The sequence below is a fragment of the Sciurus vulgaris genome (genome assembly GCF_902686455.1).
Source record: "Sciurus vulgaris genome assembly, chromosome: 2".
Lineage (NCBI taxonomy): Eukaryota > Metazoa > Chordata > Mammalia > Rodentia > Sciuridae > Sciurus > Sciurus vulgaris.
The window spans coordinates 32640428-32878401 of NC_136462.1; the positions used below are offsets into that span (position 1 = coordinate 32640428).

At 37.3% G+C, this 237974-nt stretch overlaps 1 protein-coding gene, 2 long non-coding RNA genes and 1 pseudogene across 13 annotated transcripts; 1 reads left to right on the forward strand and 3 right to left on the reverse strand.

Moving 5' to 3' along the window:
• Nucleotides 1–25799: 25799 nt before the first annotated feature.
• Nucleotides 25800–189856, reverse strand: PCNX1 (pecanex 1). Of its 10 annotated transcripts, none has more exons than XM_079127061.1 (36): nt 189266–189854; nt 154484–154692; nt 142844–142949; nt 137101–137146; nt 135940–136029; nt 128553–130256; nt 118975–119104; nt 112869–113053; nt 99749–99839; nt 98004–98061; nt 96174–96391; nt 90592–90745; nt 88052–88084; nt 86253–86424; nt 85369–85479; nt 84479–84570; nt 79499–79608; nt 78986–79091; nt 76445–76537; nt 73098–73248; nt 70715–70856; nt 69794–69971; nt 67091–67199; nt 66175–66304; nt 63169–63227; nt 61128–61343; nt 47289–47542; nt 44877–45107; nt 42458–42558; nt 41547–41697; nt 38690–38920; nt 37870–38144; nt 36031–36236; nt 31911–32353; nt 31370–31510; nt 25800–31176 (listed from the first exon to the last, which is right to left on the reverse strand). In XM_079127061.1, the coding sequence occupies exons 1-36, from the start codon at nt 189416–189418 to the stop codon at nt 31036–31038; spliced, it is 7020 nt and encodes a 2339-aa protein (XP_078983187.1). In that variant the 5' UTR covers nt 189419–189854; the 3' UTR covers nt 25800–31035. The 10 variants fall into 10 exon arrangements, with proteins under 10 accessions (XP_078983187.1, XP_078983188.1, XP_078983185.1 ...); XM_079127062.1 differs by having other exon boundaries at nt 96174–96376; nt 118975–119107; XM_079127059.1 differs by having other exon boundaries at nt 118975–119107; nt 189266–189853.
• Nucleotides 51618–52183, reverse strand: LOC306654008. The gene is made up of 2 exons (XR_013761862.1): nt 51784–52183; nt 51618–51715 (listed from the first exon to the last, which is right to left on the reverse strand). It is a non-coding gene; the product is annotated as an uncharacterized lncRNA (long non-coding RNA).
• Nucleotides 109138–112858, reverse strand: LOC306654003. The gene is made up of 2 exons (XR_013761857.1): nt 109565–112858; nt 109138–109481 (listed from the first exon to the last, which is right to left on the reverse strand). It is a non-coding gene; the product is annotated as an uncharacterized lncRNA (long non-coding RNA).
• Nucleotides 189857–222855: 32999 nt separating the features above from the next.
• On the forward strand, nt 222856–224398 carry LOC306653950 (elongation factor 1-alpha 1-like; annotated as a pseudogene). The gene has a single exon. The product of its transcript is annotated as an elongation factor 1-alpha 1-like (transcript).
• The last annotated feature ends 13576 nt before the right edge of the window (nt 224399–237974 follow it).

Below are 237974 nucleotides of genomic sequence, written 5' to 3' on the forward strand. Positions count from 1 at the left end.
ACTGCTTCCCACTGGCCTCTAGGTCCCTCTCTTCTCACCAAGACTTCACTTGCAAATTCATTCGCCTCCCCATGCACAGAAAATCCACAGCATTTGTGTTGGGGTTTCTCCAGGGAACGAGGATAAAGATAGCAGTGCACACTGCAGGAAGCTTGAGAACCAGAGAAAGGACAACCTGATATATGGTGCCACCCGCCTAAGACCCCCTGCTCCTTGGCAAGCTTGGCCTCACTATTGTTAGTTACCTACCTCCAGAGCCTACCAGGGCTCTGAGCTCCAAATTCTACGTGCCCAGGAGGCATCACTGCCTCCCAAGGCCCTCTACTGTCACACCAGAAAACAGGATTGGCCATGGGTTGAGGGCAGGGCCTGGCCTGGGTAGATGGAGAAAGTCACCCATGTTTGAGGGTGTCTGAGAAGGTGACAAGGCCTGTCCATCACTTCTTTCATTGGCAACATGAGAAGCAAAGGAAAGTACCAGATGGAAGGGCAATTCTTCCTGGGGGAGGACCCTGCCTGGACCCAGGGAGGAGGGGCCAAGGACCAAAGATGAAGATAGTGTTGTTCCAGGACTCCAAAACTTCACTCTGGTGTGTCTAACCGTCTCTACCCTGCAGTCCATCTTGGACAGTCGTAAGAATCTGGGCAAGGAACTCAAGGAACCTGCAGGTCTGTAATGTTCCCACTTCCTCTGGCTGGCTCTGCCTCTTATTTCTCAGATCTCCCTTCTCCCATCATTATGGGTTGAGTTCTGCCAATTTCCAGAACTTAGTCTCTCCTCCTAACCTCTATCCCTTCAGTGGCTGCCGATAGCATGCCAAGATGGAAGAAGTGTTTCAGCTGGCAGGTGCTGGTGCTGTGGGCAGTGCTGAGCTGCTCTCTGGCTCCAGGGCTGCCGGGGGCCTGGCAGAGACTCTCGAAGAATGCGTCTACCTCAGCTCTTGTGTCCTATTTGGGGATGAGCGCAATGGAGGCCGGGCCAAATCCTGTTTGATCTAGTTGCTCATTGCACACAGCACGTGCCTGGAAGCGGCTGCACCCACACAGACTTTCTTTTGTAAGAGGAGAATATGGAGCAATAATAAAAGTAACCACAACTCGTGTGGAGCTGGCATTGTGTAGGCACAAAGCCTCTCTTCCTGAACCTGGACACAATGTGCTTAGTGTGGGGTTGATAATTAGGAGGAAGGAGACAGTCAGATGATGCTGTCTACTGAATTGAGCAGAGGCGGGGGTAACATAGCCCGTGACTCTGGGCAAATTACTTAACCTCTCCATACTTCAGCTTCTGTCTCTGTAAGATCAGAATAAAGTATTATCTACCTGAGCACAGCTAGTGCCAGGTCTTTTTTCTAGTTCCCCAGTGAAAAGAACTAGGGATCCTGGGAGGAATGCGAGTCTAGGGCTAAGGCAGGCAATATACAAGATAAGCCTGGACCATCTCCGAATACCAGAAAATAAGAGTTAGGGCTGGGGTTGTGGCTCAGTGGTAGAGCGCTTGCCTCACCCGTATGAGGCTCTGGGGTCGATACTCAGCAGCACATATAAATAAATAATTAAAATAAAGGTCCATCAACAACTAAAAAAAAATTTTTTTTTTAAAAAGCAAAAATACCCAACCCACAGTAACAGTGGTATTGGTGGAGAGAACCGAATGGACTGCCCAAAGCCAAAGTGGGAAGAATCTGAGTAACAAAGTTGCATCAGATTATAACCCAAAGTACAAAATAAATATCCACGAGACCATGTTGGTAAACTTGTTACTTCAATAAGTAAATGGGTGGAAAGAGCAAATCTTCCCTGCATAACAATTTCAAATTATTTATCTAGACACTCTGCTTTCGAGAAGGTGGGGCATAACTCCCCACCCTTTAAATGTGGCTGCACATAGTGAATTCTTTCCAAAAAAACACAGTACCAAAAGAGGGGTAGGGGTCTTTACAATGGAGTCAGATTGATAGAATGTGCTATCAATGCTGTGACCGGGTGCACTGACCCTTTAACTCTCTAATCTTCCTCTCCAAAGCACATCAACCCAGTCAAATCACAAGAACATCAACCAAATTCCAATTAAGGAATATTTCACAAAATATCCTGATCAGTATTCCTTGTAACTGTCAAAGTCATCAAAGACAAGGAAAGTCTAAGACGCCATCACAGCCAAGGGGAGCCTAAATGTAAAGTGGGGATCCTGGAACAGAAAAAGAATGTTACATTCAAACGGAGGAAATCTGAATAAAGTATGGACTTCATGAAGAACCAAAATTAAGTATCAGTATCAAAGCATCATGTACCAGGCTAGTCTGAGATGTCAACCCTAGGGAAACTGGGTGTGACGTGTACAGGAACTCTGCACTATCTTTGTAGTTTTTTCTGTAACTGTGAAACTGTTTTTAAATGTAAAAGTTGGTTTTAAAAAGGTTATCTACCCCACAGTGTTGTGAAGATTAAAATGCATGGGAAAGACTTAGCATGGAGCCTGACAGGTGGTGAGCTTCAGTAAGTGGCAACTTGGTTGTTATTCGGTGGCAGAAAGAAGAGAAACTAGAGTGAGCAGTGCAGCGAGAGCGTACGAATACGTGAATTATGATGCTGATTTCCAGTTCTGGAGACGGCACCTTATCAACCATGCACAAGAACTGCTCACCTCCTGGAAAGGGCCACATGTTAGTTAGAGTTGCCTAACTTGTATTTCTGCGAAAACCTGCAGGTCAATGACCAGGTGGAGGTGGCAGCGCCCACTGATGCACTAATCATAGGCAAGATCAACACAGAGCCAATCAGAGCAAAGGGGTGAAGAGCCACGCCCCCAGGGAAAGCGGCTCCCTACAGAGCTGCGTAGGTAGAGGGCGCTGGCTCCCCCTGCAGGGCGGCCGGCTGCAGCCAGAAGGAGAGACCATCTGTACCAAACAGGTAATATGCTTCCCGCCCCACCCCAGGCTGACACCCTGCAGCTCTGACTCCATTTTGCCCCCAGGGGGCTCTATCATCAAGGCCCCAGAAAGATCAGCGAAGACGCCAGTGAGCAGTTGGTGGGCACTAGAGAAATCCACAGCCAGGTGCAACAAATCTAGAGGCAAGAAATCCAATTCTCAGTACGTTATTGTGCATTCTTGGGGGTGCAAGTGATAGAAATCCAACTCCACTACATTGCGGGTGGCTGGAAGGCGGTGAGATTTATTAGAAAGGCAGAGAGATTCGCTCACACAATTAGGCTTCGTGAAGGCAGATAAGGGCTGCTGCAGGAATCCCCTCTAGAACCCGGACTCCAGGGCTGTGAAGAAGTCATCTGTGGGTTTCTTGTATCTGCCCTCCCTTGCTTTCTGGCCATGTCCCTGAGGGGCTGCTTTTCCAGGCAGCTGAACCAAACCACAGACAGCTCCCAGGCCACCATCACCCCAACTTCACCAACAGAGAAGAAGGCACTACTCATCTCCCTCCTCCAGCCAAACGTCCATTTAAATACTACAAGGAACGAATCTAATTAGTCCACCATAACTGTGTGCTCACCTCTAGGCCACTCAGGTACTGAGAAGGCTGTGTCATAAAAGCTGGTTGACATTAAAATCAGAACAGTCAAGAGACATAAACCACAACAGTTATTTGAACAGAGAGAATTTAGCGTAAAGAAATTCTGTTTCTATACAGAATTGTGAGTTTGGTAACAGAAAAGGTAAAGTGAACTCTCATGCATCACAGAGTCAGCGCCTGCCTGAAACAGCTATAACCTGGAGCTGTGGGAACAAAGGGAAGAGGTGGGAGCAGTTAACATTTACAAGTTGGAAGGATGGGGCTGGGGATATGGTTTAAGGGTAGAGTGCCTGCCTAGCGTGCATAAGGCCCTGGGTTCCATCTCCTGGGTTACCGGGTAGGGGATTGAAAGGAGGGACCCAGAATTTTAAGGAGGAGGTACAAGCTGGTGGTTGTCTCTGAGGGGGAGACAATGAAGCTGATTCAACAAGAGTTGGAACAAGTGAAAACTGGATTTAGCTGCTGCCATAGAAATGTACCGCCGGATAAACAAAATGTGGCATATCCACACAGTGGGATGCTGTGAGCCAATTAAAAGGAAGACAATTATGATACATGCTAATACATGGATAGACCTCAAAATATTATGCTAAATGAAAGGAGCCAGACACAAGAGGGCACAGATTGTAGGCTTCCGTTTAAATGCAATGTCCTGAGAAGGCAAAATTTTAGAGAAAGTAGTTTGGTGGGGGTGGGGGCATGGGGGGGATTGTGAGATGGTTGCTGATGGACATGAGGTTCCTGTAAAGGGTGAGGAAAATGTATGATTGTGGTCATGGTTGCACAACCCTGACAACATATTAATAATTATTGAATGGTACACTTAAAATAGGTGAATTTTATGGGATATAAATTGAACCTCAGTAAAGCCTTAAAAAACCCCAAACACAAGTAGATAGAAAAACCACAGGAAGAAGCAAGTTTCTTCACCATGGTATGCCCTGCCACCAAAAAATGAAAATAAATAAATAAATAAACAAAAGAAGAAGAAACAACAAAAAAACTGTTCCCTCTGCCCTCACACCACAGTCAGCCTGGAAGACTTCTTGTGACCTTAAGAACATGGGGATTTTTCCATCGACCAGCCAGAAAGCAATTCTGTAAGAGCAGATACCAGCTGGGTGCCTTCTAACCCAACTCTGATGCTGTCTACCTGGAGATACACAGGCACTTGGTCACCAGAAGGCTTCCTCCCCAACGACTTTCCATGCAGGTCCCAAGCCCCAGGTTGCTACACCTTGCTTCAGCCAACAGGCTCTGTATCAGGGTTCCCATGAGCCCTCCTTGGGCTCAGTTGATTTGCTAAGCTGGCTCATAGAACTCAGGGAGACACTTAGGGTTACTGGTTATTTTAAAGGGAATTACAAAGAACACAGATGATGAAGTACATAGAAGGACCACGGGGTGGGGGGGCCAGCTTCCATTCCTTTGCCAGGTGTGCCCCGCTCCAGGAACCCCCAGGTAGAAACTTCCAACCCTCTCCTCTTGGGGCGTTTATCAGGACTCCATTGCATTGGCCTGATTGCTAACAGACTGGGTGGGGAAACCTGGCAAGGACTGTTTGTCCCTTCAAATTCTTCTTGGCCTCTCTGGGCAGCTTTCCTCCCTCCAGGGCATGGAGCATGGCATCCCTCTGGAATGAGGAAGGTCTTATGACCTACTATCAGACAAGGAGAGGTCAGAGAAGTTCTTTATGGCAGCCCCAAAGAAAAAAGCAGGGGAAGTGTTTCTATGACCCCCCTTGGGGAAGAGACACTCTAGTTTCTATGGCCTTAGGGAGGAAGCCAGGAGCAGGCACTGTGGATAAAAAGCCAAAAATGTCTCTCAGACTCTCCTCCTGCCTTCCCTTCTCTCCTGCGGTTTGTGGGAGCTGCAGGGTCTGAAACACCTGCCGTAAAAGGGCTCATTCCCCTTACAAAATGCAAACATTCTTAAAATGGCAGCACAGGGGTTTATTCCAATGCTAAAATATTGATCAAGTGACTCCTAGGAGCCAAGCAATGTGGTACCTCTAGGCATTTCTAAATCGCCCCCTCCCCCGAGGGCAGAAAACGTCTGCGCTCCAGGGAGCAAGGAGGTAGTCTAGATAAGGAAAATTCCTGAATGTAGGGAGAGGAACCTAGTGAGACCGAAGTTGATTCCTAGTTGTCAGGGCCGGGTTGGGACTGGGACATCGGTGTGTAGGTTTGTAGTATGTCAATTTTAACTCAATAAAGACATTTTTTAAAAAAGAAAGTATCTCGAAAGAAGTTTTTATGGTCAGGAGTTGATGAGGGCAGGCCCTCCCCTGAAGACCACCGGAGTCTGCAGCTCTTAAAGGTCTGTGCAGCTGGCTGGTCACACCCCCACAGCCGATGCCAGCACTGCCTCTGCCCTCGAGGAGGCTCATGGTCCATGGGGTGGGCCAGCGCACCCAGACTTTCATCTTGCTTGCCTTGCTGGTTGGCAAGGCCATCCTGTATGTGATGTCCCGCTGCCCTGCCCGTCCGTCTCCCCTCCACTCCTCCGTGTGACTGGGAGGGCATGGGGACTTCGGAGTACCCTGGAGCAGCCTGCGTGGAGCCAGCTCCTCGGCTTCATTTCTCTGTGCAGCCTGAGACTGAGATTGAGAAGTGGGATAAGGGACGGGCTGTGCACTCCTCCTCGTCTTTGGCTTTACCCCAGTTCTGCAAAGAGACTACTGGGTTACAGTTCAGCTATTAATAAAGTGGTGTATTGATTCCTATTCTGCACTTGTTAATTCTGTGTAAAAATTAGGACAGTTTTCGAGCATTTCTGGTCTCTTGCCAAGTCAAGATACCATCCAAGCCCAGCTGCACTTCCTTGGAGTTCTGGCCTGGCTTCCTGGCATGCTTAATTGCAGGTGTTCAAGTTCAGACCGTGGGCTACAGTGGGGCTGAAGACTCTGGGATTGGGTGTTAACTAGACAGTGCTTTTCACACCTTCATGTGCTCTTGCATAACTTGGAGCACTCTAATGCAGGGTAAGGGTTAGGATGTTAGGAGGTACGCTTGATCTTGCATGCTTACTAAGCTCCATGTAGAGGTGTTCTTGCGTCTGGTCCCTGGACCACAGGCTTGAATTGCTTGCCTCTAGAATTCCTCTGTCCTAGAGAGGAAGCCTCTGCGGCTGCTTCTGGAGCATGCAACTGCAGGGGAGAGGACGGGCCTTTTCCTAACAGGAGATCATGGGACCTACTGGGCTCACTGGTCCACACTGAGCAACTCTTGACCTCTCCATCCAGTTCCGGCTCCATGTCCTGCAAAGGCAGCAGCTGCCACCCTTCCCTGATCAGAGAAAATGATGAGTTGCTGATTAAGCAGGAAGGGACGTGCTCCAGCTGAGATCAACCCTGCGGGCTCCCTTAGCTGGGAGAGGACAGGCACCATATGTTCTCTGCTCAGAACCGTTGAGGCCCAATGCCTGCAGGTGGTGGCCGGGCCCTGGAGTGCTGCCAATAACAGACAAGACGAAATTTGCTGCCAAACGCAGAAAGAGTCAGCCCTGGACTCAAGTGGCTATTCTTTGAGTCAGAGAACATGTGCTGAGCATCACTAGGTGGCGTGAACACAAAGACGGTGGGGATCTGGTCCCATCTTTGGAAGGCCACTTCCCTAGAGCAGCATGGGAAGAGGGAATGACCTATGGTCCACAGCAGGGTGGAAAGCAGGCCCAAATAGAGAGGAACTGCTCCGAGAAGGGAGATCACATGAAATAAGGTGAGCAGGGAGAACAGCTCCCTTGGAGGATGCAGCAGGGCTGTCTCGAAGGCTGGGCGGGGCTGTGGAGGGTAGAGGGAAGCACAGAGAGAATCAAGTCTGTGTGGGGGGGGGGGTGGTGCAGAAAGGGAAAGTTAAGAACCTGTCAGCTGAATGGATAGTCTGTATGTCTGTACCGGAGTCCCCCTCATCCAGGAGGGACACATTTCAGGACTCAGTGGATGCCTAAAAACACACATAGTATCAAGCTCTACATACTGTTTTTTTTTTTTTTTTTTCCTGTACCTATATACCTATGACAAATTAGGCACAATAAGAGAGAAGAAAACTAATGATTGATAGTAAAATAGGACAATTAAAATAATAGACTGTTATAAAATTGCCAGTGTTAACTGCTCTTGCACTTTGGGACCATTAGTAAGTAAAATAAGGTTTACTTGAACACAAGCACTGTGATACTGTAACAGCTGATCTGGTAACGGAGCCAGTTACTAAGTGGCTAAGGAGCAGGTAGTGGTTACAGGGTGCACACACTGGATGGAGGCCTGAAGCACACCCGTGATGGGACAGTGTGAAGATCCATCATGCCGTGCAGAATGGCTCACAGTGTAAGACTTATGCATGGCTTATTTCTCAAATATTCCACTTAGTATTTTCAGTTCACAGTTGACAGCAGGTAACTGAAATCACAAAAAGCAACACTGAATGGGGGTGGGGCAACCATATAAGCGTCCGATGAGCCATAGAAGTGTAGAACAGTGTCCGGCAAGCATTGTTATATGCTGGACACTTGGTAGACACCGAAGGGCTATAGGAAGTGACAAAAAAACAGATATTCTTGAAATGATAACACATTTGCACATAAAATATCCAGAATCACCAGAAGAAAGGGCTACAAGGAGCATGCAGAGAAGTCCATGTGTCCAGAGGAGAGACATGCTCCTTTGCATCCTCTTTGGACAATGTGCGCACCTAGAGAGCAGGAGGCAGAGTCTGTTAGCCAGGAACTGGCCTTCTGGGAAGGACAGGAGGGCTTGTTAACAGAACTAGGATGTCTGGCCCCTTTTCGCTGGCTTTCTGCCTCTCTTTAGCAACTTCTCCTCTCCCTGCCTGACAATGAGTGTCCCAGGGCTCTGAGGCTGTGCCCCCGACCAGCTGCTATGGCTGTGTTATCTGACAAGCATTAAGAAAAAACTACCCCAAACCTGGAAAGAAGGCCAAGAGGATATCCACATGTCCTGTCAGTGCTGTGCTGAAAATACTGTTTACCAGCCTTGCCCAAAGATAATTAATCTCTAGGAGAAGGCACCTTTGTTTGACTATGCTATTTATTATTAATTAAGGGCCCAGACTCTGTGAAATTATGTTAGCTTGTAAAGTTGTACAGAAGCAAATAATGCCTGTCCAGTAAAAAAACTAACCTCAAACATTACGTTTAATTGCTGTGTAGGACATTAACCCATTTGTATCTAGTCTATGTATATAATATTTTTTCTGTAAAAGGGCTATATAAGCCCCAATGCCTCAAATGATTTTTTTTTTTTTTTTTTTTTTTTTTTTGGTATCAGAGATTAAACCCAGGGGAACTTAACCCTTGAGCCACATCCCCAGCCTTTTTATTTTTTATTTTGAGACAGGGTCTCACTGAGTTGCTTTGAGCCTCTCTAAATCACTGAGGCTGGCTTTGAACGTGAGATCCTCCTTCCTCAGCCTCCCTAGCTGCTGGGATTACAAGCATGTGCCACTGTACCCGGCCCAAATGATTTTTGAACCAGCCTATTTTATTGTTTTCCCTGTTAATGAATGAGTTAAATAAAGTTTTCAACATAGGAGCATTCTATGTTTGAAAGAAAAATCATGCTTTTGACTTTTGAACATTATACTTCCCCAGTTAAAAAAATTGGGGGGAGAGTCTATGTGTGATGAGACACAAAAATGTGAATTGCTATTGCTCAATAGCATTAGAACTTTCTGGTAATTAGACAGTCATTATCAAATTCTTCTGTCCACAAAAAGAACCAGAGGTCCTGTGGGAAAAATTCAACAGAAGGAAGAGCTCATGTGGCTCAATTCAGCATGTTCCTGCATGTGGCTGCAGCTAGGAGGCCCCACAAACTGGGGAACCCCAGCATGGCAATCAAGCTCGGGAAACAACGATAAACCATGGGGGCGTCACATTAAAAAGGCAGCAACCTTGGCACCCCCACATGCGGACGTTGGGACCAGGTGGAGCACCAAGCTGACGGGGCAGGGATAGAGCCCCTCAGGCCGCGTGGAATCAGCTTTCATGGAGGTGGCGGGCGGCAGCAAGGACAACTGAAACCGAGGTCCTGTTAGAGTCCTGATTGGATCTTCCCACCGCGGTCTCTCTTCCTGACTTCCAGAGGCCCAACATTTGCACCCCAAACTGGTCATCCAGGTCACACCAACTAGGTATACAGGAAAGCATGATTTCCTTTCCAATGAGAAGCCCTCAGCCTAAAAGCAGAAACTTGGGAGAGTCTGTTCCAGAGCTGCAGGGAAGCACGGAATGAGCCACCTTCCAACCCACCAGCCAGGAAAGGAAAGCCTCAGAGCACAGAGAGCCGCTGGGTCACCCTGTGTCATGCTGTGTCACGCAGACCGTGGAGGCCAGGGCAGGTATGCGAGGGCACCCCACAAAACGTGCCAACCCACGCTCGGAGGTATAGCGTAATGATCATTGTCTGTGGGTCGCTGGGTGCCTCTGCCCATCTAGACTGGGCTCTGCCTCACGCTGTGGCCTTAGATGTGACCGCTCCCTGCTGCAGACCTGTGGTCAGCTGGGCTCTCTGCTTCACCCTGTGCTGAGTCAGGGAACCGGCTGGAGGAAGCTACCTATGCAAAGGGAAAGTGGAAGCAGCCACTTAACGCACCACCAAAGTAAGTCGGGTAGGCAAGGTCAAGGTCACAGGGGATGCAACTTGCCAGTAATAAGGCCACAGCGGGGGTGTGGGTTGAGGCCAGTCATTCACAAGAGAAGAGAAAGAGGCCATGTAGCCATTGTGCTTATGGCCTCTGGGAGCCCCACTTTCAGGGTGCCTGCCCCTCTCTAGCTTCAAGGGCACACCTCCACATCCTCGGTCTCCAGGGGATCTGCGCTCAGTTACCCGACTGAAGGGCAGGACGGGCTGCCTCCTCTCCTGTTTCCTTGCCCGCCCTTCCCTGGCGAGCATCGCGACCCTCCTGCGTTGTCACAGCCGGGAGCAGGGCCCTGGTTCCACCCACGCCCAGTGAGCTTTCGGGTCGGTTTGATTACCGCGCTGGCATGCTGGGGACCCCGCCACGCGTCAGTGGCTCTTGGTAGTGGGTCCGTCCTTAAGGGGAGGATGTCGACAGTCACCAATATCACCTCGTGACGCATGAAGGACGGAGAAGAAATCTAATGGTCAAACTCCGGACCATGATTTGGAGGCCTCAGGACACAGACAGATCATTGATCACTATTTATTGTACGAGAACCCCAATTGTGTGTCAGGCACATGCTAGGTGTTTACACACACAGGGTGGGGGTGGTGCCATCCCCCAAACAGGAATGGGTTGCTCTAGGGAAGCCCAGGGGGCCTTGGGGACAAGATGGCATCCTCCAGAGGTGGGGGTATGGGAGTGGTCCTTGGCCAGAATTCAGGAAGCTGGAAAGGGTAGGGAATTTCTGGATGTGGCCCAGGTTAGAAACTCTCAGACCTCCTGAAATTTACTGTGGTGTGTATGTGTGTGTATGCATGCGTGCGTGTGTGTGTGTGTGTGTGTGAGAGTGTGTGTGTGTGTGTGTGTGTGTGTGAGTATGTGTGTGTGTGTGTGTGTGTGTGTGTGAGAGAGAGAGAGAGAGAGAGAGAGAGAGAGAGAGAGAGAGAGAGAGAGAGAGAGAGAAATTAAATTAAGAGGTCAAAAAGCTGAGTAGAGGACACTCCTCAGCCTTGGCACCTATGACCAGAGGCCCCAGCCGAGGCCATGCTGGTGGAGGTCAGTGGAATGTGGTGTGGGCACTCTCTGCGGTCAGTCACACCTCTTCATCCTCATCCCCACGGGGAATGAGGCCAGGGTGGACATGGCGTGCAAAGCCAGCAGAAAGCCCCACTTCAGTGAGGTGGGTGCCTGGCTCTCCACAAGTCCACAGCAGGAGAAGAGGACAGTGCGGGAGCACCTTGAGTTCCAGTTGTGACCCTGCAGAGCAGCAGCGGCCCAGATTCCCGCCCCACAGCAGACTGGTGGGACTGGCCAAGTTCCCTTCCACAAGGAAGTTGTGAGCAGGACCTGATGTTTTAGGCTGGTTTTGCTTTAGGATTCTGCTTGCGTGGGCTGGGTGCTGTGGCACACGCCTGCCATCCCAGCGACTTGGAAGGCTGAGGCAGGGCAATCGCCAGTTGGAGGCCAGCCTGGGCAACTTGGCAAGACCCTGTCCAAAAATAAAGAAGGCTGAGGAGGTAGCTGGGTGGTAGAGTGCTCTGGGGTTCAGTCCCCAGTAACCCCCTCCCCACGTAAAGATTCTGCTTAGGTGGCTTTCTCAGGGAGGGACACCCAGGAGAGGAGATCTGACGTCATAAAAGTGTCGTGGGTGCTCAAGTCATTTTTTTTTAATGCTAGATGAGCCACGTCCCTATGACCATTTCCCCCTGGAGACAGAGCACACAGTGGAGCCTCTGCCTCTTCTGCCTCGCCCCTCACAGCCTTGGGGAACATGCATCATGCCCCCACCCTACAGCTAGGAAACCGAGGGCTTCAAGGGGCAAAGGAAATCACCCAGGCCACATCCCTGTGATTCTGTGAGGCGTTTTCAACCTTTCTCCCGCTTGTTCTAATTCTCCCAAGTTATTCTCAATCTTCTTTCAGCAAGAGCAAGAGCCCACAGCTGGTCAGTGCTGTGCTCCGAGGGGGCAGAGGAGCCCGGAAGGCCAAGCCCTGCCCTGCAGCAGCCCCAGGCTTCCACTGTGGTTCTGCAGAGTTCTAGGGAATGGAGGACTCCAAAGGGCTGGGGAGGAGGGGAACAGGACATCGGGCTGTGTGCACACAGGTGTGAGGCACTGTGAGCTCCACATACACGACCAGGTTTCTCATTAAAATTCAAAACAAACAAGAATATACACTCGTAAAAATCCAAACACAGCAAAGGTTTTCAGAACAGGGTGAACTGCCTTCAACACAATCCCCCCTCTTACTCCCAAGGAACCCCGTCCTCCTCAGAGGCACCCCTCCCCCCAGGATGTTTGGCATGTGTGCTTCCAGACCCTTGCCCACAGTTGCAGTTATAAGATCGTAACAGATTATTTTAGTAATCTGTGCCCACCAGGTGCCAGATGATATTCTGACTTTGCTCACAAGCACAGAGACACACATCTTTTTCTTTCATTTTTTTTTTTTTTGAAGGGTGAGTACTGGGGATTGAACTCAGGGGCACTCGACCACTGAGCCGCATCCCCAGCCCTATTTTGCATTTTGCTTAGATACAGGGTCTCACTGAGTTGCTTAGCACCTCACTTTTGCTGAGGCAGCATTTGAATTAGTGATCTTCCTGTCTTGGCCTCCCAAGTCGCTGGGACTATAGGCACACACATCTTTTTCTTTAACACAGACTCGAGAATACAATCTATCTTTTTAAAAACTAGCTTTTCGCTTAATATGTTTTTGAAACTTTCCACATCATACTTGTGAATTTGCCTCCTATTCTAGAAATTCATTTTCTTTTAAAAAGTAGTGCATAGGGCTGGGGTTATGGTTCAGTGGTAGAGCGCTTGCCTAGCCTGTGTGAGGCACTGGGTTCCATCCTCAGCACCACATACAAGTAAATGAATAAAATAAAGGTCCATCAACAACTAAAAACAGAAAAAAAAAAAGTAGTGCACACATCTGGTAAGAACTTCAGTGAGAAGAATGTGAAATGGAAAGTGAAGTTTCTTGCTTTTTCATTTCATTTTGCTCTGAAGCGTAAGCTTCCATGCATCGCCTAGGTACCTCGTTTATATACACGTATACATATATTTTTGATTGGCTTATTTAATAGATTTGCAACCCCACTTTCTTACATGATATATCTTGGGCATCTTACTTTGTTACAAATAAATATTCACATGTTCATTTTAGTTGCTGCATACTATTCCACCAAGCAAATGTATCATGCTTTAGTTAATCAGTCCCCTGCTGATCATTCAGACTATTGTTAGGGTTTTTCAGTTACAATAAAGGGTGCAGTGAACGCCCTTACACCTATCTCTATGCCTACCTTTATGAATTTTGTACCAGAGACTGTTCTGTTGATTCACCTCTTCTGCTTTTTTGTCATCCTAGATTTAATATGTACCTGCTCTCAAGAATAAAGACTATGTCAAGGTGTTCCACGTAACTAAGTTCTAGTCAATGGGATTCAGCAACTCTAGGATTTGGGCCTTAAAGGGAAGGAGTGTGTTCCCAGTTGGCCCTGGCTGGAATTGGATGTAGTGGGGCCCTCTCTAGCAGTCTACAGATGAGGGTACCAGTGTATGGGAGCAGCATCAAAATCTAGACTCTGGGTCCCCGGCACCCACCATGGAGTAACAATCCCCCTGCATCAGCCCTAGACTGATTAAGCCAGGTGTAATCAAGCAAAAAATTCCAGAAAGAAATATACCCTATTGTGTTTAAGCCATTGTTATTTTGGGACTCAATTATAGCAATCAATCCAGTCGCCCAATTAAAATTAATATTTTCCATTTTAAGGGCAACCCCACCTTCTGCATCACTCCTCAACCCCGAACAGGAGCCGCTTCCCCCATCCTCATCCCTGTTAGCCACCTCACAGTCACCTCAGGGACCCCTTTCCACTCCCTCAGCTTTAACCAGCGCCTCACGTTGACGTCACCAGTGAAATCTCTCAGGCGGTTTCTGTTGAGCTGAGACCGTGCTGACGGCGGGGGTCTCTGTGAACGGGTCCCCAACTGAGGCTCCTCCCTTGACAGCCTGCAGCACTACCATAACACTGCCTGGGACCACAGGTCATCCTGAGGTATGAGAGAGCACCACGGAAGGCCACCTTCACCACAGCACAGTCAGTCTGCCCCTTCATGTTGTTGTCAAGGAAAAAGCAGGTCAGTTTGACTGGCAGGGACCTGAGTCCCTGAGAGGAACAGACTGGTCAGACTGGTAGGCCTCAGACACACCCAGAGCCTCCCTGGGCTCCTCCTGGCTCTCGGGAGAAGCACCAGCTTTACAGGCCCTTGTGCAGCTTCTGGTGGGATTCAGGGAACTAGCGGAAAGACAGGCACTTGGTGTCCTCGGGCTCCATCTCCACTGTGGCTGGAGAACATCTGGGGTGGGGAAACCGCATCTGTACTGAACATGCACAGACTTCAGTCCCTAAACAGAACAGTGTAACACCCATTGAAATAGTGTTTCCATTGTCTTAGGTGTTTTAGGTAATCTAGAGGTACTTTAAAGTATGTGCGAATCTGGGTAGGTTTAATGCAAATACTACTCCATTTTATACAAGCATCCAAGGATGTGGGTATCCTGGAGGGTCCCGGAACCAGTCCTCACAGGGACAACTGTACAGCACTTTGTGTAACAATGATTCTTCAGGACTCGAGATATTTTAATGGACAATCTAATTGAGTTAAGTTTTATGATCGCAGGACCCACGTTTACATTTGCCAGGGGAAAGAACTTAAATGGGGCAAAAGTAATTAGGTACAGGAGTCAAGCCACAAATGGCGAGTGGCCAGGCGACCCACCAGTGGGTAGACTCTTGATGGAAACAGAGTTCATGGGCCTTGGATTCATTTTTTTCCTCACTCATTTCTAGAGTGACAGTCCCCACTTCCCCAGCTCCCCCTTGGAAACACGCGCCCAAGCTCCGCCTCTCCCCGCGTGGGCTGAGCCACTGCTGCCATCTGGTGGCAGGATCTAGATCGTCAGGGACACTGCCTTTAGCATTTTATTTACAGAGATTTGGGAGTTTGCTGATTCTGGGGCTGTCATCGTCTTCTTTGGGAACAGAAGGAAAGGCCACTGCTGAGCACACTATTGTCAGAGGTGAGGTTGGAAGCACGTCCCTGCCGTGGCTTCTCTCCAGAGTCCACCCTGGGTCAGGTCTCTAGTCCTCCTGTGCAGCCCAATTCAGCGATGGGGGGCTGTGTGTGGAGGATTGTGTGTGTGTGTGTGTGTGTCCTCGGTGATAAGGGCAGGAACAGCAGACGTCATGAAAACCAGTACTGTCCTTCAAAGTCCTCCAGGCCCTCCAGTCCTTCCTTTTGATCCTAGGATTTGGGTGTCTCTTGAGAAAGGAAAACTGAGCTTCAAAGTCAATAGAAAGCCCGGAATCAAAGGCTGGCCTCGTCAGTCTGGCCACATCCCCGCTTCACGCTGCAGCATCTTGAGGTCTGTCCTGACTCTTCCTTTGGCCTAAAGAGGAGTGGTGGGCCCAGTAGTCCCAACCAATTTCTTAGGCCCCTACGAAAAACAGAAGTGGTATCTTTGCTAGAGCAGATGAACACGGCTTGAAGTACATGGTCTACAGTTGCTCTGCAAGTGTGTTCTGACATGCCGCTATGGAAAACAGGGACTGGAAGTAGGCTGTTTCCGTGAAGTGGAAAAGCCTGAAGGACGTTGGGCCTCCTGGAAGGCTGCAGACCATTGCAATGGTCCTCTATACTGATGGCATCCTGTCAATGAGTCCGAATGAGCAATAATAAGTGGGACATCCAGTGGGAAGTAAATCCTAAAAAGATTCAGAAGTCTGCTGCGACGTCCTTTTTGGAAAAAAAAAAAAAAAAAAAAAAGGACTCCTTTTTTCCAGTTGCTAAAGAGGAATTTTTCCTGTTGCTAAAAAGGAATAACCCCAGACCCCTCAGGGTATTCATGGGACTACTGCTCTGAGCCATTAGACAAGGCACACAGAAAAGCTGCCAGCCCTGAGCAGTGCCCAGAGTGGACAGTGGTCCAGAGGGCAGTCCACGATGTGGTGTGAGTGGACTTCCTACTTGGCCCCAACAACCTGGTGGATCTTATGGTGTTAAAATTACCTATGACTGGCGAGTTTTTGGAGTAATTGGAGAATCACAGTGTAAAGCCCATAGGCTTCTGGAGCAAGGCTACGGCGTTTGCACAGGGAAAAGCAAGCCAGCCTAAAAGGCAGGTGTTTGTTGGGGGCCTGAGTAGGGGTGAGCACACACCTCATCAGGCGCCAAGCTGCAAGTCTGAGCGGGCCTAGCAGCAATCTGTCCTAAGAAGGAAGTGGCGGGCGGGGTACTGGGCATGAGCAGGGACGCAGGTATCAGCGGACTGTATGAGCAGTCCAGGCTGTGTCATGCCTATTGCGACTGTCCCCAAAGTGCCTTCCCTCAGGTCACCCCTAAGCCAAGCGGGCAAGGAGAGACCACCTGAATCACAGCTGACAGGGAAGGAAAAAAGTCAAGTTTGGTTCACAGATGGATTGGTCCCACACACGCATGCAAAGCTAGAAATGAGCTACTGCTGCAGACAGCCCCACCGGTCTGGCCTTTCTGACAGGAGAGAGGGGAAACCACTGCTAGACAGAAAGCAGGCTGTTCTGTCATCCCCGTTGCATGGGAAGAGAACAGGCCCAAGGCCAGACCAAACAGACTCCATGGAGTAGCAAAAGGTTGCTGGGTCAGGGGCAGGAGAAGGGCAAGACTGGGGACAAGGTGGAAGGACATGGACCTGTGGGAGTGACCACGGAGGGTGAAGACCTTCGAGTGCATGGAAAGCCCACCAGGAGGCATGCACCCCACCTTTGGCCAGCTGACGTCTTCTGCACTGGCCACTCCTGTGGAACAGAGGACCAGGTGAAGTGATGTCCACTGGACTGCGAGATAAAGGGACTTTCCAAAGTTTGCAGCTAGTAAAATCCACACCCGTGGCCGAGACCTGCTCTCCCAGTCACCAGGGCGGATGAGGGTGGGCTTCCCTGGTTTCATAGTTGTCATTGCTTCCTTCTCCTCCTTCATGGCCCAACTCACCTGTGCATTTCCTTTCTAGCCTGAATTTCAAGAGAATGACCTAATTAATACAGGTTGAGAAAGAGTTGCTCTGAGGGCCATGTTGGAACTTGAAGTGGATGTTTTTCTGGTTTCCAGGAAGGAAGATGGGCTCCAAGGGAAGCTGTTTTTTTGGTTTTTGTCTCCTCTGCTCTGGCCCCCTTTTCAAAGGGGAAGATCTGGGGTCACACAAAATGAATCGTAAACCTGCGGAGTGAGTGTTCTTTCAAAAGTTAAACCATTTCACTTCTCCAAACAGGCATCTCATCCAGCTCAGAGTAAAGATAAAACTTCTCTTAGGGTTCACAGAAGCACATTTTAGTCTTTAGGTTAGCATCAGGAATTTTATTTCCTTTAGAATAAATTAAAAGGTTAAGTTCGGGGCTGGAAAAATGCATGAATTGGCTACTACCTCTTGTCTTGCTATTGCTGCGTTACATCTCCACAGTGTGCATGTCTGATATAGAGGGGAGTTAAAAAGGAACTCAGGTCGGCAAAATCACTGCTTAGGAAAGAAAACTTGGAAAAAGCCATTGTGTGGAAAACACTGATTTCTGAATCACAAGCCATCTATTCAAAGCCTGTGGGACTGCAAAATGTTAATGAGGTCCCATGCACCTTCCACTGGGAAGTGCAGACTTTCTTTTTGTACCAGACACGGTCTTGCTAAGTTGTTGAGGCTGGCTTTGAACTTGGGAGTCTCCTACCTCAGCCTCCTGAGCCGCTGGGATTGAGGCATGCCTCCTGCCCACCTGCATTAGACATGATACTTGTTTTATCTGAGGTATCTGGTCTACCACGATAATAGCTTCTGGACTAGATGGGACAGAAACTTCAGCATAGCTGGCACACCTACACCCACTTCTAAGGCTATTGATCCTGTTTCCCCTGAGTTCCTGACATCTAAGTGGAAGGGGTCTGTACCATGAAATCCTCTGCACTCCACTCACCACCCCGACCCTCTCTTCATGGCTGGGTACAATCTGTAAGCTAGTGAGCAACAAAGATATGGCTGAACCAGAAATGAATGCATACAAGAATATAAAGAATCTGAAAACCTCCAGGTACCTTGCAGCTTTGAGGCTGAGACAGGAGGACTGAGAGTTCAAAGCCAGCCTCAGCGACAACCAGGTGCTAAGCAACTCAATGAGACCCTGTCTCTAAATAAAGTACAAAATAGGGCTGGGGATGTGGCTCAATGGCCAAGTGCCCCTGGGATCAATCCCTGGTACATCCCCCACACCCCAAAAAAAGAATCTGAAAACCGCAACAAAATTGAATTAACTGATATGTATACAAGTTTTCAATAATTGCAGAATGCACATTTTCCCCCACATGCCCATTGCAATGTTAACTAAAATTGACAGTGTACTGAGCCACAAAGCAAGGGTGAAAAAAATTTAAAGCATTAATGTAAACTTTCTCTAACTACAGTTAAGCAATAACTTGAAAATCACCAAATACTTGGAAATTAACCATTAGACAATGTGTCAAAGAAGAAATCACACACACAAAAATAATACAACTTAACCAAAACCTGTCAGACTCAGCTAACACCCATCCTTATAATTTATAACTTTCAAATACATTCAAAAACAAAGAGACCAAAAACGAAAGAACTAAATATCCATCTCCACACATTAGAAAAACAGCAAACAAGAACATAAATATAGCATTGAATAAAGTAAAACAAAAGTTAAAAAATCCAAAGCCTGAATGTTTTCTCTGATATGCAGATGCAAATTCACAATAGGGGTGGGGGGGCGCTAGGGAAGAATAGAGTTACTTTAAATTAGGTAGAGGAGAGTGAAGGGAGGGAAAGAGGTAAGGGGGTAGGAAGGACAGAGTGAAACAGCATTATTACCTCCTGTACATATGATTGCATGATGGGTGTGATTCTACAACATGTACAATGAGAAAAATGAGAAATTATACTGTATTTATGTATGATTTATCAAAATGCATAAAAGCATTGTCATGTATAATTAGAAAAATAAAAATTTTAAAAAATAGAAATGATAAATAACCAAAGTTCTTTGAAAAGACAATTTTATGCTGAGCCTAGTCACGAAGGAGAAGGCAAAAATCATCAGTATCAAGAATGAAAAAGGAGATATCCCTATAGGTATTGTGGACAATGCAAAGGTGAAAGGATATTATGAGTTACTTTATTCCAATAATTTTCAAAATGAAATGAGAGATATATCGCTATAACACTGACTCACAGTAAAGTCTGTAGATGCCTAGGGGTGCCTAAGACCCTCTTAGGTAATGCATGAGGTAAAGTTCACTTTCATAATACTACGAACACATCATCTGCCTTTTTATTAACACATTAGCATTTGTAATGATTGTGCAAAAACGGTGGTAAATGGCTTGTGCTTTAGCAGGAATCAGGGCAATTATATCAAACTGTACTACAGATAGAGCGTCACTCAGCCAAAATACTCAAGATGAGTGAGATCAGGGTATTTTCTTTTTCTAATCTTGGAATATCTACATAGAATTTCCAGATTGAGCATCCCTAGTTCCAAAACTGTAATGTTGAACAACCATGGGGCTTGCAGATTTTCAGACTAGAGAGTCCAACCTGTGGAAGTCATGATATTCTTTATCACCATGTACTCGCAGGGGTAGAATCAGTTTCACTTAAGAATGTGCTTGATGAGGCCTGGTGTAGTGACATACCTAGCATGCCAGGCAGGATTGCAAATTTGAGGCTGGTCTCAGCAATTCAGCAAGATTGTGCCTCAAAATAAAAAATAAAAAGGAGGGTTGGAGATGTAGCTCACTGGTAGAGTGTTGCCTGGATTCAATCCTCAGTCCAAAAAAAAAAAAAAAAAGTCCTTGATGAAGTAGTAAAATGGTTAATTTTGTTAAATGTATTTCATTTAGAATGCCTATTTTTAATATTTGGTGTGATAAAGGGGGAAGTAAGCATAAAGCAGTTCCTCAGTATAACCAACTACATAGTTATAAGCTGAGCTAGTCATTTTGATTTTTCATAGAATACATGATTATTTTATTTGCAGCAATCTGAACTTACAAATTACTAGTCTAGAAATACTGAAACACTTAAAAATGTATATCATGAATGCATAAAATAGAGATAATAGCCTATTTTGTCACTTAGTGCCATAAAATGCAGAAATTTGTCATAAAAAGTAAAACTTTATCAAAATTTATGTACACGAACACAGATGGTATACAGCATCATTTGTGGTCAAGAGAGATGTAAACAAACGAAGATGCAGTATTAATTTGTAACTGTAACAATTAACTGAAGTACAATCTAGGCTTTAGTATTTGACAGCGTCTCCAAAATGAAGTTAGCCTACTGCTTCAAAAAAAAACTATTTTTTTAAAAAAATTTGTTTATTGTAAACAAATGGGATACATGTTGTTTCTGTTTTGTACATGGAGTAACAGCATACCATTTGCATAATCATACATTTACATAGAGTAATGATGTTTGAATCATTGGTATTCCCCCCCACCCCTCCCACCCCTCTTTTCCCACTATACAGTCCCTCCTTCTTCCATTCTTGCACCCCTCCCATCCCCCATTATGTGTCATCATCTGCTTATCAGTGAGATCATTCGTCCTTTGGATTTTTGAGATTGGCTTATCTCACTTAGCATGATGTTCTCCAATTTCATCCATTTACCTGCAAATGCCATAATTTTATTATTCTTTATAGCCAAGTAATATTCCATTGTATATATATATCACAGTTTCTTTATCCATTCATCAATTGAAGGACATCTCTGTAGTATGCTGATTTTAAGTCCTTTGGGTATAGGCCCAGGAGTGGGATATCTGGGTCAAATGGTGGGTCCATTCCAAGTTTTCTAAGGAATCTCCACACTGCTTTCCAGAGTGGCTGCACTAATTTGCAACTAATTTGCAACCAGCAATGTATGAGTGTACCTTTTCCCCCACATCCTCTCCAACACCTATTGTTGCTTGCATTCTTGATAATCGCCATTCTAATTGGGGTGAGATGGAATCTTAGTGTAGTTTTGATTTGCATTTCTCTTATTACTAAAGATGGTGAACAAAAGCTGTTTTTCAATGAAAGATGAACTTTCAAGCAAAATGAGAAGTTCAGAAAACATATCTGCCACTAGTTGCTTTTATAGCTTCCTAATAAAGATGTGCCTGATTAAAACATCGCTGATATCTAGAAATGTGATTTTTAAATACTGTATAATGAAATGTCACTATTTAGAAGATCTATAGAAATTCAAGAAACCAATATTTTCCAAATGACCAATAAATCACATGCTGGTCAAAGACTCTGAGTTAGATCAATCAGATTATTAAAGTAACAGGATAAATGGGATTCCATACTGCAACTAACCTTTCATAGAATATCACCTGTCAAATTTAGTGTAGTACCAAGATGAGAGTACACTCACTAATCTGAAAGGTCATTAAAATAGTCCTCTCTTCCAACTCCACCCTTCCAGGGACTGTTCGAGAAAACTCACAAACACGATCTCCTTCAACCACTTCAACCAAGACAATACTATGCAACAGACTATATGTAGAGCATATGGGTCAAAATACCTTACACAATTTTTTTAAACTTGGAAGCATTATTATTATTTAGTTTTTTAATAAATTTATTTGCAAATATGTAGCCTTATGGAATGTTTTCTTCTGGGCCCTTCTAATGCCATGGTGTATCCTGGGAGCCATGATATGGCTGTGGCTTGGCTAAATGGATCACCAGTTTCCTAAGATTTATCAGCAAGTTTTAGATAAACACATCAGAGGTATGTTCACAATTGTTGGAGGGGTTTCAAAGAGACATTGAAGACTTGCATTAAGTCAGAGGTAAGTATGTCCACTTTTCTGCGTTCCATTTCTTCTAATCTGATTTGGCAGTGTCTGACTATATTCTTGCTTTGTTGCCACTTCTAAAAATCCACTTGTGTATTAAAAAAGAGAGGGGAGCTGGGCATGCCCATACCTGTAGTCCCAGTCACTTGGGAGTCTGAAGCAGGAGGATCATTTGAGACTGAAGAGTTCCAGGTTTGTCTGTCTTTTTCTTCTTTGAGGTGCTAGGGAATATGTGCTAGGCAAGTGTTCTACCACTGAGGACACTGATATAAAGCCCCAGTAGAGTACTGGGTGTGGTGGTGCACTCCTATAATCCCAGAGACTTGGGAGATGAGGCAGGAGGATCACAAGTTCAAGGTCAGTTACTTAGATACAAAAGTTGAAGGTAAACACAGACCCTAGCGATGTGCCTTGACTCCGTGTGTTTATACTTAAGCTAGGAATTGTGCATCACTTTGGTGTTCTTTTCTTCTGTATCAGGTTTCAGAGGTTCAGTGCATGGTCTGTTGACTCCATAGCTCTGGGTCAGAAGTGAGAACATCATGGTGGAAAGGTATGGCGGAGGAAAGCAGCTTAAGACTCAGCAACCAGTAAGCAGAGGGCACAAGAATTATTTTTGAACTAAAAATGTTAACACATAATGAGTTGATTATGAATTAATTTAAAAATTATAGTATCTTTAAATTTCATTTTAATTTCTAATATAATAAACATCAGTAAGTATAAAATAAATGCTCTTTGAGGGTCCTCAGTAACTTTTTTTAAAGCGTAAAGGAATTCTGACACCAAAAATCTGGAGAACTGCAGTCCTAGAAAAACACAGCTCAGCAAAACTAAAAAAAAGAAAAAGAAAATGCAAATAGTTCTTGAAGAAACTCAAACTATAATCAAAAGTCTTCTCCTAAAGGTAATTGCAGGCAGTTTCACTGGTAAATTTCCCCAATTATCCAAGGAAGTAAATGATTTACAAGGAAAAACAAATTAAGTATCCTGAAGCAAAAGGCAGCCCCCAAGGAAAAGGCAGCAAACACTGGAACTTATGTCCACCTTTGTTTTTGTTGACTTTCTGTTCTAGGTCTGCCTCTAATGCATTTTAAAAGAAACCTCGTTTCTTAAGTGGTTTGTTTCTTGAAAACAATACTGGAGTCGTATGCAGAGCTATATTTTGGACACTGTGGACAACTCCTGTGTGTGCACTGTGTAGCAACCATACAAAAAGCAACGGGGAATGAACTCTATTCAGGGATGGGTTCTAATCCACCAGAATCAATCATGGTAACTATTTCTCTTGCCAGTGATTAACTTCAGAAAATCAGGACAAGGTCAAATTTAAGGATCTTGCATATGTTAAATCTTGTATTAATGAGATGCAAAGAGAAATGTGCTGAGGCTTCCAGGAAATGATCCCTCTCGAGGCAGGTAACAGGAAGTGGCCTTTCCCTTTCTGGATGATGGTATGTATAGAATGAAGTCCAGAACCACAGACAGCTGGCTCTTGCCTGAGAGGTGGCCAGCACACAAGAGGATGGAATTGAGAGAAGCAGATATACAGAGTTGGAGAACACCAAAGCTGAAAGTCTCTTTTACCTTTCATTTTGTAGTGAGTTCACATCCTGTTTCAGTAGCTTTGAATTGGGTTTTCACTTTCTTGCAAATGTAAACATCCCAAATAAATGAATCATAGAATTCATTAAAGAAATAGTTTCATATTGCAAATGTATAACAGTCATTCCCAAGTTTATAGGCTAGACCAATCTGAATTGTTTAAAGAAAGGTGCACCTTAGACATTTGTACTACATGTAGAGTTACCACATGACATTTGTGGCATATTGTATTATTTTGTATGTAAGGGAGAAGCAATTAACACCCAGGAATTCATCCTCATCATATGTCAGGTGACCTTTATTCCTTCTAGCTTGGCTTCACTGATTCAATCATCAGGTATACACAGCTGAGGTAGAGCCTTATATAATAGGTATACGTTTTACAATGAAGTTATCATATAACCTCAGTGACATTCAGCTCTAGTTCTCTGCAAGAATGTTGTGATGATTCCACAAGATGGGTGACATGTGAGGACACTCATTAAGAAGTATAAGAACATTATACTATGCTTAGTATAGTTAAGACATAACCTGATAAAAGCAGCTTGGGTATCTGCTTCAAGGCAAGATATGACATCAGAAGTAAGGTGGATGCGATTCCCGTAATAAGGGACAATGTCAGAGTGGCAGCCAGGGGAGCCGGACCCAGAGAGAAGGTGGAAATGGTCAACAGGAAATGGCAGTCTGAAGGGCAACACCCAAGCTGGACAACCAAGGAACCTGTGGGATGCAGTTTAACCTAGTTAGACAGTTTGGTTAGATCTGGAGATGTGCACAGCATGGTGACTATAGTTAGTAATAATGTGCTGTATGCTTGAAAACTGCTAAGTGAAGTAATTACCACAAAAAATGATTGAATCAAGCTAGTTAACATATCCATCACTTCATACTTATCATACAATGTTCTAGGAATCCTGGAAAGTTTACTGGGCACTGAAACCGAGTAGTCTCTTAGGTCTTCGAGACAAGAGAGATTCATCTCTAGCCACTCAATGCTTTTATCTATCTTGAGAAATTACAAAGAAATCTAGGTATCCTCTTGCATCATATATGTACATTTTTCTGAAGTATGCAGCTTGATTATATTTTGTTACCTTTTTAAGTTGGTTCTTCTTACTTACATGTGACATAATTAATTTTGAAAAAATTATACAAGCATGAAATTTTCTTATTCTAATTAGGACCCCATTCTTGTGGGTGGGCCCAAAGGAGGGATTCACTTAAGATATTTTCACTTATACATGGAATTTATGCTAGATTTATTCTACTGTATTTAGTTGCCTTTTTGATAAGCACACATGAAGGGGAAATAAACATTTTATGTACATGCTACACCAGGAAGCTACACTCAGTTGTGTCCTCATGTTACAAGGAGCTGCTTTCCCTCACCCAGGGGAAAATGCACTTACATGGTGAGATTCCCTGGATCCTTTCTTTGAAGACGTGTTTCACTTAACCAGCATGTTTCCTGTCACTATAGAGAAACACTGTCCTTTAGACTAAATAATGCAATGTTTCCAGTTATGACACTGTGATCCAGAAGGGAGATAACAAATGGGTTGGAACTGTAATAAGTAAAATAATTTGTATTCTGCTGGTTCTATTACTAGGTAATATGAAGCATTAAAGGCTTAATAAATGAATTAATCAAGAAAGTATGTCTATTCTCACTGTAAATTAGTATGTATCTTCTTTAAGTATTACATGCAAAGTCACTGGGTGAGCACACACTTGTACACTGAACAAGCTGGCCCCTGCCTGACTTTGATGACCATAATCCAGAGTTTCCTTCCTTTCTCCATAATATAATTTAGTGAGTAACTAAACATGCTTTTACCATCCTACATAATAGTGTATCATTAACATGTAACACTCAGATCAATTCAGAAGATGTAAAGTATAAAGTACCATCTTTCTAATGAAAGGAGTGAAGGAGATCCTCTTTTAACATGGAGTATGTATTCTGATCTACTGAGCTGAACTATATGTAAGGTTAGGCCAAAGCTTGTTTAAAATGATTACTTCAGAACCAAATATATGTTTTAAGAATACACCATATAGAATACAACAACATTCTAATTTCTTCTAATTTGACAAAAAAATGGACAGAAGGCAAAATGAAAAAAAAATTTATTTCCTGTATTTTATCCACTGTCAATACTGTATTTTGATGTAACATATTTGCCAAAAAATCCCCTCAGCTTTGATTTTCCATTTTAAACAACTACAATATTTACAAGCTGTTTAGAGTAACACTCAGACACACACACACTCACAGACACACGCAAGTACATATATCCTTACCTCTGGTTTATACTGAATGCTGGTAAAGGCAATGAATACTTTCCAGAGCCCATGATCAGAAAAAGGAAACCCATTTTTCTTTCTCATACCTATTCTCCTGGATGGTTTTTAGTATTTCTCCTTTCATTTCCTCATGCAGAGCTCATTGCCAGACTTGTACAGGGTTAACATAACTGATTTTTACAATTTAATTTTACTTAAACTATAAGCTTTTAAAAAGCATAAGCAGATATGACCCCCACCCATTTTCATTATTTTGGTTGTATAATCAAGCTTCATATATAAAAAAATCTTGTTCAACTACAAGTACACTAAACCCGAGAGTCATCTGGAGCAGCCATCTCATTCTGTCAGGTCTATGTTCTAACTTCCTGGGTATCACCTCAGCTCTGCAGGCAACACCCAGGAATTCATCCTCATCACATCTCAGACGACCTCTGCTTCTTTTAGCTTGGCTCCACTGAATCATAAAAGGTCAGGTACAGAGCTGAGGCATAAGAAAAGGTAAGACCCTATATAATAGGTATAAGTCTTAGAACAAGTTGTCATTTGACCTTGCAGTGACAATCAGCTCTAGTTTCCCCAAAGTGTTGATTCCGCAAAATGGCAGATAATGAAGTTCAGCTCACAATGAGTTATTTACCCTAATTCAGAAATAATATATGGCATACAGGCAATAAAGGGAAATTCTTATCACACATAATTCTTGATAGGTGACTCTGGTGAGGTGATTCATAGCAGAAAATATACCTCTGTTTCAAGCAAAATTAATACTCTATTCATATTTTAACAGATCTATTTTATAATAATTAATTCCTTTCCAATTACAGCTCTTACCTAAACATTTAATAAGTTTAAAACAAAGTCTGGGTGTTTATCAACTAGATTATTCTTAAAGAGAAATGAAGAAAAGAGAGGCTGATTTTTAAATACTAAAAAAACCCTATGTATATTCAATGTAATATTAAAATTTATGCTGCCTAAATACATTGTAGTATCTAGTTTGCCTTTTTTTCCTGATCAATAAAAATCAGTATCCATATAAGATTGAAAAAGAAAATTCAAAGTCCACTAACAGGTTTCAGCTACCATTTTAGCCTTGATTGACAATATTCTTTCCACTCATCCTGGAGTTAAAGGAAACTCCTTTAGAATAAAAAGGGACATTTTATGCCTTATTTGAACAATGTAGCATATCAAAAGGAAAAAAAAAAATTAACAGGGTCTGGGTCCAAAGTGATTTTATATGATTATTTTACACTATAATGTAAAAGAGAATGAGAATGAATACAGAGGACTTTAAAAAAACTAAGAAACTCCAGAAAGGGATTAATCTATATTCATGAAAAAACAATTAAATATAAAGGTAATAAACAACCTGGGAAGCAGTTTAAAGTTTTATAGCTACTAAACATAAATTCAAAGAATTCTCACATAAAACTACAATTTTTTTTTTCTCAAGTCACATACTTGTTTAGGGCAAAGAATGCTTTAAAATTAGCTTAAATTAAAAGACAATTTTAGATATTGGACAAACCCTAAGTTTGAAAGACCCAGTTCTAGATGAACAGCTCAATACTTCAGATGAGCTTCTAAGCAGAGGCAGAGGATACTGTTTAAAGCAAAGAAGAATTTATTAAGGCTAAGTTACCCTTGCTTAGATGTGCAGCTGCATTTCATATTTTGATAGGAGATGAAAAAATATACTAATCCAGAAGATATAACACATCTTCTTGATGAGCCACAGTTTCCTATAAGAAAATTTATTATTTTCCTTGGCTGACATTTGGTGCCCCAAGAATTTTCCATATATCCTTCATGATAGAAATATTCTTCAAAATACTTCAAATCTAGTGGAATGTAATCCTCCAGTAATAGAGACCCAATGAAGGCAAAACACTAAATTAAGTCTGTTCGCTAATTTCCTAAAAGATAATCTCATCTTTAAAAATGTACATATAGCCTCATGAGGACTCTCCCAAATTCCATAAATATTAACATCTTATGTTAATTTTATTTTTGGAAAAATTAAAGCTTTTTAGCAAAAAGTCAACATTTAAAGTTTTATCGAATATTGACAGTGGTGTAAAGAATTTGCACCAAGGTATAATATAGAATATAAACTAAAAGTCTAATTTGTAGAAATAAAACGTCTTCTGTCACTAAATAAGAGGAAAAAAACTTAAAGACAACAACTTACAACTCATTCCAGGATTATACTCTCAAAAGAGAGATAAAAATCAAACAAGAATAAACAAAGATTTCAATCAAGCAATTTTACTTAAATAAAAAATTAGAGTTTTAATCATATCTCTGCTTTCAAATTATGAAACTCTGAAAGTTTTGGCAATAGTGAACTAAAAACACTAGTGTATGCTTAATTCTTATACATTAATGAAAATGATTAAACAGAGAATTTAAACAAATAGCTCACTATTCTCTGGAAGAAGAGGGGAAAGGAACAAGATATTTATAGTCAATTTATTATATAGAAATAAACACTTTCATTAATTTAGATCAAATTATTAAGACATAAGTCATTCTTTAATTTTCAATATTTCCCCTGATGTAATTAGAAAAGTGTTATGATTTTTAAAAGACTATCAATTTCAGATTTAAAATATAAGAACAGGGCTTCTCTTAGGGCTCCTTATTTATAAATTCAGTAGAGTTATAACAAAAAGTCAACTTGTTTCAAGAAAAATGTCCACCAACTGCTATCCTAAATTAAGACTCAGTATATATGTTCCATACAAAATCCAGTTTTGCATTTGAAATCTAAATTTTCAGAGTACCTAATGTATCAATGGGGGGACAGTGATGGCTAAGAATAAAAAGAATTCTAGTCCTTCTGATGGAATCATCTGAAGTTCAGATTATTTAGTTCTTTTGTGTGGAAAATGGATTATCTTCCAAGACTGAGAAGTCTCTACTTGTCTATTGTCAAGGACCATGAAAAAATCATATTAATTTCAGAGAGTGAGCAAGCAGCAGGGAGCATAATCTCTTTGAGAAGTTTTAAAAATTAGATAGATCATATATTCAGTTTCAGAAAAAAACAACACTGAACTTATGTTATACCACAGATTTGCCAAAATGAGGCAAATATACAACATAATGACAGTATCAGGAAAATATACATTTTCAATGGTCGATTTAGAAGGGTTCCTTTGTGTAAAAGTTCAGTAAAACATTTGACAAATATTTTTAAACAGTAACATTTGCAAAGTGTGAAGTCTATGGAAATGTTAACACAAGGCACATTGGGTTCTAAATGACCAAAGAATTTAAAATTAGAAAAAAGGAAAATAAAAAGGTTCTGAGTGGAAATGTCAAAAGATTCTTTATATCAGTTTTTGCTTTCTCAGTCTTCATTTCCTGTGCTGCAATGTTATGTTATCCTGTGGTATCCACAAAAGAACTAGTAGGGAAAACAGTTCTTTTCTGTCATCTTATCAAAAGATATTATAAACCTGTATGGTCCAACACAGCAGCCACCAGGCACAAAACTACTGAGTATGTGAATTATGGCCAGTGCATGCCACGTGTTGAAATGCTAATATCTTGGGCATACTGGATTGAATAAAATGTACCAGAGTAAATTTAACCTTTTTTTAACTCTCTATTCACAGTGGGTAGAAAGATGGCTGCTCCTAAATGCTCAGAGATGTACAATTTTCTTTGGAGTTTCAAACCAAAGGGAAATTTTTCTTAATTTAAAAAACACTGAAAGTTGCAAATTAAAACTAAATTGCAGTCCCATATAGCCCAATTGTAAATCTGAGTTATATATTTCCCTGAATACACACTTTAAAAAAAGATACAATTTATGAGACAACATGAATTAAGTCAATTTCACAGTTATAAATATTTCAAATTACAAGCATACAATATAAATTACAGGAAATAAAATTCAAGTAATAGAAAAAGAAGAGGTGGGGGAAAGCAAAGTTATTAAAGAGGGATACAACAATAAGAACTGCACCATTTGGGTAATTTTGTTTAAAAAAAAATTTACTTGAGAAACTGAACTTCGTGTGAATAACTTCAAGAGCCAGGGACTCTTAAAAGAAAAGGCAATCAGTTCTTTCTTTAAATTCCTGGACATTCATCTTCTTTGAAAAGCAAAAGCATTTTCTTCCAAGAACTGACCCAGGCAGAGCATGCCCTGGGGCAGGAGAGGCCTCATCCAAGATGTGGACACAGCAGCTGGCAGTAGTGTTCACATGACCGATCCACTGACCACTAGCTCCAGGAAGCATCAAGATGAAGCTATGTGTATCTTGAGATTTTGTATTCATCTTAGAGAACACATCCAACACACTGGCATGAAGTATACAGACTACCAACAGAAAAATGAGCAGCACAGTTCTTGCCAACTATGTTTATCAGGAAAGGAAGGGTTAATCCAAAGGCAATTTAAATAATGGTATTTTATTTTTATATATAAATAAATGTTCTGAGAAATCTCAGAATTTAGTGCATTGTTGTAAAAAATTAGTGCAGTTTTCTTTCATTAAAGTTTTTAGCGCTCGAGGAATAAGATAGATCTCTGTCTGTTCATCGTCTCTCTCACTGTACATTTAACTTTTATAATGCTAAGTGTCAAACTGAACACTTCCAAAGGGGTCTTTTGTAAAAATCAAGGTCAATGGATTTCGTGTTTCATGACAACACATGGCAATTATTTTTGGCAAAGAAATTAGAAAAATATGAGATCATAGTTTAAGAAATTAAGAGTTTGTTGATTTAAAGCATAGGCAATGCATAGGAAAAACTTTTTAAAGATGTATTTTAACAGAACTTTATCTTCCATGCAAAGTGTTTCTTGGTGGTTAACTTAAAAAAATATTTCAGCTTTATTTGGGAATGGAGACAGTGACAAGAGTCAGGGTGAAAGGCAGGGGTGCTGAACCAAGCCACTATTTGCCAGTCTCTTCCACATAGGATCAAAGTGATCCCGTGGGTATCTTCTGGGAGCTCCTCTCTTTTTCCAAGGTTTCAGAAATGAGAGGGAAAAGAAATGTGGCTATGACACACCAGCTCACACTTCAGCCCCAAGTTCTAGTACCCCAGTTTCAATCACAGTCACGTATTTATCATCAATCTGGACCAGAAGCACTGCCTTGTCGATGTGGGATCTCGTACCTGGGTCTCTGCTGCAAGGTGCCCATCGGTGAATCACCTAAAGACTCAGAACAAAAGAAGCAGTCAGTGGTGGAGACGCTGAATGCACTCACCTACTCTCGTCCCTTGGGAGCAGAGGGAGCAATTCTGTTGAGAATCAAGCTCCAGGACATAAGCCAGCCAAAACCAAGTACACGAGTCACACTATGAAAAAATGCTGGAGAAGCAAGCATCTTCAAAAGAGAACTTACATGGCCTTCCATGCCCTCCTGAGGACTCCAGTCTTTCCAGCTGTTTCTCCCAGCTTTTAACCGAATTCCCTCATCAGGCCACTGTAGCTCTTTCCTTTTTGACAGGTTGATCCCTTCTAGGATTTGGCTGGGATCCACAATCTACATTGTAAATAAACAAAGATCATTTACAATTCATTTTTTTCTTGATGAAAATAATACAATCCCAAAGAAAAATTTCTTTCAGGGGACTCTTTATATTTCAAGATCTCTGCTGACTCAGTGGAAAAAAAATTCTAAAGAGCCGCATCCTCAATTCTTTACAGCCTAGTGGTAAAGGTGACTGTGGTGGTTGGGTCAATGCTGAACAGGGAACAAGTACTGCCACTGCAGACATTGTTTGCTATCCATTTTCAGATTGGCAGAAACTTTTTTTCCAGCATTCATTCAAAAGTGCTTTAATCTTCTGAATAAATAATATAGAAGGCTGAGAGTTCTGCCTCAACTGTAAGACATAAAAACAAAAAGAGCAACAGAAATGCAAGACTCTGGGCCTACTCACTTGGACTCTGTAAATCACTTCCCCCTTCTTGGCGTGTGAATTATTTGTAGGACTTAAGGTGTTGCCTGGCTGGGCATCTGTGGCACTGCTCTGACTCCCCTCTGTCCCAAGAAAGCCCACAAGAGTGTGATGTTTGCAGGCGGGGATGCTTTGGCTGGAGCTGCTGGAAGAAGGAAGGCCATGCTGCACGCAGGCCATCCCGCTCTGACTGGAGGGCTCCATCTGGTTCACCATAGAGAGGCGGGACTGGATGGATGATGGCAAGTTTCGAAGTGATATCTGGCTGGTGGAAGAGCGCCGACAAGGCACAAATCCTGTGGTGGACATCCGGAGAGAGGAATGCCGGCTGCTGTAGCAGTAGGAAGACTGGCTGGCCACAGAGGCCCGAGCAGGGGACTGTCTGACCAGACTCGACTGCACAGAGTGAGCGCTGTGGCTGGTGCCTGCGGGAACAAGGACAGCCTCACTGGAAGTGCAAGAAGTCACATGAGGTGTTTCTATGCTGCAATTTCCAGACTTTCACCCTCATTACTCAGTAAGTTTACTTGGTAAAAACTTAAAGTTACCAGAAAGAAAGACATAAAAAACTTAGAGCAAATGTCAGGATTGGGATAAATTCTAAACTATCTTTCATAGAAATACTTCTTCAGGACAAGAATATTTCCTTAATACATCAGAAATGAAATATTTCACAGAAATGAGTCAAATATTAAGAAAAAATACATGTAAGTGAGATTATGCAGAAGTGGAATCTAAAAAAGTCAGACTCAAAAATAGTGTAGAATAGTGGTTGCCAGGGGAAGGGAGAAGAGAAATGGGGTGATGCTGGTCAAAGGGTACAATGTTTCAATCAGACAGTTCTGGTAGCTCTGCAGATGAGCACAGCATGGTGACTACAGTTAGTAATAATGTGCTGTATGCCTGAAAACTGCTAAGTGAGCACATCTAAAATGTTCTCACCACACATTAAAAAAATGGTAAGAATGAGGTGATGGATATGTTAACTAGCTCGATTCAATCACTTCACACTGCCTTATGTACCAAAGGTATATATGATCTTTTTGGAGATTAGAAAAAGACAGATGCTTATGAAAGACCGGTCACGTGGCAAGCTTTCCAGATGCTATTTCTCCAAATATACTACTGCCCTTTTTCATTTATTCCAACAACAAGCAACTGCCTCTCGAAAGAAGCGAACGCTACCCTGACCTCTCCATGAAGATTAAGGGATCACTACTGAATACAAATTATCAGTGACAATGAATAGTAGGCTCCTCTATGTCCTTTCTCAAGTGGCTTGATATGGTTCTTCAGACTTGTCTTTTTCCTAACTCATAAAAGTAAAGTGAAGATTATTAGGAAATAATCATTAGTTACACTGAAAACTTAGCTATGGGTATTTTATACCTGAACATAAAAAAGAGCTAATCAATGTTAAAAGTAAAAGGTACATTTAAAGAAGCACATCACTTTGAGGGAAAAAAGAACAGTGTAAATGTTGATCATATATCTTCTGAAGAGTCTTAATTCTAATTCAATTAGATTTTTTTAAAAAAATATAAGTAAAAGTTTTGAAACTTTATCTATGCAAAGCAACAGGAGGAGAGGGCAGTGCTGACCCAACGACCAGATGCAGGGGAACAGATGAGGCCTGACTCCTGCTGCATGCCAGGGCTCTGGTCAAAGGTGAATTAGTAAAAGTACACATTCATAACCTTGTGCCAGGGAAATTTTTCTTAAACAGGATAAGGAAAACACTAATCATAAGGAAAAAGATCAGTGGATCACTCTACACTGAATTTAAATTAAAAATTTCTTGTGTTAACTGAAATAAATCAAACTCAGAAGTTAAACATTACATGTTTTCCCTCGTATGTGGAAGTTAGAGAGAAAAAAGGGGAAAAAAGGTAGCAGGTCTTATGAAAATAGAAGGGAGACGATGGGGAAGGTAGAGGAGGAGAGAAAAGGGAGGTATTGGGGAACTTAACTGACCCAATTATACTGTTCATAAATGTGCATAAGCAAATTGGTAAAAATGAATCCCACTATTATGTGTAATTATAATGCACCAATAAAACAAGAAAAAATAAAATAAATAAAATTAAAAAATTCTCATTGACAGAAAGCAATCCATTCTTCTTCTTTTTTTTTTTTTGGTACCAGGGATTGATCCCAAGGGTACTTAACCACTGAGCCACATCCTCAGCCTCTTTTAATTCTGAGAGACAGGGTCTTGCTAAATTGCTGATGCTGGCATGATCCTCCTGCCTCAGACTCCTGAGCTGCTGGGATTACAGGCATGTGCCACTGCACCAGGCACAAGTCACTCTTCAAAAGAAGAAAATGAAAAGCCAGGGGAAAGAATGGGAAAAGATATTTCTGCAGTATGGAAAATTAACAAAGAATTCGAATACAGAATACACAAATATAGAATAACAAAAAAAGATAACTGTAAGGAATCCCATGAAAACCACGTTAGACACGGGAAATCACATAAGGGAGTTTATTAAGCAAACAGAACAGAGTGTCTCCCTGCAGGGTAAGAGAGAAAAGGAGAGGAAAAGAGAAAGGGCGCGCACAAGAAAGAGTGTGGAAAGGGAGGAGGAGAAAGTGAGTCAGGGGGAGAGAAAGCATGGGAAAAGATGTTGGCGAAGTTGTAATTCCGCTGGGCTAACAGGGGACCAATAACGGAGAAGGATACTTGTAAGCCGACCCATGAACCAATAGCTAGCTAGGATGTTCACAGACTGACAGCAGTTGGGAGGCGGGGAAATGGCTACAAAGAGGAAGGGCAGGGAGAGCAGCTTTCAGACTGACAAGCTAGGTTGTGATGCAGCGGAAAGGGCCAGGGAGTAGCTTTGTGTTACAATAACCAGGTAGAAAAATAGGGAAGAAAGAACAGGCAAAAGTCATTTAAACATTTCTAATCTTGGGTATTAGAGCAAAGCAAATTAAAACAATAAAATCAAAGACTACCCCACCCCTATGCCTGCAAGCAGGAGCAGAGAGGAAAACTGATGATACTCCAGGTGGGGAGATCTGTTGGTGACTTAAACTCCTTCACAACTGCTAAGTACACCAACCAGTGAGAAAACTTTCTGGGAAGATTTTTGGCATTAGAGTCTTTCTCAAAAGTTCTGTCCTGGTGAGTTCATTTAAAAAATATCCAGCCTAAGAAAACAGTGATTACAAAGCTTTATTATACAAAGACTATTACAATATTATACTGAAAAAACCCAGTCACTGTTCAATAGATGATAAATAAAACATAATTATATATTATTAGTATTTAAAATGGCATTTTAAATACTGAAGAAAGAATTAAAGACAGGCAGTTAGTGTAGATAGGTAATCTTGTTGGATAATGAAGATGGACGCCAGTTTGGGTCTGGGAAGTTGAAGGCAGCCTTTGGGGGATTGACATGTTAATGCCTCCAGAGCCCTTTCTCCTCCCTTACCTAGATAACCTACTCCAACTCCAATATGTTGCTAAGGTAACCAGTCCCAGGAATTGCCCCTCCCTGCAGGGAATTGTGAAAGTTGTTAATTAATGCCTCCTGGGCTGGTGCCTGCTGGATTACTCCATTTGGCCCTTCCCCCTGCCCATCTGCTTTCTTACCTTTTGGCCATCCCACCAGCATCTCCTGGGCCTAGTCACATACAGGAAGGAGAGAGACAAGGGGGAAGAGGGCAGGAAAACAAAGAGTCTAAAATGTATAAGAGGGGCAGAACGCTTTCACTTCTTGGGAAACCAGGACACTAGTTATGGCCCCCTTCTCCCTCCCGGGAGGAGTCTGTATTACTATTTTTTAAATAAACCCTGCTTTCTATGCTTGCCTGGGTGCACTTCTCTAATGTTCAAACTTCAACATTGGAGGAAGCAGAACTCATCACTGATAACTGGCAGTATCACTACCAAGTAAATATATACCTATATATCTCAAGATTTTACATACATCAATTATTAATAAAAACTTGGGTTAATGTACAACTGAGTGTCAAGCAATAGATCAAATGATCTATTTCCAAGTAGATAAGAAGCATTCCCCTCTTTCTACACTCGTAACTGGCCCCCATGCCTAAAAGGTTCATATTAAACAAAAATCTTCCCTTGTGTTACCTAGAGTTGGAGGGTACGATGTGGCAGGCGGATGGAGTCCAGTTCCTGATCCCTGCCCAGGATTTCCAGAGCTTCCCTGGGACATGTTGCTGTGGGGATCATTGGCAGTTGTTGCATTATTACCCACACAGGAAGTTCCACCTCCAGTATCAGAATCTTCAATATTGCCACCACTGTTACATCCGGCTCCACAACCTTTCCTTAGTCTAGGATCAAATACCAAAGTAGAAAGTATTATCCCAAGATCACTACAAAATTGGTAATTCATTTCTTTTTCCAGCTATTCTGAGCCATTAACACTACCAATATTTACCTTTCAAAGTCTTCTTTTTTTTTTTTTTACATTACTGGGTACTGAAACCAGCGTCTTGTGCATGCTACAAAAGTTCTGTACTACCGAGATATACCCCCAACTCTGTTTATTTTGTTTTCAGATAGGGTTCTACTAAGGCGACCAGCCGGCCTTGAATTTGCATTGCTTCTACCTCAGCCTCCAGGGTAACTGGATTCACCGTGTGTACCATCTTGTCTGACCCATTTAAAAAAGTCTATGACATAGGTAATAATAGAAATAAAATCTGTTTCAAAAGAATGGCTTCTTATACTCAATGCCTCAAATCTTTCCAGTCTTCTTCACTTTTATATCCTCTGTCATCTTTCCTAACCATAAGGAAGAACTGTATAAAACACAACTGCTCCATTAAGATCTTAGATGGAAACAGAATTCTTGGCAGTGTCTGTTTACTGATCCCTGAAGTGTGCAATCCCTGAAAATCCAGTGAATTCATACTGCTACTGGAGCATCCTTCAAGAGAGGTGCTGTATTCATTTTTCCTTTTGTTTTGTTTTAATGTAGGGTGACTAAATGTCCTGGTTGGCAATGACTCTCTCAGACTGGCAGTGAAAGTCCTGCATCCCAAGAAAGCTCTCAGTCCTGGGCAGATCAGAACAGCAGGTGACCTTATCTCTATGGCATTTCTCTTAGGGGGAAAGAGCTTAACTTCTTCAAGGCAATTCCAGCACAACAGGCAATTTTTAGAAAGAAAAATTTTTTTAACACTACCCTGGGTTTCTACATTCCTTCTTCTATTTGGACAGGGACCAATGTTAAAATGGCAGGACTTGACTCTTTGAACATCGGGCACTTGCTGGAAAATTTTTTAACAACTCTTTTAAGAGTTTCCTGATCTAATCACCAGAATGTTTTCCTTAAACTCTGATATTTAAGACTGAACAACTCTTGAGAAACTGAAAACAACATTCTGCAATATATTTTTACCATTCACCAAACTGCGATGCTCCTACATCATATACTATAACTTACTACTCAAATGGTACAGAGAAAATTCACATGCACCCTAGAGCACACTAGAAAATTGAGATTTTGGAGATGACTGGATTGTTAAAAAGGCAGAATTTCTGCATCTCACAACTATGAATTTCAACATGTAAAAAGTATTCCCCCTACTGCTGGAATAAAATGATAAAACAAAACAGAGCAATGAGCTTGAAAGTTTCTTCAGTGTTTTCTCTTAATCTGCTCTGTTTGCTGTCTACTAGTGGCAACATATGGCAACAGGATAAAAAAAATTAAAGGATTATTCAAGGTTCAGACACTAGAGCAGTGATTCTTAACCAGAGTTATATATTAGATTTATCTAAAAAGATTTTGAAGATAAAAGTGCTCAGATATACTTCCTAAAGTTCAGATATAATAGATTTATATTGTGCAGGGCATGTATATTTTTTTCTGTAAACTTCCCAGTGAGCAAATGCACACTGTCTAAATAAGGAGGGCCACAATATACTACCACAGAAAAATACAACCCCATGGCTTACCTGTGCCAGGTTGACACTATGAAGTTTCTGATATTTCCCAAGCTGATAGGTCCCCCAAGAATTTCTTTAAGCTGTTCGTGGCTATCAGAGTAAGAAGTTGTCAGGGGCGAGACAAAGATTGGGTAGCCAATAGGTTGGTCACAAGATGAGTTTATCATGTTTCGAAGAGCTTGCTTTGCATTCTGAATGCTACCTCTCTCTGGATTACGATTACGAAGAAAAACAAGCTCCTGCTGTTGCCCAGCCCAAAGACCTCGGACACATTCCTTATTCACCTGGAAACCAGAACATGAGGAACAAGTTAAGGGGCTAAGGGGCCAAGAATACAATTCAGACAAACAGCAGAAATGGGAGGGATACTAAAGAGAGAATGCCAACCCACTATGAAAAGTGATAAACAAACATGAATAGATGGCATTTGAATAGACACACACACACAGAAAAAGAGTGAACCATCTACAGTTCGCTTCTAATCACTATTTAGCTATGCTATTATTTTGTAATCTAGGAATTGAAACTAACAATATGGTGCGGACTTGTTAAGAAGAGATGCTTCCCAGATTGCATATATAAAAAATAAAAAGACCTACCATGTAATGAATTTAAGATTATCAACACTGAAATGAAAAATTTTGAGGTTTTATATAGAACAAAAGAAAATTTCAGGACAGAGTAAATGACTGATACATTAAGTGCTCGTAAATAATAAGTGCTGACACAGTATGGGAAATGTATTCACATCTTAAAAATTGTGTTCAAGGTATCTATTTGTGGATTTTTTTTTTTTTTAAAGACTCAAATCAATGTCTCAAAAACTTACTTTAATGACCCTAAAGCTCAGGTAACGCCTATTGAGCATGATGATTTTATATTCATTGGTGCCATCATCCATGACATGCCGCAGAGCAAGCAAGGAGGGAGAGTTGGCAAGGACTGCACTCCGCCACGCGGGGTCCCCTTCATGGGCTATCACGAGGTTCTTTTCATGAGATACAATGGCCTCATAGAGCACAGTAGGGTCGTCATATTCATCTGGAGAAGTGAAATGATCCTAAACACACAGAAATACAAAACGAGTTTTTTAGGAAAAGAAGAAAATGACTTCCAAGATAAGAATGAATTATATAGTTACTAAGTGAAAATTCTTATAAACGGGTTTAATACAAATATTTTCTATCCAATAGTATTAGGGATAAATTATAGATTCTTAATTATAACCAGGTTAGGAATTAGTTAACTACTGCTATACTGCTTTATTGTCAATTCTTCAATCCAACCCTCTCTTCTACATTTAGATAAATATCATTTCCAATCTTTATATATTGTCTTTTTCTCTTTCAAGTTGGTTTTTTATACCTTTAGTCATATGTGCTTTTCCTGACAAGACTGTTTACTGTTACTAGTTAAAGGGAGATCTAAAAGAGGTCTCTATCATCATGTTCTTTTTAAAACTAGGTATTTTTCACATAAAGCAATATCCCTGGGGAATTCTAATATCCCATTTTATCTTGCCTCTCTCTAAGATACAGTTCAAAGATCTGAATTTTTTGCACAGATTTATTATCCTGATCCTAGAGGAACTAGTAAAGTTTTCCCTAAGGAGCCACTTGGTCTTAATAACTACACATTCACTTGATAAGTATTCATTATCTACCCTGTACAAGATTCTGTGGCAGGCAGCATAAATGAAACACAGGAGTATATGAAATGTATCACCTTTTACAAACCTACAAATTAATAGGGGATACAGGACATATATAGAAATAATCATAACACAAACCTGAATTTCTGAAATGACATGTCATTAAGGAAATGCTAATATTATACTGGCTGCCTTCATATTTACAGTTAGGAGGCTAATAAATGTCTACATTCAGGTAAGTAACTCATTGGTACCCAAACCCAGTGACTGAAGAATGTGTTCCCTGAAGAAGAGTGAGAGTATGAAGGCAATTGTCCAAAGGATGCAGCCCCTAAATCTGGGCTAACCAAGACTATGAAAATAATACTATACGTGTGAATGACACTTCATAATGTAAAAATCATATTTCATTTGACTCATACAACAACTCTGTCAAGAAGGTTGAGATAATACCTGAATTTTACATGTCTCAAAACTGAAGCTCAAAGGAACTGAGCTGTTTGCTAGGTTTCAAAAGATCACAAATTGCAGTGTCAGAACTTCAATAGTACTACTAAAACTTCCTTACAAAATTCTCTTGAATGCATGCTCTCAATCTCTTGCATAAGAGTCCTGGACCCTGGTTCTGTTTCTAAAGTACCCGGTCTAAGACAACCTTTATCACCTAACAAACGAATCAGCAGTCTTGGACTTTTGAACATCAAAAAACTCTCCTTTCTGTTAACACTGAGTTTGCATTTCCCATGCCACCAGATATGTCACATTCTGTACTCTCTTGTAGCAGTCACATTAGGGAAGGAACACTATCTTTGTATAGTAGCGTTTATACAATTATTTGAATGAAAAATGAAAGTCCAGACTTAGGAAACAGTCACATTCCAAATAAAATGGACACAAAATTACAAATCATCAGGCATGCCAAAAATGGAGAATGTTTAATCTTGTTCAAATATTTCTTTTCATTGGGCTTAAAATGTGACAAATTCTGAAGTTTAAAAAACATTTTAACATGTGAAGTCATTATCTTTTCCTTTCAAATGCACTGAATTTTGTCTTAAAATTCTAAATCTAATCTAAATAAGGACTACAGATCCCAAATGAAGATTTTCTCCATTCCATTTTTCAGAGGTTTTCAAAGAGTCTATCCTAAACTAGTAATGCTCCTAAAGAATATAGGATAATAGCTTAAATCCAGTATTTTTGATAGCAGTAAAATCATTTGAAGTGTAATTCACTTTATATGGCGGGGGGGAGGTGGTGGTGGGATTCAACCAGATTTGGGCACAGCAGATGAATTTACCACCTGGTCCTCACCATCAGATCTGATTAACTATAGGCAAGTGAAATGAGGAAGAACAACTACCAGTACATAATTTCACCATATTTTTTTTGAGGGACTAGGGATATAACTCAGTTGGTAAAGTGCTTGCCTTGTGTATACAAGTCGCTGGGTTCAATCCCCAGCACCACAAAAAACAAACCAAAACAAAAATAAAAACAGTATTTTTTTGAATAATCTAGGCTTGGAAATTCATTGTGGGACCTCAATTTAATTTTAATACTCTAGTTGGATTAATTAATTAAGGCTAGATTTGTTCTAACCGCTTATTATTCTATGTAATACTATAAGTGAAACCCACCTCAGTAACAACAGCACTTACATCACTGAAGTGTTACTATACCACATTTGGAGCTGGTGGATGTTCACTCAGAAGGAGGCCTAAATGATAAATCATTTGAAGGCTAAACACGTATTGTAGGAATCAAAAGCCTATATTTTCAGCTTGTCATGGCTTTAATTTTTCTTCGTGTCCAAATTGGTCACTCTCTAATATTAATATTCACTTTTATTGTATACATTTAGAAACACAGGTTCAGGACGCTAAGATTAAATGTCTTGCCCGAAACCAAGTTTTTCTTTGGTCTAGAAGAGAACGTTTCTCAAAATGTTCCTAAACACATAATGTGGAAGTCAAATGAAGAAGTTCCAGTAAACCCCAGTGATGAATTAAAAAAAAAAGTTCATTTTTTTTACCTGATGAAGTTTAATGGACATACGGATTCCAGGGACTACAACTTTTCTTAGCAATTCCATGTCAGCAAAGATCCATTCATCTCGAATTGAAGAAATACGGAAATCTCCTTTAAATAGGGCATGCAATCCATAGAGGAATGACTCTAAATTACTGTTAAGATTGGAAATAAAAGTTCATGTATTTTGGCAAAGGTCTCCAAGACACTGATGCTTACATCTGGTTGTGTATCAGAATCATTTGAGAGTGTTTTGAAAATACAGATTCCAAGAACTAAAGTCAGAACTCTTAAATCACAATCACAAAAGACTGGGCCTTGTTTGATCTGGGACCCTTGTGCATGAAGCACTTTAACAGTGAGTTCATGAAAATAAACTCTTATAGGCAAAGAGAGCCTATAAGTTAAAATAAATTAGTAAGTGTCTAATGTAAAACATGTAATCACCAAAAACTTAAAATATGCATATTTCTTAATTCTAATTTGTTTGGATATATGTTAATAAATCTAGTTTATATTGGAGTCCCCAAATCTAACATATAACTATGTTAGAAATATAAATGTTCTTGACAAAGAATACAAGGAAAATGGAGAAAATTAAAGTAGGTATATTTATTAGAAAAATAAATGTAAATGGGACTCCTCCCAATTCAACTTTATAGGGTGATTTTATTTTAAAATGTCTTAAATCCATTAAATCATCATTATCAATAGTTGTTCACATGTGAATTTTAAAAGTTCTATTAACCAGTTAACAATACTCAACTATATGTTTACAAAAAGATCTATAAAAATATAAAATCAAAGGAGACTTGGAATAAAGTAACATAAAATGACTGCTTCCATAAAAATGATTTCAGATTTAGGTTACACAGCTTCTCATACTCTCCTTGAAAACAGAAATGGCTGCTTTACCTGGACATATGGTGGGACGCAGTTCCCAAAGCTCTCCGTCCTAGAACACAGAGTCCATAACAAAGAGTCACCAGTGATGAATCTTTGTCCACATCCAGAGGCTTTAAAAACCAAATAACATTAGTTATCAGAAAGGTAATAAAGTATTTAACAAATCAGAAGATATGTAATCAATAAACTGCAGAAAGGAGAAAGAACTAGTATACAATTAGAGAAGAAAGAATGATTTTTAAAATTTCTGTATAATATGCAAGTTAGAACACTGCCTTGGAAGGAAACTGGAAGAAGAGTATGAGGTAGTTTCTTACTATTCCAGTGTGGGCCTGAGAGCTTGAAGTCAGTAAATCTTTATGGCTGAGTTTTACCATAAGAGGTTATTGGGAATGGTGACTCAGAGAACAGAATGCATGGTCTTAAGGAGGTGGGGGATAATCTTGCTTAAAGAAAATCTAGAAAACTTAAAAAGAAAAACTCAAGTAGAAAAGGGAGACTATATACCTAGAAAAACACTACTAATAATTTTCCTAAAGGGATTAATATGAGTAGAATATAAGTTAGGCTAATCGGATAATAAGCTCTTTGAAGAGACTGGAGACATCCACATTATCAGATGACCTTAGTAATTATCTTTAAGAGAAGGATCCAGGCTGGGGATATAGCTCAGTTGGTAGAGTGCTTGCCTTGCAAGCACAAGGCCCTGGGTTCGATCCCCAGCACTGCAAAAAAAAAAAAAAAAAGAGAAGGATCCTTAAGTAGGTAGAATGCAGCCTGTTTTGAAGTAGACAGTGAACTCCAATACCACCTAATTCAGAGAAAGTATATTAAAATATGACTACTCTCTAGAATCCCCCCACGAAATAAGTCCAGAGACTCAAGAACAGTATGCAAAACATTTAAGATGTATTTCATACACAAAAAATAAAAATTGTTTGTTAAGACATGTGGAAGAGGTTAAACTTTGAGATCTTCCATTTCCAGATGTTGTCCGCTAATGTTTTTTGAGCCTCTCATGAGGTTATTTTATCCCAGTTATTATTCCTTCTTTAAAAACACGTCATTCTGATAAGTTTATGTTGCACACCTAGCATAAAAGCTCAAAGACCACTGCTCAGAGAAGAAGTACAAGGATGCTCCCATTCTTACTGATAATAAAAAAGATGCTTCTGGACATATTGGCACACAACTGTAATCCCAGTGGCTGGGGAGGCTGAGGAAGGAGGATTGTAAATTCAAAGATAGACTCAATGACTTATTGAGATCCTGTCTTAAGATATATTTTTTTAAAAGTTTAGAGATGTGGCTTAATGGTTAAGTGCCCTTGGGTTCAATCCCCAGTATAAAAAAAAGAAAGAAAAAGAAAAAAAAGAAGATGGTGATTGATAGGGTATCTGAAAGAAACTAGAAAGTAAGGACTAAAGATGCTAAATCTTAAAATAGCCAGTGTACACATCCAAGGCCACAATAAAAGAACTGGTTGTCACGGTGCCTTACTATGCTCCATGATATCAAATAAAAAGGTTCCTGGTGGTTCAACTACACAAGGCTTTTGCTTCAAAAGCAATACAGTGGTGGCAGAAATTAGCTTTGGAATCACAGGGCTTGGTACTGCAGTTCTGTTACATGCAGTGTGACCAGCGATGTGAAGCCACTGTCACTGTCCTAAGACCTAGAAGAAAGAGGTAGCTGCTAAACTCTGTAAAGTATCTTATCTTTAGGATAAAAGGAGCCGTCCAAATCTGAATTAAAATCACACAGGTGACTCAAGATTTTATAACCCTGGTCTAGACTTAACAAATCAGAATTTCTCAAGTGAGGCCTGGTCATTTCTACATTTATATGTACATCACTGATCTAGATGTACACTATCCAAAATAGTAGCCACTAGCCACATGCACTTTTTGGATCAATTAAAATCAAGTAAATGTAAAGTTTAGTTCTTTAGTTGTATTTCATCACATTTAGAGTATTTAAAGCCACATGTAATCCTGGACAGCAAAGAATACTTCCATCATTGCTAAAAGATCTACAAGCAATGTAGATTTAGACTTTGTATTTAGGGTAAAGATATTAAATTGAACATTTAATTATTCTAAGTTTGGTGGGCAGCCTTTAAGAAGGAATAGATTTTGAAGAATAATTAATGCATGAAATTCGAATTCGTATATATGCATGTGCATATACATGGTGAAGGGATGCTACCTGGACAGTGAGGTTAGGACACTGCAAAAGAAATGAGAGGGGCCACTGTCTTAATCTGTTTGGCAGAGTCGGATTGACCCTATTGTAAAGATCTGATAGGTTCTCTAACTTAGAATAGAGAAAGAAGCAGCTCAGGAAAAACTGACCTCATAATAACTAATAGGGATATTCTTTCCATCTCTGGATTCAAAGAGTTGCAAATGAAATAAATCAACCTTACCTTTGCTCTCCGAGAAGAACAGTACTCTATCCAGTTAAGGTAAATCACACAGAAACTCTCCCTGGATATGCCTGCCAATCGATGATCATAGTCTTCATCAATGTTTGGATTAAAGGTGGGGTCCACATCAACATAATTTCGATCTGCACACAGACGGAGTCCTTCCTGCATTGTCTCATTAGCTAGCCATTCCTCTAACTTAGAGGATGTTGTAACATAATAAATTATACCCTAACATGTAAAAGACAGGAAAAATTTTAATTAAAATGCACTTTGAAGACATTTTTTAAATTCCCTGTATTATATTAGTAATTAATATGGCTAATAAATACAGATACTGCCATTAAAACGTGATCTGAACAAACTGATTTTTCAGTGTAATAAAATCCAAATGTTTCTTCAGATTTTATAATCAGAAGTATTTTATTTATAGCTCAATACTCCATGTACACATTTTAAGAATGCCATAAAATACCTCAGGCCTTTCTGGATGAAAAAAACATTTGATACTTTAAAATCACAACTATAAATTCAGCAAGGCCACTTGTAGCTTATTGATTTTAGTGCTTTTGATTCAGGATATTTAAGACAGGTGAAAAAAATTCTGTCTGCCCTTACTTTGAAAATTTTCTCATAAAGTTATTAAAACCATCTGGTGTTCTTAGGGTAAAGTTATATAGTTAATCACAAACAATGGAAATACATATGCATATATAAATACATACAAAGAAAAAATGCCACATACACACAATATTGTAAACTCAATCTCTCTAGCCTCCAGAGGCTAAGTTGAACCAGAAATGGAAAGCCCAAAGTTCACCTCAATCAATATAAGTAAGGTACAACTTAGAGGCAAGAGCATAAAATTCAGAAAAATCAGATGTGGATCATTAAAGCTTAGCACACAATTCCCTCTTTAAAAATATTGGCTTTACTTAGAGGTCCCCAAACCTCTACCATGCTGTTTTTCTATAAGACGTTTAACAAAAAAATAGAATATTTTGTTCAGTAAAAGATTAGTTCTGGGATTAGGGATTTAGCTCTCAGTGGCAGAGCACTTGCCTAGTATGTGCAAGGCCCTGAGTTTGGCCCTCAGTTCTGAAAAAATAAAAAAAAGATTAGCTTTGCCCAATGAGAGAGGTCTAGCCTTTGCTTTCAGGTCTCAGGAGGGAAACCTCTAAGCCCTTAGAATGTCTTGGCTGGTAAGAGTTTATTTGGCTGGAGGCCTAGAACCACACAGTATGAACCTGACCTCCGGAAGTCCTGGAAACTTGGTCAGTCATGTGGTGATCCATCAGTTCTATATGACTGCACCCTGATGAAGGCTCAGGGCACCAAACTCAGAAGAGCTTCCATGGTGTGGCAGCACTCTCATACTATCGCTACACCTTGGTGCTGGGAGAAATAGGCATCTGCACAACTCCACTGGGAAAGGACAATTGAAAGCGCCTCACCATGGTATCTCTGGACACTGGCTGATTTTAATCTGTATCCTTTCCACTGTAATAACATGAATACGGTATGAGTTAAACAGCTTTGCTGAGTTCTACGAATCCTTCTAGCAGATGCCTGAACCTAAGGGTGGTCTGGGGGACTTTGAAATTGAAGTTGTTTTTAGAAGTGAGGGTGGCCGTTGGGCCTCCTGAATTTTGTAATAAATTTTTAATTCAGTTTGTTGAATGCAGTGCAAAGCAGTGATTAACAGCAAAGGCACAAGAGTCAGATATGCCTGAGTTTTAAATCCCAAACTCCACTTGCTAGTTAGAGGATCAAGTTAACTTTTGCTCCTTAAGTTGTTCATCAGTAAAATAAGAAAGCAACACTTCTTTAAAGAATTAGGTAAGAACTGAACATGGCGGTACATGCTTATAATCCCTGCAGTTTGGGATGCCGTAGCAGGAGGATCCCAAGTTCAAGGCCAGCCTCAGGAACTTAGAGATCCTGTCTAATAAAAAAAGTGGGGGACGGGGACTTGGGGTCTAGCTCAGTGGCGGAAAGTCACTGGAGAGAAAAATAACAAAAAAAGTAAGACACACGTGTGTATGCATGCATGTGGAATATTCCTTAGCATAGAGCCAAAAACACAAGCTACAGATGCTAGCTAAGTTTATTAATGAACAAATAGAGTAAGTTCCACAAAAGAAAAGAATAGCAAGATTTTTTTTTTTTTTTTTTTTTGTGGTGCTGGGGATTAAACCCAGGTCCTTGTACATGCAAGGCAGGCACTCTACCAACTGAGCTATATCCCCAGCCCAGCAAGACCTTTGTAGGAATATTTTTATTGACTTTTCTGGATACCAGAGAATTTAAACCACTACTTAGAAACAAAGCAGGAATTTAAAATATGTATTTGTGTGTGTGCTTCCCAAATGCCTCCCTTATCCAAAGATCTAACTAAGCATCGACCCTTACCTTGACGTAGTAAGTAGTGAGTACTTTCCGAAGATCAAAGACTTGAAGCATAGAAGCAGCACTATTATCAGTGATGCTATACCCCTCCAGAATATACTTAGTGACTATCACTTCCCAAGCTAGCCAGCGTTGGCTAAAAGCGGCGTTAAATGAAAGCACATGAGGAATATGGCCAGGTTCACAACAGCAAAATCCTTCATCTTCTTCTACACCTTCAGTAATGGCCTCTACTTCCCGTTGTTGACAGTAGGTACCTTTAAAAAAATGAGAGAGAGAGAGACACACACCATTATGAACAAAGGCTGGGAAAAATTAATGGCTCAAGAACACAAGAGATTAGAAAAGGAGTCTCATTTTATAGCAACTAGAAGTATGTAACTGATTTACCTTAGAACATTCAATAACAAATTGTAGCAAACTCCAGAAACCAGGTATACTATAAAATTCCTATAGAATTCTATAGTAATTCCTATAGAATTAGCACACTAAAGGTGCCGAGAATTTGTGCAGTAAAGAAAGATCTTTAGTTAAGACTCATGGATTTCCAACCTTTTCAAATGTGTTTACAACTGCATTCAAATCAAATGAAAGCCAAATGAGTAAAAGTACATCTCCTTAAGAGCAGTAAAATTGGGTGTGGTGACACATGCCTATAATCCCTGTGGCTTGAGAGGCTGAGGCAGGAGGATCAAAAGTTTGGGGGCCAGTCTTGCCAGCTTAGAAAGACCCGGTATCACCAAAAGAGTGTGAAGTGGGGTGCGGTGGGGAGGTGGGGGAGTTAAGGTGTAGCTCAGTGGTAGAGCACTTACCTAGCACATACCTACCCCTAGTTTCAACTCCAAGTACTGCAAAAATAAAAATATAAAACAAAAACCCAATGGAATGATAACTGAATCATCCGAGGCATAGGGGTACAGCTAGCTAGACATGCAGAACACAGAAGAATCTGAAATCCATTTAGAATCATTCATACTTCAAACAGAAGTACTATAGGTATCCAGGTTATTTGGTTCTATAACTTCTACTAGTGTATTACAATTTAATGTTAAGTAAAAATTAAAATTTTTTCTGTTCCCAATTACAATAATTGATAAGATTACATTGTTGGCACTTGAGACTTACCTGATGATATAAATTGTATTAGGTATGAGATCTGATTATTTTGCACTAGCAAATAAATCTTTGAAGTTACATTTTTTAATACAAGATACTTACTGAATAATCATTCTTTGCATTAGCAGTACTAATACAAAAACAGACTAAATGTAGAATTAGACACAGAAACCTAACATCAGAAAGATATCACCATTTCACTAGTGTTAATTTTATTTTGTTCTGCAGTCTTGCTTCCATTTAATTTGTATGTTTCTTATGCTATGTGAAGACTCAAACTGATTACACTTAATTGCCTATAGCACGTATTTAGGTTATACTGTATTTAAAATAAATCATACAGAATAACAAATTTTTGCTTTAAAGGGAACATATACACCAAGCAGGTTTTAAAACCACAGCTCTAAGAGAAATAGATGTGAGGTGTGATGAATTAAAAAAAAAAAAAAAAGAAAGGCTAAAAAAAGTTATTGGGGAGATCCAAGATGGTGGACTAGAGGGAGGCTGCATTCCTTGTTGCTCAGTAACTTGGGTTTCAAGCAGAGGATATCTGTTTCTTGGTGAGGCAGTCTTTACTGCTTATCGATCCCCTGCTGTTTACCCCATTTGTCCGCTATGATCACCTGCAATCTGCCAGCATATTGACTACTTTCTGAGTGCAGATTGCGCACTGACTGGCGCCTATCATCCTCACTTGCCTGCCTCTTGCCTGCCTTTCACCTACCCATCACCCACTGCCCGACGTTCACCTGCTGATCATCCGACAGCAGCCAGCAGACCAACCGCAGACTGCCAGTGGATAGCCAGCTGCCTGCTATTGCCTGGAAGTCCATTGTCACAGAACCTGCAGGTTTGGTTACACGTGGCTGTCACCCTTTTGAGACAACACCCAGGATATGTAGGATCCCTGGCTGGACAGACCGAGCCCCGTCTCCAGGACCCCCAGAATGACTGATTGCACCCTGCCTCCAGGATCCCTCAACCAGACTGAGTGCACTCTGCCTCCAGAACCTCCAGCCGATAATGTCCACACCCTGAGCTGCAGTTCCACATTTGCCAACACATTTGGAAGCCAGAGCAGCCATCTGGGATTATCCTGGAGGCAGCAGCTCCCATCTTTAGGTGGGGCAAATGCCATCCTGAGACGCCTGCTGGAGACTGGAAGTTCATTGTCAGGTACCTCTCATACATCAGCCTACAGAAGACTGGGATATCTGAATACTATATGACTGTTATAGTGTAGATTTTTTCTTTTCTTTTCTTTTTTCTCCTTTTTGAAAAATTTTAAGTTTTTATTTCTTTACTTTTCTTGCTCTATTTTCCTTTTGTTTACCTGTTTCCTCAGACTCTCTTCCTCACTTTTCTCATGCTAACAACCAACTTCTTTTGATTACTTTCACTCTCTCTTTGATCTAAAACTTCTATATACGCTTTTCTTATCCCATTAACAGTTACATCCTACACCTCTCCCTATCCTTTGGTCCTCCATTAGAAACTGCAGACCTTATTGCAAATCTATTTGTTATACTATAGATAATAATTGAACTCATTCTGTTTATTATGACAATATTGTTAATGTCTTCATAGGGGCTATTTGGTTTAGGGTTGCACATCGTCTGTACTAGGCACTGCTAATATTGATCTCCCCCTTAAAGAAAAGATTTTGGAAACCTATAGGGTCACTATAAGCCTATGGGGGGAAACTGCAATTCCCCGGTCTGCACTATTAGAGGGTAAGACACATGAACAATATGAAAAAACAAGGGAAGAAAATGATCCAAACAAATCTAGATTCTATATTAATAAAATCCAGTGATGGTATGGTAGAAGAAATGTCAGAAAAGGGGTTCAGAATATACACAATTAAAATGATTTGTGAAGCAAAGGATGAGATAAGAGAGCAAACACAGGCAATGAATGATCACTCCAATAAGCAGTTGAAAGAGCAACTGCAGGAAGCAAAGATCATTTCAACCAAGAGATAAGAGATTCTCAAAAGCAAATGGAAATCCTTGAAATGAAGGAAACAATAAACCATATTAAAAAACTCAATGGAAAGCATCACCAACAGACTAGACTACTTGGAAGAAAGAACCTCAGTCAATGAAGACAAAATATTTAATCTTGAAAATAAAGTTGCCCAAACAGAGAAGATGGTAAGAAATCATGAACAGAACCTCCAAGAACTATGGGACATCATGAAAAGACCAAATTTAAGAATTATCGGGAAAACTCAAATTACTAAAATTCGTGATGAAAAAGGAAATATCACGACAGACACCACTGAGATACAGAACATAATGAGAAGCTACTTTGAAAATCTGTATTCCAACAAAATAGAAACAACCAAAGACAATGACAATTTCTAGAGACATATGCTCCTCCCAAACTGAACCAGGAGGACATACACAATTTAAACAGATCAATATCAAGCAATGAAATAGAAGAAGTCATCAAAAGACTACCATCCAAGAAAAGCCCAGGACCAGACAGATTCTCAGCCAAGTTCTATAAGACCTTCAAAGAAGAACTCATTCCAATACTTCTCAAAGTATTCCAGGAAATAGAAAAGGAGGGTACCCTACCAAACTCATTCCATGAAGCTAATATCACCCTCATACCCAAACCAAGAAAACACACATCAAGGAAAGAAAATTTTAGACCAATATCCTTGATGAATATAGATGCAAAGATCCTTAACAAAATATTGGCAAACTGTATCCAAAAATATATTAAGAAAATTGTGCACCACGATCAAGTGGGGTTCATCCCTGGAATGCAAGAACGGTTTAACATCCGTAAATCAATAAACGTAATCCATCCTGTCAATAGACTTAAGGATAAGAATCATATGGTTATATCAATTGACGCAGAAAAAGCGTACGACAAAATACAACACCCCCTCATGCTAAAAACACTAGAAAAAATAGGGACAGTAGGAACATACCTCAACATTGTAAAGGGTATTTATGCTAAGCCCATAGCCAACATCATTCTTAATGGAGAAAAACTGAAACCATTCCCTTTAAAAATGGGAACAAGACAGGGGTGTCCGCTTTCTCCACTTCTATTCAACACTGTCCTGGAAACTCTAGCCAGAGCAATTAGGCAGACTAAAGAAATTAAAGGGATACGAATAGGAAAAGAGGAACTTAAGCTGTCACTATTTGCTGATGACATGATTCTGTATTTAGAGGATCCAAAAACCTCCTCCAGAAAACTTCTAGACTTCATAAATGAATTCAGCAAAATAGCAGGATATAAAATCAACACGCATAAATCTAAAGCATTTTTATATGCAAGCGATGAAACAGCTGAAAGGGATATGAGGAAAACAACTGTTTGCAATAACCTCAAAAAAAAAAAAAAAAAAAAACAAAACTTGGGAATCAATCTAACCAAAGAGGCAAAAGATCTCAACAATGAAAACTTCAAAACATTGAAGAAAGAAATTGAGGAAGACCTTAGAAGATGGAAAGATCTCCCAAGTTCTTGGATAGGCAGAATTAATATTGTCAAAATGGCCATACTACCAAAAGTGCTATACAGATTCAATGCAATTCCAATTAAAATCCCAATGATGTACCTTACAGAAATAGAGCAAGCAATCATGAAATTCATCTGGAAGAATAAGAAACCCAGAATAGCTAAAGCAATCCTTAGCAGGAAGAATGAAACGGGGGGTATCACAATACCAGAACTTCAACTATACTACAAAGCAATAGTAACAAAAACAGCATGGTATTGGCACCAAAATAGACAGGTAGATCAATGGTACAGAACAGAGGACACGTACACAAACCCAAATAAATACAATTTTCTAATACTAGACAAAGAGGCCAAAAATATGCAATGGAGAAAAGATAGCCTCTTCAACAAATGGTGCTGGGAGAATTGGAAATCCTTATGTAGCAAAATGAAACTAAACCCTTATCTCTCACCCTGCACAAAACTCAACTCAAAATGGATCAAGGACCTCAGAATCAGACCAGAGACCCTGCATCTTAGAGAAGAAAAAGTAGGTCCAAATCTTCAACATGTCAGCGTAGGATAAGACTTCCTTAACAGGACTCCCATAGCACAAGAAATAAAAGCAAGAATCAATACCTGGATAGATTCAAACTGGAAAGCTTTCTCTCAGCAAAGGAAACTATCAGCAATGTGAAGAGAGAGCCTACAGAATGGAAGAATAACTTTGCCACTCATACTTCAGATAGAGCGCTAATTTCCAGAATCTATAAAGAACTCAAAAAACTCTACACCAAGAATACAAATAATCCAATCAACAAATGGGCTAAGGAAATGAAGACTCTTCACAGAAGAAGATCTACAAGCAATCAACAGATATATGAAAAAATGTTAAACATCTCTAGTAATAAGAGAAATGCAAATCAAAACTACACTAAGATTTCATCTCACCCCAATTAGAATGGCGATTATCAAGAACACAAGCAACAATAGGTGTTGGAGAGGATGTGGGGGAAAAGGTACACTCATACATTGCTGGTGGGGTTGCAAATTAGTGCAGCCACTCTGGAAAGCAGTATGAAGATTCCTCAGAAAGCTTGGAATGGAACCACCATTTGACCCAGCTATCCCACTCCTTGGCCTATACCCAAAGGACTTAAAATCAGCATACTACAGAGATACAGCCACATCAATGTTCATAGCTGCTCAATTCACTATAGCCAGATTGTGGAACCAACCTAGATGCCCTTCAGTTGATGAATGGATAAAGAAACTGTGGCATATATATATACAATAGAATATTACTCCGCCATGAAGAATGATAAAATTATGGCATTTGCAGGCAAATGGATGAAATTGGAGAATATCATGCTAAGTGAGATAAGCCAATCTCAAAAAACTAAAGGACGAATGATCTCGCTGATAAGCAGATGATGACACATAATGGGAGATGGGAGGGGGGCAAGAATGGAGGACAGAGGGACTGTATAGAGGGAAAAGAGGGGTGGGAGGGGTGGGGCAGAAGGAAAAAATAACAGAATGAATCAAACACCATTACCCTATGTAAATGTATGCTTACACAAATGGTATGCCTTCACTTCACGTACAACCGGAGAAACAAGATGCATCCCATTTGTTTACAATAAAAATAAATTAAAAATAAATAAAATAATAAAAAATAAAAAGGAAATATCATGACAGACACCATTGAAATACATAATGAGAAGCTACTTTGAAAACCTATACTCCAATAAAATAGAAAATACGGAAGACATCAACAAATTTCTAGAGACATATCATCCTCCTGAACTGAACCAGGAGGACATACACAATTTAAACAGATCAATATCAAGCAATGAAATAGAAGAAGTCATCAAAAGACTACCATCCAAGAAAAGCCCAGGACCAGACAGATTCTCAGCCAAGTTCTGTAAGACTTTCAAAGAAGAACTCGTTCCAATACTTCTCAAAGTATTTCAGGAAACAGAAAAGGAGGGTACCCTACCAAACTCATTCCATGAAGCTAATATCACCCTCATACCCAAACCAGACAAAGACACAACAAGGAAATAAAATTTTAGACCAATATCTCTGATGAATATAGATGCAAAAATTCTTAACAAAATTCTGGTAAACCACATCCAAAAACATATTAAGAAGATAGTGCACCACGATCAAGTGGGGTTCATCCCAGGAATGCAAGGTTGGTTCAACATCCGTAAATCAATAAATGTAATCATAACATCAATAGACTTAAGGTTAAGAATCATATGATTATTTCAATTGATGCAGAGAAAGTGTTCAACAAAATACAACACCCCTTTCATGCTCAAAACACTAGAAAAAATAGGGACAGTAGGAACATACCTCAACATTGTAAAGGCATTTATGGTAAGCCCATGGCCAACATCATTCTTAATGGAGAAAAACTGAAACCATTCCCTTTAAAAACTGGAACAAGAGAGGAATGCCCTCTTTCACCACTTCTATGCAACATCATCCTTGAAATACTAGCCAGAGCAATTAGACGGACTAAAGAAATTAAAGGAATACAAATAGGAAAAGAGGAACTCAAGCTGTCATTATTTGCTGATGATATAATTCTCTATTTAGAGGATCCAAAAAACTGTTATCATAGAAAACTTCTAGACTTCATAAATGAATTCAGCAAAATAGCAGGATATAAAATCAACACGCATAAATCTAAAGCATTTTTATACATAAGCAATGAAACATCTGAAAGGGAAATGAGGAAAACAACTCCATTTGCAACAGCCTCAAAGAAAAAAAAAAAACTTGAGAATCAATCTAACCAAAGAGGTAAAAGATCTCTATAATGAAAACTACAGAACATTAAAGAAATTGAGGAATACCTTAGAAGATGGAAAGATCTACCATATTCTTGGATAGGCAGAATTAATATTATCAAAATGGCCATACTTCCAAAGGTGCTATACAGATTTAATGCAATTCCAATTAAAATCCCTATGACATGTCTCACCAAAACAGAAAAAGCAATCATGAAATTCATCTGGAAGAATGAAAGACCCAGAACAGCCAAAGCAATCCTGGGCAGGAAGAATGATGCAGGAGGTATCACAATATCAGATCTTAAACTCTACTACAGAGTAACAGTAACAAAAACGGCATTGTACTGGCACCAAAATAGACAGGTAGACCAATGGTACAGGACAGAAGACCTGGAGACATACCCGCATAAGTACAGTTATTTCATACTAGACAAAGGTGTCAAAAACTTACAATGGAGAAAAGACAGCCTCTTCAACAAATGGTGCTGGCAAAATTGGAAATCCATATGCAGTAAAATGAAATTAAACCCCTATTTCTCACCTTGTACAAAATTCTACTCAAAATGGATCAAGGATCTAGGAATTAGGCCCAAGGGGAAGAGAAGAATGAAGGAACTTTGGATGGTGTAGAGGAAAATGGGGTGGGAGGGGGTGGGGGACAGAAAGATAGTAGAATGAAACAGACAGTATTAACCTATGTATATGTATGATTACATGAATGGTGTGAATCTACATTGTGTACAACCTTAGAAATGAAAAGTTGTACCCCATTTGTGTACAATGAATCAAAATGCAGTCTGTAAAAATAAAGATTTTAATAAAAAAAAAGTTATTTAGGCAAAGCTAAGGAACAATATTGTTTAGTACTGTATAATCCTCAGCAATTTTATTATTTCATTTTCTTGCTTAATTACATATGCCAACATTCAAAATTATTCTACACAATGATGATAAGAAAAACCCTTGTCTTGAACCTAACATTCACAGGAATATATGCTGTGACTGACTATCAATATATATACACAAACATGCTTTTCTACATATAAAAATGTGTTCAATTTTATAAAGTATCTTTTAAAAAATAAGGAAAATGAAATGTAATCAAATGTTTTCTGGCATTTTTAAGATAATCATGTTTTATCCTGTAACCTACTAAAACAGAACAAATTCTACTAATTTGCTTTCTAATATTCAATTTCAAAAATGAAAACTGGCTGAATTTGCATGGGGTACCTAAAAAGAAAAAAAAAAAAAAAAAGCACTGCTGAATCCTGCTTATTCTAGAATTGGAGAATTTTTGTATCTACAGACAAAAGTGAAATTAAACTGTACTTTTTTTGTACACCAGCTTTAGACTTACTTTGAGATCGATATTATACTAGTTTTGTAAAAAGCCCTGAGATGTTTTCTGTCTTTATCCACATGCTAGCACAGGTCAGAAGACAGAATTACCCATTTCCTGAGCCACTTTTTAAAAATATCATAGTATCTTTTGATTTTATGTGTTATTCCTTCATTTTATTCATCTTGCTATCTCTTTTGGGAAGTTGATAAGAATTTTATTTAAAAAAATTTTTTAAATTTCTTTTATGGGGCTGGGAATATAGCTCAGTTGGTAAAGTGCTTACCTTGTAAGCACAAGGCCCTGGGTTCGATCCCCAGCACCGTAAAAAACAAAACAAAACAAAAATTTCTTTTGCAACAGGGTCTCACTAAGTTGCTTAGGGTCTAAGTTGCTTGGGGTCTCACTAAATTGCTGAGGCTGGCTTTGAACTTGTGATTCTCCTGCCTCAGCCTCCTGAGTCCTAGGATTATAGGTGTGCACCACTGCACCCAGCTGATAAAAGGATTTTATTATTTATTTATTTCTGTACCAGGGATTGAATCCAGGGATGCTCAATCACTGAGTCACAACCCTAACCCTGTTTATTTTGAGACAAGGTCTCACTAAGTTGCTAAGACTGCTTTAAACTTGTGATCCTCTTGCCTTAGTATCCCGAATTGTTGGGCACATGCCTGGCTGATGAACAGTTTTTAAATGAGGAAATAACATAATGAGAGTTATATAGGTTACTTGGTTAGTGGTCTATAGAGAACAGATGTGGCAAGGAGAATTTGGCAATTCTGAAAGTTCATTAAGCTCCTTATTCAGAGTAGTAGAATAAGTGAATGGGATAATTAAATTAAAGGATGTTTTTGCTCTAACATATCAACCTCTTCCCCATAAGACTATCTACAGTTCCAACATACCCCAGTAAGGTATTTTCCTCAGAAAATGAAGTCATAATAAGTATAGGAATATTTATAATTGAAATAAGTTTTGAGACTTGTAAAGTGATTTTTAGCATACCTATGAGGAACTTTCCTAACTGTTCCCTGGATTAGCTGTGTCTGTCAGCCACTCTGAGTATTACAGGTAACAATGAAAAGAACTAAAAATCATGAGAAGTGGACATATTCAAATCGATCAACATAACAAACTCCTGATATGTTAATTTAGACTTGGAAAATTGTTCTTTTTTTTTTTTTTTTTTTTTTTTTCAGATTGAACCCAGGGGGGCTCTCCCACTGAGTTACATCCTAGTCCTCTTTATTTATTTTTAAATTTTGAGAGAGGGCCTTTTGTTTTTTTTTCTTTTTTGGTGATACTGGGAATCGAACCCAGGGCCTTATGCTTGCAAGGCAAGCACTTTACCAACTGAGCTATCTCCCCAGCCCGGAAAATTGTTCTTGATAGAAGTAACAAAAAGTGAACATGATAGAAGCTATAATCGGAAATTTTTAATATGACAAATAAACTGGTGAGTCTAATTTTTCACATAAGACTTACATGGCAAAGAATTTTGAAATTATTGGTAAAATAAAAATGGAAATGAAAATAATATATGAATGGGTTTAACCAAGACCTACAGGAAACTGATCAAGAAATCTGTTTAGTTAAATACTGCTTAAAATTAACCATCAAAACAGACAAATAAAATATAAGAAATTTAACTGGTTTAATTGAGCATAACTCAGAAAATACACCAAAAACACTCAACAGATCCAAACACTTGCTTGGCAAGAGGACATGCTTGGTTAGTAACTGGGGTAGAGGGAAGTAGGGGGGATAAGGGATGACACTAATAATCAAGGATCACATCAGTATCTAGGAGCAAGAATATAATCAACACCCCATGAGAGTTCTGGAATGAACAGGAGAAAATAGCATTTTTTTAGTCAATCTGAAAAGTTAGCAATATATATACTAATGGCTGTGTGTGACAGGTGCTCAAACAAAATCACTGAGGCAGATGTGATTTCTGCCCCTGAAGTTTGACCAACTTCAGCCCTGACCAAATCCAAGCTAAAGATGGTTTTTATATTTTTAAAGGATTATTTAAAAACAACAATAAAGAATATTCAACAGAGAATGTGTAGAAAGTCTAAAATATTTACTATGTGACTTTCAACAGAGAAAGTTTACCAACCCTCAGGGCTGGAGAAAAAATAAACTTTAAACAAATGAACACAAATAAATAAAAAATTATTATTGTGATAAGTACTAAGAAAATAAGAACACGGTAAGATTAAATATAAGCATGTGTGACAGGTGGTTAGAGAAGGCTCTTTGCAAAGTGACATTTAGGGTAATCCCCTAAATATACTTAAGGAGCTAAGCCAGATGGGAGATTGGTGGGAGGAGTGAGATGACTGGTACTTTCTGGGGGAAAAGTGTGGGGTGACAAGGAGCTCTTAGTTAAGAACTGAGCACATCTAAGAAATTGAAAGAAGTCTAGAGTGGGCGAGGAGATTGGTATAGAGTGAGAATGTAGAAAATGGCAGAACCAGATCATAGCATTGTAGGATGTGTTAGGGTTTTTGAATTTTAATTTAATAGGAGTCACTGAAAACTTTCAAGCACAGGAATGACATGATCAAATCTGCTTAAAAAAACAAAAAAACAAAAACCAACACAATGCCTGAATGAATTACAGCTATCTTTGCTATCCAGATCTAGCCATGTGTTCAGATAGTAAGGGATAGTGTTTCCAAATTTGACTAGAATTTTGATTGGTAAACAACTAGAGCTTGAACAGCTAAGATTTATCAAAAAATTTATTTGAATCTATTTATTACCAGAGAGGGAAAGTTGGGAGAAGGAGAATTTAGATCAGCTATTTGATTTGATGAATTTATCATCAATATGACAGTAGATGATATGAGCAAGTGATAAGAAAGGCATTTTTCCATTTCACAAAAGTATAAAGGCTAGAAAAAAGCTTCCCCAGGCATTTTTTTTTTTTTTTTTAAATTAAGTTAAAAAACCAGGTGAGATCCTCAGGTCCCAAAAGTTAAAAAGGAAGTTAGTTCTAGCAGTGGTAAGTCTGAGGGTATGATGTGGACTTTTGGATGAGTTCACTTGGATTACATTTGAACAGGATAGGAGTATATGGAATTAAGGACCAGAGTAGATGAAATAAAGGTGGAAAGACAGAATGAAACATCCACAGGACAGGAAGAGGAGAGTAAGAACAGAATTGGGGAGGCAAAGCATTACAAATTTAGAACATCAATATATGTAACAATTTGAGTACTATGTAAGTACTAGTTAACAGAGTCGTTTCTAGGGCTGGGGCTGTAGCTCAGTGGCAGAGCACTTGCCTAGCATGTGTGAGGCACCGTGTTCAATCCTTAGCACCACATAAAAATAAACAAATAAAATAAAGGCATCTGTCAATTTGCAACTACCAAAAACTCGCAAAAAAAAAAAAAAAAAAAAAAAAAAACCCTCAAAACAAAACAAAAACAAAACAAAAAAACCCCAGTAGTTTCTAGAGAAGCACTTACTCCATCCACAAAATTTTCTTAACAAGCTTTCTGATTCAATATCAAAATGGAAATTAATCCTGAGGGTACGGATCTGGATTGATTCTCTTTCTAGTCAAATATTTTCTGATTTCCTATTCCAGACTAAAGACACTACAAAGACTTCTTAGGATAGATCAAAAACTCTCTAAACTCTTTAGTCCAAATGTTCCCATAGACCAGAAAGATATTCAAATACAGGATTTGAAATTCCTATAAAACTAGTTTATTCTTTGTGCTTAGAAGCTATTCAACCTAAGATGTGAAGAAAAAGGAACACTTTTACAGTGTTGGTGGGATTGTAATTTAGTATAACCACTATGGAAATCAGTACAGAGGTTCCTCAAAAGACTAGGCACCACTCCTCCTCGGTATTTATCCTGAAGAATTAAAGTCATCAAACCACAGTGACACATGTATAACCATGTTTTGGGCTGCACAATTCACAATAGCCAAACTGTGGAACCAGCCTAGGTGTCCATCAATGGATGAATGGATAAAGAGTATGTGGTAATATATACACAATGAAGTTTCATTCATCCATAAAGAAAAATGAAATCATGTCATTCAAACTCATAAGGCCAAGGGTATTATGTTTTCTCTCATATGTGGAAGTTAGAGAGGAAAAAGGAAAAGGAAGGTGGGAGCAGATCTCATGGAAATCAAAGGGAGATCAGGAGAGGAAAGGGACCAAGGGGTGGGGGATGGGGAAGGAGGGGGGAAGTGTTAGGGAGTGATACTAGCCAAATTATGTTGTTATTTTTTGTGCATGTATGAATATATAAAAATAAATCCTATCATTATGTACAACTATAAAAAATTGTGGGAAAAATGAGTTAACATAGGTAAAGTGCACAGAACAGTATCTGGCACGCAGTGTGTGCAATAAATATTAGCTGTGTTAATAAAAAAAAAAGAAGTTACTTAACGTGTAGGAGTTGACAACATCAAGTTGATATGTTTCTGAATGTACCAGTTTCTGTGAAGAAAGAGTTTCATTTGTCAGTAAATAAAACTACAGAGTGCAGGTGGGAGGGGCACCAGGATTAACTACCTCATACATGCGGGGTTTTATTTGTAACTAGACAGAGGTGATGGTTGCACAACACTGCAAATTTATGTACCAAATACCACTGATTTCTTCATTTTAAATAGTTAATTTTAGGTGAATTTCACTTTAATTAAAAAAAATTGTTGAGGACAATAGCATGATGTCTTTTGGAATATAACTCAGTCAACTACTCTGTCTCACACAAAAACAACATTCTATGCCACTAGCCATTGAGCAAACATATAATTTGTCACAAAAGCGTCTGGCAAGAAACAAAGCACAGACAACAGAAGTTCAGTATCTCCAGGTAAACAAGTCAATTATATTCTAATGCTACTACCTTTCCATATAATGCAACGCCAAAAAAAATGACTCTTCATGTGACTATGAAATGGGGGGGGTCCCTAATAAATACTCTTCAACAACTTTTCTCACTCTATAATCCCAAATATCTAATTTTATGAACACTTTTGATTTGAGATATAAACATTCAAAACTTAGATGCTGTAGAAGTACACTATAAAAATAAAAGATGAATGAATGTCCTACCTCTAAATTCTAGTCCCCGCAGCTGGAAAGTGACGAGACCATTGCCTATCTCTATAAGGTGTACTAATGCATTGAGATAGTCAGAGGCAAGGATGAAACAATCCCCGGTACTGTAGTTTCCCCACCGTCCCAGCAGCAAATCACCACAGAGGCTGTGCTGCAGGGATCTCGTTAAATGTTCATAGAAGATGGAATTCAGATTGTTGTCATCTGATCCTATAAGAAGGGATTAAACAAAAAACCAAAATGTCAGATTTCACCTTAATTCTCTTTCATATTGACAAATGAGATTGTTAAAAATAACAAAATTAACTTCCAGCTCAGGTTGTATTTATATTTACTTGACAAGAAAAATAATACTCATACCCTTACAATTTCTACATAAAAATGAAACAATAATGAGAGGTTTCAGAATTGAGAGAAGTTACATAACTTCTCTGAGGATTCCTATCCATGTAATGTGGGAATTTGATTAGATACAATCTAAAAACTTTTCCACCTTTTTAACAGTCCACAACTTATAATTCATGGACAGTTATTGCTATTCAATGAAATGCCTTATAATTGAAACTATACAGAAAAATGAAAAGGAGAAACTAATATTCAGAAGGAGAACAAAAAGCCTATTTGGTAAAGAAGTGGGTAAAATAATATATAAGACTTGAACAAGACAGTCCAAAACAAAGAGAAATTAGTTAAAAAGAACCGAATAACAAGATGGTTGATATTTAGCAAAAATAAACTATATATACAGATGTAGAAAAAAAGAACCTACAAATGGTATGTTAGGGTTATCATGTAAGAAAAACATTAGTATAAAACATCACTGAATGAGTATGACCTCCTCTAGAAGTAACCCATCCAAAGTGGGTACCCAAAGCACAGTACTAGAGAACAGCAAAATGGTCAAAACTTAGTAATTATTTTAAACTTAAACTAAACATTAAAATAATAAAAGGGGAACCCTAGGTTCTAATGGCAATAAAATGATTGTATTTAACTTTATGCATATCCAATACAAAAGTGATTTTGTCCTGTGGAAAGGTGGTGGCAGCATCAGGAGAATTTCAGTCCCTTATAGCATATACTAGAATTGAGATGGTTCTTTTCTCTAACAGAATGTGACGATTAACAGTCATTAATATCAAATAGCTAGTACTCCTTAATTCAATATTAAAATTAAGAACCAATTAGATCTATAGTTCGGTTTTTCAGATGTGTATAGTATTTTAAGGGAACTTATAAGTCAAATAGATATAAATATTTCAGTCTATTTGAGAGTAAATGTTTTTTTAATACACTTAAGTTCTGGTTGTTCGTTAGTCCTTCACAACTGCGGCAGTGAAATTCATTTCTTACTGCTGGATAGGCCAATAAAATGATGCTTCCCAAATATAAAAACTAAGAATCAGATTTTAGATAATGGTAATGCCACCAAAGTGCTACCCACTCAAGTCATATCTTGAGTGGTTATATGGTCCCTTGTAGATGACAACTCGATACATACTAAAATTATATTAACATTTACTTAAGAATTCAGGAAAGGATAGAAGCCAATATATTAATGAAATGTTCTAAATACCCTTCAACACAGTTGACTAGTTTTAGTTTAATTGCTTTCTACTTTTTAATCTATGTAAGAATAATCTTTCAGTGACATTTTAAGATTTCCCATCAGCATCATTTAAATGCATTTTATTAAGGATGGGTATAAGTCAGGTACAATGGTATATGCCTGTAATTCTAGCTACTCTGGTGGCAGGAGGATCACAAGTTTGAGACAATCTGAATAACAGATCAAGGACCTATCTCATTAAAAAAAAAAAAAAAAAAAAAAAAAGATGGGCATATAAATTGGAGATATCTAATTCACATGCATTGTACTTTGTTAAAAATAAAACAAAATAAAGGATATCAGTTGTTTAAAAATGACTACTTGGAACTCATAAAGGATTTCAACAAAGATAAATATATATTTACATATTACATACACATGACAAAATCTTTAACTTAATGCCTTACTCACAAGTAGCATTATTACCTGGATTTCTATCAAGCTGGGAAGCCAATCTGGTATTTGAATGGTCCACTCGTTTTGTGCTAAAGAAGACAAAATAAAACATGTTTCATTTCTTTACTTAAAAAAATTTAGTAAGAGTAAGGGAGCTGAGCATAGTAGCATGGCTGTAATCCCAGCGACTTGGGAGGCTAAGGCAAGAGGATTACCAAGTTCTAAGACAGCCTGGGCAACTGAGATCCTGTCTCAAAATACAAAATATAAAGAGCATTCCTAAATTTAATCCCCAGTACTGCAAAACCCAAGACCAAAACCAAAACCAGACAAAACACAAGGAGGGAACTCTTAAGATACAGATCAAATAATAGTGCTTTAGGAAAATCTCTGGGGAATCTCTGTTACTAATATATTGATAAACTCCTTGGCAGCACACTGCTTGCTAGTACTAGGGCTTGATCCTGTCTCACGTGTGCTAGGTAAGTGCTTCGCCATTGAGCTACATCCGGAGCTGGTAGCACAATTTTACAGATAGTTTTTTTAACAGTCCCCCCACCCCCACATTTACCACATATAAACATAGCAGTTTTTCCCCCCTAGTAGGTATCGTTGTAGAGTTTGTAAAAAGACATCCAGGGGTGGTAGTTGGGGGTGGAGATCAGAATGAGAAAATGCAGACTGCACATGGTTCTCAGAAACTCACAGAACATGAAACATTCTTTGCAAGGGGAAGGAACACCTATTAAAGCTCAGTGGTACTGTGTCTAGTCTTTAGAACAGTAGTTCCCAAAGTGCAGACTGTGAAACCAGGACTTTTTCAAGGAGTTTTCCAAAACAAAAGTATTCTTTTAATAATGCTTAGTTGTTACTTGCCCCTTTTTCCTCGTTTGACAACTGCACTGAAGGTATAGAAGCAACAGTGGGTAAAACTGCTGATGTCTGAGCACGAATCAAAGCAGCAACACTAAACAGTATTGTCCCTGCCACACATGCACAATAAAACAAATGAGCAGTTCCACTTAACATATCCCTTATAAGGCAGTAAAAATGTGAATTTTATTAAATCTAGATTCCTTAGTATAGGCCTCTTTAATGTTCTGCATGGGAAAAATGAGAAAATACAGAGAAAGCACTTTTGCTGCATTCTGACGGATGTCCCAAGGGAAAGCATGTGTGTAATCATTAGAATTATGAGCTGAACTAGCGGCTTTTTTTTCTTGAAACACTATTTTTACTTGAACAGCTGATTGAGGAAATTTAGACTTATTCATATGGGTTATTTAACAGACATTTCTCAAAAATAAAATGAATCTGTCATTTCAAAGAAAACAACTGGTAATATCTGTTGACATTGACAAAATTCAAGCTTTAAGCAAAAAATTAGAATATGGGAAAGCTTGTATCCACCACCATAAGCTTGATAGCTTCCCAATGCTTCATGTTATTTTTTTTTTTGTTTGAGATTGGTAATAATATTAATGAATACATTTTTTAAAACACTGCATAACAAATTGTATCCACATTTGGAAGACCTCTTTTACTCAGTAAATCAGTATTTTTCTAAGTGAATAATAAAGTTATAAAATAATGCATAAATAAAAAGATCCATTCAAAATACAAGACAGATAGGTAAATATTGATGTAACATAGTTCCAGAAATACAGATACAGTTAAAAATTTCACACTGTACTAACTTTTAAGAGTCTATGATTTGTTGAGTTTTAGTGAAGGATCAAGGAAGAATATCCACAATTGTCTTAAATGTTTATGAAAATATTCCTTTTTCAACTACATATCTATGTGAGGCCAAATTTTCTTATGTATTTCAAGTAAAACAGCATACCACAATAGAATGACTAAAGAGGCAGATAAAAGAAGTCATCTGTTAACAAGTCAGACTTGTAAAAATTTGCAGAACTGTAAAACAGTAACATTCTAATTTTTTTTTGAGTAGGTGGGAAAATATAGTTATTCTTAAAGCTATGGAATTTGTAAGATTATTAAGGGATTCTGGGACCAAAATACTTAAATAACTACTATCACAGAACATGACTCTGTGTTAGAAGTTGGCCCAGAATAGGATACAAATAACAGTGAAATTTGCCAAAATGGAAAATACCATGTGTGGTTTTAGTAATGGACTATAATCAAAATTTCAAACCCACAAGTCAATTCACTGTTTCCAAGGTGAGACCACAACTTCCCCCAGCAAACATGCCAATGTGTGAAAGTGCAGAGGAAAAAGCATTCATGGAGATGGCCAATGGAACCATAAATTAGGATAAGCTCTTTCTAAGGAACTGAATCTAGACAGAGAAAATACTTTATGTACAAAGACACTCATTAAAAACTTTTCTTCATTGAAAAAGCAGAGGTAACTTATAAATATTTGGATCTCACTGGCTATGGTGGCATACACTTATAATCCTGGTGACTTGGAAAGCTGAGGCAGGAGGATCACAAGTTCCAAGCCAGCCTCAGAAACATAGAGAGGCTCTAAAGCAACTTAATGAGACTGTTTCAAAATAAAAAAAAGCTGGGGATGTAACTCAGTGGTAAAGTGTTTCTGGGTTCAATCACCACCCCCAACCCCAATTAGATTTCAAAATAGCTATTTCTAAGAAAACTATGAGGTGATTCATTATAATACTGGATAGCACAAAGATTTAGAGTATTATTAATGAGGAATAAGTTTAAGAAATACCAATGAAAGAAAAATAGATGCAAAATGAGTACATTTAAATTAGAATTGTTTTTAAAAATCTCATGAGTAGAAAAAAGAGAAACAGTGATTTCCCCCCAATTCTATCACTTACATAATTTTCACATTTTAAAAATATTTATAAATTTTTAGCAAGACTATTTCAACATGTAGCTCAGTGGTAGAGTGCTCCTGGTTCAATCCTCAGTACCCTCCCCATCAAAAAATTCACCATAACAAATTATGAACCACAAATAACTTCTAATAATAATGCTGTCAATAGTTTTTCCTTATAAAAAAGAAACTGTCTTTCAAGCATTTACTTTACTCACTTATAATCTCTCTCCCAGAATTTTACAGGTCGAACATAAGAAGTGATAAATATTGCACTTCCTAAAAAAGGGTTTAGTGGAGTAGAGAAGAAAGCTGACACAGCAGCCTGAATAAACAGCATAGCTGAATCTATGGGAAAAGTTGTTAAGGAACTTAAGATTCATCTGACATGCACACACACAGACATGAAGAAGACAGAAAAAAAAATTGTACAAACACATTTAGATCACAGCAATTAGAGAAATGAAATTCACCAGATAAATACAAAAGAGGATGTCAATGGACACCACAAGGGCATACCAACAGAAAACAAAAAAGGGAAAATATGAATTGATCCAATACTTTGAAGGGGGCCAAATATGCTAGTACATATTTGGTAAAACTCCATATGTCAATTTGGAAAGAAATGCTTGGTTTCAATTTTCCATTAGGTTAAAACCAAAACTTGCAGATATCAAAAGTCTGCCTTTCAACATCACTAGTGTCATTAACCTTTGTTATTATTTAGAAAATATTTTTAAGAAAGGAAGAGAATAGAAAATTTCAGACTGTTCAATCTATCATGAAGTGTTTTGCTCAATTATTTAAAATATTTCTAAACATTCTATGCACATAAAAAATACTTTTATTTCTAGACTTTAATAACATAATAATTTATATTTATAATACGGAATTTTAAGTTAGTATTACTTAATTACAAAACTTTGTTTTTTCACGTTTAGGTAATCTGTGGGCCACAGATGTTAATACAAGTTAAACAATCTAAATCAGGATAAGTGAGAACTAAAAAGAATGAGAGTTTGATTATTTACGTATAGTAACCTATATTCTATGCCTATGAAAGGTTTTGCTTGTAAATCAATATTCTTATCAACGATATGACTATCCATTCTCATAATTTAATATGAAGGATACGAGGCACTGCAAAGGGCTGAGCAAATGCATGGAAAGCAGAACCCCATGTAATCTGCCATGGGGCGATGTAGGTATACACGAACTGCAACTTGTAAAGGAGTTCCCAAAGCTGTGGGAGGAAGAGGAAAAGGAAAACCATCAGCAAAAAACTTAAATCAGATATTTGAATTAGAAAATAAAAGACCTACAAAATGTATTTTCTTCTTCCTAGGGAAACTGCATTGAAATTATCTGCCATTTGTATAATAAGATTTATTACTGCAAAATGCTGAACTTATTTTTAAATAAAAAATGCCATTTGTTAAGTAAAGATGCCTACCTGATTTGTGAATTTGTTTCATAAATGTAGAAAGTTCTATGCCCTCTACTGGCCAGTCATATTACTACTACTACTACAAGTAAAATGAAGAAAGGTAGGAAGCAGCAAAGTAACAATCCTTGGAGGAAAAAATATATCCAGGTATCTGTAAAGCTTAAGTACAACATTTTATTCCAAAACACACTTTCCTCAAATTTTAGTGCTCTGGAAACTGAGTATGTTTAAAAAACAATGTCAAAAGGAATTGTATACAGTTTTCACTACCTATTTTGCACAGAAATTTTGTTGTATATACTAGACTTCTGTTGATAATAGAAATTATCAATGGAAACAAAATATACATTTTAGTCTTATTTAACTTTGAATCTGTTATTGTGGTTGAACAATCTTCAGCTCTGAAACAGGGACGCTGTTTGTCCAAGACGAGGTCTGCTTGTCAGGCAATACAAAACCCAACTCTTGAAATAAATCACAGAATCTTAAAAAGCAAAAGTTTTAACTAATTTGGTGACAAGATTAGACACAAACATCCCATCTCTTAAAATACTTAAGCTGATTTACAAATGAACTTGTTTGACTTTCAATTTAAAAGAGAAATAAGGATTGGGTATATACCACAGTGGTAGAGGGCTTGCCTGGCGTGTGTGAGGACCTGGGTTCAATCCCCAACACTGCAACCAACCAATCAACTGAAGAAATCACAATTTCAATGAATTGGGACTGCAGATGAATCCCAGTATTTTTAGCCATGAGTCAAAATCATGCTAACAATCCTCAGAACTAATGTTAATAGGATCACGTAAAGCAAAAGAAACACATATATTATCATGTAATTAGAACTACTTAAAAGCAGTAACTTGGAAAAACTTCAGATTCTAAATGTGAAACAGACTGTACTCAAATTTTGACTGTAATAATTGAAGAAAAAATGATATGTAACTACATAGGTGTGTTGGGTAATAAAATTTTTGTATACATTTAATTAAAAGGTTTATTATTAAATTGATGATAGAATGAAATATATCTAAAGTGATCTATTGAATATTACTTATTATCACTGTTCTTTCTAGTGACATATGAAAGACAAATTCCTTAAAGACAGAGCTTCCTCTCCCTGCCCCCCCACTAATTAATAGCCTATGCATCTAGAATAGTTCTGAGAAAATGTATGCTTTCCCCCAGAATATTTGACAAATGAAGGATTAAGAAAATCCAAACTAATGTAAAGTGTACCAACTATAGTTCATATATTAGTTTGCAGCTTTCACTTATTTCCAATCAGTATAAGAAGACAACACAATTTTCAATCTAAGTATCTCAGTTTGTGAGAGACCACATGCTTCTTTATATAAACAATTCTCTAACTTTCTGGATTTATCTTTTGGTTAATAATCATGCTGACAAGAAAAAATAGATGATGAAAATGCATATTAATCAGTGATTGAACAAATGTAATACTGAAATAGTTTAAAAGGTATTTATTACAATATCGAAAATGACTACCACTAAAACCTCGTTCGGATTAATCACTTTCCATTTTCACTGTTTCATCCTAGGTCAGACCTCCACCACATCTGAATCACTGTCACGATCTCTTAAGCTGTTCTCCATACCTTCAAGGTTCTCTCTTCCCCATTTCATCCCAAATGTGGCTGACCAGGCTAACTTGCCTAAAATTGGACTTTCACTTTGTTTTGTAGCTGTTCATTTGCTTCAGCTCTCAGTTACCTATCAAATGGGATAATATATGTCAAAGTCCTTTGTATGTGGTCAGTGTTACCATGAAATCTAATTACTATTTAATTCACAAACAATCTGACTGTATAACCTATTTGATTGAGAAAGGTAGTATGGTTCAATAAAAAAATCCTTGCATGAAGAGGGAGAAGATCTGGATTTTGCCATCTCATTTACAAAGGTCATAAGGACACTTGTCTGAAGGCAAATAATGAATTTTAGAAGCATTTTGTAAACTTCAGAATATTCTGTTGAGTTCATTTCTGGTTGTTCCCACATGGTCTCACTGTCTTCATTCAGCTAGCAAGTTATTCTTCACTAGAATTTGTTCCCTTCACCTATCCAACAACCCAAATTCAACTATAACCACTTATATTTCTAAAATTATTCAAAAGCACACTCCACTTACTAATAATGTTTCTTTATATGACAATTTTATCTTCCTAACTATAGCAAAAAATACAATTTATATGGATCACTGTGACTGGCATTGCTTAGGGATTCTAATATACTCGAAGTTAAATGATGAGAGACATTAATTAAAAGACAACAAATAAATAAAATACATGCATAATCTTCACAAAGTAGTGTATTACTTAGAGTGATAGTTTTTGCAGGCAGAGATGTTCCTTTCAGTGATAAATTACCTTGCTGAACAGTATGGACATGAAGAAGAGATCCAATAGCATGGTCTCTGAAAAAGCTTCATAGTCAAATTTGAAAAAGAGCACTGTAAAGATGACTGTGACATACTGATATGTAGGGCTGCTAAAAGAGGATCGCAGTAACTTTAAGCCAGCTATGGTGATCATTAAAGCACCTAATCTGTAATAGAAAGATACAACTCATTAACTCATGGTTGACCACACTGGAACATTTTTCTAACTTTAGAAAAATGACCAATTTACTAAGCTTATAATATAGAGATCAAATTTAAACTTCTAAAAATGATTTATACACTAAGCAAATCACATCTTGAAAGGATATTGAAAGAATATTAGTATAATATTCTCTTTCAATAGTTTGTATTGTAATTCTAATCCTCTATGAGTGTAAGCACGTTTTAAAAATAGGCAGGTATTATAATTCTGTCACCTGGTTCTTTAGTTTCTCAATATTTTTATCACTGTAATGTTAATTGCACTTAACACATGAAAAACACATAATAATTACTCCAAAACATTTACCTATTCTAGAAGATAGGACCATGGGTAACCATGAAGGAAACTGACCATCTATATGGTATGACTTACACAATACACAAAACCAGCCATCCCCCAGATCTGTCATCTAATATTAAAAATTGATCTGAATAAATGCCCTCTTCACAAAGTATCAGTTGACAATGAGATGTTCGTAGTAGTGAATTTGCCAAGAATAAAAACAGATGTTCTAAAAAGGGAAGTGAAAGATAAAATTTCACCCGAATTTTTCAGCTTACAATGCCATGTACCACAGAGACACTTGATGGATATTTGGACACTGATCAATACCCTGAGACACTCTATTGTAATACTGTTGTAACAGTCCCCAGTATTCAGACTTAGATAGAGGATGATTGTACTTACTCTGTATCCAGTTTCTTTGGACTGGCAATTGTCTCTGCACTGCTACTTAGTTCATTGAGAACAATCAGTGGATAGATGATATTCTTCTCCACAAAAAGAAGCCACACATGAAGTTTTTCAAACCACATCATAGTAGCTGCATCTAACAAGGCAATATAAGTCAATAATATCACATGTCATCCAACAGATAAGTGTCTGCTAATGTGACAAAAAAGGAAACTCTCACAAATCAAATTAGCACTACACTATAAATAAAAATATAAAAATCCAGTACCTTAACTAATTACCAACTCTGATGAATTCTGAAATATGTACAAATTTGCTATTTGGATATGACGTATCTTTAGATGAATTTCATTTTAAACTTTAATTCTTTGAGGGGCGGGTACCAGGGATTGAACTCAGGGGCACTCAAACATTCAGCCACATCCCCAGCCCTTTTTTGTATTTTATTTAGAGACAGGGTCTCACTGAGGTGCTTAGCGCCTTGCTGTTGCTGAAACTGGCTTTTGAATTCTCTATCCTCCTGCCTCAGTCACTCGTAGTGCACCACTGTGCATGTGCCACTGCACATGTGCCACTGAGCCCAGCTTAAACTTTAATTTTTGAAACCTGTTTTTAACTAACTTTTTTTTCACTTCTGGGTACATCTTATGGAGAAAAGGTTACTAAACGTTAGGCTGCCCCATGTCACAAAATAAATAAATGATCTATTAAGTTATTTATTTCTAAAATGTTAAGATATACATAGACATACACACATACATATAGTAGACTATCAGAACCCATATGAGAATTTATGATTTAAATTCATATGCTTCATAATAGTCACTTTCATTGCCAATAGTGTCTCAATAACCTAAATGATTTAACACATGGTTCTTCAGCTACCTGAAAGCAATATTTCCAAGTTTTTACCAAGTTCTCTAATGAATTATAATTTTTCTTACAATTGCTAAAATCAGTGGGAGAAAAAAAATAATTTTACTAATACTTGGTACTTTCTCAAAAACTCAAAAATGTCAGGTTGATTCAAATTTATAAAAATTTAGACTGGTTTAGGATAAAAAATAAACAATATGGTATATTATGCATTTAATTAAAACTGCTGACTTTTAAAATAAATTAGATATATTTGCTGTCATTTATATATAAAAGCAATGCTAATAAAATGTGTCATTCTGAGTTATTTCCATGATGCAGGGAATGGGTCAGTACTGATTCTCACGATTTCGTGTTGTTTTCCCTTTTTTAAAGAGCGCATATTTTTAAAAGGTCCTCACAGTGCAGCTGATACAACCTATATATTAGTGCTGTATTATCTCCCTCAGATTCGACCACTATGAAGATTAAAGTGGCATGCTGCTTCAATCAATTTCACTAAAAGACCCAGGAAATTTGCTTTGAGAATGTATGTAAAGTCAAGTTTTTTTTTTTCTTTTAGTTGTAGATGGACACAATACTTTTATTTATTTTTATGTGGTGCTGAGGATCAAACCCAGTGCCTCATAAGCACTAAGCAAGTGCTCTACCTCTGAGCTACAACTCCAGCCCTACAGTCAAGTATTTTACAGAAAGTTTTCAAAGGCTTCAGCATTCTCTAAAAATGTTAATGCATCTTCAAACAATTGAGAGGTTTATTTTTCCTTTTGTAGCAATTTCATAATTGAAAGAAAAGTCTGTGAAGAAAAATTTGGTTCATTTCATCATTGGTACAATAATAAATAGCATAGACATGAACTTCTATTTCTCTAAAATGAGGAAGTACAGCATATCACTCGTCATGGGGCCAGTGAACAAGAAGTGAACATTTACAAAGGAAAGAAAAAGAAGCAGCAACTTGCCAAGTGGACAGGCCTCATATCTCTTTTTGAGTCATTTTATAGTGTATTCCAAATCTGAACTAAAACAGCAATTTAAAAAGTCTTTTTTTTTTTTTTTTTTTTTAAACTCTGGTAGGACCTAGTGTCTCTGGAAGAAATAACAACAAAGACCTTTTCAATTCTCCACTACTAAAACTAAAAACAAACACTCCAACGGGAAAGAAAAAAAAACAAAAAACAAACAAACAAAAAAAACCACCATCCTGCAAGAGATTCGATTCATTAACAGGCTCAAACCTAAGGACGAGAAACACAACCAAGATATTATCCAATGATACATACTTAAGTCATCTATCAGCCTAGTAAATAGAACCCAATCTTATTTTTTTTAAGTTTTTTTTTTGTTATAGATAGACAAAATACCTTTATTTATTCATATTTATGTAGTGCTGAGGATTGAACCCAGTGCCTCATACATGCCAGGCAAGCACCCTACCACTGAGCCACAACCCCAGCCCCAATCTTAGTATTAAGAAGAAAAGTGTTAATGAAATACTTACTTCGAACTTCATACTGATTGTACTCTGCAGTCTTCAGCAGAGGATGAGAGAAAAAGTGCCATGGTAGCTGTTTCCTAACTTGAGGCAGCACATAGTGGGTTATAAAACCCACAAAACCAACCAATGCATACAACACAAACTTGAGAGCAGGCTTTAAAAGAAAAAGAGAGTTGAGAAAATTAGGAGTGACTTTAAGACTCTGGAAACTCTCAATTATGGGTTCAATTTTTCATTTGAGAATAGCAAAGTCAATTTTAGAATCTAAGAACTCAACACTTTTCTATAGTTACATTTCTACGTTAAAGTGGCTTTTTCTGATTAAATCAAGCCATGAAAGACAATGAATGTTCTTATATTACAGATATTTAAAATGTGTTAACTACTTCCTTTGGTGTTTTACACTACCATACAATGAGTGTCTAGAGTTGTACTGCTTCCTATTCCAAGAATGTTATATGTAATTTCAGAGCATTATAATAAATTGTTTAAACTAGCAGAAATGAAGGATATAAGCTAGTAAAACTGACTCTAAGAGCAGAGCAGAATGGGGTGAGAAAAAAATAAGTATTTACTTTGTTCCTTCACACTGTACATTATTTGAATTCTTATGTATGATTAAATTTACAAAAGAGGGAATCAGGGTAATTTCTCTTTGAACATTCCAATTAAGTCATACATTCAGACATTCTGGAAACTCTTGGATATGAAGGAGTCTCTACTTGCACCCTGATGACCAACTAGACTGTACTTGTTTGGAAGTGGTCATAAATTAATAGTTTGATGATAGTGTTTGAAATGTTAAATAAAATTAAATAAGTATGCCTTTACTTCTATATTAAATAACCATATTAAATTATTATTATTGGGCCATAAAACATATGGCCCAATGGTTTGTGACAGATGGAACACAGGAAATAAACCGGGATCCTAAAGGAAGGGGAATAAAGGAGGTGAGCATGCCTGTCCCAGCTTCCTGCCCTGAGTCTCTGGGATGTGCCACAGGAAGGGGAACCCAAGAAAAGCCAAGCACACTGTGAGATAAGGATGTGGAGCTGAAAGTCTTGAAAGACCAGGGGGCTAAACTTCACCAGAAGAGAGTGCACCAAAGAGAAAACCAAACAGAGGGAGAACTCTGGAGATCTGCACAGGGACCCTTGGAGTACTCAGGGTAATACCAGTGCATGCAGGTGAAGAAACCACAGGAGGGCAGGGAAAGAAGCTCACTTCGTGAGAGTGCAGACAATACCCAGCACTCGTCCAGGCTGGGAGAGTATCTACTCTCATAAACCAGACTGAAAGAGCTAAAGCTTTACAAAGCACTGAGCAGAGACCTTGAAAGGGCATTCCCCTCAGCAGAGGGGATACCACGCTAGAATAAACAAGAGACCCTGGTCCTACCTCAGAAACCTTAAAAGCAAGACCTGAAAGGATCACACTGTTAAGAAGTACTTAGCAGCATTCCAGAAAACAGCTCAAGAATATTTATGGAAATACAAAATTATCCGACACCTAAATGTAAAATTTAAAGTTTGACATCCAATCAAAAATTACCGAGTGTGCACAGAATCAGAAAACTATGACCCAGAGAGAGAGGGAAAGAAAATCAGTTAATGAGAACTAACATGTAAGTGATTCAGATGTCAGAATTAGTAAACAAGGACATTAAGAGTTGTAACAGAACATTTTATGTTCAAAAAGTCAAGTAAGTAGAGGCATGGGAATCAAATTTTTAAAAATAACCAAAATAAACTTCTAAAGATTAAAAATATAAATTATAAAAATTATAAATTCTGAGATTAAAAAATATACTGAATGGGATTAATGACAGATTACACATACACAGAAAAAAAGATCAGTGAATTTAAAGGTCTATCAGTGATACTATGTAAAATTAAACAGTGGGAAAAAGAATGAAAATGAATAGAGTTATCTGATAACTGAAATAATTTCAGAAGGCAAAGCTGTATATATTTGGAGTCTATGAGGCAGTGTGAAAATGGGGTGGAGGAAGAGGCAAGGTGGAAAAGGCAGGAGGAGGAGGACAGCAAAACACCTGAAATAATGATGGCTAAAATTTCCCAAATTTACTGGAAAGTATAAACCCCAAACACAAAAACATGAGGAAAACTACATGAAGGCACATCATAATCAACTTACTCAAAACTAATGATAAAAAGAAAATCCTACAAGAAACAGAGGAGGGGAAAAGAATAACTTGTGGAGAGCAGTGGTGGCACAAGGCTATTATAATTCCAAGGACTCTCCAAGGACTCTGGAGGCTGAGGCAGGAAGAGCGCAGGCTTGAGGTCAACTGAGGAAGGCTCTAAGCAACTTACTAAGACTCTGTCTCAAAATAAAAAATAAAAACGGCTGGAGATGTTACTTAGTGGCAAAGCACCTCTGGGTTCAATCCCCATTACTAAAAATAAATGAATAAATAAACAAACAAACAAACAGCAGATTTCATTTCAGAAGCAACAGAAGTCAGAAACACTGGAGCAACATCTTTAAATATGGAAAGAATTAAAACTGCTTTCCTAGAATTTTACACATAGTGAAGTATACTTCAAAATCAATGGTGAAATAAGAACTTTCTCAGAAATATAAAGGCTGAAAGAATTTGCAGATTTATAATACAAGAAATGTTCTAGGAAATCTTTCAAGCAGAAGTAAATATGGATCTACAGTAACTACGGTAATGACATGGCCCACGGGAACACTTGAGGAATCTCTTCCATATCTGAGCCTGATTAGATGATATGGTTCTAGGCCTTCCAACTATATAGGAATGAGACTTTTGGTTTCTTTAGGAGAGAATAAGGGCATCTTGCATATGGGAGGGATGCAAATCATGGAGGCCAGATAGTGAACTGTGGTAGTCAGTCTCCAAAATGGTCTTGGCTCCCCAGTGGGTACTTCCTTCCCACATTATACCAGGGTTTGTCTATGTGACCAACAGAACATGGCGGAAGTACCAATATGTCATTTCCAAGATCAGGTTATAAGAGTATGGCTTCTGTCAAGGATCACTTGTTCCAGGGAAAACCAGTTCCCATTTCATGAGGACACTGAGACCGTCTATGGGGAAGACAATCTGGAGAGAAACTGAAGCCTCTATACAACAAATCTAGGAAGATTGCAATATCATAAAAGATCCTAAGTTGGGAATTGTTTAGCTAAGCCACTCTCAGATTCATGATCCAGAAAAGTCATGAGAAAATAAGTATTTGTTATTAAAACCAAATGAAAAGTCATATGTCAGTGCTATTGACAAACATTATAATTAAAATCAGAAGTGAGTTCAAAGGTATTTTCCCCTAACTGAAAGAATAAAATTATTCCTTTACCTGTAATACTGTGAACACCGTGCTCACATGAATAGCAAAATACAGCACACCAATTACAATGCATACCACTAAGTCAGACTGTAAACGCTCGCTCTGTGGAACAACAACAAAAAAACAATAATGAAAATTTTTAAAAACCTTTCTTTTATTCCCAACTTGCAAAGTTTGAGAAATAAATTTTCACTGATACTCTTCAACACTCTACATATTTCTGGAATGTAATGATTACTATAATAAATCTTATTTTCTACCTCAATTTCCTCATATTTTTAGTGCCAAGGAAATTAAACAACTTAACCAGTCTGCATGCTCCAAACATATTATAATCGTCTTTTAGAATGAAGGTATTTTCCTCTCTATTGGTCAAAAATTTTACATAGAAGAAAAGGAAATAAGGTACTTAAGTTACCATATCATTTTTAGGTATCTCCCTTTGGTAAGTTACATTTTCACTGATCTTTTAAAATGTTAAAACCACATGCGTATGTCCTTAGTGGTTATACAGGCTGAGTACCCCTTAACTGAGATGCTTGTGACCAGAAGTATTTCAAATTTTGGAATCTTTCACACTTAAGAATATTTACCTAGACTTTTTATCAGTGAAGAATCCTTAAAACAAAAAGCCAAAGTTCAAAATGCTCCAAAATCCAAAACATCTTAAGCATCAATTTAGGAACATTTTGTATTTCCAAGATTAGTAAAGCTCCACCTATAGTAAAACCAGAAACCTCTTGATATGCCTGATATAAACTAGATTCAGTACATCTTCCTATGCTTAACATGAAATATCCTCTGCTAACATGGAAACTAAAGTCAGAAAAAATATTTCAATTATATCTTGAGGCAGTTTTGACTTTCTAAAGTTTTCTCCAGCTCATATCCACTGACAATAAAAATTATGTACTATTTAATACTTTTCTAAATTTCATCTTTCACAAATGGAAATAATATGAAAACTGGGAAATGTTGCTTTGTTCCATAAAACAGATATGAATCTATAGAATTCATCTTTAAATAACTACTAAGAGAATGTAAACAATATTATAATTTACTAAATTAGAAATGTAAGAGAATTACTGCATTTACTTAAGTATATTAAGATAGATTGGCTATTGTTCTCTCCTTTAACATGGAAAATGCACACACTTTTCAAATGGCCATTGGTAAATAAAACACCCTAGAGGACTAATAAAGACACTTCCAAGGATGAGGTAATTATTGTTTGTGGTACTGGAGACTGAACCCAGAGGTGCTCTACCAGAGCCATGTTCCTAGTCCTTTTTTAAAATTTAATTTTAAGACAGAGGTTAAGTTGTCTGGGCTGGCCTTGAATTTGCTGTCCTCTTGCCTAACCCTCTGGAACTAGAGGTGTTCACCACCATGCCTGTCCATAGTTTTTAATCAAGAATAATAACAATACCACAATGAATCTACTTTATATTAACACAGTAGTTCCCCCTTATCTATGAGTTATATGTTCCAAGACCCTCAGTGGATGCCTGAAATCACAGACAATGTTTAACCCCATATACTATATTGCTAACCATGATGGCTACTAAGTGACTAATGGGCAGACAGCATACACTGCATAGACATATTGGACAAAGAGAGATTCATGTCCCAGTTGATACAGTGCAAGATTTCATCATGCAAATCAGAATGGCATGCAATTCAAAAATTATGGATTATTTATTTCTGGAATTTTTCATATAATAATTTTGGACTGCATTTGATGATGGGTAAGGATAAAGAGAGACTATTTTATTCATCTTTTAGTCTAGTCTAACGTAAATAGAATGAAAAAAATTTTATGACCAATAAAATTACTTAATTTCACCTGACCTGGAAATGAACGAATGACATACTATTCTATACAGAAATCAAATTTGAGAAATGAATATTTCTTTTTTATTCTTTAAAGTATTTTTGGTTATAGATGGACAGAATTCCTTTATTTATTTATGTGGTATTGGAGAATGAGCCCAGTACCTCACATGGAGGAGGCAAATGCTCTACCACTGAGCTACAACCAAGTCCCAGGAATGAACATTTTTTATGAAGGCTGCGTATCCCCAAGCCAAAATGCTTAGGCCCAAAAGTGTTTTGGATTTTTTTTCTGATTTTAGAATATTTGAATTTACCTAATGAGATATCTTGAGGATGGGATCCAAATCTAAACACAAAATTCATTTGTTTCATATACATGATGGCCTGAAAGGCAATTTTAAATACTATTTTTAGTTTACCTACATTTTAACTGTGACTAATCATGTGAGGCCAGGTTCAGTATTTTTCATTGTGGCATAATGCTAGCACTCAAACAGTTTTGAATTTTAAAGCACTTGAAATTTTTTGAATAAAGGATGTTCAACTTGCATATTAAAATTTGGAGTAAAAGTAATCAACAATGTACAACTAATCGCACTCAATGTGACTATACATTTTCTCCCAATTACTAAATACTTTCACAAGTATTCATTATACAACACAATCAATTGTAAAACTTAAGTCTTATAGTTGATTTAAACAGCTAAAACTTACAACAGAATTCCTAAGTTTTTCAGGCAGTGGGTCTTTTACTTCAGAAAGAGGGTCTTCTGGATTTTTTTCTTCTGTTTTTGGAAAAATCTTGGATTGTACCAAAGAGCTTTACATTTTAAAAAAATCAAGAGAAAATAATTAATAGAAAATACACATATAACCTGAAAATTATTAATGCAAATGGCAGACTTTATGACAGAAAACCAAGTGACCTAAGTATATTTAATCACAAGGAAATAGAAAATCCTAAAAAGTCAAAGATATCATAAACAAGAGTACAGTAAAAATATTTTTATAAAAACATTGTTTTAATACTTGGGAGGGAAAAAAACCCAACATTTTCAGCCACGATGGTTAGAATGACCCAACGTTAATACGTTTTCAGTACAGACTATAGATAGACTGGGCCAATAGCATTTTGGAAAGGTATTGGGAAAAGAGGTCTTAGGAGTTATAAAAAAGAAACGTTAACTTATTTAAAGTTCTCTAACAGTAACAAATGATTTCACTTACAAAAGTACAGATGGATCACTGCTTTGTCGGCTGAGATGATAGGATATAGCCACTAATAAGCCACAAAAAATGGAGAAAAGTACTGGAATATGTTGACCATCCCACGAATCCTGTTGAAAAAATAATGTAACAATACACTTCTAATTTATAATATAATCATTTTATGTCAGTATTTTGGAATCAATTTAAGTTTTAAAAATATTTTAGTCATATTGTTAATTGCATTTTATTCCAAGTAAGTTTAGATTTGTTACTTTCTGGTGAGTTAGAATCTAGCTGCAACATTTGTCTTAGTAATAAAGTTTCAGATTTCTTTTGGTATTAAAGCTCTATTCATTGGGAAAATTTTGCTTTTGAAACTTGTTACTTTCTTTAATATTTTAGATAGCATTTATAGTAAATTGTGTGTTCTTTTTTGAAGAATAAAATAACCTGGTACAGTAAATTTATTATATATAATAATGGAGTAGGAGGACAAGGTAGCACATGAGGTCAAAGAAAATCTTGGAGTCTTACATGCTACTATTCCAGTACAACCATTTTACTCACGTAATATATACTATTATAGCTTCCAGAGCACCGAGTAAGCATTCAACAACTTTTCCTGACAGAATGTATGCATACTTCTACAAGGAAATAATAGAAAGGATAAGCTTTCAAGGCCATGGGCTAGCAGCCCATGTTTGGTTGGCCTTGAAAGCTTATCCTTTCTATTATTTCCTTGTAGAAGTATGCGTACATAGGTGTCATGCTAGTCCTATGCACTGGAGTTATCTCTGGATACTATTACAAGACACCTGGCATAGAGTGGACAACCCTGGTAACAGGAGTAGTTCACAAGAAATGTTCTGTGTGGTAGATAACATTCTAATTCTTTGTCTTTCTCAGGGGATTTAAGAAGGAAAAATGATAGTAATGGGGTAGTTTTTTACTCAACTTGCCTCCCGACATGCCCAAACACTCTTGGAAATTATTCTAATCACAACATAGACATTTTTGTAATGGCTAAGTCATTTTCATCATCATATTAAATGCTCTGTGTATAGCTCCATTCCTAGATATTTGTAAGTATTTCCTAAATAATTTACACTAACCCTTGGAAACACACACTATTACTTCTGATTTATAGATGAGACAACTAAGGCATACAGTGTTTCAGTAACTTTTGCAGTGAAGTGGTAGAACCATAAACTAAACTTCTGACACATTTGAATGTGCTGAAAAGAAAGTTAAAACATGCAAAGAGTTCAAAAATGAAAGATTAATAAGTTAGAAAGCAAAAGAGAAAACAAGATATATGTAGGAAGAGAATTTGTACAGTGATAAGGTAAACCTATCAGGCGTATAAGGGAGAAAAAAGGCTGTGTGTGATGGAGGCCTAGAGTGAAATGAAAGAATATTAAGTCTACAACTTTCACAGATAATGCCCAGAACTTAAGAAAATAGAAGTGGAAATAAAAGTTAGAGATGTGGACATAAAAACCAAAAGAATCAGCTCACAGTGCTGAAAACACTAAGGAAGGTAAAAATAGGTAAGGGACTGCTGTTCTAATAAGGTTTTATAGCATTATTTGACACTATGATATATACATGTATAAACTTTGATAAAAATGAAAACTAAAAAAAGAGGTCCAGTACAACAACTTTGGAAAATGGAAGAGAAATTAAAAAGCTCATGTCCTCAAACAAACAAACAAAACAAAACAAAACAAAACTTGCTTAAGAATGTTCACAGCAGTCTTCTTCATAATATCCCTAAACTAAAAACAACCCAAGTGCCCATCTCTAGACAGGCTATGATGTATTTATACAGTGGAGATAAGAGGTCAAAGAAGTTGCTTTTGTTAAGCCACCAAAGTTTTTTTAATAGCCACCAAGCTTAAAAAAAAAATAAATTAATTAAAAAAAAAAAAAAAAAAACTTTTTTCAAACATTTCTGCCTTTGAAGGTTCTTTCTTGGGATCCTCATCTATCCAACATTTAAATATTTGACACATCCCAGAATTCTTTCCTCACTCATTTTTTTCTTGTCAATCCACATTAATTAATTTCACTGATGATTTTTCTGGGGGTGGGATGGTAATGGGAATGGAACCCTGAGCCTTATACATCCTAAGCAAGGGATCCACCACTGAGGTATGCACACAGCTCCAGAATTCTAAATCTATTAATCACAACCTCAAAACTACCTTCATCAACTCCCTACTATGCATCTCTGGTTACCCCATAAATATCAACAAATAAAGTGTCCACATATGAACAATCTTCTTCCTTGACAAACTGCTGGGTTTCCAAGTTTGTGCAACAGTGCTACTGTCAAGCCATTAGTCCAGCCAGACCCTACCCACAAATCATTCTGGACCTTATTCTAGCTCTTTTCTTTTTATCAAAAACCAAAAACAAACAAACAACAACAACAAAAACAAAAAACACTAGCAATGGGCAGCGGGTCCAGGGAATCTGAGCTCAAGTTGTGTGTGGATAAAACAAAACAAAACAACACAACCACTCTTCATCCAGATAGTCCTTAAGCATATTCGTGGAACCCAATTTTAGTGAGGTTCTCATAATTTCAAGGTTAAAGCTCAACATTTTCCCTACTTTGATCCCTTGTGCTTAGACTTCCAATTGCATTTATACTCGAGACAAGTAATCTTTCTAAAATACAACTCTAACCATTTCCTGCCCTACCTCAAATACATTGATAATCTCCCATCTTTAGACCAACACATTTAGAAAACAGGGTATTTCATAATTTAGCCCTTGATTATCTTTTTAGTCTTAATGAAGACCATCTTTCCTCATGTACCCAGATTCTAGCAACTCCAAAATTAGTTGCTGTTTCCTCTACATAACACATTTTCTTCCCAAATTCATGGCTCTGTAGCCTTTGTATCAACTAGCTAATTCTTCTTTGTCCTTCAAAATTTGGTTAAAATCATCCTCTAAGAAAATGGTCTTTAATCTCTTTTAATTTCACTTTATATAACCATAGCAGTCTGTTTTCACAGCCTTTGTTACCCTGTAGTACTGAATGTGTTAGTTGACTTAGTAATCACAAGTAACCTATAAATTCCTTAGAAGTGAGAAATGATCTGGGGATGTGGCTCAGTGGTAGAACAGTTGCTTGCCCACCATGTATGTGGCTGTGCATTTCGTTCCCAGCACCACCAAAAGAAGACCAAAAACAAAACAAAACAAATAAAAAACACATAAAACCAACAGGAAATGACTTTTAGCATTGTTCTTGGCACACAGTAAGTGATCCATAAATAATACAGAATAAATGAAGCAAAGAAAAATGCTGAGTCACTCTTCAAAAATCTTTCAACCCTACTATTCTCTGATTGCCCTGCATTAACCATTAAAAACAAACAAAACCCCAGAAATTATATATAAGGGACTGTATAATCTCTATTTTAAAAAAATTTTTTTTCATGCTTACAATTTGGTGACACAAGTGTCATGTTTTCTCTCTTATGTGGAAGTTAGAGAGGAAACAGGAAAAGAAAGATGGATTTGGTGGGGGCCTCCTGAAAATCAAAGGGAGATCGGTAAAGTAGAAGAAAGGGGGAGGGAGAAGGGGGGGCATGGGAAGTACTAAGGAATGATACTGGCCAAATTATATTGTTATATTGTGTGCACGCACAAACATGTAACAACAAATCCCCCCATCATGCAAAACTATAATGTACCAATAAAAATATTGAAAATATTTTTGAAAATTGTGTGTTGTTAGTTAAAAAAACAAAACAAAACAATTTAGTAACCTTAGAGTGCATGGTGCTAGGATCAAACTCAGGGCTTTGTATATGCTCAGCAAGTGCTCTAACGCTGAGCCATATCTGCAGCCCTTGGTGACAGATTTTTAAAGGGAACTCATAGGCTCATTCAGATCATTTAGATCCTTACCCTAAAATGGCAATAAATTTCAGCATATTGAATTTTACCAGCATGTACCTTAAATTGCAGTCCTTGAACCTATTCTTACAATGGTAGAGAAACCTTAATATAAAAAAGTTATGTAACTTCTTAACTAGAAACTAAATGTATTCCAATAATTCTGTGATTATTGCCCCTGTCCCAGATGAGCCTATTTTTTTAGATGTTGATAGACCTTTATTTTATTCATTTATTTATACATGGTGATGAGAATCAAACCCAGTGTCTCACATGGCAAGTGCTCTACCACTGAGCCACAACCCCAGCCCTGAGCCTAGTTTTTGATAATCTGTTTCTAAAACTAACCCATGGTTATTATATGGAAAAAGATTTTCTTATGTTAATCTACTAAATTTCTCTCAAATTCAAAGTAAATGAAAATAAGAATAACATGAAATAAACCAATCCTCAAGAAACCAAAAGTTGAATGTTCTGATATGCAGATGCTAATATAGGACAAGGTGGGAGGGAGGGGAAGAACAAAAGTTCAGTAGATTAGACAAAGGGGAATAAAGGGAAAGGAGGAGGGACAGGGATAGGAAAGACAGCAGAATGAATCAGACATGACTTTCCTATGTTCATATATGAATATACCACCAGTGAAACTCCACATCATGTATAAACACAAGAATGGAATCCTGCTGGGGATATAGCTCAGTTGGTAGACTGCTTGTCTCGCATGCACAAGGCCCTGAGTTCAATCCCCAGTACCACAAAAAAAAAAAAGAATGGAATCCTAATTAGAATAGATTATACACCATGTATGTATGTATGTCAAAATACACTCTACTATCATATATATCTAAAAAAGACAAATTAAAAAATGTTTAAAAAGAATAACATTTAGCATATGAAGACAAAGGAAATTAATGATAGAGTGGCACCAGGGGGGAAAATATTTTAGTTGATTTAAAACAGTCTTCATAACAACATGTATCCCATTTGTTTAAAAAAAAAAAAAAAAAAAAAAAAAAACACAACAGTCTTCATAAGGAAATGTAACCCTAAAGACAAAGCACGCTACAATTTATTGCTCACCTTTAAAGCTCCATAACATAATCCATACAATAAGGCTACTGCCACAATGCTACAGATAAAACTATAAAGTGCTGCAAGCAGGCTTGTCGTGGCTAGACAGTGAAAAAAAAAAGAAATAAAAAAATTAAAAAGTCACCAAAAAGCATTTAAACTATTAAAAATGTTATGTAATACCAGCATATTATCTACTCATTTGACTTAAAATCTGTTACTTCATTCTATACTTTCAAAAGATTTTGATGTAACAAAGATTTTGCAATCCTCAATCTCTAATGCAAGATAAAATATATTCCTCTCAGAAATACAGAACATTTAAGCATAGCAGAAAAAATCAAATCTACATTGTGCTTCAAGAATATAGCTTAGATCAAGAAAGTTTGAAAAACAAGGTATGCAGAAGCCTGAAAATAAACTGGAGATGTAGGATAAATCACTGAATGGTATCAGTCTGAGTAAAAAGAATTTGGTACCCACAGAAGTAAATCTATAGTCAAATGTATTGATTAATCCTCACAAAGAAAGTGTAGATCTGACTACTAACACTAACAACAAATAGATCCAATGGGATTACTAGTAATAAGGAAGAGTGGATGATTAAGATAGCTAGGCTTTATTTTTAAAATACAGATGACAGTTTTTTTAGTGTAATCTTACAGAGTGATCATAAAAAGAAAATTTATAGAAAATTTTCTTTGAGATATTAAAAATCTAATACCTTTACAAGTTTGTAAATTATGACAAAAATTCCTATTATAAACCACCTATATACTAAATCCTTATCATAGTATTAAAATAAATTAACTCCAATAACAGTTCTAAATGTGGTAACTGTCCCCTATTTAAGCTATGCTTAAATACTGTAATTTACAATTTTTATAAAGAGTACTCACCATTACCACCAAAAATATGAATATCCAATTGTTCACAAAGGTACATTACAAATGTATTCACCTGAGGCAGGAGGCCAATGAAAAACACTATTGGGAAGCAGAGTGTAAACACTATGGAAGGAAAGAACAGTATATTAAAAATATACTGTATTCATTCTTTTGTTCACTTAAAGATCATGAGCAATGCAAAGAAATCCAACATTAACACAAACTACTAGTACTTTTTAAAAGATATCATTTAAACATTTTTATCTCTACATAACTGAGTATTAAATAAAACTTTTCACCTATAAGGAACACCTTTTCAAATTACTTCAACTGGTATTGAGGGGATGGGGGAGGGAAGAACAGTGGAATGAATTTGACCTAACTTTCCTATATACATTCATGAATATACCACAGTGAACCTGTCACGTATGTTCACAAGACACCAATTAAAAAAAAAAAAAAAAACCTATACGTAAATAGCAGAAAGATCAGAAGAGTAAAGGGAAGGGAATGGGGGAGAAAGGAAGGAAGAGAAAAGGGGAAGTACTAGGGACTGAATTAGAGCAAGTTATATTCCATGCTTTTATAATTATGTCAAAATGAATCCTAATGTCATGTATAATTAAAGAGAGCCAAGAGAAATTATTTCAACCATTTTCACATAAGAACCTAAAATACAGAATTTTTTAAAACCCACAACTTTTCCCTGTATCCTCTTCAAGAACAGTTTGTTTATTCATAATACTTAACATAATTTTGTTCCTCAGAGATAATAATAAACAGCAAAATAGGCTTACTAAAGTTATTTGACCTATACAATTGATTTAATTATCAGTGAACTGTTTGAAAACAAATAAAACAATGTTAAGATGAGACATATTTTAAAGCTGACTTACCTATAACTAAATCCCTGGCTGATAAAAACACCAATGGATTGGTGAAAGTTATTCCATATAATTTGAACTTGGTTGTAGTAAGGTTTCTGCTACCATAATCCAAGAACCAGATTAGACCACAACATAAACAGAAGTAAACTGGTCTACTGTAGGCAATGATACGATTATGACCCTGCAAATGACATATTTTTAAAAAGTCAGTTTAGTTAATTTTAAGAGCCAACACCAGTTACTGAGATCATTGATGGCATATAGTCTAAGGATTCAAAATATTTCTTACATGGAAGCCAGGTTTCTGATGGATGAAGAAGGGAATGACAGATACAGAAAGGAGGAAGAATAGAATGAATGCTGTGATACTGGATTAAAACTATAAATATTAGAATGAACTAATTATTTTTAATATGCATATAAATAGATATATGTGTATGCATATATATTTCATATCTTTATCCACTGAGAGGACCCAGAAGCAATGACATTCTAATAAAGATCAGGAGTAACTAGTTTACAAATACCATTTTTCATTAAAAAGAACCCAGGTTTCATAAAGAAAAGATTGGTTTTGAGTTAGGGTAGGAAAAGTATAAAATCAATCTGGAACAAATTATTGTTCAAAAAAGGAGGGAAACATTTAAAGAATGATAGGGAGATGTCAAAAGGACACAAAAGGCAGCCTGATGGGCTCTCAATGGCTGAATCAGGAATAGTTTGAGCATCAAAATAAGTATTAGTGACATTATAGTCCACTGAACAAAAGTAATACGTGAATCCACACTAACACATACATAATGACAGAAGGAAAAGCTATTCCTTTCAGTAAAGAGTAAACTAATAAATGTAGAAGGAAGGATGGAATTAGAAAATCACTATTTGCCAGTCATCAAACAACTGAATCAGGCAAGAAACATCAGTACCTACTAGGTGAAACAAGTTTCCAGAATAGCAGGACAGATACATAGTCTCAGAGTGTCTCCAAATACAACTTACTAACCACAAGAGAAAAACAGGGACTTTAAAGTGGAGTAGTAGTTCTGAAGGAAGTGGGAGAAGGTTTTGCTTCCCAGAGGATATTTGGCAATCTGGACACATTTTTATTGTCACAACTTGGGGGCGGGGGTGTGTGTGGCTAACTAGCATCTAGTGGGTATGGATTTAAAAACAGTTACATTCAAGAAAGAAAGCATCACCATAACCTATTCATGGAACTTATTCCTGAACTACTACTTATTCCTGAGAATGTCCTTTGTCTTCCCATTAAATAAATGTTCAAGTTAGAACTAGAACTGGATCATGTGTCATGAAAACAGTGCCAAGCAAATGACATTTTTGTGTAAAGTCACAGAAATAACAAGGTTTTCATCTCATTACTTAAGTCCAAAAGTAGTAACACCAAACTAAAGTTTTACACTTCTTTATTCTGGTTCCTAATCATTATTCAAAGCAAAATAAGAGTTCTTCCTACTTCAAAATTCTATTTTTCAATACTTACAATTTAGTATTTAAAACTTATTAAATGTAAATAATCATGAGTTTATATGAACCATATCTAACTGATAACCTCTACCTGAAAGAGGCTGTAAAAAATAAGTTACTATGCCTGTTTTAACCAAGATTTAAAGTCCAATAGTACAATGTCATCTTATTTCATGCTAGTAAATCACCTATATAATGTGTCAAAATTTAAGATGAGAAAATAGTAACGAAAATCTTAATTCAATCCAACACATGGCCAAAAGTTAAGAACTTTGATAAATATTAAGGAACTATGAGTTACAGTCATTTTAAGAGTGACTTACATGCCTAGGAGAAGAAGAATCTGGTTGAACACTCTGAAAATGAAACAGAAAGCAGATTATACTACTATAGTCATCACAGTTCTACAAGCAACTTTCAAAATGCCTGAAGTGATTTCAAGCATGCAATCAAGAGATGACCTCGGTTAATTATGTTCCAAAGATAAAACATCAGGTCCAGATACTGGTGTTACAAGGTATTAAAAATATCTCACATTTTTCCTGACTCTCTGGTTAATTAAGAGGTTGCACCTATCTAGCTTAATGTTTCAGAAATGACATATGATAGATCTATCTTATTACCTGGCTCATTATTACACATAAGCATAGTTATGGCAGAATTTTTTCTCATGGGACAGTACCTCCCCTTCAGGAAGTACACAGTAACACGGACTGGCTTACAAGAATTCAAGTTCTGTCCACAAATTCTAAGTTTACTAGATAATTTACTGGTACCTGTATTACATATCTGCATTTACAATTAAAATAACCAGCATTGAGGATGTGGCTCAGTGGTAGAGCACTTGCCTAGCATCTCAAGGCTCTGGGTTTGATCCCCATCACAACAAAAAAACATAAAATAAATAAATATATTGATTTAATAAAACAGAAGAAAAACTGAAACTTTACACATTAAAATAATCAAGGAAGTTCAGCTGTATCCTTGTAGAAGAGTTTCTGTTAAAAATGTTCTAAAGGAATTATAGTGTAGATACTTCCCAAACCATAACTTTTCTCCCACATTTCAGTTTATTTCCAATGGCATACCAAAAAATTCCACCAGAATGGTCTATCACCATCCTATAAGGTCTTTTCAACCTTAAAACTTCTGTTTCCTCCTTTCTTATTTGTCTTATGACATTCTTCTAGTCATCTAGTTTTAAAAATCTCTGTCGCCTTTTACCTTTTGCCTATTCAACCATTATTAGTATGAATGCAATGGACTAGACAAGAGTCAGTGAATGTATTTACTGATTTAAGGCAATAAAGAGATAGATTAAGGTGGCTGAACAAAAGGTAAGAAGACCAATGATTTTAATATAGTCACCAAATTTAGTGAAACGTATTCAGTTACTTGTTTTCCAGGGATTAAGGTGGAAGGAGCAGAGGTTCTAAGATTATGAGTTATGATTATGTCAAAAAGCAAGGAAACTAGGAAAGAAAAATATTAATCTGAACATGATAATGTGCTGTTTTTAACATGTGTCCAACTGTCTATCAGATAGGTTTGTGAAAGGAGTGAAGACTTTGAGATATCAATCTGGATGTAACTCATATAGAGGCAACAAATAAAATAATAAAAGAGAATGACTTCGCTGGTAAGGAACTGTTAACTGCAAAGAGGGTCAAATAAAACCCAAGAGAATTCTCATAAATTATAAATGGTTGAAGGAATAAAGAGGCAGCAATAAAGGCAAGGGGAGTCATCTGAACTGCATGACAACCATTGGGAATGAGCAACAGGAAAGAGGACATGAACATGGAAGGCAGTATTAATGGGTATTAAATGACATAGCACCCACGGAGAGTGGGCTGAGAAAAGGACATAGATTTAGCTATTGGAATAATTATTAGCACCCACACAGCAACTAAAACCACTGTAATTTTAGTACTGCAATGAGGAAAGAAAGTAGGGGTGGATCTTAAAGAAATGAAGCAGATTATTTAGTTGGCTTACTCTAGGTGTCCAACTATAAATGAAGAGAGAAAAAAGAAAAGACAATACTACAGAAAGCACTGAACAGATCAGCTGAGGTGGCAGGCTCTGTATACGAATATATATAAGATAAATGACCTATGCAAAGAAAGGGGCATTTGCTGAGGAATTGAGGAAAGGAAATAGTTTATATTTAAAGTCTATAGTAATTTTAAATAGAAGGTGAGATTTTTGATAGTACATGAGCTGATGTTTGATTCTCCCATTTTTTGAAAGCTTAAAATTAAAAAACTTAAAAAATCTTGATATTGTGCGCCACTATTAAAATAATAATAATGTGAACACCATCTTTTGATATTCCAAAAGAACAAAAATGTATATACTAGGCTTTGACATTATTATATCTACCATTGATGGACTGAAATAAATTTCATCCACAGAATAGAAAACTCAAAAGATGGGACTGAGAAAGTTATTGCTGATAAGTTAAAAAGAAGTAAATCTCAAGAAGGCAATTTCTTACTTTAAGAAATTTTTTTTTTATTACAAAGAAATAGTTTTGGGGAAACTCAGTTTATATGTAATTATTTTTAAGTCTATATTCCCCTTTTGTTTCCTACATAATTTAAAGCAAACATTCAAAGAAAATAAATCTAAAAATTATCTTACCATAATATGGTGAATGGTATGAAGCCTGCCTTTTAAAAAAAAAAAAAAAATTAGCTATAAATGGACACAATATCTTTTTTTATGCAGTGCTGAGAATCAAACCCAGTGCCTAGCACATGTTAGGTGAGTGCTCTACCACTGAGCCACAACCGCACCTGAAGCCTGATTTTTAACACATATATTATTTCACAGCGTAAAAAAGAAAATATACTGGTACCTTGAGTAGTGAGTACTGACAGCTAGCTATGACCAGGCAGAACTGGAAGACCCAGATATCTCTGAAGAAGCCTTGTATGAGAAGAATGGATCCCAAAAAGGCCACAAGAATAGCCAGAATGACAGCTAACACATTTTCCAGGATCTCACGATTTCTGTAGACAGAAAAATTTATAACTAAGTATATCATCAACCATACGTCAAAAAGGGAAGACATCAAAGTGAAGCTTGCTGGGATGTCTTTTGGGTTTGATAAATTTTTTATCATACTGAAAAAGAAACTAGTTTTATGTGGACACAACACAAATTTTTATATCCAAAACATACTATAGTGAAGAGTTCCAATTATAACACATACTATAATTTCAATTTCTATTTAAAAGAACTTTACTTTGAATCTGGCACTGGGGATGTAGTTCAATGGTAAAGCAGTTGCATAGTGGGTTCAATCACCAGCACACACAAAAAAATTTTTTTAATTAAATTCTACTTTTCCATCAGATTTGTTATAAGACAGCTAACCAATTTGGAAGGCAAATAAAGCAGATATACAAAGAAACAAGTTTAAAAGACAAAATTCAAAATAGTTTCTAGAAAATTAAAATTTTAAATATCTGTGATTTTATATGATAAACTTTGTAACCAAATTTTGATAAAGTGGTTTCATTTTCCCCATCTCTCAGTCATCTGAAATAATCCAAAAACTCACTTACTAGAATTACTTAAATACAGGCTCTTACGTTATCTTGAGAATGAAGGTAGTGACAAAGACCATCAATTCTGCCTCTATCAAAGTTGCTCAGACAATTCTATACTTTAGCAAACTGACACTGTAAAAGAAACAATATGATGCCCAAGATATAACAAATAGCAAGGAAGGTGATCTTGATGCTATGCCAAAGGAGAAAACAAACAAAAAAACCCCCCAAAAAACACCAAAAACCTAAGAATCTATCTTATTACCTCTTGGGGATATTCTATTAGCAAAATGCTAAACCAATTCTTTAAAGAACATTAAATGAAATGAAAATATGCTCAGCACATTTGCTATATGAAGAAAGGAGGACACGAAACCATGATATAGCCCTGACACAGGCTCAAAAATGAAGAGTCAAGTGATCATAAACTGATACCTCTAAAACTGTGAGCCAAAACAAAATCTTTAGTCTTTATAAGTTGGTTAGCTTAGGTACTTTCTCACAGCAACAGAAAGCTGAATAAATGATTTTTACATTTTATTCATCAATTAGTCAAAGAGGAGCTGAAATCAGCTAGAATTGCATGTCTGTCTATTTCTATCAGCTTCTGCTCTGAGTTTTGCTTACAGTTTGTTTGGAGTGCTAGGGAATGAACACAGAGCTTTGCATATGTTCAGCATACACTCTATCACTGAGCGATAGTGCCAGACCTTATGTATTCTGAGGATATATTTTAGGTGCAGAAACATTCAAGACTGTTAATTCCTCCAGGTTAACTGCCCCCTTCATTATGAAAGAATACATTTTATCTTTGGCAGTATTCTTTACTTCAAAATCTACTTTGACATTACTATAGTCACTTCAGCATTCTTTTGTTAGTTTTAGCATGGTTCATCTTTTTTCTATCTTTTTTTACTTTTGGCCTATTTTTTGTTTTTATAAAAAATTTAAAGTACATTCCTTGTAGCTGACATAGAGTTGAGTTTTGCTTTTGTAATCCAATCTGACAGTTTTTAACTTGTTGACTATCATCTTGTTTTTTTACTTATCCCATGTGTTCTTTGATCCATTTTAGTTTTTTATTAGTTTTATTAATCCATTTTATCTTTTTTACATATTAATAACTTTTTATTATTTTAGTAGTTGCCTTAGAGTTACACATTTTATGAAATTCTACTTTCAAGTGATAACATACTACTTCATACACTGCATGAGAAACTTAAAGTAGGATGCTTTTATTTTTTTCTTCCTGGATTTTATGCTATTGCTGTCATGAATATTACACTTTTACATACACATGAACCACACAATTCATTGTTATTAATCTTTTGAAATAATTATCTCTTAAAGAGATTTATCTCTTTAAGAAAAAAAATCTTACATAATTTCCCAAGTAGTTACTTACCGTTTCAGTGATCATACTTCCTCTGAGTCTGTATTTCCATCTGATATCATTTTCCCTTTGCCTGAAAGTCATTCTATAATATTTTTTGTAGTATGGGTTTATTCATGAAGAATTCTCCCAATTCTTCCTAGTTTGAAAATGTCTTTATTTCTCTTTGGTTTTTAAGAGATATTTTTGCTGGGTATTAATTTCTAGGCTGACTTCTTTTCCTGATTTCAATGCTTTAAAAATGTTGCTCCACTGCCTTCTCACTTGTATTATTCCCCAAAATAAAACTGATGTCTTTAAGTGGTGAATCTTCCCAGAAAGAGAAGTTAGGAAAACTACCCCATTCACAATAGCATCGAAAAAAATAAAATACTTGGGAATCAATCTCACAAAAGAGGTGAAAGACCTCTACAATGAGAACAACAGAACACTAAAGAAAAAAAATTAAAGAAAACCTTAGAAGATGGAACGATCTCCCATGTTCTTGGATAGGCAGAATTAATATTGTCAAAAAGGCCATACTACCAAAAGTGCTATACAGAGTCAATGCAATTCCAATTAAAATCTCAATGATGTACCTTACTAAAATAGAGCAAGCAATTATGAAATTCACCTGGAAGAACAAAAAACCCAGAATAGCTAAAGCAATCCTCAGTAGAAAGAGCGAAGCAGGGGGTATCGCAATACCAGATCTTCAACTCTACTACAAAGCAATAGTAACAAAAACAGCATGGTATTGATACCAAAATAGACAGGTAGATCAATGGTACAGAATAGAGGACACATACACAAACCCAAATAAATACAATTTTCTCATACTAGACAAAGGGGCCAAAAATATGCAATGGAGAAAAGATAGCCTCTTCAACAAATGGTGCTGGGAAAACTGGAAAACCATATGCAACAGAATGAAATTAAACCCCTATCTCTCACCCTGCACAAAACTCAACTCACAATGGATCAAGAACCTCAGAATAAGACCAGAGACCCTGCATCTTAGAGAAGAAAAAGTAGGTCCAAATCTTCAACTTGTTGGCTTATGATCAGACTTCCTTAACAGGACTCCCATAGCATAAGAAATAAAAGAAAGAATCAACAACTGGGATAGATTCAAACTAAAAAGCTTTCTCTCAGCAAAGGAAACTATCACCAATGTGAAGAGAGAGCCTACGGAGTGGGAGAATATCTTTGCCACTCATACTTCAGATAGAGCGCTAATTTCCAGAATATATAAAGAACTCAAAAAACTCTACACTAAGAATACAAATAATCCAATCAACAAATGGGCTAAGGAAATGAAGACTCTTCACAGAAGAAGATCTACAAGCAATCAACAGATATATGAAAAAATGTTAAACATCTCTAGTAATAAGAGAAATGCAAATCAAAACTACACTAGGATACCCTCTCACTCCAAGTAGAATGGCGATTATCAAGAACACAAGCAACAACAGGTGTTGGAGAGGATGTGGGGAAAAGGTACACTCATACATTGCTGGTGGGGCTGCAAATTAGTGTGGCCACTCTGGAAAGCAGTGTGGAGATTCCTTAGAAAACTTGGAATGAACCCACCATTTGACCCAGCTATCCCACTCCTCGGCCTACACCCAAAGGACTTAAAGTCAGCATACTAAAGAGATACACCCACATCAATGTTCATAGCTGCTCAATTCACAATAGCCAGATTGTGGAACCAACCTAGATGCCCTTGAACTGATGAATGGGTAAAGAAACTGTGGTATATATATACAATGGAATATTACTCAGCCATAAAGAATGATAAAATTATGGCAGTTGCAGGCAAATGGATGAAATTGGAGAATATCATGCTAAGTGAGATGAGCCAATCTCAAAAAACTAAAGGACGAATGATCTCGCTGATAAGCGGATGAGGATATATAATGGGGGGTGGGAGGGGTTAGCATTAAGGTTAGGGTTAGGTTTAGGGTTAGGGTTAAGGAGGGTGGCAAGAATGGAGGAAGAAAGGACTGTATAGCGGGAAAAGAGGGGTGGGAGGGGTAGGGGGGAAGGAAAAAAAAAAACAATGAATCAAACAACATTACCCTATGTAAATTTATGATTACACAAATGGTATGTCTTGACTCCATGTACAAACAGAGAGACAACATGTATCCCATTTGTTTACAATTAAAAAAAAAAAACAAACTGATGTCTTCCTTATCCTCATTCCTCCATACAAAGAATGTTCTTTTTTTTCCTTCCAGTTTTTAATATTTTAACACTGGTTTTCAGCAATTATGTGCCTTCATGTAGTTTTCTTCATGCTGCTTCTTCTTGTGGCCTGAGTTCCACTGAGCTTCTTAAATGTATGTTTACCATTTTTCTCAAAATTGGCAAATTTTACACCATTATTTCGTCAAAACCTTTTGTCTCCTTGTGTCCTCTTTAAGTTCTCCCACAGCTTACTCCTATTTTTATATGTATGCTCTTTTCATTGGGGGATTGGAGTGGGAGGATTCTTTTTTCTGTTTCATTCTGGATAGTTTCTATGGCTATGTCTTCAAGTTCACTAACATTTTTGGCTACAATGTGTAACCTACCATCAATCACATGTAGTTTATTTTTTTAATCTCAATGTAAGATTCATCTCCATAAATCCGATTTGTGACTTCTTTTTTGGATCTTCCACATCTCGAATGTTTTTAACGAAAGGAATACAGCTAAAACATTTTAATGTCCTTGTCTGCTAATTCTAATATCTGTGCCAGTAATAGGCAGGTCTCAATTGGCTTATTATTCTCCTTATTTTAAATCATGTTTTCTTACTTTGCACACCAGGTCATCTTTGGATGTCAGATGTGAAAACTTAACTTTCTGAGTGGTCAGTATTGCTGGCTTTCTATAAATCTTCTTCTATTTGTCCTGCTACCCCCTTTAGGTCTTGCGCTTATGACTTATTAGGTGGGTTAAAAGTATTGGTTTCCCTGAGCTAATGGTTCCCCACTTTTTAAACAAGATCTTCCTGAAGAGATAGTTTTTTCACATACATGAACTTTATCAATACTCTGCTGAACCCACTATAGATCTGAGGGTCTCTCTCTGAACAGTTCTCTCTTCTCTGATATGCTGGCCTATGGACTCCAGTTACCTTGTGACTGTATTTACCACTAAGACAGCAGTGCTAAGAAACACAAACTTCCTCTTATTAACTTTTACACATATGATCACATTACCTATAACTTTAAAATCATCAGCACTTCATAAACCATCTTTTAAATATCAGCTGTACAAGCTTATTGATAATAAAAATATATTTTTATAGAAGCCTATTAAAATTAAAAGGAAAGTTTTCAATGGACATAAGAGAGTCAGTATTTGAAAGCCCTATTACCTTAAGTTTCATCTCAAAGAAGAAAAGTAGAAAATGTTTTCCAACATGATAATCAGGTAAAAAAACTCAATGGGTCATTAAGAACACTTTACTTAGAAATAAAATCTTTTCATATCTTTTATATCACACTATATTCTCACCTATCAAACAGTGCCAAAAGTGTGAGTCTATCAAAGTTAATGCCAATCCATAGCTGGGGCAGGATCCAAAAGCGGTAATAGTGTTTAACCTTCTGGGCAGCTTCTTCTGTTGGACCATACGTGGCTGCCAAGTCAGGACTTAGATCAATGTCCTGTTGCTCCAACAAATCTGTATCAATGGTCAATAGTCTATTCAACCGAATCTGTGGGAGAGAGAGCTAAAAGAAAGTCAGTGTTGAAAGGTTTAAAATATCTAATCTAATAATGACTCAAGAGTTACTCGCTCAGCTTGTAGATTATCTCAGCTCCTGAATACTCTACTCTAGTCCACTCCCTGTGAAAACTTTATGATCATTAGCAACAGGAAGTGAACTAAAACAAAGAAAACTCATCAACGACCTTTTGGAAAGATTTTATTTTAAAAAGTGCTTGAAATCTCTAGATTTTATGATATATAATCAATGAATCCATCAAAATCACTTCAGTGAATCCTAAGTGGCTCTTTGCTCCCTGTCACATTCGTGCTCTTTTATCATTAAGCTATGAACTTCCTTGTTAGGGGCAAATTTGAGCCCTTCAACTCTCATATTTTCCTACAGTCTTCTTATTATGACTATTATTACTTTCAAAGGAGACTGTACAGGAAATTTGGTACACTACATTTCTTTTAGCTTTGGCTCATCTGTTCATCAACCAGTTTACCAGTTTTCCTATCCTCTGAAAGCATGAAATTTTATTGTCTCTGGCACAGCACTAGGCGGCATTTTGCTATCTCAAGTTTCCCATGATATTTAAAAGCGAAAAACAATAGTATGATCATCTTCTCATTACTGCTTTCCTATAGAATTACCAGGAATACACAATAGCAAGCAAGTAGGGACAGTGTGCTTTTCAAACATACAGAGTCAAGAAAACTTGCTTTCCGTATGTAACATAGTCATTTCTATCTCTACACACTGAGAGATACTTTCCCACATTTTTCTTATCATCTATGGGAGGGTTTCTCAACCTTGGTACTACAGACGTTTTGAGTCAGATTATGTTGTGGGGGCTTAGCCATCCACCATGAGATGTTTCATAGCATCCCTTTCCCCTGTTCACTAGATACCAATAGCATGCATGCCCCCAGCTGTGACAAGCAAAGGTTTCTGGACACTGCCAAATATTCACTGGTTGGAAACCACTGTTCTGTATTGATTTACACTTATGGTCCTAAAACCTGATCACAGTTCATCTTCAAGAAGACACTAAAAATTAATCCTTTTGGCACTAAATTTATCTGTATGTTTATTTATGTGCTGCTTATAAGTATTTCATCCATAATATCTTTTCCAACTTCATATATATATATATATCTTGATAGCAAAATTGTTATTTTAAAAAAAAATCCTAACTATCTCATATGGCACAATGTTTATACAACATTCATTACTGAGCATCCCACATACATAACTGTTATCCAAGTACCTAAGAGTTAAACCAACAGTTAAATAATACACTAAATCATCTTTAAAGTGAGGCTGCCAAATGGTACAAATAAAAATGGCCCAATATACTTGATGTTGATTAGTAAATGGATAATTGCTGTTTCACAAATGTGGATAATTTTAAATTTCATGATGTATAGTTTTTCCTGTTTGTTTGTTTGTTTTAAATGAAAGGACTTATGTGAAGTCCTCTAGGAGCAATAAAGATAATTTTGACATAGTTTTCCACAAAATCGACATTTTGTGACTTCATCAATTTTTCTGACTTTTATAATATCTATGTAAGTATATTTTTAAGATTTAGTCTAAAAAAATCACGTTATAAAAATAAAGAAAAACCTACCACATCATGTGGATAAAATCGAACTGAGGTAGAACTGGATACATGAGAATCCGTGTCACTAAAATAAAATGAAAGAAACTTTAGGGAATAAATAGTTTGTCAAATAGTAGAAAGCAAAATAAATTCCTGAACAATTAGATGATATTTACATTATCTTCTCTTTTCCATGAAAACTTCAAAATATAAAATGGTGTGTTATTAGAGTTGTGAGTAAGAGCAGAGTCTGGGGTAGAGTGTCTATGTTCAAATCTCTTCTTTAGATGAGTGATATCTTTGACAAGTTACCTAAGCTCTCTATTCCTCAGTTTTCTCATTGTTAACAAGACAATGGCACCCATGTCACAAGGTTCTTGTGAATGTGTTTAAATGAGATAATACAAAGAAAGCAATTAACAAATTTTCTGGAATCATTAAAGGCAAAATAAACTTAGGCATAGAATGTAACAGTTCAGTTGCCACAGTTAAGTTTGGATTTCAAATCTGAGGATTTAGTACACTTTTAGTGTAAGTAATTATTATTCTCTTGAATTACACTACACAAGGTAATTAAGTATTTCCATTCCCTCACCCCCCATATTTCCCACTGTTACAGAATCAGGTAGCACTCCAATTAAATAATTTTTGACAGGGTCAAGTCGTCAAGTCAACATGCTGACTTGAACAATCACAAGATCCTACTGCTTTAAGTGGTCCCTCAAGACAAAAAATAAGTAAACTGTCCAAAGCTGTGTTACATTTAAATAGATGTGACCCATTATTAAGTGGAAGTTCTAAAATAATCACATGACCCTAGCAAGGAAAGTGAACTAATTAGTCAGTAATGGATTTCAAAGCATGAATTTGAGTCAGATGAACGATAAAATTTTAGAAAACTGACTATAAATACACTCTAAAACTATAATTGATTGTGATAGGATCCAGATTTCTAATTTATTTCTTTCCTTCTAACTTTTTCATTACTTTACAATTAGGAGGAAAGAAAGGAAAATTAAATGTAATATATAACACAAATTTTAAGAAGTTCCTCCTGAAAACTAGTAATTAAATAAATAAATAAAACAAAATAAAAATTAATTACTTTAAAAAGCTTTTGACCAAACCCTTACTTGGAAATAAACTTCTAAAATTACATTAAAAAGAGAACTGAGGAGTCTAAAGTTAGGCATGCAAATATTTTTCTGATAAGCTTTTTTTCATCATGAAATATATAGAGATCATGAAGTATATGCTTAAATTTGAAACTGTGGGGAAGGCTGTCTTATGTTAAGATTTACAGAAAATTTTGCTTAAATTTTTAAATATACAATAGTTTTTAAAACAATCCTTTCTTTCTTCCATAGCAAAAATTCTTCAACCTTAATTCTTTGGAAAGAAAGACACTATGACAAATTATTAAAGTTAATATAAACATACTTTCAAAATAATTTTTATATCTAATACAATGATTACAGTTAATAAATGTACTGTATACTTGAAAATCACTGGGAGAAGAGATGAAGTATCCTCACCACCACCCCCAAAAACCAAAAAACAAAAAAACCAATCCTAAGTAGTGATATAATGTATTTATCAGTTAGATTTGGCCATTTCAAGATTTCAAAACATCATATTGTACATCGTAAATGTACACCATTTTGTCAATTCAGAAAATTTTTTGAAAAGTCTTTTTATCTCAAGGCTTAAAATCTTTAAACATGGCCAAGTATGTGCAAGAACATACACATTCTTAATGTCTTCCCACGTACCAGATATTAGATGCTCTTCTTGCTGCTGGTTCAAAATTCACAAGTGACATATCACAGCCACCAGTCTCATAGAGGGTAGAAGAGAACTTACCTAGTAAATAAATGAATTTTTATGAAGTCATTAGAATACTCAAAAAATTTCCATGATAAATTGTATGATTTTTTTATATTTAAAAAGTACTATAACTTTTTTTCCCATATATTTATAAAATGATCTGCATGTAATTCAGTATGGGGTGAACTGAGGAGGAATGCTAGACTGTATTCTAAAAATGCCAACATATAATCAGATATTAAGAGATGTAAATCATTTCTTTTTTCATACCAGCGCATTCTCAATTCAAGTGATCATATGAATGAATTTAATGTTTAATAGTAACCTGACCACTATTTGTAGGAGGTGAGTGGCCCTTTGTAAAGCTGCTTACATTTTGAGATAGTTCAAACTTTAATAAAATCTTTTGGTTTTGGTGTGGTACTGGGGATTAAATCCAGGAATGCTCTGCCTCTGATCTACATACCCACCCCTTTTTAAAATTTTACTTTGAGACAGCTAAGTTGTTGAGGCTGGCCTTGGCTGTGTGATCCTCTAGTCTCAGTCTCCCAAGTATCTGACTACAGGCCTGAGTGTCACCATGCCCTGCCTATTTATTTTCTTTTTTGTTTGTTTTTTTAAAGAAAAAATGAAATGCGTTAAAAGGAACTGAATGAGTTATAATAATGTTGGTATTAATTAAACTATTTACTGAATGTTTTAATTGTAAGATTCTACCATAAGAGTTCTATAAAAAATTACTGTAGGAACAGTAATTGTTATAGCCAAAGATCACTACAAAAAGATAAAAGATTTAGAAATTAAATTGATTGTACATGAATATAGATTAACAACAACAGGTCTCAAGGGCTGAGCCCAATCTCTTTTCCCCACTGAAAGACCCTGTTATAGTGGTCTCCATACCCATCTCCTCTCTTAAATATGCTTTACCCTCTTTAAATAAATAAATAACAGGAACAACAAAGATCCAGCTGGCTTAAAAATCAACTTTATAGTATAATGTGGTTACTGATAATGGAATTTACAAAATTCTGAACAATGCCTGAAGTGCATTCTTGAGGAACTATGGTGCTATACCAATAATTATATTAAATAAATTAACATAAACTTCCAGGAGGGCAATGAAATGAAGTCTATAACTCTGCAACCATCTGGGTCTACTCCAGGCTGTTTTAGTATGTAGAAGGTTTTTGTTTCACTAGTTGGAATTACTAAGTTTATAAAATGAGGATTCAAAGGGCAATTTCAAATTGATGGCAGAGCTAAACGTCAGATTTTTCCATGCCTACAATTAATTGCAAACAGTAAATAATAAGGCTTTCTAAAATTTTCCAGTAAGTCCTAAGTTTTCAATTCTGAGAAAATAATAAATATCCAAATATTATTTCAAAGTTACCCTAAGTTGTATATTTGTTGATAAATTTTAAGTTTTTAGAAGAGTGCCATATGTGGGACACTGTGGCAAAATAGGTTAAGCACAATACTTGAAAAAATAACACTAAACAGACCCCAAAATGTACAAGGATTTACTGATCATTTCAACCTTTATTTTGTTCTTTAAATGGACTATACTCAGAAAAAATACCTTAATATAAGACTGAGTACTTTCTATGGGTCATGAGTAAGAATATGTAAAAATTTATTTTATTATGGTGCTTTTTATTGTAGTATTTTCTTGGCCAGAAAAATGTACTACTAAGATAAATTTAAACAACCAAAAAAGCTTCCTATGAAATACTTAGTTTCTTTGTTATATTTTTTTAAAGGAGAATTATTCAGCATATGGATTACCTGACCTGATGTCTCTTCCCCTTTTAGTCAAGAGTCATTCAGAAACCAGATAAGTGAACAAAAATTAAATAATATAAACTGTCAATTTGCCTACTTCTTAGAAGCATTACTGGAAGTTTCCCTGGAGTGATAGAGGGGGTTGGAGAAATTATTCATGAATAAAAATTAAGTAAAAAGGCGGCTCAATTGAAATTTTAAATTGTAATATTTTAATATTCCACTATATTCTAATTCATCATGGATAACCAAAGATTGTGCTATCACAATTAAACTTAATAGGAAAAAAACTTTAATCAAAATCAGATTGCAAAAAATCCATTAGAATCACAAACCTATGTTAATTGACTAAATCGCAGATCACCCAAGAGCAGGGAAGGCCTGGCTAACGTGTGTTAAGTTCGATAAGGGTGGAATGCATTCACTTATGTGTTGGATATAAAACTTAAGTGTATTTTAGAAATCAGTTAATTCTGGATTCAATGGATACTGCTTAAACCATTGCAGTATATCCTGAGTATTTTAAGCTTTCTATCGGATTTATAGTAATAAGTACTATTCTTAGTTTTAGGTATTCTTAAGTATTAAGAATAGTTTTTATATATAACTAAAATCAACTACTGGTAGTCTAATTTTCAAATCAATCAGTAAAAGAATATTGTCATTTTACTACATGTTGTCTTTCATGTGTAGACCCTTAGTATTAAACTTATATAAATAGTTGTATTTTACATAAATACAAATATAACAATGTCCCAAAAAGCTTTTCTAGACAGAAAGAAAAGCTGGAGAATTTCAGTGGTTTTATTACTACCTAAATCTACAACTCTGAACATTTCTATACAAACCAATGACCAAGGAGTCATAAATTTAAACAGAAGCATAAAACATGTCAAAGAAAAGGGAAGAGACGACTTTAATGGAGGTGCATGATCTCAACTGTACTTATTTTCTTCCTTAAGAAGCTTATGTCTGCCTACTCAACTTCAAGAACATGTTCAGATTGTTAATGGCACTTGTCAGAACATACTCAACAGTAACCAGGCTTCAGGGTGTGATCCCAACTTAACTGCAATAGAACAATTCCACATCCTCTTTTATCTTTGGGTATGGTAACTGATAGCACTTCATAAGTACCAATTTTATTTAGAAGATAAACAAATTAGGAAAAAAATCATATTCAAAACTATATAGCTAGTCAAGCATGGTGGTGCATACCTGTAATCTCAGCAGCTTGGGAGGCTTACAAGCCCAAGGTCAGCCAAGTCCTAGTTAAGCAAGGTCCTAAGCAATTTACTGAGACCCTGTCTCAAACAAAAAGGGCTAGCAATGTGGCTTAGTAGTTAAGTGACCCTGGATTCAAACTCTAGTACCAAAAACAAAAAACCCAAAATGAATAGTCCAAGAATTGAGTGAAAAACTTAGTAATAACATTTTAAGGGGCTGGGGAGATAGCTCAGTTGGTAGAGTGCTTGCGTTGCAAGCACAAGGCCCTGGGTTCGATCCCCAGCACTGCAAAAAAAAAAAAAAAAAAAAAAAAAAAAAAATTTTAATATGCTAATATGATAATCTACCAAAGGCAGCTTCAAAAATAACTGAAACAGGGCTGGGGATGTAGCTCAGTTGGTAGAGTGCTTGCCTAGAAAGCACAAGGCCCTGGGTTCAATCGCCAGCACCACAAAAAAAAAAAAAAAAAAAAAAAAAAATATATATATATATATATATATATAAATATTGATACTGATTCATAAAGATTAAGACTATCTTAAATTCATGTTTTCTATCTTATCTGAAGTCAAACCTACAATCGTATTTGAACTTTAGATTAAAAATAAAATGTACCCTTATTATAACACTATTTTAATACTGTCTGGTATTAAGAAAAATACTTCAAATTAAATTTTATTTCTGATGCATATAAACTGGGAAGAAAGCAGAACATCAATGCAATATGCCCTTTTCATGTGAATTGTGATTGTAAACTAAAGTCATCTTATTATGATTCAATTCCCAGTTCATAATTAATTATACGTGATAGGGTGGCTCTGTTATGATTTAAGAAGAAAAAAATAGATTTCTGACAAAATACACAAGATAGAAGCTGGAATTTCAGACTAACAAAAATTATATTGGCCATAAGACAACATCTCAAAAGAAAAAAAACCTAGAATGTTTTCATTTTTGAATATTACACAAATGAATGCCATTGTCTAGAAAACTTAAAAATTTTGATTATACAAAATCATGTTTTTTTAACTAGAAGAATTTCAAAGTAACTACAGATCCATAAATCAGTAAGCAACAGGAAGATCAGTAAAATCAGATACTGACACTTGGCCTAAAACCAGATACTGACATTTGACTAAAACCAGAAATGGCAAAGATGACAAATTCAAAATAAACACTGATAAAATACTGATAAAAGAAATGTGAACATAATGGAATTCTCTAACTTGTCTTATCAATAAAAATCCTAACCACCTGACACAAAGATGAGCACACCAAGAATTTTAAGAACAATAACCACCTAAGAAACTCTAACTACATTCTTGATGTAACTTTCACATTTCTAAAGATAACTATGTATAGTGAAAGGAAGTGACTTCCAGAGGACAAATCATCTCTGGGGTTTTCCTAATCTTCCAGGTAACAACAAAGATGGCCTCTTCAATTTCTTTAATAATTTTTTTCTTTGACCTTTAACCCCTTCTGTTCATTCTGCGCTCTCAAAGTCTAATCCTGATACACAGTCTGACTTCTCACTTTCCCAGTATTACTTTTAGGGTAGAAGGGTCTACAAGAATAAAAAGAGAAAATTTATAAAACAGTTTTTAGAAGACTACTGGAAGACCACACATAACTATGCCACTTAACAAACGATGCTTACACTTCTGAGAGTGATAGGTATCGTGTTCATGATGCTATGTCAATGAATATATTATACTTTGAAGAGAGAAAACCTTTAAGATCAGTTCTGATTTCTTGGACAGCACTCCTTATTACCATGAGTAGTGACTCAGTCTCTGAGGTAACATCATGAGTTTTCAACCAGACAAAAATGACTCACTGTATTGCTGCTTAAAAGCTAATGGACTTGTTTCTCCCCAAACCAGGGGTCAGCAAAACTTCTTTGAGGAGCCAGATAATAAACATTTTAGACTTTGTAGGTCAGATAATCTCTACCACAACAATTCAAGTCTGCCACTGTAACATAAAGCAGTGATAGACAACATATAACACGAACACACATTTATTTTATTTATGTAGTTGGCCAACCCCTGTCCTACTGAGACCAAGTGACTTAGGCTTTAAAATCTCCTTAATTCTTGTGGTCAATGGAAATCATCTTGTAATCTGAAGTTTCAATGTTTAGGACCAGTACAATACTGAGCTAGATTTTTAAAACAGGACAGTAGGGAAAAGGGGAGGTAAGAGAAGAGGTTGACTTAGCTTTAGGGAACTGGTAAGAAAAGACATGGTAACAGTAAAAGACACGAACACACAGATATGTTTCACTGAATGGCTATCCCATCATCTGCTCTGACTTAACAGGATATGCCTTAATTCACTGTTAAGACTCCACTCCCACTCCCTAATTCCCAAATCAAATGAGCCTTGCAGAAGTAAATGTACAACTTCAAACTCTAGTATGATTTTATCACCTACTCACACTTCATTTCAAAGGGATAATTACTTCTTATCTTGGGAAAATAATCTGTAACGGTAATATTGATGACATGAAGATCAGTCAAACAAAAAGGCAAACTACCTAACAGAAGAAAATATTTGCAATTTGACAAACAAGCTGAATCTATGATATCAAAAGAACACTGTATTATACCTCAACAGTAAGAAGACCAACATCCTAATTTTTAAAATGAGTAAAAATTTGGACACATATCACAGAGGATATAAGCATGACCTATAAATATATAAAAAATGCCCTCATCCTTATTCAGAAGAGAAATGTAATTTAAACCACAATGATACCATCACTCATTCATTAGAGCTAAAACTATAAAGGCAACAACAGCAAATGTTGGCAAGGGCAGGTACAACTAAAACTTGCTGATGGTAATAAACAACTGTCTACAAAAAAGGTTTAGACGTTTTGTTTACAACGTCCCAAACTGGAAACACAAATGCCTATCAACAGGTGGGTGGATAAACAATAGACAGTTCTGCTCACAGTAAGCAAAACTGTCTCAGCAATAAGAACAAATACATGTAACAACATAACAGGTCTCAAGATCATTATGTGTCATGAGAAACTCAACACAAAAAGCCACATACTCTGTGACTATATTCATATCAACTGCTAGAAGAGGGAAAATTGTAAGAGACAGAGAGAAGATAAGTAGCCTAGAGTTAGATGCAAGGGAGATGTGGACTGCAGTGGGGGACCAAGAATCTTTCCAAGATAAGGGAACTATTCTGCATCTTGATTGTGGTATTTCACAGGTGTACACAGCTGATAAAACACATTGAATTGTACATGTTAAATGAATGAAATATATATCCTCAAAACTGATTAAAAAAAAATAAGGGTATAAAAGACTAGTCAGGTAAGAGTCTGAGTGGATGGTGCATGAAACAGAATGCAGTTCAAGGATAATAATCAGGATTTGGGAGAATGCTATTGGCATTTTTTTTTTTTTTTTCTGGTATTTCGTTTTAGAAGTACTACTCATCAGGAGATTCAAGGTGTAGAGAAAATGAAGTTCTCTACTCCCCAGGGACAGTTACTGTCAAGAGCATATTGTGTTATTCTGAACAATTTTTATATACATTTTATCCCAAGAAAAATGGACTGTTTTCCTTACATTGTTCCACAATTTCCCTTGTTCTCATTACTAAATAACCCTTACTTTTTCCCCCTTGTTTTCATTACTAAATAACCCTTACTCCATAATATAGGCTCATCCAATTCTGTATATTATATTATCAATTATTATGAGTTATAAATCGCTACAGTATGTGTATCATTTCTTTAAGTAGTTCTCTAGAAATGAATACTTACCATTTGTTTACAACTTTTCAAAATTAGGAGAAGTGCTACAATGTATATCCATGTGCATTTAAATTTGCAAATTTTGCAGGTTTGCAAAATTTGTGGATTAAAAGATATGGGCATTTTTGGTCCATAATTCCAACTTGCACTACAAAAATATTCTGTCATTTAATTGTCTATTTCTTCAAACCCTTCCCAACAATGGACACGACACTTTCAACAGATGAAAAATAATCTTAGTCCTGCTTTTTAATTTCCAATTTTAAAAATTATGAGTAAGATTGAGTTTTTGACCCATGATTGTAGGCCTCTTGTATTTCTTTTCTTGGTACTATCAACTTTTCTAGTAGGTCACTGAATTGCAGCTAAGCTCATGTCCAGGTAGTTAGAGATCTTCCCAATCTCTCTTGCAAGTGGAAGTTACCTTGTGACCATATACAGGACAATGGCAAGTAGAAAAACGTGAAAGGCACATTTTCCAAGTCAAGAATGAAAGCAAGCCTTGGCAACCTTCACAGTTTTTCCCCCATTCCCCTTTCAGTTTGCTGGGAAATTTCAACAACCACAGCACTCTTAATCATCCCAGCCACAAATGGAAGATAACAAAAGTCCACCCATCTACAAGAAATGGCTCTCCCTAGATTGTTATGAGTGAAATACAAACTGTTCTTAATTTTAGCCACTGATGGGGGGGGGGTAATGTGTGTAATGGAGAACTTTATCTATATTCCAACAAATGCACATATTAATCAACTTTAATTTATAATCTTAAGAATGTTTAATGTTAGAAAGAATCAATGAATCCTTTAGAACATACTAGCAAGAGACAAGTCAGATATCTTAACCAGTCTTCTCTAAAATTCCTACAGCAACTCAGGTTTTCAAAACTATTTAAAATAATATTCTATAGTCTTCCTACAGTAACAATTATAAGCTTCTAAGCATTATCCATGGATAAATGTTGGGCAGATAAAATAAAAATTATCTAGGTTTATTTTTAACTTATATTTGTGGGGTTAAACAGACACTTCCAAACCCTGCCAGTTAAAGTCTAAACTGGTATGAGCTTTCCACAAAGCAATTAACAAGCGCATACATCAAAACCTAATTACATTTATTCTTCTTGACTGACAATTCCATTTCAACATATTCTGAGGACTTAATCACAGCTATACATAAAGACCTACATAAAGGACTTTCAGCAAAATAGGAATTATCAGGAAAGATCTCAAAGACTAACGATGAGTTTAGTTATACTGGTTAAATAAATCATGATATAGTAATATTTTATCAATACAACCAATTAGAAATGATCATTCATCTAATAAATGTTGTTAGGCATTGTTCTATTATTTTGCATGTTTTAACAGATATAATCCTCACAATAAACCTCAAAGTAAGCATTATTATTGTCCCCATTTGACAACTGAGGAAACTACGGCAGGGGAAAACATCACATACATGTATACATTACCAAAGACGAGAAGAAAAATTACAAAATACATGAGGGACAGAAAATAACTTGTTCAGGTCAAATAACTAGTTAAAATGGGCAGAGCTTTGGATTTGAAGTCAGAAGTCTGGTTCTATAGAGTCCACTACACTGTCCTGTTTTTTATATAGATCCAAGTGACAAAATATTATATACCTATTTAAAAACAAGTGAAAGAAGGCACAAAATTCATACAGTAGCACAATGTCACACAAAATGATTACAACTCTATTTTAAAAAGTTACATACATGTGTACATTAAAAAGACTAGAAGAAAAAATTACAAAATATTAACAGTGGCTATCTGAGTGAATGATTATGATGACAATTTTCTTAATATTGGTATCTTGAATACCAATCTCTTGGTATTTGTAAACTTCTATTTCTGCTAGGATAGGGTTAAAAGCACTTCATAATTCTATCAAAAGGAAGTATAAGTGGAATATATCCCCTATAACTCTTCCTTCTAGATAAAATGAAGCATTTTTATTGTTTCAATAAAAATGAACAGTTTACTTTCATTTACATACCACAAGTTGCATTTCCTCCAAAAAAATAGTTTTTAAATTTCAGTATCTTTATACTAAAAAACAAACAAACAAACACCAAGCTGGACACATATCTGTAATCACAGCAACATGGGAGGCTGAGGCAGGAAGAACAAGTTTAAGACCAGCCTGAGCAACTTAGCAAGGTCCTATCTCAAAACAAAAAATAAAAAGGGCTGGGAATGTGGCTCAGTGGTTAAATGACCTTGGGCTCAATCCCAAGTACAAGGAAAAAACAAAACCAAAAATACGCAACTTAATAAAAAGGGCAACAAGGTGCTGCTACATTTCCTAGGAGCCTTCTCCCTCAGATAACTACATTTTCAAGTTAATAAGCTCTGTAGGGGCGGGGGATATAGCTCAGTTGGTAGAGTGCTTGCCTACCAGGGTTCAATTCCCAGCACCATCACCCCCCCCAAAAAAAAAAAGCTCTGTAGTAAAGAAGATTATTTCAAAGAATACCTGAACACTTTCTTTGTCCATCTTTGTATAATAATGAAACAAACAAAAGAGCTTCAGAAAAACCAATTCAAGTAAGCAACAATTTTTTTTTCCGTACTGAGCATTTTTAACCCAGGGGCACTTTTATTTTTTCCTTTTTTTTAGATAGGGCCTTCCTAAATCGATGAGGCTGTTCTCAACCTTGCAATCCTCCTGGCTCATACTCCCAAGTTGCTGGGATTACAGGTGTGCACCACAGTGCCCAACTCATGGAACAATTTTTAAACACCTAAAACATTAACCAAATTTTTAAGTCTATAATTAGAGAAACACTATTCATGATGTTTATATGTAATATGTTTTCATATATATAAAAGTGCCTTGTGCTTACTTCTTATCTCTAAGAGTAATTTTAAATTTTTCCAAATAGTTAAAATAATTTTATATGTGCTTTTCAAAGCATATCCTCAGCAATGACCACCAGTAATTTCATAGATAAACAGGCCAATTTTTCTTTTCTATCTGATCTTATATAGAACATGCCCTTTGAGATGTTATGTACTGAGTGTTACTATCAACTATGAAGGTATATTTCATCATTGCATCTACATATTAATCTTAATTTATAAGAGGAACTGAAATATTAACATAAAAACTGAGACATGATTGCTAAATTTTATAGAAAAAGCTCAGCAAATATAAAATAGAATTTCAAGACTACCTGAATTCAGTCTCTTGCAGCGTAATCTTGGGACTAAACACAATTTGTTTGACTTAGTATTATTTAGTTTAATTCACAAAGTAGTAATGAAACCAAATGCAAGAAACAAGTCTAATAAAAAATGATCAGAATAAAATGAAATCAAATTTTAAGATGTGATCTTTAAAAGAACAACATATTACACTGAAAGATTTAAGTCACCTTTTCGAAATTTCCTTTTAAAAACTGCTTTTGGGGCTGGGGTTGTGGCTCAGTGGTACAGCGCTTGCCTAGCATGTGTGAGGCACTGGCTTCAATTCTCATCACCATATATAAATAAATGAATAAAATAAAGGTCTATCAACACCAAAAAAAATTTTTTAAAAATTCTTTCTTCAAAGTCACTGTCATTCAAGCCATCACTTTCACTGGAGCCATTTTTTCTTCTTAACTTGGTTTTCATGGAAACAAAGTCTACAGGAAAGTTTTTCTTTTTTAAATAATGTCACTTATTATTCGGTTTCTAAAATTAAGTATGATTAATAATTATTCCTGCTAAATAGATTTGAATGTGTACATATGTATAGTGTTAAATATAAATGTCTTATGTGTATATATATGTTTTTACATGTGAAAACTGTACATGTGAATTTTTTCAATAAAGCAGTTAAATTGGGAAGGCAGAAATACTTTATAAATATTCCATACTTTTAAGGAACATCATAGCTAACTTTAACTTATTTGAATATACAGTACTGAAATCCATTTATACAAAATTATCTTACTACTGGCAATTAAAACTACATAAAAAAATTAAACCATGCATAGAAATATTCTAGTTTCTCCAGCAGTTCCTTTTAAGTCAGTTGCAGTTCATTTTCAGAATTTTGAGGGGACAACTTTATGTACTATGGAACAGGTATTCACATTCCCTCATTGTTTTGTGCTAATTATTACTAAGCAGTCAATGTGGCAGCATTCAGCTATTACAGGCCAAGAACTAGCTATCAAAAGGCAGTTAACACAAAGGGCAAACTCAAATTCCCAGAGACGATCCTGACTGTCTACCAGAAGATGCTAAAGGTGCCTCCACTCAGGAGGTTTTTATCTTCAGAATGGTCAGACAGTTCACATGTATGTATTTTCAATAATCAGCATATGACTTTAAAAATGAAGGTTTTTAATTAAGGTGTGCTTCACTAATTTTTAAAAGAAAATTAAGAATTTTCATTGAGGAGAATCATCAACTGTTTTGTTTTATGCTTGATCTGAAAAAAGTTGAAAAATCTGACATGGATCAACACGAAGCCTTATACTTTAACCAATCTACCGCCATGAAGCCAATGGATAATAAGCTGGCACCTGCCTTCATATTCACAAGTCTTCCATCAATCTGGACTCTGGGTTAACTGATCATGAATAAAGATGTCATCACATGAGTGATAAACTGAATACCTGCAACTAAAAGTATCATTTGCAATTAAATTAAGTAGCAAAACTGAAGTCCAATTCTCTCTCAAGCACTCTCAGAGAGATTCTTACCTCTCCAAATTACAAACTCAGAACCAAAAGCATTCTAAGTTTAAAATTAAAGTGTTTTAGGGGCTGGGGTTGTAGGTCAGTGGTACAGCGTTTGCCCCACATGTGTGAGGCACTGGGTTCAATTCTCAGCACCACATATAAACAAATGAATAAAATGAAGGCCCATCAGTAGCTTAAATTTTTTTTGAAAAATTAAAGTGTTTTAATGGGTTGTCATTTTATCTAAACTATCACTCACTCTAATGTTATAAATCTTAGATGACAATTTTTAAGTTTCTGTAGGATTTGTTAAAGATGATCATTTTCATCAATATGTACATTTACATGTCTATTAATATCTCTCTGTACTCAATGACTTTTACAAAATGGAAAAGGAGTCAATGGACAGACAGCATAAGAAGCTTTATTAAATCTAATTTTGTTACCTTATACCACATATCCTTCCAGCTAAAGCATCAACTAGATTGTCACAAGTGAAAAGCAGCTATAACATGAATAAACAAAATCGCAAGGAGTAAATGCTTTCAAGTATTTTTGAATAACAAGATTTTCTTCATTATATTTAATCATTAGTGATTAAATTTCATTACATGAAATCATTAATCTGCATTCTGAGCACAACAAACCTGGATCATACAGAGAAATAGAAATCAAATCTGTATAAAATTTTGCTCTTTAAGAAGGCATAAAGCAGATATTTGAATGGCTAGCTATTGGCAAGGTTTTAAACTACATATCTCTAAGAATTAATTATTTAATAATTCATGTGTATATTTATCAATATATTAACAAGAAAAGAGATATGCTTTACACAGTTATTATCTGATATTAGTATGAAGCCATGATATCCTCAGAATATTGTATTTAGAACTATAATAAAACCCATTACAAGTGATGGACATGTTATAAAATACAGAATACCTCAAAGAGAGGCTATAGTAACAGATCTTTAGAAAACACTTCTGCCTTTCATATATGTAGCATATTCAAAGAATTCAAAGAAACTAAGGGGATTTTGGGGGGGGAGGGGCTAGAGATTGAACCCAGGGGCACTTTACCATTGAGCTACATCCTCAACCCTTCTTATTTTTTATTTTGAGAAAGGGTCTTGCTAAATTACTGAGGCTGGCCTCAAAGTTGAGATCTTCCTGCCTCTATCTCCCAAGTAGCTGGAATTACTGGTTTGCCCTGCCACACCCAGTCCAGACAATTAAAAAAACGAAATAAAAAAAAAAAATCTTCTTACATGGTAAATATGCCCAGGAAAAACAGAACTGTCCAAATCATTTTAAGAGAATACTAAAGTATGAACTCATTAATCTATTAACTACCTATTAATAATGAACATGCTCAAAAGAAAATACAGAATAAGTAGAAACAGACAAGAAAAGAGTGAAAAAGTTAAATTTCCTTACACACTGGGCAAACATGGTGCTCTTATGCATAGTTGCAAAATGAAGCTATCTCAAGAAAGAAGTGCAATCATCATCCATTATCTGCTGTATTAAAGTTTCGTAACCAAGATTACATAAGGCCTGCATACCAAGTTCATCGTGCAAACTGCTACCGCCTACAGCAGATGCATTGTCATGTGATGCTTCTAAGTGGACACTCCCATTTCTCACCAGCAAGGAGGCACTAGCACTGAGCACTGCAGCCTGGGAAGGGGGGCGGGACTGGACTTTGACCTGGGCTGTGGACTGCTGGCCTTGCTGACCATCTTGAAGGCTAGGAGAAAACATGGATTGGGGAGACATTACAGGGAAGAAAGAGAAAAGAGCTAGAATGAAATCAATATAGAAAACTGATTTCAAAAAGACACTTTTCAACTTAACCTAAGAAAGAACCAACAACTCTATAAAATACAGATTATGCTGCTTAAATGTTCTGGTCCTGATCAGTTTGATTTGTAGTGATTAATGCACTAAACATTTAATATATATGTAAACTGGTCAATCTGCAACTTTCTTCAAGTCAAATAAATTCTAGTGTAAGGCAAACAGAAAGCAACAGAATTGTGAATACATTCACTGTATGTGTAAGTTAAATATGCACTTTTATTTATAATTTCATAACAACTCTAAAATTTTCCTTGAATATTCTAGGGTCTCAAACTTACAAAAGAAAGTCTCTATGCACTTGAAAACCAAAGAATCTCTAACAAATGCAACCAAGACAACAATTTTGAATGAAAAAAAAAAAAAATCATAAACTAGTAGAAGAAAACAGGAAAAACTGACTCAAACAAGTTAAATACAAATGACCATCAGTATAATGACAGAAGCAGAATAAATATAAAATATAAAAAGCCTACATATTTCTGAAATAAGGTCACATGCTTATATATAAGGAGGTAGTTAATAATTATGTTCCCCTAACAAATTGTTATTTCCTTTTTTGGTGTCATTAACTAGGATCCATCGTTTTAGAAAATATATTTTAGAAACCTGCAATTTCATGGGATACTGTAATCTTCTAATCTTTTCTAAATTTCACAAAATTTTTTTTACAATATTTAGTATTTACTATAAAGTGATTAATTATAAAAATTTTCTATTTAAACAAATTAAAACTGATGAAATTCATGAAAACATTTTTATTATAATTATTATATATTATTCTTAATGAAACACTGCTTATCCTTCAATTAAACACTGCATTCTGTTAATTTAAGTTGACTCTGAACAATCACAAGAGTCTGTTAGTAAAATTACTTGTAGAACAAAATTATTAGAACTGTAGAACAATAAGAATGCTACTCAGGATGGCCTTAGTTACTCTGTCATTTTTAATGAATACCAAGTTCTCTCTAATCCTTTAAATTCAACATAATAATTTCTCTGAGGCCTATAAAACAAACTCATCTGCTACAGATGGACCATGAAATAAAAGGCTAACTAAAAATATTATATAACTCTCTCTATAGCGTGCACACACACACACACAGATAGCTGAGTCTGACTATGGCAATACAATATTCTAGAACTGCACTGTCTGACAGTAGGCAGGAACTATTTAAATTAATTAAAATTTGACTTTCTTAGTTACACACACCATATCTCAAGTGCTCAATGGCCACATAACATAGCTGGCAGCTACCAAAGTGGGCAGTAGTGAGTAATCAGTGTCTACCACATTGGACAGTGCAGGTTACAGAATATTTCTACCAGCACATGAAGTTATGTTAACTAGCAACATTCACGTTTCAGGCTTGTTTTAGCATCACTGCATAGCACATGTTCCAAGCAGAGTGTGAGAATGCACACAACATATAAGAAAAGTCACATCTGCAAGATTTTGACTTATCAATCCTTACTATCATTATTTAAGCCATAACTATAAAAATATTTATTAATAACTTGTTTGGACTAGAAACTTTGTACATATAAATGAAGAGATGATCTAGAGATAAGTTTTTATCTTCCACACATATATAATGCATTTGATACTCTTCCTCAAAAGCTATCTAAACTTATTCACAAACTTTACCAAATCAAACAAGTTTCACAAGAGAAAAATAGCAAGGAAAAATAACTAAGTAGTTTAAGTATTGTGTCCTTTTAGATTCAAAACAGCCAAATTTTTTACAGAGATTGTACTCAATGAATTTTTCTAGTAATTTTTCATGTAGTCATAAGCAAAGGTGTTCCAGTCCAGTTAGATATTTGAGAATATTTGAATCCTCAATCCAGATATGTTTAACATATATCCAAATATACAAAATGTTGTCATTAGGCAGTGAATGAAAATGAACTCCAGAATAAAGAAGTGAAAGAAATGACAAAATCTATGAGATGATAAATGCTGAATTTCTGAATACCAAAAGGTAATAATAAAATGTTTATTTCCCTTAAGTTCCTATTTTTAAGACCCTTCAACAAGAAAAAGACTGTCACTTTTGCAAAAACTGTCAAAATATAATCCTAATGGGTTGCACTTCATTTCAAACTAATAACTGGCATAAATGTATCTTTTTACAGTTCCAAATACATAATAAAACTGTCAGTTTGAAAAAAGGTAACAACTACTTTACAACATAGCAAAAGGAAAGGTAGATATTTAAGCGTGTAATTATTGGCTACCACTACCATTACTGGTACACAAGCATGCTAATTAACATTGCTAGTTTAAATGAAGAATAGTTGGTCTCGTTCTTTCTTCCTCTGCAGCACTGAAGTGGTACTTGACACATCCTTCCTGTACTGTCCGTTACTTTTGTATGTGTTGCCTAAACGAAAATGTGAACTCTTTTTAAGAGTATGATTCTGTAATTTCTATCAATCTCCAGATTCTAGAGAAAAGAATGTCTTGAACACAGTATACAACAAATATTTGGTGGATTCATTTCTGAGCACAAAACCACCCTCATAAATATCCAATAATGGACTCTCAAGTATAACTGTGACTTTATTGTGCCTCTGGTCTTTCAATCTTATATTTTAAAAAGTAAATCTAAGAATACACTAAATCTATTTTTATCCTTCCCCAAAATGCACTTATGATTTCTTTCCACTCCAGCCCATTAATAGGCTTCTGAAACATGACGTTAAAGTTGAGAAATACGGAACTAACTCTAAATATTTGTCTTTTAAAATTTTATTTAGCTCTATTAACTAGGAACAATTGACAAGGATCTCTAAAACCTACCTAAAAGGCTAATTTAAAAAAAAAAAAAACCTATAAAAAAATTCTGGAGTTTATTCGAATAAGCATTATTTTTAAAAATGCAAGTTCTCTTTGAGAGGAAATTCATGATTCACTCCCCAACCATGTAAACATAGATTTTACCATATTGCTTTTTGGATGGCTCATTAAACTATCCATTGAAGTTTAAAATAAGTTATTGTAGTCTCCCTTTATCTAAAGTTCTGTTTTTCGTGGTTATCAACAACAATCTGAAGAAAATGGAAAATTCCAGAAATAAACAATTCTCCAAGTTATAAATCTTTTATAATAACATGTAATATGCAGTTATCATTCCTAGTTTATTATATTATTGTTAATTTCTTTCTTTTTTCTTTCTTTCTCTCTCTCTCTCCCTTCCTTCCTTCCTCCCTCCCGAGCTCGCTCCCTCGCTCTCGCTCTCTCTCTTTCTTTGGTGGTACTGGGGGTTAAATCCAAGGGCACTCTATCACCCAACATCCCCAGTCCTTTGTTTTAAATTTTGATATAGGATCTCACTAAGTTGCTGAGGGTAGCCTTGAATTTGCAATCCTCCTGCATCAGCCTCCAGCATCACTCAGATTACAGTCATGTAACACTGTACCCAGTTTGGTGTTCATTTCTTACTGTGTTAAGAAACTTTATCATAAATATGTTTGTACTGTTGGTATACACAGGGATTAGTACCATCTGATGTTTTAGGCATCCACTGGAGAAACATTTTCCTATAGATAAAGGGGATTAGTGTAGTATATTTTACTAGTATTTATATGGAATTGTAATGAAAGTATTGCCACATATGTTCTATCCCTTTTTGGCAAATAAGTTTTCTAACTTTGAAATAACCATGCTGCCCTATATTTAGTTAAAGATGAGTTTATTATTTGAGAGCTCACATCTAAAAAATACCAATATACTTTGTCTTAATGATTTTATAATTACAAAAATTGATTTTGGTAAGTTGGTATTTTTCTTAATTCCTCACAGTTAAATTTTATTTCACTTCACTCATGAGGAAGTCGGCCTATTTAGGATATATGCAATCTCTATACTGAAAATATCCTGGAACATTAAACAAAAACTACATATTGACTACTAGAACACTACCTTCCAAAAATTCTAGTATGATCTCTTTAGTAGTAAGTTCTATGCCATATCCTAGATGTAATGTATTTAAAGTCGTGGGGGGAAAATGGGAAAATCCTATGTGCTGTTTGGAGCTGGAATGGTAACTCTTTAATATTCCACCAGGCACAGGAAAAAAACTGATCTGTCTACATTTGTCTGATGCGTTTCAGCACATTCATTTGTGTCAAAGAATGAAAGGATTTTTAAAGACTTACAGAAAGTTAATCAAATGTTTAAGAAATAGAAACATGGTGGAAGTAAGAAGGCAAAGAGTGGTCGATGGAAAGTATTATTTAAGGGGTAAAAAGAAAGATCAAGAAACAGTATTTTTTTTTTTTTTTTTAAATTAAGAAATGCTCACCTCTTTCTGCACATTGGGGCTCTGCCCCAAATTCACTAGCAGAAGAAAAAGTTCCCTCAGGAACCAAAGGAGGTAAAAGGAAACAGAAGCAGAGGGCACACAAAAAGCAAAGGTTTCTAGAACAAATATTTCTTTTAAATTGGTTGCCTTCCCACTTCTATATTTAAATGTTGGTTTAGTCCATATAACTTTTTATAAATTTACCTATTGTTAAAGGAATTAGGATCATGACCTACAAAAGATGAAGTTTCTTGCTCTAACAGAAAATACAGAAAAATAATCAGATCTTAAATCTCAGGGGACTTTACAAAATGAAATATTTTAAAGAAACAGGATTTTGCTACTTTAAAAACAAAATTTTAAAAGGGGAAGGGAAGGGCTTATCTCTTCTAACCTATCATGCACTCAACAGAAGTTATTTCATCAAATGTTCTTCCTTCTGAACTTTAAAAGTTGTGAAAAGAAAATAATTTGTAAAATGGTGCTTTGGGACAGAGATTAATAAGAGCATATGTATGTATGTCCGCATTTGTCTTTTTAAAATAAACTAAAGCATAGCCTTTTAAATAGATTATCACAACCCCTCCCCCCTCCCCCCCAGTACTGGGAATTGAATCCAGGAGTGCTTTACCGCTAAGCTACATTCCAGCCCTTTATATTTTTTAGTTTGAGACAGGGTCTCTCTAAGTTGCTGAGTCTGACTTCAAACTTGAGATCCTCCTGCCTTGGCCTCCCATGCTGCTGGGATTATAGCTGTATACCAAAGTGTCCAGCAAATTGTTAAATCTCTAATTCAAGACATGAACTCATTAGATTGGAGGCAATTAAGGATAAAATGCTTACTGACATTTTAATGGAAAATCACCCTACTATTATAAACGGATGTATTCTTATTTAGAAATATTAAAATAAAATGTTTCGTGCACTATAGGGTGAGAAATTAAACATGAATATGCATTGAAACAAAGCTATCCAATTGACCATACTTTACATAAATATTTTGGTTGTTATTAGGTCCTAGTGATTGTGAAATAAAAAACACCTAATTTAACACAATATAAATTTTAGTGAGATGAAACAAACTGACTTAAACTGAGGTCAGTTATCTGTTATTTCTCAACAAGTTCATCATTAGGTCCCATAATTTTTCTTATTAAACACTATCAAGATGTTGGGAAAAGATGTTGATTAATAATATTAATTTGAAATACAAAAAGAGGAAAAATTTAAGACCTACTATTTACATTTCTAAAAGTGATTTTGCAATTTAAACTTGACAAAACCAATTTGATCATTAAAAAAAAAAAAACAGTGCAACATGGAGCATGCATAATACAACAGGCTCATGGTCACATGCACAGAAAGTCTAAGAGGTGAAACGTATAGAAGAGAAACAAAGAAAAGCAAAGCTCTTCAAGTGCTTTCTTGGTTCCAACAGAACAGGTTAGAAGATCTGTTTCATGCATGCTAAACTTGGTGGAATTTTAAAATACCATACCTTAGGGGTGATCCGATGAGCAAGGTAGGAGGGGTAGGGTTACTCCCTGCATTGTGCCGGCGCCGAACTGCCTGGCGCCTAAATGTGCTGCGTTCACGGCGAAATGACACTGCCTCCTCGCTGGCCTGTGCTGCTGTATCAAGACAGACTTAGGTCAAATAGAGCCTAGGTCAGGGAAGTAAATAGCAGCTGACCCTATCTTTCCCCTGATTTCCCGCTTCAAGAGTAAAGAGAACCTGTCCGCTTACTCTAAACTTTCCATATATACAGTGTAGCATATTCAGGCAGTAAACAAAAAGTATGTATCATTTATCTAAAGTTAATGTTTTGAAAAATGTTTTGATCTATTATCTGACCTTACCATTTCTCTTCAACTTCAATTCCTATTGTGAGATCTCTATTGCTTTAAATCTTTTCCTGAAAGTCTCATTTATTTTTGTCCCTGTTCCTCTATTCACCCTTTAATTCAGTTTTTTTTTTTTTTTTTAGTGTTTGTTGTTTCTACTAATGGGAATGGGCTTTAGTATTTATTCTCATGAGAATATTATAAGCAGCCAAGAACAACAGATGTTCCTTGACTTATGATAGGGTTACATTACAGAAAACTCATCATAAATTTAAAATACCATGGGTCAAAAATGCATTTAATACATCTAACCTACCAAACATCACAGTTTAGCAAACAGTATACTGTAGAGTACTGACAGATTGCTTTGCCTTGTGATCATGTGGCTGACTGCGAGCTGTGGCTTGTTGCTGCTATCCAATGTGAAAGAGAATATCACATATTGCTAGCCCAGAAATTGACTGAAATTCTAAATCTGAAGTATGATTCTACTGAATGCATATCATTTTTGCACAACTGTAAAGTTAAACAGTTATAAACTGAACCATTTTCAAGTTGGGGACCCTCTGTACTTCACTGAAGACACCAACGAGTAAGGCAGTGAGCTTGCCTCACAATATAATGTGAAACCAATGCCTGGGAGACTGTGCAGCTAGTTTGTTAAATATTCAAGATAAAATGAATATATCTGGACTGTAAAGTACTGTTACTATCAAACTTTATTTAAAACTCTATGACCCTGGCCCTAGCCCCCTCAACATAAGGAAGCAAATATCAGCAAAATGCCAAATATAGAAACTCATAACTTAATCTAGAAGTAATAAAGTGCAAACTAAACCAAGCATGCAACAATGGCACAGGAGAAAAGTATAAATTTTACAAAACAATATTAATTCACCAATTAGGGTCTTTAAAAACAAAATATAAAATGATTTTTCTCCATTTCAGTATAAATAACTGGTGTTCCCTAGTAATCTTAATATTTGGGGAATCATTTTGATTTTGTGACCAAATCACATATGGTCAATTAAAAAAAAAAAAAGATGCTGTTTAAATTTGGTCATCTTGAGCTGTACCTTCCAATAGAGTAGCTACTAGCCATACGTGGCTATTTAAACTCAAAGTGACTTAAGTTAAAAATTCAGTTCCTCATATTTGTGAACCACACTTCAAGAAGTTTTCAGCAATGTCATGTAGCTAGTGGCTACCGTTATTAGACAATGCAGACAGAGCATTCCCCTCTTCATAGAAAGTTGCATCCAACAGTGCTGATCTAGAAAGGCAAGGTTGCCATTTTGTCATCACAATCTATTAAGCACATCGCATACTTCACCAATTCCTGACAACCAGGACCTCCATGAAATGAAAATGCAATCCACATCATTACAAAGAAGAAAACATGTTGGCAGGGCAGTCACTGGATGAAGGATGAAACAAAAAACAAAGCAAAGAAGAAAACAAGCCAATTGAGGGAAGAAATGAAAAATTAGATGAGCAATTAGTACACCTACTAATGGTTCTCAGCTACCAGTGAGGTTAAGTCAGGTAACAGAATTTTGAAGATTTCTCTACAGTTTCTCTACAATATGCTATTACTTATAAGTCATTATTTATAACAAACTATTATGCTCAATTTACAGGTCAATCTAATTTTATTATGAAACTTTCAATACTCCATTCTGTTTCAACCAAAATAACCAACTAAACTTACCCAGACACAATTTATAGGAGACAATTTAATAGGAGACAATATTCTTTACCATCTTCCTTCTACTAAAAACTTAATGGTGTAATCTTAAATCAAAGATGGTTATTCCATAGTACAGGGGAAAAAACAAAATCAAAAAATTACAAGTGCTTATTTTTAGTCAAAAAGTTCTTTGTATTTTCAGAAACTTTTTTTTTTTTTTGCCTTTAACACACCATTCATATTTTATTTGTGAAATAGCTATAACAAAACTTCATTTATTCCTTAATGGTCTTGAAAACACATCAAGATGAAAGTTCAGGCATTCATTGAACAATGTTACCAAAGAGGAGTTATAGTCCTAAACTACCCTTTGTACCATTAAGGATGTAAATACCTATTGTTAGAAAAACTTTGAGAGTGTTTATTGTGGCAACTGCTTTAACAATAGCTAAGACTACACATTTAACAGAAAATGCCCACTATCATTTACATTCACAAATAAATATGACTACACCATGTCCCCTGGAAATGTGATACTACTTATACAAAACATCTCTGTTAGAAACAGGGTTCAGTGGGTGTTCAGTAAACATTTAAACATTAAAATAATTTGTTATAATCATACAAGATACAGCCAAACTTGATGAAAATTTCCTTATACAAGTCAACTGTAAAAAACACTTTTGAACCATTTTACTTTTTAGGAGAAAGAAAATAAGTTTGTGATGTTTTTGTTTTTTTAATCTTTCAACAAGGGCACCAAGGAGAAGGGAGAAAATACTGATTTTTGAAGTTGACATTTTGAAACTGCATAAAACCCAAGTATCTTCTGGCAAAGAAGGATGAAGTTAATTAGTTGACTATAAGACCATAAAACGCAAATGATGAAAAACAGACACGTTAGGTACAACTAAACTTTATGTCTGTGTACAAAAGGGAAAAAAATTCACATTTGAAATGATTCACAAACCATGGAAGATTTATCAAATACTTCTAAGAGCATATAGTTGTTACATATATAATTTCAAAAAATATTGTTCGAAATTGCAACATTTTGACATTCTAATCATTTATTTGTGTCAAAATTACTACAAAAGACCAGATTTATGACCATCACTAAGAGGGATCTTCAGATAGTTCAGTTTCTTATTTTTCAGTATGATTGATACAATCACTCAATAAGGTTTAAGCCCACGAGCAATTTATGGTCAAGGTACAAATATCCTCAGATATTCTGACAGCAGAGGTTTGATCCCTGCTGAAGAACACAAAGGAAATAAAATACATATCCCACACTTCCTACTTCAAGTGTTACTTCCCAGTTATCCCAATCAATTATGGAAAATTCTACATGTTCCATGATGAATTATTTTAGTGTAACTATTTATTTTCATATAGGGATATTAAAACAAGACTATCAGATAGCTTTACTCTATGAATGGCTACAGAAAAATATTAAAGGCAGGATGCATAAAACAGTGAAACTGGTGAGGAAGGAGGTAAGAGATGTCCAAATTCTATCTCAAAAACTGGAAGGTTTTGACTAAAAATATGGAGAGATAAAGATGATTTATCTAAAACCACTTCAATCACATAGTTGACTGATTATTGAAAGGATTCATAGGTTGGAAATTACTTTCTGATGGAGATATAATGCCATCCCTAGCTTCCTGAGAGCTCAACTGCTATTAATAAGTTAGAAATTTAGAAGAAACTACTCAAGAAAACTCTTTGGTGGGAAGTGTTGATTATGGGGAAAAAAAGGAATACATCTGGGACAACCATGGGGAAAAATTGTATGCATGAATCTCAAATAGATCAGAAAAAAATGCTATTGAGAAATTAAGTTTTTAAGAAAAATGGTCAAAGTATGAAACAAGTATATTATACATCTCAGAAAAATAAAAGACTTTTGCAAATATTCTGGAATACACTGAAATATTCTTCAAAGTGTAAACAATCTTACGTAGGAATGAAATTACCATATAAAGAAATAAACTTCCAGTGGTTTTACCAAAAAATTTCTAAAATAAATGTTTTAGTCTAGACATGAAATCCATTTTATCTAAACATGTTTTCCCTTTATTACTTTCCATGCCAGTCAAGAACAATGTTAAGGTCAACACGCAAAGATTTTGTTCTGATAAATAAATGCAGAAACACCATTTTCTGGGAGGCTGAAGAACAATCAGAATCTACTGCACAACTTCTAAGCATTGATTCTGAATTAAAGTAATTCCCATCTGCACAAACAGTTTAAAAAAATTCTTTGCTTTCTGACAAGTCACCAAACAACAACAAACAACAACAAAATTATGAGCTGTATTTTAAGTTAAAGACAATTTGCATATCCTCACTAATATTTTCCACAATCCCAGCAGCAACACAGATGGGTAGAGTTGGGGAAACAAAATGCTTTCTAGAAACTAAATGATACTTTGGAGTCTACTAACACAAGCAGAGAACAGTTCCAAAAAGATATAGTAGCACAAAGATTACTTACTTTCATAAATAATTATCAACCTTCTTTTAGAAAAGTGCATTCAAATACAATTTTCCATTTATTTTTTCAGAGATTCACCTAACAATGGGTTGCTAGGGAAGAATATATATTTAAAATGATATATTTGAAAAGGGAAACTTCCTAAAATGATGAGCATTTTTAGATTACATAATGAATGTATAATTTAAAAGCGCTTCCACACTTCTAAGCCCATCGAAGTCTGCTAGTTAACTGTGAGACAGGCCTAGAGTTATGATTCTTATTTTTAAATTAAGGAAACTGAGGCACGAACTTAATGGCTTGTCTAGAGTATTCAGTCATTAATTAGAGGTGACATTAAAATGTAACTGATTTATTTTCAAACAGAAATTTCAGTTCTGCTAGAAAGAAAAAATATTGTAAGGTTTATTTCCATATATAAATACTTACTTTCTCAATAAAATACCTCTTTTCTTGATACTACTGTAAGGGAAGACTGTTTTTCCAAAGCTGTTTCACTTCATTTAATGAGCATACTTCTAAGCTTTTTATGTCTAAGCTTTGAATAGCCTGAATAATCTTAATGAATCAGGGTCAACCACTCATACAAACGCAGCACTGTACTACAATACAATATTAAGTAGATACTATGACGTCCTTGGACACTATTAAAATAAAAGATGGTTTGTCCCTATATTGACTGACCATACTCTCTTGTGCCTGGCTTTGCTCTGTATATTTACAGCTCCTCCTTTACAGCAGACTGTGAATATTTTCTGCTATCATTACTTCAGCCTCTATCCATCCCCTCTACTAACTTGCTTCTTCTAACATGGCATGTGGACCAAGAAATCAGAAAACCAAGTTTGTTAGTCTTTAGAGCCCTATTTACTTAGCGAAGTACAAAAGCTTTAATTCACATTTTCTTGTCTTTTCAGTGGTATTTGTCTTTTCCTTCCAATGTCCAGTGCCATTTGAACAGGAAAAAAAAAAAAAACCCTGCAATTTACATGTATAGTACAAACCCTCAGAAATTTATTTAGAAGACTTGACTTTTCTGTGAATAGGTCTCTTAAAAGATTATCTTTGAGCCAGGCATGGTGGTACACACACAATACCAGCCTATAATCCTAGCTACTTGGAAGGTTGAAGCAGGAGGACCAAAAATTCAAAGCCAACTTCAGCAACTTAGTGAGACTGTCTCAAAATAAATTTAAAAAGGATGGGGACATAGCTCAGTGGTAGAGCATGTGCCTAGTGTGTGTAAGGCCTTGGGTTCAATTCCCAGTATGGAAGAGGGGGGTGGGAAGAGATTATCTTTGGCTCAAAACAATGTTATTAAAGGATTACTTACAAAGTAATCTAAACATTCTATTTAAAATAATTTTCTCAGAGAAATACAGGTTAAGAAATTAAGAAAAATGTACAACGAATAATTAGTAAACACAAACTACTCTGGCTATTCTTTACAATCTGACACCTGATAGAGAAAATATGCTAATAGTATTGAATCATGTAGAAAATAAATTTAATAGCCCAAAACAAAATGATTTTAATTAAAAGGAGACCAGCAGGGTAGGGGAAAGGAATCAAGGGGGTGAAGGACAGACAATAGGGTAGAAGAAGGGAATCTGCAGGAATGAGGAGGAAAGGGAAAGGGGAGATACTGGAGATTTAAGCGGAGCAAATCATGTTATGAACATGTATGAATTTGTCACAATGAGTTTCACTATTATGTATAATGATAATGCACCAATAAAAATTTAAAAAAAAGATTTTATTAAAATACAAACTAGAAAACAGAGGACTTTTTCTAGCATATATAATTGTGTACATTTTTGTTCTCAAAACATCAGTCATAAATTAGAGATGTGCCTTATAATTAAAAAGAGAAATTAAGTATAAAAAGAGGTCAACAGAAAATCTCTTAGTCTGAACTTTAAACTTTTTTCCTAAGTAACCACAGATGATTATTCGTAACATCTGATTTTAACCAAAGTACTTTATTAATGGTAAGATGTTCTATAAAAACAAACATCTCTTTTATAACTAAACATTAAAAAATAGGTTATATGACACACTGCTACCAAAGTAAGGTTAAACTCATAAAACTAGATGCCAATAAAAAAATAATTTTTTCTCTTGGTATTATGTAAAGAATTAGAAATCAGATAATATTTTTATTCTAACTATTGTCAAGTTTCACACAATGGCACAATTAGAACCATCTCTCGTTTATTTCTGTATGTTATTGTTTTCTTCTACTCTATTTATACCATTGAATTAATAGGGCAGGATATTTTTGCTACACAAAAATTGCTTAATAACAATAACAGCAGCAACATTTTCTATGTACCAGACTGCCTAAGCATTTTAGTACATGAAACAACCTTAATCTTCACACCTACCCCATGAAATAGGTATGACCATCATTTCATTTTAAGAGGAAGAAGCTGAGGGTTAAAGTAGGTAAGTAGTTTTCCATGAGCACTCCTATACTAAAAGAGATCACTAAACTAGATTAATTCCTATTTTAAATATTTTATTTTAGTACTTTAAAAAGCATTTCCTAAATTCTATCCCTTTTCAACCCACACCACCCACCTTAAAAATAAAACAAAAATAAATAACTGGAGAACTCACCAATACCTCCAAAATCTATTTAAGGTTTTGTCTAAGGCATATAAAGAGTTAAACAGTAACATTTTGTTGACATGCTCAGAAATACAGTATGCCAGAAAAACTAAATAGCCCAAAAACATTTCTCCTAAATTGACAGACAATACTATAACAAATATTTATATAAACAAATAGCTTTAACATGTTTGAGATGCTATATAATTTTTCTAAACTTTTTATTTTTATTCTTTTTAGTTATACATGACAGTAGAGGAGATTCTACATAATTTTAAATAATGAGAATAAAAACAAATTCCCTCCCACTATTTCTAAGCTTCCAAAAAGTCCAAATAAATGAACCCCCAACAAAATCCGTATATTTAGTTGTGATGAAAACCAACTGAACATAAATATCCAACGCATTTAAGTAATTTTGTTTTGCTTACACAATGAAGCTCAAAAATAGTTTCTCCTTCAGCAAAAAATGATTTTTAACAGTTCACATACTGTTACACTTCTTCTACCAAAGTAGGAATAAAAACTTTTAATTCATTATTTGTTTCTTATTAACATTTAATGGGATCTTTAAAAAAGAATATAAACAAAGCAATCAGAAGCTGGAATCTGGAAAAATGAGAGCTTTTATGAGCCAAAGAACTGTATCAAGAAGTAAACAGCAACTTTCATGTATCTCTTCCTAAAAGAAAAGAGAACCATATTACCTGTGAAAAGGAAATGACAGTTTAAATATAAATGCACAGACTTACTATAGGTCTTGCACATATTTTCAGTGTTTACATTTCAACAATACTTAGAATAACTATTTTACATTATAGTATGTTCAAATTTTATTTTGATAGCAACTGTAAGAATAAAGCAGGTTTACTCATAATTTTTTGTAACAACTTTAAGGATTAAGCTATTTTATAACTTAATGGCTTCTTAAAAAATGACTCCAGGAAACGTAATTACTACATTGATACCAAATGGTTAAAACCATTTTGGATACAATCCATTCCCAAAATTTAGGTTTGATAGACTACTTTCTTCCTGAGGCACTTCACAATCCATTAGAAATTAATCTTTGTTAGAAACTTTACCAAAGACAGGAAAGAGGTGGGGGGTTAGAGAGAGAGAGAGAAAGGTTTACCACTATGTGGACTTGTAAAATACTCTGAATGAAATTAAAATTCTTTGACATAGAAAGTACTGTTCACATGTTTGGGAATGTATGTACCAAACAAAAAAATCCAGCTTAACTTTTCTTTTTTCTTTCTTTTTTGGTACCAGGGATTAAACCCAGGTGCACTTAACCACTGAGCCACATTCCCAGCCTTTTTTATGTATCCTTTTGAGCCAGGGTCTCACTAAGTTGCTGATTATTGGCTTTGAATTTGTGATCCTCCTGTCTCAGCCTCCTGAGTTGCTGGGATTACAGATGTGTGCCACCATGCCTGGCTCAGTTTACATTTAACAAGAGACTGAACACTACTACATCAAGAGACTCAAATTTAAAACTAAAGATAAAGCAAAATAAAGGTAATAGTGTAGAATCTTAAAAAGCTAAGATGCTAATAAAAGAAGAACTAATTCTTCTAGTTCTATTCAAAAAGCAGATTTCTAATAATCAGAACATACTAAACTATTGTTGTTAGGAGGAAATAGAAACAACTAAACAACTAAAACAACTAAAATAAAGAGGCCAACACACAAGGACAGAGTACAAAAATTACCTACCTATCCAATTTTGTACAATTTCCCATAAACCTGAAATAAATAAGCTATTATCTTAACCAAAACACTATCACTGTCTTGGGGGCATCGCACATCCATTACCAAATGCTAATATAATCTAAAAATACCAAATGCTAATATAATCTAAAAATTGAAGGTTATTTAAGAAAAATGTTATAGGAAAAAAATTTTTCTCTTAGTGTCTCAAACTTGAATTAAGCATGAAATAAAATCAAAAGAACAGACAAAAGAGAGCCACAGTTTTTAAAGTACATAACCAAAGCTAAGGTAATATTTGGAGAAATTTCATATGATAAGCAGAGTAATCTAATTCTGGAAGTTCAGGGGCATGTACTATGTAAGAGATGACAAGTAGTTTACTATGCTAATGTAATTCTAATTTGTCGTTGCTATTGCTTTACATGGAAAGGGGTCTAATTTCTGTTATTTCTGGCAAAATATTAACATATGGCAACTAGCTTAGATAAGCAGAGGCCTTCAAGAACAAATTGACAAACCCAATATGTTTTTTGGTATACATTCCAAAACCTTTTTTAAGACAATCATCTCCTTCATTTAAGAAAGCTTGTTTTACAGCACAGTAGAAGGGGAATATTAACAGAAGGCACAATTTAATAAGCATTACTGTCATCAATAGCACCAAATTTGTGTGACTCTTGGGATGTCTCTTCTTGTACTTTACTTACCTCCTCTGACTGCATCTTGCTCATCCCCTTCAGGAAATGCAACCTGGCTTGGCAAACTATTCCTAGATCGAGTGACTGTCTCTAACTGGGAAGCCCGACCCAATAAAGACAGCTCATCCAGCACCTCTCCCTCTTTGGCCTCAAGATCTGATTTTGAAGTGGTTAAGGGCTTTATACTTTCAGGTGCCATGAGCCTATTTGAGTCATTCAAACATGCTACTGTGCCACTGTCCAAGCTTAATACCCTGGCACGAGTCTTGGCACTATTTGTGCTGGAAGTCCGTCGTGTGGCCCGCTTTTTGCCAGTTCCTTCAGGACCCAGATGAGCTCTGTGTGAGTGTTCTGGGTCTGTGCCCCTTTCCTTATGAAGGTGTTTGGTCTTTAGAGCACTATATCTGCCCTCAGGAGATTGGCACGAATGAGAAGTAGTGCTGGAAGAGCTGTCACTGCTGAAGTGGTGAGCAGAATGGACGCTTGATGCTCTACTCAAGTCACTTTGATCACTGGAGTCCTCATCATGACAAAATATAGCACTATGTGGTTTGGTTCCAGAAACGCCTCGAAAGGAAACATAGTCCCTGTGTCGACTTGAATCGAAACTGCTGGCTCGTTTCTTCCCTGTCCGTCTCCTGCCTGACTTGTGGGCAGAGGCTGTCCGGTGGATTAAGCTAGAGGATTTGGGTCGTACATCGCCTTCCTTCTGCTTTCCACCAGCATCTTTACAAACTTTTGAATCCACCAAAGTGGCAGACTTCTCATTCTGCTCTTCTTTGTTTTCAGCAGTTTTCTCAGGTGGTGGGTCCTCTGGTGCAATAAGCTCATTCGCATGGGGGTTTTTATTGGCTTCTTCAGATGCAGAGGTGCTGAGCCCTCTCTGGTTGGGCATCTCCTCAGGGGCCTGAGAATCCTGGGCCTCAGGAGCCCCACCCTTCGTGCTCACTTCCAGGGCAGTCTTGTCACTGTTAGTCCTTTTGTCACTGGCACAGCAACTCTTCTCTGAGTCAGCACAGCACTCTTTTTTCTTAGCACTTTTTTTTCCCACTTTAGGAGACTCTTCGTGTTCTGACAAGATGCTTTCTATGTGAGTGGAGCTGGTCTGCTCACTTTTGTAGCTGCTGACGGTGCTGTTAGTATCACGGTCTGTGCCACTGCAGTAGCTCTCTGTGGACCCGCTACTCCGTGTGCTCAGGCTCCTCAGACTGTCCATGCTTTTGTCGGCATTCAGTGCTTTGCTCTTCCCACTTTTTGTTGGTGGCTGAGAATTACTGTTTTTCAGATCACCAGCAAGCTGAAATTCCCCAGGTAGACAAGCATTTTCCACCAAGGATTCTTTGGATCCAGAATGAGGCTTTAAAGACTCTAACTCACTAACTGGATCTAACCCACGTCTTTGCTGATAAAGAGGGAAGTCATTCAATGAAGTGTCAGGAAAAGCCACAGCAGAGCTGGAAGTCCGTGGTACACCTCGGGGCCGGTGATCTTTCCGGTAAGAGTGTGAATGTAAAGGTACAAGAGAGGCTACTTCTGTGTCACAGGCACTGGACAGAGACTGATCAATGTGGTGGTGGTGGCTATGACTTGGCAGACTCACTTTGTCACTGAAGTCCCTTGGCAAGTCCTGTCCACAAGAGGACAAGGAAGGTTGAATGGAGATGAAGGAGTCATTGGAGACTAGACGGAAGAGCTTCCGATCAGTTGCCAAATCTGTTTCAAACACATATTTGGAAATGTTACACAGATGTATGATATGCTTCTGTACTGTTTAACAATGTAAAGAATTCAAAGCATACAGTAAATCAAGTATAAACAATTTCTCAAGCAGTTCACTGCATAACAGTTGACCAGTCATTCCAAAGAGCTGGTTTCTATTTCGCAGCTACATAAAGAAAGCTTTCTACTAATGAAATGAACTGAACTTTCAAATCTGAGTTCTCTACCTGGCCTCAGAAAAGGTTCTATAGACTATCAATAATAAAATAAGAAGCAACAAAGGATTATATTTAAAATGGACCCGGATTTCTCTGCAACCTCTAACTTACCAATCAGGTAACCTTGGGTTACTCTTTTGAGCCTGCTTCTTCATCTATAAAATATGATGTCAACCTCACTGAGAAGTAGTAAGCACGGAATACTGAATTCTTCGCATATGCTTGGCTTGAATAGTGTTACAATTAACGGTAGCTACCATTATTTTACCTAACACAATACTAAACTCCTTCTGAAAAACTCATATCAATATTTTACAAATTAACAAAAACCTAGAATACTAAAAAACAAAAAATCACAGGGCTTACCAATCCCCAAATATGACAGGACAATGCAGGTATCATACTGTTCATAATGGTTTAAAAAAATAATAATAATTATAGGACAAAATATTGTACTTTCTCTTGCATCATTCATACAGCAATCCAAAATCTCTCATAAAAAAAAAATATCCTCCTATATGTAAGTCCATTCCTTTAATCCATCATTTAGGGTAGTGATAAGTGACTTGAAGTACCATATATAATATGTAAATAAAATATAAGGAAACCTACCTACATTGTAATTTATCTTGGTATATAGCTTGGCAACTGATCTGCACAAAGCTGATCTTTTTACTATATGTTTTGACAGAAAAGATGCTTGAACCTGCTTTTAGTTCAATAAAAAGCAGCATTATCTTATTTGTCCTAACTGCATACACAAGTATAATAATAAATTCTATAGTGAGTCTGATTCTTCTCAGTAGAATCTTAATGATTAAAGTAGACATTTCTCCTTAGGACTAAAATAAAATGAGTTCTAGAAATGTTTATGTACCTTTAAAAAAAATCTACATCTAATGGAGGAAGGAAGGACTGTATAGAGGGAAAAGAGGGGTGGGGGGGGGGGGGGGGGGGGGGGGGGAAGGGAAAAACAATAACAGAATGAATCAAACATTACCCTATGTAAATTTATGATTACACAAATGGTATGCCTTGACTCCATGTACAAATAGAGAAACAACATGTATCCCATTTGTTTACAATTAAAAAAAAATCTACATCTAAATCTGATCTAAATAATTAAAAACTTAAATAGCCTCTAGAACATACCACTTAAATTGTAATTTATAAATGCTCTATCATGCTTTATTCTGTTTTAAAGTTTTCAAGATAAGTAAAACCCAAGTTCTTTATCATTTGCCCAAAAGAGTTGTTACCATTCCTCTCTAAATTTCAAAATGTAAAAGCTAGCATCCTATTTATTTTGTAGTATATATTATAACAAATTATAATTTGTTACTATGGGGTAAATCTCAATATCTCATCAGTAATTATCAAGGATATAAATTTTATAGAATAAAAATTTATCTGCTCTGAGCAAGTAGTTGAAAACTCTCTTCTAAGACATTAATGAAGTAGAAACTTAAATATTTTCACATTACAGTCAAATTTTAATGTATGTATTTTTTTCAATAATGCTAAACAAATGTATCATTAAAGGTTTAACTCTGTCCAGAGGAATTTTTTAGGTGTTAATAGGGGGGTTGACATTTAGCCATAAAAACTAATTAAGTCCTAATACATACAACAACACAGTAAATGAAAAAAACCAGACACAAAAAGCCATGCTTTATATAATTCCATTTATATGAAATGTTCAGAACAGGAAAATACATAGAGATAGAAAGACAACTGGTGAATATCAGAGGCTGGCTGAAGAAGGGATGATAGTATAATGGGTACAACCTTCTTTTTATGGTAATGAAAATGTTCAAGAATTAAGATAGTGGTGAATATACTAAAAAATCATTAAATTGGACATTATAAAAGGTGAATTTTATGGCATGCAAGTTATGTCATAATAAAAAAATTAAAAAATTAGTTACATACCAAAAATATTAACAAAAGTTTCTCAGTGGCAGATATACTAATTTTCTAACATAAATCATATTTTCCTCCCCTCTTCTAGATCATTCCCCATCAACTGTACAAACATACTATTATTTCTCTTACAAAATCCAAATCTTTCCTTCATCTTTACTTCCTCTTACAGCTACCAACTTAGGTATCTGCCCTCTTACAAAAATTCCTTGAGAGTATTTTATAGTCACTTATTCAATCTTCTCCTCTGATTCTAAAATTAATTAATCCCTCTCCATTAAAACTATGCCGTTCAATAGGCTGGGGTTGTCACTCCGTGGTAGAGGATTTGCCTAACGTGTGAGGCACTGGGTTCAATCCACATTAAAATAAATATTTAATTTTTAATAATATGTCTTTCAAGGTCACCAATACCTGTACACTGTTAAACTCAATGGGCAAGTCTCAGTCTACATGTCCCTTGATCTGTCAGCAACATTTAGCAAACCTGATCAATCCAGTCTTGAAATGCTGGGACATAAGTCTCAATTTTCCTTCTATTTCACTAGTTGTTCCTTCTCTGTCTCCTGGACTTCTTAAAGTGAGTAACTCAAAACTCAGTACTTAAAATTTTTCGTTTATCTGTCTATACTCCCTCTTGCGTAGATCTCAGACAGTATTTTGGTTCCACAATAAACATTCAGAAATGCCTAGAACAAGTTCCTCTATCTTCTACTCAACACTAGTACATTTATGGGATGGTCTGAAGATCTGATCTTAGACAGGGATGACATGAGTGAGTTAAATGGGGACACCGTAATTAAGTCCTTAGAACTGAAGAAAAAAGAGGATACACATCCACATCATTAGATTTTTCCTGAAAGTCCTAAATAATGTTGACAAAAAGAGTGCCAATTAATCAGTTAACTGTTAAGCAACTAAAAGTTACTGCCCTATAAATTCAAGCTAGCCACCAAGACAACCTCAAGTCCAAATAATAATCAAGCCAGAATGAAAAATTGCCACTAGGTGGTGCCAAACCACAGTCAGAACCAAGGAGGAATTGGATCAGGAAGATAATCCACCTAAACTCTAAGCTAGCTAAACCATGACCTGTGCCCTGGACTGGTACAATAATATGATAACTGAGCTCTCTGCTTCAGCTTTTGCCCCTTTTAATATATTCTCAACATAGAAGCCACAGTGATTCTGTTAAAACATAATATAACCCTTTAGTAGTTCATCATCTCACTGAGAATTAAAATTAACATCTTTAAAATGACTTCACAGACACCACAGAAGTTGGCCCCTCACTGATTTTGCAGCAGCCATATTATTTCTTAAACCTGACCAGTCATTCCTACTTTACAGTTTTTGCACTTGTTATTACCTCTACATGAAAGGATCCCCAATCCTCTAGATGCCCTGAAAGCACACTCCTTAAGGTCTTTGTACTAGGTGAGTCTTCCCTCAATCACTCTACTAAAATTACAACTTCTTAAGCCCCTACCACTCCTCATCCTCTGCCTACTACATATGTACTGACATATATATATGACTACATGTTAATAGGATGGAAGCCACACAAGGGTAGAAATTTTTGTCTGTTCACTGGTTTATTGCCAGTACTTAAAAACAGTGCCAGGAAAAAAAATGAGTACTCAATAATATTTTTCAAGTGGAAAAATGTTACACAATAAAAGCAAGTTATAAAATTAAATGAAAGTAGTATCACAGAGTGGTTAAAGAGTGATTCAAAACTAGATTTAATTTATAGGAGTGCCACTTTGTAGCTGTATGACTTTGGGCAAGTTTATTTTAACTTCTAACCCATAATGTGCTTACTTGTAAAGTAAAAATAACAGCAGTATCAATTTCAAATGCTCATAGTGAATATTAAACTGGGTAAATACATGTCAAGTGCTTAGAAGATGACCTAAACTGGGTAAATACATGTCAAGTGCTTAGAAGATGACCTAAACTGGGTAAATACATGTCAAGTGCTTAGAAGATGACCTAAACCCTGAGTTGACAAACTAAGGACCATGGAACCAAACCTGGCCACATTTGTAAAGAAGTCTTAGTGTAGCACAGCTCATGCCCACTTGTTTATAGATTGTTTATGGTTTCTTTCATTCTATCATGGCAAAGCTGAGGTCATTGGGTAACAAGAGAGAATGCACAGCCTACAAAGCTATCTGGCTCTTTTCAGAATAAGTTTGCTGATACCTGGCCTGGACAACTATGTGCTCAATAAAGGTTAAGACATCATTGTCTATGTTAACATGTAGCTAGTTGAAGGATAGATGCAACCTCAACTAGCCGGACTATAAAAATCTTGCTTGTACATGGGTACTTTCCATATACAAAACAAGATAATGTGAGATATGATGCTTAAAAGCAGTGGTGCCAACCATTCTAAGATTATCACCTAGTGTTACGACATTCTTCCAATGGCTAAATATTATAGAAAAGGATACTATAACTCTCAAAACAACTGATTCATCTTTTTTTTTTCTGATTCATCTTTAACTAAAAAATAAAGCAAAACAAAACAAAATTAAAAAAAAGGTTTCCATACCATACAGTATGTTTACAGGTCTTTATTTTAATTCCAAAAAAGCTAAGAGTTACAGTAATAAATTTCCAAGTATCGATAAAAAATACTTGTGAGAAATGGACTTGAGTAAGATATCAAATTAATGGACATGTCATAATTTAGTGATCGATGTGCAACCTCATAAGCAACCTTCATGATTAAGAATAGAAAATCTTTCAGCCAATCTATTCACCAAATGTCATCACCACAGCTAAGAGAATAATAGGTTACAACAGGGTAAAAACAGGAAGACAGATATCTCATTCAATTCTGGTTCCTTGTTTCTATACAACCTTTGAAAATCTTCACTTAAAAATGGAAATGACTTATCTGTCCTTTCATGTTTGAAAATCAAAACTCAAACATGAAAATATCTTAGTCAAAAACAAACTCTATGAAGTTCTAAATTATTTACTTATAATGGAGTTGAGTAAGAAGGAAAAAGAAGCACATGTAACCAAACTTTCTATTAATAATCTGTTATAGGAAAGTACTGTGTTAGAGACAAAGTTTCTCAGAAAATCCAAGAGCAAGTTATTTCTCTTTATAATTCATTATTGTTTCTGCAGTCAGGTAAGAGATGAAGCAGCTGGCATTTAGAGATCATACTGAAATAGAAAATGCTAGTTTTACATACTGTTATTACTTAGTTTGGCTCAATGCTCTAACCAACTAAAGAATAGCATGATTCTTAATTCCCATCTCACACTTACTCTGGGACACATGTTTATAAAATTTCTCTCTTCATATTTATTTGTCAGAACATGTATAATTTAATTCAGTGAGGGAAAAGTACTTATAATGCTGTATTATTATTCTCTCAGTAAATCATATTGTTTAATGTTTCCTAAAAATAACCATATTATATTATTACAAACTAGCAAAATATAAATGACATATTCCACTAATTCACCCTGGTCACTACAGTGTGTATCACTGTGTGACTTAAGGTTCTTACCTTGTTCTTCACTTCCTTCCTTACAAAGACTAGAGCTCTGGCCCAGACTTAAACTGATATCATCAGAAGTCTTAGCAGTGTCTGTATCTCCTATAAAGTTAAGGAAAACACACAAGGACACTTTATTAAAGTAAAGGCTAAATGTGACATGACCAAGAAAGGATATCAGGAGTATGGTAGACAATTATCAACTAAAGCAGTTTCTGTATATCAAAGGTTCCAATAATGGAAGATGAACTAACTGAAATATCATGGACTATCAGAGCACATAATTATTCTCAGAGAACTAAAAAAAAAAATAATAATAATGTGGAAAGCTTCATAATGTTAGCTAGTAAAACTATTTCTTAAAAAAATAAGTACATTTTAGCCGGGCATGGTGGTACATGCCTGTAAACCCACCAGCTCAGGAGACAGAGGCAGGGGGATGGAGAGTTCAAAGCCAGCTTCAGCAACTTAGGGAGCCCCTCAGCAATTTAGTGAGACACTGTCTCTAAATAAAAACACAAAAAAGGGCTGGGGATGTGGCTCAGTGGTTAAGTACCCCTGGGTTCAATCCCTGGTACCCAAAAAAAAAAAAATTTTTAAAATAAATTATGTTAGAACAATTTGAAATAACATAAATTTCCTTCCTTGGAAAAATAAGTAAACTAAAAAATTGTAGGACAAAAATAATGTGAATTTATCTTAAGTATTTGTATAGGATATCAGCAATCATATTTAAATTTTTCACATCAAATAAATTTTCCATGAACCTCACCTAAACATGTGAAAGTATGTATTTTCTATTAGCAAGGAAGCTTCTTACATATCAAAAACTTATAATTTGTGCAATATAATACAAATAAATGGTCATTATGTTGGAATTTAGATGATGAAAAGAGAACAATTTAAAATAAGCAATCTTTTTAAATTTTTTTTCATACTGTACATAGAGTAATAATGTCTGTCTCATTCTACAGTCCTTCCCATCCCCTCCCACCCCACCTCTCCCTTCATTCCTCTTTGCATAATCCAAAGTTTGAAATCAAGTGATCTTTAACAAAATAATTTTAGCTCTAAGGTCAAAAATGACATTTGAATGTGTAGTACTATTATCTTTATTACAAACAAAAAAGAAATGGAAAGTCAGAGGCAAGGTTCAAGTTAGATCATGTCTACCTTTAATAGTTGCTGCTGTTCCAAGACGAGAGGAACCAGATCCAATCTGAAAACACAACATAAGGTAAATAAAACTAAATAAAATGCTAGCAGTATGTCATTACAATATGACATATTATAATGTATTGCATGTAATGTAATGTATTGCAATATGTCAATACACACTAGCAAGATTATCAAACAAAATTATATTACCTAAACATGCTGTCGCTTTTTATTAATATTAAAATATACTTATTAAGTATGTTCTATCACAGCCACACAACCTGTTTCTGTGGCACATGCTGTGTTATCTTGCAGGTGTGCCAAGATCCTGAATCCCTCCTGCATGCTCACAATTGATGAAGTTCCCAAGGCCATATGCCTCCAATCTTAAGCAATTTGTATCATAGTTATTATCAATTTTTATGTTGTATCATGACATGCTAGTATTATAATAAACAAAAGCAAAACCAGGCACTGAGTCTACCTGGAATAAATTTAGATTTCTTAGGGCACATAAAGGGAAGGGTTGGGGGGACAAAATACATTAACATATGCTACAAAGAGCAACATAAATCTTACTGCCCTACTGTTAATGTTATCTATTTGTAATTTCCTTAGTTCCAGACAAGTACTTATTTGTAGATGGTTGGAACATTTAAAAAGAATAAAAATCTAAAGCATGTATCCACAAAAAGTGAATTTTTAGCACAAAGTATACTTAGAAAACTAAAATGTAATTGCTGCGCTTTCAAAGTACCTAAATTTCACAGCCATTATTTATTATACTACCATAAAAACCATACAAATAACACAAATTGTACAAACATAGTAGGAAACCAAATATAACAACATTACAGATAATTAAATCAACAAGTCTTAGCAAATCTTCCCGTCACCTGTTTTCAAGGGATTCAAAGAAAACTGTTAAGAGCACTGTAAAATAAAATTCAAAACAACACACAAACTTTATATATTTTAACTAGTCTGACCTGTTATTGGTTCAATTTAACAGTAGTACACTCCACAAGAAATATGCTCAAAACATGGGTTAATATTGTTTTTGAAGGGGCAGGAAGAATTTTCTTGATCTGGATGGCCACTGAATGTGCAAAGATGTAAAACCACACTGAGCTGTACGTTCAAGAGGTATACTATGCTATAGAAGCTATGCCAGTGAAAAAGTAATACAAACAGGAACATAGAGATGAAAATACTAATAAACTCTGGAAGTAGTCAATAAAAAACAAGCTTGGTAATATTTTTGAACTGTTTTTTAACTTGATTCTCCTAGTGTTTCAGAATTTCTGCTTTCAATTAACCATTAAAGGCATTGTAATTGGCCAGGGGGGAAAAAAGTCCAAAAAGTACTGCAAAACAAAGTTTCATTCTTACCACACTTGATAGACAAGTTACAGAAATAACATGTCATCCACTAGAATTATAAACACATAACTTCCTAAAGAGAAATTTAAAAATAAATAAGAGCCAGATACGGTGGTATATGCCTATAATCCCAGCAGCTCAGGAGGCTGAGGCAGGAGAATCCCAAGTGCAAAGCCAGCCTCAGCAATTTAGCAAAGCCCTAAGCAACTTAGTGAGACCCTGCCCAAAAATAATAAAAAGAGCCAGGGATGTGTTTCAGTGATTAAGCATCACTGCGTTCAATCCCTGGTACCAAAAATATAAAAAAGCAAACAAAAACTCTATTTTTTGCACACCCTTCTAGGAATTCAAACGTTAAAAACACAAATTTTTTTTTTTTTTTTGAGATAGGATCCTACTACATTGTCCTGGCTCTCCTTGAATTCACCATCCTCCTGTCCCAACCTCCCAAGTAGCTGGATTATACGCAACAGGCATGTGCCACCACACTTGATTCTCAAAAACTTTTGGAATATGGGCTTTTGTCACTTGCTCATAACCTCACAGGGTTCCCCTTCTCCTCCTTTACCAGGTTCCCCACTTTAATCAGATGTCAGGGATTCATCTTTTCATCTTTGAGCAGTGGCCCCAGTCCCTGTCTAGAGGGAGATACATGACCTAGTTCTGGTAAATGGATGAAGGGAAGAGTCTGCTGGAGGGCTTCAGGAATAGATTCTTTTAAGTGTAAGAGGACCAAGGAGAATCTCTCTTTCCCACTTCCTGAACCATGTCTTGACTGAAGCTGTTGTGTATACTGCAGCACTGGGAAAAGGCCTAGAAAACTGTGGAAATGCCAATCCAGAGCCTCAGCATTACTGAGATGTTGAACAAATGCCACACAAACACCTCTAGATTTAGAAGACAAACACAAACTCCTACTTTTCTAAGTTAGTATTAGTTGGGAATTCTATTATTTGCTGACAAAAGCATTCTTAATAGATACCATGGTAATAATATTTTATTCTTCATGCTTTTTTGTATTAGTTAAGCTACCCCCAAACAGCAAAGAATCATGACTGAAATAACAGGTGATCAAGAATATAAACTACAGTAGTATATCCAAATGCAATTCATCCCCCAAAGGGTCACTTTAGAAAAACTCAATGGCATTAACATTCATGATACATTCAGGAAAGAGAAGGGAGTTCAAAATAGCAAGCATGTGGAACTCCATTTTGTTTTTACAAGTTTTTTTTTTTTTTATTATATACAATATCATGAATGATTTTAATTTTCTTGTGTATCCTCATTTGTTAAATTTTCTAAGAATGAAAAGAAAACAAATTGAGAAAAACAGCATCTTCCTATACTTGCGGGTGAAGTTTTTTATTTAAGTGATTTGCATAAATTAAAACATTGCAGTGTTTCTTCCCTGTTGCAAGTGCCATAGGAGAGGTCCAGGAAGGATTATGGATTTCAGATAAAAGCCTACTACTTATAACTAGAAAGTGTTTCAGGCAAGGCCACCTCCCCCAGGAAGCCTTGCCTCTCTCTCTCTCTAACTGAAATTAATAAATTTTCCTTAGAAGCCATTCCTTTTTTCTGCGCCATTCTGATGGCAATTATTACTCTGTCAAAGGACTTTGTACTTAATACCTTGGCAATATATATCATATTTATAACTTTAGTTATAGGTCTCAATCTCTTTGAGGGATAAGACCTGATTCTTACTCACACCAAATAAAATGCTTTGAATACTCTCAGGCACCACAATATTTGAAGAAAAACAAGTGACAAAACAAAAGAGGGGGGTAAGGAGAGAAATAAAGGGGAAAATTTAAGAAGACAAAGGAAATGGAAGGCAGAAAATGGAAGGCAGCAAACTAGAGGTAGCAAAAAAGCAAGAATGGTAACAATGACTAGATATAGCCACTATATCCAAAGAGCTCACTAACTGGTACAGAAGACATTTACATAAATTACTATGACAATGTGTAACAAATACTACAGAATAAAACATGTGCAAGAAACAGTAGGTCCGCACTTGGAGTATCTCCACCAATATACAAAGTGCCTGACTCTATTTCACTTCAGCTTATCTAAAGGATAACAACAATTACATCCACCCTATTTTTCATTATAATACAAAATGAAACTGCTAAAACCCAAGTAGCACAACAGCCTCCAATATTTACCATTTTAATTTAAAAGTCACTATTTTAAGGAAAACCTAAGGCTGTGTGTTATGCACACATGTGCTTTAATTATATTCAAGAGGGGACTCCTTCCCTAAAAGAAGTATGACAAGTTTCAAAAGAAATGAGGCCAAGGACAGAGTATCCAAAGGTGGTTGGCAACTGCTGTGCCCTTTCACCTGCCCTACTGCAAAAATTAACAAAGATGTGGCTTTCCAAAACTCTGTTGGAAAAATGTAGAATAATTTCCTGGGATGATCTGACATTATTTTACTTTGCCAAGAAAGAAGAAAGGCTAGGGTTAATTAAGATTATGAAACATGTAGCCATCTTAAGGATTAAGTCATTTCATTCTATAAAAAGCAACTGAGGAAAGCAAAAAGCCAACAAAAAATAGGCTCAAGGATAGTAACACTATTTTTCAAAAAAGCACTGTAAAACTTGAAACTTAAAAAGTACCAAATTAGTATGTGTAGCACAGTCCTTTTTTATAATATTCTTTTTTTTTTTTTAATGCCCATATCTCCCATTTCATCAGCCTGTATGAAAAGACAAATTTAAGGACTTTTTTTTTCTTTACACTCAGTCACAACTAAAACTGTTACCAAAATTCACTCACTTGAATTTTAAATCATAAACAGAGGCAAAACTTCTAGCAAAATAGGAAATAAGACTATGCAAGATTTGGAGGGGCGGGTAGGAGGACCAGAGATTGAACCCAGGGGTGCTTAACCACTGAGTCATATCCCCAGCCCCTTTTTATATTTTGTTTAGAGACAGGGTCTCACTGAGTTGCTTAGGGCCTCACTAAGTTGCTAAGGCTTGCTTTGAACTTTTGATTCCTCCTGCCTCAGCCTCCTGAGCCGCTATGATTATAGGCATTCGCCACTGTGCCCAGCCTATTCAAGATTCTGATTCACAGAAAATGATGTTTTCATAATATTGTTCTCAGATAGTCTATTTACTTGTTTGTTAAATGAGAAGCCAAGTCTAATCCTACCTCTATGGTTTTATTATCTATACACATAATTAGTAATCATTAATTGAAAATCAACTGTGCATAGGCAGTATACTACACAGTGAAAAACAGGAAAGTGTGTAGAGGCTTATAAACTGCCACATATCCTCACATGCCAAAAAACTAAGTGCTGTTTAAGTAATAAAAAATGCTCTATCTACCAGACAAAGGGCCAACACCATAGGTCTTTGAAAATCTTAAGGAATGCGACGTAGTTACAAAGAGTTGGAGTTAGGCCAAAAAAGAAGATCTAAATCTCCCTTCAGGACAGAAAGTGAGAGAGAGGAAAAGTGGTTTCATTCCTCAAATTGTATATGAAACAATAGGAACACTGGACTGAGAATCAGGAAGTGAGGGCTAGTCTAGACCCTGACAGAAATCAGCTGTTCCTTCTACAAAATGAAAGGGCTGACACAATGACCACTAAACCCCACAATTACAAAATGTTTTATTATGAGAAGTTTCTCCCAAAGTTTACTTCACTCCAGTTAGTGATGTCATCTGCTGAAAAGGCAAGCAGGAATGACTGGGATTTGGCTTGAGTAGGGCATGTTTAGGATGAGCAGGAGAACTACAGGAGCATAGCCAAGGTTAGACAGAATGAGAGTACAACAGGCTGCCACCAAGGTATGAGAAAACCCTTCAGCAGAAACATTCTACAACTGCTACAAGCAGATCTGCATTCTACCTCTAGTTCTATCTTAACATACCAAAACACTGAGATTTGGGAGTGAGTTCTTTCCTTCTTTTTTTTTTCTTTTTTTATGCTAAAACTAAGGATAACCACAACTGGAAGGAAGGAAGTTAGATGGAGCAAGCTAGAAACTAAATTTCCTAAGGCATTTTCCACAACACAATCAAAACTACATGTAAGGGCTGGGTTTGTGGCTCAGTGGTACAATACTCGCCTAGCATGTGTGAGGCACTGGGTTGGATTCTCAGCACCATATAAAATAAAGAAAGAAAGAAATTGTGTCCATCTACAGCTAAAAATATTTTTTAAAAAAACTGCATGTACTTATCCAGGTGAAAAGTTAATTCAAAATAAGAACATAAATATGTTATTAATAAATAATAAAAAATAATTAGAAAGATAAACATCAACTATTATAGACATGAGAATAACTAAGACTATCATCAGAAGGAGGGGAAAAAGGCAAAATAATATAGCACAGGTTCCTACCTGGTTGCTTGGATCTAGACCAGCATAAGAATTTCTTGAGCTGCAACCAACTGGAGGTGTGGCTTCCCGAATGAACTCAGACATTTCAATCCCTCCACCAGGATCACTATGCAGGAAAAATTAGAAAAAGAGAATAACTATCATTATTCTGACACCAATTATTTCCTTTTCATTTATTTAAGTCAGATATTTTTCTGTAAAACTATGAGGTTCTGATTTTTAAAAGACAGGAAAAAAAAAAAGTAAAGAATGATCACCCTTCATTTATAATTCTAAAAACAGGAACTATTTAATAACCACATCACTATTTGAAAATATTTTAAATTCTCTTACCCAAGCAGTCTATATCCAATCCAACATTAGAAACTGGCCTTAATTGCAATAATAGCATACTAAATATTTTATGATATGTGCCATAAAACCACTCTAGCAAAGAAATGATTGCCTGTTGTTTCCCAAGAACAAAGAGAAATCATCAATTGTAAATATGGAAAGTAATCAGATATCACATTAGCTGATGTCTCCAAGTGAAAGTCTCACTAAGCTACATGACACAATGATGAACGAACAAGAGTCATCTTGGTTAAGCGATCTCTAGCTGCATTTTTGAAGTACAGAACTTAACTGGGATACTGATTGTTTTAAGAACTGGAAACTAAGATTTTAGATTTGTATATGTTGAGTTAGAAAGCACAAGTCAAAAAAATAAAATGATGTGCAGTAATAAGCATTAGAAAGTACAAAGGGAAAAACGTAGTAGGATCAAAAAGCTGGGGCAGCTCATCTAGAGTACTTAAAGAAAATGGAATTCAGAATTAGAAAAGAAAAAAAAAATCATACCAAATTTCAAAAGTTTTAGAAACATTAGTTTCCTCAGGACCACAACTCTTAGAACAACTCATAATCCTATTTTTTACCCAAAGTTTTTTTTTTTTTTTTAAACTCATTCTACCTTGCATAAATAGAATATCAGTAAATTTCTGTAGCTATTATTATCAGGATAAAATTTGTAGGATATAGGCTGGACATTACGGGGGATATAAACTATCTCATCGTCCAGCATCTAATTCAACCTGCTGGTACACATAAAAAGAAACCCCAAATTCTTCTGGTAAACCAACCAATTCCAAACTCCTAGGGTTCTGAATAATGTTGATCCTGCTACCTCATGTTTAGGGTACACTCTACTGGCCAAAGTCAATCAACATATCCCAGTCTTCTGATCACTGAGATTAGTTCTAGAATAAACATATAATCCCAGCTGAGGCTAGTCTGAATCCAGTCAGGAGTATTCCATTGTTGAGAGAGAAAACTCTACACCCACAAGTCTTGATGCTGAGACTTAAAGCCTGGAGCTGCTGCAGCCATCTTACAACCATAAGGAAGAAACTATATAACAAGCTAAGGGCAAAGAACAGAGCCTCCCTAAAAAAGAAGCAATGTCATGGCATGGCTGTTTGAAACTCTGCATTCTGACATATCTAAAGACATCCCTTGTATACAGACTTTTCAGTAACATGAGCCATAAATTCCCTTAAACCTATTTGGGTGAAGTATTCTGTTGCAATCAAAAAATATAAGCAAAGGAGAATTTGCTTGCAAGCACATCTTTCATTAAAGTATTTATCACTATAGCAGTATGAATTATACTGTTTTTATTATTAAATATTTCATAACTATAATGTCCCTGTTTGCTTAAGGGGTTCCTAACTCTAGGCCATTGACTATAGTTACTAGCTGACATCCACTAGGGAAACTAGTTTTCTAACCTGCTATCCATTTATAAAAATAAAACATATTAGAATCTGGTTACAAAGTTCATGGCCAATTCAGTGCAAAAATGTTCATGTATTGTAAGAAAAGTGGAATACGTTCAAGTCTATTAGCTGTTTGGTATTAACTCATACCAGTTATACAGAACTGGTATGAGAAATTGTTTTGAACTGGACAAAACTCAAAGGTGTACCCGAGGCAGCTGTCACCACAGAGTTAGTGATGAAAGAACCAGCAATGTTACTGTTATTTCTGAAGGAATGCTTCCTCTAAGTCAGACCCACAGAAACCAGAAAATGGAAGTCACAGTAGAGACCAAAGAACAAAATATTCAATGCCACAGAAAGGACACAGAGCCCTCATCTTGCCTTGTTTCAGCTTCAGTGATGTATAACTTGACACGCTATATAATTCACTAATTTATATTGTATAATTTAGGGTTTATAGTATCTTCATAAAGTTATGAGACCATCACCACAGTTAACTTTAGAACTTTCTGTAATTTTATCACCACAAAAACAAACTCCTTTTGTTATTATTCCTTAACTCTTTCCATCTTCCCCAGCACTAAACAACCACTAATCTACTTTTGTCTCTAGAGATGTGCCCATTCTGGATTTCCTCATATCAGTGGAATTACACAGTATATAATCTTTCAGGACTGGTTTAGGTTGTTAAGGCATATAAACATATGTTTCAAGGTTCATTCACATTGTGGCATATATCAGCACTTTGTTCCTTTTTATGTCAAAGTATGTAACACTCCTCTGTATGAATAGACCACATTTTGTTTATCCAGTCACAGGTTGGACAGTCCTGTCCACTTTCATACATCACTTCTGAGAGCAAATCCAAGTGATTACAATGCAAAGTTACTATTAATAACAAACAAAATCAAGTACTTACTATGTGCTTAATATATCCCAGTCACAGGAGATCCTGCTTTATTTGTACTTTCTGATAAAATCTTTCCTAAAATCCAGATTTAAGTACTATTATCTTCATCTTATAGATGAAAAAACTGAACACTAAAGAAGTAAAATTTGCCTCTGGTATCAGGAGTGAACAACATAAACTGGGTCACTGGCATATGGGGTTCAAATAATACTCAGCACTCTATAATGTGTTAATATATCTGTATTCCTTCCTTTCCTTTTTTGCCCTGCCTTCTTCCACATACTTGAATATAGTTACATATAACCAGTACAGACAGACTAAGGTTTCAACAGCAGTTCTGTGAAACTCTAAGCCCATGCTCTTTCTAAGAAACCATGCTGCCCTTCAACACAGAGGCACTACAAGTTCTCTCTCAAGTTCCAAAATGAAAGGTAACACCATTATCTAGAAGAGATGGGATAGAGATCTTAACCTCAGCACTATTTAGACATACTGAGGACACATAGTCCTTGACTGCTGAGGATTAACTGTGCATTGTAGGATGGCTAGCAGCATCCCTGGCCTACACCCTATAGATGCTAACAGCATCCACCAGTAGTAACAACTGAAAATGTCTCCGGACATTGCCAAAAGTCTTCTGAAGGGTAAAATCACCCCCAGGTCAGAAACAATGATCTAGAACTAACACTAGTCATGGGTCAACTTCACTGGGAAGACAGAAGATATAGGGTATGAAAGGAACAAAAATGATTAAGGGAAAAAATAGACAGCTCTATTATTTTTTGAAAATCCTTCAGCAAAATTTCTATACTCCACTCTTCTCTACAAATTCAGAAATAGAATTTTTAGTCACACTATAGATGTTCTGAATATAGCTAAACACATAAAATGACTGAGTAAGAGTTTTTCTTTATTAGCAAGACTTGCAGGTTTTTAGAAATGGAGATTTCAGCACATACCTGGAAAGTATGGTAGTTTACAATTCTCACAGAAGCAAAGTGGTCTACTGCAGTAAGCAATACACCAAATTCAGGGAATCTCTACCTTTATGCCTTAATTTCCCCATCTGTTAAAAAAAAAAAAACCAGGTACAGGGAAAGGCAGAAGAGTAGAAGGGGTCTATTCTGAATTACAGAAGAGATTTGACAAACTAATTTGTTCATTATTAGTATCATATTAACTGCTATGTTCAGACTTTGATCAGAAACTTCACGGTACCATTACAGTACTAAACTTACAAATCTAATCTAGATTATAATGATGCATTAAAACTATAAATAGATAAAAACAAAGTCCTAAACAGAATAAATCTTCCTCAGAAAATTCAGTCTAAAATTCAGCTTCATAAATTTAAATAGATCTTTGGTTTACAAAGCATCTTTATATTACAATCAATACTGCCATGAAAACAAATAAAATATGGTCTGTTTCCAAAATATTTGTATTCAAATTCTTAAATTCAACTGCTGACATTCCTCTTCTAAAGCATTAAAAACATAACAGAAACATTGAAGTCTCTGACTCTTTCACCAAGATAAAGACTTAAGCATTTTTGAATTACTGTACCACATAAGAGAAGCCAAAGCAAATGTAAAGCTCTCAAAGTCCTACTATATTCATTCATTGACAGAACAGACAACAGCTGTACTGTACCAAGCACAGTGACAGGCTCTAAATATAAAAATACACACTTCCCTGCACTAGGTTCAATCCTCAGCACCAAATTTTTAAAAATAAATAAACGTAATAGAGTCATAAAAAATATACATTAAAAAAATATTACAGCCAGGCCTGGTGGCACCCCCTGTAATCCCAGTGGCTCCAGAGGCTAACACAGGAGAATCGAGAGTTCAACGCCAGCCTCAGCAAAAGTGAGGCGCTAAGCAACTCAGTGAGACCCTGTCTAAATAAAATACAAAATAGGGCTGGGGATATGGCCTCAGTGGTCAAGTGCCCCTGAGTTCAACCCCCCGAACCCCCGCCCCAAGAAACAGCCAAGATCTTACCGTAATAGTGAAGCTTAAAAACATCCTATTTAAGAGTAGGAAAAAAGTAAGAATATATAACAATACTATTTCTGTTTTATCAGATGCTAGAAGCTATAGCCAACCAAAAACTTGATACAAAAAGTATAAGGACTAGAAAGGAAAAAAATAAGTCATCATTTACAGAAAATCAAGAAAATAACCTACAAAGTATCATCATTAATAAGAAAGTGAAGAAGGTTGCTGGATACAAATTAAACCATTACATTTAAGGGAGAAAAAACGGAAAATGCAATTTAAAGAAAATTAAATAGAAGGAAAAAACTATAGAGTAATAATCAATTTGTGTTTAATGAAGAAAATGACAAACTTTACTAAAGAGAATTTTAAAAGACAAATTAAGAGATTCAATATAGTAAAGATAGAAATATTTGGCATGTAAATCTCTATTTTCAAAGCTATTCCAATAAAAATACCAAGTTCTTACAGACATTTCCCGGTATAAACTCTAACATTTGTATCAAAGAGCAGAGCCAAAAATAGCCAAGTCACTCCTGAAAAAGAACAAGGTAAAAGGATTGCCCCACCAGTCATCAAGTAACATGCTATAAAGCTACAGTAATTAGAACAGTGTGGTAAAGACAAAGGCAAAGACAACTAGGTCAACCAAACAGAAAAGAGCCCAGAAACGCACCACCATATGTGGAAACTCAGTTTATGACAGCAAATACTTCAGGTTTCTAAGGAAAAGACGGCCCTCTTAGCAAACACCAGGTAAATTAATCATTCATAAAGAAAAAGTAAGTCTTAATTCCTATGTGATACTACAGACTAAAATAATTTCAAAGAGATCTGAAATGTGAAAATAAAAGAAACATGAAACTTTAAAAAGACAATACGGAAGAATATCTTTTCATATCTCTGTGTAGGAAATAATTTCCTAAAACACAAAAATGCTCTTTTGAAAAATGAAAAATTATATTTTATTAAATTTAAGAATTATGATAATCAAAAGAAAGCAAAATTAAGAGATGTCTATAATGTACATAACTAATAAAGGAGAAGCATAAACACTTTAAAAATTTCTACATATCGATAAGAAAAAGACAGCTCCAAAGAAAAATGAAACAAGACCTAAATGGGCAATGGAAAGAAGAGAAAACCTAAGTGGAACCTATATATAAAATAAGATGCTCAACCTTATTAGTAATCAGAAAGGTTGACTGGGTTTGAACCCAGCACCACATAAAAAGGGGAAAAAAAATAAACTAAATAAACAAAAGTATTGTGTCCATCTACAACTAAAAATATTAAAAAAAAAAAAAAAGTTACAGTGAGACACATTTTATACTCACCTGAATGGCAAATGATAAAAGTTTGCCAATATCAAATACTGATGAGAATGTGGAACAATATGGACTTTCACATATTACTGGTGAGTATAAATTGGTAAAAATCCTTTTGGTAAACAGCTTGGAATTACTTAATAAAATTAACAAGAAAATGCTCTATGAATTGCCTTATGTAAAGTAGATACACACAAGTATACCAGAAGTCATGTACAATAATGTGTTATCAGAGCAAAAATTGGAAATAATCTGAATGACTATCAACAGAAGAATGGACAAAGATTGTAGTCTATTCCCACAGCAGAAGGCTACATAGCAGTGAGTATGAATAAACCAAGGTACAAACCTTAACATGGGTGAGTCAATAATATAAAATATACCATACCAAAAAAGTCTCACAGAGAAATACACATAGTAAGTCTCTTAAAGATGTCCTAAAGCAGACAAAATAAATAATACATATGTTTAGGGATAGCTACAAAGATTGTATTACAGTAAGGGAAAGCAAGGGAATTATTCACCCAAAAGTTATGATTATGGTCCCTCCTAAGAGAACAGTAGAATGAAATGGGAAAGGAATGCATGGAGCTTCTATGGTGTTTGTACACTGCCCCATTTCTTATGCTATGCAGTGGGCAATTAGTTTCATTTAACTATTTTTCTTTAAATCATAGACACACACACACACACACACACACACACACACACACACACAGACACATATACATTCTTTGGAATACATATATTTCACAATAAATGCTTTTAAACTAAAAGAAAACAGAAAAGCAACTCATTAACAGAAGCAATTAAATACACATATACACACATACATAAAATCCAGAGATAACTGGAACAATTATGCAGAGAAAAGCTTAAGGAACTTCTCTAATATCTTACAATTAGGAATGACTCAAGCCTTAGCTGACAAGTACAGAGTCTACTCTGTTTGCTTATCTACTATCTTTTTTGAAACAATGTCCCCTATTTTGGCTCAAGTCATCCTCCTGCCTCCGCCTCCTACTATAGGTATATACCACCAAACCCAGCTCTCATCGAAATTCTAATGGTATTTTTTGGAGAAAGGGGACACAGGAGGACATCTTACAAAAAAGTTAAATATACACATAATATTGAAAAGGAAAAATATTACAAAGGAATTCACATTTCTAAATATTGAGCATATTATAAAACTACTATGATGAAAAAAAATGGTATAAGCAATAACAAAATATTCAATGGAAAACAGGGCAGAAAATAAAGCCCAGAAACTGATAAAAAGTATAGCTGGCCCAACACATCTGCAAGTTCTGCATCTACAAATTTAACCAAATGCAGACTGAAAATATTCAGAAAAAAATTGTGTTATTAAATATGTATAGGTTTGTCTTGTTGTTAGTCCCTAAACAAAACAATACAACAATTATTTACACTGTATTAGGTGCTATAATATAGAGATGATTTCTTAAAGTACATGGGAGAACATGCATTGGTTCTAAGTATCATCTTATAAGGAAAAGACTTAAGTATCTGTGGACAGGTAATAGAACCACCTCTCAGCAGATACCAAAGGATTGCTATGTATGTATGTATGTATGTATGTATGTATGTATGTATGTATGTATGTACATTACAAAAATGCATTTAAAATTACTGGGAAAAAATGAATCACTTTGAATTCTCTGAAAGAGAAATGAGGAAAACTACCCCATTCACAAAATAAAATAAAATACAAGGGAAACAATCTAACAAAAGAGGTGAAAGACCTCTACAATGAAAACTACAGAACACTAAAGAAAGAAATTAAAGAAAATCTTAGAAGATGGAAAGATCTCCCATGTTCTTGAATAGACAGAATTAATAGCCAATATGGCCATACTACCAAAAGTGCTATACAGATTCAATGCAATTCCAATTAAAATCCCAAAGAAATACCTCATAGAAAGAGAAAGCAATCATGAAACTCATTTGGAAAAATAAAAGACCCAGAACAGTCAAAGCAATCCTTAGCAGGAAGAGTGAAACAAGAGGTATCAAAATATCAGACCATAAACTACACTACAGAGCAATAGTAACAAAAACTGCATGATAATGGCACCAAAATAGGCAGGTAAACCAATGGCACAGAATAGAAGACAGAGAGACAAACCCGCAGTTATCTCATACTAGACAAAGGTGCCAAAAACATACAAAGGAAAAAAGACAGCCTCTTCAACAAATAGTGCTGGGAAAACTGGAAATTCACATGCAGCAAAATGAAATTAAACCCCTATCTCTCACCCTGTACAAAACTCAACTCAAAATGGATCAAGGACTGAGGAATTAGAACAGAGATTCCACACCAAATAGAAGAAAAAGTAGGCCCAAATCTTCATCATGTCAGCTTAGGACCAAACTTCCTTAACAAGACTCCCAAAGTGCAAGAAATAAAAACAAGAATCAATAATGGGATGGATTCAAACTAAAAAGCTTTTTCTCAGCAAAGGAAACAATCAATTATGTGAAGAGAGAGCCTACAGAGTGGGAGAAAATCTTTATCAAAGGCACTTCAGATATAGCACTAATCTCCAGAATCTATAAAGAACTCAAAAAACTTAACACCAAAAATACAAATGACCCAGTCAATAAATGGGCTAAGGAACTGGGCAGACACTTCACAGAAGATATTCAATCAATCAACAAATACATGAGAAAATGTTCAGCATCTCTAGTAATTAGAGAAATGCAAATCAAAACTGCCCTAAGATTTCATCTCATTCCAATAAGAATGGCTATTATCAAGAATACAAGCAATAACAGTGTTGGCAAGGATGTGGGGAAAAAGGCATACTCGTATATTGCTGATGGGATTGCAAATTGGCGCAGTCACTCTAGAAAGCAGTATGGAGATTCCTTAGAAAACTTGGAATGGAACCACCATTTCACCCCGCTATCCCACTCCTTGGCCTATATCCAAAGGACTTAAAATAAGTATACTACAGTGACACAGCTACATCAATGTTATAGCAGCTCAACTCACAATAGCTAGATTGTGGAACCAACCTAGATGGCCTTCAATAGATGAATAGATAAAGAAACTGTGGTTTTTATACACAATGGAATATACTAGTTAGCCATAAAGAAGAATAAAATTATGGTATCTGCAGGTAAATGGATGGAGTTGGAGAATATCATGCTAAGGGAGGTAAACCAATCCCAAAAAACCAAAGGCCAATGTTTTCTCTGATAAGTGGATGCTGATACGTAACTGGGGGATTGGGGGAAGGAAGAATGGAGGTACTTTGATTGTGTGGAGGAAAATGAGTGGGGGAGATGGGGCAGAGTGTAGGAAAGGTGGTGGAATGAAACAGACATCATTCCCCTAGGTATGATTACATAAATGATGAGACTTTACATCGTGTACAACCAGAAAAATGAAAAGTTGTACTCCATTTGTGTACAATGAATCAAAATGCCTACTGCTGTCATGTATAACTAAATAGAACAATAAAAAAATTATCACAATAAAAAACTGCATCACTTAATGAATTAATTATTTAATGAATGGGACAAATAAATCTAAATTAGGATATTTTCAAATCCATCACAATTCAAGAGTAAAAAAATAAAATGATAAAAATAATGAAAGTAGATGTAATGAATATTTATATAATTTCAGGGAAGAAAAATATCTTACAAAACTTATATCAAAGGCAGAAATAACAAATAGAGAATAAACAACATAAAAATAATATGTGGCACACAAACAAAAACTATGATATAAACTGAGTAAAAATATTTGGCACATAGGATAAAGAGTTAAAATCCATCATAAATCTATATCTTCTCCAAGCCAACATATAAAAAAAATTACCAATAGAAACATATACAAGCCCCCCAAAAACTATAAATGACAATAACATAAGAAAAATACACCTATTTTGCTAGTAATCCAAAAGCAGAAATTTTAAACAGTGAGGTATTCATCACTGTTTTATAAAAATACTAACCAAGTGTTGTCAAAGATTTAAAAGAGAAAGCGAGGTCCTCAAACTGCTGATCATTTTAGTTAAACAGCAAATCTTTGGAATTTGGTGATATATATCAAAAAACTTAGAAACGTATGTAGCCTTTCCAATAATTATACCTCTGATAAATTATGGTACAACATTTAATTACTTAAAATTTAAGGATCACAGTGATCTAACATTGAAAATTAAATTTGAAACTAACTGAAATAACTAAAAATAGGATAAATTATGATATAGCCAAACAAAGTAATAATATGCACCAGTAAAAATAATACCACAGAAAAATTGTTTTCATTACTTTATTAGCTGAGGAATAATCAGTGTTAGAAATTGATTTAATACCTGGAAATACAAACATTTAAGAGTCCCTGACTTCAAGAAGTCTATAAATGCAAATAGATGTCAATTCATTTCAGGCAGTGATTAAGGCAATGAATAAAATCATTACAAGAGTAAAATACCTGCACAATGAACAAATGGGGCAATCATATAAGGGATGAGGAAAAATTTAACTGAAAAGAGATAAAGTCTTTCAATGCACTGGAAAACATAAAGTAATACTATATGCCTTCACAGGAGTATCCACCTTTCATTATATTATTTATACCTTAATACCTGAAATACTTCATTATTATGCTGGGTGAAAACATGGCATAGTGGCTAAAAGTGTGAACTCCAGAACTTGAGTGCTTGAATTATTTGATCTTTCTCACTTTGGTTTCCACAGCTATAAGTTAAGAATCACAATAGAATCTACCTCACAGAATTAGAGGACTAAATGAGTTTAATATATGTCAGATGTTCACATAGGAACTGCTCGTTTTTAAGCATTACATTAGTAATACTTATTATTTCTGTAAGAACACAAGAAACTTTTGACTATAAACAAAATAGAGCCCTCTGTCAAAAAGAGAAAGCTGGTAGAGCCAAAGAAATACATTACAATGTGGTTGTGAGCAACAGGGGAAATACTTTAGCTGGGAAAGAAAGGGAAAGTTTCCAAGGTAACATCTATTTAGACTTCAACACTAAAAAGTTAGTCTTCTGAAGACTGAGGAAAGAACAGCTAAATTTCAAAGGTTAAAGATTCAAGCTGGGGCTAGAGCTCAGTGTTAGAGCACTTCCCTGGCATCTGCAAGGCCCGAGTTCAATCCCCAGCACTGCAAAATAAGGAGAAAAAGAAGAATATAACATTGAAATAAATTTATAATAAAGTGAAACGTGTAGATGTCAAATAAAACATTACAATTTACTCATAATAAACATACATCACATCTTACTTATACATGTAAGTTTTTCAAATGATAAGATTTATAAGCCATGCTTTGTTATTTCTTCAGGCTGTGTTACCCTGGTTTTGGATGTTGGTATGAGTAATTATATGTGGTAACCTATTTTTCAAACTTCTTCAGAAATTAGGCCAATGATACTGATTTAATGCCCCAAACATGCCAGTTAGCTTTACTATATTTTAATATTACAAAGTGCCCTTGTCACTGAATCATTAGTGGTAAGATCTAATACTGTCTTCAAACCATATAAAGAGAACAGGCACAACACAGTAATCACATCATTACACACACACCACAATTTATGTCATTACAAACTGAGGGATATGGGTTTCCTTACCTAGGTCCATTGCTGTCTTTTCTCCTGGTTGAACAGTTGCCTTGTTCAGCTTTAGTTCGCTGATCTGTGAACTCATTTGCACGTCTATCTACAACTTCTCCGGCATCCAGTGCTCTGTGTAGTCGATAGTTGACCATCTTCAGAACAATGAAAACAGCAGCTACCACAGGACAATAAACTGCTACTATAATCATGGAAGAAGGAAGGGCCTTTAAGAGAAAGGAAATAAAGATATACATTTTAGAATGTCTTACATTTTACTCAGAGAAATCTATATCTAAAATAATAAACACATTTACATACAAAGCTATTAAGTTACTAGCACTAAGTTGCAAAAGTGTAAGACTCCAGTGCCCAATACAGGAGCCATCAGCTACGTGTGGCTACTGAGCATCTGAAATGTGGTTTAGTTTGAATTGATGTACAGTAAGAATACAATAACAATGAATTTCAAAGACAGTAGGAGAAAAGAATGTAAAATATCTTAATTCTTACATTGAGCTCCTGTTGAATTAACAGTATACTGGGTTAAGTAAAACAATTAAGTAAAATTAATTTCACCGGTGTCTTTTTATTATAGCTACTAGACAATTTAAAATTACTTATGTGGTTCACATTACAATTCTACTAGACAGTGCTGATACACAGTTCATGACAAAATGCTTTTAATACAACCAGAGAGCTAAGGAATCCCATTATATGTGAGTAAGTCAGGGTTGTGATCCAAATACAATCCCTGTTTACAAGTTCCGTGTAACTTCTTTTTTAGGATATGGTCTCTTTGTGTTCCAGAAACTGGAAAGTAAACTGTCATGACAATGACCTTAGAACTCTGGTGTAAAACCAGGTAAGACATGGGAGATATGCAATATCAAATTTATTTTAAAATATTTAAATGCTTAAAATATTCAAACATTGCCTGCCTGCCAACTTAAAAAATAAATAAAAGAATTCAGAAAATAAGCAATAAATAAACTGAAACAAATCAGTCACGTATACTGGGTGTAGGGATTGTAGACCTTCATATTTGAGGATTATGTGGAACCTGAATACCAGGACAGCAGGCTCAGAAACCACCCCACTCAGCAGGCCTCAGAATCGCTGTTGGCAGAAAGTATAACACTAGGTTCAACTTATCCCCACTTTCATGAGAAAAAAAAAAATCACCCTTGATGTCTGTAGCTCCAGATCCTATATTTTCATAAGAGTCAACCTCAGTCATCTGATAACATGATCCCAAAAAGGCTTGGAAAGGTGAACCTCAAACTGTCAAGATGGTAAAATTGAAAAGGTCTTGATGAACTTGGCAGATTTATAATACAGATAGGATAAGAAAATTTTTAAGTTATTTGAGAAGGAAAAGAGTGTAGGTTGAAATTAGGAGGAAAAAGAGATTAAATACCAAATTTAGAAGAAGTAAGTACTTAGAAAATTTTGTCAGATAGTTTAAGTACTTAAAAATGAACGCTCAATTATTCATTCAATTTAAGTTAAAAGGATCTTAAGCTAGAAAAAAAAACAAATTTCTTAAAATGACTGTTAAAATGTTATAGTTGTTCAATTTAAAGCTTTAACAAAACTAAAGCACCCTGGAATGATCTTTTCTGGGCAAAATGGCCATCCTCAAACACACACACATACACGTACTGTCTGATACACACAAAAATATTTACCACTTAAGAGAATTCATAAAACTGGTTTTCATCTGAAATGTACTCATACAACTAGAATTCTTGAAGATCCAGGAAACTGAGATCTACTATTTGAATGACTTAGCCAAGATTACCAATCTTAATAACTTAGGTTATGTGCCTATTTTACTATTTGTTATATAGCACAGTGCTGATACCATTTTCAAATAGAAAGTGCCAATGAAAAATAAGTCAGAGTTTCATCCTAATTCACCATCATTCATATTAGTAAAAACAATTGATTATATTAATTAAGTAGACAGAAAGGAAACAAGTCCAACATTATTAACCAATGTTAAACAAACACAATGAAAACATTAGCAGTCCCTCCAGACGGGAAAAGATAAAACTGAGTATTTAACATTGAATAGTTAGTCTTTGGTATTTCCCTCTACAAAAAAAAAAAAAAAAAGGCAAAGATTATGAATGTGTAAAACAGATTTAAATAAACTCTCTTCCTACTGGGATTGCTAAGAATATTGGATAATTGAGTGCCAACAAACAATGAAATGTAAGAATTTATCAATGAAGAACAGAGTTTCTTTCCTAAGAACACTGCACAATGAAAAAACTAAAAATGAAATATTCTTTTTTTTCCCAAAATGAAATTTAAGTGACCATTACAAACTGGGAACAAACATCAAATGAATAACATTTGTATTTTGTACTCAAATTACAAAAGCTGCCCATCTATTTTGCACTATATAGTTTGGATGTGCAAGCTCTATCAGTGGTTAACTACAAAGTTCCAAGGTAACAGAGAACCACTGTACTCAAATGGTTTCACTCTTCCCTGCACAGACAATACAGGCTGCTGAGTGACTTTGCTTAAACCTGCTTTCTAGTCCACCTGCATTACCACCTTGACCTCTCAGCTGACCCTGGGGCAGCTGACAATATTAGCACCACATCTTAACAGTTTATCAACCTCCCTGTAATTACAATAACTAATATTACAGGAAAATTTTAAATGGTGTCTGCTTAAGAGGATGTTTCATTAGTCCCCTAAAATCAAACCTCAAAAAACTAGAAATTAGCTAGTTCACCTATTCTCCAGTTTTATGCATTACAAACATATTGACAATGTAAGTTATGTTCTGTAACAAGCAATACTTTAGAAAGTACTAATATTTCCAAAAGAACACTTATCATCTTCTTAGGTTATATGATTGTGAATTTTTACTTTGAACTAATGTTGATGCAACCAAGCACATTAACAGTTCCTGGGTAATAAAAGCTAATCTGTTTTATCATCAAATACAAGTCTATCTACAGGCATAAACCTGTACTGCTTGTACAGAAAGACTGGCTGTCCTCCTTTCCTAGGATACTACCAGCAGTGGACAGTAGAGATGGAAAGCAGCAGAGCAGCTGCTGTAATACTGATGGACAAACAAGGCCCTCATTAAATAACTATAAAGGTCACAGCACTGGATGCACAAGATAAAGACTTGCAGAGTCATCCCAGGCTTCAAACAGCTTTTCTATACATTTTAAACATGTATATATCATAAGCATCAGAACATAAAAGATAAAGCATACAAGCTAGATATTTTTAAATTCTATTATGCCATAATTAGCTAGCTTCTTGATTTTGAGATTTGTGTGTAGCAATTTATTGTGTAGCAATACTCAGCTATTCAAACCACTAGCCAGAAATCAGTGATCTAAAACTTAAAAGGACAACAGAATGGCAGGCGTAACATTTACAATTGAGAACAAGGCTTTGAAAATAAAGCAAAAAATCTAAAACCAATATCTTAAAATGTCCATTATTAATGCAAGGCACTTTTTATGTTTATTTTGGGGGTCTCCACTATTGCAACTCCTTCATTATTTAAGGCAATGTTTATAAAACGTTTTGGCATTACATTCTCAGTAAGCATTCAAGAAAATGTGAACTATGTATTTTAAATAAAATTATCATATTTTAACTTCTTAAACTGGCAGATGAATTAAAGACTTTATTTCAAAAGCAAAACTTTCATAAAACTTTAAAAGAATGTCTTTATGACCTTTTCAGATAGAAGATTTATTGAGCATGACTCTCAAAAGTACATACTAGAAAAGGACTATGAATTAAAACTAAGAACTTCTTAAACAAAAGTTAAAAGAATTTACAAATAGAAAGCTGCACTACAGAATATTCTCAACAAAATATTCCATAAGGAGGAAATGAAAAACAATAATGTAGGTCAGCAAAGGGAGGAACTACCTTAGAGAAAAACCACTAAAAGGAGAAACCAAGCCAAATTAAAAACCAAAAATAAGCCTAATGACTGGGAATACAAATCATATCTCAATAATAACCCTGAACGTTAATGGCCTAAACTCATCAATCAAAAGACATAGATTGACAGAATGGATTAAAAAGAAAAGACCCAACAATATGCTGCCTGCAAGGACACTCATCTCATAGAAAAAGACATCCACAGACTAAAGGTGAAAGGATGGGAAAAAACCTACCACGCACATGGACTCGGTAAAAAAGTGGGGGTTCCCATCCTTATATCAGATAAAGTGGACTTCAAGCCAAAGTTAGTCAGAAGAGATAAAGAAGGACATTTTATACTCCTTAAGGGAACCATAAATCAGGAAGACATAACGATAGTAAATATTTATGCCCCAAACAATAGCACATCCCTGTACATCAAAAAAATCCTTCTCAATTCCAGGAATCACATAGACCACAACACAATAATTATGAGTGACTTTAACGCACCGCTGTCACCACTAGATAGATCTTCCAAACAAAATCCAACCAAAGAAACCATAGAACTCAATAACACAATCAATAACCTAGACTTAATAGACATATATAGAATATTCCATCCATCAACGAGCGGATTCACGTTCTTCTCAGCAGCACATGGAACCTTCTCGAAAATAGACCATATGTTATGCCACAAAGCAGCCCTTAGGAAATGCAAAAAAATAGAGATATTGCCTTGTGTTCTATCAGATCATAATGGACTAAGAGTAGAAATCAATGACAAAATAAAAAACAGAAATTACTCCAACACCTGGAGACTAAATAATATGCTATTGAATGAAACATGGATAACAAAAAACATCAGGGAGGAGATTAAAAAATTCTTAGAGGTCAATGAGAACGACGATACAACATATCAAAATCTATGGGACACTATGAAAGCGGTATTAAGAGGAAAATTCACTGCATGGAGCACATTCCAGAAAAGAATGAAAAATCAACAACTAAATGACCTAACATTACAGCTCAAAGCCCTAGAAAAAGAAGAACAGAATAACAGCAAAAGTAGTAGAAGACAGGAAATCATTAAAATCAGAGCTGAAATCAATGAAATTGAAACAAAAGAAACTATTCAAAAAATTGACAAAACAAAAAGTTGGTTCTTTGAGAAAGTAAACAAAATAGACAAACCCTTAGCCACACTAACAAAGAGGAGAAAGAAGACTCAAATTACTAAAATATATGATGCAAAAGGAAATATCACGACAGACACCACTGAGATACAGAACATAATGAGAAGCTACTTTGAAAATCTGTATTCCAATAAAATAGAAACTACCGAAGACATTGACAGATTTCTAGAGACATATGCTCCTCCCAAACTGAACCAGGAGGACATACACAATTTAAACAGATCAATATCAAGCAATGAAATAGAAGAAGCCATTAAAAATCTACCATCCAAGAAAAGCCCAGGACCAGACGGATTCTCAGCCGAGTTCTACAAGACCTTCAAAGAAGAACTCATTCCAATACTTCTCAAAGTATTCCAGGAAATAGAAAAGGAGGGTACCCTACCAAACTCATTCTATGAAGCTAATATCACCCTCATACCCAAACCAGGAAAACACATCAAGGAAAGAAAATTTTAGACCAATATCATTGATGAATATAGATGCAAAGATCCTTAACAAAATATTGGCAAACCGTATCCAAAAACATATTAAGAAAATTGTGCACCAAGATCAAGTGGGGTTCATCCCTGGAATGCAAGAATGGTTCAACATTCGTAAATCAATAAACGTAATCCATCCTGTCAATAGACTTAAGGATAAGAATCATATGGTTATTTCAATTGACGCAGAAAAAGCGTTCGACAAAATACAACACCCCTTCATGCTCAAAATACTAGAAAAAATAGGGATAGTAGGAACATACCTGGACATTGTAAGGCTAAGCCCATGGCCAACATCATTCTTAATGGAGAAAAACTGAAACCATTCCCTTTAAAAATGGGAACAAGACAGGGGTGTCCTCTTTCACAACTTCTATTCAACACTGTCCTCAAAACTCTAGCCAGAGCAATTAGACAGACCAAAGAAATTAAAGGGATACGAATAGGAAAAGAGGAACTTAAGCTGTCACTATTTGCAGATGACATGATTCTATATTTAGAGGATCCAAAAACCTCCTCCAGAAAACTTCTAGACCTCATCAATGAATTCAGCAAAATAGCAGGCTATAAAATCAACACGCATAAATCTAAAGCATTTTTATATGCGAGTGACGAAACAGCTGAAAGGGAAATGAGGAAAACAACCCCATTTGCAATAGCCTCAAAAAAAATATAAAATACTTGGGAATCAATCTAACCAAAGAGGTAAAAGATCTCTACAATGAAAACTACAAAACACTGACAAAAGAAATTAAGGAAGACCTTAGAAGATGGAAAGATCTCCCATGTTCTTGGATAGGCAGAATTAATATTGTCAAAATGGCCATACTACCAAAAGTGCTATACAGATTCAATGCAATTCCAATTAAAATCCCAATGATGTACTTTACAGAAATAGAGCAAGCAATCATGAAATTCATCTGGAAGAATAAGAAACCCAGATTAGCTAAAGCAATCCTTAGCAGGAAGAATGAAACAGGGGGTATCGAAATACCAGAACTTCAACTATACTACAAAGCAATAGTCACAAAAACAGCATGGTATTGGCACCAAAATAGACAGGTAGATCAATGGTACAGAATAGAGGACACATACACAAACCCAAATAAATACAATTTTCTCATACTAGACAAAGGGGCCAAAAATATGCAATGGAGAAAAGATAGCCTCTTCAACAAATGGTGCTGGGAAAATCGGAAATCCATATGCAACAGAATGAAACTAAACCCCTATCTCTCATCCTGCACAAAAATCAACTCACAATGGATCAAGGACCTTGAAATCAGACCAGAGACCCTGCATCTTATAGAAGAAAAAGTAAATCCAAATCTTCACCTTGTTGGCTTAGGATCAGACTTCCTTAACAGGACTCCCATAGCACAAGAAATGAAAGCAAGAATCAATAACTGGGATAGATTCAAACTAAATAGCTTTCTCTCAGCAAAAGAAACTATCAGAAATGGGAAGAGAGAGCCTACAGAGTGGGAGAATATCTTTGCCACTCATACTTCAGAGCACTAATTTCCAGAATATATAAAGAACTCAAAAAACTCTACACCAAGAATACAAATAATCCAATCAACAAATGGGCTAAGGAAATGAACAGACGCTTCACAGAAGATCTACAAGCAATCAACAAACATATAAAAAAAGTTCACCATCTTTAGTAATAAGAGAAATGCAAATCAAAACTACACTAAGATTCCATCTCACCCCAATTAGAATGGCTATTATCAAGAATACAAGCAACAATAGGTGTTGGAGAGGATATGGGGAAAAAGGTACACTCATACATTACTGGTGGAGCTGCAAATTAGTGCAGCCACTCTGGAAAGCAGTGTGGAGATTCCTTAGAAAACTTGGAATGGACCTACCATTTGACCCAGCTATTCCACTCCTTGGCCTATACCCAAAGCACTTAAAATCAGCATACTACAGAGATACAGCCACATCAATGTTCATAGCTGCTCAATTCACAATAGCCAGACTGTGGAACCAACCTAGATGCCCTTCGATTGATGAATGGATAAAGAAACTGGTATGTATATATATATACACACACACACACACACACACACAATGGAATATTACTCAGCTATAAAGAATAATAAAATTATGGCATTTGCAGGCAAATGGATGAAACTGGAGAACATCATGTTAAGTGAGATAAGCCAATCTCAAAAATCCAAAAGACGAATGACCCCAGTACCGCAAAAAAAACAAACAAAAGACGAATGATCTCACTGATAAGCGGATGATGACACATAATGGGGGGTTGGAGGGGGGCAAGAATGGAGGAAGGAGGGACTGTATAGAGGGAAAAGAGAGGTAGGAGGGGTGGGGGGGAAGGAAAAAAGTAATGGAATGAATCAAACATCATTACTCTATGTAAATGTATGAATATGCAAATGGTATGCTGTTACTCCATGTACAAACAGAAACAACATGTATCCCATTGGTTTACAATAAAAATAAATTAAAAAAAAAAAACTAAGAACTTCTGTTTATTGTGAGGCACTGAAAAAACAAGTCACAAACTGGAAGACACATTAAAACCGATATTGTAAATATGTGTCTGCATGTGCATTTATGCGTATACATGAGAAATATAAAGAACTCCTCCAAAAAAATTATAATGAAGAAAACTAACAAGAAAAAGAACAAAAAACAGACTTTACCTAGAACGGGAAATATAAAGGCCAATTAATACAACACATGAAGCCAGGGGATGTGGTTCAGTGATAGAGTGTTTATCTAGCATTGCTAGGTCCTGGACTGATGCAAAGAAAAACAAAACCACACACAAACACACACACACACACACACACACACACACACAAAGCCAGATGGAGTGGCTTATGCCCAGTTATTTGGGAGACAGGTAGGATTACAAGTTTGAGGCCAGCAAGACTCTTTCTCAAAAAAAAAAAAAAAAAAAAAAAAAAAAAGAATAAATAAAAGGGCTGGGGATGAAGTTTAGTGGCAGGGCACCCCTGGGTTCAAACCCCAGTACTGGCAGTGGGAGGGTAGGAGGACCAGGACCACACACATAGAAAAGGTGTTGAACTTCACTAGGAAAAGGGAATTTAAACTCACAACAATATACCTTGCAACACTCATCTCTATGGACAAATATTAGGAAATCTGATAAAATTAAGTATAGAGAACCAGAACTCTGTGAACTGCTACAATATAAACTGATTAAATACAAAGTCCAAGACAATAATTCCTCCTGTAAGCATAAAATTGAGAAAGTGTAGAACATTCATACTAGGAAACCTTTACAAAAAATGAAGGGAGTCCTCAATTGAAAAATTAGTGGAAAAATGGAAACTGGAAACTATTTTCCAATGGAACTTAATATAGCAGTGAAAACTACAGCTACCTGCAGCAACACAGGTACACTGCACAAATACAACACATGCCAAAGATAAAATTATGCTTCACTGTATTTTCTTGAGTTTTTAGGTACTATTTCTTTACAATTAGAAAAAAAAAGTTTAATAGTAATACAAACGTTTTCATAAAAACATTAGCTTTTATTTAACAAAAATCTATGTTCATTTGAATAATAGGTTTAGTAATAGATTGTTTCACATCGCATAGTCTCTTACCTTCCTCCTTAATTGCAAGCAGCTGAAAAAAATCCAACTCTCAGTTACACTTTGTATAGTGAGAAATATTTACAGCAGTCAGATAGTGCTAGATATTCAGATCAAATACAAAGTCAAAAAGCCTCCTTATTGAAAACTGGGTTAGATCCTTTTAATAAGATCACTCCTCCTGGGCTGGGGCTGTTGCTCAGTGGCAAAGCACTTGCCTAGCACTTGTGAAGCACTGGGTTCCATCCGTAGGACCACATAAAAATAAACAAAGGCATGTTGTTCATCTACGACTATTAAAAAAAATTTTTTTTTAAACCACTACTTCTAAAAGTTGGATGGATAGAAGTGCTAATTAAAACCACAAATCAAAACCACATCCCATTTAATAGGATGGCTACTATTGAAAAAACAAAGCAGTGGCAAGGATGTCAACAAATTGATGGGACCTTTGTGCACTGCTGGTGAGAACATAAAACGGAGTGGCTCCTATAAAAATATTATACCAGTTCCTCAAAAAGTTAAAAACAGAATTACCATATGATCTAACAATCCCACTACTGCATATATATTAAAAAAAAAAAAAAAAAAAAAAAAAAAACCAAAAGCGTCATCTCTAAGAGATATTTGCCCACCCATGTATTTAACAACACCGTTTACGTTTGGGTAGAAGAAACCCAAATGTTCATCAATGAATGAATGAACAAACAAACTGTATACTCATATAAGGGAATATTATTCAGCCTTGAAAAGGAAGGAAATTTGTCATATGCTACAACATGGATTACCTTGAAAACATATGCTAAGTGAAATAAGATGGCCACAAAAAGACAATATACTTGATAAGTCCATTTATATGAAATATTTAAAGCAATCAAAGTCACAGAAACAAAATAGAAGGTGTTTGCCAGGAGCTGGCAAGAGCAGGGGTGGTGAAGGGAAAAAAAGGAGTTGTTTTTTAATGGGTATGTCTTTGCAAGACAAAGAAATTCTGGTGATCTATTGTGCAACAATATACATATTTAATACCACTGGATGGTACAATAGCTTCTCCTTATCCAAAGGGGAGATACATTTCAAAGACATCAGTAGATGGATGCCTCAAACTGTGGATAGTACCAGATCCTCTGTGTTCTCTTACACATACATAGGTATGACAAAATTTAATTTAAAATTAGACATGGTGTGGATTTTTAGATTTTAGCAACCTCAGCATATGATCTTTCTTCCCTTAATTCAAGAAGTTTCACCTTTTTACTTACAGGAAGCATTTTACAACAGCGTATATTTGGTCTGTCTTAACTGCCAACACCACTATTCTGGAACATTAGGCCAATTAAGTAAAAAAATTCAGGTTACTTGAACACACTGCAATACTGCAACACTGTGGAGCTGATAACCAAGAAGGCCACTAAGTGACTAAGGTATAGGTAGTGTATATAGTGTGGATATGCTGGACATAGGGATGACACATGTCCTAAGCAAGAAGGCACCAACTCAGAATGGTGCTCTATTTAAAACTTATTTCTGGAACTTTCCATTTAATATGTTCAGATAGCAGTTGACCAGAGATAACAGATTGTAGAAAGTAAAACCAAAGATGGGGGGGACTACTGTACACTTAAAAACGGCTCAAATATTTTTTAAAAGATAAAACTACTGGCATATAAAAATGGCTAAAATGGTAAATTTTATGTGTTTTTCAACACAATTTTTTTTTTTTTTAAAGGTGAATAGTTTATCTTCCCTCCAGTGAGGAAAGAAAATGAAATGCTGAGAAACAAGTTGGGAAACTGAATCACTTACAACACAATTTAATTCTGACAGTGTATCCCAACAAAAAATTGGGATATTTTATTTCAGGGAATGACAGGTTCCAGATATTCAAGATACCAAATATATTCTGATGAGATCCTTGAAGAAACCATTTGGAATCACAAAAAATGTTCAATTTAGAATTATCATAGTCATAAGGTAACTTTATCTTTTAGTTCATTTCAAAAAGTCAAGTCCCCACTATCGTTAGCACTCTGCATAGTAGAAACAGACTTTTATATGATGCTCATTTCCTTGTGCAGTCAAGTAGAGACAAATAAATGATCACTATCTATGCTTTGTTTTGGATTCATAATTTTCCCTATTTCCACTGACTCAACATCTGGAAATATACTGCTGCTAAAGACTATTTCCTTAACATACTTATAGGTATTCTCCAACCATTAAACTGGTCTAGATGCATCTTGTACAGTCTAGGTTACAAAGTAATTTACCACTAAATCTAACACTTAGTATCAACTAACATCTAATACTTACTATGTGCCATACTTATTTCTAAGTGCTTGATGTACAGTCTTATTTAACCATCACAATCACCTAATGAAGTTGGTTCTATCAGTCTCCCCACTATAAAGATGAAGAAGATAAGACACAAAGAGTTAAGTGAAGTTGGTCTCAAAAGGAGCTATTCAGTAGTTTGGTTCCAGAGTCATGAGTCAGCAAACTAATTTTGTTGTTGTTGCTGACAGATAATAACTGCACATCTTTATGGGGTATAGTGTGATGTTTTGATACATTTTTACACCGTGTATTTATCAACTCAAGATATTCAAGGTTATCCATCATCTCAAACATTTATCATTTCTTTCTTACAAAATATTAAAAATCCTCCCCTCTAGCTACCTTGGGCTAGATGATGCATACTGGAAACTATAATCACCCTCTGTGTAATGAAACACCCCCATTTATTCCTCCAATGTGGCTGTGACTCTGTACCCATCAGCAAACTTTTTTCATGTAAGGCCCAACAAGAAACATTTCACAATTTGCAGGTGTTCTGTTTTAACTATTCAACTCTGCTATTATAGGGTAAGAACCATACAAAATATGTAAACAAATGAGTATGGTGTGTTCCAATAAAACTTTATTTATAGACAATAAAATTTGAACTTTACATAATTTTCACACGCCACAAAATCTTACTCTTCATTTTTCTTTCAACCACTAAAAAAATGTAAAAATCATTCTTGGCTCATAGATCAGATAAAAACTACATGGGACATGGTTTGCTCTCCTATGCTTTAAATGAAAATTTCTTTTCTTTCCTAACCAATAAAAGATCAGCACCAATCACTTCTCCTTCATATATGTCAAGTCAAACCTATAACCTCCAAAAACACCAGTTTCATCTAACTGTGAAAAAGTAGCTGCTAGCAAATACAGACCAGTAATTGCTCCTCTGCAATCTATACCCATGAGCTGGGTGCAGTAGAGCATGCCTATAGTCCCTGTAACTCAGGAGGCAGAGGCAAATTTAAAGCCAGCCTCTGCAACTTAAGACCCTAGGAGCCACTGGGTTCAGTCCCCAGTACTGGGGGATGGGGGGTGGAGGTATGCATACCCCTGAAATCAAGGTATATTCAACAGGGTATTTAAATAACAAAATTCAAAAAACAACTTATCTTGCTTTTTCTCCAAGCAAAGTAACTTAAGTTAATTTTTTAAAGTAGTTCTAAAGTTTTTCAACAAGAGCATATATAGTATACTCACTTTTTACTACATGAAGTTATAATTCTATATACTGTTTTTGGATATCTTCCTATTTAATGAGAAAATGTATCAATTTGCACTAGAAAATGTTGGTTTGGTATTATTGTAGAAAACTGGTTCCAAAGAAAGCACTAGAAAAAATGATGAAAATTTCAATAGCTTTATATCATTGTTTGACAGTTTCATAATAGATAACTAAGGATTAGGAGCAATAAGGAACAATTTTTAAAAAGATACAAACACAAAGACTGAGTCTTATCTCTTTTAAATAGTGGTTTAACTGTAACAGAACCACAAAAAATTAAAAAACAAAAACACTTAGGTCAGCCTTTCCAAATAATACAAAGAAATATCCAAAAGTCCGTATTTCTTTATATCTTAAAATTAGAGGGTTTTATTCAATATGTTCAACTATAAATTTACAACTAATAAATATAACTGTTGCTCCTTAAGGATATACATACTTAATTGCCTTATGATACCTTATTGTGATATCTAGCTCCTAGAAAAACTTTTTTTTTTTTTTTTTCTGCAGGGCTGGGGATTGAACCCAGGGCCTTGTGCTTGCAAGGCAAGCAACTCTACCAACTGAGTTATATCCCCAGCCCTAGAAAAACTATTGGTAGTTTTGTTACCACATTCAAAACACCAAATTCATCCAGATTATTCTTTTTAAGTCTATGTTTCTCTCTTTGAGTTCTTAGTATTTGTTGCCAAGGCAAGAAAATGGTGATTCCAGTGAGCTGCAACGGAATCACTGGAAAGTGTGGAATGAAAAACTGAAATTTTTCTTAAAATTCTGTCTGCTCTGATCTCACAAAGAAATGGAGTAAAACTTAAATATTAAAAAAAAAATAGCAAGCAGGAAAAAAAATTAGCAGAATTTAAAAACAGTATGCTCTATGACTTAGTCAAGAAAAACAAACTACAGACAGTAATTCTATCCTAAATTGTAGGTTCCATTCATCAATATCAGGACTGTTCTAAGGCTTTTTTTCAGAAGATGAAAACTGAACAGTTTTAATAATAGGAGAGCTTCCTTCTTTCCACTGTCTGCCCAAAATTCAGTCAGTCCTATGGCTATTTTCACTGGGTACAAATGACTAATGGGAAAAAGAATTGAGCATTTTTTTGTTAAGCTTTACAGCGATAGCTAATTGGGAGTTTGGGGGACATACCTCCACTTACTCATTCTGATGCAAAAATTCCTTTTGGTTTATTTACAAGAAGAATGAATGGAAAAGTTAATTCTGGTAATGTGTGGAATTCAGTTCTAGAGCTATATCACCTTATGCTTCTGATGAATGGAAAGAATACTGAAGAGAAGGGAAGATAAAGGGCTTAGTAATCAAGTATTGCCCATAAACTTAGAAAATGACAGTTAATGAAAAATGAGGGCAGAGGGTAGATCTGAAAGAAAATGAATGTTTTTAGTAAGCCTTCCAGTTTTCTCACAGAAGTTGCCCCCAAAGGACTTAGAAATGGCCCTTATCAACAGCCATAGCTGTTGGATTTAGCCCTCTTGTCTCCTTAGGGGGTTGAGGTAAAGCATTCTAGTTGTTTCCTTTTAGAGAATGGGGCTATAAAGAAAAAGGAGAGACATTTCTTACACGTCGAGATTCAAGCATATCTTCCCACAGGAAAAATAAAAACAAAAAAATACAATATTCTATAAACCCAACTACATAATAGGTCAAATTAATTTTGGAAGGCCAGCTAGAATACATTTTCCCTAAAGGAAACTGGTTTACAAGTGAGCTATTGGACCTCAAACCTACCTATATTTCTCCAATTTTGAATTTTATCTACATAGTAAACATTTTAATACAAACAGAATCATGGACAATGCTTGATACTATCTTTTATGTGTTGTATTTGCATTTTATACTTGCCACCCTATAATATACACCTGTATTTACATTTTTAGCAGCAGAATAATTTTCTTGACGATAAAATTTATGTCTATCACTCAGCTAAAAGGGATCAGAGTAATACAGTACATACAATTCATCATCAAGTAACATATTAAGTTACTACACTAGGACCTAGAGAAAGTGAAAATCAGTGTCTTCACAGTAAAATTTATATAAAATATATTTAAATATATTATTTACTACTCATTTCTCAAAACAATTTCAATTTGTTCACAAATATCTTTAGCAACAGAGCTTTCTTCATTACAAAAGCCACTAGGAGTTATCTAACATGAGATTACATCAACATCATTTCAGTATAAGACACTTTGTGAATTAATTCTATTTGTCACAAAAAATCCTTTGCACTTCACTAGGACGATTCTTTCCATTCATTCCACAAATATATATTCCTATCTCCATAATCTGCTTAACTTAATCTTTAATAATTATGACATTCAATATCTGCACTGTTAGAACATTGTATATAATTGTATATATATATATATATATATTTTTTTTTTTTTTTAATCAAGCCATGTTGTTGCAAACACCCAAAATGAAAAAAATGGAAGGAAAAAGTAACTGAGCAAACTGCAATGATTATTCTTTGCTGAGGAATACTTCTGGGTGGTAGGGACTTAGCCTTAAAAATCAAATATATACAGTCAGCACTCCCTGTCTGTGGATTCTGCGTCTGTTGGTTCAACCAACTGCAGACTAAAGATACTTGGAGGAAAAAATTGTCTATACTGATCATGTACAGACCACTCATCATTAATCCATAAATAATACAGTATGACTATGTAGCATTATACTGCATTAGGTATTATAGTAACCTAGAGATGATTTAAAGACTACAGAAAGAAGCGTGCAAGTTATTTGCAAATACGACACCATTTTATATAAAGAACTTGAACATAACCTGATTTTGGTATGGGAGGGATCCTGGAACCAATCCCATAAGGATGCCAAGGAACAACTGTATAGTAATATCATACACTAGATATAAAATTCTATGAAATGAGCAAAATGGAGGAAAAAAGATAGAATGTACTTTAACAGCACAGCTCTGCCCCAGTTTCCAAAATCATCTTTAAATGACTGTAGAGACCAAAAGGGAGAGATTAAACAATTTTCATATGATTCCAAAAACGTCTCCAAATGATCTGTTTAGAAAAATTTGTCAAACATAGCACATTTTAGAGTTTTTCAAAAATGAAGCTAAGAGGTAGATCTCTAACTGCAATAAACCCAATAATCTAAACTTTATAATGGAATTGAATAACAAAAATCCTTTACAAAACCAACCCATTTTGCCAGGCATAGTGGTACATGCCTGTTAATCCCAGTGGTTAGGGAGGCTGAGGCAAGATGATTTTAAGTTCAAAGTCAGCCTCAGCAAAAGCAAGGCGCTAAGCAACTCAGACTGACCCTGTCTCTAAATAAGATACAGAAAACAGGGCTGGGGATGTGGCTCAGTGGTTGAGTGTCCTTGAGTTCAATCCTCAGTACCCCCCAAAAATAAAAAATAAAAATAAAATAAAACAAATAAAACAAAGAAAGAAAAGGTCTGGGGATGTAGCTCAGTGGCTAAGTGCCCCTGGGTTCAATCCCTGGTACAAAAGAAGAAAAAGAAAGAAAAGAAAAACATGCATCCTATCCTATGTGTTGAAATGTTTCTAATGATATTAAGATACCTATTCCCAAGCCATCAAACAGCAGCAACCCTAAAGTGTACTAGAATAACTGATATGTCTGCGAATTATTACTGGTTATTCAAATATGTGAGAAAAGCAAATAAAAATAGAAAGGTAGAAGTATTTATGTAGCTAAAAAAAGGAATCTGATACAAACTTATCATTCAATACTATCCAGATGGTATCATACAGAGACTAGACTACTTCTTTACCAAAAAATTCCTGAATTGAAATCTGAAAGAATTATTATATAAAAACATAACTTGAGAGGTACCAACATTTCAATTTATATATGGGTTTTCTGAATAAACCTAACCATTCTGGAAAGAGGGTGGGGAATCCTATGCTAGGCAATGTCTTAACTAATATCTCCTTTTATAAATTAGTTACATTTTGGCATATAGGTCACTCTTTTGGTATATAAGTCACTCTTATTAGTTCAATCAGTCTAAGTAAAAAATTTACTCCTAAGTAAATTCACAAGACTGAATTTCCAAATGGCATATGAGAACCAGAAGCTATCTCAGAAAGTCCAACTTAGTTTGACCTATTTATTTCATTTGCTTCTCACATATTCTATTCAAGCAATTTTTCAGGACTCAGAATGAGCGAAATTAGGCATTCACTAACAAGTTCTGCTAATATGGCTGCAATTCTGAAGGATGGCAGTGAGGATATCCTGTTACTATATGTCACAAAATGCCAATTCAGAATATGTTTAATGAGATTACTTTACAGGTAAATATATATAAAATAATGAGGGGCTGGGGTTGTGACTCAGATAGAGGCTTGCCTAGCACATGTGAGGCCCTGGGTTTGATCCTCAGCACCACATAAAAATAAATAAATAAAATAAAGGTTAAAAAAAAAAAAAAGACTGCTTTAAAAAAATGATCATTTTCTTGCTCTTGTGGTGATTTTTCTTTTCATGATTTATGGTGATTTTTTTTTAATGATTTATGGTGATTTTTTTTTCTTGCTCTTATGTAAAAGCATAACTATACTCTTATAGATGCAGTACACTATACAAGCACAAAATAGCAGCTCAAATTTAAGTCTTAAAAATCAAAATCATTTAATTCAATAACAAAAGTATTATGCATAAAGAATCAAAACTATAAGTATCAAGTAGAAATAATTACTTCAAAATAAAACATTGACAAAAATTAATTATAAAGTTACTATTCAATTGTATTCTATATACAAAGATTCAGTGGAATAAATTGCAAGTTGAAATACAAAATAACAACTTATAAATTAAAAGGACAGTATTAGCTCTCTTAGGAATATTAACCAGAACCCATACACCATTTCCATCACATTTGCCCTGAGTTCATTCAATTTGTTTGAAACAGAATGATGGTACTACATGCTACATAATCTACTTCTAACTTTAAAAGAAAGTGCTATAATTGAAATATGTATCACTCACTAGATTTAAGGTGAATTAAATGTGAATGGTGTCCAATTAAAAAAAAAAGAATGAAGATCATGGAACATCATACTGCCACCATTTCCTAGCATTCCACTAGTATTCCAATCAGACAACTCAAGAAGTTTAACGAATCAGAGCTTTATTAATTCAGTGTACATTTAGTGATCACCCACCAAGTCTCAGAAGGGTTTCTGAGGAATGGTAATACATCGATAAACAAGAACTTTTTTTTTCCTTGAGCCCTCAGAATGACTAACATGCTGTTTAATCAAGTGCCAACTGTTTAAATGGATTATCTCACAACACCCCTTTGAAGAAAGTTATTATCCCCATTTTACAGATGACAAAACTTAAGTTATAAAGCCATCTGCCCACAGCTGGTAAGTGCCAAAAATAGGATTTTATATTCATTCTGACATTAGAGCCTGACTTTTTAAGCACTACTAGATGGTCTCCCTCCGAGGCAGTGTTCTCAACCTTTTTTCAATACTGTCCTCCTGAGGAGCCTTTTTAGACCTTTATTTCTATTGCGTCCCCCATCCCCGATGAAACTTTAATACCATAGATACACTTGATATTTGTATTACTGTATTACATCTCCATATGCAGAAAATAAGATTTTTTTCACATACACACTCAAAAATTAATTTTTGTCAGCTTGAGTGTCATACCACACCCACTGAAAATGCATGCTCTAGGGTAGTTTCTCAGTCTTGGCACTGTTGACACTTTGGGCCAAACCTTTTATTTGAGATGCTATCCTGTGTATCATGGGATGTTTACACCATCCTTGTACTTTACCTAATGGAAGCCAAAAGCACTGTCAATCCAAAATTAAAATCTCCCCCTCCCCCCAAAAAAGGTCTTCATCCCTTGAAACGTGCAGCTAGGTGCTTCCATTTACATGTTTACAAGTAGTGCAGTTCCAGATTTTGTTCGTAATAAACTGGAATGGGCACACTATAAATGGAATGTAAATACTGCATCTCCATAGCTGGTATAATGACAGCAGCAATGGCAAGGAGGAGATACTATCTGATATAAACACAAAAGAAAAGAACCCCACACTAGACCAGTAAGTGAAAGGACATTAAATTTTAATACAATCCATTTATAATGTGTGCCACAGAACAAGGGTAACCCCCACCCCAAATGATCTGTGAGATAAATTACCTCATTGCAAGTAGATGCAAGAACCATAACTAAATCCCTGGGAGAAAAGTACACTTTATAAATGGGCTTCCACTATATTCAATAATATGCTAGCCAAGGAAGGGAGCCAGATTAAGGTTATAATTAGATGGTGATGGGAAGGATAGCTCTGAGAGTACTAGATTCAGAACACACATTGAAAATGATCAGCGGACACTTAGTTCACCACAAATCAATCACAAGTAGGCTTTCAGGAGCACATTAATCAGAAAGAAGTATCTTGTATGACTGTGTAGGGGATAGTGGTAGAAGGTGACCATGGTAGGAGTTTTAAGGTAAGGGGAAAAAAAAGAGTCAGTCTGTGCAACACTGAGCCAGTGATTAACTTCCAGGAGCCTCCGTTTCCTCATCTGTAAAATGGAAATAATAGAATCTTCATTTCACAAGACTATGAGGACTAAATGAGAAAAGAGGGGATAGATATATAAATGCAAAACAAATATTTGATTTTTTAATAATGTTTAAGCAACAACATAGTGAAAAATAAAAGATCTCTGAGTACGTATGATTCACAGGAACTAACAATGAACTACTAAAAGCATGAGTTACTTAAGATTTGTGGAACCTCTGAGTACACAGAGGTAAATATTAGTCTAGCCAATGATCAGAAGTCAATGGAAAATGGACAAAGAAATAAGAAAAATCAATAAAGAAAAAAATCTATATTTCATGCAAAAATCATAGAATTACAACAAAAATAAGGAATAAGGCAAGACTGTCCATTTATATAACATTTAACATGGATGTATAAACTACCATGCAAAGCGATTACATGCGAAAAAATATAAATATCACAAAGAAGTAAAAATTGTTATTTACAATATAATTGTGTATCTGAAAATTCTTTTAAAATCAACAAAGAATGGGGGCTGGGATACAGCTCAGTTGGTTGAGTGCTTGCCTAGCATGCACAAAGCCCTCAATCCCCAGCACCATCAAAAAAATTAAAAATTTTAAAAATAACAAAATCAACAGAGAAATTATTAGAACAAATAAGATCTAATTGTATAAGGTTGGTTGTAAAATTAATAAACTAAAATCAGTAGTTCTAGATGGGATCCTGGAACAGAAAAAAAAAGAACATTAAGTAAAAATTTTACGAACCTGAATGAGGTATGAACTTTACATAAATAATGCTGTAAGAATTCTGACTCACTGGTTTTAACAAATGCACCTAAGTCATCTAAGATGTTAACAACAGGAGAAACTGGGTGCAGGGTACGTGAGATCGATCCTTCTGTACTATGTTGACAACTTCTCTGTAAATCTAAAAGCAGTCTAAAATTAAAAGTCTATTTTAAAATATAAGTTTTCTTATAAGTAATAGCCAATTAGAAAGTGATAAAAATGGTTTTATTTACACTAATATTAGAAACTAAAATTTAAGACTAATTCTAAGGAAAAATGTACAGAATTACCATGAAGAGAAGTTTTTTAAAAAATGTTGTAAAGTACAAAAAGACTTGAATAAATGGAGGGAGCACCTTAACTCAATATTATAGAGATGTCAAACATCCTTCCCCCAACGTAATGCCTCCACAAATTTAGTACTATTTCAATAAAAAACTCAATAGCATCTCTAGGAAACTTAAAATGGACATGTAAGCATGCAAGAATAGCCAGAAAGTAATAAAAAGAAAGAACAATATGAAACAGATTTTAACTATGAAAAATGTAGATATAGCTATAGACATATATATATCTAAAACTAGAGTCACTAAAAATACATGGAATTCATGTAAGAACAGACATGCTGATGGAAGAGAAAACCCAAAATATCTCAGTAGAAATTTAGATTATGGAAAGGGTAGCATTTAAACCACAGAGAAAAAGATGGAATTGTTTAATCAATTAGTTTGGGACAAATGCTTTAAAAAAATAATAATAATAAGTTTTTACACTAGCCCAGTCAGGCAACTTGGCCCACATCTATAATCCTAGCAGCTCTAGAGGTTGAGGCAGGAGGATTTCAAGTTCAAAGCCAGCCTCAGCAAAAGTGAGGTACTAAGCAACTCAATGAGACCCTTTCTCTAAATAAAATACAAAAGAGGGCTGGGGATGTGGCTCAGTGGTTGAGTGACCCTGAGTTCAACCACCAGTAAGCCCCACCCCAGCCAAAAAAACCCAGCCCAGCCATATTGCCTATAACCAAAAAACAAATTGCAATTGGGATAAACTATAAAACCATCAGATGCTTACAATTATATCACAAAGAACTAATCCTCTTTAACATAAAAAACTTCCTAAATACCAGTAAGAAACAACCTAGTAGAAAACTCAATAAAACCATTCACAGCAACGTGAAATAAAACTAATCATTAAGCTTCTGAAAAGTTGCTCAACCTTACTCATCATAGGAAAAATGCAAATTAAAACCACTCTAAGGTAACTAACTATTCACAGTGGTTTCCTGTGGGATGGAGTGCAGGAGTAGAAAATGGAAGGATGATAGGCAGGTAACAGAAGAGCAACCTTTCACCCCATTTTAGAGTTGTGCTTTTTAAATTTTAATCATACAATTTATCACCAAATCTTAAAATATTTGAATAAAATAAATTTTACCAACTTTAATAGGTACAAGTCTTTATATCATGATGAAAACTGGCAAATATGACTACTAAATATTTTAAATTAATAAACTCAAAAAAATCTTATAAAGTTAAAAGACAAATGAGAGCCAAACATTAACACAGGATAGCGCTAACCTTATATATACAAAGGGTACTCACAAATCATTCAGACAACACCACTTTTGAAAAAACACAAAGGATATAAAAAGTAGTTACATGAAAAATAAAAAGATATGTGTACTAATCACATGAAGGGATACCCTAAGAATTCATGATTAAAGAAGCAAATTAAAACGTCATTTTATACTAACACACTGAAAAATGTTCATAACAACCAATACTAGGTAAGAACAAAAGGATCTCATATACTAGTGAGAATATAAAAGGGTAGGACTTTTTTTGAGGTGTCATACAGCAACATCTAGTTTAATTTTAAATGTGCATAGCTTCTGACCTGGTAGTTTCTTTCCTAGAAATTTATTAGAAGAATTCCCATAAGCAGTGATAGAGCACGTGCTTAGCAAGATTCTAGATTCAATCCAGAGCATACATGGGCGCGCATGCACACACACACACACACACACAAATCCCACAAGTAAAATAACATATATAAATGTTCACCACTATATCACCACAGCACTGTTTGCATTAGACAAAAAAAAAAAAAAACAACCTAGCAAACTAAACATCCCCAAATCCCTCAATAGGGATCAAGTTATAACACATTAATACAATGGATTACTATACATATGGTTCAAAAAAAATTAGGAAGAGCTGTATGTCCTTCACTGGAACCTACAATACAATATAATCCCACTGGATACGTGTGTATGCTTGCATATCTTTAATACCAAAAAACAACAATCATTATCTCTGAGGGGTGCAAACTGGTTGGGTAGAGCAGGATAGAGAAAAAAACAGAGGACTTTTATTTGGATCAACTATATTTGACTACCGTCAGGAACAGTTTCTACAGGTAGTATTTTCATGACAAAAATCTAATAAAAGATTTTTTTATCAAAGGATGAACTGCTGAAGCATATTGGGTAAAAAGCACTATAAAAGTGATTATTATCAGTACCATAAAAGTCTGCTATAGCCAGAATCAAAGTTATTCAGTGATTTATTCACTGCTGCAAAAAGCAGGTAAGTTTAAATGAACAACCTAAGCAGAAAATAACATTTTCAGACATTCACAAATAAAAGAGTAAGACCTTCTAGAATAGTGACTGTGAATTTGGGTGTCCATCAGAATCACCTATGGACTTTTTCTGTTGCTACGGTTGAGGGCAGTTGTTTTCAGAACACACAGAATATCCCCCAGATATTGATATGCTGGGGTAAAGCAGAATAGGACTCCAAGCAAACTAATTCCTATGTATACATGGTTGTTTTATTGTTTTGTTTGAAAGAAACAAAATGATTTTTCTGTCTTTTTGAATCACCAGTACAGAAGACTGTCATGTACCACAGGTCAGCAATTCTCAAATGGAATATAATGACATAAACTAGTAAGGTAGTTTACAAAAAAAAAAAAAAAAAAAACTCCTAGCCAGGTATGGTAGCATACACCTGTAATCCTTGGGAGGCTGAGGCAGGAGGAACCCAAGTTTAAGACCAGCCTCAGCACCTAGTAAAAGGCCCTAAGCAACTTAGTGAGACCCTGTCTCAAAATAAAATATAACATCATAAAATAACAAAAAATTACTAAAATAAAATAAAATACAGATGGAGCTCAGTGGTTAAGTGCCCTGGGTTCAATCCTCATACTACCCCCCCCCCAAAAAAAAATCCTAATAATCACCTTCAAACCAAAACAAAACAAAAATATCAGATTCAGGATTATCCTTGCATTAGACTCACTCTAACCTGCGTTACGATATAAAAATTTTACTACAGAAGAGAAATGAGCAGCAGCTCACAATGAAATGGGTGCAGGTGTGTTTAGGGGGGTGTCATTTGCAACCATCCCATAGAAAATTCTAATTCTCATATGTTAGTAAGTTAAAAGCTTAAGACTGAAGTTATAATTAGCTGGAAGCCCCACATATCCCTGCTGTGTAGTACAGTGGTTCACAATGATTTTATAGTTACTTTGGCTTTCTCTATTTTACCTACAGATATGTCTTTAATAAGGAAGAAAAACAATGAAAGCTTAAGTAATACTGACACTGCACAATGATGTGAACAAAAAATGTTTCTTCAGTAATTGCATAAGATCACAACAGAGAAATTTGCAAAAAAAGGTTAATCATGTTAAAATTTAAAATCCTACAAACTAACAGTGGACAAAATATGGTTCAGGTTCACAGGAACTACAGAGATCAGAGTGGGGGAAAAAAGGACACCACAATGAAAGAAACCCATAATATAGAACAGGATAACTGGCCCACACTTTTTAAAAAGTTAACTGAATGGAAGAAAACTGATAAAATCCTAACTGGACCCCAGATTGACAAAACTGGCTAGAAATAACATTTTAAAGGTTAACTGGAGAAATCTGAATATGGAAGAGATGTGAAATATTAGGGAATTATTGTCAATTATCTTAAACATGATAAGGGTCTTATATGAGAAACAAAGTCTGAAGCATTGTAATGTGAAATGTCATGATTTTTGTGATACATTTTCAATTGAGTTCCATACATCTATGCAAGAGAGACTAGGTACAGATACTATATATACAGACCAAGCAAACATGATTTTTTTAAAGTTCTTAACTGTGGAATCTAGACAGATATACGAGTGACCATAAACTAGTCTGTCAACCTTCCTGTTACTTAAAAAATCTTCAAATTAGTAAGACACTGCAAAAACAAGCTTAAGCTTTTTCTTCAATAGCACATAACATATACTTTAATATTCCTGTGGCCTAAGGGACTAAAAAAATTGTTTTGATAATACAGTGTTATCTTTTTAGATTTGGCATACTTATTTCTTTTTAATCTCTATATTGAGGCTTTTATTACTAAAATGCCCAACAACAAAAACTGTGTTTATTACCCTGCCACTTTCATTATGGTTTTGTCATGAGGACCACTTTTGCTTGTGGATATTTGTGCATATATAATATTAAATATAATGCATATTTGTGAGCTCAGAGCAATTAATAATTTTTTAGCCTTTCTTTTAACTATTTCAGACACTTACCAGGAATGCCAATCTTATGACATAAATAATACTCTCAAGTTAAAAAAATAACTGAGAAATCCTTCACATGCTGAATATATCACAACAAATATTTGAAAGCAAAACAAAACACTATACCCAACATATATTCTTTTATTCTTTTCCATAGAACGAAGATCCACTTGTCTAATAGGAAGGTTACAGAAAACTTTCAGCCATCATAAGACTTATTACAGTGCCTGACAAACAGTAAATGCCTGAAATGTTTAGATTACCCCTCTGTATGCAGCATTCTAAGAAGTAATTACACCCTCCTTCCAATTCCTGAACACTTCATGACATATAAGGGACTAGTCATATTCTGCCTTATAATATGGCTGTGTATTGTCTCATCATCTCTAATTTATAAATTGGGAAAAACAACTTCACACAGGAAGAAACAAGTGTCCATTCTGCCTTATAAAGAATAAAGTCCTTTTCATCTTAGAATTTTCATTTTACACAATTTTTCATATGTAAAATATCTCAATTTTAAAATAGCCTAATGCAGGCTAATGGTCAATGCACAATTCAGATATTCAAAATTGGAGAGTTCCTGTTTAGTCCATCAAAAATGTATCCACCACAGATAAAACCTTACAAGATACATTTGAAAAATTGTTATAAATTGTACAAATAGAATCCCAGCATATTAAAGGAAAACAGTAAGAAAGTCGTGTTATAGATGATGATACTAGGGCTGGGGCTGTAGCTCAGTGGCAGAATGCTTGCCTGGCACATGTGAAGCACTGGATTCGATCCTCAGCACCACATAAAAATAAATAAAGATATGTGTACACCTACAAGTAAAAATATTTATTAAAAAAAAAAAGATGATGATACGAGCTGGATGCAGTGGCACAAGCCTGTAATCCCATTGGCTGAGACAGGAAGATTTCAAGTTCAAGTCAGCCTCAGCAAAAGCAAGGCATTAAGCGAGTCAGCGAGACCCTGTCTCAAAATAAATAAAATTAAAAAATAAAATAAAATAAAATAAATAAAATGATGATGATATTTAAATGCAACACAGTACCCTGGATTGGGTCCTGAAAAGAAAAAAGACATCTGATGAAATCCATATAAAATGTGGTAACCCATTAATAGTACTGTACCAATGTTAATTTCTTAATTTTAATGAATGTGCAATGGTTATATAACAGTTCAATATGAGAGGAAGCTGGGTAATGGTATATAGAAGCTCTCTGTACTATTTTCATAATTTTTCTACAAATCTAAAATTACATCAAAATAGAAAGCTTTAAAGATGATAACTATGGTGGTTGGACCTGTTTAGTTTATGTCTAGACAACACTCAAACAAGAGTGAGGAGCGGTAGGAAAAGGAAAACAGGCAGCAACGTGATTCAAGTTTCTCAAATCTGTGACTAATCTTCCTGGCTGTTCACAGAGCAGTCTGCTCTCAAGGTTCTACTTGGTTTATACAAAGCACTACAGAATTGGACTCTTTTTTTTCCCTTAAAACCTCAGAAGGAAATGGTGTGCTTTTCTCCAGGTTTTTTTTTGTTTTGTTTTGTTTTGTTTTTTCTTTCTTACCATTACATAAAGCAATAAAGACTGGCATCAATGGTGCAAGTTAAAAGAAGCAGATGCTCAGGTTACATGGATAATGGAAGAACTCTAAGCTCTTTTTTATAATTCTACCAAAGAAAGCATCCAATCAACTTTATGGAGGATGGACAAAGAAACCAGAGGAATAGAAAATCTGTAACTACTCATTTCGCAAAGTTCATCTACATGCTAAGGAAGTCGACAGTGGTACAGTCTACAAAGTGTTGTATTCTTCCCTTTTCACTAATCTGTGAACACTACTCTTGTAGTACTACTCTCAGATATCCCCGTTCCCTAATGCACCTACCAAATAGTTCTCTCCTTCCTTGCCATGCTCATAAATACAGGAAAATCATTTTATTTAACTCAGATTAAGTAGCAGAAAGAAGCAAGCAATCTCCTCTCAGAATTATCTTGAGTACAAACAGAAAGTCAGATCAAAGTTGCTATGTGATATGTTAGTGCAGTAAATATCTTTAATTTGGACTAAGTTTTAATTAAAAAGTAAGAAAAATTCTATTATCAAAGACAAAATGTTACTGAAATGGTTTTATTCAACATTCCACTGAATAAGAAATTTACAATAATGCCCTGTGTTGGAAAGTGTTGAGTCGGGGTGGGAAGAGAGTACTAAGAAGTACCTGCAATACAGTTGATGGAAATTTAAATTAGCACTTCTACAGGACAATTTGGCATTTTTACCATTCTCATCTTTCAAAATACTCGTTCCCCATTTCTGTTCCTCTCTTCATTCTACCTTTCCTTTCTTTTGATGATTTTTAAGTGCTATTGGGCTTTGGAATTCTGTTCAAGGCCACTTTCTTTTTATAGAATTTTTTCTTTTTAGGTTCTCCCTAGAAAATCCTATCTAGGAGCTGATAACTTCCAAGTATATTTTACCCAAAGTTTAGCTCCTGAACATCCCTCTTCAACACTCTGAATTCAATTCACAGGTACTCTTTGAGATTGGTCAGCAATCTTACCATCCCTCAATAGCCAATTCACTTTCCCACTCACCAAAAGAAAAGCATTCCATATTTGGGGATTTTCCTCAAACCTCCAATATCCTTCTTCCCCCCTTCTCACTTTCAACAGAAAACATGCTGTGCATCAAGGAGACTGCACAAAGGATGGACCTCAACTTTTATGCCAACTGTTTATCCCTTCTCCATTAGCATTCACTCTTGTCTATTTCTAGGAATGCACGAAAAAAAAAAAAAAAAAAAAAAAAAAAGAACAAAGATTTAACTACAAGAATATTCACCACAGTGTTTTCTTTAGCCAAAAATAAATAAATAAAACAGCTGAACAAAGATTCTACTGCCCTGACAAAATAGAAAAATCTAGATACTGAGCAAATAAAAGTACAGTATTAAGGACTACTAAAATTAAAATGCAGATGAAGTAGCTAGGTTTGGTAGTGCACACCTATAATCCCAGTGGCTCAGGATGCTGAGGCAGGCAGTTCAAAGCTAGACTCAGCAATTTAGTTGAGGCTCTAAGCAACTTGATAAGACCCTGTCTCTAAATAAAATATATAAAAGGGTTGGGATGTGGCTCAGTGTATAAAGCGCCCCTGGGTTCAATCCCCCATATCAAAAAAAAAAAAAAGAGGATGAAGTATGTAGTTATTAGTCATTTATTATAAATTAAAACATGATCCCACTAGGGAAGAAAAAAGGTTTTCTAATATGCATGAATATTTTCCAATGTCCTTAAGTTCTAAAAAGATCTACTTTTATGCTGGGGGGAATACTTTTATACCTAATAACCAGAAACTGCAAAGAGCCTAGGTTCTCATCTATAGTAGAAAAGATAAGGTGAACAAACTGCAGTACATTCATATTAAGGAACACTATTCAACAATAAAAGGAGCAAGCTTCTGTTACACATAACACCACAGATGAATCTCAAATACACGCTGAGTGAAAAGGCCTACACTAAGTATACGCTACACAACTATATATACGAAGTTCTAGAATAGGAGAAACTAATCTATAATGAAAAAAATCAGAACAGGAGTGAGAATTACTGGAAACGGTGAGAGGAAACTATCTGGGGTGATGCTGACGGTGTATAACGTGACAATTTTTACTACATAAGTGATGCACTTATCAAAACCCATCCAATAAATCACTTAAGATTTGTGCCTTTAGAACTATAAAGTTTAGGGGTGACCTATACTGATGTCTATAACTTAAAAAGTGATCTTTTAAAAAGTGAACAGGTAGATGGATGCATACAGACATAATTATAGCTCGTACAATCCAGGTGAAAGGTACAATTTTTTCAACTTTTCTGTATGTCTGAAAATACTTAAAATGCTGAAAAACTTAACTCTCAAGTCAAGTCAAAAAAGGAAAATGCTCTTACTGCCTAAATCTGTGTATTCATAGGCTGCAAAAGAAATAGAAACTACTAATTTTTCAATTGCTCACTGATTTAATGACTCAATAATTTCTCAAAGGACAGCTAGAAAGCATCCCATTTGTAACAAAACATAGAACATTTGAAGAATTAGTTGCTACTTTTGTAAATTCACAAGCTTTTCTACTAGTTGATAAATATAACTGCTTTTTTAGAGACTTCATTTGTAAACCATCTTGGGACAGTCTAGTTTTCATTTATTATAGGTGATATGGCAGAGGGGCAGGAGCTATATCAGTGCCATTCCCAATTATGGAAATTACTGTATTCACCTTGACAGTAAATACTTAAAATACGGGTAAGAAAAGGCACAGATCAAAAATCAAGACAGGTCATTAACTATTCATTAAGTTTTCCTAAAGGACAGAGAAAGTAATACCAAATAATCATGTCTAATTGCTGATTTATAACATGGTAACTCCTCTAGCTTAACTATTTTAAGAAATTTAAATTTCAAAATATAAAAATTTGTTTTAGGAGCCTTAACTGTTATTTACACTGATCTTTAAAATATTTTTAAAACATTGGGAAAGAAAATGACTTCAGGCTCTCAAAAAAATCCTCACCATTAAAGGACTTATCACTGTATACATGATAAAGATTAGCTACAGAAAATAATAATGAAGATAATGAAGATGAAAATGTTGAAATCTTAAAATTTTATGTGACTTAGCTTCTGAATACAATCTCTCCAAAGATAATACAGTATATTATTACTGTCTATATACATGTACAACTGCACCAAGTTGTATACGCAGAAAGTCACGTATGCTGTATTATGAATGATTTAGGGTTTTTCAAGAGACATTTTGTATTAGATTTTTCTGTATTTCCATATTTGATTTTTACCTTGTATACTGACACAGAACCTAACTATTATATATCAGTTATGTTGATAAATCCAAAGAAGGTTCACACAGTTATGTTGATAAATCCAAAGAAGGTTCACACAGAATAATAAATTCATTCCACATGTATTTATTCAGAGCCTAATATGAGCCAAACACGAAAGAAGACACTAAATATATGCTGCTCAATAATTCAGAACTGGCCCCTGCCCTCATGGAACTTACAAGGTAGTAAGATGAAGGGAGTCATCAGAGACAGCAATCAAGTACACAACAATACAAATATGTCTATGCAGTACTGTGGAAAAAAGTTACAGAATGAGAAGGGCATGATGGCGCATGCCTGTAATCCTAGTAGCTTGGGAGGCTGAGACAAGAGGATCCCAAGTTCAAAGACAGCCTCAGCAACTTAGCAAGGCCCAAAGCAACACCTGTCTCTAAATAAAATATTTAAAAAGGGCTGGGGATGTGGGGCTCAGTGGTTAACTGACCCAGGGTTCAATCCCTGGTACCAAAAAAAAAAAAAAAAAAAAAAAGGAAGAATATTAAAAAGGGGAAGTGATAAAAACAAATTTTTATCAAGAATGAACTGCAAATAGGTAAGAACAGAAGTCAAACTGCAGTGAACAGGTTAAGGCAGTAATACAAACAAAAACTACGATGTAGTAGGAAGTGAAAGGAAGGTCTGAGATATTCTGACAGTTGAACTGTAAGATGTGCTCCTAAGTCAAGGGGGAGGAATGGTATTGGCAACTAGAAATAAGAAAGTGTCTTTAACTAAGAGCAAGAAAAAAGGTTGTTGGGGGTTTAGAGGGGAATTCAGAATGGTTTTGGACATGATACCTCTGAGGTGCCTGTGAAACAGACAAGAGGATTTTGAATAGCAGATAGGAAGCAAATCAGAGGCTGGGAATTAGAGGAATACTGATGGAGTTCTTTAAATTTACCTGAAGTGTTTATAATACACAAATTAATGGGCCACACTCCAGATTTTGAGTAAGAATGGATTTGCACATGTACACATTTTTAACACTATCAAGCAATTCTAATGTCAACTAGAATGAGAATCTCTCATGTATATAAATTTTTTTTCCAGTGCTAGGGATCAAACCAGAGCCTCTTGCATGCTAGACAAGTGATCTACCTCTCTGCTACACCTCAATCTTATGTAAATAGATTTTTAAATTCTGTTTTGTCACCTATTGTTTTGTTTGTTTGTTTGTTTATTTAAATTCTGATACTAGGGACAGAGCCCAGGGCACTTAACCACTGAGTCACATTCCTTGTCCTTTTTTTTAACTTTGAGACAGGGTCTTGCTAAATTGCTTAGGGCCTCACTAAGTGGCTGAGACTTGCCTCAAATTTGCAATCCTCCTGCACAGCCTCCTGAGTTGCTGGGATTATAGGAGCACGCAACCATGCCCAGCTACAGATATAACCCTTTATAAAAAAATAATAATAATAATATGCAGAGTAATATGTTACAATAGTGATTTGACTTAATAAATTCAGAACTATCTAATCTCCTCCAGACATACAGCATTACAGAAGCAACATTGTTGTAATTAGACATTCTTTCAAATGACATTTACTGAAGCCATTCTGAAGGTGAATAACCTATTTCATAAACATTTTTTTGCAAAATATTCATGAAATGTCTCACAAATGAGTAAATCAAGGTTCAGGAAGCTGAAGAGTCTTGCCCAAAGGACACCTAACAAGTAACAACATCAAGATACAAAAGTCAAGATAACACCAATTCCAGTTGGCTCTCTACAACACAAAAATGCCACCCACCCCAAAAGCTTACCATCTGTGACATGCCAGGTATAAAAATAATTATAAGAAGGCAAAAAGAGGTGTGTAACTTAGGAGAAACATAAAAGATAATCAGAAGGAATTTTTTTCTTAATTGTCACTACTAAAGTTATAAAATTGCAGAAAATTATAAATTACACCCTTAAGCATCCTCAAAAGCTAATGAAAAACATCTGAATTGCACATAAAAAAATCTTAAAGACTCTTTATAACTCAGTGTACAACCTCTCCACAAACAGGTTCTTTTAAAAAAAAAAAAAAAAACAGCCAAGAACTGCCTAGGGTCACAAAACAAGTCAATAACAGCTAAGTCTCATAAGGACCCAGGGCTTGGGACAAAGAACCCACATGCACACTTAATAAAGTCATTATCAATTATAATTATTATACAAGAACATACGAAAGATAACCTATGGTTATCTGAGATTTCATTTTAACACAGAATGTTAGATTTTGCTTTAAATACTTCAAACTATCTACCAAAATACTATAGTACCAGTGTAGTTCCTAAAATGTTGAGAATCCTCTTTGCTACCTGCCTCCCAAGACCAAGTTCCATTCCTTGACTAAAAGTTCAGGGTCATTCACCCTTCCATAGTAGTTTTAATATTTTCAGCTGTTTATACCAACAGACTACACTTTAAGTTCCTTGAAGGCAAAAGCTGTGTCTTGTTCATTTCTCATCATTCATTTAACGTTGAGTTTATTTACCTGGCACTGACCTAGGTCCTGCAAATATAGCAGTGACTAAAGAATTAGAGCTTATGAAATAACAAAAACATTTAACAAACAAGTACACATATCAGTTAGCAATACATACTATTTAAAAGAGGACAGGAAGGTTACAGAGTATGCTAAGAGCTCAGGAAGTTGCTATTTTATACAAGGGTTTAAGGGAAAGTCTCACATATATAAGAAACCTGAAGTAAGTGGAGCAAGACCACAGGAATCTGGTGGAAAAGCATCACGCAGACAGGGGAGAGAGCAAGTGCAAGGCCCTACAGCAGTAACAGTCCTTGTTGGGAAGACTATTAAGCAGGCAAATATGTGGGTGTTTGTGGGGGCAGGGACAGAGACATGTGGGAGGGCAGGAACTAGCAGAAGAGTGGCATGATCTGAAAGAACCACTCAAACTTCTGCACAGAGAATAAAGAATGAAGAGATTATTGTTGAACACTACAGATTACTGTAGAATACTACAATAATCCAGAGAGGAAAGAATGGTGGCCTGTAAACCCAAAGAGCAAAGATGGTGATACTTATGGTAGTAACCATGAGCTGGGTTCTATTAAGTTTTGAAGATAGCGCCTGCAACATTTGCTTATGAACTGGATATCAAGAGAGAAAGAGAAGAGTCAAGGGGAACTTTTAAAAGATTTAGTAAGTGTAGAATTGCCTTAATTGAAACAACAGTCAAAGAAGCAATTTTATTTACCCAGAATCCAGCACAATGCCTAGTATATAAAATAATCTCAAATATTTGGCAATTAAATTGAATAAACTCCCAAAGTGAAGAGGTTAAACTTAAATGTACTGGCTTCCAGGCAGGATGCGATCCTGCACGCCTGTAATCCCAGAGGCTAACACAGGAGAATCAAGAGTTCAAAGTCAGCCTCAGCAAAAGTGAGGCACTAAGCAACTCGGTGAGAACCTGCCTCTAAATAAAATACAAAACAGGGCTAGGGATGTGGCTCAGTGGTCGAGTACCCCTGAGTTCAATTCCTGATACAAAACAAAAAAAAGGTATTGTTTTCATTTGCTCTAAAATTCCTTCAGTAGTGTTTGTTAATTACATTTAAAGAGACTTAACCACAATCACAGTTAACTGGATGTGCTAACAGAAAGCTTACACTGGGCGACAGCAATTAATCCTAAAGCCTTAAAAAATAATTCTGTTTTACATCTACGACTTTTCTGGATACAAGAGAAATGGACTATGAAAGCTCTGTGACAGCTTGAGGATTCTTACACCCAAAGTAATTAACCTGTTCATTAATGATGTCATATTCCTGGAAGGTATAGCGGTGCAAAGAGAACTCCCTAGGCCAAAATTAATTGAAATCATAACACTTCATGATAAATTTCAGAATGTGACAAAACTGAACAAGTCCCTTATTAAAATAAACTATCAGCATTTTTTAAATAGCTTTTTTTTAAAAAGTTCAAACAGTAAGTCTCTTGAAATGATTTCAATGAAAAACTAATATCTGCTGAAGAATGAAATTTAGCACATCTTCCCCCAAACCGGCCGGCACTTTTCCTGACAATTAGTGACACTGAACGTCACTGAGGGAATAATTGGGTGTCCTCACCTTTGGCACGTCTCAGAGTAGCATTATGGGATTTTTTAACCCAGCGTCTTCACTATAACCCCCATGAGGAACTACAAAGTTAGCAGAAACACACTGGAAGGAACTGTCTGAAAATCAAAAGTTACTATCCTTTCTTCCTTCCGGTTACTGTTTTAACTAAAGTTTTAAGAATCGCTTCTCTCCACAATAGTGTCCCTAATGCCCCACCCTCACCTGCTGTGATTTAAAACAAAAACGCGCTTGCAACTTTGACCGAAAACATTGCTTTAAAAACACAGGTCATTCAGAGACGCTGGTCGTGCTGAATTAAGCAACAGGCAATGCTTTCCTTTTTCCTATCAGTCAAAGGCCTTGAACCAACCCAAACAAATCTGCGAAATGCCAGCCAGATTCCCCGTATCTCCCCCGCTCCCTCCCCGCAGAGCTGGCCTGGAAACGCCACAGTCGCTGACCGCCGAGCCGAACAGAAAAGAACCCGTGGTGAGCAAAACAATGATTTTTAGAAGCATGACGGCTACGCGCCAGGTCTTCGACCACCACCCAGAAGCGAGGGAAAGCGGGGACGGCCGCAGTTACCCTCGGGGCGCAGCGCACACACCCCGGCCCGCTCCCGAGGCTCCGCGCGCGGGGAGGCGCGGCGGAGGGCGGACGCCCCCGGGAGCCGCAGCGGGGAGCGCCCCGGGCCGAGGGGTGCCGAGGGGTGCCGGGCAGCGCACGCAAACATGCCGGCGTGCCAGCGTGAGCGCGGCGTCCCCCGGAGCGGGAGCCGCTGGGCCGGACCCCGAGCCGCTGAAGGCAGGGAGGGAGCCCTAGCTGGGGCCTGCCCACCCGGGGGAAAAGGCTGGCCGGGCCACAGGTGAAGGGACCCCCGACAAGGGGCCTAGGAAGCGGCCGCTTCCCGGCCGGCGGGCCGGGGCGCGGGGGCGGAGGCGCGGGTGCTGTGGACTCGGACCGGGGAAGCCCTGAGAGGCGAGGGGAGCCCGCGGGGGAGGGCTGGGCAGGAGCCCCGGGGCAGCGGTCCCCGGGGGCGCGACGCGAGCCGGGCCGCCGGGGAAGGCGCCGCCGCTCCCCGCCCCCACACTCACCATGTAGAGGGTGAAGGGCAGGCCGAGCAGAAAGAGCCACAGGTAGAGGTGCAGCGCGTTCACGAAGGTGGCCTGGTGAGGGTCGTAGTACCAGCCCCCGCTGAGCGCGGCCCACACCCCCTGCCGGAGGATCTGCAGCGTCTGCGACCCCATCCCCACCCGGCGCCGCCGCCGCCGCCGCCGTCGTCGTCCCCGCCCCGGCCCCAGCTCGGCCTCGTCGCCGGAGCCTGGCGCTGCCCGTCTAGCCCCCTCCCGAGCTCCGGGAGAGCGGGCCGGCGCCGCGGCGGTCGCTAGTGCTGCTGCAGGAGGAGGAGGCAGCGAACCGGGAGGAGGAGACCGAGGAGGAGGAGGCGGCGAGCCGCGGGGCGGAGGAGGGCGAGGAGGAGGAGGAGACCGGCCTCCAGAGCGCCGCCGCCATCTTGTCTCCTAACACCCGGAGCCCGGGCCAGAGCCCGGCCTACGGCCCGCCAGCGCCGCCGCCGCCGCCGCCACTGCCGCGACCCCCGCCGGCCGCCAGCCCTGGCCCGGCGGAGCAAGCGACCCGGCTCCCCGCTGGGACGCGGAGGAAGCCGCGCCCCCTCGGGCTCCTCCTCCTCTCTCCCTCCGCCCCCTGAGCCGGCTCCCCGCGGGTGCGCGCAGCGCCTCGGCCTCGCGGGCGCCTCCTGCCGACGCCCGGGAGAAGCGCGTGCGGACGCGATCCCGGGACTGGGAGGGGCGCCGTGGACGGGGCACCCCGCTCCGCCCCTGGTAGATGACTGGCAAGTCTATTTACTGATTCCTCAAAAGGGTCTTTCGGACTCCGAAGTCAAAAGACCTTGCCGTCAGAAAAGCATTCTGACTGATATTTGTAATATTTGTTAAAGACTTAGGAGCAATTGAAGCCAAGGTCTGAGAGATACTCCCTGAAGGCCTGGAAGAATTAAGGCTTGAAAATCACAAACGTACCCAATTTGAGCTAGGAAGTGGACACTCTTGGAGCTGGACACTTTGGATGAGAAAAATAGAAAATCAGATCCCTGACTGGAAGGATTTACTACTACCAAGGATAAATAAATTAATAGAAGTTACAAGAGGTATAAAAGTATGGAGCAGACAAGTTATGCACCATGACTTTATTTTTTAATGTGCCATAACTAGAAGCCATTTTTATCAATGGGCCAATCTAAATAGGGTTGAAAGATTAAGTGTGACTCCTCCCCAAGTTATAATAGGGTCTCGTACTTCTCTTTTTATAGCTGTAAAAACTGCTAATCATTCTTGGCTCTGTGTAGTGTTTATAAGGCATGTCTGATCTCACTGAATGAAATTTTTTAAAAAGAGTTTGAGTTTATTATAGCAATTAAAGTACTCCATATTCCCGGTTTAAAGTTGCTATAATTAATGAGGGAAGCAAGAAAGCCAAAGAAACTGGCGACAGTTCAAGAGGAGTAGTGAAAAACAATCACAATACCCCCAAGTGTCATACCACTTTACAGTTGTTCAAACATTTTCACACCCATTTCATTTGACATTCACAACACTACTGTGGGCAGCATAGAGGCTATCCTTGTTTATGAATGAGTGCACAAACAGCTCAAACGAAGTGATTACCCAAGATTCTCATAAGTAATAAGTGGTTGAGAAGACTCTAAAACCAGCAGGCATCATCACTGTGTAAACTGAACTTTTAAAGTTTATTTTTCAGCATTCTTCACCTATCCGTACAGGTAAAAGTTTGAACTGATTAGCAGTTTCTGGTTACCTGTGGTCAGCATAAATGCTGTTCTCAAAGTGTAGTTGGGGGACATCATCTCAGGGCTTGTTACACACAAATTCTCAAGCACCACTTCAGAGAAACCCTGTGGGGTAGGGCCCAGCAAATTGTTTTTTAAGAAGCCCTCCAGGTTGGGGAAAAAAAAAAAAAAAAAAAAAGCCTTCCAGAGGAGCCTAATGGACATTCAAGGTTGGAACTATTATTGTATAACACCCTCCAAGGCCTTGATTTATTTTTTATAGCAGCAAAGTCCTGGAGTTCCAGTAAAACACATGTGAATGAACACTAACCAAAATATTTTAAAATATGTCTAAAGCAAAATTAAGATTAAATAATGCAAGGTTACAATTAAAGTAGTGGCTGTGGTCATAGGCACGAGGTATTGTCAAGTTTTCATTTGTTTCTCCTAAAGGAGACAGGAAAGGTCTCTGAGAAGGTTTTGGAAGTGATCCCAAGCTTTCCAACACAAAGAAAGATGTAAACAAGGATAAAATTCCAATACCACATCAGTTTCCACAGCAGCAAACATCCACTGTGGTTTAATATGGAAGGATTAACAGTAATAAGGGTGAGGGAGACTGAGAGAAATGGAGACTAGAACTAGATACATTCGTGGAATGAAAAGCAGACCCAGCTGGTATGATGAACATGCAGCCAGGAGACAGTATCTGGAGAGTATGGAACCGGCAGCAGGCCAGGAAGGCAGCCGGCAGCAGGCTGGTTCCACACAGAATGTAAGTATTGTAAGCCATTGGACAGCTGGAACACAGCCTTGAGAAACCCAGGAGCAGGCAAAAAGGAGGAACTCACAACCAGCATTAAGAAAATGTTTTGCTAATAGCACGGTCTCAGCCTCAGTGTTGGAGTTTTTCAGGTCCAAATTCAGATCCTCGAGCTGATGTACTGGACAAGTGTTGGGCACTCAGAAGAATAAGACATATCCAAAGGTCAGATATGGAGGACAGAGTGAGACAAATAAAGCAGACTCTTACCTAGGACAGGGTCGATGTTTCACACTGAGCATGGTGGCCTTATACTGAGATCCCTGAGTGTTAGTATAGAACTCTAATTCCCCTCCATTATGACTGCACTTGATCTCAAAGCATAGAAATGGGAGTCACAGGGGAACAGCTAGCTCCTGGGTGAAAAGGGGACAGCAAGATAGGCAGACCCAGAAGGTAGAACAGGCAGTTAAGGACTACTGTCATTCAGCTCTGGACTGGTAGAAGCATTTTAGAAAAATGCTAATTAACTAACTTAGGGAGTTAGCAACTGAAAGAGCCCAATGAAAAGGCTGACCTTTCCAAATGACTGATTCAGTCTTCAGAGGTGGAGGGGAAATCTACAGTGCGTTTCATCTGTAGCTTTCAAAATGTGTAGGACTGCAGCCACAACAAGCTTTCCTGTTTTATAAAAAGGGTACTAAGAGGTTAAATGGTTTGCCCCAGGTAACACACTCTCTAGTACCCATAAAATGTAAGAGCAGGACAAAAATTAAGATCTGATTTGCTAAGTGTTCAGCCTCTTAGCCAGGCATAAAAGCCATCCGTAGTGTTACACTTAGCATGTCAAAGTTAGCCATGACATACTACCAAACCACCACCTGACATTTGCTCATCTTTCAGCTAATCCTATTAAAATTATGTTTCCTGACTAGCTCATAGGCCCCTTGAGGACTGGGAATGCTCAACAGCAGATGCTCTCTCCTGCCTGAAAGAGACAAAGCTGCATAGGCAAAACCTTTTAATAACCCCACCCAAACCCACCCGGGAGCTGAGGCATACACACTGCAGTTCTGTCAATTATATATAGTGGCAGTTATCTACTTCAGGGCCTATGTGTCCTGCTAACAGCCCCAGTGCAGAAAATATCCATGTTTTCTCCCAGCCAACCCCTCTTCTTTGTCTTAGTGAAACCAACATTTTCCACCTTGCTCAGACTTGGACCCTCACATACTCTCTCTCCCCCATGGCTCAAACTTCTATCGTCTTTCCTCTGCCCCACCCTTCCTTAATGTTGCCAGATCATCCATCCTGGTGGATGCCCTCGTTCACTCATGCCCAGTAGCTCCTATCGCCATGAGTCTCTCCTCTTCAAAACCACTGGACCTTCCACCAGCAAATGAATCTCCCTAATTCACTTTTCTTAAAGGCTTTAAATTTCCTGCACTTGCCTACAAGACTAAAGGCATTCAAGGTGGCCCTGCAACCCTGAATCAGTTTTCTCTAACTTAACTGCCTCTACTCCCAACACGAACCCTTTTAATTGGTGAATATCAGCATACTTATTTTTATCTGCCCACCTATTTATTAATTCTGCTTCTGTGCTCTTACAGATACTAAATGCCTCTCCTGGAAAACCTTATCCCTCTACCTGCCTACTAAAATCCACAATGACTACTGCAAACTCATTCATCTATTTTGTGAACAGCCTAAAGCCCTCACATGTTCCACTCATTTAGTACTTAATTGTGTGCCACTTTTTATCTCTGCAGCTGAACTGTACATTCCTTGAGGGCAAGGACTTCCCAGCGTGCCCCAGCTACCTAGCAGAAAGCTGTTAAGATCAGTTGACAAGTTGAATAAAGCACAGAAACCGATGACTTTCCAATTAGAGATTTTAATCTGCTTTAGCATTCATTTGGTAGCTCTTCAACATTTAAAGTGTTTCACCAGTTTAGATCGGAAAGGAAAAAAAATGAAATAAAGATGAAGAGAATTTAGAAGAGAAGTTCCCTAGAACTATTTCCTGATTCTCTTTTTAGCCATTTGCTATATTCCCCTTCATATCACATCAGGAAAATAAATGTCAAAAGAGGGGTGGAGAGGAGAGTTCCAAATCTTACATAATATAAAATACCAATATCTGGATATAGAGCTAAATAAGTAAAAGTGAAAGATTTTCTTACTACCTAGGAGATTATCCTTAGAAACCTCACGTCAATTATTTATTTATTTATTTATTTATTTTTGAGACGTGGATTCTATATGGTGAATGGTTTGAAACCTGTTTTAGGGCTGGGGTTGTGGCTCAGTGGTAGAGTGCTCACCTAGCACGCATGAGGCCCTGGGTTCGATTCTCAGCACCACATAAAAAAAGAAAATAAAGGTGTTAGGTTCACCTACAACTAAAAAGATATTAAAGAAAAAAAAAGAAACATGTTTTTTTTTTTATTGTAAACAAATGGGATACATGTTGTTTCTCTGTTTGTACATGGTGTAAAGGCATACCATTTGTGTAATCATCAATTTACATAGAGTAATGTTGTTTGATTCACTCCGTTATTTCTTCCCTTCCCCCCACCCCTCTTTACCCTCTATACAGTAGTTCCTTCCTCCATACTTGCCCCCCTCCCTAACCCTAACTCTAACCCTAACACTAACCCTTCCCTCCCCCCCATTATGTGTCATCCTCCACTTATTAGTGATATCATTCGTCCTTTGGCTTTTTGAGATTGGCTTATCTCACTTAGCATGATATTCTCCAATTTCATCCATTTGCCTGCAAATGCCATAATTTTATCATTCTTTATGGCTGAGTAATATTCCATTGTATATATATACCATAGAAGAAACATGTTTTAATTGACACTAACTTGTTCAAAAATACTTGTTATAGTTTTATGTCATTCTGAAAGTAACTTCTGCTGTATCTCAAAAAAAAAGATTCATTTTTTAAAAAATTTACACACAACACTTTCAGTGCAAGACCATGAAAGGAAAGGGGAAGTATATAGGATATTGCAAAACTCCCCAAATGTTAGGGAACCCTAAATTATAAACAATATATTCACATAGTGTTTTCCATCTTTCAACAGTAAGATTCCTCTGTATCCATTTGGTGTCTAATACATTTAAATGCATCATATTAAAGAGTAATTACCTTTCTGCTTCAACCAGGGTAGTATAATTCCAGCAGGATTTACTGGCTAACTGATGTGGCTGAGTGATACGCTCATGAACTCACTCCCTCTGTTAATTGCTACCAGTTTCAGCTAGATCACCTGCCTGTTCAGTAGTTATGCAGAATATGACAGTTGCCACTTCTGGGGACTGGATTCCTGGCTTCTCTGGCAAGGAGCACCAAGTACATTTCTTGGTGGGAAGGTGGTGTTTACAGTGAAAAGATTATGTTGTGTGGAATCCAATAAATCTGTGGGTTTTTGTGTGTCTATGTGTGTTTTGTGGAGGGTGGGCAGGTGCATGTGTATGTGTGTGTGTGTGTGTGTATATGTGTGGGTGAGTGGGATTAAACCTAGGGATGTTCTACTACTGAACTACTCTAGAGCCCATTTTATTTTTTATTTTGAGACAGGGTTTCACTAATTTGCCCAGGTTGGCCTTGAACTTGGGATCCTCCTGCCTCAGTCTCCCAAGTAGCTGGTGTTATATGCATGTGCCACTACACCCAGTTTAAGTCTGTGTTTCAATTCACCTCCTGCTACTCTCTAAATTAGTCCTATCCCCAAAAGAATCCAAACAATTGAAGATTCCCAGGGATTTAATGTTGTACACCCATTGCATTTAGTTTTGATGGCTGGAGTTTTTTTCCAATAGCAAAAATGAAAATTTCCAGGAATATAATGAAAAGATCTTTCCCTTGGAGATTTTTCACAGTTTTTTTTTTTTTTTTTTTTTAATGGAAACTGTAACAGTACATGAGAATGTATTTCTTATTAGCTTTGTTTGCTCCTTTGGTTTGGGTTTTGGCATTTTGTTTGTTTTACCTTCAGTGACTTTTATTTTCTGCTTTATCTAGGAGGTTGGTGGGTTTTTGTTTTGACTTGTTTTACCTGGTCTATTGTCCCTAGGAGTCAGCAGCATATAACCATTTTCTTTTTTTTTTTTTTTTTTTTTTTTTTTTGCGGTGCTGGGGATTGAACCCAGGGCCTTAGTGTTCGCGAGGCAGGCACTCTACCAGCTGAGCCATATCCCCAGCCCACCATTTTCTAACTATGCACTAAATAACCTTTTGTATCTACTTCCTAGGGAAGTGGGTATTCAGGGTAAAATCTCTCAAAATCAGTAGAGACTGATACAAAGTAAAACTTCCTAGTCTTTTCAGTTTTCTTGTTCCCTTTCTCTCAGTATTTCCATCCTTTCAACTCAATAGGGAAACAAACCCTGTGAGAAGTGTTAACGTGTAGTCTACAAACCAACCAAATCACAATCTTCCACTAAAAACATAAAATTCCGAGTTCTCGTACATCTATACAGAGGGCATTGGAAAAACTACCCCAGTGCTGGAAATTCCTCAATTCAAGAATTAGTATTATTCCTATTATTTACTCTATTTCAATATTTGAAGATAGAATTCCAAGCAGCCAATAGAATGCTGAAGTGACTTTTAATAAACTGATAAGAATTGATCTTTAAGAATGTGGTCAAGTGGGTTGGGGTTGGGGTTCAGTGGTAGAGCACTTGCCTAGCATGTGAGGCACAGGTTCAATTCTCAGCACTACATATAAATAAATAAATTAACATCCATCAACAACTAAAAAAAATTTTAAAAAAAAAGAGTGTGGGCTGAGGTTGTGGCTTAGTGGTAGTGTGCTCACCCAGCACGCATGAGGCCCTAGGTTCGATCCACAGCACAACATAAAAATAAAAGATATTGTGTCCACCTACAACTAAAAAATCTATTTTAAAAAAAGTGTGGTTAAGTGAAAGAAAATGTATAGAATGGCATTGGTTATATCTGTTATTTTTGTAAAGAAAAAGAATCTGTTGGGGCCTCAGTGATAATGTGCTCACCTGGCACGGGTGAGGCACTGGGTTCGATCCTCAGCACCACATAAAAATAAATAAGTAAAATAAAAGCATTGTGTCCATCTACAGCTAATTTTTTTTAAAGAATCTGTGTTATATGGTTATCTATATAACAGGATATCTGAAAAAGATGGCAGCAGGAGTTGCCACAGGGATGGAAGGCTTACATTTCATTATATATCTTTTATACTTTCTAAATTTTAAGTAATGCACATTACCCAATGTTTAAAAATAGTGACTTAGAAACAAACACAGATTCCTAGGTTCTACCCAAGACTGGCTATATTGAAATCTCTCCTATGGGATCCAGAGACTTGCAGTTTCAAAAAGCTCTCTTCTTCTGTTAAATCAGTATTAAGAACCACTGTCCTTAGAATGATCTCACTGATAAGCGGATGATGACACATAATGGGGGTGGGAGGGGGGCAGGAATGGAGGAAGGAGGGACTGTATAGAGGGAAAAGAGGGGTGGGAGGGGTGGGGGGAAGGAAAAAATAACAAAATGAATCAAACATCATTACCCTATGTGAATGTATGATTGTGCAAATGGTATGCCGTTACTCCATGTACAAACAGAAACAACATGTATCCCATTTGTTTACAATAAAAATAAATTAAAAAAAAAAAAAAAGAACCACTGTCCTTGACCTTTTTGTTTTGTTTTGCAGTCCTGGGGATTGAACCCAGGACAAGCTAGGCAAGGACTCTACACTGAGCTATATCCCTAGCACCAGGATCGTATTTTGAAAACCTGGCATTAACTTATTGGGAGTTTGCTTGGGTCATCCTCTACACCATTTTGTGTCTAATTGGTCTTTTGGTCTAATATTTAATTATAAAAGTAATACATTCATACTTTTTATCTGAGAAAAATAGAGAAAAAAGTTAACACTTAGCCAGTAGGCCTACGACCCAGTCACAACCTCTGTTGATGTGTGATTATCTTTGCTCTCCATCTCTCCACCCCTTCTCCCCTTCTGCTTTTGTACCATATTCTAATTGGAATCCAGATTCAGGAAATTTTTATGTCAACATATGCCATGTGTTTTGGCAGTTTTCTAAGTCTGAGAAACTTTAGGAGACATTTTTTCCTTCTGATTTGCCCATGTGTTTCATTTAGATTCTTGGAAACATTCTCTGTGCTACATGGGTCCTAGCCTGCAGTTTCAAGAAACAAAATTCTACTCCAACTCACATAAACAAATTGTTTCATGCAAATGGAAGTCAGGGAGGTAGGCTGGCTTTAGGAGAAGTTTGTTTGTTTGTTTGTTTGTTTGTTTGTTTCGTAATACTATGAATGGAACTCAGGGCCTCACACATGCTAGGCAGATGCTATACCACTGAGCCATACCCCCAGCTAGAGGGGCAGTGTAATTTAGTAACTGGCTCTATCTCTCTGTTATACCCTGAGACGTTCTCATCCGTATATTGGTTTTGACCTTAGGCAGCTTCTTCCATGGAGGCAAAATGACTAAAGCCTTTACTGTTTTCACAATCAACATACTATCAATTGGAAGTTCACCTAGAGCAAGGAAATTGCTTTCCCAAGAACCTACAGCATACTTTTGGTCACGTGACTTTTTTTTTTTTTTTTTTTTGCAGTGCTGAGGATTAAACCTAGGGCCTTGTGCTTGTGAGGAAAGCACTCTACCAACTGAGCTATATATCCCCAGCCCAACTTGGCTATTTTTGAGCCAGCCTCTGTCCTCAGGGCTCTGTTATACACTGATTCTGGCATGGGTTCCTGAAACAAATGGCCAGTCAGTCCCAAGTATGGACTGAGGCACGGGGAATATGTTGACAGAAGTAAATGCCTAAATAAAACTGGATTATGTTATGAATCTGAGAGGAGGAATAGATGTCCAATAGATCATCCAATACACAGATTTAGAAGCTTTGTCTTCAAGTTTCAACCATACACTTTAAACAATTTGGGGTCTATTTTTTTTTTTTATTTCAGTTTTTAAAGTTTAATGTCATACCTTCACATAGTTCAACATTCCATAAAAAATAAAAAGTCTACAGTGTAACATCCTCTCACTACTGACCCCAGCCATGCAGATATTTTATGTCTACACAAGGAAAAAATTACATTATATACATATGAACACACATATGTAAGAGTTTCGTTCTTTTTTTTTACAACTATATTATAGTACACTGTATGGATATGCCACAATTTATGTTCTCCCTACAAATGGACTTTTGCTTAGCTAACAATATTTTGCTTTAAAAACAATGGTATAGGGCTGGGGGTATAGCTCAGTGGTAAGGAATTTGCATAGTAGGAGCAAGGCCCTGGGTTCTATCTCCAGTACTGCAGAAAAATAAAACACTGGTATAATGGACAATATCATAAGTATTATAATTTTATAAATTGGGAAATATCTCTGAAGTATGAATTCCTCAAAATGGAGTTAGTGCCAATCATTCTTCCTGATCGCTGTACTGGTGTACCAATGTACTTCCCCTGGTACAAAAAACTGGTTTCAGACACCAGGGTCAACGGAGCTTGTCAGATTTTTGGATCTTTAGTAATTGGATCATGGAAAACTGATATCTTGGAGTAACTTTGATTTGAATTTCTTCTGTCTGAATGAGGCTGAGCCATTTTCATGGACTGAGATGCCATTTGTCCTTCTTCCCCCAGCCCCTCCCTGTTCATATTCACTGTCTCTTTCCAATGCATTATTAATCTTTTGCCTTCTGATTTGTAGGAGCTCATTATATTTTAGTGGAATTGGTCTTTGGTCTGCAATAGAACTGCAGATATTTCCATCCAGCTTGTCATTTGTCTTTTGACCTTGCTTAGAGATTATTTTTTTTTCCATGCAGAGAATGTTGGTATTATAAGATCGAATGTAGCAATCTTTTATATTTTGATTGATTGATTGATTTTTGGTAGGGGGGATTGAACTCAGGGCACTTAACTACTGAACCACATCCCCCAACCCTTTTTTTGTATTTTATTTAAAGATAGGGTGTCACTGAATTGCTTAGGCCCTCCCTTAGTTGCTGAGTCTGGCTTTGAACTTGAGATCCTCCTGCCTCAGCCTCCTGAGCTATGGGATTACAGGCCTGCACCACCATGCCCAACTCTATTTATTTTTATTATTTTAAATTTAGGTATACTTTAACTGATACATAAAACATAAGAACTGTACATATTCCTGGAGTACCATGTGATATTTTGATACCTGCATATGTTGTATAATGTTTAAATCAGGTTTAACATACCTGTCTCCTCAAACATTCATCATTTCTCTATGGCAAAAACAATTCAAAATCCTTACTTCTACCTTTAAAAATATATAGTACATTATTATTACCTATAGTCACTCTACTGTGCAATAGCACATCAGAACTAGTCACTCCTAACTTTAACTTAAAACCCATTATCAATCTTTCCCCATCTCTCCCTCACCCTATGCCCCCTAGCCTCTGGTAAGCACCATTTAATTTCATCTTCTGTGAGATCAACTTTTTTAGATTCCCAGATGAATGACAATGTGTGCTACTTGTCTTTCATTTGGCACAATGATAATCCAGCTACATCCAAGTTTTTGCAAATGATGAGATTGCATTCTTTTTTGTGACTGAATAATATTTCTTTGTGTATATGAACCACATTTTCTTTATCCATTTCATCAGCTGATGGACACTTAGGTTGTTTCCATTGCTGTGGCTACTGGTGCAATAAACATGGAAGTGTAGGTATCTCTTGGACACACTCATTTCATTTCCTTTAGCTCTATACCCAGCAGTGGGATTCCCGGATCATTTGGTACTTCTCTTTTTAATTTTTTGAGGAACCTCTGTACTGTTTTCCATAATGACTATACTAATTTACATTTACCAACTGTATGTAAGGGTTTCTTTTTCTCCACATCCTTGCCAACACATTATCTTTCGTCATTTTGATAATCACTATTCTGAGATGAGCAAAGTCTTACTGTGGTTTTGAGTTGATTATCCTTGATGATTAGTGATGTTCAGCATTTTTTCATATACTTGTTGGCATTTGTATGTCTTCTTTTGAAAAATGTCTAATTAGGTCTGTTGGCAATTTTCTAACTGGGCTCTTGGATTTTTTGCTATTGAGTTTTTTAAGGTCCTATGAACCCCTTGTTAGAGGTATAATTTTAAAATGTTTTCTCTTATTCTGTAGGTTTTTTTCTTTGTTGATTGTTGCCTTTGCTATGCAGTCTTTTTAGTTTGATAAAATCCCATTTGCCTCTTTTTGCTTTTGCTTCCTGGGTTTTTGGGATCTTGTCCAAAAAATCCTTTCTCATCCCAATGTCCTGAAGCATTTGTCCTATTATCTTCTTTTATGGTTCTGGATTTAATGTCTTTCTTATAAAGCCCTTCCCCAATTCTAAGGTGAATGACTCTCTCTTAGTTTCTTCTGATACCTTGATAATTTTATTTTATACATTTAAATATTATGGCTACTTGGAATTTATCCTGGTCAGGTGTGAGGAATAAATTCAATTTTGATTTTCTTTTCCCATTGACTCGTCTTATGCAGTTTCACACTGATGCTCCCTTCTTTTGTGACGTGTAAGGTTTTGACAATATTTTCTACAGATGTTTGAAAAATCTCTAAAAGTTTTATCGACTTTAATTAGTAAAACAGGGGGCTGTGAGTATAACGTTGTCATGGTTAGAATCTAAAATGTCCCCAAAAACTCATGTGTTAAAAGTTTGGTTTCCCATGTACCAGTAAGCCGAGATGGGACTTTGGGAGGTGATTAGATTTTGAGGGCTGATACTTCATTAGTGGATTAATCCACTGAAGGACACAGCTTAATGAGTTATTGAGAGGTAGTGGAAACTTTAGAAGTGGGGCCTAGTAGGAAGAAGTAGTGTTACTGTCTAGGGGAGCTGGGTTCGCTGTCTCAGTTCAGCAAAGAATGAAAGAACAGGACACGGAGAGCAAGCAAGCTGCTAGTTTATTGCAAAAGTGACAGAGATAGGTTTCTCAAAGAGAAGGGGCCCCAGAGCTGGGAATTGGGTAAGCTTGTTCTTTTGTGGTCTCTGGATTCCCTCCTTTCCTTATCTGTTCCCCTGTCTACACTCCCCTCACTATTATTGATTGGTGCCTCTTGTGTCCAGGCATCTGTTTTAGTTTTTTTATTGGATCCTCCACTTAGGAGCATGAATATGGGAGTGTCTGTCTGTTTGGGTCCCCGTCTTGTGTCCACGAGTGAGTGCTTAAGTCATTCGGGAAGTTGACCTCATCAGAAGGCCTTCTTCATGTTCCTTTGTTCTGGCCCTGTCCCCTACCTCCTCACCGCCATTTTGCCCTGTGTCTACTTAAGCCCTTCTATATCTCCCCCAGAAGGTCATTGGGGGCATGACTTTGAAGGGTGTATATTGCCCCTGGCCTCTTCCTTGCACTCTTTTCTCTGTTTCCCAGCTGCCATGAGGTGAACAGCTTTGCTCCACCACCTGCTCCCAACCATAATGTTCTACCTTGTCACGGGCCCAGAAACAATGGTCAAGTGCCCTTTGCCTGAAACCTTGAGCTGAAATAAGTCCTTCCTCTTCTAAGTTGATTCTCACAGGTGTCGTGTCACAATGACAGAAAGTAAACACACTTGGTGGTAGAGTGCTTGCCTAGCATGCATAAGGCCTTGGGTTTGATCCCCAGCACCACACACACTACAAACACACAAATTAGCAAACCTATCCTAAGTCGTGATGTATCTTGGAAGTTGGAGAGCGGATGGGCTAAAAAATCTTGAAATTATGCAAATGGAGTAAAAAGTTCTTGATATCATTCAAAGAATAAAGCTCATTTCATTTTCATAATCATTGCTATTTGGAAATGTACTTACTTAGAACATTTTCTCATCATACCAATCATTTAAAACAGTTAAGTATGGTTCTAGTGATTTAAGTCATTTAAAATGGGCATGTTTAAAGTTGTCCTTATTGGCTTAGGCTCTTTTCAGATGTGGCATGATTGGTCTCTTTTGCTCTCCTGTAGATCTGGGGAAGTAGCTTGCTCCTGGTTGCCATCTCTCATGCTGCTGAGCCTTCAGACTCTTAACCAAGAGGCATCCCACAGAACAGAGACACACCTTGCTTCTGTGAGCTGTGGATTTGAGCATTGTCATTCTCCAGCAGAGTAAAAACTGATTTTCATCCACAACAACAGGATGTCATGGGCACTGCTGAGTAAAAAACCTTTTGACAAGTACAGACTTCTGCTGGAGCACTGTCACATCACATTAGGGTTCTTTGTTTACTTTTCTGTTTTTCCCAGGAGACAGTGAGTTCTTCAAGGGCAGAAGCTCTTTGTCTTCTTTGAATCCCTATAGCTTAGTACACTCATCCCTCTCTATTGGAATGTGTTTATTGCATATCTCTCTCTCTCTCTCTCTCTCTCTTATGCATCTATCTATCTATTCTACTCTTTCATACTCAATTTCTTGAGCAGCTACCAAATGTCAGCTGCTGAGCTACAGCTGTGCCACCTGCTGTTAATTCTCACAGTGGCTCTGGGAAGTAGGTACTATTATGTTCCCCATCACAATAGTGAAGAAACCAAGGGACAGAGGGGTTGAGTCACTTGCCCCTCGACGTGCCGTGTGTTAGTCAACTTCCGGCTACCATAACCTGAAATGATTAATCTAAAAGAGAAAATGTTTATTTGGCTCATGTTTTTAACGGTTCCACTCCATAATCAGTAGGTCCAGGTGCTGTGGCCCAGTGGTGAGGCAGGAACGTGTACTGACACAAAACTGCTCCCCTCATGGCCAGGAAGCAAGAGAGTAAGGAGGGGAGTGGGGACTCACTGTCCCCTTCCAGGGCACACCTTCCCATGACCTAAAGACCCCCCCCACTGGCCCCACCTCTAAAGATTCCACCGCCTCCCATATCACCACTTGGGAACCAAACCTTTAACACATGGGCCTTTAGAGCACATTCCAGATCCTAGCTATAGCTTGTGGATGCTAGGTGACAGAGTCAAGATCCAAATCCCAAGCAGTCCTACTCCAGCGCCTGCCCACCGTTCCTAGGAGTGACACGACATTGTTTCTCCCAGTGTGTGGAGAAGAAAATAGTTTTATGTAAAATTCTATGCAAAACAAGTAGAGTACTTACATGTTGTCTTCAGAAGAGTAGCTTAATTCACCCCGTGGGATACGCAGTTTGTTTTACTATTGCAGTCGTTTGTCTAGGAAAACTCTTCAGTCTTCCTACTTGAGTAATCCTACTCCCCAGAACAGGGGAAGAGACACAAAGAAGGATGCATTGCTTTGTGTAAGAAAGGAAAAAGAACTTATGAATTTTTAGCTGGCTGCTCAAGAGACTGCATAAAGATCTGAAAAAGAGGAGAGAGATGTAAGAGGGTAAGGAACTCTGGCAATTAGATGGGACAGCTAAATCTTATGCAAGTTCATGGGCAGTGGGACATTTTCTGTGGTGAGGAAGACTTGAGAAATTTAAAAATAACCCTGAACTGTCAGCAATAGTTTGCAACCCACAATGAGCATATGTAAGAGATGTTTTTCTGGGAGGGAGGAAGAGGAATGGTATCCATTGTGAAACAGAGTGATCCTGGAAGGCGCAGCACAAGCAGGAGCTGAAAGGAACAGACAGTAGCAATGCATAAGGCCAGGAGCACCCCCAGCCCACAGCATCTGTTGGGAGTACCTTTCTACCACGGGTTGGAGGCTTGAGCTAAATTGATTCCCCAAAACTGAAGGACATAAGGATGCCTGGGTTGCGGGAACAGACTTGTTTCCTTCTGATTGAACCCAGGTGCAGTTTGCTCAGCTGCATCAGATACTGATATCTACCAACATGCTTATCACTTTAGTGTCAGTGTAGATTAGAGTTTCCAAGCCTCAGCTCTGTTGTCATGTGGGACAAATAACTCTATTGCTAGGGAGGGGAGCTGTCCTATGTATTGTGTAGGATGTTTAGCAACCTCTCTGGCCTCTACCCTCTAAATGCCAAGAGCACTGACACACCATCCTCAAGTTATGAAAGCGAAAAATGTCTTCAGACATTGCCAAGCATCGCCTGGGGGGACAAAAATTAACCCCTACCCCGGTCAAGAACTTCTGGTGTAGATACAGATCTTTATTCAGTGCACACTCATATCCTGTGTTCTTGCAATAAAATGTGTTCTTTTTTAATCTAAAAAAGAAAGAAAGTATGGCAGCACTATTTTGCAAAAATGTCTCCTAAAGCTATTTGATGTGTTTGTGCTGTCACACTAAATCATACAACCTCTGAACTTCTGGGGAGTGACCAGGAATCATGCTGCCACCAATTCTTCAAGAATGTTTACATCATATGTGTGTGGTTAACAGTGATCACAGCTTTCTATAGCCTGTGTTTATAGACATAGAAATAGAATCACCATTAATTAAACACTGCAATTTTAACCTTATGTACAAAAAAGAATTAAGAGTTGGCTATACAGCTAGGTACAGTGGTGTGCACTTGCAGGAGGCTGAGGCAGGAAGATTGCCTAAACCCAGGAATTTGGGGCCAGACACAGGACAATATAGTGAGATCCTGTCTCAAAAAAAAGGGGGGGGGGGGGGAGAGTTGGCTATACAAAATTTTCCTGTAAGCAAAACATCATTACGTTAGTATGTATTAGGGATGTGTTTTTAGTCAGCTTTTTTGCTGCTGCGACTAAAAGACCCAACCAGAACAACTGTCGAGGAGGAAAAGTTTATTTGAAAGCTCACAGTTTCAGAGGTCCTAGTCCACAGAAGGCCGGCTCCATTCCTCACGAGGTGAGGCTGAACATGGTGGTGGAAGAGTGTGGCAGAGGGACAAGGCTCACATCGTGATCAGGAAGCAGAGAGAGGTCTCCACTCGCCAGATATAAATATATACCCCAAAGCCACGCCCTAATTCCCATCCCCTCCAGCCTCACCCTACCACTCCATTTACCACTCAGTTAATCCCATCAGGGATTAATGCACCAATGGGGTTAAGACTCTCACAGTCTGATCATTTCTCCTCTGAACCTTCTTGCATTGCCTCACATGAGCTTTTGGGGGACACCTCACATCCAAGCTGTAACAGGATACGTACCATCTCTGGTACGTGGTAGGGGCTCAAAGGATGCACTACCGGAGTCAGACCAAATGGTAGATGCCTGATGAACCATATTCCCCCTGTTGTCTTTTCAGAGCAGATGACACTCACAGCCAGAACACTCTCGTAGCTGGACACAGATTCAAACTTGGGTGAAACTCAGTATTTTGCAGGGAGGTCAAAGAGGGTAAAAAGTTGTAATCTATGACAACTATTATTTCCACCAGCCACAGTTTTGCAGTGCTATGGCACAGGTGTGTGTGATTCCCCAGGGAGCTTGCTGCAATTTGATTCATTCTCTCTACTCAAAAAACATATTTGAAGAACTGAGGCTGTATCTCAGTGGTAGAGCATTTGCCTAGCATGCATGAGGCACTGGGTTCAATCTTCAGCACCACATAAAAAATAAACAAATAAAGTTACTGTGTCCATCTAAAATTAAAAATATTTTTTGAAAAAACATTTGAATGTGAATAAATGAGAGAGACATTACCTATTTTGATTTATGATTCTTATGTATATCTTATATACATTTGTGATTCTTACGTATATTAACAAAAATTTGTCCACATAATCTTTTGTTAATAATAAGTTATTATGTGACACATCTCACAAATGATCGCCATACAGTGGAATAGCATCTCTGGTTTATTGGTAAGGGTGTAGGATGGAGATTCAGAAAGACTGGGTTCATTTCACTGACTGTTGCTTAAGAAAGTGAGTCTATTTCCTCACCGGTAGAATGCATAATAAAAGAACCCCTTTATCTCAGACTTGTTGAGAGGATTTAAAACGGTTGAAAGCAATAGGTTGCCAATTGCCAGACAAGTTTCAATCATTGTCATTACCTCCCACTTCCACCAGCACCTTGCATAAGTCACCAAGTCTGTGTGGTAGTCCTGATTAGTGTCTTTGTCCTGCTATAAGTCCATGGAAGAGACGCCTTCCTAGTACGATAAATGCATTACTTTCTTAAGGTTGAAGCTAATTTCTCTAAATTGAGGTGAATTGATATACTTTTCCAACTCAAATGTCAGGTCTGCGTAAGCTGCTGCCAAAGGAAAGGGATTATCCCTGCTCAGATTTCTCACTTCTACAGAGTAAAACAACAGCTAAGAGCCAAGACTCTTGACACTAGTTCCTTTCTCAGCATTTCAGGCCAGTATCCTGGGGTCTGACATTAACCATTAGGAATTTCTTAAGTAGCAGCACACTGGGAAAGGCAACTGCCAGTGCTAAATGAGCATGTGAACATTATTTTATTTTTTTGTAGCAGCGAAAGTCACGAAGGTAGATAAAAATGCTGAGTTGACTCATACTCCTCAATATAGAGTAATCATCTTGATGGTGACATTTATCCTGACTATGCTAAACAGGTGACCTAAGCTGTCAGCAGTGGGACCCAGAGCCATTAGAACACAATGTGTATCATTATGTCATAGATGGGGGCAGAGCTGACTAAGCCTCCAAAAGCCCAAGGGTTTTCATTAATAGGACAATTGAATCCAATGGTAGTCACTGAACAAACGGAAGGAAAGCAAGGAGTGGGGTGATAAGAATGGGGAGCAGAGTGGGAAGCAGGCAGAGAAATGCCCTTGAGGCTTGAAATTGGCCCTCTTGTAAGTCAAGGGCAGATTACCTAGAGACTGAAGCAGACTCAGCCACAGAGAAGGAGGCTGGAGCTGCGGCAGCCCCTGATTATGTTCTTCTCTTATCAGGCTAACTCCACTTCCTTTCTTTATCTCCTGCTTCCTAAGCACTCACTAGAGGCTACTTCACTGCTTTCCTTGCAGGAATGAAAGACACAACTACTCCTGCTTGGGTAGGAACAGAATGAGAAAGATATATCAGGGTATTTTTTTTTACCCTTCTCTTTTCACCTCTGTGAACACTTCTCACCCAGGGCCCAGAATCTGCTCTTCTTTGCTTAGAAAAACAAAAAACAAAAAATTACCCCCAACCAAGACTCTCCTTCTCTTTCCTCTTTCATGGTACCCTCCTTAATTACCAGAATGCTCTTTTTCTTTTTTCTTTTCTTTCTTTTTTTTTTTTTTTTTTTTCTTTGTACCAGGGATTGAACTCAGGGGCACTTAATTCCTGAGTCATATCCCCAGCCTTTTTTTATTTTCAGTTTTGAGACAGGATCTCCCTAAGTTACTGAGGCTGGCTTTGAACTTGTGATCCTCCTGCCTCAGCCTCCTGAGCTGCTGGGATTACAGGTGAGTGTCACTGAGTGCTAGGGATTGAATCCAGGGCTCTGTGCATGCTCAGCACTCACTCTGCATGGAGCAACATCCCTAGTCCTTAAGTTTTCTTTTTCTTAACATTTGTTACTTACGTCTAACACGGTCAAAGGACACACAGACATATTTTTCTTTCTCGCATGTGCCAACCTCTTCTTCTCAAATAGATTATAAAGTGCTTGAGGAGCAGGAGCTACATCTTAAACTTCTTGGAATCACCTTCCTAATTCTACAACTTGGCAATTAGCCCAGCTGGGAGCCAGTTAGGCTCTATAATATCTCTAGAATCTGGGAGAATTTAAGGAGACTTCAACCAGTTTCTCAAGAGAATGGCATCAAATCAGCCCTGATGGACCTACACAGATGTTTTCCCTGATTCTAGTAGCTAGTGCATGCCTGGAGATCGAGTCCCTAACGGCTTGTCCTTAGGTCTTTTTTGGTGATCCTTGCCAGTACTGATCCCATTTATTCGGGATTGGCTGTCATGCTCTTGCTTCTGTTAATCTTTCTTCCCTGCCACCCCCTCACCCCTTTCAGTACTGACTATCGAACAGAGGAGTGCTCTACCACCAAACTACATTCCCAGCTATTTTTATTTTTCATTTTGAGACAGGGTCTGGCTAAGTAGCTGAGGAGGCTGGCCTCAAACTTCCCATCCTCCTGCCCCAGGCCTCCCAAGAAGCTGGGATTATAGTTGTATGCCACTATGCCTGGCTCCTATTAATCCTTTTATCCAGATTGTACCCCTGAACCTCAACCTCCAGTCTCTGCTGCCTACTACCCAGAGCAGCCAATTTGAATTTTGTGACTTCCCAGATCCCTGTATGGTGTGAGCTGTGCTTCATCTACCTTAGCTCATCTCTCACCCTCCCTGGTGCTGGTGGGCCAGCTTGCTTCTCAGTCTGACTCTTGCTGCCAAGACCTTCTGGGAACGCCTGCCTTGCTCCTGGATTTCTGGCAGGTCTTTGAGTCCTTCCCTTTCTGCCATCAACTTAAGCCATCATTCTGAGATTTAAAAAAATCACATTCCTCCAATATTAGGGACACAGCAGACACACACACATGTGCAAACACTCATCCGCAAATGCATATACCAGTTGAGAAGATTTCCACTCCTTCCTAAATTTATACTCTTCCTTTCTGGGCATTTATCATCATTTCTAAGTCTCCCAAAGTTAAGCTTGAAATTTTCTTTAAATCAAAGGGGCCCTTAGAGATCGTTCTTTACCACCCTCTTCTTTTATTCCTAGTCTCTACTTTACTACCCTACATTTATGCTTCTATTTAGAGGCTAGTGGCATAGGATTTTTGCTAATGATGCTGTTAGTAGGGAATTCTCTTTGTTAGTAAATTGCCATTATGGTGGAAGGTTCTACAGAAAGTCCCAACTTAGTAGTCAGTTACCATAAAAGTACATGTATCCATTGCTGAAATTAGACCATTTCTGTCAGCCCCAGAAGGGAGGCTCATGCGCACGCGCGCGCGCGCGCGCGCACACACACACACACACACACACACACACACACACACACACACACACACTCACTGACGCATACACTCACACTCATAATGGGATCAGCCAGCTCTCTGTCTGGAACAATCAAAATACCTCCCAGCTGGAATGACAGCATCATTCTGTTGAAATAGAAGGGTGACAGAGCAAGTCTCAGCAGGCACAGCAGAAATGCGCTGCTTTTATGATTCATATTTCAAAAATGATGCCGCGGGACCAAAATGCGAAGCAGAGCTTGTTACGTGTTGGCCAAAATGTAGTTAAGGACAGTCACCTCGGCTGTGCCTTTTACGCTCTGGAGGAAGAAACATCACAACCAGCTCCCGTGCTGGAGGTTGCAGGGGACACTTGGTTTTTCCTAGAGCCCTTCCTTGCTGTGCTCTGTGCTGTGAGTGGGTTAAGAAAACTGTTGTTTGCTGTGTGATTACTCGGGAAGCACTGAAGAGATCACCCATGCAGAGCTACTAGCATTGTATCTTCCTTAGCGCTCCCTCTTCAAGGCAGGCCACGGTGGGCCATCACAATACACTGAATGTCTGCTGCCCCCTCCCCGCCTCCAAATTCCTGTGTTGAAACCTCATCTTTAGCGTGATGGCATCTGGAGATGGGAACTTTAGGAGGTCATGAGGGTATAGACTTCATGAATGAAGTGAGTGCCCTTACAAAAGAGACTCCAGAGAGCTCCTTGGTCTCCTCTGCTGTGTGAAAATGGTTGTCTATGAACCAGGAAGCAGGTCCCTGACAGACACCAGACCTACTGGCACCTTAATCTTGGGCATCTGACCACAAGAACTGTGAGAAGTAAATTTCTGTTGTTTATAAGCCTCCCAGACTATAGCATTTTGTTATAGAAGCCTCAATGGACCAAGTCAACCTTGCTTCCCAAACCCAGAATCCTCAGGGGGTATGTGTTGTTCATCTCTCTGCTTTGCCTGGGGGCAGAAAAACTCTCCCCACCAGGGAAAAACCCTGAGAGCCCCTTTCGCAGGTGGCTTCCAACAGCTTGCTTCCCACTACCTACTTGGACTTCTCTTAGAATCAATGCTGGGTGAACTTTCTAAGCCACATATCCATAGGACAGTGCTTGGAAAGAAAACAGGCTAGAAATCAGAAAAGACGGGCTTAATTCCTGTGATCTTAGTCAGATCTTTGACATCTTCAAAATTAAGGAACTCAGGTTTGTGGGCTCATGTCATCTGTGAGTACTCAGAATGCGGTAAGAAGTCCCTTTGCATAAATGACCACATCTAGAGACTTCTTCCTGGACACTGCTAATGAGTCAGTGAAAACTCCCAAAGGATCTACATTTCAGTTGCTATTTTACACTTTCGGTTTACACAAGCAAGAAAAAGGCCTTAGCTCTATTTGCTAGAAAAGGACAGTCTGTTTTGGTTTCAAAATGATCGTTGGTAAATTGTATACTAAAGAGGAAAGTAGAAATGAAAGAAGAAATGAGGCAGCTTAGATAGTCTCAGTTTTCATGACTCAAAAAATACTGATCAATCAACAATGCAGCTCATCCAGGAAAATTAAAACACTTTGTGATAGTCAGAATATTGAGCTAGGCCCAAGCTTTCCTGGCCCTGGAATCCAGGAACCTCTCCCAGTTATTCAGACACTACCATAGGTTCTACTGTGAAGGACTTTGCAGATGCAGTTGAGTTCCCAAATCAGTTAAGGTAGGGAGATTGTCTAGGTGGGCTTGAACTAATCATGTGAGTCCTTTAAATCTGGATCTACAGGTCAAAGATAGAAAAAGTCAGAGATTCAAAGTATGGGAGGAATTCAATGAAGGGTAGATGCTCCATTGCTGGCTTTGAAGATAAGAGGACCAGGTGGCAAGAAATACAGCAGTCTAGGAACTGAGAGCCAGACAGGAGACAGGCCCTCAGTGCACTAGGCAGAAGACACTGTATCCTGGAATAACCTGAAGGAGTTTAGACAAGGACTTTGAGTTCCAGACAAGAACACAGCCTGGCTGATACCTTGATTCAGCCCTGGAGAACCCAAGCAGAGTCAGGCTCTTCCCAGATTCCATGTTTTTTGTGGGAAAATTGAGAAAATATGTGACTGTGTTTTTGTTGTTGTTGGTTCTTCTTCTTTTTTTTTTTTTTTTTTTTGTTACCAGGGATTGAACCCAGGGGCACTGAGCCACATCCCCAGCCATTTTAGATTTATTTTGAGACAGGGTCTCGCTAAGTTGCTTAGGGCCTCACTAAGTTGCTGAGACTGGCTTTGAACTATCAATCCTCCTGCCTCAGCTTCCCGAGCCACTGGGATCACAGGCATGCACCACCGCACCCAGAATGGATCTTTTTTGAAGGTGCTAAACTTTTTACTCAGCATAAAACTAGGATACATATTTCATAAATGGTTTGCCCTTTTTAATTTTATTTCATTTTTATTTTATTTTATTTTTTGCAGTGCCAGAAAATTGAAAGCAGGGCCTTAGGCGTACTAGGTAAGTGCTCTACCACTGAACTACACCTCCAGCCCTATAAGTGGTTTAAAAGTCTCTCATCTAAGACCAAACTAACTTCCTCCTTCAGAGAAAAGCCTGCCAACCACTGTGAACCAAATCTTTCACAAAATTCCCTTACTACTCAAAAGTGTGGCCCATGGACCAATAGCATGAACAAAACCTGTAAGTTTTAGAAATGCCACACCTAGACCTACCTAGATCTACTACATCAAAACCTCTATTTTAACAAATCCCTGGTGATTTGTATGTACATTAAAATGTGAGAAGCACCAGTTAGCATTCTAATTCAGAGCTGGGGATCTAGAATCAGCAAAACCTGGGTTCCTAACCTGGCTTAATGGTTTTGCTAGTTTGTGACTTTAGATAAGTTGTTTCACCTTGCTGAACTTCTGTTAATCTGTTAAATGAGCAAACAATAATATTGACTTCAGAGGGTCTTGGTGAGCATTCAGTGGAACAATGTATAAAATGCTTTAGCACAGCATTTTAGCCTATCTGTAGCCTGGTATGCAGTTAGGGTCTCATAAATGTTGGTTATTATTGGATTGGGTTCTAATAGCTGGTAAAACCACTGTAGAGGGCACAGACAAACCCTATCAGTTGGCAGCATATGGGATCACTGGCGTCAACCTCCCCATCTAGTGAAATATATCGTCACTGGACTCCTCAGAAGCTACAGAAAGCTGTGACCTTGGTTTTCTACCCCAGAAAGCCTCCCCTAACACCAGACTCTGTCAGTCAAGGACTCTGATCACAAGCACCATCCCTCCTGAGCACCTGTGTCTCCCTGCCCACACCATCCCCATCTCCCTCGTCAGCATTAACCTCACTGGGCCCAACTCCCTCAGTGGCCCCTGAGCGGCGGGTAGATAACCCCAAACGCTGATGACCCCTCACCCCCAGAGAAGAGGAAAGGATATGTGAGGGGCAAACCCAGGCTGTGTGGCTGACACTCTTTTTATTTTTAATAATCTAATATTCTTATGTTTTTCTGGAGAGCATGGTGACAATGGGGGCAGTGGTGTTAGTATCACTGAAGTACGAAAATGGATAGACAGACAGACAATTCGAAATAACCCATACTTGAGTGACAGACATCGTTTGTGATGGGTTCTGGAGAGGCCCAGCTCCCGTTCCTGGCTTCTCTGTTTCTTGGCAAGTTCTTCTCTACTTTATCTTATTAGCCTGAGCCCAAGCAATCTCAATGGTTCAATATAAATAATGAGAATGATGTTGATAACAATAGCTCTCATTTATTGAGTGCTCCAAGTGCCAGGCACTGTTCATACATTATTTAGACTCCTTGTAAACACTCTGCGGGGCAGACATTATGATGTTCCTTTTCCGTCTTGGAAACAGAGGCCTCAGAGAGGTTAAGTGGCTTACCTAAGTTTACACAGCAGACAAAATCTTCTTGGATTCAAACCCGAGGTGCAGCTCCGAAGCCTGTGTTCTCCTCCCTTTGTCTCTACCACACAGCTGCTGCCCAGACTCCTTGCCTAGTCTCTTGGCCCTTTGCCTTGGCCCTTTACCAGGGCCTTTATGCCACTGCCCAGTTAGCTTTCTCCTGCCCTCTCAGGCTTGCATTTCTGGGTCTGTGTCCTTCCCTCCCTGTGGTGGCCCTGGATACATGAGGCCCTGGACACACTCTTTCATGTTGCTCACATGTTTCTGGCCCAGGGGTTTCCCAACCTCACTGCTCATAAGGGTGCAGCTGGGCCTGCCCATCAAGGGACCGGTTGGAGATTTCCAGGTTCTGGGAAACCTCCCACATGAGTCAGGGTTCTCCAGGAAGACAGAACCAATGACATACACATGTAATACATGGAAGGAGATTTGTTAGGAAATTGGCTCTGCAATGATGGCGACTGGGAAGTCAAATGGCAGGTCATCTGCTGACTGGAGATGACCCTGGGATGATAACTGCTCAGTCCAAGTCTGAAGGCCTCAGAATGAGGGAAGTTGTTGTTGTAACTCTCAGTTTGAGGTCAAAAGCCCAAATACCCAGGGAGAGGGCCTCAGATGTAAGTCCGGAGTCCTGAGGCCAGCAAGCCTGGAGTTCTGATGTCCAAGGCAGAGGTGAAATCTCCAGGTAAGATACCAACTCACTGTGTTTCTCTCTCCAGGACTCCAGCTGACTGGAAGGTCCTGCCCACACTGAAGGTGGGCCTTCCGCACCGAGTTCACCCAGACGCACATGCTAACCTCCAGAAACGCCCTCTCAGATAAACGCCAAATAATACTTTTTCAGGGGTCTAGATATTCTTTCTTCCAATCAAGTTGACACCTAAACCATTATACTGCCCTCCATTCTAGACCTACCTCTCTCAAACAGTCACCTGCGTCCTCCAGCCTGGCTCATGATGGCAGAGGAACCAGCCCACTCCGCTTCCTCTCTCTCTGCTCCTGCTAGGCTCCATCTTGAATACTCTTCCTTTCTTTCAAAACCACATTGTATTGCTCAGCTCACATCTGATTAACATCCACTCACTGCTCACAGAATAATACTTTGACCTGGAATTATATCCCATCTGGCATCTGTGACCCTTCCAACTGCCAATCCCATTTTACACTTGCTGTCCTCTGTCCATTCTTTGTGATTTTCAGCTGGGCCCTGGCGTCCAGCTGGATGGATGGATAAGAGTGGGTGGGCACTGGGGCCATGGCTGGGCTTTGTCACCAGGTAGCCACTCCGCTCTGCCAGGAACATTCATGGTTTTCTGCCCCAGTTCTGTATCATCCAAGTTCTAATGCAAAATCCATCTTCTCTACAAAAATCACCCTCGTCCTCCTTACTGGGAACAGTCTGGCCCATTTGTTGTTCTGCTGCACCATTGTATATGTACTTCTCTAGTAACACTTATTTCATACGTCTTCATAGTTAATTATGCACCAATATTTTCTCCCCTTTCAGCCTGTCAGGTCTCTGACAGTAGAGATCATTTGACTCTCTTTTTCTTTTTGGTAGAAATAGTGTCTAGAAAAATGTCTTGCTCACAGTAAGTGCTTGGTATGCGTTTATTGATCCATCCGCTGGTGGCTGGCTGGCTGGCTGGCTAGGAGTTTATAGACACCAAGTCCATGGCTGGGCTTTGTCGCCAGGTAGCCATGGAGGAAGAAAGGCTATACACACTTCAGAAGAGCAGCTACCACAGAAGAGGAAGGAGAACTTCAGGCTCTGCAAGTCCATTTTTTATGTTTACCAGTCAGAGGCTTTAACATATGATTAACAGAAAACACAATGCAACTGCAAACTAGCTTCCATCATAAAAAAAGTTTGTTGACACTCTGGAAAGCAGTATGGAGATTTCTCAGAAAACTTGGAATAGAACCACCATTTGACCCAGTTATCCCACTCTTCTGTTTATACCCAAAGGGCTTAAAATCAGCATATATCAGTGACACAGCCACATCAATGTTTATAGCAGCTCAATTTACAACAACTAAGCTATGGAACCAACCTAGATACACTTCAACAGATGAATGGATAAAAGAAAATGTGATATATATATACAATGGAATATTACTCAGCCATAAAGAAGAATGAAATTATGCCATTTTCCAGTAAATGGATGGAACTGGAGACTATCATGCCAATCCCCCAAAATCAAAGGCTGAATGTTTTCTCTGATATGCAGATGCTAGGACACAATAAGTAGGGGGAGGTAAGAATAGAAGTTCATTGTATCAGACATAGGGGAATAGGAAGGACAGTAGAATGAATCAGACATAACTTTGCTGTGTTCTATGTGAATGCACAACCTGTGTAACTCCACATTCATGTTCAGCCACAAGAATGGGGTCCTAATTAGAATAAGTCGGGCTGGGGATATAGCTCAGTTGGTAGAGTGCTTGCCTCGCATGCACAAGGCCTTGGGTTCAATCCCCAGCATCGCAAAAAAAAAAAAAAAAAAAAAAAAAAAAAAAAAGTCAGACTCCGTGTATGTATGTCAACGTACGTTCTAGTGTCATGTATATCTAAAAAGAACAAATAAAGAAAACCAAAACAAAATACAAGATAACATGGGCTGGGGTTGTGGCTCAGTGGTAAAGATCTTACCTCGTGTTTGTGAGGCACTGGGTTCGATTCTCAGCACCACATAAAAATAAATGAATAAAATAAAGGTCTATCAACATCTAAAAATATATTTAAATTTAAAAAAATACAAGAAAACATCATGTTGTATGCCATATAAAGCCCATTTTCTTTCCTACCAAATTGGATTTCCACATGAATCATGTTAACCTTTTGTAAAACTTCTATTGATTGTAGATGTTCTATTTTGTTTTACTGATTTTTTACGACTCTATTTCCATTTTACTTTGTAATATGTTATAATAAGGCAAGTCACCTTTGCACTTTTTATAATTTTCTTAGTGATTTTCAGTTATGTATTTTTCACCTAAGTTTTTATAAAATTCTGTTTAAAAAAAAAAAAAAAAAAAGCTTGTTGAATACAGGAAGTCAAAGGTAGGAGAGGGTGTGAGGTTGGTAGATCCACTGCTTCTTTTCTGTCTTCCTACTCTGCTCTCCCCAGTGCTGACCCTGAGAAAGTTCCTTGGATTTTGGAAGGGTTCTAGTAATTATTAGTTGCCTCCCTTTCCTCCTCCTCCTAGCATCCCATGGCTTTCCGAAAGGTAAGGAAGCAAGTCTCCACCTGTGCCTGGGAAACCTCTCTTTGCAACTCTGAGATCCGAATTGGCCTACGCCCGCCTACCTCAGGCAGTGGAGAAGCGGATGGTGCTCAGACCACCCTGGGCCCACCCTGAAGCTGTGGTAGAAGCCACGATGGAGAGCCACTTCAGAACCCATGCTCAGCAGGCTGTTTATGGAGGCCGCTCCTGTGGAGGGCTGGCTCTTCTGACCTTACCATTGAAGACAAGTAGAAACAATGGAAAACCTGTCACTCAAAAGATCCGCTTGCCACAGATCTAGTATTTGCTGGCCTAAGAGTCCTCCAGATAATTCCTGTGAAAATCCACTGGTTGGTCAATAGAAGTTATTTAACGCATGCTGTTTAGAGAGTGTAACTCTAAGCACTGTGCAAAGTTAGAAAAAGAAAACGAGACAATGCAATGACTTAAAAAAACAAACAAACCAGGGGCTGGGATCGTGGCTCAGTGGTAGGACACTCACCCAGCACGTGTGAGGCACTGGGTTCAATTCTCAGCACTGCATATAAATAAATAAAAATAAAGGTCCATCAACAACTAAAAAAATTTTTTTTAAAAAACCAGAGTGAGTGTTGAAGAAAGTAGTACTCTTTTGAAGGCAATATTACTTATGATCAATTATTTTTTCAGAATGTAGAAATTACTAGAGTCCTTTCCTCCTGTGTTTGTTTTCTCTTCAACTGTTCATGCTCTTGTTGCTATTTTTTTTTTTTTTCCTTTCTTACTCTTGTCATTTCAAGAGAACAAGAGTAGAGATGCAGTGTGTAATCTTGAGGGTCCAGGGTGTAACTCAGGGGTAGAGCATGTGCCTAGCATGAGCAAATTCCTGGGTTCACTCCCCATCAACTAAACACAAGCAAGCAAATAAACAAACAAAAACGTAGAATCAGGAATCAGAGTTCTTGGGCAGGAATTCTTTTTTTTGTTTTTTCAACTTTTAAAAATCAAATTTATTGCACTTCATAGAAATTTAAAAATTCCCTTCTTTTAAGCAATATTTTTTTTCTTTTACAGGCTGCATTTTGATTCATTGTGCACAAATGGGGTACAACTTTTCATTTCTATGGCTGTACACAATGTAGATTCACACCATCATACATGTACATAGGGTAATGATGTCTGTCTCAGTCCACTGTCTTTCCTTCCCCCACTCCCTCCTACCCTATTTTCCCTCTACACAATCCAAAGTTCCTCCATTCTTCTCTTATCCCCCTGCCACCCTACCCCATTATGTATCATCATCCACTTATCAGAGAAAACATTAAGCCTTTGGTTTTTTGGGTTTGGCTTATTTCACTTAGTGTGATATTCTCCAACTCCATCCATTTACTTGCAAATGCCATAATTTTATTCTTCTTTATGGCTGAGTAATATTCCATTGTATATACATATACCACAGTTTCTTTATCCATTCATCTATTGAAGGGCATTTAGGTTGGTTCCACAATCTGGCTATTGTGAATTGAGCTGCTATGTACATTGATGTGGCTACATCAGTGTAGTATGCTGATTTTAAGTCCTTTAAGGTATAAACTGAGGAGTGGGATAACTGTGTCAAAAGGTGGGTCCATTCCAGGTTTTCTGAGGGATCTCCATACTGCTTTCCAGAGTGGCTGCACTTGGATGGGAATTCTTACTTTGAGTCCTAACAGTGATTTTCTTTCTTTCTTTCTTTTTTTTTTTTTTTTTTGATGTAGAATGTCTGATTTATATATTTATTACCTGTACAGATGTCTCTGTCCTCATCTTTATATTTGACTCCCTCTTATTGAATTACAAAATGGTTGAGACCTATTATGTTTAACACAGTTTGTACACTCTCAGCAGAGCATGAACATCAAATGGAAAATGACAGACTTCAATAATGATCAAACATAAGCCAAAACAACCATTGCAAATATAAAAGTCATCAAGAGACAGAGGATAAAAGCGGACAGGAATACATACAAAAATTCTTATTTTTGAATGATGCTATTTGTAATTTGTAAAATCTTTTCATTTATATATGAGATTATACTGGTTTTCTTAAAGGAAAAAAAGGGAAATTAGAATTAAGAATAGAAAAATGCAAAATAAAGGTAACAAACATTTTTGACTTTTATACTACCAAAGTAATATCAATGAGGCAATAATGTTAAATTTAAAAGAGAGAGAGAGAGAACTCCTCAAGTTAAACAGTGTATGGAGATGAATAGCATTGGGTAAAAAAAAATGACATATCTCATTAAAACAAAAGGAACAAAGAACTTTAAAACAGACCATAATTATCAAGGCTGCTTAGCACAGTAATTTCATGGCTTCAAAATACACAATGATAAGCACATAAACCAATGCCCAGGAAAACTAGGGTGACTTTCCCTTTACAATGTGATATTAAAGTGCTGCCTGTGGACAATCCTAACAGTGATTTTCATGTGTAATAATTATACTTACCTCCTTGGATTATTCTGGAATTTTTTTTAAGGATTCCGATCAAAAACGATAATGACTAGCTGTTGTAACTTTCTTCTTTATTCATTGTCTTTTAATTATGTCACATTTTTTGTCCTATTCTTCCTTGCTAACCCCCAGAGTGATTGACAGGAAACAGACAGGATTCAAGTACACAGAATCGACTTCCTAGTGAGGGGCGGAACGGAGCCATTTCAGTTCCTTCTCTTTTCTTCATTATAATTGGAGTATTTAAAGAATGCTATGTGAATAAATTAGGCAAAGATGGAACTGAACAAAGAGAGACACATATGTGGTACATGTGCAAGCAGAAAAGTGAATGTTCTAGTCTGTTTAAGACTCTCCCAGCTTTATCTGTTTTTCAGTTGTTTAGAGCACTTTCTGATGAGATCAAGGTCATGGCTTTGATTCCATCAAGTGGCTAAGGATTGCTCTCTTGAAGCTGGCCAGTCCCCTGTAAGTGCATCTATTGTTCAGATGATGACCAGTTGGGGGAGTCTGAAGCAGTGCAGGTCTACCACCTTAGTAGGAAACAACACGACAGAAAGTATTGTCACGGGGGTGGGTCAGTCATGTGGTATTTGTATGTGAAGAAGGAACAGACTAACACCTCCTTGCTGAACTCAGGAAAACCCAGGGGGGTTGAAGCAATAGGTTCCATAGCAGTTGACATCCTAGAACAAAGATTATTACTCTGTCCCTGTCTTCAGGGCCCCCAGCTCCGCCTGGAGACCATTTGAGTAATTACCATCTATTCCTCTGGATTAGACTCAGCAGCCACAAGCCCCTGGCATGGGAAGATGCTCCTGACACCTCTTTCTCCTGTCCCAACTTAGCTTCTCTCCAGCTCCGACCGGTCTAGATCATGTGCTATCTTTACTATGCCCCTGTGTATGTCTTATTACGATGGTTACCACTGAAGCCAGCTTAGGTCTCAACAGACTGCGTGGCTTAAAGAACAAAAAATTATTTTCACACAGTTCTGGAGCTGGAAGTTCAAGATCATGATCATGTTCTAGTGAGGGTTTTCTCCCTGGCTGGTAGATGGTTGCCTTATTGCTGTGTCCTTATATGGTAAAGAGAAAGAAAGAGAGAAGGGAGTCAGGGGAGTAGGGGGGCCGAGACTGCAAGCTCTGGTGTCTCTGCTTACAGAGGCACAAATTCCACTACCCTGAGGATCCTAGGCTCGTGACCTCTTCTGAATCTAATTGTCTCACAAAGATTCCATCTCCAAATACCATCACCTGTGGGGTTAGACTTTCAATATGAATTGGGGGAGAGGGGGACACAATTCAGTGCTTAACACTTATAATCCCTTTTGCTACGACATGAATGAAATCCATGTAACGTGGAAGTCTCATTGATTTTAAGAGTTTCCCCAGCAACTTCATGTTTGCCAGTGATCAGAGTGAGCTCTTCCATTTTTACAGAAAGGGCCTTAGCTATATACAGACCTTAAGAACAGGCTAAAATTGAGGGTGCAAGTTCTGCCTGGTTTAATGGCTTTGAGAATTCCTGCCCTTTCCACCAGTTAAGCTACCCGGGGAAACCGAAAGTGCAACAGTGCAGCTGTGAAGTCATTTCCTTCTGCAGTAAAACAATGAATAATAATTTTAAAAAGCTACCGTGTTAGGCAGTTCTTCTGTGCTGTGACCAAAAGTCTGGCGAGAACATCTTAGAGGGGGAAAGTTTTCTTTGGGCGCCCCCCGCCCTTTGGAAGGCTCAGTCCATGGTTAGTGGACTCCATTGCTCTCAGCCTGAGATGAGGCAGAACTTAATGGAGGAAGGATCTGGTGGAGGAGCACCCGGGAAGCAGAGGAAAGAGACGGGCAGAGACAGAGAGACCCAGAGCGTGCCAGTGCATGGAGCCAGGGACAGATATAGTCCAGGACAGACCCTAGTGACCTACTTCCTCCAACCACACCTGAAAGTAGTGCTTTCAAATGATTAATCCATCAAGTGGATCAATCCACTGACGGGGTTACAGCTTGAATCATTTCACCTCTGAACAGTCCTGCATTGCCCAGTACATGAGCTCTTAGGGGCAGGAAAGATCCAAACCATAGCTGGGCACAATGGCACACATCTGTAATCTCAGAGGTTCTGGAGGCCAAAGCAGGAGGATGGCAAGTTCAAAGCCAGCCTCAGCAACTTAGCAAGCAAGGCCCCAAGCAACTTAGCGAGACGCTGTCTCAAAAGAAAAAAATTTAAAAAGGCTTGGGGAAATAGCCCACTGGTCAAGCATCCCTGGGTTCAATCTCTGGTTTCAAAAAAAAAAAAAAAAAAAACCCAAACCATAATAGCTACCCCATCTATCATATTTTTAATTTTGATGAAAATACCTATGGCTCACTCCTGTCTCAAAGGAGGAAGATATCAAAAAATTGATTGATGCTAAGTGCAAAAACCAGTAGATTTAATTATTATTTTTATTGGAATTATGATTAAAAAAAAAATAAGTTCTTTCTGTGTTGTCCAAACTCCTGGGCTCACACAATTCTCCTGCCTCAGCCTCCTAAGTAGCTGGGGTTACAGGTATGTGCCACCAGGCCTAGTTCACGGATTGTGATTGTCTTTGAGTTGTGATTGACTGTTGGTGCTCTGGTTTCGAAGTTTGGTACATTTTCTGAGGTTTGCCCCTGACTCTATCTCTCTCATAGGCTCTGATAAACTTGTAAACCGTGACTTTTTCAGGAATGCGTGTATGGTATTACATCAGAGCCACTGTACTCCTGTGCTGCTTTGCCCATCTGTCCGAGAACAGTGCTGTGGGGGCTTTAATACGTGTAGGAATCACTTGGAATTCTTTTTAAAATGCCAATTTGATTCTTGGTTTTGAGGTGTGGGGCCAGAGAGTTCACATTTCTAGCCAGCTTCCAAGTGAGACCAATGCTCCTACCTACAGACTTCACCTTAACTGGGAAATAGGCGGTGAACTCTTTGAGAACCAGGTGTGCCTTTCCTCTCAATATCTTCAGTGCTTGGTGCAAAGAGTTGGCCAGTGCTTGCTGAGTGAATGAGCAGTCACTGGCCTCCAGCCGTCCACCTACCTCTACTGCATGTAGGAGCCACAGACGGGTCCATCCTGCACCCACACCCCCAAGTTCATTCTTTACCACATTCCCTTCCTCACCAATGAGTTTGGGACTGGAGCTGTGGTCCCAGGGCAGCAGGCAGAGAGGGCTGGAATCTAATTCTTCAAATATGGACATAGGTTCAGGGATTTACTCATAATCAACTGTGATTTTTCCATGGTAGTATAACCTCTCAATTTATTTTCATATCTGTTAATATTATTTGTTAAATATCTAGAAAGGATTAGTCTATAATTTCTTCTAAAATCAGTTGTTTTGAGAGCGACAAGCCACCTGGTCCAACAAGGACAGCATCCAGAATCCTGTCAGAGCTGTCCTTGTGTTTCCTAGAAGATTAAAGTATGGGTGGGCTGGAGATGGAGCTCAGTGATACTGCGCCAGGCTAGCATGCAGGTGGGCCCTAGGTTCCATCCCCTGTACTGAAAATAATAATAATAAAATAAGGTAAAAATAAAATTGAAGCACAGTTTCGCTTTTTTGTAACGGGTTTACCTCCAGGACCCAGGTACTGTGAAAACCACCGCTAAATCAAAACCAAAATGGGAAAGGAAAAGACTCATATCGACACTGTTGTCCTCAGACACGTAGATTCAGGCCAGACTACCACTGCTAACCATCTGATCTACATGTGGTGGGATTGACAAAAGAACCATTGAAAACTTTGAGAAGGAAGCTGCTGAGATGGGAAAGGGCTCCTTCAAGTACACCTGGGTCTTGGATAAACTGAAAGCTGAGCGTAAGCGTGGAATCACTATCATCTCCCTGTGGAAATTTGAGACCATCAAGTATTATGGGACTATCATTGATGCCCCAGGACACAGAGACTTTATCAAAAACATAGTGACAGGCACATCTCAGGCTGACTGTGCTGTCCTGATTGTTGCTGCTGGTGTCGGTGAATTTGAAGATGGGATCTCCAAGAAGGGGCAGACCCATGAGCACACCCTTCTGGCTTACACACTGGGTGTGAAACAACTAATAGTTGGTGTTATCAAAATGGATTCCACCCTACAGTCAGAAGAGATACGAAGAAATTATTAAGGAAGTCAGCACTTACATTAAGAATATTGGCTACAACCCTAGCACAGTAGCATTTGTGCCAATTTCTGGTTGGAATGGTGACAACATGTTGGAGCCAAGTGCTAATATGCCTTGGTTCAAGGGACAGAAAGTCACCCGTAAAGATGGCAGTGCCAGTGGAACCACACAGCTTGAAGCTTTAGATTGCATCCTGCCACCAACTCGTCCAACTGACAAGACTTTGCGTCTGCCCCTCCAGGATGTCTACAAAATTGGCGGTATTGGTACTGTCCCTGTGGGTCGAGTGGAGACTGGAGTTCTCAAGCCTGGCATGGTGGTCACCTTTGCTCCAGTCAGTGTCACAACTGAAGTAAAGTCTGTTGAAATGCGCCATGAAGTTCTGAGTGAAGCTCTTCCTGGAGATAATGTGGGCTTCAATGTCAAGAACGTGTCTGTCACAGATGTGCGTCGCAGCGATGTTGCTGGTGACCGCAAAAGCGACCCACCAATGGAAGCAGCCAGTTTCACTGCTCAGGTGATTATCCTGAACCATCCAGGCCAAATCAGTGCTGGCTATGCCCCTGCATTGGATTGGCACATAGCTCACATTACTTGCAAGTTTGCTGAGTTGAAAGAAAAGATTGATTCTGGTAAGAAGCAGGAAGATGGTCCTAAATTCTTGAAGTCTGGTAATGCTGCCACGGTTGATATGGTTCCAGGAAATCCTTTGTGTGTTGAGAACTTCTCAGAATCCTCTTCTGGGTCATTTTGCTGTTCGTAATATGAGGCAGACAGTTGCTGTGGGTGTCATCAAAGCAGTGGACAAGAAGCCTGCTGGAGCTGGCAAGGTCACCAAGTCTGCCCAGAAAGCTCAGAAGGCTAAACAAGCATGACCCTAACCCCTGCCATCCTAGTTTTAATCAGTGGTGGAAGAACGTCTCAGAACTGTTTGTCTCGATCGGCCATTTAAGTTTAATAGTGGAAGACTGCTTAATGAAAGCATTGCATCGGAAAACCTTCAGAAGGAAAGGAGGATGTTTTGTGGACCATTTTTTTTGTGTGTGTGTGTGTATGGCAGTTTTAAGTTATTAGTTTTTAAAATCAGTACTTTTTGATGGAAACAACTTGCCCAAAAATCTGTCACAGAATTCTGAGACCCAAGAAAACAAAAGTTTAATGAGAAAAGTTTTTTGAAGTACAGTTTCTACTGGATGACTTTTGCTTTTGCACCATTGTAAAGTTGAACTATTGTAAGGTGAACCATCCCTACTTGGGACCATTTGTATCACCCAACTCTTCTTTTGGATTCTATTTTTCCACCTCTTTGTGTACAAATTTGAAAATAGGCCTATTCTATGCATTTAATAGACACTTGGTTTATTTAGTTTGCTAAGGACTGTAGTAACATAGTGCCATAAACCGGATGCCCTAAACAACAAAAAATATATTTTCTTACAACTTTAGAGGCTGGAGTTGCAGATCTCCACCTGTTGGCAGGTTGGTTTCTTCTGAGGCCTCTCTCATTGGTTTGTAGATGCCATCTCCCTGTGTCTTCAAACAGCCATATCTCTATATCCTAATCTCTTCCCCTGATGTGGCTACCAAATTAGATTAACTTAATGGTTTGCCTCTTTCAAGACCCTGTCTCCAGTACAGTCACATTCTGTGGCGCTGAGTATCAGAACTTCAGGATCTGACTTGCCGAGGCACACTGTTGTCAGCCCACAACACTTAAATCATCAAGGTGGTCCTTGAAACTAGTCCTGGATGTGGAAGAGAGATCTTCTGTTCTAAAATAAAATGACTTATCAGATTTTTTTGGACACCTGATTTCTTTTAATGGTTTAGTCACTATTCAAATTTTTCCTCCTTTTAGAAAATAAATATATACGTGCCAAATGCAAGGTTTTTCAGGAACTCTGGGCTACAATATGCAAGAACCCATGGCAAGGTCTAGAGACACAAAGAGTGGGAAGCAATGTGGCCTCAGTATCACCCCTCCCATAGAGTGGATTTCTCATCTGAAAAGTCATTTCAATGTATGATTACTTCTGGCTACAAAACTAATACCAGCTTACAAAGATGAAAAAAAAAATTCAGAAATATGTAAACAAGAGGGGAAAGTTTCCAGGAATCTTACTCCTTAGAAATGACCTCTAGGGCAGTGGTTTTCTTCCAGGAACATTTTTTTGTTTAAAAAACAAAGGCTGGGGTTGTGTGGCTCAGTGGTAGAGTACTTGCCTAGCACACGGGAGGCACTGGATTCGATTCTCAGCACCACACATAAATAAATAAAATGAAGATCCATTGACAACTAAAAAAATAAAAATAAAGAAAGAAAAGAAAAGAAATGCTAGCCTGACATGGTGAACAGGTAACAAACAGCAAAGCTTCATCCTCTGAGTTCTCCATTGGAGCTCACCTTCTCTCTGCCTCCTTATCAGGGCACTTCAATAACCCAAACCCTAGGGGATATGTGCCATATTCTTTTCTTTTTCTGATATTTTTAAGTAGTTAATAGTATTAATTTATTTATTTGATGGACTCCTGAATATTCTTGTCAAATTGGTCATGTTCTTTAAGGAAAGGCAGACCTGGGCCATGTGGTTTGTGGCTCGGTTGGAAGAACAAGCCAGTGAGGGGTGTGGACTCATCGTTGGCACGGTTCCTCTTGGTTCTAACTTTTCTGATACTGGGTGATGAAGTGAATCTCAAAGAAAACCAGGAATTAAGCATATTTTTTAGAAAAGAAAATTAACTATAATTTAAAAACACATAACATCTACTATTTTTATAATTTTTAAGTATATAGTGTAGTCGTGCTAAGTGCTATGTGTGTTGCTCTCAGTAGATCTCCAGATCTTTTCCATCTTGCAAAACTGAAATTCTGGACCCATTAACTCACCCTCCACTCCCCGCCTGCCTTTCCCTCCAGCCCTTGGAAATCACCATTCTATTTTCTGTTTCTATGCATTTGATGATTTTAGAAAGCTCATATAAATGGAACCATACAGTATTAGCCTATTTTGTGACTGACTCCCTTCACTTAGCATAATGTTCTCAAGATTCATTCATATTGTAACATGTGACAGAATTTCCTTACTTTTAAAGGCTAAATAATACTCCATTTTATGTATAAACCACATTTTATTCGTTCATTCATTCATTGATGGATACTGAGTTGTTTCCACCTCTTGCCTATTGTGAAAGAAGCTGCTATAACCACGGGTGTGGAAGTGTCCATCCTCTTGCTTCTCTCTGTTCAAAGAGTCTCTGATGAATTATATTGCTAATCCTCAATCTAGAACATTCCTCTTTGCAGAGTTGGTGTTTGGTTTCCTGCAAGGGAGTTCTCCTGGTCAAGAGAATGCATAGCGCCCTTAGTCCGATAGTTAGTGTTGGAGCAGCTGGGGTTGATTTTATCTGGCAGTCTAACTGCAAAAAGCACCTGGGCCTGCTTTCCTTAAAATGGTAGCTATGAACATAGACTTTAAGACTTTCTTTATCAGTTTATTTAAAACACCTTGACATTAGATTTTTTTTCCCCATCTGATCTTTGCTTCTTGGTCTCTTGCCTGGAGAAAATAGGGCCCCATTGGTGAATACCTAGATATGCTCACTGATTGGGCACATCTGCAAGAGTAGCCAACTAACACTGGCCAAGGACCCCTGTGTGTGCATGGATGACAGTGGGACCAAATGGATATTTAGTGCCAGAAATCATATCCAAGTACTGCCATATTGAAAAGGGGATGGCTGTTGCACAGGGGATACTATTCTGAGTTTCTCTCATTCTCCCATCTGCCAAACCTCCTTGCTCAGGTATCTGAGATGGTGACTAATGGAGAAGGTCACACAGAGGTCCATGAGTAGATTGTGTATGTAGAGCTGACCCAGATAGGCCCCAGTGGGATGAAGCAAGGATGACTTCAGGAAGAAAACTGCATCAGTGAAGGTCGCTGGCCTTCATTCTTTTTTTTTTTTTTAATATTTTTCAGATGTTGATAAGACCTTCATTTTATTCATTTATTTATATGTGGTGCTGAGAATCAAACCCAGCACCTCACACATGTGAGGCAAGTGCTCTACCACTGAGCCACAACCCCAGCCCATGGGCTTCATCCTTTAACCTTCAGCTAACATGCCACGTCCCCGAGTCCTCGATCTAAATCACAACCTCAGTTTTACTCTTCCATGGAACCCCATGCTTTCCCAGTAACGTTAATGAAAGCTTGACAGTTAATTGGTCTCTCCTTTTTGATTCACTTTCTTCTCTTGGCTTCCAAGAAAACCATGTACTTTTCTTTCCACCTTCCTGGCTGCTCCTTCTCAGTCTTTCTCCCCCAACCCCCAGCTTCTTCTCCTGATCTTAACCTCTGAATGATGGGGCTGCAGAATTCCGTCTTCAGGTTCTTGTTTCTCTCCATGTTCCATTCCTGGGTGGCCCCGTCCAGGTTCATGGCTTTAAAATACCCACTCTGTTCTCATGACTCTCAATGTTCACCTCCTTTAAACTCCAGTCCTGTCTATATAATACTACTACGGTGTCTAAAATAGGCAAACCAGGCTTAGTAAAGGCCCAAACAAACTCACCACCACTCTGAGACCAGTTGGATCTCTAAGTTAATGGCAATTACATTTTTCCCTTTGATCAGGCCAAAAACCTTGGGGATGTCCCTGATTCTTTTTCTTTCTCTGCTTATTTCCAATTTAGCAGAATATCCTATCCCCTCTACCCTCAAAATATATCTAGCATTCAACCACTTCCCACCACCCCTCATTTGTCTGAGCCACTATCATATTCTGCCTGAGCTAATACTGGTTTCCTCACCAAACTCTTTTAACCACTAAGCCACGTCCTCAATACTTTTTTATATTTTATTTAGAGACAGGGTCTTGCTGAGTTGCTTAGGGCCTTGCTAAGTTGCTGAGGCTGTCTTTGAGCTCATGATCCTCCTACCTCAGCCTCTCAAGCTGCTGGGATTACAGGTGTGTGCCAGTTGGGCCTGGCCTGCAAGAGGATTTTGATCTGTTTTGTTTACAGTATCATCCCAACGTCTGTACAGCAGCTTGACACGTGGTTGGCTCTCAGTCATTACTTATAGTAATGAGGGAATGTGCGAATGTGTGTATGTAATTGATGGATATTTCTGATTCCCTTCCTAAAATGTGAGCTCCATGAGACCAGAGACTAAGCCGGTCTCATCCCCTCTTGTATCCACAGAACTGAGCACACAGGCTACAGTGGGTCATAGATACCCAGAAGTCATTCTTTTCCTAAATAAAAAATGGAAACTGTCAATAATGCCAATACTGACAGAAAGAATCGATTGGAGGGAGGATGGCAATACAGATATCTTTGCAGCTAGTGATTGTTCAAATGGTCCCCAAATTAACTTTTGAGTAATACTGGGATTTGTTAGGAGTCGTTTTCCAATACTCATGGGGTCTGACAATTTGAAATGACATATAATAGTGTGTTCAGTGGTATTGAACCATGCTTAGAGTTTGAATTCTAAAGTCAACACGTATGGCAAAACTTATGTATAGAAAAATCACCATTGAAGATCTCTTAAATCACTCTACGGTACAGATTACATGGTTCTGTGCCATCTCAGTAAATTCAACACAGCCAGATTTCCCTCAAGAGCTGAAACAGATGGCTGTGGCTGTTTCTTTGGTTGAGTACCAGATGAAGTAGTTGGCTTGAGTTTTAAGTGCCATATTGTACGGGGGGAATCACATATATATGTACATATTCATCTGCATTATTTTCTTTTTCTGAGCATGTAGTTGAATTCCAGCAACTTAAATGTTTGTGTTCTGTAACTCCATTGTACCATTTGGTATCATGAATATTGTCAGGACCCCTTCGTGTTTATCGTGGATCAAGGCCTTCTAAGTGGAAGGAGGTAGAAAATAACTCTCTGCGGCCATTGCAATAGTTGGCATGACCAACTAGGAGAATGCCAGCCATAATGATTTTCCAAATTTTGTTGAAAAGTGTTTAATCTCACTTGTATACAGGCTCTAAATGCCTACAAAAAAATAAAGAATATATACGGGGTGCCTGCTATAGGCTGAGTATTAGGTGCTTTGTGTGTATACCATCTCAGTGAACTATCTCACAACAATCCTCTGAAGAAGGGTGTGACCCTGCATTCTCCTTCATAACAGCCAGGCAGGCACAGACTTGATCAGTGCCTGAAATAACACTTAACCAGAGCCAGTGACGGAGACACTCAGTCTCGGATGTGGTGCTAACACTCCTGTCCTCCTCCCTTGGGTTGTCTTTCAGTCCACACCAAGTCTGCTTCCAGGGGTACTTGGAAACCACTTCTGCCACTCCACAAAGATAGACAACTAGAGCATGCATCTATAAAGAAATAAGAAAAGTAAATCAACTTGTCCCAAGAGTTCTACATTACAGTGTAGAGTTGGATTTTTTCAAATTACCTTTTATTTACTTATTTATTTTTGAGATGGGGCAGGGTGTCTCACTGTGTTACCCAGGCTGATCTTGAACTGGTGGGCTCAGGTGATCCTCCTGCCTCAGCCTCCCATGTAGCTGGGCTCTAGGTATGCACCATCACACCCAGCTTCAATACCATTTTGGTTGGAGTTTGTGAATTACTTCCAAATCCACTCAGTTAAAGGGTTGAAGGAATCACGGTCACTTGATGTGTTTCTTTTTTCAACATGTTCTCTGCTTAGTGTCCTAGTTTCTAAACTGAACAATTCTTTGCTTCAAGCCAGCTCTCGATGAGAGGGCTACTAGCACAGCACCATCGCTTCAGACAAGCAGCCTTGGGATATGTCATCTTGTTAATTTTTTACACCTCCTCATGTGTTTTTTCCTCATGTGTTTTTTAGGTATCACGGTTTCTTCCATATCTCCCCAAATCATATTTAAATATTGGTCATAAGCCATATTGCCAATTTAAACCACCTTCCATTTTCCCTTCCTGTCTTTTCTATCTGCTCCTCAGGAACCTGGCTTCATCCTATCACTGGCCATTATGCTCAAACTGGGGACAAAGGACTCCAGTTGGCCACATTGGTAAATATGGGGAAGGAGCAGGGAAGAATGGTTCTCCAGGAGCTTAAATAGCTTTTTTCAGGTGACCCAAATAGTAAGCAGCAGAGCCAGCAGTTGAGTGTGGGTCAAAGGCTCCCAACAGCTGCTGTTTCCTTCTATCACACTACCCACTGTGAGAAGCAAAATCCCATTAAATGCAGGAATTGAGCAACAATGTTGAACACACTTTGTGTGAATAGATAGAATCATACAAGATTCACTAGATGGGTCTGGTAGTGTGACCTTGGAAAAGAGGGCCAGACCAAGTGAAGGGCTTTTCTGAGATTAGCACCATGAATGACACATTTGTTTCATACTTTGGACCATGTTAGATGCTTTGAGGGAGACACACAGCATCTAATAACATAACTCTCAGGAGACTTGCAGTCTAACCGAAGGGGAAAAATATGCATTTTAATAGTTAGGGAAGCTTCTGGAAACAGAGTACATTCATACTGGATAATTAAGAAGATTAACCTCTTCTTAATTTATTAATCTACTTACAAAGATTAGTCTACTTAAAAAAATGTTGGTGAAGGGCTGGGAATGTAGCTCACTGGTAGAATGCTTGCTTAGCAAGCATGAGGCCCTGGGTTCAATCCCCAGTACTAAACACACACACACACACACACACACACACACACGGTTTAGGGAATTGGGAAAAAATAATTCAAGGTTGGGGTTGTGGGTCAGTGGTAGTGTGCTTGCCTAGCATGTGTGAAGCCCTGGGTTTGATCCTCAGCACCACATAAAAATAAAAAATAAGGGTATTGTGTCCACCTACAACTAAAAATACATACATACATATACTATATATATATATATATATATATGTATATAAAAGAATAATTCAGTACTCTTAGTTCAGCAACAGTAGAGTTCTGTTTATCCATACCCCCAAAACATGCAGGGGTGAAGACAAGGAACAAAACATTTCCCAGGAGCTGTGGTCTTCCATAGAGAGAAATATCCAAGCTGTGGTGACCTAACAGGGAGGGAGCCACAGTGACAAATAAATCCATGTCACTCCATTCTTAAATCTCCTGGTAATGCTTCCCTATAGCTGATCCCAAATGGAAACTAGAGGGTGAACGTTGATTCCATCCCTAAAGGCACAAGAAAGAATGGACAAAGATAAATAGTGTATCTGAAAGGGAAAATGAAAGATAATTTTATTCATTCATTCATTCATTGAAGAACTGGTGATTGAACCCGGGGCCCTCTACCACCGAACTACATCTCCAGCCCTTTCTATTTTGAGACAGGATCTCACTAAGTTTCCAGGACTGGCCTCAAACTTGCAATCCTGCTGTCTCAGACTCCCAAGTGGCTGGAATTGCAGGTGCGTATTACTGTGCCTAGCTGAAAGAGCGTTTTATCAATTGACACACCATGTAAGTGAATTGTAGACATTGCAAATTACAAGATTGTTACTATTTATTATCCTGCGAATTAATGTTCTCATTATGCAGTATCATTTTTCTATATCATGAGGTTCTTTTATATTCAAGTGAGAATAGCCCAAATTAAATATTGAAGTAAGACTGGCTTCCTGGCTCACCCAGAGCGAGCGGCAGGTGAGCTAACCTGCCGAATGAGCACATTTCAATTGCGCAAGCAAAGTTTTTGCTCAATTCTTTTTCCATTGTGTAACATTTACTCACTCAGATTTTTCTCCATGTCCTTTTCTGTCATTTTTTTTCTCTCTCTTCCTTTCTTCCATTTTCACTCTGTCCTTTCCTCCAATAAGAAGTGCTGCTTGGCTCACGCCTCCATCAGCAACGCTTGGAAATAATGCACCATGGCAGCTTTTCAAGGATTTTTTCCCCCTCTTTCCTCCCTCCAGAGAGAAAAACAAAAGGGTAAAGATGGCTGGAGGGATTGGATCAGAACATTGTTTTACTGGAATCTGCAGCTGTTTCTGGACGGCCGGAGTCTCTGAAGGGAAACCATGTGCTCGAGGTCTGAAGGAAATGGCTTGGCTCCAGTCTGTCCCGAGTCTTCTGGAGAGGAATTTTTCTCATTGTTCCAAAGGTTGCTACCCACCAAAGACCTCGACTCCCTCTCAGAGAGCGTGTGCGTCAGGGAAGAGGCCTGGGGAATGCAGACCCGGCCAGGGCACAGAAGACAAGGTGAAGTGCCAGCCAAAGGCAAAGGCGGAAAGAGAGCCGGCCCTTGCGGAGGACCCAGAGCATTCCCTGGGTTCTGGCCCAGGCCGGCAGCTCACAAAAGGTTCACCCTTCATTTCTAAGAATCTGAGGGCTCGAGAGAGCCAAGAAGATTGCCATTTTCACCCAGCAGGCAAAATAAAAATGGGGCTGACAGAGGCAGGTGGATCCAGATAATAATGAATGTGCAAGAGACTCATTCCGGTGTCTTGTCCAGTGTGAAAGGCTGGCTGTCTCTACATACAGAACAAATAAACCCATACACACCCTTGAACCCCTAGGTATGGATTCCTGGAGCCGCTGGAGGGAGCCTCTGAAGTCCCTCCAGGAGTGCTTTCCTCCCCGCTGCTCTCCCTGCGTGGTGCTGTCATCTCTGTGGAAGGAGCCGCTGGAACCCCTGGCAGTGAGGCAGAGGTTGGGCACTGGTTACCTCCCCACCTCCCGACATCCATCCCAACACGTGTGGGTAGCTATTTAAGTTTCCTTTTGGGTTCACGTGTACATCTCCCTTATTGATTTGGTTTGGAAAGTTAGGCTATGGATTGAAGGGTGGTCCCTCCAATCTCGATCCTTAGAAACTACGAATGCCACTTTATTTGACCATGGGGACTTTGCAGATGATCCAGTTAGGATGAGGTCATTACAGCAATTCCTAATCCAGCATAACTGGTGTCCTTATAAAAAGGAGAAATTTGGACAGAGACACATGGAGGGCAATGTGACACGGGGAAAAGATGTCCATCCATAAGCAATGAACGTTTGAGGCGACAGAGGCTTGAGGGAGTCAGAACAGTCTCTCCCTCACATCCCTCAGAAAAGACCCCAAGGACCCCTTGATTTCAGACTTCTATCCTCCAGAACTGTGAGGTACAATGGATTTCTGTTGTTTCAGCCATCCAGTTTATGGGTATGTCTTCCTGGTAGACTGAGGAAACTGATTTAGTAAGTTTGATGAAATCTTCTGGTATAATCCTCATTCCTCCAGAGAAGAGCTTGAAATTCAAAAAGTAAAATGACATACAGCCACACAGCCAGTTGGGAACAGAACTCTGAATTCCCAGGGCCGTGAGTGGCCTGATTTGGATAAATTACAATAGACAGGCTTCGAGCATTGGGTCAAGAGGGCGGGCAAGTGTCATCCCTGCCGAGTGGGTGTGCTTAGCTGTGACTTTCAGCATCCATGGATTTTACCTGTTGGCCGATTCATCTTTTTAAAAGCCCCTGAGCCTTGACGAGGTCGCTAGTGGGTTGTGTATACCTTATATATGAAGAGAGGTAACTACCGAGGACAATTCCACGTACACCAGGTGCCTTCCCTTACAGGAATTTGAAGTTCTGGTGAAGCTGCTGGAGCTCTTGAGCAGGAGCCGGTGTCCCACTTGGAAGCTTCGGTCCTCTGCCAGGTCACGCGAGGTGGAGGCAGAGCTGCCCTGCTCCCGTCCTCACGGTTGGTGTGGTCGCCATTCGCAGAGCACGAAGGAACTCAGCCTGCCTGCCCCACTCCCGTCTGCCTCTCCTAGGACCCAGTACACCTCCTGATACAGCCTTTCCTGGTGCTGGGGATGGAAGGGCCGCTCATCTCTCCAAACCCAGCTCTCTTCGGCCCTACTCTGGTCTCCTGGGAGTCAGTCCCAGGACTCCATCTGACACAGTGGGGGGAGTCGATCCTTTTGTTTTCTCCCTCTGGATCCTAGGAGAACCCAAGCCTCACGTGTGTCCTCCAGGCTTCTCTGCACACTGGTCCCAGGAGCTGTGCTGGGCAACGTGGAGAAATGGTTAGTATTTTCATTTGAATTGGGAGAGGAAGGCAGAGGCAGTCACCCTCATGCCAGCATCGCCTGGCTTTGGGGAACTGAGGGGAAACACTGCACATGCAAACGCTCAATTCGCGCGTATCAGACTTTGAACCAAAAGCACATGGATTACCAACATCATAGTTGAAAGAGGAGATTGGTTTATGTTTTGTAACCCAAGAGGTAGAGAGGAATTGTGAGGAGGGAGCCAGAAAAGAGGGGAAGAGGAGGAAAGGGTTGTGTGATCGCCATCTGATCCAGGTTGAATCTCTACGGTTAATCAACTGCAAAAAGCTGACCCAATGGTTCAAAGAGATTTTATGAGATCCTGGACACACAGAGAACTGCTTTAGGAAGGGTTGAATTGTAATCATAAAAGTTCCTAGGTCCTTTTGTCTTCTTGGGACCCTTCTTCCATAAAAAATTTGAAAGTTATATTTTATAACCACATTGGTATAAAGGTGAATATTGTAATACTACATATCATGTTTGTCAACTTTCTGTTACTATAACAAAATACCTGAGATAATCAATCTATAGAGCAAAAAGTTTAATTTTGTCTTACAGTTTTGGAGGTTGCAGTCCACAATCAATTGGCCCTATTGCTTTTGACCTGTGGTCAGGCAGCCCTATCACAGTAAGTAAAACCACTCATATCATGAGCATGGGAGGAGAGAAGAGGAAGAGGGACTGGGGTCCCACTACCTTCTCCAAAGCCATGCCCCAATGACCTAAGGACCTCCCACAAGCCCCACCTCTTAGAGGTTCCACCACCACCCAAGAATGTCACCCTGGGTACCAAACCTTTAACATGTGGCCTTTGGGGGACATTCAACATCCAAACCTGAGCACATGTTAAAACATTTTGTTTTACCCTAAAAGTCATTTTTTTCTTCTGATTTAAAAAAAAAAAAAATTAAAGCTATTTCACGGGCACCTAAAAGTCAAGCAGGCCTTCAGTGCTGTGCCCACTGCACCCAAGGGATAGTCAGCCAGGCTCACTGTGGCACAGGGCTCATCAGGTCTCATCAGGGCTCATCCTCATGATAAAAGTTCCAGGAAGGTCCAGGGCATGGACTTTGGCCTCCTGGCTATGGGTGGTGGCACAGATAAGGCTAAAGTGGTTCTGCGATCAATGCGTGCAAATAAGCGATTGTCCCGAGAGATCAATCGGGAGAGATGATTCATGAGGCAACAGTTTCAGTTTTTCATACTTTGAGATTTCTGGGGGAGGGGGCAGGTACCGGGGACTGAACTCAGGGGTACTTGACCACTGAGCCACATCCACAGCCCTATTTTCTATTTTATTTAGAGTCAGGGTCTCACTGACTTGCGTAGCACCTTGCTTTTGCTGAGGCTTACTTTGAACTCATGATCCTCCTGCCTCAGCCTCCCGAGGCACTGGGATTACAGGCGTGCACCACCACACCCAGTCATATTTTGAGATATTAATCAAGGCATTTTCTTCTTGCAGATCCTTATGTCTTTACTCTTCTCTGATGTTAACTAGCATTTGTTGCTGCAGAGGACAAGTAGAATTTCAAAAGCCCACACTCCCCCACTATTGTGTTATGATTTGAGTGTGTCCCTGTGTGTGTGTTGGAACCTTCATTCCTCCATGCAGCCCTGTGGGGAGGCGGGGCCTATGGGGAGGTGTCTGGGTCATGGGAGTGGGGCCCTTGTGAACGGATTAATGACTTTCTCCTAGGAAGAGTTCAATATCACTCTTTCTCTCACTAGTACCTGCTTGTCCTTCCACTCTCCAACATAAGTTGAAGCAACACAAGGCCCTCATCAGAAATCAAGCAGAAGTGGAATCTTACTTTTGGACTTCTTAACCTCCAGAACCATGTGTCACAATAAACCTCTTTTTTTTTTTAATAAGTTACCCAGTCTCTAGTCTTACATTATAGCAACAGAAAATGTACTAAGACAGATTTATTTACAGTGAAAGTTATTCTCTTTAGTGTACAGTTGTATGAGTTTTAACAAAAATACATTGTCAGGTAAACCTCATATAACCATGTTCTATCACTCCCCACAATTTCCTGGTATATCTTGGTAGTCAGCCCTTTCCCCAGCTTGAAACACCTATGGTTTTACTTTGATATGAATATCAAACCAATGGAAACATACTATATGTGACCTTTTGACTTTGTTTTCTTTCACTGAGCATAATTTATTTGAGATTCATCCATATGTGTATCAGTAGTTCTTCTATTAAAAATGTGGTAAGATATATATAATATAAGATTTATCATTTTAACCATTCTGTAGTATACAGTTGAGTGGCACTAAGCTCACTCACATTGTAGTGCAAACATTACCACTATCCATATCTACAATTTTCTTAAATTGAAACTCTACACCCATTAAATAATAACTTCCTATTTCTCCCTCCCCCTAGCCTCTGTAGACCTCTACATTCTGTCTCTCTAAATTTGACACTTCTAGGTAATTCATATAAGTGGAATCATCTGTCTTTTGGTGTCTGACTTATTTCATTAGCATAATGTTTTTAAGGTTCATTTATGCTGCAGCATGTATCAGAATTTTATTCCTTTTTAAGATTGAATAATATTTCACTAAATATCTATTCTGCATTTTGTAAGACTAGTCATCCACTGATAGACATTTGGGCTTCTGCCTTTTTGTTATTGTGAACAACGCTGCTATAAACACTGATGTAAGTTGGTAATTTTTTTTTATTGCTGAGAAGTATTATATTTTATGGATGTACCACAGTTTATCCATTCAGCCATTAAGGGACATTGAATTGTTTCCCATATTTGGTGATTATGAATAAAATCACTATAAACAGCATTTTGCACAAATATAAGTTTTCATTTCACTTGAGTAGATACTTAGGATTGGATTAATGGATCATAAGGTAAGTATGGGTTCAACTTAATAAGAAACTGCTAAAACTGTTTCCAAAGTATGTTATTATTTTGCAACACCACCAGCAGATTTGAGAGCTCTCCTTGTTAGCACCTCATTTTGTGTTATTTCACTTACCATTTACCTGTCATTTTAGTGGTATCCCACTGCAGTTTTAATTTGCATTTGCCTAATGTTGAATCATGTCCAACATCTTCTCATTAGCTTACTTGTTGTCTGTACATATTCTTTGTTGAGCCAACACTTTTGATTTGAGAGTCTAAAGTTTGAGCACCAAAATCATGTGTCCATTCAGCACAATTTTTTTTTTTTTTCCAGTGCTTGGGATTGAACCCAGAACTTTGCACATACTAGGCAAGTGCTCTGCCACTGAGCCACATGCCCAGCCCTTGGCACAACCTTTTGACAGTGATTGTGGGGGCACCCTTCTCCTGTAGCCAGAGATGGCACTGCCTTTGAGCACAGGCCTCCAAATGAACAAGTAAATCTTTTGGGGGCAAGTCACTGCAGATTGAATAAATAATGTTTATTCCAAGAGACAGATAATCTGAGAGCAAATTTCTCAGACTAATCCATAAATCCTGTCTCATCCCAGAGTAGTGAGAAGAGAATGGGTTTTGAAACCTGGTATCCCCCATCACGAGCTGAGTGTCTTTGGATGTGTTTCTTCCCTCTTGATGTCCAGTTTTCCTTCTCTG

Bases quoted from the DNA above. Each gene is read 5' to 3' on its own strand.
- PCNX1 (XM_079127059.1), bottom strand. From the start codon at position 189,418: ATGGGGTCGCAGACGCTGCAGATCCTCCGGCAGGGGGTGTGGGCCGCG. The intron at 136,030-137,100 runs GTAGACATGATC...TTAACTTTATAG, and splicing joins AACAGCAGCAACTATTAAAG to GAGATACAGACACTGCTAAG. The intron at 38,145-38,689 runs GTAAGTTTTTGA...TCTGGTTTCCAG, and splicing joins TGAGCTTTAGGGTCATTAAA to GTGAATAAGGAATGTGTCCG.